This window comes from Podarcis melisellensis, assembly GCF_964234715.1.
Source record: "Podarcis melisellensis genome assembly, chromosome: 14".
Classification (NCBI taxonomy): domain Eukaryota; kingdom Metazoa; phylum Chordata; class Lepidosauria; order Squamata; family Lacertidae; genus Podarcis; species Podarcis melisellensis.
In genome coordinates, this window is record NC_138546.1 from 13,901,065 (window position 1) to 14,189,422 (window position 288,358).

The 288,358-nt window shown below is 44.9% G+C and overlaps 1 protein-coding gene and 1 long non-coding RNA gene across 3 annotated transcripts; one reads left to right on the plus strand and one right to left on the minus strand.

Moving 5' to 3' along the window:
* Nucleotides 1-2,085: 2,085 nt before the first annotated feature.
* On the minus strand, nt 2,086-166,110 carry XYLT1 (xylosyltransferase 1). Its single transcript, XM_081887983.1, has 12 exons — nt 165,674-166,110; nt 112,275-112,313; nt 69,784-70,315; nt 50,178-50,350; nt 47,044-47,246; nt 32,526-32,606; nt 25,653-25,869; nt 20,587-20,763; nt 18,226-18,488; nt 17,135-17,330; nt 11,974-12,307; nt 2,086-7,506 (listed from the first exon to the last, which is right to left on the minus strand). The coding sequence occupies exons 1-12, from the start codon at nt 165,989-165,991 to the stop codon at nt 7,184-7,186; spliced, it is 2,856 nt and encodes a 951-aa protein (XP_081744109.1). The 5' UTR covers nt 165,992-166,110; the 3' UTR covers nt 2,086-7,183.
* A 6,112-nt stretch (nt 166,111-172,222) lies between these two features.
* Nucleotides 172,223-187,711, plus strand: LOC309356576. Of its 2 annotated transcripts, XR_014162857.1 has the most exons (4): nt 172,223-172,328; nt 175,883-177,391; nt 185,365-185,440; nt 187,013-187,711. It is a non-coding gene; the product is annotated as an uncharacterized lncRNA (long non-coding RNA). The 2 variants fall into 2 exon arrangements; XR_014162858.1 differs by lacking the exon at nt 172,223-172,328 and having other exon boundaries at nt 173,748-177,391.
* Nucleotides 187,712-288,358: the final 100,647 nt, after the last annotated feature.

The following is a 288,358-nucleotide window of genomic DNA, read 5'->3' on the forward strand; positions in this document are numbered from 1 at the left end:
TTCTGCACATGTTCACCAACTGGAGACATTAGAGTTCAAGGACACATTCCAGCCTGGAAAAAATACTTGAGGATGAGATGAAATGTGGGTCCTGAGGGCCACATTTGGGCCTTGCACCAGAGGTTCCTCATCGCTCTTTTGGCGGCGTCCTCCTAAAAATTCACATTCCTTTAGGAAATGCCCTCCCTCTGCTTCCAGGCCTCCTGACCAGTGCTGATGCAATCTCCTTAGTAAAAAGCTAAAATCATCCTCTCTGGATTAGACAGGGATGTGGTGAGCACAGCATGGGGCAAAGCCAGGAACAGGCTCCCCTGCTGTGCCTAAAGCAGAGTTGCATTTTCTTCTGCCACTTGGAAGAGGAGGAGGAGGGGGGAGCTCAATGAAACACCTTTTGGGGGGCAGGCATTTGGGATCATAATCCCCCCCCCTTTCTCTGCTGGCCAAGGCTGGGTTATACACTGCTCCTTCCAGAAGAACAGCCCAAAGCAAGGCTGGGAAACCTGTAGCCCTCCTGATGATGTTAGGCAGTACTGCATGTCCACAGAACCACAGAATTGTAGAGTTGGGACATCTAGTCCAGCAATGCAGGAATCACAGCTGAAGAATCCTTAATGGCCTGAGCTCCATATGGTCTTGGGGAGGTTATATGTAATCCTGTTTTCATTCTGTTTACACCTCTAAAAGTTTTGGGGCAGACATGCTGCTTTGTTGGCCAATCAGTGCATGTCCTGAAACTACTTGGTGGAATCCTGTCACTTATACAACCAATGTCTGGGGTTTTTTTGGTTTCATTTTCATTGAACTATAATGCCGGGGTGCTCCTCCAGACAGCAATAATGTGGTAATGGTGGGGAAGAATCACAGAAAAACTAACAGAACAATGTGTGGAAGGTCCAGTATAAACCCATCACTTATGCACTATTATTGCATTAATGATATGAGACAGAATGAACACCAGCAGTCTTGAGGGGTCCCAAGTCACACTATACAAGATGTTCCCTCCAGGCCATTTTGTGAAAAACAGGAACCAGGTTGGGCAACTGGTTGTCTCATGGACATTGAGGCAAAGAAGTTAGAAAGCTTATATATTTTTTGTTTTAAATCAAATAAAGCGGTAGAGTGGCAAAAAATGGTGTCCCCAATCCCTGAAAATTCATTGATTTCCCCCATTTCATTCCCCTGTTCTCCTCCACCTCCTGAAGTTCACTGGAAAAGTTTCCTATGGAAACTTCCAGCCCAGCTAGATTGCAAATGAATTGGTACATTTTAATTGCATTATATTTTTAAAGATATAACCTGCCCTGGGTGAAGGGCAGTTACCGAATACAAAATGATGATGGTGGTCACAACCACAACTCCACTAACCGGGTCTGTTGCGGGCTGAACTCCAGGACTCGTGATCCTGCAAATGTTTTGTTGTCAAACGCCTCCTTGTTTGTATTGATCAGCTGCACTGGACTGAATCTTTGGTCAGTGAACCTCCCTGAATAGACTATTGTCTCTACAGTTCTATGATTCTGTTAATTTCCTTTCTTGTAACTTGAATCCATTGGTTCGGGTCCTACCCTCCAGTGCAGCAGAAAACAAGCTTGCTCCATCTTCATGCGACAGCCCTTCAGATATTTGGCTATCATATCACCTCTCAGCCTCCTCTTATCCAGACTGGGCATACCCAACTCCCTCAACCATTCCTCATAAGGCTTGGTGTCCAGACCCTTTATCTTCTTGGTCACCTTTCTCTGCACTCAGATAGGTGTGCGGAACAGATTTTTATGGGTGTAAAAACCCAGGAGTAATTCTTCCAAGGCACATTCCCCATTAGTGAGAGAGATCATACTGTCTTACCATCAACGTGTTGCAAAAGGAAAACTGCCGATATTTGCAAAGCCTCCTTTCTTTCTGCAAAAATGGATAATGCTGATCTTTTCTGCAAAAAGGATAATGTTGCCCCGTCCCCATCCTCCCCCAGGATCTTGCAGTTATAAACATGTCCTTTTGTGGACTTGTGCAGTGTGCGCAGTGTGTAAAAAGTGACAGTTGTGCAGCAGCAGCAGGAGGGTGGGGGGAAAAAAGGCCACAGTCATCTCAAGGTGCTTTTGTTTTTTAATACGTTGACAATAGTCAAGAGAGAAAGAATATACAACAGCTAAAATTTCCACACACACACAGTTTTAAGGCCACATTGAAAAAAAGATGAAAGAACTTAAGGCTTCTCTAAAAGGGGCAACTCATAGGATGCCATGGCATGAACACTGAGTTGGAAACAGTCCAGATAACCTGATTTACCCATAGGGAAATCTCTCAACCAACAGCCTCCCAAGCTTTTTTTAAAAAGGAGCCAGTGCCCCACACTTTTTTTGCTGTTGCCATCGCTGTTTGTTAATGGCAACCAACATAAAAAAAAAAACCCTACAAAGCACGCTCCATTTCTTCGTCCGGCATATTTCCCCAGCAAATCTGAAGGTGCTGTTCTTTAACAAAGCAACGCCAACCACCTCCTTCCATCAAGGGTGATTCTAATCACAAACGGAACCAAAAGACAACTCATTTTTTTTTTTTTATAATATACAAATACGGCACAATGAACTGTGCCGGGTAGAAGATCGCTCTGCTATCAGAGGCACCTGTACAGTATCTTGCTGTTTATTTGGCAAGTTCTAATACTTATAAGTTTTCTTTCTTTGTCTTTTTTATTTTAAATTACTAAAATAGAGAGGGAGAGAGAGAGAGAGAGAGAGAGAGAGAGAGAGAAAGAAAGAAAGAAAGAAAGGATTTGCATAGATTGTACATTCAGCTATTTCCCCCCACTTTCCCCAAACCCTCTTTTCTTGTTTTCATTAGGTAAACACGTTTCAAAGTATTAGTGAGGTAGTACCTTTGGTAGCAAAAGAAGGTAACCAAGGCAGAAGCAATTGGGCAGGAAAGTGAGAGAATGAAAACAGGTGCTTTTGGGGAGGAAACTGCAAGGATGGAGGGCCCCCCCTGCAGAATGATGGGAATTGTAGTCCAGCAATATCTGGAGGGCCACAGTTCTCCCCACCATGCCTGATTAACAGCATCTGAACTTGTCAAGAAAAACATGACATAAACTGCTACCGTGATACTAAGCTGGAAAATACATACATATATATTTAATGCTTCGGAATGAAGTGCAAAGTTCCACCTCTGAAGCATCAGGAATCAGGGGAGGGGGAGAAGGAGGAGAGTAAAGAATATTTTGCATTACATAAGGACTCTTACAGCTGCCTAATGAAAGGAACATAGGAAGCTGCCTTATATTGAGTTAGATCGCTGGTCCATCGAGCTCAGCATTGTCTACACTGACTGGCAGTGACTGTCCAGGGTTTCAAAGAGGTTTCGCTCCCAGCTTTACCCGAAGATGTTAAGGACTGAACCTGGGACCCTCTGTGTGCAAAGCAGAGGATCTACAGCTGAGCTAAGCCCTCCCTACGCTGCTCAGTGGGATCTTGGGGTTTTGTGCTCCCTGGAAGCTCTTGAACAACCACAAAGATTCCTTGCACGAGTTCAAACGTGTTACATTCCGCATGGAGGTGTTGTAGCACAAGAGCTGATGGGTAGGTGGAGTGAAAGTGGGAGCGCCCAGAATGGTCTAAAGAATGTGGCTCAGATCCTGCACACGGTTACGTGCCCGTTGAGCCACAGATCTCATTCTTCTGCGAATGTGCAAAGAGTTGCATCCACAGGGTGCTGATGTGCTAAGAATGAGCGCATGTTGCAGGCAAGCCGAACCTGGTGGACTCAGCAGTTACTTTCCCATCCGTTCAGCCTACAGATGAAGCTTTTGGGAATCCCGGTGTAGGGCTTCATCTGTGGGCTAGAAGCTCCAGGCGGTGGATCTGTTTCCACAGTCCACATAACCAGGCAGTCCAGCTCAAGATGCGTCACAGTCTACTGGGAGCAACTGTGGGGATTGCTGCAAGCTGAGTGATCTGCACCACAGATTTAAGAAGCTGCCTTGACCTGAGACACTCAAGGAGAGGGATGGACAGAATCCCAGCTTGGGCAGATTTGCATATGCATCGTTCTGCGCTCAGTGAGCACAACCTGAAGCAATGACCCAAGCATGGGAGATGCCTGCCAAACATCAAACGCCATTGGCTCACATCAACTCAGCACAGTCGTTTTCAAGGAAGACCACTTGGGTGCAGCTCAGAGAGTGATGAATACAGATGAATGAATAAACCCCACAAGGCTGGATGGAAATCTGGGTTTTCCTTGTTTCAGCATGAGAATGTTGGGCTCCTGGTCTTCTGCTAGGACTTGGGACGGTTCTCCAGGAGAGAAGGTCTTCTTACAGAAGCACCTAAGCCATGGACAGGGAAATCCATGGCCCTCCAGATGTTATTGGACTCAAACTCCTATCAGCCCTTGCCAGCAGGCACAATGGCAGAGATCATGGAAGCACCATGTGGACCTATAGAACTGTGGTTTTCTAAGATTCTGATAGACATGGATGGGTACACTGATATGAGCAGCTGCTACCTCTGACTGGATGATTTCTGATGGAATGGGTTCCATCCTCTCTCCCCTCTTTTATCAGTGATTGGAACATCTAGGTTTTCTTTTTTTTGTAGTCAGAATTCTTATTCGAGTGGAAATCAAGAACACAGGAAAAGGGAAGGGGGAGAAATGAGATGTCTTTTTGTTTTGTTTTGTTTTTCTTAAAAAAGGCCTTTTCTTAATAAAGGCAGCTTTCGTTAGTAAGATAAGATAATCTCCAAGCTGCATAAGCAGCACCTACTAATTAGTCATTGACTAAAAATACAAATAAATACCTAAAACCGCCCTCCTATGTAGCCTCCTTTGCTGCCAGCTCTAAACATTTAATGCTCTGCCTTCATGCCAGCACAGCTGACACTGCAATTTCAAAGTCCAAAGCGAACGGTAGTAGCTTTAAACCAAACAGGATGGTGAGAGGAAAAACATTAGCAAGCCACTGGAAACTCAGAAGTTTCTTTTTTTTTTTTTTACGGTCACCACTGCAGTTGTTTTAAAAGGGAATTTAACTGATTCTTGCGACGTGCTTCTTCTGTCGTCAGGCTCTTCCAAGAGGTGAGCTTACAGAACAGTGCAAGTCTGTGCAGGTCTACTCAGAAGGAAGCCCCGCTAAACTAGTTGGGATTGAGGCTGCTTCCAGGGTACCAGTTTACTGACCATCCAACCTGATTTGTTTGCAAGGAGGTGGCTGTTTGAATGGTCATTCGTTCTGCTTTGTTTGTGAGATAGGTTAGGTGATGTGGTCTTAAAAACCAACACTTTCCAATGCAATTTGCCATCACTTTCCTTATCTCAAGGAAGTTCAGTCTGGGGTGGGACGGGGGAAGCTGGTTTGTCACACAGGACCCTCCCGATCAATTACAATTGCACAACTTGAACTTGCTAGTATGTGACTGAATCCCACAGCAAAACAGTGGCAGTCTGGAAGTGCCCTTACGCCCAGGTACGCATGCACAGGATTGCACTGGAGTAGGCCTGAAATTTTTACACAGTCGCAAAATGTGGGTGGGGGGGGGGAGGAAGAAGAGAAAGAAACCTTTTTAAGAAAAAATACATTAACTGGCTATTTTTACACAAACACACCCACCTGTATATGTAGATTGCACAACTTATGCCAAAGAGCTTAGCTAGAAATTAACTGGACTAAAATGCCATTTGAATGTTAATAGAATCTGTACTTTTTCCTCAGTGTTAGACTGCCTGGGGACCAGATGATATGCCACCAGCTCCCAAAAGTGGAAAAACAACTGTGCTCAAGACCTGCGAAAATGTTACAGGTAAAACACATAAATGCACTCCAGGGGGCGCTGCTCTCCCTCCTATGGAAGAGCAGCTTTTAACACTAGCCCCAAAGAGTCATTTGTCCCAAACTGACCCACTGGGCTGATTGCCCCACCAGTCTCAGCCTTGATTCCCATAAGCCCCTGTGCCTGTCTTCTTGCTGACAACCATTCTTGGGGGACACAGTGCTGTCATCTTCCTCCTCCTCCTTGCCCTCAGTAGAAATTTATCGGGGAGGAAGATGGGGACAAGACCAGAATGAGTTGCCCTTGCCTTGCACTGGCGCCACCTACTGCTGGTATTCCTGCTTTGCGCCCTACCCAGGATTCCCTCCTGCAACCTTCTAAAATCAGAATATTGGAAACTGCCTGAAACCAAGCCCAGGGCTGACTGCTCTGACCGGCAGCAGCTCTTGAGGGTCTGAGGCAGCTTCCTGTAACTTGAGGATTAAGCACAGGCTGGTGGGAGTAGTTGAACTCTTTCCCTCTTATAACTATATAATAATAATAATCTATTATTTATACCCCACCCATCTGGCTGGGTTTCCACAGCCACTCGGGGAGGCTCTCAACTGAATATTAAAAACACAATACATTAAACATTAAAAACCTCCCTAAACAGCTGCTGTTTCCCTGCCTGAAAACACTTCTTAAAAATGCTGGGGTAGAGGAAGGGGTTTCTTCCCATTGGGGCTGTCTGCAAGTGTTTTGTAGTCTGCTATGACAAATATTGAACTCTTGTGAATATCAGTGAGTTGTGTGTGTGTGTGTCAGACTGAATAAATAAATAAATAAATACATAGTTACATACATAACAAAAGGGGGATGGGGAGCCCCAAGTCCTTGCCAGTGAAAACACGGCTTGGCATAGTGATAATTTCAACACTTTTGCTAGGCTGCTGTGGGAATGCTTTGGGAAGTGATGGCATGGGGAGTGATGGCAATTTCAGCATCTGCAACCGGCTGCCATTTTGCTACTCATTTTCCATCTATTTATCAGCTGTGTGTGTGTGTGTGTGTGTGTGTGTGTGTGTGATAAAATAGCCAACACACCTCAGACTGAGGTTTTAAATAATCTGTAGTCTTGATACTGCACCCGCGCTAAAAACTTAAGGCATGTTTTAAAAACTGGTTTCCTTCTCTCCACACCTTCCCGGAGCTTAAAATGACAGCCATTCGATGAAATTAGCTGTCGACCCTCCGTACCACTTCCAAGAACTACGTGAAAACTAAATCGTACGTTTTCTTGAAGGATGCCTGGCAGTTAATCCACTTCGAAACCAGCCCAAGTTTAGGAGGGCAGGTGGATAATCCTCCCCCCGTGTCACAAGAGCAACCATGTTAAATTCCCTTTTAAAAGCCAGTGGAGGGATGTGTACCCTGTGCTACCTCAAACGACCGTCGGGTTTAACAGGCCCCAGCTCAGATTTTGGGTCTGGGCTGAGTGAACTCCAAGACGTTTGGCTACAGGCCTGCATGACTGGGCAGGAGGTGGGGCCTGTGCTGCAGATATCCACAGCTGACCACATGCCTCCCACCAGTTTGTCCACCCAGTTCTCCAGCTTGCTGCCCGTAAGGGCTGCATTCTTCTTTGCTTGGTCCACCTGCGCAGCATCAATGGGGATATTCAGAACCGGGTTGAGGCCTTGGAAACTCTGCTCCATGTAGGCGTTCTTTGGAGGTCCGCTGTGCAACCTCGTGGCTTCTTCTGTAAAAACAACAACAAACCGAAATCCAAAGTTGAGATGCTTCACGCCAATCTGACCTTCAGATCAAAACTACCATTAGCATGCTCTGCATAGGGCTGCCATTCAAAACCATTTGGTGGTTTAGTGTGGCGGCACCGACCCTTTGGAACTCCCTGCCTCTTGATATCGGGCAGGCACCTTCACTGTGCTCTTTCTAGTGGATGCTAAAAACATTTTTGTTTAGACAAAGCTACCCAGATGTTTAGAAAGTTGACGTGAGTTTTTAATCTATTGCTACCTTAATTTTTTGAACGTCTTAAATTACTGTTGTTAACTTTTCTTGGTGATAATTTTCCTGCTTTACATTTTTTTTGGTAAACTGCTTTGAGTTCCCTTTGACAAATCAAGCAGCGTATAAATTTTATGAAATAAATAAATAAATAATTGCGTGTAAAAGTAACCCTAGACCACGCCTCCTAATGAAATACTCGCACAGTGTGTAGCAATACAAAAATGGGAACGCCCCCTTCATTAAAAGCAGGACAGTGGTTCCTCAGGTTAAGTACTTAATTCGTTCCAGAGGTCCTTTCTTAACCTGAAACTGTTCTTAACCTGAAGCACCACCGGAGCGCGATTTCTGTTCTCATCCTGAAGCAAAGTTCTTAACCCGAGGTACTATTTCTGGGTTAGCAGAGTCTGTAACCTGAAGCGTCTGTAACCTGAAGCGTATGTAACCCGAGGTACCACTGTACAGAGCAATCACTGGAATGGACATAACAAGTGCCTGTGGAATCAGGCCTATGGCTCATTGAGTCCAGCGTCCGGTTCTCATAGTGGCTGAACAATTGCCTGTGGGAAACCAACAAGCAGGATTCAAGCATGAGAGCACTCTTCCCTCCTGTGGTTTCCAGCAATTGGGATTCTGAAGCCATCCAATTTGGTGCCCTCCCGTGGAAGCAAGTTCCATAGTTTAACTTTGCACTCTTTGAAGAAGTGCTTTCGTTTTATCTGTCTTGAACTTTCTAACATTCAGCTTCATTGAGTGTCCACGGTGCTACATGAAAGGTGCTTAAAACTGCCTGTAGGAAACTAGCTGGGATTTTTGCCTCAAAATTCACATATGGAAATTGGGATAGAGGTGGTTGGGGTTAATGGATTTCCCCACAGCCTAGACTTGATGCCAGGAAGGGACTCGTCCGAACTCTGCCAAAACATACATACCACCTCCAGGGCAAAATGCCTTCATTCAAGAAGGCCCTCTCAGACTTGGAGAACTATGCTGTGTGTTCCAGTGGGTCTGTGGGCCAGGAATGACATACTAGTGTCTACAATTCCTGCCACGTCGCCTGTGTAATTTGCAACTCGTGCCAATTATCTAAGCTCTTCCTTTTGTGCAAGGAAGCAATGGTTTGATCTTCTGTTGTAAATTGGCTAAGGCTCCGTCTCCCTGGCTTGGACACTCTTCGTGGTTCTCTGAGACTTAAGTTTTATATTTTGAGGTAAACCCCCTCCCTTGCAAGCCCCCCCCCGGCCAACCCTGATTATTCAGTTATATTAAATATGCTGTTTCTGTCTGGCTTATTATGGCTTTGATCATATAATTCGCTTGCCAAGGCAGTTGAATTCTACCTGATTTATTTAGATGGCATGAGCTCTCACTGTAGGCACCTGCTGGATCACACCAAGGGCTTATCTAGTCCAGCATCCTGTTCTTGGCCAACCAGATGCCTGTGAGAAGCCCACAAGCTGGACGTGAGCACAGCTGAACTGTCCCCACTTGCGAATCCCAGCAACTGTCATTCAAAGGCAGGCTGCCTCTGACATGTGCCATGCCCACCATCACACTGCCCTCACTCTGTATAGGCATTCAGCCCCATTTTGACATGATCCTTGGGCGGGGTGGGGAAATCACTGTGGCTGAAGAAGTTTACAGAAAATGAGCTACCCTCTCCCCATCCTTTAGTTCTGCCCTATTATTTATCCTTCATAAAAGGCAGGTCTCATTACACTGCTCTTTGAATCTAGAGGTGCGTAGTGATTTTCTGTGTGTGTGGCAGCCTTGGCATTGTTCACAAAATATCAGAAAAATGGCTCTTAGAGATGTCCTAATTTTTCTGTCAGTTTCACAGCATTTATCTGGCATTAGAAGTAAGTTTAAGTAACGCAAGTGGTGGCAAAGCCAAAAAATGCTGAAAAAAGGAAGAAAAAAGAAAGAAAAGAAAGCTAAGAGGCTTTATAACAATTTCCCGCATGCAGCATAATGTTTCTGAACTGCAAGGTCTTGGAGAGGCACACTCAAGAGCTCAGACTGCGAATGCTCTTCTAAACTTCTGCTCTAATCTCAGTGTGCCTCTTGAAATCATGTACCCTTTCCCACGATATTCCAACTGTGCAGACGTCAGGCTCCCAAATGTGGCCCTTCAGACCTCTCTGTCTGGCTTTCGGGGTTCTCTCAAGGCCACATATCCTCTTGGGCCACATCCTGAACCACCCCTGCTTTGTCCCACTCCTTTTTTCTTCTTCCCTGGCTGTGAAATGTGTCCTGGAACCCTGATAATGCCTCTTGCTTGCTTGCCTGGTGATGCTTAGAGAGGGTTGGTGGTGTCACGGTGCATAGAAACTATCATAATAAAATTATTTACATGCCACCCATCTGACTGGGTTACCCAAGCCACTCTGGCCAGCTTCCAACAAATGAAAACACAGTAAGATGTAACAAACGCTAAAAACTTCCCTACGCAGGGCTGCAGAACAAAGGCAAAATATACACACATTGCTCTGCCTCCTTGTGCTTCTGGCCTCATCCATCACTAGATGTAGCCTTGGGAAGATGGAAATGAAAATGGGGGTGGGAAAGGAATGGAGGGCACGACTGTCTGCTTGAACAGGAGCACTTGAAACTACAACAGGTCTCCCTTCTATACCTGCATTTTAGGCAACAGCACTGCATTGGTTCCTTCGTATAATCAGTACCCCCCTTGCACCTTGAGTTGCACCAGTACAATAAATAATAGAAGGGCAATGTTTTTTCCAGTAATGAACTCCTTCCTCAAGTCAGTAGATTACTCCTTAATCTCTGTGGTCATTATCAAAGCGCTTGACTCTAACAGGCTCTTCTGCTGAAATTAAGGAAAGTTAACAGTGCTTTCACTTTGTTTGGACTGCATCCTGTGTTGTACTAAGAAGCAGGCATGATGCATCAGATCAAAGGCTCATCAAGTCCAGCATCTTTTTGTCCTACGGTGGCCAACCAGATGCCTCTGGGATGCTGTAAGGAGTTGCAGGGGCTCATTCACCAGCACTTTGCCCTTTAAAGAGGCCCTGATCCCCTACCACCAAGCAGCAAACAAGGAATGGCTTCTGAGGAATCCTTGACTGGATTCCAGCGCTGGATGGAGCTAGGCAGTGCCCTCCCATTCACCTGCCTGAGGGGAGGGGAGGTGTACAGCTGCCTCAGCCAAAACAGAAAGGACAGGAAACCTGTGCCACATTCACACCACACATTTAAAGCAGTACAATACCACTTTAGATGGTCATGCCCCCCCCCACAAAATTATGGGAACTGCAGGTTGTTAAGGGTGCTGAGGGTTCTTCGCAGACCCCTGCTCCCCTCACAGAATGACGATTCTCAGCATGGCTTAACTGTGAGGGGGATTGGGGCCTCCTAACAGCTCTCAGCACCATTAACAAATAAGCACTCCCAGGATTCTTTGCGGAACGTCTTGATTCTTTAAAGTGGTATCATACTGCTTTAAACGTATGGTGTGAATGTGACCCAGGAGGATGCAGAGTCTCAGAGAAGCAGGACAGTGGAATCAGGCCGGAATAGTTAGGCTTGTGAAGCAACAGACCTGAAATAAATCCATCCTTACAGCAGCTCTGACAGGAGTCAGTGCCTTCTTTGACCCCTTAGGTGTGGGCCTATGGAAGATACGGAACGTGCTTTTGTTGACATCTCTTCCCCCTCTAGGATGCAGCACAGAAACCAACAGGCAGAATGTGTTCATCGTCTGCTATAACTCTCCAGCTGCATGCTTACTTAAACATTTATATATGCAAAATGAAGTGTTAATTGCTGCTTATCAATTTTTTAGTATGTTGCAGTGATATTATATGTCTTATTATGCATTGTTACCATATCACTGTATTTAGACTTTGTGAACTGCTTTGAGCAGAGATTTGCTTGAGGAAAATGTGGTATGTAAATAAACTGACATTCACAAAACAACGACAAGTCAGAGGCAATCCCCCCCCCACCTGATCCTGAAGGTAGTATGTATCCCTCATGGCTAGCAGCCGTAGATAAACTTTATGTTCCATTGTATTTCCTTAATTCCCTTTTAATGCAAGCTAAGTTGATGGCCACTATCATGTTATGAGAAAAATAAGAAGAGGCTTTCTGGATCTGACCCAAGCCCCATCTTAGTTAAGTACCTGCGGCCAAGCTGTAATTGCAAATAACAGTTTGGTTCGCAAAAAGGACTTACCTTGCCTGATGCTTTGCCTGTTAGAAAATGTCAGCGGAGAGACCAGGAATTTGGTTTCTGCTACAGGGACCCAGTGATGCAGGATCTTAACAGTCCAGATTCCTGGGCGGAGAGGCAAATTCAACGGTGGCTTGTAGTGAGTAAACTCTGCGCTGGATTCTATTAGGATATCATACGTGGCGGCGATAGTGTTTGTGGGGTCCACCCAGATGACAGTAACAGTGACATTGGGGCCCTTCCCCCACTTCTGCATGCCGATTGGTTCATCCATGGGCCCAATGAGTCCCCCAAAGTTCCGGAATATTCTCTCCTTAGCATCCCAGTCGGTTCCAATCTGAAAGGTAAACAGAAGCATTGCACATCAGGTAACACTGAAAGAAACAACCAACTGCTTTAAAAATCAACATATTCTGTTCTTTTTTTGTAATTGCCGCGTTGGATGGCTGCTATAAGGTCCTGAGTTGCTCTGCTGCTCTCCATCCCACTGTTTTTTTTTTTGGGGGGGGAATTATTTTCTAAGGGAGAGATAAATGGAGCTAAATGATTGACGGAGGCAGCCAGTAGCCACCCTTCCTGTGCATCTGTGAATGCAATCTCTGTCTCAATGCTAGGGACCAGAGATGGGGTTCTGTGGGGTCGAAGGGAGTCAGTTACTCCAATTACTATTCCTGCAGCAGGGTCCTCATCTCCAGCACACCGGGGCCACCCAATCTGCATGAAGGGGGAGCTTTTGCGCAATTGAGAAGAAGTGCTTTCACCTTCTGTGCTCACTGGAGCCAGACTGAAAGGAGGCAAGTCAGTCCCTGAGGGCTGGCTCCTAGGGTCACTCTGGAACAGGCAAGTGGCAATAACATTGAGGAGGTGGAGCTCTTCTGTTCTGTAGCTCTAAAGCTAAGCATTTAGGAATGTCGGAAACACAAGGTGTGTGAGTTTCAAGAGAACAGTGTGCAAGTTCTGTGACATACAAGGGAAACACAACTTGATTTCCCCTGAAATACTCAAAATGATTTTGTTGGCATCTGTCTGTCTCAAGTCTCAAGAGACAATGGAGTGTACCTCTGGGGATGAAGCCAAACTGCTGCATTAACAGCACAGAAATGACCTCTCTGAGGAGAAAGCCAAGGCAGCGTGTATGGAGGCCCTGGGCTACCCAGACAACAAGACCCCCTTCTCATTCTTGCTCATATGGTCCAAAGGAAAGCAGAGCAATACGTCTGGCACCAGCCTGGCTGCAGGAGACCCTATTGCCTTAGGGACTTTTAGGGTTGACTCCTTAGCTTGTTCTTCTCCCAAAGATATCCCACAAGGCAGTGGAAGTTCAGGACCAGAGTTTTGCTTCTCCTAGATGGGATGGGCTACCTTCTCAGGCTGACAAGCCCCATCTGCCCCAGTTATATGTGCATAGAAAATAGTAGATCTAGTAGAGAGCCAGCGCATCATTGCAATGCATCCCTAATTATTATTAATGCAAAATCATAGGATCATTATATAAATATAGAAAGCTTTATAGTCTCAGAAAGGGGTGTGGCTATGAGGGGGTCACAGCTGTGACTTATCATGAAGGGGACCTGCACTTCTACATTTGCCACGGCATTACTTCCAAGGACCCTTCACAATTCTTGTTGGCACTAAAGCACCAATGCTTGTAATATGTTACCTGCAGGTTTCCTGCTCAGCCTGACACCACCTGGAACAGCTTCAACTGATTCTTTTTTTAACGCCCAGTAGGTGGTGGCAGGAATGAAGGGAAGAATCACAGAACAACAAGTTTCTATATAGAACTATACTGATTTACAACCAACCACAAACATTGAACAGACTTTACATTTTCTTGGCTGTTCTCTCCCCATCACCCCAATGTTTCAGCTATGCCTGAGATAGCTGTAATCGTTTGCTACTATCCAAGGGGGAACAGGGACACAAGGAACTGCAATTAAATGTGGCATGAACCGGTTGCTGAAAGTATTTGTAATCAGCGAAGTATGAACTCCCCAGGTCACACACACACAAGGAGGAAGAAGGTGGGAGAAGGTACAGAAGGCACAAATCCAAAGAGATGATGCCTTCACTGGAGACAAAAGCAGATTCTTGGGCCTTCAGATCAGACTCAGGTCTCTCTGCAAGCACCTCTGAGCCACTGGTGGGTGATCCTTGCAAAGAGCAGCATGTGGAGATTTGAAGCCCCGACTATCAGCTGATTTGACACCTCCTGGACGAATGCGCAGATTGAGACCCAGTTACTCACTAGCTTTTTGCCTCCCCCATGCAGTTCACGTAAGTGCAGCCCTGCTGGATCAGGCCAGTGGTCCATCTAGTCCAGCATTTTGTTCTCATAGTGGTCCACAAGATGCCTATGGGAAGTCTACAAGCAAGACTTGAGCGCAACAGCACCCTGTCTTCCAGCAGGTGGCATTCAGAAGAATTACTGCCTCCAACTTGATCTCTCCCCTGCTGAGATGCAAGAGTTAAGCATGGCCCATTGCATTCTCCACCTCAGCTGGTCAGGACTAGGACCTGTCCTATCAAGCATGCATTTCCTGCAATAACGGTAGCTTTCTTACTTTTCTAAACTCAGTCCCAGTGTGATTGCAACAGGGATTCTGCATCAAGTTCACTTCTGCTAAGCGTTTAAACTCCCAAAGTCACCACTTTCTGTACTGCAGACAGGCTGATCACCACTGTGTCTCATCCCCTTGTACTTCTGTGCCATCAGAGAATCCACTCACTTGCAGTTTTCCTCTGAAGAGGTTGGGGGAGGGGAAAGGGTGCTCCTTAACTCCCTACTCAGCTTTTGCATCACTTATTCCGGTCCCTGCTTGGGTTTGCACTTAAAATTTGCCCAAGATAAATTATGCCTTGATTACTAGCTTGTGTCTCATTGCTCACCACAAACGGGGACCATTAGGTCCACACAGAAGACACTAATTGCCTGCCGCCCAGTTCACTTTGTTCTCTGTGATGAATTGCAACTGCTAACGAGGCTAGAAACAAACTTTTTTCGAGTTCCGCCGATAAGGCTTAGTGCAGAAGTCCCTGAATGCCTAAATGAAATCCAAGTCCATCTTTCTCTTTCCCTTTGGATGGATGTCATCTTTCTCAAAAACCAAAAACCAAAAACAAAAAACACAAACACAAATGAAGAGGTGATACCTACGTCACATGGAATTAACCTCCTACTGGGAAACTGCCACCCTTTGGAAGTGGTTGGGCTCCAACTCCCAACAGCCACAGCCAACGCCAACACGGCTGACAATGGAAGACCATTGGCTCCCCATCTCTGTGCCCCAGTGAACAAAAAAGTGTTTATTTGGCTCACTACTGTCACTACCAGGGATGGGAAACCTTTTTGGCTTGGTAGGCAGGAACCTTCTTGACCAATTCTGACTGGTGGGTGGGACAATCACCTGCTTGGCCAGTCACCTGACATCATGATGGCATCTGATGATTGACAGATGCGTTGCCCCAACTACTAGTTAAAGTGGCTGGGTGCTTTCCAACAACCAGCTAGTTGTCAGGCACATGGGAGCTGCTTGCTGAGCACTGAGTATAGGGCTTGCAAAGCTGATTTCTGTAGGGTGATCAAGTTCCCATCAGCTGCAAGGCAGTGACTTCAACCCTGCTTTCTGTGGGAATCGATCATATGATTGACTGTTGCCAAGGACATGTATCGGCCTGGTCCAATTTTTAAGGCTCTGATGCTAACGGAGGAGCATCAATTCTGACCCCTGAAAAATGAGTCCTGAGGCTGCTGATTCTTGGAGAAGGCAGGTGAGCAGGCAGCAATTGTAAGTAGGAGTTGCAGCAGCAGTAGGGCCAAATGGGGGCCCCTGGGAAAGCTGTAGGCCTTGGCGGATACTGAACAATGTTGACCATTGGTGCCAGCCCCCAATTTGAGTTCAACCAATGGGATTTTTAATAGGTTAGGTTGACGCTTGTGACAATACTGCCAGCAAAACCTAGACATACTATTTCAGCTGTTATCTTGCATGTGCGTTTCTCATTAACTTGCGAGATGCCCTCACACCAGCAAAACAACAGAAGAATTGCCAATCCCAAGAAATACAGTTGGTGCGATCATTTGTCAGGACATGAAAACGGCAATTCAGTCCACCGATATCTCAGTAAACAGAACAAGACCGGCATCCATCTCCTTAATAGGACATTAATGTCGCCGATTTGCCACACATGCCATTAAAAACACTGAAGCCTACCTAAGCCTCTCTCAATTGCCAAAGAAAATGCAGAATTTATAGGCCAGGACATAATGACTACGAACAAAAATTTGTTCAATTAGCTGTGTGGGCTTTAATTAAAATTTGTGATTTAGCAAGAAAAAATGATGAAATAAATAGCTTTAGGCAGCTGTGCCATTTGCAAAGAATGTGTGGCTCAGGATGAGAGCGGTTTAGCACTTGACAGAGTCAGACTGAAATCAGGGAGACTAAAATCCAACTCAGCCATCGAAGTCATTGGATGACCTTGGGCCAGTCACTCTCCCAGACTACCTCGCAGGGTTGTAGGAAGGATAAAATGTTGAGGGTGGGAAAGTACTATGTACACAATCCTGAACACCTTGAAGGAAGGGTGGGGATTAAATGGATTCAATAAAAAACAATTTAAGGCAATTATTACAAGGAAACATCCTCTGGAAATTCCTTGGCAGGCTAAGAAAATCTGATCTTACCTGCTGAACTGAAGCTTACAATCATTGAATTATTGAGTTGCAAGGGATCCTAAGGGTTATCAAGTCCAACCGCCTGCAATGCAGGTTTTGTTTTTGCCCAAGGTGGATTTCGAACACACAACCCTGAGGTTTAGAATCTCGTGCTCTACCGACTGAGCTACCCACAGGGCAAATGGGTTAAGCAACATCTCTCTTTGAATTTTCTACATACCTGATAAGAATTTTCTGAGCAAGATTGGATTTTCTCAAGGTACAGCCTCAGAACAGTGAGAAAAGCTCTGGGACCCAGGGGGAATGAATTGGTACACAACACAGTGCAGTCAAAAGGGGGTCAAATGAAAGTGTGGAGAAGTCCATATCTGGCAGATCTGGCCTCAGTTAGGAAGTAGGAGCCATGGTAGTTTCAGAACAAAGAAAAGGAAACCATGTTCAGTTTAAAAGAGGAAGGGAAACAAAAAAGATAACAGTGATGCTTACCTCAGAGAACTGAAGCCTTCCAAAATCACTTGGTGGACTTGCAATTTTAAACACCTTTTTGGGCATCACCCATGTCTCTAAGGTCTCCAGCTTACTGGCAGCCAGATTGGTAGCATGGTGCTTGACAAGGAAACCCTGAAAATGATCAGCAAGGAAGTAGAGTTGGACGGAGAATGGGTGGCCCATTGGGTAGTACCTGGAAAACATAAATGCCAATGGAGAAGTGTCTGATTAGCTGCGGAAAAACAGAGTTAGTGGTCTGGCAGTGGGTGAGGCTCTTACAGCTACAGTGACGTTGAGTTCATTGGAATGAGGATTTCCCACACTACTTCTTAAACCTGTTTTTAAGCCTGGGTGGGGTGGGGGGCATGGCGAAGGGCACCGAGATGGGACCCTGGAGAGCAAGGTCTCTCAATCCACAGCAGTTAATTGAGAGCTATTGAGAGCTGCCATTTACGTTCACTACAACCCCTTGGGGCGATTCAGCATTTCTGGGTCCTGTGGGAAATTTAAATGGCAGCTCCCAGACTCACAAACTTTTAAAAATTGCACTGGCTGCCAGCTGGCCACTGGGCTAAGTTTAAGGTGTTGGTTGTGGTGTATAAACTCCTCTACAGTACAGCTTGGGACCAGGATGCCTAAAATATCCATCTTGCCCCTTATATACCCAATCAATCACTGTGCTCTGCAGGACAGGGCCTCCTGCAGAGTCCACACCTCATGATATACAAATCTGGCTTTTATTGCTATGGCACCTCCTTTCTGGAATTCCCTCCCATTAAATATTAGACAGGTGCTACCCTTGTTGTCTACATAAATAAATAAAGCTGAAAGGTGCGATCGCAATCTGTGAGTGAGTGAGAGTGAAAAGGATATTATTGAAGAGAAAGAGAAATGGAGACTGGCAAGAGAGAAATAGGGAGAAGGGGACTCCCTCCTCATTTTTGACTCTGTCCTGCGCCCATCAGCTTCTTGATCCCCGTTGGCTTGCAGCTGCTGACAGATTAGCCCAGAGGGAATGTAGACCTCAGCTGCGTGGAGGAGAAGAGGTACTTGCCACCTGCTGTAGACTGAAGGAACTCTGAACTTACCGGCAGCTGTTTTCACCATCGGTGTGGAAGGAGGTTTCTGCTCTCCTCAGGCCCAAGCGAGCAAATGAGTGGTACATGGTCAGCATGACGTCACTGATGCTATGGATCCCGTCTGGTTCGTCATAGACATTCTCCCAGTACGATCTCAGGCCTGGAGTGCCCGATGGGTAGTTGCCATACAAGTAGTAATCCAGCTGGCCAATTATTTCTTGATTCACCACCGCTTCAAATTTGCGTGCAAAGAAGGTCGGTCTTGTGGTTTGCTGTGTCAATAAGAACAATTTTTTTTACAACGTGGTTTCTGTGATTTTTTTTTAAATAACACAAAATGTTACACCTTACACGTCATGCTGATGCAAGAACGGATGTCAGAAAATTCAGATGTCAGAAAATTCAGAACGGATGTCAGAAAGTTCAGATGTAGAGAAACCGGGCTGGGGGTGGGGGTGGGAGGAAAAAGCCACTTGCAAAGTGTCAACAAAGTGCTGGCAGATTGGGAGAACGAGTATCAAAGAGATGAGACCCAGTAATTTAATTGTGAACTTTTGTGTATGGGTTATTTGCTGTTCGAGCGCAGGGGTTGCGAACCTTTTTGCGCCAATGAGCACATTCAGAATTTTGAGAAAGTGCTGCTGGCATCATTCACAAAATGGCTGCCTTGAGCCTGGCATAACACAAATGGCTGCCATGGGTGGGTGGGTGCCTGACAGGTGCCATAACTTAAAATGGCTGCCATGGGGGCATGACATAAAAGCTTCAATGTAAGAGAGGCTGAGTCAGTGCAAACAGGAAATGAGCAGGGAAAGCAAATCGTCTCTTGAGCGTTTTTGAGGGGATATTTATTCAGACCTTTTGTGAACACCACAGGACTCACTGGTGGGTACACTGGTGTCTGTGGAAGCCATGATATGTTAACAAGAGTTTGGGAAAGTGGATGCTGGTGATAGGGGGCTCTAACATTTTTCTATAACAGGCTGAACTGGGATGCTGCTCATGATTTATGTGTTTCTCTAACACCGCTCTGTTAGACTGTAAAAGCCTTCTTTGTTTTCTGCAATTTTTTTTAAATATAGAGGGATAGAAAATGTCAAGCTTGAAAGCACCGAGATCAAAAGCCTTCTGAAAAGTCAACACCACCCGTCAAATTTGCTTTCGGAGTGGCTCCAATTATGTTTATTCTCTCCATTTGCAGCCAGAATGCCTGGAATGCATGAAGCATTCTCACCAGGAACACAGGTTTACTTTTGGGCAGGGGGTGGGAAATCAGGGACCCTCCAGAACTTGTTGGGCAACCCAGCTACCTGAGATGCTTAAAACTGAAAATGCCAGCGACTGAACCTGGGACCTCCTTTGTGCAAGTGGGAGCCCTCCAACCAGTGTTTGGAATGAATTAGTTTGGTTTAATGAAGTTTACTGAATGAGTTCAAAAATATCTGGACTATGCCTGAACATATAGCTCCCATAATTGCTGAGAACAGAATGTGAACTAAATTCATTTTGGGGCAGGACTTTGACTGATTTCCAGTTCATCATCAAGTTCATTCTCTTACATGTGTGGGGTTTTTTTATGCTTCAGACACTTTGGGCCTTTAAGCTTCAAGATCATAATTTCTGAGGAAAAATAGAATCATAGAATGAAAAGATGAGCCAAAAAAATAATAGAATTGTAGAGTTGGAAGGGACCATGAGGGTCAGATTTAGTCCAACCCACTGAAATACAGGAATCTTTTGTCCAACGTGGGACTCAAACCCATGACTCATGCTCTGCTGACCGAGCTATAAGTAAACAATTCACATTCCACTGTGTGCATGAGTTTTTGGATATCTTCTTAGCCTTCTTTAATTATATTTTGTACTTCAGCACAGCAGCCAGTAACATTCTGCATGTTGGGGTTGTTGTTTTGGGGGGGCTGAGGGTCATTTGGTTGAATTTGAATTGAACTGTGAACTGAACTAGCTTGTTATGTAAAGGGATGAAGGCAAACTTGCATTGGTTCCTTTCTGGACATGTTGAGCTTGAACTAGATTCTTTAAAAAAACTAACATTCAAATCTCTAGATACACCATAGACTGAAACACCAGATGGAGCTTCTGTGGGAGGGAAGGGCAGCTGGATCTAGATTCAACCCTTGGCATCATCTTTTAAAAAAGAAATGTAATAGGACCAGGCGACAGTGACCAGAACTCATGGAGAGCTGCTGTCAGGTAAAGCAGACAGTATGGGATAGAGCAGAAGGTGTCAGCCTGGTGTCCTCCAGTTAATGATGGACCCCAACTCTCACACATGAGAACGTAAGAAAAACCTGCTGGATCCAGCATTACAATGGCGTGACTAACAAACCTAATAAAATACTAACTTACCTGAAATCGGTGGAAATCGGCCGGCTTGAAATCATTAGGGGAGCAGCCACACCAGTCCACAATATTCTTGTACTGGCATTTGCAACCCAGCTTGCGGTTCCAGTTTGTGATGTGCAGGTTGTTGTCCACCATTGTGTTGCAGTGAGGGCTGTTTTCCAGGACGGTGTGGAAGAAAGACTGTTGGGAGGTGGAGGGAAACACAAAACCCAGTGGTGTTGGTACATTAGAGTGAGAGGACACTATGGTCACATCCATCCCGTGCTTTCATGATATGGTTTCCACCAAAGAATCCTGGGAGCCGTAGTTTGTTAAGGGTGCCGACCTCACAGAGCTACCATTCCTAACACTCTTAACAAATTATAGTTAAAGTGGGGGTAGGAATGCTTAAATGTATGGAGTCAAGCACATTAAGAGATGGTTACAAGCATATGGGCTGAAGAGATCACATAGTGCGCTGCACTTGTTCTCAAACCATTTTTCTCTGTGGACCGTCTGAAAATTGCTGGTGTGTGTGTGTGTTATTACTATTTTATTTATTTGCAGCATTTATACCTCGCTCTTTTGCCAAAAAGACTCTCAAACAGTATACAAAAAGGGTATCAAGCAGTGCCGCATTTATGCATAAGCTAAACAAGCTATAGTTTAGGGCCCCACTCTCTTGGCCCCCCCCAAAAAAAAAACTAAAGAAAAAAAACACTGGATGTACATTTCCAAAAATATAAGATAAGTTCAACAATTACTTTGATAAAATACATATTTTGTTATGTGCAAAGGGCTTTAGATACCTATTAGGTTCATAAATTACCATATAGCATATATTCAACACAAAAAAACAGTGACAATTTGTTGTTGACAAAGGACAGCTGGACATATAAAGGGCCCCATTACCTTCAGCAGCTTAGGGCCTCATCAAACCTAAATCCAGTTCTGGTACCAAGATTATGAAACTCCCTCCCCAAAATAAGTTATGCCGACCCCTTTTCTCTTGAACTTTAGGAAGACAGAGGCGATTTTATTAAGCTGCTGTGTCAATGCATTTTAAAATCGAATACATTGTTTTCTCTCTCTCTCTGGCTGCTGTTTTAATAATTTAATTGACGTGTTTGGTATTTTTGATTATTACAAGATCTCTCATTGTGGTTTTTTTGGTTTTTGTGTGTGTGTGTTTTGCTGTAGTGGGGAGATTAACCTTGAGGAAAATTTTCCTATTAATTATTTAAAAATGACAATTCTAGAAGATAGCTGGGACAGTCATTGCATTTTAGATTTCTGGAACAGGAAAGTGGTTTTATAACACCAACACTGAAAAACGCCACAGGAAGGAGCACCTGAAGGAGGAGGAGATCATATTTAATTCTGCTGTTTTGCATTTAAAGTTGTATCTCCAGTCAGGGTCCTTTCCCCCCTCAGATAAATTTCCCAATGTGGTGGTGGTGATTTCAAGGTCAAAATCTCCCACCAATTAACGAGAGGAAATAGTAAAAGTAATAAAAGAAAAGACAACCACCCCAAGCCGAGCCAATTCCTCTCTGTCTACTACCGCTGATTTATTTGGAAGTTGCAATGTGCCCATAGGTGAAAATGACCTCGCAGTGAAAGACCCAGTTTGCCCCTAAGGCAACAGAAGGGACGCTCTGTCTCTTGCAATTATTTCCGAAGCTGCTAAGTCTATTTGCCAATTCAAGGGAGTGAGAAATTCCAATGGGTTTCTTCTTCTTCTAATTATACCACTGTAATTTCAGTGTTTACTTTAATCCCATAGTAATGGAGACTGACAGGCCCAGCGCCACCACAAGGCACCCTCAGGCAGTTACTGGGGCCCCAGCATCTCTGAGGAGTTTTGCCCACATTCATAACTGGGGTGGGGGGCAGAGGATCTGTTTGGTATCCAGAAGACCCCGCATCTCTGGAGTCTACAGTTAAGGTTGAGAAAAACCCCTGACTGAAGCCTTGGAGAGCCACGTTCATGCTATACATTTAAAACACTATGGCACCACTTTAACAGTTATGGCTTCGCCCAAGGAATTCTGGGACCTGGTTAGTTTTGTCAAGGGTGCTGAGAGTTGTTTGGATCACTCACAGAGTTCCCTGTCAGAATAGACTTATTGCTATCATACTCTGGGAATTGTAGCTCTGCAGGGGAGGGGGAAGGGGTCTCCTAAAAAACTCTCAGCACCTTTAGCAAACTACAGCTCCCACAATTCTTTGGGACAAGCCACGAGTGTTTAAAGCGGTATCATTGTGGTTTAAATGTATGGAGTGAATGTGGCCTCGATATAAGGGCAGCTTCCTATCTTCCCATGTCCAGGGAGGCTTTGTTTTTTGGGACAGTGGCGAGGATTTTTCTTCTCCCGGACCTTATGCACCCCCCCATTTTGAGCTACAACTCCCAATTTCCCTGACAAACTGTATGGCTGGGGCTGATGGGAGTTATAGTTCAACACTTCTGCACATCAGGTTGGACATGAGAGTTGGTTAACATGAGAGTGGGCTCCCTAGTTATTTATTTTTATTATAATTTTGAAGGAGTCGGATACAAAACCTAGCTGAGGAAATCTTGTGGGTAGAAAAACTGAAACAGGATAAACATTGGGCGGTTAAAAAGCAAAAGGCCTTTACAGAACAGTGAGTTCTTTTGTAAAATATCAACTATAGGGTGATCTGCAGACACACGGAATGGCATTAGTATGGTTGACCGCCTATCCCCCTGGACAAGCCCCTTGCCCCCTTTTAAAAAAATGTTAAATGACAGGCCAGTGAATATGGATTTTACGCTTGAATTGTCTAGTTAAACCCATTAAGGCATACATTGTCATTCAGGCAAAAAGCCGGGACTGAGGAGAGGAGGGGAAGAGAAACCTACCCAATTACCCACTGCCCTGTCCTTTTATACTAGCAGAGAAGGCCGTTGCAAAGATAAGCAGAATAAAAGGTTAACAGAGTTGAAAGGGAAGACGATACCTTTCGTTTCCCTTTAGGAGAAGCAGGATTAAAAGGAGAACATTTAATATATGTGTAAGCGAAAAGGAGAAAGGGGATCAGTCGTCTTCTGAATGCATTAAGGACTAGTGGATAGAAGAAAGATGGATGTCACCTACACACTTAATATAACTTTTGGTCACCATTACTAATGAGAATGACAGAGGAACAAAAAAATCCAGTTAATGCAACACATAATTTATGGAAACCGCCGCCACAAGATGGTAGCATTGGACATGGGCTTTGTGACAATTTTGTCCCTCTAGTCCAGCATTCTGTTCTCATGGTAGCCACCCAGATGCCTGTGGGAAGCCTGCAGGCAAGACCCGAGCACAAAGGCACTCTCCCCTCCTGTGGCTTCCAATGACTGGCATTCAGAATAATTTCGGCATCTGACAATGAAAGCAGAGCACAGTCATCATGGCCAATAGCTGTGGATAGCCTTCTCCTCCACAAATTCATATACACTTCTTTTAAAGGTAAAGGTAAAGGGACCCCTGACCATTTACCTTCCCGCTGAAGCAGTACCTATTTATCTACTTGCACTCTGACGTGCTTTCAAACTGCTAGGTTGGCAGGAGCAGGGACCGAGCAACAGGAGCTCACCCCGTCAACCTTCTGATCAGCAAGTCCTAGGCTCTGTGGTTTAACCCACGGCGCCACCTGCATCCCTAAACCTCTTTTTAAGCCGTCCAAATTGGCAGCAGTCCTGCAGGAGGGAGTTCCATAGTTTAACAAGGGGCTGCATGGAGAAGTACTTTCTTTTCTTGGACTCTCCCAAAATTCAGCTTCAATGGACATCCACGAGTTCTAGTGTTATGAAAGAGGGAGAAATACTTTCTTCTAGCCATTTTGCAAACTGTATCATGTTGCTTCTTATTCACCCTTTCTCTTAACTGAAAACCCCATATGCCACATGCTTTCTTAATCTCACAGAGTTTAGGCTACCATTCCCTATCTTGTTGCCCTCTAGATGCTGTTGTACTCAGACAGTGTAGCCAATGATCAATCATGGTGAGAGCTGTAGCCTGCAAATATCTGGAGGGCAACAGGTTTGGCTGACTTGGGCTGTTCATTACGATAGCTAAACTGAGTCTCCCTGTTCAGTTGCTGAATGCCAGCTGCTGTGGGACAAACATTGGCTTTAGGCTTATGAAGGCTTTTTTTCTAGAAAAAGAGGTGCTGGAACTTGTTGAGCTTTTTTTTAGGGGGGCCTGGGGGCCTCTGGTGGAACGCTAAAGGTTGGACTAGGTCATGGGTAGGCAAACTAAGGCCCGGGGCCCGGATCCAGCCCAACTGCCTTCTAAATCCGGTCCAGGAATCAGCATGTTTTTACATGAGTAGAATGTGTCCTTTTATTTAAAATGCATCTCTGGGTTATTCATGGGGCACAGGAATTCGTTCATTCCCCCCCTCAAAATATAGTCCGGCCCCCCACAAGGTCTGAGTGACAGTGGACTGGCTCCCTGCTGAAAAAGTTTGCTGACGCCTGGACTAGGTGTTCCTCATGGAACAAAAAGAGACCTCGGCTTGATCAGAACAAAGGCCTGTCTAGTCCAGCATCCTTCCTCCACCCTCCCCATGGTGGCCAACCAGCTGCCTGTGAGAAGTCCAAAACAGGACAAGAGGGCAACAGCATTCCCCCATCATTTCTCACCAGGGACTTGCATTCAGTGAAATACCACCTCTGACCCTGGAGGGCAGTATACATGATATGAGGAGCCACACTGATAGCCTTGTCCTCCGTGAACTCAGGAGGAACAGCCGGCAAGAATTCTGCTCCCTCCACAACATACCAATCAGGTTCCATCACCTGAGGCAGCTTCCTCACCCTGCCTAATGATAGGGCTGGCCTTGATTTTTAGAAAGGTAATGTATGTTAAAGTGGAGCAGCTTCAAAGCAAGCAAGCAAGCAAGCAAGCAAGCAAGCAAGCAAGCAAGCAAGCAACCAACCAACCAACCAACCAATAACCAAAGGAAAAAGCCTTTCATAACACTGAACAGCTATAATTCAGACATTCAGGAATTACCCCTGTGCTGTTTTTATTTTTCTGTGGTGGGACAGGGCTCTCCGCAAGTTTACTCACCTCAGCTGGGAGTAATGTGTAGGAGTAGAACCTTTTCATCTTCGTCACCAGGTCATCATTAGAAAAGGTGATATATTCCACAAACTTCCTGTTCAACAGGAACCAGTCTGACCCGCCATCCACAGTTATTCCTTCCGGAATCTTCCGGTCACCAAGGCGCCACATGTGGGTATCACATTCCAGGAAAAGCCTGTCCAGCCCTTGTTTTCTAATAAACCTGGAGAGGAGGGAAAGGAAATGTTAAAAATACACGTAACGGGTAGGAAAGATAAGAGACTCTTGGAACATATGTGATTATAGCAGGAGGTAAAAGGCGGTGGGGGAAAGAGAGAAACAACTAAAGCAGGAGTAGAACACCCTCCACTGTGAAAAATGTCATGCAAATTGTCTGAGGGATTAAAGATTCACCAGCAGCAGGTACAAGAAAACAGAGGATAGTAAATAAGGGACAGTTTGCTCCCTTCTCTGGCTATGTACACACCATACAATTAAAGCACGTGCCTTTGCCCAAAGAATCTTGGGAACTGTAGTTTCTTAAGGGTGCTAGGTGCTGTAGCTCGGTGAGGTGTAACTACAGTTCCCAACATTCTTTGGAGTGGGAAATGTGTTTTAAGTATATGGTGTATACACTGTCTCTCTCTTAAACATTGTACTAAACACCTTTGTGTACCTTCCTGGTCCCCACGAAACTCTGGTGCTTAAGCAGTTAGCATTCTTATCCTTGATTAGAATTTATTTCAAAAAGCAACAGAGCCCAGAGAAAGAAAATGGGCTGTTTTCCAAATCTAATTAATGAAAAACAAAGCCCAGACATACGAGCCTCTCTGTGCGTTTACGGCGCTTAGAGGACAAAAGGGAAGATAAGAAGTTGAGAATTTTTTATTTCAGTTTATTTCCATAGATGAGCTCCTAATTCCACATTCTATTATAAAAGGGATAATGGAAATGTCTTGCAATTTTAATGGGGTGTTCTAGAATCTCCAAATACAATATTTATGCAATTCTCTGCGAAATTAAATATGCATGCATGTGAAAGTTCAGTCATTTATTTCTATTATTTGGTGATGGTGGTGGGGACGCCTCTGAAAAAAACCATGTTTACTTTGAATATGCAATTTACATGGATTATTTTCAGGCCCTCAGAACTCTCCTCAGCCCAGGCCACACTCCTCACAGGACCTATTATTACTATTATTATTTATTAAATTGGTATACCGCCCTATACCTGCAGGTCTCAGGGCAGTTTCAACATAAAATCACAATATAAAGACACAAAATACATAATTAAAACAAAGACAGCACAATACATCCCCCCCCTCCCCAACACATTTTAAAAGGACATTGGATGCCAGTCAGCCAAAGGCCTGGTTAAAGAGGGATGTTTTCGCCTAGCGCCTAAAGTGTATAATGAAGTCACACTCTAGAAAATTTTGCCTGCCTGGAATCTGTCCTTGAATTTGGATAATAATGCCTGTTGCTTGCCTGGCTGGCAGACAAAGGGGCTGAGAATGTGTAAAAATTAGCCTGTGAAATTACATTAATTGCACCACCCACTTTTACTTCTGGCCCTGCCCACCACTGGCATGTGGCCCCTGGAAGGTTAGTCAGAAGGGATTGTGGCCCTTGGCTTGGAAAAGGCTTTGCACCCCTGAATTTTTTTAAAAGTGTATGTGTGTGTGTATCCCTGCAGAAGCTTAGAGCCAAGATACTGTTCAGGGATTGTCCGGTTCCCAGTTCAAAGTGAGTAATATCACCCACGAGGCTAATTAATTGCTGATTGCAACTTGGCAACAACTGAAATGAAAACCTGAAATCCCACCTCTGATAAGTCCTTCCAGCGAAAGGTAAGGAACAAAGAAAACTAAATCAGCGCTGTCCATTGGAGATTAAATATTCCTCTTCCAGCATTAATCATTCTAATGCTCTGCAATAAAATCTAAATGACTTCTTGAATTAAAAAGGTTGGCAGAGGGTTCGGTGTCCCCCCCTCCCCCCGCTTTTCTTCCTAGCAATTAACAACCAACAGATTTGTTGGGAGTATTTACTAACAAACCATTTGTCATTGTTACTTTTTAACATATGGTTCGAATAGTCACATATTTCACCCAGCGGAGAGGCTGTATCTATGCCACAAAATGTATTTGTTTCCAATACTTTAATGGAAAAGTTTGTTGCTGTGAAGTACAAGAACATCAATGGGTTTCTTTAAAAGTAGCCAACAACAGGGGCAAGTGAAGATTTTTGTCACACGCTGCTTCCCAAAAAACATCTACTAGATATTTTGGAAAGTAATTTGTCATCTTTGCTGTGCTTTTAAATATCCCTTACGATATTGTACCAAAATTTGCATGATGGTTCCTGAAATCAATGAGCAAGTTTTCATCGATGTTGGGATACAGCTGGAAGCCATTTTGAATCAAGGCGGTGGACTGAACTTTCGCAACTGCACTGAGGGGTCTGTTTTCATATAATTCTGAAGCAATAATGTATATGGGGCTCCTGGGGTGGCCCCTGATGTTTTTTCGCTGTATGCAAAATGCTCCAATGTCCCCCTGCAGATCTGGGCCACATCCTGGTCCCACTACTGCAACTGCATCCTCGTCTGCAGTGGCATTCACACTGCTCCCATGCATTTGCCCCTAACCTTGCAGCCTGAGTTATATCACCCCAGTTTTTCAGCACACCTATTTATTTTAGCACCAATTTCAAAAAAATCTGTTCCTTAAATAGCATAGGATAGAAAGCCAAGTGAGGGCGCTTTGCCAAAAATGAGCAGTAAAGTTTTGTTTTGTTTTGTTTTATGGCAACCCAGGTGATAAAGTGGAGAAACAGAGCAGTCACTGTAAAACATACACATTTCTAAATGCCCCTGCTTTGCACTTAAAAAAAAAATTAGAACAAAAACAACAACATCCTGTGCGCTAATAATATTTTATTTTGTATACAGCTCCTGCAATTGCATTATGTTTCCCAGGTACAATAAGAAGGAATTCTGTAGCCAACATGTTTCAATGAGTCCTTTGGCTAAAATTTCAAACATGTAACTTGCCTCCCCCACCCCCGGCAAAAAACCCAGAGCTGCACCCATAACTAGTGAGACCATTAATGCTACCAGGAGCAAAGAGGTTAAAATACTTGGGCCGCAGGGATAATAAATTCTGCTTTATGTGCAGTACTTAGTAGTGCTGGGTATTAAATGGGTGATTCATTGTTACAGAAATACACAAGCATTTACTGGATGTGCCATTCAGACCAGCATACTGATTAATTGCTCAGAAACACTCTGCTGATAACACTGAGTGCATCCTCCCTGCTGAGGAACTGCTTTGCAGCAATTGCTTGGGAGCAGAATTGAAATGCCCTGCTGCTGGTGCCATACAGCATTTCACACAGTGTGCTATTAACTCAACTTACTAAAGCACCACAACTGTCCACAATGGGTGCACTCTACCTGCGCTGTTGGAGGCAGTGCGCTTCTGAAAACCAGTTGCTGCTGGGAAGGTCTGGTTATACTTGGATTCTGCTTGTGAGACATCTGTCTTGGTCCCTGTGAGGACAGGGTGGTGGACCACCTGTGGTCTTCTCCAACAGAGCTCTTCTTGGGTTCTTAACTACCAATGCTCTTCTCTATGCCATAACTCAGGCTTCCTCAAACTCTTCCCGCCAGATGTTTTTGGCCTACAACTCCCATGATCCCTAGCTAGCAGGGCCAGTGGTCAGGGATGATGGGAAGTGGAGTCTCAAAACATCTGGAGGGCTGAGTTTGAGGAAGTCTGCCATAACTCCTCCTACCCCATCCAATGGAGGCTGCCACTCCACTCCACCACAACAGTGCCCCTGAAACCATGCCACACCATTCTCTTCTGCAAGTGAACAGCAGCTTTGGGGGAGGGGGCTTCAACTTGTGGGAACATTCTCCCTTTGCCCAACCACTTTCTGCCCACAGATGGTTCCAGAACAGCTCTCCTGAACCGATGAGTTCTTGAAATCCGACTGTTCTCGATCGCAACCCCTCAAGTTTGTTACTGCTTTCTTTGTAATTAATTTGAAGCATTCAGTTATTTTTTTTTAAAGAGATAATTGATTCTGAATAATACATAAACTGATATGGCAGCCCTACCTATATATCACAGCACATCCTAAGATGCAATTAACTGTTTATGTATTCCAAAGGCAGCATCCCCATTAAAGACCCAGCCTATTATTCCCCAGAAGAGAGGCCAAGTGGCACATTAGCACAATTTAATATTAAATTAATGAGAAGATGAGCAGATTTAATTCATCCAAATTGCTCTTGTCCCAGCCGAGGTGAGCATCTTATGGCTTTGTGTGGAACAGTCATAATTCATGCTCTTATTTCTTCTTTTGACAGTGTTTGAGGAGCAATGATCACAAGAGTCAGAAGTGAATGGGAGGCATATCTCCATAACCCTTTCTTATTGCCTTTCTAATTTAACTCCATCGTTTGACAGGAATGCCAGCTAATGCAAAACCTGCCAGTCAAAATGAAGCAATGTGTTCCCAGTTCATTTCTGGGCCCAATTCAAGTTGCATTCACATATGTGTTCAAAGCCCTAAACAACTTGGGCTACATCTGCACCAGACATTTAAAGCAACATTTTTCACAGTTACAACTTCCCCCAAAGCATCATGGGAACTGTAGTTTGCTAAGGGTGCTGAGAGGTGTTAGGAGACCCCTATTCCCCTTGCATAACTACAATTCCCAGAGTAGCCTAAGAAACAAATCCTCTTTTCTGGGGAACTGTACGTAGCTCTGTGAAAGGAATAGGGGTCCCTCAACAACACCCTGAACTTATTACACTTCCCAGGGTTCTTTGCAGGAAGCCAAGACTGTTGGCTCCAGTCTATGACTGGTTGCTGGCTTGCTTCCAGGCCCAGTTCAAGGTGTGCTCACATAGCCCTAAGTGAGTTGATAGCCAAATGACCACCTCTGCTCCTACAAATTTTGCTGGGTGTTAAGATAGGCAGGGAGGGTCCCTCTTGGTAGTTCCACAACCATCAGATCAAGCAATAGATCTGCCATAGACATTACACCTGGGACCATGTGGTACGCTATGGGGAAAATCTCAGGAAATCAGGCGGTGTGGGCAGACTTCAAAGCCTGCTCCAACTTCCCACAGCCCAAACATATCTACCACAGACTGCCATGTAGGAAGGGTACTGGGAGAGAGGGGTGCAAAAGTCACTAAACAGCTTCCCTCAGCTGGACTTTCCTCTGTTCGATCTCTGCACAACAGCATCTACCTACCAACTGCTCAGTGTGGAAAGGGTTTAGGTCACACCCACATCATAAACCTAAAGCACATGGCTTCCCTCAAAGAACCACGGGAAGTATAGTTTACCCCTTACAGAGCTACAGTTCCCAATACCCATAGGAAACTACAGTTCCCAGAATAACTTGGGTGAAATAATGTACTTCCAATGTATGGTGTGGATATACCCTTTGATGAATTGTTTTGTTTTCATATAGTTACTGTGATAATATAGTGATTCTACTAAGAAGTCTAAATATTACTTGAAACCCTGGAAGGATTTGTACAGTATCCTGAAACACAGAATAAACAACAACAATATATTTCTGGTGGCCCAGTGTCACTTGCAAAGGGATTGGCATGGGACCATCCAAGTTCAGCACTATTGAGAATGATAAGTAACATTCTCTCCTTTAAAAAATATGACACCGTACTGTCCTAAGATATGGTTAAACTGTATTAGCAAGAGAGATAAAATATGTAAGCTGATCTCAGGAAACTCTTTGTAAAAAAAGAGAAATCAGATTAGAGTAGATAAACATATAATAAGCTTTTCATATTTTTGAGCAGATTGATACTCTGCAAGAAAATAAAATGACAACACTGTCACTTGGGTGACAAAAAGACAGAGATCTCTCTCTCCCTCCCAGCTCACTTGATATATATGCATGAAGTGGTAAGCCTTCTCAAATATGCCACTGTTTAACTGGAAGGTGCGAAATGGGCTTAATTTTGTGCCTGGCTTAGCTCTGGAATCTTATTTCAACTGCTTGTCTAAAATTGTAGAATAGGCGGATAATGAATGGTGCCCCTGAGCTGGGTCAGAGTGCATTTTTAATGTCATCTCTGAGCAACCACAGCCTGTTCTCACATGGAATGGGCAGATAACGTGGGTTTTGGGAAGATGACATAACCTCCCCACTGTCAGGAGCTACTGGGATCTGTGGGTGTCTGCCCTGCATGGTCAGCCACTGAATTGCAAATGCCAGCTTCTCAGTGAAGGACCTTCAGGCCCTGGATGGACTCAGGCTGCCCCCTGGGACAGGAAACTCAGGCTGCCCCCAGGACAGGAAACAATATAAGAGGACTTCCTGTCGCAGCAGAACCTTGTTTAAACAACAATGGCTCCCTGATCTGTTCCTGTATCTTTGTTTGTCCTTTGCTTCTGACTTACTCCTTGGTCCTAAATAATGGGTTGTTCTCTTGGTTTAAGGCCTCATCTCAAACTTCTACCCATGGCCCAGGCTTGACATCTAACTTTGCTCTTTTTAGGAATTAAGGATGGGATAGACTGAGGTTAGTGGGGTAGTGCCCCATTCACTCTCATGAACCAGCCTCCACTGTGTGCACACAAATAATTTGAATGCCATGCTCAAACTCTGATCAAAGTGTTCTGTCATGAGAATGCTTGGCCCTGCACTACCCAATACACAGATCTGTACATCTTTCTTGGGAAAACTGCAGTTGAAAGTGCAGGTTTTATTGATCACACAAAGTGAGCCAACTTTTACCTGGATTGCAAAAAAAGAAAAGAAATGAAAAGTATCACCACAATTTTTTTTTTTTATTATACTGAGAGGCACAGAAAAGGCCACATTACCTTGCATTATCTCTTCCATGGGACTTCAAGAAGTTCATGTCTCTGTATCTGGAAAGGAAGGCAACGAGCTGGTCGTTTGTCCTGTGAAATGATTGGGACAAAAAATTAAAACAGAGACTAATAGTCATACACACCAGGAACTTTACCACTGAAATGTAAGTTCAGATTTGCAAGCAGATGTTGCCTAGGCACTGATACCATGTGAGACATGTTCCAGGAGAGCCTCTTTGCCTCTTTCTCTTCTTGAAACAAAAATTCAGTCCATTTGTATTTCCTGTATCAAATCTGAGGGATCCCTCCTCGTAAAAGAAGATAAAATGTTACATTACTGAAAGACATCGCTGACTAAATTGTAGTTTGAAAATTCAATAGCAATTTATGCAAACAGATTTTCGCTTCATATTGAAGATGCTTCTCCATTCAGATTATCTATTATTTCGTATTTAAAATGTAGTTCAGTTAACCATACATTTTTTTAAAAAAACTGAATTACACCTGCCCACTCATTTCACCTAGCTCTGAACGGTCCTGACTCCAAAACTACAGCTTTGTGAAAAGCACAAGTACAAAACTGGCATCAAGTGTGAAGGGAGCACACCTGTAAAATTATCCACATCCTTTCAAAGTGCTTGGAGGCAGCAGCTGGGGAAAGGAGCAGCTCTAAGAAGGTTTTAAAATGAGCAGTCACTCGGGAAGAGTGTTTTGGTGCATTAAGACTGAAGGATTTATTATGGTATTTACAAAAGCTTATGCCAATAAACTTGCTAGTCTTTAAGGAGCCACCAAACACTTTTTGGGATGGATTGCACTGATGATCTGGAATTTAAAAACAAGAGAGAAAGGAACTTTTTGTGTGAAAAAGAAAAAGAAATAATGATATCTGGATCTGAGGAATGAATATAATGTTTGTTTATAGAAAGAAGCTTTGTTGAGTGTTATGTTGGATTGGACAAAGTGAATATTGTTTTTATATAGCAGGCAGATGAAGAACTGGAAGTTTTTTACTTCCTGAATCTTATTCCTCTATCCTTCTCTTTAAACCTCTTCTATTCTATTCTATTTACAGTGGTTCCTTGGGTTACATACGCTTCGGGTTACATACGCTCCAGGTTACAGATTCCGCTAACCCAGAAATAACGCTTCAGGTTAAGAACTTTGCTTCAGGATGAGAACAGAAATTGTGCTCCGGTGGCGCATCAGCAGCAGGAGGCCCCATTAGCTAAAGTGGTACCTCAGGTTAAAAACAGTTTCAGGTTAAGAACAGACCTCCGGAATGAATTAAGTACTTAACCTGAGGTACCACTGTATTTACTTATTAAATTGTTCTCTCTCCCTTTCTTTCTCCCCCCTTTTTGTGTTTTTATATTATCTAGATAAAAGTATTGTGTTTTTTTAAAAAATAAATATATTAAACTCTATATTTTTTCCTATAAATCTTAATAACATTTATTTAAAAAGATAGATAGAGATAGAGACATGCTCTGGAAAACCCTGAAGTTTGCAGAAATACAAAAAAACCCCTATCCCTCTTAAAAAAGCAACTCACCTCCAAACATTGAGCATGCTCAGTAGTCACAGAATGTTGATGGTTAATTGGAAAAGAAAAATTGGAAAACTTGCAAAGGAAGAAACAGAAAGTTTTTCCTACAGCGTTTCTCAACCTGTGGGTCCCCAGATGTTGTTGAACTACAACTCCCATCACCCCTAGCTAGCAAGGCCAGAGCTCAGGGATGATGGGAGTAGTAGTCCAACAACATCTGGGGACCCGCAGGTTGAGAAGTCTAACAAGACTACAGCATTCTGGAAGGAGGGAATGGTTAGCTAGCTTGAAACTCTTCCAGGAAGCAAGGTTCCACTACCAATTAAGAGCATAAGAAGAGCCTGATGTGTCAGGCCAGTGGCTCATTTGGTTCAGCATCCTGTTCTTGAGGTCCAACCAGATGCCTCTGGGAAACCCACAAGCAGGACCTGAGTGCAGCAGAATTCCCAGCAACTGGTATTCAAGAAGCATTATTGCCCCTGAACTTGTGGGATTTTGGGTTGCAGGTTCCACTTACACCCAGCTGGACATTAAAAAGGGAAAGAGGCACATTTGCAGCGGTTTATCAGTGAAAAAGTGCTTTGAGTCACTCTATGCCTGTAGTCGGGAACACGGAACTTCTTTTTCAAATGCTGCGGCAATTCCTTTTGAATACGTTGCCTGTGGAGCAAAATGACTCGTACTCCAAGTTGCACAGGGAACAAACCCAGCCAGGGAACTCTATCAACACAGTGATCCCCCTAAGTGGCCTGCATTTACAAACTCTCCAACCATCTCAAGGAACAGTTCATTATTGCCCTGATGAATAACGAACAAGTTAACCATTGACTAAGTCCAGACCAATTGGAGTATCTGTCTATCAATCAACCTAAATGGCTAGATTGGAGAAGCCTGAGACCTTCCTTTGATGCTCACTCAAGTGAGCTTTAAAAGTCTCCCGGGGTCAGAATCTGCATTTCAATTTAGCATTTGCAGGGGAAGAAACACACATTCTCTCTCCCTCTCTATCGTAAAGCCCTGCCGATTTTCACATTTGCTGCTTCACTGATTTGCCATCTTATGGGGGATGAATAGACATTTAGGGAATTTACTTAGCGATCTTTCCACATGAAAAGGCCTCAATGGCTGACATCTTAGGGTTCGTTTCTAGGCAAACACCGGCGTGCTCGGATGATCTTTTCAGAGATTATCTTTACTTTCCTACTTTAAGTTTACTCCAAGAATGAATTTAACAAGTTAACAAGTGCAATAATCATTTTTTAAAAAGAAAATGCTGAGCTCTCTTGTTTCTTGCGATCTTTTCATTGAACTGTGTTTCAATGCCACAATCCTAAAACACAGCAGCTATGCAAAATTCTCAACCGTTGCCTCTGCTGCCAGCGTTCCCCTGATGAAGATCTAATTATATTTATTTATTATTCTTATCCGTTCAATGTATTAGTCGCTTGCTACGTAAATGAGTCTTTAACTGTGACTTTTAAAAGTTTGTACCCAAGTTCTGCTCAAAGTAGACAGGCTCATTAATTTCTCTCCCCCCATTTCACCCCATATATATTTTTAAATACATTTAAAAACCCTTTTCCACAACCCAAAGGCATAGTCAGATGTAAACAATAATATTAAAGGTTCATACAGGAACAGAAGTGGAGAGAAACTGAAAGTTTCATCAATATGTAGGAGAATGTATTATGGATTGTGGCAAGTACAGTTTGTTCTGTAGAACCTTTGTTCATGGGCTGGACAAATGACCACCAGTCTGCCATAAAAGTCTCTTCAGTTCCCTCCCTCTACCCACAGAAATTTATTGCATCAGTTTTTCATTAAATGCTATGTCCCAAATTATGTTATACCATTCTTGTACATCTGTTTAGATGTACTTCTTTCCAGTTTCTAGCTATCCACTGAATATACCCAACAGGCTCATTAATGTCAACTGAAGTTTGTTATGTCCATGAATCTCAATGGGTATATTCCTGAGTAGCAGTGAATACAACTCAGTGCTAATCCTACTCAGTCCAGAGCCATTGAAATGAATGAGCATGGTCCTCTGGGCCAGTAATTGTGACAGGTCTAACCTGAGCAGACTGAGTGGAATACAACCCATAAAGCGTAATACCAAAATATAAAAAGAACACTTACAACAAAAAACATCCCAAATCTATAGAATAGCCCCAGTGAAAAAAGCAGGAGAAGCTGGCTGCTCCCGGAATCTGAAAGTCTCTCCCTAGAGAAGCTAGACTAGCTCCCTCCTTGTTGGTCTTCTTCTGACAGGTAACTTCTTGTTCCAACAGGCTTTGGGGAATTGACTCTCAAAGCCTCCAGTGTCCCTATTTTCCAGGGACAATCCCAGATTTACAGAAGCCATCCCAGTTCTGATTTGATCCCAGAATATCCCACTTTTCCTTAGGATGTCCTATGGCAACCCTAGTACATCCTAACTTTCCTCCAAAAAGCTTAAGGCACACTACAAAGTCCCCTGCCCCAAACCATTAGGTAGGTTAGGCTGAGAAACATTGAGGCTCCTTCCACTGTCTTAATGCCAGTTTCTGGGAATCACATGTAGGGAGTGGCTGTTGTGCTCAGTCCCGCTTGCCGACTTCCCACTGGGGAATCTAGTTGTTCGCTATGAGAAGTCTTCTGGCCCAATGCAGCAGAGCTCTTCTTACGTTCTCAGATTATCTTCTACCAGGGCCAGGGCCTTCTCAGTGATGGCTCCAACCTGGTGGAATGCTCTGTCCCATGGGCCCGGTAGGATTTAACTTCCTTCTGAAGTGCCTGTAAGGCAGAGCAATTCTGGCTGGCTTTCAATTTGAACTTAGCCTGATCTTTTATTTCCCTTCCTTCCCTTTTTATGAAGATTACCTGCTCTGGGATCCCACAGCTAATTCTCCCCTGGTCTCCTCGCTGGCCCAAATAGGACTAATTTAGCCAGCTAGCCCTGGTGATCATCTAATGTTTATTGGATGGATTTCCCCCCTAAATTGATTTTTGAATTCTGAATTTATTGTTATTCACGTTTTATACTGTATTTTATGCTTTTTTTTGCATCAATTAAGTTTATTAAATTTGTTGTTAGCCGCCCGGAGCCCAGTTTTCTGAACCGGGAAGGGTGGGGTATAAATAAAAAAAATTATTATTTTATTATTATGCTATAAACAGCAGGTGGTGGTTCCCCCGTATGAGCAACTTGAGCACAGCAGCACTCTCCCTGTCTCCGACCACCAGCAGCTGCTATTCTGAGACATAATACCTCTGGCAGTGGAGCAGAACATAGCCATTGTGGTCAGCAGCCATTGATATCAGGCTGCGCTTGCTCGTAAAAAGGTGTACCAGTCTTTTACTACTCCAAGGAACCCACTTTGAAAACCTTAGGGGCTCTTTTTCTAAACGTATCATTCCTCAGATGGCCAGGTTTAAATTGAGAAAAGTTTTTGAAGACTACATTAAAAACAAAGCAAAAACCAAACATCAGAGCAGGTTACATGACAACCCAGGGAGGACTAGGAGAGAATGTGGCAAGGGTAAGAGAAGAAAATGAGTTTAAAATTAAAACTATCTCCTGGACCAAAAAATGCTGTGATATGTAAATGCTCTATTGGAAAGAAAGGAAAACAGAGGCTCGGTCACCGATGAAAATCCTCTATTGTGGGTTTCTTCATCTAACTAGCGGTATTAGTTTTATTCAAGCTGAGAGTTCATAAAGACCTTCAATGTCTCATTATCCTTAGAAAGCAGAACTTCATTGGCTTGGAATGTTTTATGATTATATCCTAAGGAACCTTGAAATGTCTTTGGTTAATGGGTTGGGGGCATTCCCGCCTCCTAGTGCCAAGTAGGTATTTCTTAATAGGCCCAGAACCTTTTCTAAACTGAATATCGCTAATAATAATGGCTTAAAACGCAAGCTCATGCACATGCTTTTTTTTACTTAGTTGCTGAACTACAGCTCCCATCATCCCTGGTGGACACAGTCTGTCCCATGGAGATTGCTTCCATGGCCGGTTGACAGCAGCATCTAGATAGATGGTGTCACCAATGCACCAGAGTCCTGCTGGATCAAATAAAAAATCTTATATAAAGGCCAAAGTCCAGTTACCCATAGTGGTTGTCGGCTTACAGTGGTACCTCGGGTTACATACGCTTCAGGTTACATACACTTCAGGTTACAGACTCCGCTAACCCAGAATTAGTGCTTCAGGATGAGAACAGAAATCGTGCTCCAGTGGCGCAGCAGCAGCAGGAGGCCTTATTAGCTAAAGTGGTGCTTCAGGTTAAGAACAGTTTCAGCTTAAGAACAGACCTCCGGAACGAATTAAGTACTTAACCTGAGGTACCACTGTATCTTTTTGCTATGTGAAGGATGGCTTCCTTTTACCTGTCCAGAAACTTCCACCTTTCAGCTATTTTGGATGACCCCAGTGAACATCAAGGACATTTATGGTGGCATTTTAATAGCAGCTCCTCCTCAATTCACCTCCACCCTTTGCAGGAGCAACTTGATCACTCTGAGCTCTCCAAGGTGCTGGACCCACCATCAACTTTGCTGCCTGGAAGGTACCATCTATGGATGGAACAGAACAGCCCTGTTCCAATTCCCAACAGCTTAGTTAACTAATACCCCATTTGCGCTACACATTTAAACCACTCTTAGACCGCTTTAAACAGTCATGGCTTCCCCAAAAGAATTCTGGGAGCTGTGGTTTGTTAAGGGTGCCGAGGAGACCCCTATTCCCCTCTTATAACTCCAATTCCCAGAACAGTACAACAGTAAATCTATCCTCCCAGTGAACTCTGTATAAGGAATAGGAGTCTCCGAACAACTCTCAGCACCCTTAACACACTATGGTTCTCAGGATTCCTTGGGGGAAAGCCATGACTGCTTCAAATGCTATGATACTGCTTTAAACGTATGGTGTGGATGTGGCCTAGAGCTGGCTTCAGTTTTAAGTCCCTGTCCTTCGATCACCTGCAAAGTGTCATTTCCCTCTTGACATCATTGGCTTCCAAACTTTACTTATTGGTGGTGATGGGCAGCAGCACTCGTGGTAGGTAGTTGCAAACTGCCTTTCATTTCAGTTGCCCTCCATGCCAACATCTCTTGGGTGACTTACAGGAAATCTGAAATGCTGGGCTGCTTCTGAGACCCTGCCACTGCTGCCAGAGAAGTCAGCTCTGTGAACAGAGGACTGGGCCTCATCTGTGTGCCCTCCTGGGATACTTGGACCCTGGATACTGCTCTAGTGATGCCAAGCCTGGTTTGTTGGGTTTTTTTTCAATGGATGACACAATGCCTCATTCCCCATATCCCAGCTTTTCATGAGTTTGAAGTGCAGTAAGAGGCAGCCCATCCTAATTTTGGGAGTGAATTTTGGTTGCAAGCCAGGATTTGCAACCCCAACATCTGTAGAACAAAGATAAGGATTTGAGAAACCCTCTCTTGGTGTGGTTTTGGTTTTTTTTAACCGGCATGGCAATCATATAGCAAAATATATTTCTCCTTGCCTTCACAGCAGGAAAGAAGCGTCACCTTGGTGCAAAGCTGCAACGAAGGCAGATAAAATGGCCTCAGAATCGTTTCTGTATGTTCCTGCAAGAAGGAGGGGCTGGGATCTTCTGAACGCACTTGGTTGGGAAAGTGATCATGGGGCTGGGCGAAGCGTCGGCTGGGTGGGGAGTGCTGATAGCGACGGCCCAGGATTTTGCTCTGGCTCTTCAGTGATGGAAAGGAAAACATGCGGTGTGTATTCTGGATAAACTCGAAGTCCCAGTGGTTATTCAAAGCTTATCAGGGTTTCACCAGAGTGTTTGGCATCTTTTTAAACAGGGCAGTGAAATCTTATGATGAATGAAAACATGCTGCTTTGTGGCTGGATGTACACATCACTCTGGCATGTGGTGCTTGCTAAGGGACTGTGTGCGGAAGGGTCTTGTGCGTGGAAGTCTCACCCAGCGCTACCGGGAGATGCTGGGGATAGAATCTGGAACCTTTGGTATGGAAGGAAGATGCTCTGCCACTGAGCTACAGCCCTTCCCTGTGTGGCTGGTATGGATGAGGCATCCTGAAGGTCAGAAGTGCTGAATGAATGCTCAGGAATGAACGCCACCTGTTCTGTCTGGATTGCGGTATTAATAAGCCATGGCCTGGCCAGCCTTTCCCAATTCCAAAATGAAATGGGAGAGCTGTGGACACATGTGTGGCACCACCAATGGCCTGGCCTGCCTGCGTATGGATTTTCATTTAATTCCCTCCCTCTCTCATATCAACATGGTGGGATGTGCTTTGCAATTCTTTGGACTAGCTTCCTAATCTCAATACTCCCCCCTTTCCTTCATTGCTTCCTCTTCATTTCACTGACGGGAAGAAAATGTTTGCTTTAGCAACGAAGGCTGGGTTATGCCTGGGTTTCCACAGATTGTTCAGTTGATACTTTTTTTGGGTGGTGGTGGACAGAGGGAAGAGTTTGTTTCAACGAGATTCATTCCTGTTCTTGCAGGCCTGCAGAGAAAGTGGGCCCCCTTTAATGCAGAGTCCCAGGTAGGGATGGAAGGATCTGTTCATTTTGGTTCTCTCATTTTTCATTTTTCAAATTTTTATTATTTATTTAATATGTATACAGTCGTACCTTGGAAGACAAACAGAATCCGTTCTGGGAGTCCATTCGACTTCCAAAAATTTCGGAAACCAAAGCGCGGCTTCTGATTGGCTGCAGGAAGGTCCTGCAGCTAATTGGAAGCTGCGCAAGTCCCCTTGGATGTTTGGGTTCCAAAGAATGCAAAGTGGAACACTCAGGTTTGCGGCGTTCGGGATTCAAAACGTCCAAGTACCAAGGTGTTTGGGATCCAAGGTACGATTGTACTGCCCTAATCCTACAGGTCTCAGGGCAGTTCACAACATAAAGTCACAATATAAAAACACAAAATACATAACAAAAACAAAAAAAACCCAATAATCCCCCCTACCGAATCTTAAATTCAGCTCTCCACATTTTGCAGCCATTTATACTTTCTTTTCTTTTTAAAAGAATCCTCATGGAAGTTCATCAGCATTTTAGTGCAAATAAACACATTTTCAATATGCAGTTTTGACTAATGCACACATTTCTCCAAGCAAGATGCATTCTGCAGTGGGGTGGGGGGGCAGTTCTCAAGAAAAAAACATGTACATGGATGGAGAAGTTGAGATTGGTGTAACACTGCCCCAACAACCACAGTGGAGGCATTGGAAATGAATGGTTCTGTCTGATCTGAGTTGACAAGCATAGATGCCACGGTGAACTCCTGTTTGAGGTTGAGAAAAGCACTTTGAGCTGCAGGGACCCCGTCGAAGATGGACTGACTTCACAACAAATCTGTCAATGAAATGACTATTGTGGCAAATTTGAGGATAAAGCAACCATAATAATCTGTGAAGCCGAGTAAATGCTGGGCGCCTCCACAATTCTTTTCAGGAATCAATTTTAATGACTTGGGGTGGTAACAATCCCCCAAATTCAACTTGGGTCAGGCCAAAAGCACACTTCTCCAGCTTTGCGTAGAGTCTGTTTTCTCTGGGGTGCTGGTGGACAAATGCACAGGCTGAACATGGAATTCTGGGGCATCAAAATAAACTAGGATGTCATTAAGTGAGGGAGGGTTAAATTTGTGTTGACTAACTCATGTATGCCCAGTAAGCTTCATGGATGAGTGGGGATTGAACCCAGATTGCCCTGTCCTAGGCTGATCCACCAACAGCTATCTGATGTTCCTTCTTTAAGGTGGTAGGTGAAAAGCCATATATCAGCTTGCTAGGAGGTTAGTGAGGGGAGCAAACCAGTTAGAATAGAATTGTAGAGTGAGAAGGGACTCCAAGGGTAATCTAATCCAACTTCCTGCAATGGAGCCATCACAGCTAAACACTCCCTAACAGATGGCCATTCAACCTGTTTAAAAACCTCCAATGAAGGAAGAGTCCATCACCTTCCAAAGTACTCTATTCCACTGCTGAACAGCTCTTACCATCAGAAAGATCTTCCTAACGTTTAGTCGGAATCTCATTTCTTGTCATTTGAATTCACTGGTTTGGGTCCTACCCTCTGGAGCAGCAGAAAACAAGCTTGCTCCATCATCCAGATATCATTTCAGGTATCTGATGGCCATCATTTCACCTCTCAGTCTTCTCTTCTAGAGGCTAAATGTACCAAACTCTCTCAGTTGTTCCTCATAAGGCTTGGTTTCCAGACCCTTGACCATCTTGGTCACCCTCCTCTGCACATGTTCCAGCTTGTCCATATCCTTCATAAACTGTGCTGGGACACAGGACTCCAGGTGGGGTCTGACCAAGGCAGAATAGAGCAGATTCTCATTGGCTTTGTGCCTGCAGCCTAACTCAGTAAAGCACATTCAGTCACTGAATACTGCAAACAAGGAAGAACAGCATTTGAAATGTGCATCTCTAGCCAACTGGATTCATTTCCCATTGCCATTACATTTTTTATTTTATTTTATGACAGCTAGGTTAACTAGGGAACTTTCCCCGCAAGGCATCCAATCATTTCTGCATTTTATAAAATAACTTTTCTCCCCTTCAAGGTTTTGCAAAGCTAGTGTGAAAGCTGAACAGCAGCGCTTCAATGTAAATCACAGCTTTGCTTATCACATTTAGCAAACAACTCAAGTCAACAGAGTGGTGTCAGGCAATCTGTCCACTGTGGTTTCACTGAGACAATAAACACTCATGGTTTAGTCTTGCTTTTTTCTTGTTATCAGGAGGATTAGTCAATACAGCTATTAGACACAATGGTCTTAAATTCTGGACAGAAAGTTTTGAAAAGAAAAGTTTGAACCAATGTTTTTTGAGAGGCGGGTTATCAATGCCTCATATGCCCTTTTTTGGGGGGGGTCAACATCATGCTTTTGTGGGGACTCTCCTTTGGCAGACATTTTAATTACTCCTGGTGTTCAGAGAAAAGTGCCTTTGTAGTCAAAAGATGACTTATCCTTGCACAATGGCCAAATAATGTTGACTGATTGGCGGGGTGATGCAGGACATTTAAGCTGTGCAATTTAAAACAATTGCTCCACCCAGTTTTGGATCTGGCCCCACTCACCACTGGCAAGTGGCCCTTGCAGGGTAGCCTAGAAGAAAATGTGGCCCTCAGTCTGAAAAAGGTTCCCCATCTCTTTTTTGAGCAACATGGTCTTCCTGAGCTCAGGTGTGCTCCTGCATCCTTTGTTATTCTGTGCTCCTGCCTCTGTGGACCATCAATCCTGACTCACTTGTCCTTAGGCTCTGGCTGCCAGCTTGCCCTACAGCTTTCGGCTCCCAAGTAGGGTGAGTGAATTTGCCCATTTTGGTTTCCCATTGTTTCTCAGTCTTCACATCAGTTTGCTTTTGTAAAAAAACACACAACCCCCCAACTCTTAAAAATTCATCAGCATTTTAGTGCGAACCTCTCCTAATATACACATTATTGCAAAACAACTTTCTCCCACACAATTCATTTGTGTGTGTGTGTTATTTTCATTAATAGATGCATTTTTATGCATGCTTTACTCCAGCATATGCATTCTGGTAAACATTTATTTGGCACTGCAAAATTCAGAGAAGTGCAGATTGCAAAGGCTGGCTGTGTTTCTTTTCTCCTATTTGTTCCAGAAAGTGCAAATTCAGTTGGCTCACCTTTAAATGCAAACTGAATAGGATTTTCCCTCCAGCCCTATTCCCAGCTCACCCCAGACTGCTGCCCACAGCCCAACCGTGACACTGTGAAAGAAGTGGCTTTTCTGGAAGCTGCCAGATTTAACGTCTCCCGCCTCCAGCCTCCCCACCCTCCTCCCTTTGAGGGTAGGCAGGAACAGAAAGGACAAACCAACCTCCTTGATTCCGACCTTAGGGCACCTCTGGGTACAGTTTAAAAACAAACAAGAACATTCCTTCTTACCGGGAAATTCACTACCCAGAACAGAGAGAAGTCTGTACTCTGGATAAGAGCTAAGAAGCAAATGCATCTTATGACAGCACAAAACAACTCCCCTGACTTGCATATTATTTGGTTTGACCTTTCCTTAAAGACCAGCCATCAGCTTGTTCGCAGTTAAAGAGTCTATCAAGCCCATCTGGAGTACATAAAGGGGTTTTCTAAACAACCTCACCTAGCATTCTATTACAGTGGTGCCCCGCAAGACGAACGCCTCGCAAGACGAAAAACCCGCTAGACGAAAGGGTTTTCCGTTTTGGAGGCGCTTCGCAAAACGAATTCCCCTATGGGGTTGCTTCGCAAGACGAAAAAAATCTTGCATCCCCCCGCGGGTTTTTTTCGGTTTTTTCGCCCTTTTCTTAAGCCGCTAAGCCGCTTATCAGCTGTTCCGCTGATAAGCCGCTTAACAGCTGATCGCTGGAAGCCGCTTGACAGCTGTAGCGCTAATCCGCTAAGCTGTCAATGGGCTTGCTTCGCAAGACGAAAAAACCGCTATACGAAGAGCCTCACGGAACGGATTAATTTCGTCTTGCGAGGCACCACTGTATTATTATTATTATTATTATTATTATTATTATTATTGATCTGCAATGCAGGGAGTTTGCAATTACAGCACCCCGTCAGTATCTGTTTAAATATCTTCATCAAAGAACAGCACCCAACCTGCCAAGGCAGAATTGTTCCACTTTTGATTAGCTCTTATTTTGGGGAACATAGACCAATGCTCCATAAAGCTTGGTATTTTCTACATTGATTGGTAAGGGCTCTCCAGAGTATCAGAGAGGGAATCTCTCCTAGCCCTGCTGGACCTGGGGCCCTTTGCATGCAAAACAGATGCAAAGCTATGGGTCCTTTATAAGACATTTTGGCTTTGTCCCAGGCGGTGACCTCAACTGCAGGACAGAATTCTAGCTTAAGTGGGAACTTGCACTACGCGGAGAGTCATTCGACATCCGGCCACATACTACCAGCCCTGTTCCAGAACCAGGTCAAGGAAAGTTTGGTCAAAGAAAGGTCAAGTGCTAGCAAGGTAATGTCCGACAAAGCAGAGGGTAAAGGCAAGGTCAAGCAAAGCGGAGGTCAAACTCCACCTTCCCCCACTAAACACACCCAGAGTGGTTCAATAGTTAATCCTTCTTCCCAGGGAGTTCTAGGAAACGTGAAGGGGAAACAGGGGGTCTTCAAACAACTCTCACCACCCTTAATGAACTATGGCTCCAAGAATTCTCTGGGGGAAGCCATAATAGTTTAAAGTGGCATCACGCTGCTTTAAATGTATAGTGCAGATTTGGCCTTAGTGAGTGGAACATTGAGAGATCGTCTGCTGCAGGCTCTGAGGAAGGGGCTGGCAATCTTTTTGGGCACCAGGGAAGGCTTCTGGAAGCATCTCTGTGCCCACGGGTGCCAGGTTGGCAGCCCTTGTATAAGCAAGCTGGATGCTATTTCATGCACTTGGTGTTTTTGATGAATTGGCTCCTGGTTATACCATTTATTAATACCTGTCTGCACTGAAACGTTACATCTTTTCTTATTCTAGTTTTCTATATTTCAGCACAAAAACATACAAATTCATTTTCATTTTAATGATCATTGCCCGTTCTATAATGAATTTTAAATGTTACAATGTTATTATCCAAATGATTTTAAAAGAAAATTGGATTGTCAAGTTATGTTTTGAAATGAGTTGCTATTAGACTGCTTATTACTGTAATGATGCATTGAGATGTATTTTTTTTGCTATCGTGTTGTAAGCCACTTTGGACATACAGTGGTGCTTGCAACTCTCCTTGCGGAGAGTTGCAAGCGCGCCCAGGCTTTCCCGCCCCGCCGCCGGGCTTCGGGACATCGTTCCGATGCCGGGCGGCGGGGGGAGGCGTTCCTGCCCCGAAGCCGGGCGGCGGGGGGAGGCTTTCCCGCCCCGCCGCCCGGCATCGGGACGATGCCCCGAAGCCGGGCGGCGGGGGGAGGCTTTCTCGCCCCGCCGCCCGGCATCGGGACGATGCCCCGAAGCCGGGCGGCGGGGGAGGCGTTCCTGCCCCGCCGCCCGGCATCGGGACGATGCCCCGAAGCCGGGCGGCGGGGGGAGGCTTTCCCGCCCCGCCGCCCGGCATCGGGACATGGTTCCGATGCCGGGCGGCGGGGGGAGGCTTTCTCGCCCCGCCGCCCGGCATCGGGACGATGCCCCGAAACCGGGCGGCGGGGGGAGGCGTTCCTGCCCCGCCGCCTGGCATCGGGACGATGCCCCGAAGCCGGGCGGCGGGGGGAGGCGTTCCTGCCCCGATGCCGGGCGGCAGGGGGAGGCTTCAAAAGCCGTCCGGGGGCTTTTAAATCGCCCCGGACAGTCCCGGGGCGATTTAAAAGCCCCCGGTTAGGCAGGCAGGGGGGGCAAAGACTTTTGCCCCCCGCCCGCCTTGGGAAGAGGTCCTGGACCTCTTCCCAAGGCGGGCGGGGGGGCAAAAGTCTTTGCCCCCCCTGCCTGCCTTCAAAAGCCGTCCGGGATAGCGGGAAGCGCTTCCCTGCTATCCCGGACCGCTTTTAAAATGCTGGCGGTGGGGAGCAAAGCCTTTGGCCCCCGCCGGCCTTCCTGGACCTCTTCTGAAGTCCGGAGGGGGGAAAAAGGCTTTGCTCCCCACCGCCAGCATTTAAAAAAAGGTCCCCGAGATTTCCCTATGGGCTTTCGTCTTGCGATGCAAGCCCATAGGGAAAATCGTCTAGCGAAGCGTCGCAAAACCCGAAAAACCCTTTCGTCTTGCGGGTTTTTCGTCTTGCGAGGCATTCGTCTTGCGGGGCACCACTGTACTTGGGTAGAAAAGCATCATACATATTGAAATAACAATGCTGATACTTTAAGCTCGCCATGCCTGAACTACTGCCTTGCTTCTTGGAAGGTTGTTGAAACTATTTGGCTGTCCACCGCTGGAAACACATCACTGGGTTAGAAGAACCCTAAGTCAGATCCAGCCAAGGCAATTCTTATAACAAGGAAACCATAACTAGTTCCAAAAGGAGTGAATCACTGTACCTGATTGGGTAGTCCGCAGCACTTAGGTTAATGAAGAAATCCCACTGCCAGTCCTTCATTTCCATTAAATCCTGCATACTCTGCAAGTAGGTCGACAAAAGGCTCGCTCCTCCCCAGATCGTTGCCATGCGCCAAGAAGTAACTTTCACATTTGGATACTGGTTCACAAACTGGAGCACTTGCCGGTACAGGTAATTGGAGCGCTTTAAGGCAACAGGGTGGGGTGGGGGAGCAAGAAGGAGGAGAAAATTTAATGAAAATGCTTCTGACACATTTGCACATGCATAAACCATACAGCCATGTTCCCCATCATTATCTTCCTCCAATGTTCCTTAAGTGCAGATGGAACGGGAAGAGGCACCGAGAGAGACTCGGTGGAAATATTCTCCATTTCGTGTGGCAAAGCATTTACTGACTCATTGCAAAGAAAAAAACCCCATAGAATGCCAGATGTGCTTGCTTACAAGTTAAGTCCTCTTCCACGGCAAGTGTGTATCGGGTTGTAGCCTGAGACAGACTTCATTTTGGGAAGCTCCATCTATTTACAGTATTCAGTTTTGCTTTTGTGAATGATGGGTGTCCAAGGCAATTGTCAATTCATCCTAGAATGGGCACAGGGAATCCGGGGCCTTCCACATATTTTTGGGAGTCCAGCTCTCCATCACCCCTGACCAATGGTCCCCATTTGTATCTGGACGTTAGAAATATTGCTTCAGAACATGAGGAGAAATAGGGGAATTAAAGGTATTGGAGTGGGATGTAGAGTCTATAAATTAAGGGCATTTGCTGATGATGTGGCGTCAACATTGGAACAACCATTAGAGAATGTCCCCAAAGTGCTAGAAGAAATTAAAAGGTTTGGAGGAGTAGCAGGTTTTAAAATAAATTCAGACACAACCAAAATGTTGGTTAAAAACATGGATGAGCAGTTGAAAAAACGTTTAAGAAAGGTTGTCTGGTTTAAAAATAGGTAAAAAAGTCAAATATTTGGGAATTCGGCTGACAGCAAGGAACCTCAACTTATCTGCAAACAATTATATTAAATTGGGGAAAGAGGTTAAGAAAGACCTTGGAGACCTGGGGAAGGATGAAACTTCCCCTGCTAGGTAGAATTTCAGTTGTTAAAATGAATGTACTTCTTAGGATGCTGATTTTATTCCAATCAATTCTGATGGTAAATAATGCAAGTTGCTTCAAAGAATGGACCCCCCCCCAAAAAAAAATTTATCTGGCAGGGGGGAAAGCCAAGAATTAAATATAAAATTTCAGTAGATACAAAAGGAAGTGGAGGCTTTGCCCTGCCAGACTTGCAATTGTACTATGAGGCAGCTTGTTTGTGTTGTAAGGTGATGTAAGGTGTCTATGACAAAAATGTCTCTCACCAAATGAACCGTGAAAAGGACAATGAACTGAAAGTGGAGAAAACAGATGCAGCACTCCCTGTTTGTAACACAAAAAACCCCCAATAAAAACTGTTGTTAAAAATAAAAATGAAGGCACCAGGTGAGGCTCCCTGGGGAGAGCATTCCAAAGGTGGGGAGCCACCACAGATGAGGCCTGTTCTTGTGTGGTCACCCTCCAGACCTCTCATGGAGGAGGCACACAAGGAAGCATCCTATCTCAGTGGTAGAGGACCTGCTTTGCACACAGTAGTCCTAGGTTCAATCCTCAGCATCTCCCAAATGTGGCAGGAAGAGTACCCTGCCTGAAATTCTGAAGAGCCACAGCCAATCAGTGCAGACAATATAGAGCTGGATGGACCACTGGGCTGACTCAGTAGAAGGCAGCTTCTTATGTTTTTGGTAAACCATGGTTTGCTTCTCCTTGTGGCTCACTGTTATGTGAAAATGGGGACCCAAACTACAGGAGTTTGCTGAGAGGCAACTAATTAATAATAGTAGGAATAATAATAATAATAATAATAATAATAATAATAATAATAATAATAATAATAATTTGAAGTTCACACATTTCTTGGAATAGTTTCAATTAACTGTTTTACAGAGAGAGAGAATTCTGAGTGGGAGTTTGTACAGAAAATAGTATTCTAACGAAAGCGACAATTGCTGTGCAATTCCAGGCATGTCACCTCAGTCAGAAGTAAGCCCCACTGAGTTCAACCAGACTCACTCTCAGGTAAAGGTAAAGGTAAAGAGACCCCTGACCATTAGGTCCAGTCGTGGCCGACTCTGGGGTTGCGGCGCTCATCTCGCTTTACTGGCCGAGGGAGCCGGCGTACAGCTTCCGGGTCATGTGGCCAGCATGACTAAGCTGCTTCTGGTGAACCAAAGCAGCACACGGAAATGCCTTTTACCTTCCCGCAGGAGCGGTACCTATTTATCTACTTGCACTTTGATGTATTTTCGAACTGCTAGGTTGGCAGGAGCAGGGACCGAGCAACGGGAGCTCATCCCGTCGCGGGGATTCGAACCGCCGACTTCTGATCAGCAAGTCCTAGGCTTTGTGGTTTAACCCACAGCGCCACCCTCCCTCTCATTCAACTGGGAGCAAGCCCCAATGAACTCAATGGGGCTTACTTCTGAGTAGATGTGCAAAGGATGCACCATTAATATTTATTTCACCTTCTTCTCCAAGTCTTATCACAGACCAAATCCATTTGTTCATTGTACACTAATGTGGAAGCATCAAGAAGAACACGTCCCCTTTTAATTCTCTTCCATCTGGTCTGGGGAGAACTGAAGCTCTTTTCAATTATCTGAGCCTTTAATGGCAGGGGTGGTGGTGAACCTCCAGATGTTCCTGGACTCCAACTCCCATCTACCCCATCCAGCATGGTTGATGGTGAAGGTTGATGGGAGTTGTAGTCCGAGATGTGTAGGGCCTCAAGTTCCCCATGCCTGCTGGAACGGCTCATCAGTTAGCATTGTACACATACTACAGGTAGAAATGGACCTGGGATACATAAAAAGGGATGGATGGACACAGTGAAGAGGAGGAAAGGCTGAAGATACACATACATAAACCATGATGTATGGGGGAAACACACACAATAAGTGACATTAAAGATGGAGATTAAAGATGACGAAGGAAAAGGAGGGAGATGGGCAAAAGCAATGGAGAGGGGCAGATTGACAGGTGGCGAGACAGGCAATTTATAACCAGTGATATATTACCTTGTCAACATGAATGTAATAAAAATGGTCTTTATGGTAAATAGCCTTAAACATGCGCGTCAGCTGCCGGGAAGCTCTGCCATGAACAACCAAGACAAATGCGATCCTGACTGGGTTTGCTGGCATGTATTCTACGGAGTCCTCGTCCCACTGTACATTGTGGTTGGCTTTGCCTGTTTGGAAACAAAACAGAGTCAGGGCATCTGCAGACTGCTGTACCAGGGCGGGTGGGCTGAGGGGACGAGTTCGGGTCACATTTCAGCAGGCGGAGCTCCCCCCTCCCTTCCGGCTAAGCAATCATCAATGAGAGACATGGCCTTGGGAGGGAAGACGCTGGCCTCACTTTCCCCAGAGTAGCAGCACTGACTATTGGCTATGTTGGCAGGAGGGCTGGTTGCAAAGGGCCTTGTCATTGAATGCAGCTTGGGTCCAGGATACGTTGAGGACCATTTGATGCCTTCTATTCCTGCCTGAGGTCTTTGGGAGTCATTGTTTGTGGCACCCATTCTTTGGCCTTTATCCACCACACACTTATCATTGCACGGTGTGTGGAATTCCCTCAAGGCTGAGATCAGAAACTCCCTCCCTGCTGAACTTCCCCATGCTTTGAACTTATTTCAGCAGGCATTTAAAGTAAGTTTTCCTCAGTCATTGCTACTGCTTTTGTGCTGTGGTGTCCCTCCTGCATCCTCTGTTGTGTTTGGCTTAGAAACTGTGGCATTCAGCATTACAGTCATACCTCGGGTTAAATGTGCTTCAGGTTGAGCACTTTTGGGTTGCGATCCGTGGCAACCCGGAAGTAACGGAGTGTGTTACTTCCGGGTTTCGCCGCTTGCGCATGCGCAGACTCTCAAAATGACATCATTTGCATGCATGGACGCAGCAAAACGCAACGTGCAGACGCGCCGTCTGGAACGGATCCCGTTCACATCCCGAGGTACCACTGTATATACATTTATTAAAATAAAGAAAAACAGGAGCTGGAATCCAACAGCAGAGGCATCTGGCTGGAACGTGTGCAGACCAAGGGTCTGGAAAACAAGCCTTATGAGGAACGGTTGAGGGAGCGGGTATGTTCAGCCTGGATTGGAGGAGACTGTGAGGAGTCACAAGAGGCACATTTAAATATCTAAAGGTGTGTCACATGGAGGACAGAGCAAGCTTGCTTTCTTCTGATCTGGAGGGTGGGACTCGAATCGATGGATTCAAGTTACAAGAAAGGAGATTCCGATTATATATCAGCAAGAATTTTGAACACTGCTAGGAAGGCTCTTACCTCCCCTGCTATTCCCTCTCATGCTGCCTTTAAATGGAAAGAAGAAAATGGGGCAGGGGGAGGACTCCCATGAAGACCTTAGCTGAGGTCATGTAACAGAAATGTCACGGAATGTTCACAAGTATTCCAATCTCTGAGAGGAAGCTGTCAGTTACTGAATGCTTAGCAGGGCGGCCGCTACGGGCGAGCAAGATCCATTAGGCTAGCTGGCAAACTCCATGCAATACCTAACGGAATGTGAAGCTTTATGTTGCTAGCTGGCTAGGGAGCTGACGAGGTGTGTGCACATGGTTGGGCGAGTCTAAAATTAGGCTTAGAAAAGCAAAGATATCACTACTTCCCTCTCACAAATTCACCACTCTCTCAGCTGTTGCAAACGGTTGCTGCTTTTGCACCAAAATCCCTAGAGCTTTCCTGATATGCACAGAGTAAGGATTTGGGTCACTTTTTCCTCCTCCTGTGTACCTCATTCTGCTGTCATCCATCTCAGGGGAGGAGTGATTTAAAGTGATCTGCAAAATAGTTGTGGCTCTGTATTTTTCAAGGACCTGGTAATCTCTTTTCAAATACATATATTCATTTCCCCTCTCTCTCCCCCCCCACCCCCATTTAGCCTTGAATTTTTCAGAGGTGATCCTCAAACCAAATTATTCCAGCATTAGGGCTACCAAAATTGAGAGTGGAATTTTCTATGCACAGATGAAAACAACAGCAAGCCACAGCATTATAATTTTAGTAGAGTGCCAGAAAAAGATGAATCAGACTTAAGCAGTAGCAAACATTTTCTGAGGGCACACTGGAGAGTTTGGAAATCATTAGTTGATCCCCTATTTTTTTTTGAGGGGGGGAAATGATTCATTTTTAGAAAACAGACAAACTAGACAGGCAAGTAATAAATCTCTATTTATATAGCCTCAATTTCTTCAATTTATCATCCTTAGCAATCTGTTCCCAAGGGCAACACCAATAAAAACAAGAATGACAGAACTTAGTATTTCTGAATTGAGAAGGAAAAATAGTCTTACCCCACTCTGCCTTGCAAAAGAACTCAGAAGGATCTCAAAAGAGAGGAGGAAATATCTTCATTTGGATTGGGTTTTGCCGTGAACTTTGAGCTTTCACACAACGTAAAAGCTACTTCTGGAAATACTACGGAATGCAGTGCAAGTTTAATGCTCCATTTTCTGTGCTATTTGCAAATGAATTTTTTTTCTGGAAACAACACAGAAATTTGCAAAACTTGTGTTAGATTCCGTTCTATTTATGGAAGTGGATTTTAGGTCATGGGAAAGTTCATATTGTAATAAGGGAAACATCAAGAAAAGGGAATAAATTTCCATGTGAATGCAGCCTTGAACTGTATCTTTGTACAAAGTAAATGTATTAAGTAGGCACAATAAATATAAAACGTGTAAATAGATACAATATGTATGTGCGTACAAACACACACACACACACACATTATTAATGAAAAAACAAACTATAAATTCAGGTAGGTAGCCGTGTTGGTCTGATGTAGTAGAAATAAATTCATAAAAAATGTTCAGTAGCACCTTAGAGACCAACTAAGTTTGTTCTGGGTATAAGCTTTTGTGTGCATGCTAAAGTTTAGTAACTTATCATTAAACTGAAAACTATGGAGAAACCTGGTCTGAATAGAGATATTGGATTCTTGTACCCATTGAGTCATTGAGTCAATTACCCATCTCCTCCTACCCTTCTGAGAAAAACACCACCCCACCCTCCTGTTGTGTATTGAGTCAAAGGATTTTATATCTGTATTATTATTGTCTGTATTTGCATTAGGGTAAAGTAACTGCCTTTTGGTTCCAGAGGGTACAGCTACTATTGGTTCATTTAAGCTGCTGTATTTGGATCCTCTGTCTTATTGGTTTCCTCCAAAAGGCAGGACTGTGATTGCCTGATATTGTTTCCTCCAAAATGTATCCTTTCTAGCTAGTTCCCTGTCCCTATAAATGTAGCTCTCCCCTCCTCAGGTCTCAGTCTTGTTTGCTTTAATAAAGAAGTGTTACTAGAGAACTGTCTCCAGCATATTATGTCAAGAGAGCTGAAATCACAAACCCCACATCACAACACCTCCCACTATATATAAGGGTCTGGTGACTTCTGTTTCAGTGTATCTGCATGCACACGAAAGCTTATACCCAGAACAAACTTAGTTGGTCTCTAAGGTGCTACTGGACATTTTTTATTTTATTTTATAAAATAAAATATAAAATTGTATTGAACTAGTAATATAATAATTCTGTGTTTTCTGTTATAAACAGGAAAAAACAAAGTTCAGAAGATTAATTAAGCCTATAGGTGGTTCCCACTTCAAAATGTTTGAGGAGCACCATTTTGATTGGAGATATTGGTGACCGAACCTGGGCCTGTCTGCACAGAAAGTGTGTGCTCTGCCACTGAGCTATGGTTGTTCCCCTACATTAGGAAGAGATCAACGTATTTCACTTTAGCGTGCATGATACCAGCCTGCTCGGTTAAGAGTCACTGAACTCTAGATCAAGTGAGATCCCACAGTGGGGCCTGATGTATAAGGGATGGAGATCCTCTGGTCCTCCAGATGTGGTTGGACTCCAACTCACATCACCCCTGACACATGCTGGCTGGGGCTCATGAAGCCCAACATCTGGAGAGGTACAGGTTTCTCTTCCTTGATGGGTTGGGTTTTGTTTTTGGGAGTAACAGTTTTTTCAATGAGAAACCAATATCTTTTAAAGCAGGACATCAGAGACCCCTGTAATTTCTGTTCTTTCATATGAGGCATTTTAGCTTAGGAAACGTTAGAAAATATTCCTTGAATGGAGGAGGACGAACCATTCTCAGAAAGATGGTTTCCGAAAAGGGGTTTTATCATGCTACTAAAATATAATATACACTGGCCAGTGTTAAGACCTTGTCTGGATATGGTGCTAAATGATGGTTTATGAAGCTCTCTTGTTTTAACAAACCATCGTTTATTGCCCAGTCCCACTTGTTTAGTGCTAGATCTGAATGAGTCCTAAAAATGAGTGATTCCATGTGACATTGAGCATGCCATTTGGAATCACGCTAGCATTTTAAAAAAGAAGTTGGAGCCAGTGAGAACTCCCCTTTCTAATAGTAGCATGGGGGGGGGGAGAGTTCAACCTCCCCTCCCTGTGTACAATATTCCCAATGAGAATTATCATGGATTCTGTTTGTGGGCCTGATCCTTATCTTCCCCCATTCCCTGTTGGGGAAGGCTTCCCACCTCTCCATCACCTGATGTTTGCAATGACACCATGTGACCATTGAAATCTACCTGTGTAGGCAAAGCAGCAGTGATCAGCTGAAGTGAGAGTGTGGGGCAAGTGGGAATAGCTTGGCAGAAACAAGTAGAAAACCACCAAGCCAAACAAACCAAAATGAAACTCGACTACATTACAAGAAGTGGCTGTTTGATCATAAACTTTCAGTGACCAAAATGCCACTGGAGTGGTCAAATCTGGCACCCAGATCCTATGATTTGGCTTCTGTGTGTTTACGGGCAACAATATTGCAACAATAACTAGGGATGGAGGAGAATGTTTGTGTGTGAAAGCACATCTACAATACCAGAGTCAAAATACAGCCATCCTTCAGAAGGCACACAAACCTCTGAAGTTTGCAATGCAGTTCACCAGCCAGGAAAGGGTACAAAATGTGCTCAATAAATGCATGTTTTAGTGAAAATAACACACAAAGATTTTTTTTTAGATTAGAGGAGATTGCTTTGTACACATAAAGTCATGTGTACATCAGGAGACAGTCACACTACAAAGTTGATGAATTTTCATGAGGCTTTTTCTTCTTTTAAATCACAAACTGATGTGGAAATGTGGAGAACTTTATGGTTGGGGGGAAAAATAAGAAACGGAGAGAAACCAAAATTGAGGGGTTCTCCCACCCCTAGAGGCAGCATTTGCATGTCATCATGTCTGGGTGAGATTACGCTAGGAGAGTGTTCAATAGAGCTTATTCTTAGCATTTCATCTCCCAGCGCAGTGAGTCTTGGGATCAGCCTGAAAGTTTCCTGTAGTGAACAAAAGCATGTTCCCGAATCTCTCACCCACCAACACCACTATGGGGGCCCCAACCTCTTCAAAAGATGCCTTCTTTTCTCAAGCAGTGAATGTCAGGGTAATTTCAGCTTGATGCTATACAAGGGAAGCAAATCAATTCCTTTTAATGGAACAAGAAAAAAAGATCGATATAAAATTGCATTTTTCTTTCTAAATTGTTTAAAGAACAGGCAGATAATAATAGAGCTAAAACAATTGGTTGTTGAGAATCAGCAGGATTGCAATTACTCTTAATAGTTTTTTATTTATTAATATTTAGAAGCTGAGGTGTACGTTTGGGGATGACATTTAAATGATCAATAACCCCCTATGCAGCATTTACTTGCGCCACATACAATGATAACAGCATGTGCTTGGTTGAGTAAGAAAAGATCTGTAGTCCCTATTAGCTCAGTCAGTAGAGCGTGAGACTCTGAATCTCAGGGCTGTGGGTTCGAGCCTGATGTGGGGCAAAAGATCTACTGGTTGGACATGCCTGGACTAGATGATCCTTGTGGCCCCTTCCAAATCTACAATTCTATGATTCCTGCCTTTGCTAAAGGCCTCAGTGGCCTTCCATAAACTGCTATGTACTATACTTTGGTATGTTTTCAACCAGTATGGAGCAGTGGTTAGAGTGTCAGACTTGGACCTGGGAAACCAGGGTTCAAATCCTCACTCAGCCATGAAGCTCACTGGGTGACCTTGTGCCAGTCACTGCCTCTCAGCCTAACCTACCTCACAGGGTTCTTGAGGGAATTAAATGAGGAAGGAGAGAACCATGAATGCCACCCTGAGCTCCTTTGATATCTGTGCTGAAAGTTAAGACATCAAAATAGAAGTTGGTGAGTTTTGTGTTGCAATCAGGAGGCAAGCGGCTTAGCTATGTGCTGTCCCATAAAGTACAACCTAGCTGGTTCTGTCCATCTTCTTCCCCTTGGATTAGCAGAAATGCTGCAACAGGCATGTGGAGTTTTTTTAAAGGACCCTGCTAGGGAGTGCTATAAACCCCTGTTGACACGCATGCTAAAATACCCCATAGCTGTCAATTTTTCCCTTTACTTGCGAGGAAACCTATTCGGAATAAGGGAATTTCTCTTTTAAAAAAGGGCAAAGTTGACAGCTATGCATTACCCACACCTGCATCAATTAGGCAACAGGGTGTCAGAAGTGGGACCACATTCAGGACAACATCCTATCCTTTACATTCAAAGACTCCAGAAGGGAGTGCAGAAGGTCTCGGGTTCAATGCCTGACATCTGCAGGTAGGGCTGGGAATGTCCCCAGTCTGAAACCCTAAAGAGTTTCTGCCAGCCAGTGTGGACAACACTGAGCTAGATGAACCAAGGGTCTGACTTGGTCTAAAGGCAAGCTTCTTATGCTCTAACATATAATGCATACTAGAATGTTTCTGCCTACTGACACATTACGCAGCTGCATTGTGTACATCACTTATCGAAGATAAATGGGTAGCAGGCATAGCAGAACGCCGTTCCTTTTGCAGATCCACACACTATTTATTTAGATTGTGCCAATAAATGATCATTATAGCTGCATTACTGGAACCACAGGGTAGGGCTACATTCTGCAACCCTTTGTTATTTTTAATAGCACTTATTCACACAATTAGCATAATTGATTTCAACAGTACAACACAGGCGACAAAACAGCTACTCAGCTTGAGCAACAATTGCAGAAGCCATCTTACCATTATCACACCCTCCTACTCACTTGCTTTCAATCACTGTTTTCACCTCTTGGGCTGAATCTTTTTCCAGACTAGCCGATATTCTGCCTCTGGGGGATTTCTAGATGATCTCTTCTGCCACTGCACTACCAGTACTTATCTCTCTTTTTTTATAATGTTGTGGTTTTCTTTTTCTTCCAGGATCCTTGCTCCCACCACCCTCAAAGCATGATTTTAAAGCATCTTCTAGAGTCATGGATAAGAGACAAGATAGCTGCTAATCAAAGCAGAATATCTGGAAAAGACAATATTCCTCATAAATATCACCTCTGTCTTTCCTTTGAAGTTTTCACAATGCTTTATAAAATCTACGTTTGCTACAAATTGCGATTGATGGGATTGTATTCAATGCTAGGCCCACTCAAGGTTGACCCATTATACTGATTGGAAACATCTAAAAGCATTAATTTCAATGGGACTACTTTTGAGGAGGACTAGCATTGGATATGACGCATGAAATGCTTTTCAATTTCCACTGGTTACAGCAATAAAGGGTAACACCAGCACTTTGAAATGCAATTGGTCCAAATGTGGTAGCATCTGTTCAGCCTGTCTGGTTATGCACTTTGTGTGGTTCTCTGCAGCAAAAAAGGGGAAACGGCAGAAATCCAGTCAACTAATGTGGAGGGTGATGTGGCTAGCCCAATTTGTGAAACTCTGGTTTTCTTAATCTACATGATCTGGGGGGCATGGAGAAAGTCTAAATCATGGGTAGGCAAACTAAGGCCCGGGGTCCAGATCCAGCCCAATCGCCTTCTAAATCCGGCCCATGGATGGTCCGGGAATCAGTGTGTTTTTACATGAGTAGAATGTGTGCTTTTATTTAAAATGCATCTCTGGGTTATTTGTGGGGCATAGGAATTCGTTCATATTTTTTCCTTCAAAATATACTCCGGCCCCCCTCAAGGTCTGAGGGACAGTGGAGCAGCCCCCTGCTGAAAGGTTTGTTGACCCCTGGTCTAAATCAAAGGATAGCTAATGTAGTACCTTCCAGTTGTTTTGGACCCCAGTTCCAATCACTCCGACAGGATGGCCAATGGTTAGGGATGATGACCCTTAGGGTCCCAACTCTACAATTCCATGATGCTATGGTCTCTAAGCTAACCTCTTCAACCTGCATTTCACAGGTATAGGGAGTCTGATCAGCATGCCAGTCATTTTTGTTATTTGAATATTCTCCTGGCTACTATCCAGTCGCATGCAAACTGCATTCTATATGGAACCAGAATGCACCGGCAAAGTAGCTTTTTATGCATTTTTTTTTAAAAAAACCAAAACATCAAAACAAAATATAATTCTCTTCATTTAGGATTTCATAGTCATAAGCAATTGCTGAAATCATTTTTGTGTTTTACAAATCAGCGCCTAATAACCAGGACGCTGGTATGCGACATGTACAAGCGAGATACAGCGATATGGAATCTAATTTACAAGGATAGCTATCTTGCCAGACCAATAATCTTAACAGCAAACTTGCTTTTTTGACATTTCTAATTATGAAGATGCTATCATCCCTCGGAGACAAATCACAATTATTTCCTTGCTTTGTTGGAGCATAGGAGCCCGCCGTGTCCCCCCCCCCTCCATCGACTCATATGCATAAACAAATAGCACTTAAAAGTAACAGTACATTCATTACTGTGGAATTAGAATGAATTCCCTATTAAAAATACCTATCACATCACTTAACAGCTAATTAGTTCATCATAATCAACACCATCACAGTGAATACTAAATGGTTATACAAGGATCATCTATTTGGTGGATGCAGAGAGGTGCTTTTTCGATGTACTGCCCGCCCTGCGAGGGCTCCTTGGCTACGAAACGCTCCAGCTCTGCTGAGAATATGTCTATAAATGACGCAATCTCTTGGGAAGGGCTGGTTATGCTGACTCCCCCCCCCTTTTTTAAAGAACTGATGCCCACCACCCCTTCCAGGAAGGGGTGGCTAGCACCCACTGGTACTCTTCCCAATAGGTCTTGCCCCGATGAGGCAGTTGAAGACCCCGCCTTCCCACTGCTCCTTAAGTCTCCTCCTCCCTTGCTTCCTTCCCCAGCAGCCTCACTCTAATTTGTCTTGTCTCTCTTTGTTCCGCCCTCTTCATACTTCTTCTGGGAGGAAAGCTGGTTGCAGTAAGAGGCTTCTTCAGCAGCTTGCCTCATCTCTGCCTCTTGACCCGCCTCAGCTTCTGCCTCTGCTTCTGGACTGCTCTCTGCCACAGCCCCGTCCTGCTCACTAAACCCTGTTGCCTCTTCAGCTTCCAACACCACCTCCACTCAGTCTGCTCCCTCATCTCTCTCTGACCGCTCATCATTGTTCCACCACCAATCCTCTGGCTCAGAGCCGGGTTCCCTGGGAGGTTCCCCAACTGGTGCCTCCCATCTCTCCTTGCATCCAGCCAGTCCATGACACAGAGCCACCACCTGACTGGTTATATAGAGAGGTCAGCAGTGGACCAGCCTCCACTAGGGGAAGAGGGAGGTATTTTTGACCTTCCAGATGCTTTTGGACTCCAATTCCCATCAGCCCCAGTTAGCACGGCCAATGGTCTGGGATGATGGGAACTGTAGTCCAGCAACATCTGGAGGGCCACAGGTTCTGTATCTTTGCCCTACAGCTAATTATCTGGAGGCCTTCTTATAACAACCTATCCTGAGCTAAGGCCTCAATATCCCATAATTCTGATTTATTTAGATTTCTGTATCATCTAGGGTGTTTCACAATAGCTTGTAACACACTGTATACATAACAGCAACGATCGTTAAAACAATTTGCCCACTTTAAATGGGTGGTGGTGGTGGGAAACACCTGAATAAGTCTATATAAGGCATCTCTCTGCCTATATATTATAGATTTATACCAGAAGCAGTTTAAGTTTATGGCCCCAGGGGGAATGGTAGCCTGTATAAGTTGTAATCACCTTCATCATTTTACTGTTTCACATCTCTGCGCTGGTGTTTCAAGCTGCAAAGCAATTTTCACTTTCTGTTGGCCATTTTGCTCAAATAAACGTTTTTATACCACATGCTTCTTGCTAATTCTCTTACACTAGCTAAGATAATATTGGCATTTACTGGTTATTTTCCCTGAAGTAATAAGCAAGGCAAGATTTCTAAGGTAACTGCAATGCTGTTCATCTTTATTCTTTTTTAAAGTGTTGGTGGTGCACAATTGTTTTTCAGTAAAGATCTCTAAATGAGTACTTCTGTTAGCACATGTAACAGATAAGCATTGGCAGGTATGAGTTCAAAGATGTACAAGGAGATCTGGGGACACTCTGGTTCTTGCTTCTGAGGTACTGATGCAAGCACTGAGCAAGGGCCACAGCTCAGTGGGAGAGAATCCGCTTTGTGAGCAGAAGGTCCCCTGTTTGATCCCCAGTTAGGGCTGGGAGGGACTGCTTTCTGTATCCCTACAGAGACACTGCCAGCCAGTGTAGACAAAGCCTCACTCCGTAGAAGGCTTCCCATGCCCCAGTTGGATCGAATTGTCTTTCCTAAACTCTGCACGGATTTCCTCGGCCTTCCAGATAGAAGGAACAAAACTATGCCAACCCTCGCAGGAATGGATGCTCAGGCAGCCTGATTCAAATCTCTTCTCCTCTGCTTTGATCTCACATAATCCATTTTTAGGTTCTAATCCTTCAAAGCGCAGGTAACTGCGGGCAGTTAACCACGGCCTCTAAAGCGTCACAGATGAAATAAATTAACCGAAAAGGCAACAATATTGATGTAATATAACAAACGCCATGGATGTCACCAAAAAAAGAAGTGAGAGAAAGGAGGAGGGGGGAGGATTTATCACGGCAAAAGGCTCAAATTAGACTCAGGGAAATAATCTTTATTGATTCCATCTCTCATTTTGCTCTATTTCGGGCATATTAAAAGCCTGGTTGATCGATAACGTAACTTCCCCTCCTTCTCTTTAGGACAATGAAACATGGACAGAGCAGACTCTTCACTTTCTCACAGGGGGCAGCAGATCCAAAGGGAAATAAGGCCAAGATAGGAAGCTGTTGTTTACCGAGTTCAGAGCATTAGCAGCTTAAGATGAACCCTGCAGGATCAGGCCAAAGGCCCATCCAGCCCTACATCCTGTTCTCACAGTGGCCAACCAAAGGCCCCAGTTGGAATCCCCAAAGCAAGAGCTGGGGGCAAGACCACTCCCACCCACTTGTGATTCCACAAAACTAGCATTCAAAGGTATACTGACCCCAACAGGAGAGGTGGAACACAGCAGTTGTGGCCAGAAACCATTAGTCCACCCAGTTACCAGTATAGTCTAGGGTTGGAGAACTGGATCTGGATGTTGGGCTGGATGCAGAACAGGCCCACCCTCCTTAGGTCACCTTTGCTAGGTGGGTGGGGCTTCTCACCAGTCAATCACCTGGCACCAGGAGATTTGACTTCAAAGGAAGAATCGGGAGCTCACTCGAAGAGGGCTCAGGACTCTTGCTTTCTTAGATGGGAGCCTTAGAAAAGGTGGAAGGCAGGGACCTTCAGTCCTGGCAACTGCTCCACAAGACCTACTGGGAAGGGTTTCTGAGACCACTACGCCGCATTGTATGTTCATTTCCTTGAATAATTTTTTCGCTTCACTGACAACAGAGATCTGCATCCTTCCTCACTGACCTGTTTAGGACTCCAGCCCTGACACTCGTGAATAAACAAGTGTCGTTTCTCTCCCTAGCAAGACTGTCAATCGGCTTTGCTTTGCTTTCCACTGCTGAAAAGAACGGTCTCAGTGCAATTTTAATCCCCCCAAAATCTACTAAATTGCACCATCCTGCTTGGACTGTTTGCACCAACCACACTCTGTTGTTGTTGTTGTTGCTGCTGCTGTTGTTGTGCTTATTAACAGCATTTCAGCTATTTTAACATTGATTAGAGGGGTTTTTTGTGGGTTTCTTTTTGCAGTTCCAAAAAACAACAGCAACGCAACCCACGACACACACCGTGGATATCAATTGAAGGATACCACAAATAAATTTGACATCAGAGCGGAGGGAGAAGAGTGGAAACGGGACCAATTTATTTCGGGTACATTGCTTGTCAGATGGAGAAATGAAACATAATTTATGGTGTGACATTTCCAACAGCAAATAGATTCTAGCATAAGCAATTAACACTGGTTCTGTTTGGCAGGCTTTGGGAGATTACTCATAGGGGGTGTGTGTGTGTGCTGAGTTACAATAGCACACACATAACAAAATAGAGCCTTTCTGTCTTCACCACCTTACATCAAATCTCTGCAGCTAAAAGTTTATGATAAAAATATATTCCACGTATGTTAACCCTGTATTGACTCAGGACAAAAGCCTGTTGCCAAGGTGGGGGTGTAACAATAGTCTGTTGCTAAGAAGGTGGGCAGGAACCAAAGGTTTGCCCCAACTCCATGGAAAAATCCTCTCCCCAAGACATTCCCACTAATAGGGGGAAATTTTGGAGGAGCATTTCCTTCTTAAAGAAGACAGAAACTTGTCTCATACCATATCAGACAATCTGTCCATCTGGCCAGTTCTCCAGGGACTAGGGGCGGGGGAGAAGTTCAATTCAGATTGCATTTAAAGGTAATTCTACCTAATCTGCAGTTCCCAAAACAATACAAGAAGCAAAACACAGCCATCTCTTCAAATTCACACTTCTCTCTGAATTTTGTAATGCCCCTCTTCCACCAAGTAAAGGGTACGAAAACACATATGCCAGGGGACAGTGTCTGTAAAAATGCATCTATTCACAAATTAATTCTATTAAGGAAAATTGCTTTGCAAAAATTGAGTACATCAGGCACAATGCCATTTTTTTTTGTATTTTAGGAGAAATTCCCACTAAAACACTGATCAATTTTCATGAGGACTTAGAAAAAATGTTGCAAACTGATGTGGAAATGTGGGGAGCTGAACTTTAAGACTGGAAACATGAAGAAATGAGAGAGAAACCAAAACTGAGATCTACCCATCCATAGGGACATCTCATACTTTCATATGTTCTGCCTAATTTGGCCCCACTCTAACCACCTTCTTTGACCACTCCTGCCCTAACCTTGGCAAGTGTCTCTAATATCTAAACACATCCCTGAAAGCCTTAAAAAAAGAAAGAAAGAAAAAAGCCTTTCAGGGACAGAGGATTCTTGATATCTCCAGGAGCTTACTGCGTTCCTGGAAATGCTCTGATAGTTAAGAAGTGTTTCCTAAAGTTTAAATGACTGGGAAACCATCAGGGTTGACGTGTGCAATCTGGAGTACTTGGTGTAGCACTAAGCGAAAGTGGGGCTTAGCTATAGTGTGGGCATCTTCTGGAAAAGCCACCACGCTTGTTTCCATTTCTGTGAAATTCCGCTGCGGTAAGGCAAGAGGCACTTGGGAACAGATGGGAGACCGAAACTTGGGTCTCGCTTGCCTGGTTGCAGTTAACTCTAAAGCAGCTCCCAATCAACAGGATTAGATGATTCAAAAAATGAAAAAGAGAAAGGGGCTGAATAATCCTCTAAACATCGCATAGTCGCTATATCTTTAATATGATCCCACTAATCCAATTAAGGCCCAAAGGAAACCACATCTCAAATGCCATGCTTCAATGTGATTTGCTCTGTATCTCCTAACCATTCATTAACAAGACATATTTTTAAACCAGGCTTTCCTGACTTTCAAGCTGGTGCTTGTTGATCTGAAGTGAAGCAGGGCCCCCCTCTCCCATCCTCGCTTTTCCCTTCCTTTCAAACAACCCAGTTCTCTCTGATTCTTCCCTGTCAAATATAGCTTTCTCCCAAGTTCACCTCTTTTCCTCTCCTTTCAAATTTGAACAGAGGTTGGATGGCCACCTGCCAGGGGTTCTTTAATTGAGATTCCTACATTTGGACTAGATGACTCTCAGGTCCCTTTTCACTCAAAAATTCTATGATTCTAAGTGTGGGATTATGAATTATTTGAATTATGGTGCTGGAGGAGACTCTTGAGAGTCCCATGGACTGCAAGAAGATCAAACGTCTCCATTCTTAAGGAAATCAGCCCTGAGTGCTCACTGGAAGGACAGATCCTGAAGCTGAGGCTCCAATACTTTGGCCACCTCATGAGAAGAGAAGACTCCTCCTCTCACTATATAGAAGGGTCTGGAAACTTCTGTTTCAGTGTATCTGAAGAAGTGTGCATGCACACGAAAGCTCATACCAAGAACTAACTTAGTTGGTCTTTAAGGTGCTACTGGAAGGAATTTTTTTTGTTTTGACTATGGCAGACCAACACGGCTACCTATCTGTCCCTGGAAAAGACCCTGATGCTGGGAAAGATGGAGGGGGCAAGGAGAAGGGGACGACAGAGGACGAGATGGTTGGACAGTGTTCTCGAAGCTACCAGCATGAGTCTGACCAAACTGCGGGAGGCAGTGGAAGACAGAAGTGCCTGGCGTGCTCTGGTCCATGGGGTCACGAAGAGTCGGACATGACTAAACGACTAAACAACAACAACAACAAGTGTGGGATGGAGGGAGATGAAAAAAAAGTGTGGAAAGTCAGTTTTTGTGTGAACATTACTCCTACCCAATCCATTTTCTGGTGTGCGCAAAAACTGAACTTCAGCAAAAATCCAGCTTCCCTTTGTGCATCCATTGCTTTTATTCATTAGGAAAGCACAGCAAGAAATCCTGTGCTAAAAAACAACCCACCCTTCTATTTTGGAAATAGCATTGCTCCAGGTAAGGAGAGTGTTCTTTTAAAAAATAATTTTATTTTTTTTTGGTGGGGGAGAATCTACCAGAACCCTCGAAGTATTTAGCAATACCATAATTACATTCCTCCAGTATGCAAACCCAAAGGAACATACGGCCCTTTTACAGCAGGCAGATCTCAGTGCAACTGTGAACCCGATGTGTGCTCCTTTTTAATTACACATGTGCCTGCTGAGGACATATGATTGAGTCTAGCAAAGCTAATTCACAACCAGCATGAGAGCAGGCATTAATATTAAATATTACACCCTGGTTGGTTCTCCGGACTATCAATTATCCCCAGAGATGGGGACAAAATGGAAATTGGCAGGAGTCGATTCCTGTGGCCAATGGGAAGTGATGCTGACACAAGCATAGCGCATCCTGGAAATAAAAAGGAAGTGGCCAGGCTCCTGTCTGCATTTGTTGTACGCTACACCCTGATTCCCACCCACAGGTTGAGAAAGGCTGGTTTAGAAACTTCCAACCAAGGAGAGTCCACCAGCACTACCAAAGAGCTCATTGCAGACTTAGAGCAATTACTTTCAAATATGCAAGCTGGGCATAGGCCAGGGGTAGAGAACTGCATCTCTCCAGATGTTATGGGACTGCAGCTCCTATCATCCCTTAACATTGGCTATGCTGAATAGGATTGATGGGAGCTGAAGTCTAGCAAATTGGAGGGCAATAGATTTTGCACCTTTAGCAACGACAGAGGCTAATCGCTTAAGCACTGTTATCAAATCAGCAGACCCACTGCCCAACACCAGATCCCCAGAGAGAGCGGCCCCAAGATATTTTCAGCCTTCCAGGGACACAGCTCATTTTTCTCTCCCTATGTTTGTCTCCCAAATTTTAAGTGCAGCTTTTCTCATACACAGACTTCACACATCAACCCCAAACCTTTAGCTAGGAGTGGGTGATGGGAAAGGTGTTCCACTTTCCCCAAATGGCTTTCCACATTCCAGGGAAGATGTGGGACTGGGAAATCACCCTCTAACAATTAGTGCCCTTAAAGAGATATCCATCACTCATCTTGGCTCAATTACCTGCAATTTTTCCAAACAAAGGATGTGGCTGGCACAAATTGCTCACTGACCACTAAGGGACATCAGACAGTCATTCTGGCCCATTAACTCCCTTTCATCCAAACCCAAGACTCATTCGCAGCAATCAGGTAAAAAGCAACATTATTCCAATGATAGTGACAATTCTGTCTCCCTCACTCTTCACAACAAGGCTGTTGTTTACTGGGCACCAAGGGTGCTGAGAGTCCTTCGGAGGCCCCTATTCCCCTCACAGAGTTACGATTCTCCGAGTGGCTTGACAATCAAGCCCTCTCCACAGGGAACTCTGGGAACTGTAGTTCTGAGAGCAGAACAGAGGGTTTTCTAACAACTCAGCACTCTTAACAAACTACAGCTCCCAGAAGTCTTGGGTGGGATACTATGACTGTTTAAAGTAGTATCATAGTTTGGGGAAGAACGGTGTTTCCGTGTGCTGCTCTGGTTCGCCAGAAGCAGCTTAGTCCACATGACCCGGAAGCTGTACGCCAACTCCCTCGGCCAGTAAAGCAAGATGAGTGCCGCAACCCTAGAGTCGGCCATGACTGGACCTAATGGTCAGGGATCCCTTTACCTTTTTAGTTTCAGGAAGCTTTTAATGTTTGGTATTATTATTATTATTACTATTACTATTATTATTAGTAGTAGTAGTAGTAGCAGCAGCATCTTTGCTGGAAGATAATACTAATACTAATACTAATACAGTGGTGCTCCGCAAGACGAATGCCTCGCAAGACGGAAAACTCGCTAGATGAAAGGGTTTTCCATTTTTTGAGCTGCTTCGCAAGACGAATTTCCCTATGGGCTTGCTTCGCAAGACGAAAACGTCTTGCAAGTATGTTTCCTTTTTCTTAACACAGTTAAAACAGTTGTGACTTGACTTCGAGGAGCAACTCATAGAATGCAGTGTACATAGTAGCCTTTTTTGAGGTTTTTAAAGACTTTGGTGATTTTTGAAGCTTTTCCAAAACTTCTTTTGCAGCCATTTGGTAAGTTAAGCTTTTAAAACTTTTTTTTTGGGGGGGGTTTGGATTTTGGGTTGGGGTGTTTGGAATTCAAGGACTTGGTGTTGGGGAGGGGTTTGCAAGAATCTGGAAGCTTGTGTGTTTTTTTCTGCATTTTTCTGATTTTTTGTGACCATTGGGGCACTCTGCTGTTTTTTAAACAAATTTCTGGATTTGAATTTCTGTGTGCTGGGTGGCTGGGGGAACAGTTGGGGAGGGGTTTGCAGGAATCTGGAAGTTTGTGTTTTTTTCTCTGCATTTTTATGATTTTCTGTGACCATTGGGCCACTCTGCTGTTTTTTTAAAAAAATTCTGGGTTTGAATTTTGAAATGCTCTTTACAGTATGTGTGACTTTAAAGAGCACTTAATAAACTCTTGTACCAAATTTGGCTTTTTGACCATAGGAATGTATTAATTGATTTTCAATGCATTCCTATGGGATTTCGTGCTTTGCAAGACGAAAAATTCGCTAGACGAAAAAATTCGCAGAACGAATTAATTTCGTCTTGCGAGGCACCACTGTACTAATACTAATACTAATACTAATACTAATACTAATAATAAGGTGGTATCATAGTGCTTTAAATGTATGGTGTGAATGTGGCCTAAATCAAGTAGTCTCACCTGTGATTTTGCATATGTCTTTCCTGGTATCTGTGAGTGCAGCATAAACAACTGCAAGTGTCTCCAGAGTTTGAAACCAAGACTGATGTCCCAGTGAGTGTCAAGGGGAGAGTTTGCAAATGCCAGGGATTGGGCAGCAAAATGCAGCCCTGCCCTGCCTTACCTTGTCTCTTATTTCCATGTTGTTCAAAATGGAAGTGAAGCAAGCTCAAAAAGGGCTCCCCATTTTTTTTCTTTTCTGGGCAGCAGAAACATGTTATTAACCAACAAGCAGGCCTGCTGCACAGGGACCTTTAAATGACAGTCACATCCCTTTAGAGGTTATTAAGAATCGTAATTGTGCATTTTCAAGATCCCAGCAATAACTGCTTTAGGACGGGTGTTCAAAATGCTGAACTAATGGTTGCTTGAAGCCTGAACTTCCAGCTACGTTGAAAGTGTATATTGAGTAACAGAATATGTTCTCCATTTGCATTTCATTCCATTTAATTGAAAAAATACAGAGCAATCTATTTTTCCCTTCTGGGTAATTAAAAGAAAATAGGCTTAAAAAACAACAACCAGCAATTTCAGGTATGCAAAACTTGAGAGAGAGCGTCATTGGTTTTACACCAGAAAGTAATTTATATGTGAACTTCTGAGTTCCAGAAAACGTTGTTCTTTAATCAATCAGCTGCTTCAACAAGGAATTTAATACTGTAGTGTAAACGTTTCATAGCTCAGAATACAGATGTCGTGCCGAAAATTATGGAACTGCTGGTTTTTTAATTTAAAAAATAGACATTGTTTGGGATTTGATTGACAGTCTCTTCAGGGACAACAGAATGCAGGTGGGCATATGCACTGATCAAAACTCGCTCCAAAACTCTATGTCTGAGGAGAAGGAACAGAAGGAGGAAATGCCATTTCACACAGTGTGTAGTTTGACATATGGCGTTTCCTTCCTCAGGATGAGGTAAAGGCCACCAACCAATGGCAAACGAGAGATATTTATGGAGGTATTAGAATGTATTTCCATGTGCTGCTCTGGTTCGCCAGAAGCGGCTTAGTCATGCTGGCCACATGACCCGGAAGCTGTCTGCGGACAAACGCCTGCTCCCTCGGCCTATAGAGAGCGCAACCCCAGAGTCATCCATGACTGGACCTAATGGTCAGGGGTACCTTTACCTTTATTAGAATGTAAGAACAGTTCAAGAAGACGCTGAATCAGGCCAATGGCCCTTCTAGTTCAGCATCTTGTTTTCAAGGTGGCCAACCAGATGCCTGTGGGAAGCCCAGAAGCGGGACTCCCAGTGCAACATTCTCACCTCCTGTGTTTTCAACAACTGATATTCAGAAGCATTACTGCCTCTGAAGATGGCGGCAGAACACAGCCATCAGGGCTAGTAGCCGCCAGTAATCCTCACCTCCATCAATCTGTCCACCCACTTTAAAGCCATCCAACATGGCAGCCTCCGGTGACAACAAGTCCCACAGTTTAACTATGCGCTGTGTGAAGAAGTACCTTCTTTTGTCTGTCCTGAGGATAAGGCTGGCCGTGGCTATTTGCCCTGTGCTTCTGAAGACCAGTTGCTTGTTAGCCAATGTCAGAAAAGGATGCTAGGTCTGATGGGCTGATCTAGCAGAGCTCTCCTCAACCTTTTTCTAGTCTAACCATCTGCCTATGTGTTTGATTTCCGTGAGCAGAGAAGATTGGTTGAAATGTGACTGAATCCAGCAATTCTGCTCCCAGATTACTAGCAAGCAAGATCGACAGTGTCCATCTTGAAACAGGCAAGTAGAGTGATGAAGAAGGCAGCCAAGCAGTAGAGTGAGCAGTGTGTTAGCATGCACTATCATTAGCATTCAAAGCCCTAAATGGGGGGAGCCCCAAATACCACCTCCTTCCCTACAGACCCTCTTGGGTGCTAAGATCCGTGGAGGATGCCCTCTTGAAGCTCAGGTAGTGGTGGTTCGGGAGAGGGCATTCTCTGTGGCGGCCCCTAAGTTGCGAAACTCCCTCCTCACACTTGAAATTCAAGAGCACATTTTTAGGGCTCCCTGTATTATGTTATTTGAAAATCGGGAGTGGCAGCCACATCTCTCCTTTCCTCATGGGCCAACTTACCTTCCAGAGGGCAGAAACGAGTCACTTGCTCCGGCATCAGCTTCCCCTGCTTGTGCTGACAGTACATCTCAGCGATCTCCTGCCGACACTGCTTGGATTTGGCTCGGGAGAGCGCGGAGATGGCCTCCTTGCCCGAGATTTCGCATTTGGGGGGCTGCTCGTAGGCGAGTTCAGGAGAGCTGTTCCCATTCTTCTTCAGATGGTGCTGCCTGGCCTGGGACCTGTGGATGTCTTTCAACTGGCTGCCGTTGATGCTGGTCTTTGGGGCCGGGTGGCCGTACTGCAGCACCTCATTGGAGCTTTTCCCCAGGAGCGAGTTCTCTTTCACCTTCTCCTCCTGCTCCAGCTTCCTCCGCAAACGCTCCTTCTGTTTGCTCAGGGGCTTTTTCACCAGCTCCACCTGGTGCTTCTGCTTCTGTGTCCTGGGAGCAAAGTTGCTATTGTCTATATTTTCCAAGTCCTTGGGGACGGAGTTTTCGTTGTTGCTGTCCGTCCGCATTTTCTCCTTCGGCCGGTGGGAAAAGTAGCCGTCCTGCAGAAGCAAAGGGGGAAAAACGATTATTGCTCTGATAATTCGGGATGGTCACCGGCCTGTGTGGATCTCCAAGGTGCCTGACACTGAATCAGACCGTTGGTCCATCGTTACATCTGCACCAGACCTTGAAAGCATATTCAATGCACATTTAAAGCACAATAGCTCCTTCCAAAGAATCATGCAAACACGAATCATTGTTTGTGAAGGGTGCTGGGAAATGTAGCAATGTGTTGAGGAACATCTGGAGGGCACCATGCTAGCCACCCCTGGAATATGGAACTGAATCATTTCTCTTCTGTCTCTTCCATTCTATTTTTTTTTTAATCTCTTTTAAAAAATGGATTTTCTTGAGCTATATAAACTCTTTAAAGTTCCTGTTGAAATATAAAGCTGCATGGAAGTTAGAACTGTGTAGAACACAGCAGGGAAGAGGATGAGGACCAAATTAGAATTAGTTAGCTCTGACAAGGTTATGGGTTACCCACTCTTGCCTTACTGACACTGGAAGGCTGGTCCCTACCAACTTCTGCCTTCCTTCCTTACAACCAGTCAGGTGGTGGTTCTGTCTCCCATTAGCTCTGGCTCCCCCTACTGTTGGTCTCCCTGCCTCCTGCCCAATGGGCACTAGCTCCCACTGCTGTTTGGTCTTCCATTTGGAGAGATGGCTTCGATTCCATCCATTTTATGGTTCCGTTCCACTCTGCTGTTCGCTACATTATTTTAAAATGTGTTTTTGTTGCGATGCTTTATGACTAGGATGTTTTTTTGTGTGGGTGAGGGGGGATTTTACATTGAGAGCTGCTTTGGCTCCCTTTGGGTCAAAATGCAGCCTAGAACGATTGATATAAATAATAAGTAAAACGAATTCCGCTCTGGGGCACGGAGCCATTCAGCACAGCCGAATTCGGAGGAAGCATTCTGCATGTTTGCCGCCCTACATTCAAACTCTTTGCTCTCAGTAGTTTTGGGTCATTATCGCTTTGAAAAGAAAACATAATTCAAGCAGAGCAAGACAAATGTAAAAAATGTAAAGCTTATTAACATTATACCCAGAACTTCTCTACTGAACTGTCGCTCCCACTGCTGTGACAGACTAAGCATTATTCATTTGCATGATTTGTTGTCCTGTTTTCTTTATCCTCAAGCAATTGCTACAAATTGGGGTTACTTATGCTAATTGAACATGGCGGCTTCTTTCATTTTAATGAGATTATTGGGATGTTCTTGCCTTTTGTGGGGGCTGGGATCCCCCCCCCAGCCCCCCGCGGACGAGAACCACAGAATCTATTTGGTAATGATACAATTAATATTAATATTAGTCGCTGTGCATGCACAGTTGTTCATATGTTTTGGAAAGGAAAGGCAGAAACACAGTAGTGTTTTACGATGCCTTGCCAATGTCCTCAGCCTGATTTCTTTTCGGTTATGACATGGGTTCGGTACAGATAACATATACAGAAATTATACGTATGTTGCTCAAAAAAACACACCTGCATGTATGAAAACAGAAGGGCAAAACCTGAATGATTTAGTGCAGGGGTAGCCAATAAGGCATCCTCTAGTTGTTGCTGGACTTCCACGCCCATCGTCCTTGACCATGGGGGAAGATGGGAGTTGGGAGTCCAGTTGTATCTGGAGAGCAGCCACATTGGCCAGTCTTGGTTTAGTGGGAACATTTCTAGACAAGTGGATAAAAATAGCTTCCAAGAAAGTAGGAAAAGCCCTGCTGGATTAGGCCACAGGCCCATCTAGTCCAGCATCCTAAGTCTCTGACAGCTGGCACTCATAATGCCAAGTGGCACTCATAATGCCAAGTTTGCAGGTTCAATTCCCATATGGGACAGCTGCATATTCTTTCGTTGCAGAGGACTGGACTAGATGATCCTCCGGGTCCCTTCCAACTCTTATGATTCTATGATCCTGTTCTTACAGTGGCCAACCAGATGTCTCTTTGTAAGTCCGCAAGCAGAATCTGAGCGTAAGAGCACTCTCCCCTCCACTGGTTTCCGACAACTGACATTCAGAGGCTTACTTCCTCTGACAGTGGAGGTCAAACAAAGCCATTTCGGCTAGTGGACATTGATAGCCTTATCCTCCAAAAAAGAACATCAGATGTTTCACCAACATCATGGTTGGTGCAAGGTGGCGATTTTTATCGGAACCGCAGGATGCTCCCCAAGTTGTGATCTCAATGAAAATCCTCCCTTCCACTCTTGTGATCAGCCTTTGAAAAAAACACAACGCTCTTATTGGTGCCTTTGTTCCCACTGGGACCATTCATTCCCTGCCTACCATATTTCATTTATTGATTTAGAAAATTTAGAGACGTGCGCATGCTTCCCAAGCAGTACAAACAAAACCATAGATCAAACGTGGCCGAAACCCACAAACCAATTTAAAACCATCACCATTAACAATGAAGATAAAAACTAATAGAACTTAGGAGACTAGTATACACGTGCCTTGGCTGTGCCCTGTTGAGCTCCAACCTGGCTGTTTCCCAGGCCAATAAAAAGTGGACTGAGAGCACTCCATGGTTAAGCCCCATTGAAAGACTCTTATTAATTTCCCTCTCGGCTCCCAGCTCTCAAGAATCAGCATCTGCTCATCGCTTGCTATCAGTTGCTTTCTCTAAACTGTTCCCGGTTACTCCAAAAGCAGATGTTCTTAACACACTTCACTGAGCTGAGTGAAACCGCTCGATTTAAAAAGCACGAGTGAAAAAAATGGGAAACTAGGTGAACTTAAAAAAATATTAAAAACAAAAAACAAAACCTGGAGATGTTTAAAAGCCTCTGCTCCTCCAAACAGATGTTTGCCTTATGCTGAAGGCCTGTTTCCCATGCCATTTGTGGGGCGGAAACGCTGCGAGCAGGTGGCTGATATGTTAACATGGCTAAGCTGAGCCGTGAAGGTCAAGAGCTGGCATTTGGCCCAGTTCCATTTCTCAGCTCAACATTGCCCCCCTCCCCAACCCCCCCAAACCCTTTGCTCTCTATAACTGCCCCAAGCTCCTTCAAGAAGAAGAGGGATAAATTTCGACAACATAAACAGGCTGAGACTTTTTCTTATCGTTATTGTTAGGGTCAACGTGCATTAGGCTTTGCAGGAGGGGTAGGAAGCCTCATGCTTGGGGGGGGGCAAATACAGTGCTCAGGACTCTCCCCCCCCAGGCCACCCCCATCCTCAGACACTTCCTTGTCTTCCAGGCAACACGCGTCACTGGGTCTGTGGTGCAGCCACTTTCGGAATACTGTGTTCTGGTTAAAGGTAAAGATACCCCTGCCCGTACGGGCCAGTCTTGACAGACTCTAGGGTTGTGCGCCCATCTCACTCAAGAGGCCAGGGGCCAGCGCTGTCCGAAGACACTTCCGGGTCACGTGGCCAGCGTGACATTGCTGCTCTGGCGAGCCAGAGCTGCACACGGAAACGCCGTTTACCTTCCCGCTATATGCCTATATACCTTCCCGTCCCAATGGTGTTCTGGTTGCCTCACCTCAAAAAAGCATATGGTAGAGTTGGAAGAGGTTCAGGTAAGCACAACCAGAGTGATCAAGGGGATCAGGGCCAGATTTATGTTTGATGAGGCCCTAAACTACTGAAGGTAATGGGGCCCTTTATATGTCCAGCTGTCCTTTGTCAACAACAAATTGTCACTTTTTTGTGTGTTGAATATATGCTATATGGTAATTTATGGACCTCATAGGTATCTCAAGCCATTTGCACATGTTGCCCTGCAACCAGTCCATGCAGAATGTAGGCACCCTATATAGAGAAATGAGCAAACCAGTGATATTTTAGGGAGCAGGCTAGCAGGCAGGGCCCACTGCTTACATCATAGGAGCCTACACAACACAAAGCAATATTGTTGTATGTAGGTTTTATTTTATTAGTTTTTAATCTTATATTTTGGAAATGTACATCAAGGTTTTTTTTCCTTTATTTTTTTGGGGGGGCCAAGTATGTGGGGTCCTAAGCTATAGCTTGTTTAGCTTATACAGTCATACCTCTTGTTACGTCTGCTTCATGTTACGTTTTTTTCAGGATACGTCCCGCGGTGACCCGGAAGTACTGGAAAGGGTTACTTCTGGGTTTCGCCGCTCGCGCAGATGTGCTAAATGACGTCATGTGCAGAATGGGCAAATCACAGCCCACGCACGCACATACGCGGGTTGCGTTCTGCTCATATTGTGAACGGGGCTCCGGAACGGATCCCGTTCACAACCAGAGGTACCACTGTAAGTAAATCTGGCACTGAAGGGGATGGAGTCTCTGCCTTATAGGGAAAGGTTGCAGTGTTTGGGACTTTTTAGTTTAGAGGAAAGGCGAGTCAAGGTGACAGAAGTTTTTAAAATTATGTGTGGCATGGAGAGAGTGGACAGAGTAATGTTTTCCTCCTCCCTCCCTCCCTCTCCCTCCCTCTCCCTCTCTCTCATAATACTAGAAGAGTTTGGATTTGGATTTGATATCCCGCTTTATCACTACCTGAAGGAGTCTCAAAGCAGCTAACATTCTCCTTTTCCTTCCTCCCCCACAACAAACACTCTGTGAGGTGAGTGGGGCTGAGAGACTTCAGAGAAGTAGGACTGGCCCAAGCTCACCCAGCAGCTGCATGTGGAGGAGCGGGGAATCAAACCCGGTTCACCAGATTATGAGCCCACTGCTCTTAACCACTACACCACACTGGCCCTCAATACTAGAACTTGTGGGCATCCAATGAAGCTGAATGCTGGAAGATTCAGGACAGTACTTCTTCATGTAGTGCAGAGTTGAACTATGGAACTCTCTCCCACAGGAGGCAGTGATGGCCACTAATGTGGATGGCTTTAAAAGAGGACTGGACGAATCATGGGGAGGAGAATGGCTATAGGCCAGGATGGCTCTGCTCTGTTTCCACAAACAGAGGCAAGCAATGCTTGTCAATAACAGTTGCTGTAAATGACAAAGAGGAGAGCCAGTGTGGTGTAGTGGCTATGAGCGGGAGACTCGTAATCTGGGGAACCGGGTTCGCGTCTCCGCTCCTCCACATGCAGCTGCTGGGTGACCTTGGGCTAGTCACACTTCTCTGAAGTCTCTCAGCCTCACTCACCTCACAGAGTGTTTGTTGTGGAGGAGGAAGGGAAAGGAAATTGTTAGCTGCTTTGAGACTCCTTCGGGTAGTGATAAAGCAGGATATCAAATCCAAACTCCTCTTCTTCTTACACTCGGGTCCTGCTCGAGGGTTTCCTATGGCCACTGGTTGGCTACTGTGAGAACGGGATGCTGGACTAGAACAGCCAATGGCCTGATCCAGTGGGGTTCTTCTTGCTTATTTTGCACCCTCTTCCAAGTGTTTTTGACCGGCTGGTATATGTCCTGACTCTCTGATAATGTCTCTGCCTTGCCTGGGTGGTAGATGATAGAGGCCAGGGATGAGGGGAGATGTAATTCAGCAACACCTGGAGTGCACAGACCTCCCTGACCCTGTTATAGTGGAGCCTAACACACACTTTTGGCTACAGTTTCAGTTGGGCTAAGCCGGTTGGCAAAAGACATAAGGAAAGCAAATGTACATCAAACCCTTGCAGCTTAAGCATACATTGGTTTCCTCCTCTGCCCTGCCCACATCTCTCCTAGGCAGTCCCTTTCAGTGTTGAACTGGTCACTTTGGGAGCAGGGCCTTTTGTGCTGTGGCCCTGACATAAAGGAACAGATCACCAGGAGAGGTTCCCCCACAATACTTACAACAATCAGTGAAAAATGCATAGGCTTGTTGCCTAGCATGACCTTCCTGGCTCCCTTTTTAAAAGAAAGAAACTGTGATAGCCAATTGGTTTTAAATATTATTCTTTGTTATGTGGCAGCTACCTTGAATTTCAGAAAGGTGGCGAAAGGCTTGAAACGGGAGACAGACTCTGAGATAAACAAAAGATAACAGATCCAGGTGATCTCACAATTGTTTTGGATAGCATGACATTTTAAAAAACAACAACCCACAACCCAGCCAGATCCATTTTATATTCCACCTGTTCTCTCAACATCCAGCTCTTTTCATTAAGGGGAAAAAACAACAACAAACCTCTCTCAAAAAGCTGTTCCGCATTTGAGAGAGACGTTTTCTCCATTTCAGTCATGATGAAGAAAAAATAATGAACTTTATTGGAAGAAATAGCTCATAAGCAATGAGCCTCCTTGGAAATCTAGCCAGTTGGACAGATCTGGGCAAGAGCAAAGCCAAAGACAGCAGATGGGAGAAAGAACAGATGTTAATGCAGTTTGCTCTTTCCATATGCTTTCCTCTTTTAATTTTTTTAAAAAATTAAATTGCACTTTAACAATTGTTGGTTTCTGGAAATTCAGAGGCTTCAGACATTAACTGAGGATTGCAATCAGACTCTTGTGTTATTTCTTCTGCAGACAAAAACTGTATTAATTATAAGGGGGGGGGGGAAACATAAGACCAAGAACTGCAGGATCAAGCCAGTGGTCCAGATGTAGCCCAGCATCCTGTTCTCAAGGTGGTCAACCCATGGGAAGCCCAGAAGAAGGACCTGTAGACAATAGCACCCTACCTGCTTTTGATTCTCAGAAACTGGGTCCTGCTGGATCAGGCAAAAGGGCTTTCTAGTCCAGCATTCTTCTCTCCCCTTAGCCAACCAGAGGCCCAAGGGAAGCCCACAAGCAGAATCCGACCACAATGACAACTCTCCCCACCTGCAGACATGTCAGCTGACCCTCAAAAGTTGAAAAAACCTGATAGACAGCAGAATGCTCCACATATTAGTGTATTTTTGGATATTAGTGTATTTTTGGTCTTTGTGGAAGCCGCCCAGAGTGGCTGGGGAAACCCAGCCAGATGGGCGGGGTACAAATAATAAATTATTATTATTATTATTATTATTATTATTATTATTATTATTATTATTACTACCACCACATCATCATCTCACCAGTCCTGCTCAGGTGTGGATGAGAATGTGAGGCGAGAGGGGCAGAGAGACACTGGCTAGCCCTGTCCACAGTGCCCTTGCTCCTGCCAGCTGGGAATTCAGACCACTGTGCATTTCTGAACATTTTAAGTAGTCGTTTTCACCTGCTTTTTTTTTACCTGATAATTTTATTGTTTTCTTTCTTTTTGAGGTTCTATTGCAACCAAGCAGTATGTAAATCTTGATAAATAAGTGATACCTTCTAACACATTGGAGTGTTATATACATATTTTTTATTTCCCTCTTGCAGTTTATGATTTCTAAGAAACAGTTAAGATTTATGTTTTAAAGCTTTTATTTTTACGAGATACTCATCTTTCTTTTTCTCTTGTCAGCTTATCCATCAACTATAATAGGCCATTATTTCCCCCAGTGTTCTAAAATAAGCAAAGGCAGCTTATAGCCTCTAAATGTATTACTAGTTATATATGTACAATTACTCCCAAATGAATATATTCAGCCCATTAATCCTATCCTATAGGGTCATTTCCCTAGTTCCAATACATTAATTAACAGTACAATCCGATGCATGTCTACTTAGAAAGTAAATTTGAGTTGCATGGATACTGGGAATAGGATTGTAGCATTTCAGTGCAATCCCATGCATGCTTACTCAGAAGTAAATCTGACTGTGTTCAAAGGGACTTACTCCCAAGGAAAGTGTGCACAGGAATACAACCTTAGTCTGATTCACTGCAGCTAATCAGTTCAATTTCTAGTTCCAATAAACTCACTACATTTTATTTATTGTCCAATTCTGATTCAATATAAATCCATATGGCTCTTTTAATTCATTTCATTCCGAGCTCAATTTTAATTCAGTTTTCTAATAGCAACTGCAAGACTTCCAACACTTTTTAACATCCTGGTGTACAACCAATGTTAATTTCAATAAATTCAGTAAATCTAGTTCATTAAACCCAGCCAGTTCATTACATCTAATTCAACACAGATCGATAGAGCTCCTTTCAGTACATTTCATTCCAAAGTCAAAAATTGATTCAGTGTGCTAGGGGCATCCATTAAACTGCCTCACTCTTTGCAACTCTTAAAAGTTCAGTCTTCCTCTAGTCCAGCCTTCCCCAACTTGGTGCCCTCCAGGTATTTTGGATTGCAGCTTCCGTGAGACCCAGCCACGTTGGCAAAGACAGGTGCAAATTCCCTCCCTTCTTGGCATCACCCATGTCTGAGCACATCAATGGTCCCTTGAGTCCAGCGCAGTTTTACACAGTGGCCAACCATATGAATGCTTGCCTCCCATCAACTGGTATCTTGAGATGCTTTGCCTCTAACCCAACAGCGGGGCTGGGGAACTTGTGGCTCTCCTGATGTGGATGGACTCCAACTCTCATCATCCACCACCAGCAATAGCCAATGGTCAGGGTTAATGAGGGTTGTAGTCTAGCAAGTTCTGGAAGACAACGGGTTCCCCCATTACTGCCATGAACAGTGGTCCATACCCATCACCCCACGCATCCCACAAATGACGCTTCTAACAAATCTGTCCAGTTGGGTTGAGCTACAACGCCTGGTCTGCATGGTGAAGAAACTGCATGGTTTCATCACATGCAAAATTATGGATGGATCTACTTAAGCCCCAGAGATTGATAAAGACAAGGACCTGCTCCTCTCGTACTCCATTAGAACACAAGAAGAACCTGCATCCTGTTCTCACAGTGACCAGCCAAATGTCTGGGGGCGGACATTGAAGAAGGATCTGAGCACAAGAGCACTCTCGCCTCTGGTATTCAGAAGCATCGCTGCCTCCAGCCAGGGAGGCAGACCATAGTCATTGTGGCTGGTAGCCACTGATAGCTTTATCCCCCATGAACTTGTCTCATCCTCTTTCAAAACCATGCAAGTTAGTGTCCATCACTGGAGGGCCACAAGTTCCCAAGGTTCATTTAAAAACAGAACTTGAGATTCTTTCGTTCTTAATATGAGGAAGGCCCTTATGGGAACCCACAATTTCTGACACCCCCCCCACCCCAGAACATGGTCCACCAGTAATTAGCGTGGAACTGGGGAGACCAGGGTTCAAATCGCCACTCAACCATGCAGCTCACCAGGTGACCTTGAGGGCCAGTCACTTCACTCTCAGCCTAACCTACCTCACAGGGTTGTTGTGGGGATTATGTGAGGAGAGGGAGAACCATGGATGCTCACTGGAGAAAAAGGTGAGATACAAAGGCAATCCATAAAATAAAAAGAGTAACTAAGGAGGCCGTTACAGAAGGCGAGAGAAAGACCCCCTCTGATGCCTCTCTAATGCAAACATCCCCCTCAACGTCTTTTGCAAACGAAACCATTTCCGCCCTTAACAAGCTAATGTGAGCAGCTGCATTTGTATCCGGTAGTTTCTCCAGACACATTTCCCGACTCCGCACCTCCTCGTGCAACTGCTTTCCACGGGCCTTTCTCTTCCAATCGCAACTGTCAGGCAGCAATTTAGCCTTTATCTAAACTCAGCCCTGGGCTGTTCCCTGAGTTGGGATTGCCAGAGAGATCTATATTGCTGAATTCTTTTGAGGTTTCTCCTCGTGTCTCTTTTCATTAAGAGGCCTGTCCGGAGCCAAGCGCGTCAGCTCTGGTTTTAGAAGCAGCAGGCCTAAAAATAATTGTGTGACAGGTCTCAAGGAGAGCTTAATGTGAAAGCTAAATTTGCTGCTGAACGGGCATTCTGATTTGGAGGCGCCAGCAAAGAGGTTTATTAAACTGAAGGTCGTCAAGGGATGCATGTTTGCTTTTACTGCCTTCTAACCAAGCGTAGATGAGACCATCAGTGCTACTTGCTACTGCACTGTACTGCTTTGTTTTAAATGTTTCTGCGTCCCAATTTTAAGATATTGGACGGCATCCAAAGTCAGTCCTGTTCACCTATTGAAACGGATGGACACAACTGACTTGGATACATTCATTTCAATGGATCTACTTTGAGAACTTGGTTGGGTGCAGTCCACTGGGTAGCAGAGCAATGTGCTGCTTTGTGCTGGACTGGAGGTGCTAGTTCCCCTCTGCCGACATCGGTGGACTTCGCATGGGCTGGTGGTGGCCAGCAAAAAGCCCCAAAATGGGGCTTTCAAGGGGTGAGGTGAAGCTGGTTCAGGATCTCTTGGATCCCGTGCTGGCAACACAATCACTGCTGTGACAACTCCAGGCTGGCACAGGAACTGCCTGCCCTCTCCTTCTGCCCCAGCCATTGCTTGCAGCAGGGTTGCAGCTTCTGTGGTGATGGTGGCTCCATTGGCCATGGTGGGTGGAGAAGTGTGCACTGCAGCTTAAGTGGAGCATAGAATTGTAGTGTTGGAAGGGAACCCAAGGGTTATGCAACCCCCTGCAATGCAAGAATCATGCTTGGGGCTGCTTGATTTTGGCAGGAATTGCCTCTTACCACCATGGATATCCCAAGGGACTTGTGCTCAGGGGACAGCACTCTTGGGCACTTACTGAGGCCCCACACCACAAGATCACTGTTGTTTCCTCCTGCACCTGTCCTCTCCATCTGAGCAAGCAGATTCCATTTGCCTTGGCACCCATTTCTGAGCAGTGGTGTTGGCTGGGGCCAGAGGGACAAGGGCAAGCGACTGGGCAGTGGCCGCAGTAATGAGTAGGAGATGGCACTATGGAGCCAACACCGTTCACAAGCCAAGCTACACAGCAGCAAGAAAATGGTCATAATTAGGCATCCTGCAATCCAGCGTCTCTCTCCTTGGCCAAGGACACCACCACGAGTAGCTCTGCACTCCCTCTTCTACCCAGGGCAAATGCTGCCACCTCTCCTGTCCCTGTAACTTACAAACTGCTTTGGTTCAAAGGCCCCACCCTGTCAACAGAAGGGCAGGATGCACAAGGACATCTCAGATCAAGGGATAAGGCAGTAACTGCGAAGCTTTTTAGCAGATCCCATATATTCCGACTATCCTCATTTGCCAGCAAGAAGTCCCTATTTTATTTTATTTTTTAAAATTGTCCTTGAACAATCATTGCCCCTATCCTTGCCTTAGAGGACTGCTTTGCTATATATGTTAATGTGAGCTACCAGTGTCAATAAGGAAGATTCAACAGCTCTTCTCCAGGGGACGGGATGCAGCTCTGCAGCAGATCATGTACTTTGCAGGCAGAATTTCCAGCCCTCGCCTTCTCCAGTTGTTTTTTTTTTTAAAAAAAAGTCATTGCGTAGAAAGCGCCAGGAAAAGTCTTTGCCTGAGACCTTGGGCGCGGCCAGCCAGAATGGACGATGCTGGGGTAGATGGACCACTGGCATGGCTACACACAAGACAGTTGGAGATTTAGGCTCTATGAAAAGGATAGGAAATTAGGAAGGTGCCTTATGTACCATCAGACCATTGGTCCACCTTTCTGGCTATTGTCTACACTGACTAGGAGTGGCTCTCCAGGTAGTGATTAAATGTGGGATACAGAGCACGTACTCTACCACTGAGCTATACCTCCTTCCCTAAACAGAGGGTGCTGACTTGCACCAAGGCAGACGGTTGGATCATCTAGCCAGCTATCGCCTGCCCTCTGCCTAGCCAGTGTGATCCCTCCAGATCTTTCAGGAGGTAGTGATGGCCACCAACTTGGATGTCTTCAAAAGATGACTGGACAAGTTCATGGAGGGTAAAGCTATCAACTAGCCACAGTGACTATGCTTTGCTTCCACGGCTGGAGGCAGCACAGCTTCTGAATGCCAGCTGCTAGAAACTGCAGGAAGGGAGAGTGCTGTGGAGTTCAAGATCTTCTTGTGGGCTTCCCATTGGGGTAGCTGGGTGGCCACTGGGAGAACAGGATGCTGGACTGCATGAGCCATTGGCCTGATCCAGCAGGCTCTTCTGTTCTCACGTTCTTTGCATAGCACAACTCCCACCATCCCTGGTTGGGACTGAAGGGGGCTGTAGGCCAGCAATTTCTCAGCTTGCTTTGCAAATGCCGGAGAATAATCCTGGGACGTTCTGCATGCAGAGCATGTGCTTTGCTCCTGAACAGCGACCCTTCCCTGCCTTGAATAAGGTGACTTCAAGACAGCTCTTACTGCAGGGGGATGGAGCAGGAGAGGAGAGAGAATTTGGTGCCTCACTTAATATACTTCTGATTATTACTCATTTCTCCTCCCACCCGCAGTCTCCTCTCCCTCCCCGTGTCCTTGTCTGGGTGCCATAGGCGAAAGAGGCTTTGCAAAGACGGCAACGGCAGAGAAATGTTTGCTCAAGAGCACGTTGGCTGGAATACCAATGTAACTAAGCAGCGATGCTTAACAATGTGTGCAGGGTGGGAGGAAGGGAGGAGGGTGTGCATGTGTGTGTGTGTGTGTGTAATAATGCTGTCATGGAAGAAATAAACAGCCAGGGATCAGCTTCTTTGGCAGCCCAGCACATTGCAATTCTGAGCATGGTAATCTCTGTGATCAGCACTTGTGATAATAAAGCTCTCTCACACACAGAGGGAAAACAAGCCATAGGATGCTATCCATTGATTTTGAAAAGAAAGAAAGAGAGGGAGAGAAAGAGGTCAGCCTTGCTTATTATTGTAGGCAGGTCTGAATTGGCTGGCCTTTATTATTTTGTATTAGCATCAAATTAGAATGTTTCTCAAACAGACTGGAACAAATCTGGCCATACCAGCGGTCCCTGATATAAACAAGGGTCGGAGAGGGAGGAAGATATCACAAGGTGAATATGGAAGCCATACCCTTAACTACAACCACCACAAATCTCAACAATCCCCTTTCCTTGGAATGGTCAGCTTCTTAATGCTGAAAACCAACTGTAATGGTTATATGGGGTTGCTCGTGCGTAAGTTGCCGCCACTCCTGGCTAGGTGGCCTGGTTGAACCTTTCCTGGCTGGACAGCCCCTCACTTCGTGGCTGTTCAGTCGCTGGCAGAATCCGACAGTGGGCGTTTCTTAAACCTTTTCCAACATAAAAGTTGTTTGACGCCCAGTCTCCTCCTACTCTCCCTGAGCGGAAGTCTTCTGCGCAGGGAGGGTGTGTGTAGCGGAGGACCTGTGCTCTCCCCGCTGGTGTCCAGCGAAGAGTCTCTGAGCCTGCTCTCTGCTTCCCCCATTGGCCCCCCTCCATCCCTGGTGTTGCGCTGATTTTCTTCCCCAACAGGAGACCTGCCTCTCTCCCTACTTGGCCCCTCTCCAGCATCGTCCTGGAGCCTCTCCTCCTCCTCTCGTTCCAATGGCAGTTCCCTGACACCAACATTACAGCTGCTCAGTTGCCTAGATCCACCTGCATGCTCTAGAAAAAAAAATACATTTGCTATTCCTTCTTTAATGATTTGCTATCCAATTTTTATTGTTATTTTTAGTGCATACGGGGTGTATCCAAGCCTGGTCCTCTTCAGGTTAGACCCATCAAAGTCATTTAAAAGGCCTAACTTAGATTCATTAATCTCAATGCATCTGTTTTGAGGAGGGCTAGCAACTCTGTGCATTTTTCAGCTACGAGCATTGATGTTGGTTCTTATGTTTGATGGACATCACCCTGGTTGTTCCTGCCACACGAGGAAGGGCCATTTATAAATAAATAAAACAAGGATAGTCAATATGGTGCGCTGTGGGACTCCAGCTCCCATCACCCTGAACATTGGCCCTGCTGGCTGACGGGAGTTGGAATGCAACCAGTTTTGATGGCAGAAAGTGAGGAGGAATTAAAGAACCTTTTATTGAGGGTGAAAGAGGAGAGCGCAAAATATGGTCTGAAGCTCAACATCAAAAAAAACGAAGATCATGACCACTGGTCCCATCACCTCCTGGCAAATAGAAGGAGAAGAAATGGAGGCAGTGAGAGATTTTACTTTCTTGGGCTCCATGATCACTGCAGATGGTGACAGCAGCCATGAAATTAAGAGACGCCTGCTTCTTGGGAGGAAAGCAATGACAAACCTAGACAGCATCTTAAAAAGTAGAGACCTCACCTTGCCAACAAAGGTCCGTATAGTAAAAGCTATGGTTTTCCCAGTAGTGATGTATGGAAGTGAAAGCTGGACCATAAAGAAGGTTGATCTCTGAAGAATTGATGCTTTTGAATTATGGTGCTGGAGGAGACTCTTGAGAGTCCCATGGACTGCAAGAAGAACAAACCTATCCATTCTTAAGGAAATCAGCCCTGAGTGCTCACTGGAAGGACAGATCGTGAAGCTGAGGCTCCAATACTTTGGTCACCTCATGAGAAGAGAAGACTCCCTGGAAAAGACCCTGATGTTGGGAAAGATGGAGTGCACAAGGAGAAGGGGACGACAGAGGACGAGATGGTTGGATAGTGTCTTCGAAGCTACAAACATGAGTCTGACCAAACTGCGGGAGGCAGTGGAAGACAGAAGTGCCTGGCGTGCTCTGGTCCATGGGGTCACGAAGAGTTGGACACGACTAAACAACTAAACAACAACAACAACAACAACAACACTCCTGCTGTAAAACCATCATGTTGATTTTAATGGGTTTCTGGCCCATTTGTAGCAAACGTTGATGGAAAGATCCTTTTCATGAGCCCGCAGAAGCCCAATCAGCTGGCATGGCAAATCCACAAAACAATGTGGCTGGGTGGCTGGCGGGGGGGGGGGGGATTCAGTAGAGTTTGTTAAGGAATCTTTACTCATCTCTGTAAATTTTGGACGTTCTTACATAATGAATGCGCCAATAAGGGTGAGGAAATTAATTCATGTGTGCTTGACTTTCTGCCCTGATGCAAAGGGTCAGGAAGCAAAATGATCTCGCGGTAATTGTCTGCAAGCAATTGAAAGGGGAAAGAGCTTCACAATCAAACCTAGAAGGGAATAGAATATTAAAAATTTTAAAAACACTTTGGAAAAGTGTCTTCTTCTTCCCCCTTCATCCTTAAATTTCTAACCAGAATGGTGACTTCAATATTCATGGTTCTATTGTGACTGGCAGACAATCACATAAAACAAGATGGCACCCACAATGAACCTGGTGGCAACACATAATTGCATATATGAGCAGCCCTTGCTCACTGGTCTTAGGAACATAGACAGCAGACCACTGGTCCATTGAGCTTAGTATTGTCTGGCCAGCAGCAACTCTCCGAGCATTTCTTTATTGCTTTGCCACAATGTTTATACACCATCTGACTGTAAGAAAACCTCTCAAAGTGGTTTAACAAAAAGGGCAGGGAGTCTTTCCCAGCCCTACGTGGAGAAGCCGGGTATTGAACCTGGGACCTTCTGCATGCCACTGAGCTACAGTGCTTCCTATCTTGACCACCTGGTAATTGGATTTGATATCCCTGGCTGGCAAACATCGCACAAACCTCAACAGAGGAGTCATCAGTCACCCATGGACTATTTTAATTGTTACCACCAAGTACCGGGGCTTTTAATTACAGCCTGCAGATTACGGGCAACACAGATGAAGTAAACAAAACAAAGCTCCTGTTTGGAAGCTTCCCATTCCATTGTATTTACATTTAGAGAAGAATTATGTCACACACACACACTGGAAAGCATAATCTTAATTGCCCCCTTCAGATACTGATCCAGGGACCAATTATACAAGATTTTTACCAGTAGGTGAAACAACTGTCACTTTTCATTACAAAGGCAGCCGAAACAAAAGGTCCACTGGGACAGCAGAAGCACACTAGATTAAATACATATTAACTGGTGGCCTCTGCTGTCACAACACTGTCTCTCTTAGACAGAGCTCCCTCCTCCTCCTCCTCAGCAAACTGAAGGATGGGGTGGTCTGTAGCTCTGTAATACAGCATCCACTTTGTCCCTGGTTCAACCTCTGGTATCTCCAGGTTAGGGCTATGGAAAAGCCCGGCCTGAAATCCTGGATAGCTGCTGATAGTTTGTCTGATTTGTTATAAGGCCATGCAGTTTGGAAACTGCAACAGGTGAGGGCTGGAGAAAGGCATCGATCCTACAGACTGATCATTGCATGCTGATTCCCACACTTTATGATTTTTTTTACTGCTTTTGATGTTTGATCTCTCCTTCTAAATAGCAAAGTCAGATGGGGAGTGCCAACAGATACATAATCAAAAGGGGACAGTGAGAAACAAGAGGGAGGTGTCATCATGCTCAGGGGACCCCCCAAGGTTTGCAGAAGCATTAAAAAAAATATTTTAACATCCCAAGGGGTGTTGGTAGAAACCTCCCTATGTCACCTGATTATCCTTTTTGGGGGAGGTCACTTGAAACCTTGGCAACAACCCACTGCTTGAAATCTAGTAGGAATGTATACATGTATTATGGTGTAGAGGGGAAAAAAACTAGGTCATTCCTCTCTCTCTCCATGTCAACAGATATTCAACTTGGGTTTTTTGGGGATTTTTAAAATGCTACCCTCTCTGTATTCTTGAATTTTTAATCCCAAGAACCACAGAAGGCTAATGAAAAAAAAACCCCAACAACTTTAATTTGTTTTACACTGTTGCCGAGATGATCTCAAAAACATGATTTCACAATAACCTTATGGGCCGTACCCAAGAGACTCGGAATAAGAACACACACCAGATGCACTCATGGTGCTTAAGAGATTCAGCCGAGAAGTTGGAACTTGGTGACTTTCACTGGGGCCCTGTCTCCTTTTTCAGTCGCTTTGTTTCCTGCATGCGTTAACTTCCAATATCACTTAAATTTGTTGTTCTTATTACTGAAAGAGAAATAATGACCTGACATATAAGGGAAAGCTATGCTAAATGTGACCTCAAAGTGGACAGACAATCCTTGTACGGTGTGGTCCTAGCAGGGTGCAAGATTCCCACCCCACATTTACTCATTCCATTTAGTTGCACTATTAAAACTTTCAAAGGCTGGTTCATTTGCTTTTCATTCATCTTCACAAGTGATTCCACACTAGTTCATTCATTTTTTTATCCACATTAGATTCCCATTGCTTTCAAAGGGAGACCCAGACAGTCTTCTGGTGCCTTTGACTCCTACATTTTCCATCCAAATGGCATGAAACTGCTAAGCTTTCTACTCTTCCTTCAATGCACCAGACCTTTCCAAAGTTCAGGCACATCCCTGTTTTAGAGGCAATTAAATAAGCCAAAGATCCCATTGGCTTCCCGTTGTTTTCAGTGTGACTAGTAACGCCCGTGCTTTGATACGGTGTAATACTGACAGGCATTTTAATTGATGTTTGATTTTACAGTTTAAAGGGATTTTTATTTTCTCAGATTGTATCTTTATATACCACTTGAGATTTGTAGTTAAGTGATCTATATCTATCTATCATCTATCTATCTATCTATCTATCTATCTATCTATCTATCTATCTATCATCTATCTATCTATCTATCTATCTATCTATCTATCTATCATCTATCATCTCAAACTACATTTCCCAGGATTCTTTGGAGGAAGCTGTGGCTGTTAAAGGGGGTTCATAGTGTATTGTGCAGATGTGCCCTAAGTCCAAACCAGGCTAGGGGAAGAGGGGCGCCTTTACAGTATACTCTCCTAAGCCCTTAGTTCTCTTGAGCCTGCCCACACATCCCTTGTGTGCATGGATGACGCCATGTTGGCTAATTAGGATTCACACCCTGAGAATGAGTTGAGCATTGTATAGGGATTAGCAGAACAACAAAAAAAAAGTGCCTAAGATGTACACGCCAAGAGTAACAGGTGAACCACAGAGGTTCAGCGTAACTGAGAACACCAGGCTGCTCTGTGTGCTTGTCAAAAAACACAGATAAGCTGCAGTCACTGCACCTAAGCCCTGCTTTCCCCATTACAAAAGAGCGCAGCCATCAGCAATGAGTTAAGGCTAAGCTAATAGCTGGCTACAGGATGCAGATCAATGTAATCTGAAGCAGAAGCCTGAGCGGTTTCAGAACGCTGGTTAAGGCACACCTGAGAGAACACAACAAGATTTGGAACAGCAGGGTGTATATTATCTAGGCTTCAAAAGACGTGCGTGGAAAACGTTATCAGGTGTGTAATTAGGGTTGCCAGGTGGCAACCCGGATATTCACTGCATCCCTTTGAAGCTACTGGTAAAGGAGGAAACACTGTCACTGCCACGTTCCCTGCAGGTAGTTTCCTTTTGTTCATGCTCCCCGCCCCCCCCCCCTTTGCTGTAGTAAGCAGGGCTCCAGGTACATGGGTGCAATCAATAAAAATCAATAAAAAATACTTAACTGAGGTTCTGGCCCCCAGCATAAATCCTGGCTAGCCCATGTCCAGGTGCGCTGTAAGTATGTTTTAAGGCAAGAGAGGGGCACTGGAGCCAAATGCAGCCCCACAGGCCTCTTCAGCTGCCCCTCATGACTCTCCTCAGGCCACCCCTCTGCTCATGAGTCACACCCTTTGTCACCAGCCCTGTTTGGCATTCACATGGAGAGCTTTTGCTTGGTTGGCATGCGTCCTTGAACAAATGCCTTTTGCTTATCTGGATGGAGGACAGAGAAGACGCCATGTGAATTTGTGCAGAGCTTAGCCTCCTATGGTACGCGGGTGGCGCTGTGGGTTAAACCATAGAGCCTAGGACTTGCCGATCAGAAGGTTGGTGGTTCGAATCTCCGCGATGGGGTGAGCTCCCGTTGCTCGGTCCCTGCTCCTGCCAACCTAGCAGTTCGAAAGCACGTCAACGTGCAAGTAGATAAATAGGTACCGCTCTGTCGGGAAGGTAAACAGCATTTCCGTGCGCTGCTCTGGTTCACCAGAAGCGGCTTAGTCATGCTGGCCACATGACCCGGAAGCTGTACGCCAGCTCCCTCGGCCAATAAAGCGAAATGAGCATCGCAACCCCAGAGTCAGTCACGACTGGACCTAATGGTCAGGTGTCCCTTTACCTTTAGCCTCCTATACAAAAGGTGAAATTTTAAATTCATTGCCCCTCCCACTTTATGCCCCTGGCCCCACCCACCCAGAAAGGAATGTGGGTCTCAGCTGAAAAAGGTCCCCCAACTCTGTTTTAAAACAAATAAGTGAAAATCTGCGGTGCATGGATGTGTGAAGCTCATTGGTGCCAATGGGGAGCTTCCTGTGAAACTCAAAGCAACTATGCAGAAGCAGTTGTTGTTAGGACCGTGGCAGGGAGAGGGAAAACTGGACTCTCCTTCCCTACAGTCTCAAAGCTGCTCAGGCTCCCTTATTAAAGCTATTTTTTAGGTGTGTGCAGTGGGATCAAGATTCCGTTTGGATCCTACTTCAGGAACAGGCTGCCTCATCCCAGAGTGTCTCGTGCACTGCCCAGTTGCACAGCTTGCAACTCAGGGTTTGTACAAAGACTCCTACAAGACTCAAGTTCCCCACCTTTGCCTGATGATGGTCTTAAGATAAACACCTGGAACCCATTTAGTCTCAGCATGACGTAATGATTATTGGCTAGTGGTGATGGAGAGGCAGGATTTTTCCACTGATGGCACTTGGTATTAGGCAATGTACTCACTGCTGAAAGATGAGGGGCCACATCTGTATTGGTATCCTGCCAGCTTTTGAAGATTCCCTTATTTTATACAGGCCTTCCCTTGGTTCCCTTGACCTAAGTCTATTGCTTTAGTTGCTGCGCTGTTCAAATGGCCCTGTTTTATTGCAAATTTTAACTGTGGCTGCTTGTACGTTTAAGACTTGGTGGGTGCTTTTATACTTGTAAACTGCTTTAGAAGCCTATTTCGGGATTAAACAGTATATAAAAATAATCTGAAACGTGCATGCAAATTGCATTCGTATACCAAGGGTTGCATTGAACGCTTATCCTACTCAAGAGTAGACCTATTGAAATTAATAAGCATGGCCAACTTAGGGCTGTTGATTTCAGCGAGTCTACTCTTGAGTAAAACTCAGCTGGAGACCATGCATACTGTCACATGTAGTTTGGCTCATATATCTATACGAAGACGTTGAGAGCCAAACTGGAAACCTTGCCAACGCAAAGCCTGAGCAAGTCTTCCGCCTGAGCTGCTATGAGTTCGCTCCAGCTCTACGAGACAGAAGCATTTGCATCTCTTGAAAAGCAGCAAGCAGAGCAGAGGAAAGCGAGAGGTGGGGTGTGTGAGAGAATGGACATTTTAATTAAATAATCCTGAAGTGAAGGCAGCGGAATGCTGACGGCTCCCATTTCCCCTGATTATGTAGGTCAACTAATAGCCATCGTAATGCTCTTCATTCAAGCACATGGTCATTAAATCATACTTTAGAGAATCCAAAAGAGCTTACAATGTATCCATATGGTCCACAGCTGGTTTTATCCAGCACTAAAGCAAATGGGTAGATTGGTTGAGGGGAGGGGGAAGGGGGAGAGGAGGCCAGAGGATGTTCTCTCAGCTGACAGGATTTAATTGAGGGAAGGGAACCTGCCAACCACCGCTCTTTTGAGAACTCCTCTGGAGGAAGGTAGAATTTGCTCACGGACGAAAGCTCTGTCAGCAGGTCATCCTCACCACTGAAAATGTTGCGATTGCCATACACCACTGATTGGCTTCATTTGGACAAGGGTTTTTTTTGTTTTAATTGTGAGAACAGGATGCTGGACGAGATGGGCTCCTGGCCAGATTCTTCAGGGCTCTTCTCTTCTAAATTGGTAATACTGTACCACTTTCAGCAACCATGGCTTCTCCCAGAGCATCCTGGGAACTGTTAAGGATGCTGAGATTTCTTAGGAGACTGTGATTCCTTTTGCCAAAAAACCAAAAACCCTACAATTCCCAGAGTGGTTTACCAACCAATCCCTCTTCCCAGGGAACTCTGGGAATTGTAGCTCTGTGAGGGGAACTGTGGGGATCTCCTAACAATTCTCAGCCCCCATAACAAACTATAGGTCCCAGGATTTGTGGAGAAGCCATAACTGTTTAAAGTAGTATAATAGTGCTTTAGCTGTATATAGCAAACAGGGCTTAAGACTACTTCAGGAATGAGGGGCCGCCATCTTGTCCTTTCCCGCACGCTGCCATCTTAATCTGGCCCTGGTTTGACTGTCTCAGTGAAAACTAGGCCAGCGTCCTCCTTTCCTTAAAGAGTGGCAGAGCTGTGCTTCCTCACAATGGAGGAAAACACAACATTTATAGACTGGAGGCTGAAAGAATCCCTTGTTCCGCAGCTGCAGATTCAATGAGGTTGTGTTGTAACAGCCGGCCTCTGAATAAACCCTGTGCAGAAGGGCGACTGGACTGCCCTTGTCGGAGGTCCAAAATACAATGTGGACAAAAAACAGATTTGTGAAATACTACAGTGCAGCTTTCAGTGCCGTGTGTGTGTGTGTGTGGTTTTCCTGGAAGAAGACAGAGCTCTTTTTTATGATCAACAGGAAGTATCTTCTCTTTTTTTTATACATATACTTGCTCAAAATTAACTAACTGCCAACCTCCAGTGCACAAACACGGCACTGTTGAAAGAACAGGGAACAAAAAGAAAAGCACACTTTCCCTCCTGCCTCCAGTAAAATTTTTAAAATAAAATTAAAATGAAGCGGTTATCTCAAAACTCATTGTGGTGAAACTGCAGGAAAATGATTATAGGGTAGGGGGAGTTTCTTGGGCGTAGGAACTGAGGATCATTCACTGTACCCAACACCTAGTCCCGAAACTCATGAGTCATCGCAAAAGGGTTTTCTGTTGCTCTGATGTTTATATCCATGTGCAAATTTAGCAGGAAGAGAGGGGTGAGGGAGAGCAAGGCCCTTTCATCAGTCTGTCTTGGCCCCTTAACACAGCCAACTCCAGGTTTGAGAGGTCCCTTGTAAAAATGCACTTCTTGGGGTAGGAAGAGAAAACCGTGGGCTTATTTAATCATTCATTACTGAAGATTTATACACAGATTCGTGCATAGCCCTCCCTCTGATCTGCCCCATGGCTCCAATACCGGGGGAGACTGGTCAACTTGTCCTCTCAAGAGCAAGCAAACACCTAAAGGAGCATCACTTATCTGATCATTGTGGTAGCTTGCAGTGGCTACTAAAATTTCTTGCGATACCCTACAGCAACACTATGTTTGCTCCAGAGGGTTGGTTCTGAGCCAATGTGTTCAAATGGAGATTCAAAAAGCATCCTGGGAACTGTAGTTTGTTAGGGGTTCTGAGAGTTTGTCAGGAGACCACCATTCCTTTCATAGAGTTACAATTCCCACAGTTCTCTGGGGAAAGGAATTCATCGCTAAACTACTCTGGGAGTTGAAGCTCAGTGAGGGGAATTTTGTGTGTGTGTCATAACAACCTAAGCACCCTTAACAACCTGCATTTCCCAGGATTCTTTGGGGGAAGCAATGATGGCTAAAGTGGTACAATAGTGCTTTAAATAGATGGTGTGGATATAGCTTCAGACCCCAGCAGCCGTAAACACTCATTCTGTAGCTTTACCAAGAACGGGTGAAATAATGAGAGTGTCTCTTCCATTAATTTGCTTTGACATATCTGTATGTCATGGTTTCCATTTTAGCTTCCTGGGGAGGTTTTTAATTTATTTATTTTTTAATAGAGAGAGAAATATTTATAATGGTGACTGCAAGATATCTCACTCCTAACCAATTCCTGGAAAAAAATAAGTCATACTGTAGCTCTAATAAACTAAAACTTTCCTCAAACTATGTGAATTTATTAACTGACGGAGCCACTGTTCTCTGGAATCCCCACGGAATGAATATTGGAGACAATTAATATCCATGACGTTAGTAATGTAACGGTACTGCAGCAAAAGAACTCGAGAAAGAGGAGAAAAAATAACTTTTTTTTGGTTTGGCTGAATCATTCTTTCTAGTTACAAACAGCCAAGACTGCCAATTATTGCTTATTACTTGTCCCCAGACATTTGATTAGGCTGCAAGAATTACTCTTAACATGAGAAATAACCTTTTTTGAGATTACCTCATGAACAGAAGCTTTCGTTGGTTCATCCCAGCAAGTTTCTGCTTGAGGGCAGCTAAGCTAGGGTGAACAACACTAATTAAAATGCCTTGGTGTAAAATTAGGGGTTTAAAATAAATATCAGAAACCCATGATATGAAGAGGACTAGGAGGCTGATTTCTTCTACTACTTTTTAATAATGGAAGGCCGATAGATTTATAGGCAATTAACTAGTGGCACCGAAAGTTTCTCGCTGCTTCACATAGGAGTTACTGCTGCCTCCCTGAGTTCCTTCTTGAAGAAGGGTGGGAGATAAATTATTAATAATAAATTGAAATAACAGCAACAATAATGATGACAGAGATTAGGAACCTGCAGCCCTGTAGATACTGCTGGACTATGACTCCCAGTATCCCTGGCCAAGCTGGGAATTGCCCGCAGGAAAGGAACAGAGAGCAAAAATTACGTACTTTGGAAGACCCTCCAAGTGTCCCTATTTTCCAGGGACAGTCCCAGATTTACAGAAGCTGTCCTGGTTCCTGATATGATCCTGGAATGTCCCTCTTTTTCTTGTTGTTGTTGTTTAGTCGTTTAGTCGTGTCCGACTCTTCGTGACTCCATGGACCAGAGCACGCCAGGCACTCCTGTCTTCCACTGCCTCCCGCAGTTTGGTCAGACTCATGTTTGTAGCTTTGAGAACACTGTCCAACCATCTCGTCCTCTGTCATCCCCTTCTCCTTGTGCCCTCCATCTTTCCGAACATCAGGGTCTTTTCCAGGGAGTCTTCTTTTCTCATGAGGTGGCCAAAGTATTGGAGCCTCAGCTTCAGGATCTGTCCTTCCAGTGAGCACTCAGGGCTGATTTCCTTCAGAATGGATCTTCTTGCAGTCCACGGGACTCTCAAGAGTCTCCTCCAGCACCATAATTCAAAAGCATAAATTCTTTGGCGATCAGCCTTCTTTATGGTCCAGCTCTCACTTCCATACATCACTACTGGGAAAACCATAGTTTTTACTATACGGACCTTTGTTGGCAAGGTGAGGTCTCTACTTTTTAAGATGCTGTCTATGTTTGTCATTGCTTTCCTCCCAAGAAGCAGGCGTCTCTTAATTTTGTGGCTGCTGTCACCATCTGCAGTGATCATTGAGCCCAAGAAAGTAAAATCTCTCACTGCCTCCATTTCTTCCCCTTCTATTTGCCAGGAGGTGATGGGACCAGTGGCCATGATCTTCTTCTTTTTTTTATGTTGAGCTTCAGACCATATTTTGCGCTCTCCTCTTTCACCCTCAATAAAAGGTTCTTTAATTCCTCCTCACTTTCTGCCATCAAGGTTGTGTCATCTGCATATGTGAGGTTGTTGATATTTCTTCCAGCAATCTTAATTCCGGCTAGGGATTCATCCAGCCCAGCCTTTCGCATGATGAATTCTGCATATAAGTTAAATAAAGAGGGAGACAAAATACAGTCTTGTCGTACTCCTTTCCCAATTTTGAACCAATCAGTTGTTCCATATCCAGTTCTAACTGTAGCTTCTTGTCCCACATAGAGATTTCTCAGGAGACAGATGAGGTGATCAGGCACTCCCATTTCTTTAAGAACTTGCCATAGTTTGCTGTGGTCAACACAGTCAAAGGCTTTTGCATAGTCAATGAAGCAGAAGTAGATGTCTTTCTGGAACTCTCTAGCTTTCTCCATAATCCAGCGCATGTTTGCAATTTGGTCTCTGGTTCCTCTGCCTCTTCTAAATCCAGCTTGCACTTCTGGGAGTTCTCGGTCCACATACTGATTGAGCCTTCCTTGTAGAATTTTAAGCATAACCTTGCTAGCATGTGAAATGAGTGCAATTGTGCGGTAGTTGGAGCATTCTTTAGCACTGCCCTTCTTTGGGATTGGGATGTAGACTGATCTTCTCCAATCCTCTGGCCACTGCTGAGTTTTCCAAACTTGCTGGCATATTGAGTGGAGCACCTTAACAGCATCACCTTTTAAAATTTTAAATAGTTCAGCTGGAATACCATCACTTCCACTGGCCTTGTTATTTGCAGTGCTTTCTAAGGCCCATATGACTTCACTCTCCAGGATGTCTGGCTCAAGGTCAGCAACCACACTACCTGGGGTGTACGAGACATCCATATCTTTCTGGTATAATTCATGGCTATACGAACCTTTGTTGGCAAGGTGATGTCTCTTTTCCTTAGGACATCCCTATTTTCTTTGGAGAAATGTTGGAGGGTATGGAATAGGTCGTGCTTATTTTCATTGGAGAAATGTTGGAGGGCATGGAGTTATGTGACCCCTGAACCAAGGAGACTAGTAACTATACAACCTTTAGAAGACATCTGAAGGCAGCCGTGTATAGGGAAGTTTTTAAAATGTTTGTGTTTTATCTATGTTGGAGGCTGCCCAGAGTGCTCAGGCAACCTAGTCAGACAGGTGGGGTATAAATAATAAAAAATATTATTATTATCATTATTGAATAGGACACCCCTATTTTCATCAGAAAAATGTTGGAGGGTCTGCTTCAGCCCATCTACTCCAGCATCCTATTCTTACAGTGGACATCCTGGTGCCTGCAGGACACCTGAAAGACAGACCCAAGCCCTTAAGCACTCTCCCTATCTGCGTTTTCAAGCAACTGGTTTTCAGAACCATGTTTCCTCTGACTGAGGAGGCCAAGCATAGTCACTGTGGCTTGCAGCCATTGATAGCCTTCTCCTCCACGAATTTGTCCAATCCCCTTTTAAAGCCATCCAGATTGGTGGCCTTCTCTGCTTCCTATGTGAGCAAGTTCCAAAGTTTAACGATGAGTGAAGAAATACGGTATTTACTCAAATCTAATGCTCACCTTTTTTGGCCAAATTATGTTGCGGAAATGAAGGTGGGCATTAGATTTGATTACATTCGCCAGCAAATACTTTTTTTGGTTGGTTTCAAGGTTCTGAAATTTGAGGCGCACATTAGATTCGATGGCGCATTAGGATCGAGTAAATACGGAACCTTATCTGCCTGCATCTTCCAACTTTCAGTTTCTCTGGATGTCCAAGAGTTTTGGGGTTAAGAGAGAAGGAGAAAACCTTTTCTCTAGCTGCACACCGTACAATATTTTAGAAACCTCTATCATGTCACTTCTTTCTTGCCTTTTCTCTAAACTAAAAAGTCCCAAATGCTATAACCTTTCCTCACAGGGGAGTCGATCTGTCCCCTTGATCATTTTGCTTCTTGACCAGTACAAAATCACTTCCTATGTTCCTCTATTAGTACTCCTTTATGTTTTATAGGCCAGTTTTAAATATATCTGAGCAGCAAGGATGGCATAAATGGATAGGTGACCAGATAATGGAAAGCAAATGAGTTCCTCGACAGAAGAAACACAAGATATAAATGCACATAAATAAATAAGACAGCTGGGGTTATGCCGCCACCATCCCTCTCCCCTTCAGTATATTAGGATAAGGCAGCAGAATACCCAGATCTAAAGTGCATCTCCTTGCTTCATCAGAGCTCTGGATAATTGGTATGCCCAACAGTTCTCTCACCGGCAGCCAGTTTTGTAACAGGTGGCCTTTTCGATCCAAGCAATCTCAGAGTGCTTAGTTTAATCTGGGGATAGGCTTAATATTTCTGTATTTTGCAAGCAATATTATCTGGAAAGGTTAAGCCTGTCAATAAATGTATATTTTAAATACAGCTTATATTTTATCCCATATGTTATAGCTACTGGAGCGAGAGGGCCATTTCGGTGCTATTTCCAAAAAAGAAACAAGCATGGGATGTTACAAATATATATATACACAGTTTACAGTTTTACAAAGCAACAGCAGGCATTGCTACTTGTGGGAAACACAGTGGTATCTCAGGTTACAGACACTTCAGGTTACAGACGCTTCAGATTACAGACTCTGCTAACCCAGAAATAGTACCTCGGGTTAAGAAATTTGCTTCAGGATGAGAACAGAAATCGTGCGGCGGCAGCGGGAGGCCCCATTAGCTAAAGTGGTACCTCAGGTTAAGAACAGTTTCAGGTTAAAAACAGATCACCAGAACGAATTAGGTTCTTAACCCGAGATACCACTGTAAAAGTTTCTGCCCTATATGAAAACGGCCAGTGGCTCCAGTTATGGATGACTCATGCATATGCAAAAATGCCACATATTATTACAGTACCAGACCTTATTGGTTGTTCCTCCTTTCCGTGGTTAGCTTCGTTTGAGCGTCTGCTTAACCAGCAAGGAAAACCATGCCTCTTTAATTCCTCTGGGCTCCCTGCTGCCAAGCATGAGGCACAACTGAACTGGGTTTGACCAGATTGTTGGATGTGGAAACCCAATTCCATCTCTCCCTCCCTCCTGCCAGCTTTCCCCCTTTACAAATGTAGTCAGCCAAAACTGTTATGATAACCCCCAAGGCTGTACTGAGCACTGTAGAAAGAGGGCTTTTTGTTTGTGTGGCTACACACACACACACACACACACACACACAGCACTGCTTCTCGGGAAATACAAAACATTCAACTGGTGTATCCATGCCAGATTACTAATGCATGCACCTCCTACACACAGTGCAGGAGTCCAGGTCATGGTTGGCACAAGGGAAGCACTGATTTGGCCCCAATGTTTGCAATTATCTCGTTAAAAAAAGGGGGGGAGAGGGTGGAATACAAAATTGTTCCTAAGCCCCACAGCTGGAAATTGCAGGGGCTCTTTTCCCCAGCTGGCACATCCTGAATGCCATTTCACATTAAAGGCACAGGAGAGGCATTCTGGGAAGACAGAAGGTCACAGCCAGAAACTGGATTAGCGGACAGTGCAAAAAATATGCATAAGGTTGAAGAAACTGAGTATGTTTAGCCTGGATAAGAGAAGACTGAGGTGGTGGTGGAGGAGGTGGGAATGACAGCACTCATATACCCAAAGGGCTATCCCACTCAAGAGAGCAAATACGGTTAAGACAAGTCTAAAAGCATACAAAATAGACACTCATGGCAGAGTCCCATTTAGTCAGCTGGGAAAGCCTGTCAAAACAAAAATGTATTCAGCTGCTTCCGGAAAGCTCAGATAGTGGGTGCCTTGTTGTATTTCAGCAGGAATGCTATTCCGCACAACAGGGGCAGCCCCACTTCTCTGGGTTACTGAGGAGTGGCCTTCTGAGATCTTTGGGACTTGCAGAAGAAAAACCCCTATACTTCCTTAATGGGCATAAGAGACGGAAAGGTGGGTTTCAGTTGGAAATTAGGAGAAACATCTCAATGATCAGCTCAGCAAAGGAAGCAATTACCTAGTGGTGTGTTGGGCTCTCCCTTGCAGGAGGTTTCAAACAGAGGCTGGACAGCCATCTGGCAGGGGTGTGCTAGCTCTGGATTTCCGGCACAGAGTAGGACATTGGACTAGCAGCCAGGGAACCTTTGGCAGTACTCTTGGATGCTCAGGTAGCTGCTGTGCCCAGAAATGCCCTTTACACAACCTCAGCTGCAGAAACCAGGTCTAGCCACTGTTGATGTATGCCAGGGATGGAGGACCCCTGGAAAGCTTAGGCTTACTGTTGGCACCAATGACAACAAACCCATTGGGATCAGCTGTGCTACAGACTTCCCCACTGAGAACTACACTGATTTGCTGTAAGCACAAATAACCCTTTGCACTGCCAGTTTCAATTCAAGCCTGCAATGCAATAGGCACTCCTCTGCTGGTGTTTGCAAAGGAAAACCTTTACGATGGGTCACCTGGTATTGCTGTGATGTCAAAGTGATTCACAGGTGGGAGTCGCTGCCCACCTGTCAAAATGGCCCACAGGGGTTGGAGATCTGGCCCCGATAAGATTAATGCAATGCACCCTATATGGGGCTGACCCCCACATAAAATAAGGTAGCACGGGCAATTTTTGGCAGGACTCTTAAATGGGGATTCTCTGTTTAAACCATGGCAAAGGCTGGGTTGTACTTCAAGGGAGCATCAACTGAGCTGGAGTACAGCAAATGCACTATTTCACAGCAGAGTTGTATTTGTGGTCTGTGTCCCTTTTGTGTGGTAACTGCCCCACCACAAATCTCTACAGAACAGGATTCACTGAGAGTGACCCAAAACATAATGTCAAACCACAGTTTCCCAGAATTTCTCAACCAACAGCTTCTGACAAGCCATGCTTTGTGAGCATCTGCTCAACAAGGATCTGAAGCCATGGTTTGAAGTTTGTTTGTAATCCATATTTAGGGAAATCAGTGCCAGCACCCTCAACTGACAAACCCTGGTTTGAGACATTGCTCTACCAGGGGATTATTAATCTTGGGGGATTATGAAAGAAGACAGGACGAAAGGTAAAGAGCAGAAACTATGAATTGTATATCTATGTGGAACACTCAGCATGGTATGGAATCTACTGCTACTGCAAACCATGGTTTGACAATGCATTTGAACCAGCCCATTAGTGAAATTATGCCCTGCTAATGAGGTGTGTAGGTGTCCCCTTCAGGCTGTTTAAATTGAAATAGAATTATAGAATTCACAGAATCATAGAGCTGGAAGGGACTCTGAGGATCATCTAGTCCAACCCGCTGCAATGCAGGAATATGCAGTTGTCCCACGGGGGGATCGAACCTGCAACCTTGGCATTATCAACACCATGCTTCAACCAACTGAGTTATTTGCAAGACCTGGCTGACATGGCCAGCAGTTCCCGCCTTTGTTACCAGAATGTTGTGCAAAGCCAGATTCTGTTGCTGCATTGGATTGGTGCTGAAAGCTTCTGTTCTTCCTACATGAATTTGGATGGTGGTAAGGATGATTGGACTTTGGGCACCCAGTTGACATTTTCTGAGCATTTCTGTTGAAAGGGGGGGGGGCAGAATGTGGGGAATTAATGCAACATGCCAATAACTTTTCACAGTTGTGTGCTATCCCTTTTGCCGGGAGAACTGACCCACTGCTTTTGCATTAGCTTTTGAGCTTTATGTATTGTTTGATAAACGGCTTAACGTTCTCCCCTTTCTGCCCTGCACAAATATGAGTAATCGTGTGCATTGGACGAGACATGAAGGCATATATTTGGGAAAGCAATTTACGGCCTTTTTACATCAATATCTTTTATATTGCACCGTTGTTTATGCATGTTAAGCGTTGCTGCCGTCCCTGGGAATTCCAAGGTGAGCTAGGTCTGTAAATCTAGCCATCCCGTTTTATGAGAAGATGTGTGCTCAAATGCTTTCAAGCAATGTTAAGAGCGGCACCTTGTGCTACACACACACACAAGCATGTAAATATTGGACATGCAACATTAGTAATATCTATTTTATACTCTGATCTCCCAAAATGCAGTACTGTATTGCACTTAAGAGAATCATAGGATTGGAGGAAGTCTTTTTTTTATTAATAATTTTTATTAATTTTCAATACAATACACTCATACAATATTATCCAAATTTTACCTAATTTTAACAAAATTCAAATTTTGGTCTTCCTTTGGCTTCTCTGGTAATCATCCATTTTTACCATTCAATACACATTTCTTTCATTATACTGCCATTTATCTTCCCTCCTTTTTTCTATTTCCTTTAGACAATACCTCTTAGAGTTTTACAGTGCTTCTTGGAACCCCACTAGGATTGGAGGAAGTCTTACAGACCACCACACATTCAGATGTGGGGAATATTATATTAGTTTTCCTGATTATAAGGCTAGTGCTTCTGACCCATTTTCTTATGTTCCATCCTCACTGCAGTAGCTGTCTATGGAACTGTGGCTTTTGGACCGATATACTGGAACGTCATACGTGTCCTATAAACCAATGGACAGGGTGTGACACAATAATCGGTGTCATTGGACAATGTCACTACTCCCCCATTTTTTCTGCACATGTGTGCTTCTGTCCCCCCCTGATTCTCCCAAGAAAAGAGCAGGGAAGAATCATATGCCAGTATAACACCCCAAATTTTATCCCTCTGTTCCAGCAATTTTCTGGGTTAAGCAGCTGCAATTTTTTTTCCTTTGTGGAATCAAATAACATGGAAATAAACTCCAACCATGCGCTATATTCCATTAGTTCTCCAGAAGTGGCTTTGATGTCATGTGGAAGTTCACATGCCACGCACAAATGGAGAAACTGAATAAACTGCCTTGTGAAGCAGTCCAAATCCAGCCTTCTGCTTACTTCATGAAATCCAGAACTAAAAATGCCCTTGTCCCAAGCAGACACTTGAAGAACTCCTGCAAGTGCTTCGTTCCATCACCTAACTGAAGGGGTGCCAACCTTTATGGACCAGTGGGAAGATTTCAAATTTTGAGAGAGTCCTGTGGATGCCAATCAGAAAACAGCTGCGATGGGCGTGTGGCCTAACACAACATGGCTGCCATGGAGGGCATGTTTTCACTCAAAATTAGAGAGCAGCTTTCCCCATAATTGCATTTCCATACTGGAAAATGCTTAACCTATGGAATTTGCCTGCCATGCAGCTGTTAAAGGCACAAGAACCAGGGCTTTTTTTTCAGCCGGAACTCGCCGGAACTCAGTCCCAACACCTCTCAGGTGGGTGCCATTGCCATAATAAGAGAACAAGGGAGGTGTTCATGGTGAATTCTGGCATCTCTTTCTCTAGAAAAATAGCACTGACAAGAACACTTTTTTTCCTCCAACACCAACCCATTGCCATCCTGTATCCACTAACCTGGGAGGAATCCCCATTAAACACAGAGATTCATTTATGAGCAGACATGTACACCATTGTACTATAAATTAACTGTACAGTACGGTGAATTCTTAATGAGTGTCTGGCTTTCAACTGCTATCTAAGCCTCTTGGCAAAGTTTTCAAATTTGCCTTTTGGGGGGAATGGTATTCTCCACCCACTCTCACTTATCGCAAAGCAGCATTTACAGGAAACAACTTCTAGGGACTACCTGATCTCAGTCGAAGCCACTGCAGGAAAGCTGCATCCTAAGTGCGAGGGGAAAAGGAAGGGCAACCAGAAAGAGGAAAAGTGCACCAAAGAAGAGGGGGAAAGAGCAGATCTTTGGGAAACCAGGGATTCCTATTATCTGGCATCCAAACAACTCATTGGAAATAACTTTCCTTAGCTGAATGATCTTTGCACTTTTGGGGGGCGGAGAGGGGGGAGGAGAGGAACTACACATGCAGCTCATAACAGGACTGAATAAACTTAATACCAGCCACATGTAAAATTGGCACAGCCTGAATTGAGCCTGATCCATCCATCCCTAGCGGCACGTGCAGCCAAAAGGCTCATTCCCCTCTTGGCTTATTAAGCTGATTGTCCAGACACGGTCAGTAGCAGCGCCAACGATTTTGAGTGCTCCACGAGGCTCTATTGCTCGCAGTACTCAGCGTTTGGCATTTAAAAGGGCGAGGGAGAGTCACAATCCATCTTCATAGCTTAGTCACCTAATTGGCTGCTGAGAGTTGGCTGTCTCCCGGCCTTTTCTTCTCCCTTTCTACTTTCCTGCTTATGAATTGTCCAAAAGGCCCTTTAAGTGAAATTGGATAGGCTGCAAAGTGTTGGTTTCATCTGTTTTTGCGTGTGCGTTTGTTTTGTTTGCAGTTTAATCAGTATGATCCAGATGCCCGTGCGAGGAAACCGGAGCTCGATTTTTAATTATCTCTACTTTGCCTGAGTTAGGAATTCCCGGTAGTGCTGTCTGCAAAAAAGATGCCAAAACCCGCATTGTTCTTTAATTAGCTGTTGTAATTGTTTCAGCCTAATCTCCGTGATTAGCAGCAGCATTAAATACAGCAGTAAGAATAGACCTGCTCTCTTTGTGCTGCCCTGGTAAGCACACGCCTTCTCCCTTCTGGTAAGGGACATAATATAAAATCAATTAGGATGCCAACCGGCCTTTGATTGGAAAAATGATTAAGACCAGCTACCATGAAGTGCAGATGGCTTTGTGGAGTTGCTTTATGGGCACCCCTCCACCACCGGGGTGGCTTTATAGCCTTGGGATTTGTGGGCTGGAACAAGAAGGAAGCATGCAGAGGTCTCTTATGATATTTCCTTCCTCCATACAGGCTGGAGCAAAAGGCACAGGAAGCCCACCATTGTCGAAGGCAGTCCACCTGTGAATGTGAGTAGCTGGAAACCACAGGAGGGGAGAGAGCTGTTGCATTCAGGTCCTGCTTGTGGACTTCCCAAAGGCATCTGGTTGGCCACTGAGAGAATAGGATGCTGGACTAGATGGGACACTGACCTGATGCAAGAGACTCTTCTTAGGTTCTTAAGGTTGATGGGGAAGGGAGAGCTGGGTCACATCACTGGCCCAGGCCTTTGACTTCAGCACCACTGGAACAGGCAACCCCATGTGATCTGGAGCCCTGATTGCACAGAGGAGGCTGCACAAATACAATTCAGACCTTCACCAAAGGATGGAGCTCCAGCCAGGCATGGAGCTGGTGGATCGGATGGAGTGATGGATACAGTCATTTGTAAAAGATGACACTAACCGATGGCTAAATATTGCACTGTGCGTATGTAAAAATCTATCACCCCCCATCTCCTTCTTAGTCCAATATCTGCAAGCGATGAAGCAGAAGCTTGCTTACAAGAGCTTCCATTATAATAAACCAATTAGCTAAAGCCCTCGTTGACCTGAAGCGTGTGTGTTGACCCCAGAACGCCCACACTGGTGCCATCTCCTTGGAAGCTGCCAATATCCCCTTCTGAAGCTTAGGGCAGAGGTGGGTAGGCATTAGGATTGCAGGATTCACCTTGCTACTTGCTAGAAACTGCAGATTAGGGATGGGTGGATCTGTCTATTTTCGTTTCTCATTTTCCCAAACTTAATTTCAGTTCTACACACTTCCACATCAGCTTGTGATTTTTTTAAAAAAAAGTTCTCATGAAAATTCATCAATATTGTCCTAAGAATTTCTTCCAGAATATACAGTTGTATGCAATTTTGTCTAAAATGCACATTTTAATATTTTTTTTTACACAGCAATTTCCCCAAATGTAATGAATTTTTAAGCTCAGGCGCCCTATATCTGCACTTTCTGGAAACAAGTGAAGACAGTTCACATTGTCTCCATATGCAGTCAAAAATATATGGACAGTGGCATTAATGGAAAAGTTCACTAAACACCTGAAAACCCTGAGGGGTAAACAAAATGCAGATGACTTTATAAAAACTTGGTATCCCTTCACTATTTTTCAATGGACAATTCTGCAGTGCGGCATCTTCAACACACACACCTGCAGCTCTGGAACAACATCTTCCATTAAAAACACTGCTCCGTTCCTGCGTCAGGGAGAGAGATGGAGGCATTACAGGGAAATGCTATTGTAACTTGTTACGTGTATCTTCTTAGGTGTGTAATTTCAAAAAACGAAATAAAAATATTTATATTAAAAAAGGACATTTTGTTCAAACAGGCTTTTATCAAGCTAGATAAATGGGACTTAGTCGAAAGGGTCTTCTTTGTATGGATTTAATATTATGTTAGATGTTGTTGTTGTTTAATCTCAAGACTTCATGATGAAGTTTAAACAGCCCTCCAGTAATAAAATGAAAAAGAAAAGAAGAAGTATAAAACAACAACAAAAACAGAGTTCACAGCCCCAACTGCATCTTCTGCCAATTTCTGATGAGTGAAATACAGACTTCATATGCAAACCTCTTGTCATTTTTCTATCAGTAGCTGCCCCTTTGACCATATCACAGGGAGTCCTAGGGTTTGTCTTTAAATATCTGGTTCCACAAAGTAATGTTTATTCTAATTCCTGGGGAAAAAATCCCTGACTTATAAATTAAGAGTATCTCCGGATGCAACTATGGAGTTTGCCTCCATTTGTCGGCCATTTGTTACCTTTATGATAGGTCTATTATGGAGATGGAAAGTCCCAATGAAATACGGCTTTATTTTTGTATTCATAGCATTTATTTTGTTCTTTTTCTATATCGGGTCAGTTTTTGTTGTTAACATTCAATTCAGCATGTAGTCTCTTGAGAATGTACTTTATTTTATGAGGTAATGGCTGTTTTTGTGTTTTTTTAACCGCTTCTAATAATCTAATGTGTAAATTGCCTCATGACTGTTGCTTGGAAGGCAATTAAGGAAACGACAATAATCGTCGTAACAAGAGCTTAACCCCACAGCTCCTTGGGTGGAAACGGCGACTTCCACCCTCTCCAGAGAAGATGCCAGTTCTGAGGCTTTGCCTCCAACACAACAACTCCAAGGCACATGTCCTTGTGAGGCTGCGACACAAGCAACTTGCCAAAGGTCACATTAAAAAGTCGCCATTCAAAGCAGGATTTAGACGGCACCCTGGCTCGCAAGTCGAAATAAGATGATAATGCTCCCAGTTTAATATCATTCTGACAGTTTTAAAAGGTCAAACTGTGAAGAATGCTGTATGTGCTCAAACTCTTTGATTGGGATAAATGAATTTTTTATTTTTTTTTAAATGTGATGGGCGGCTGGGGGGTGGAGAGACTTCTGCCAGTCATCAGTTTGATGCCAAAAATAAAAGGTGGCGACCTCCATTTCTTCCAGCTCTCAAATGACACGTTTCTGGGTTTTCAAAGTCAAAAGAAAAAGGCAGCTTTGAAAGGTTACCATGAAGCCGATCTGGAGCTTACTGATAAAACTTAATTGATTTGTTGCCGCTTTATTATCAAGATTTGAGGTATCAGCTTTCTATAAAGTTATTTTCAGGTTGTACAGAAGTAGGGGCTATGTAACTTTGAAAGTTTACACGACCCACAGCTGTCCTATTAGGCTGCGTACAAACTATTCATTTGAAAAGCATGACTTCTGCCAAAGAATCCTGGGAACTGTGGCTAATCCCCCACAGAGCTATAACTCACAGTACCCTGAACAAACTACAATTCCCATGGTACTTTGGGGCAAGTCCTGCATGCAGCCTTCTTGAGCTTTGGCCATGGTTCAAATGTTTCCTTGGCTATAAAGATTTTGCGCGGACAGGAGGAGTCTCCCCAACCCCAGGCAACCCCCGAGTGGAATAATGACTCAAGACAACGTGCTATGGGATTAAAATTGGCCACAACTTTATTACGTTTCAGATGTAGGGAGAACTTGGCTCAGGCATTGGCCGTTTATCTTTCCCAGTCCCCAGCCGGGGCTCTGGGAGACATCAAGGTTATCCAGATTGTGTGGGGATTGGACTGGCTCTGGAGAACATATGTTCAAGCAGAGAGCCCGCCCCCCGTTTTGCCACAGTCGCAGGGGAGACAATGACAACCTCTTGGCATATGGCCAATGCCTCCCCTCAAGACCCCTTTAACAGGGAACCCTCGGATCACCGCCACAAGGGGGGTGTGGGTCACCGCTTTATGCCCCCCCTTAGAAAGATAGTCTAAAGGATTCCGTCCAAGGCCTGAAACTGCCAAAGTTGTGACGTTTTGCTATGGGAAAGGCAAAACCTGCCAATGCAGGAAAATTCCTTTCCAACCCTTCATCGGCGACTATGACGTAGCAGCCCGCGTACCTGTGGAGAAGAGGCTAACCTAAACCATGGATGGGGAACTGTGGCCCTCCAGATGTTGCAGGACTATAACTTCTGTCATCCCTGACCCACACAGCCCACCTGTGGGTCAACTGTTGTTGGGGGTCTGCCTATGGCGCAAACTGATTCTGGTAGACTCCACCACCTGACTACTGGCAGAGGGTGCTGTGGCCCATTAGTCCCTGAACTGGATTTCTGATCCAAGATCCCTTAAGAGATCAGGAAGGGCACTCCTGCTCACTAATATTGCAGCCTAATGCCTCTTCTGCCAATGAAACGTTGTGAAGATTGCTATAACATACCCAGCGTGCACACTGATTGGCTCCTAAGTTCCTCCACAAATTCTCAGTCTCACATGCAAATGCAAAGCATTTCTTGCCATATGGGAGGCTGAGATGCTGGCTACTCTCTCCCTCCACTGCTGGGTGGCAAAGGCCAATCCCTGGGAGCATGGAATTATAAACTGATTGATGTGGTTGACTTTACTGATTATTATACTGAGTAATATTTTTTTAAAAAATTCTTTTACCAGATATCAATGTCTTGATATTTATGTCTACTGTCTTATTATTATGAACAGTTTCAGTTTATTCCATTGTTCTGTGTATATTGTGGTGTAATTGTTTCACAGGCTGATGTGTTCATTGCTGTTACACGTTTGTCAGTTTTGATGAAAATTGCCTTGAGCATAATAATAAAAATGGAAAGGGAGAATATTTATGAAACTGACGTTAATAAGACTTCTGGAAGCATCAACGAGTTGGGAGTTAATACTATATCACTGTAAGATTTTCCAGTAAATCCAATTTATTAGTCTAATAGTACAAACTGCATGGTTAACTGCTGCCTTTCACTCATCCACCCACACCCCTTGCTGGCAACATATTCTAGATCAGCAATGGCCTGATAATCACTAACTCATCTGGAGAGTAGATAATGGAAGACCTAAAGGAAAACCATCAACTGATTTGATTTTTTATTGCATTTACTCTGAAGAACATGGGAAGCTGCCATATACATACAAAGCCAGACCATTGGTCTATCTACCTCTGTACAGTCTATACCTGTGTTTCCCAAACTTGGGTCTCCAGATTTTTTTGGATTACAACTCCCATCATCCCTAGCTAGCAGGACCAGTGGTCAGGGATGATGGGAACTATAGTCCAAAACTGGCTGGGAAATCCTGGTCTACACTGATTGACAGCGGTTCTGCAGGGTTACTACCTGGAGATGCTGGGACTGAACCAGGGACCTTCTGCATGCAAGGCAGATGCACCACCACTGTGCAACAACCCTTTGCCCCAAACATGGCCAACAGCAAACTAAAGCTGGTGGACAACTAGCAATGTCCCATGATGCTCTTATCTTGAAATTGCTGCTCACAAGTACTGGACATACAGATTATAAAAGGAGTTATGAAATCAGATTTCTTTTTATCCACCCTTCCTTTCCAGTCCTTTAGCACAGGGGCCGCCAGTGCCCTTCATGGCATCACAGAATTGTAGAGTTGGAAGGGACCCAAACTGTCATCTTGGTGCAATGCCCTGCAATGCAGCCACCACAGCTAAACAATCCCTGTCAGGTGGCCATCCAACCTCTGCTTAAAAACCTCCAAGGAAGGAGAGCCTACCACCTTCCAAGATAGTCCGTTCCACTGTCAACAGTTCTTACCGTCAGAAAGCTCTTCCTGATGTTTAGTCAGAATCACCTTTCTTGTGATTTGAATCCAGTGGTTTGGGTTCTACCCTTTGGAACAGCAGAAAACAAGCTTGCTCCATCTCCATGTGACAGCCCTTTAGGTATTTGAAGATGGCTACCATATCACCTCTCAGTCTCCTCTTATCTAGGCTAAACATATCCAGCTCCCTCAATTGTTCCTGATAAGGTCTGGTTTCCAGACCCTTGATCATCTTGGTTGCCCTCATCTATACACATTCCAGCTTGTCAACATCCTTCTTAAACTGTGGCGCCCAGAACTGGACTCAGGACTCCAAGTGATACTATTACTTCCCTTGACACAACACTTCTGTTGCTGCAGCCTAGAATACCATTAGCTTTTTTCCACTGTTGCATCACACTGTTGACTCATGTCAAGCACTAAGACCCCTAGGTCCTTTTCACCTGAACTCCTGCCACACCAGGTGTCCCCCATCCTATATTTATGCATCGCAGCCGACCACTGCTGATGCTGCCTGGGGATGATGGGAGTTGGAGTCCAACAATATCTAGAAGGCATCATGTTTACTATTCTTGGCTTAGTACCACCATTATTCCTCAAACTTCTGCAGCCAGAGGCAATAGGGCTTTACATCCTTTCAAGAATCAGTTGCATTCAGAGCATGAACAATAGCCCTGGCTGAAAAGCTGACGTGCCAGATTCGTGAGACCAAAGGGAATTCTAACCCCCATCTTTTCTATAATGCGTGGCAAACATTTTTGGATTATATGCATCAAGAACATTGTGTTTATAACCTCCTGAGATCTCATAGCAATATGCGGGGGGGGGGGGGGACTGGAGTGAACTGTAAGAATTTGATACAATATTTTAAAGCAAAGTGGTTGATGTGTTGTGCAATATGGTGTTTTGTGTGTGATGTGGAAAATTGATAGATTTACATCAGATATTGCTACACAACCACAAACACACACAAAATCAGCTGCATTGAACATTTCAAACCTGCTATGTGCTCTTCTTTTCAAAACATACACACATGGGAGTAAATGCAATAGTTTAAGTCAGAACCCAATACAGAGTTTGCTTGACAGCCATGGGAGATTTCCTCCTCCGTACTTTCTGCTGCCAGCTTTGAACATGAGAAACATGGCTTCAGAAAAGAAGAAGAAAATGCAGCAAAAACCAAATCTTTTTGCCTCCGATGATCCTCTCTCTTGATGCTCAAACTCTGGCCCTTTCACAACATGCAAAACACGATCATTTGAGTTTTGTCTCCCCGGTAAGCCCTCCTTGATCTCAGTTCCTGCTTTTGAACTGCTTTGACTCGGTCTCAGCACCGCAAGGTACAAAGACGGCACACATGAAAAGCTGTTTCCCGGCCCCCGTAATAGATCTCAAATAAAAGAGACTAGCAAAACAGTTGGCTGAGAAGTCCCGGCTCTGAAACACACCCAGCAATTCCCCCATTTGCTCTTATCCATATGTAGAACCACACACTTAATCTCTATCTTAATTATTTAAGAGCAGGTGTGCATGTGTGAGTGTATAAGCACAGTTTCTTCTGCCTGCTGGAAATATTTATGTCCTCCTGGAAAAAAGGGGGGAACCACAGAGACTTTGAAAGCCAGCTGGCATTCGCCTTGGCACTCACTTAGCGAGGAATTAATACGCATGAAGGCTGAACTACATTCGGGTCGGGGAAGGCAAATTAGAAGGGCAGATGCCAAAGACATTTTATACACGCTCTGTGGCTAAATGGAAAACCACAGGCCTCAGGCTTGGCAATTCCTGACTTTCAAAATGCTCGATGTCTACTGTAGTCGACCGTATGCATGCACACATATATGCGCACACTACCTAGCTGTGTTCAGGGAGGAACTGAGGCAGGAAAGACCCATTTACCAATCTCGGTGAGATTGGGTGCCATTTTGGCTCCCTTTCCCCAAACCACCACCATTAGCAATCATGTGACCAATTGGATAACTGGCATTTTTTACAGTTGCCACATGACTTTTGTTCCATGCTTCCAAGGAATCCAAACTACAGTGTGGCAGCAGGACCTACTCTCTGGAATTCCCTGCCCATTGATCTCACTACACACATTTTTGCACACATTTATTGGGCTGGAGAACAGCATTGGAAAATGCAAATAATTTCCTGTTTTGAAGGATGCTTGCATTGTACTGTTCCAGAAAGTGTGAATTATTAGGCAGGTTCACTGTTATAGTCAAATTAAATTGAATTTGTCCCCCATTCCTAAGAGGCATGCTGCTCTTAACCCCCCTTTTTTGTTTGTTTCTAAAGTAGGTTTACACTGCCTTGAATCATGTTCTCAGGGTGGTTTAAAAAAATGAATAAAATGATTAACAACAACGCACACACTACACCCACTGATGACAAAATAAACTGAGGTCACAAAATCACAAAAGCAGCATCGGCAGAATCACTCAGCAGAACTGAAATCACATCTAAAAAGCTTTGGATAGGTCTTTGCCCAGTAGTAGTGCTGGTTGTTTTTACTCAATGATGAGGTAAAGTTGTGGTAGACACCAGTCCCACCAGTACACTTTTTAAAAGCCATTCTATGCACAAGCTGGACGCGGGTGGCGCTGTGGGTTAAAGCCTCAGCGCCTAAGGCTTGCCGATCGAAAGGTCGGCGGTTCGAATCCCCGCGGCGGGGTGCGCTCCCGTTGCTTGGTCCCAGCGCCTGCCAACCTAGCAGTTCGAAAGCACCCTCGGGTGCAAGTAGATAAATAGGGACCGCTTTCTAGCAGGAAGGTAAACGGCGTTTCCGTGTGCAGCTCTGGCTCGCCAGAGCAGCGATGTCACGCTGGCCACGTGACCCGGAAGTGTCTTCGGACAGCGCTGGCCCCTGGCCTCTTGAGTGAGATGGGCGCACAACCCCAGAGTCTGGCAAGACTTGCCCGTACGGGCAGGGGTACCTTTACCTTTACCTTTATGCACAAGCTGCAACCATCCTCTTCCCTCTTCAACAGCTGGCTATGAAATAGCCACAGAAAACCACACAAGCCAAGTTCCTTTTAATAACCTCTAAAACCTACTGCCCATGGGCAAAAGGTGAAGCAGTTTAACAGCAGCTTCATTGTGGGCTGTAGCTAGCACTCAGCTTCCATGAGCTGCTGCTGTGACATCACAGCAGCTAAGCCAATGGCATAAAAAGAAGATCTGTCAATAAGAGTTAAAGGTTGTAGGCAACTCAGAGGAGATCTGCTGAAATTAAGTTTGTGAAGGCCACTAATTTCAATGGGTCTACTCTCAGTAGGACTAGCTTTGGATATCACCCTAAGAGATCGGGAGGCAAGGGCAGAAATACTTATTCTAGCTGCCAACGATATCAGACACACTTGAGGCAAACGGATTAAATCTGTGCCATCTCGCTGCATCCCTGTCACCAAGATAATTGTCACCCCCCCCCAATCAAAGAAATGAAGAAGGGAATTTAATGACACCATCACACAAAGGGCTGCAAATATATGACTCAGTCATTTATGGAAGCCTGATGAAATTGTTTTGTTGTTTATAGAGTTTGTATGGATGGTTTTATTGTTTGCTGAACTGATTTTATTATGCCTAGAGCTTGTGTGTCTGTCTTGTACTCTGTTCTCCCCACTCTTACCCACTTCAATGGCTTTATGGTGCAAAGTGGTCCAAAATTTTGTTTAATAAATAATAAATAATAAATTGAACTTGTCTCTCACTGAATATGTGAAACACTTCCCATCGTGGTGACCTTAAAAGCAACGTCTGACACACGATGCATTTTTTTACACTGAAGGTGAAAATCTGAAAAGAGATGCCATTGTCTTCCTTCCCAACGTGCCATCTGTCTGGGAGGATGAGCAAAGAAATAAAGAGACGATACAGAAAGTGCGGTACAAATAGGTTGCTTCACCTCCAAGGTGGGAATGACATCCTTAGAACTGACAAAATGTACACTTTTCAACAAGGCACAGTCGAGATGTAATGACAGGCGACATCCTGGCTTTGCTGGCTTTCAAAGGAAGGGCATGCCAGAACATCCCAGAATTTGAATAAAGACTTTAAGAAGAGGACATGATAATAAAGAACTAACCTGGGTTTCCAAGCCTTTGTAAGGATTGAGAGGCTGATCCTGCAAGAAGAACACAGAAGAATAAATGGATTATTTCAAAGAGTAGGTTGCAATTGCAATTGCAAGTAGACATACCTATTATTATTATTATTATTATTATTATTATTTATTAATATTCATAGTATTGGGGGTTTATTTAGTCCACAAACATTACATAAGCCAATACATTATTTTTCTGCTTTGTTTTTGACATTTCCCTTTCATTGAAATTCACTAAAATTAATTATCTAATTAACTGTGTAAGTTTCGGTTGCGGCAAATAGCAAGACAAAAAGAAAAAGAAAAAAGGTTTCATTGGAAGCTGAACTGTAGCAGAATAGAAACAATGCTGATTGCCATGAATCCAGAACAGGCTGGAAATCGCTGCCTCCTTACATTCCTGAGGATAAGCTGGAGCTCCTTCGGTCCCAGAACTGGGATCAAGAGCAGCTCTAAATCCCTGTCCTCTGGCTCAAGAGGAGGCTGAAAATGTTCTGGCGGTCTCCTCACTGCATAGCGTAAGGCAGTTTCCATTCAATGGTGTGATGCGGAAGGGGAGCAAGTGCCTGCCCCACCCCTTAATGTCCTCAGACATAATTTCCAGCAGGACTGAAATGTTCAGCTCCAAGTTTTTATCTCAGTCAATGTATGTCAGAAATAATCCAAGAACAAAGGGTTGTATCCAATGCTAGTACAGTGGTACCTTGGGTTAAGTACTTAATTTGTTCTGGAGGTCTGTTCTTAACCTGAAACTGTTTTCTTAAACTGAAGCACCACTTTAGCTAATGGGGCCTCCTGCTGCCACGGCGCCACCCCACCGGAGCACAATTTCTGTTCTCATCCTGAAGCAAAGTTCTTAACCCGAGGTACTATTTCTGGGTTAGCGGAGTCTGTAACCTGAAGCGTATGCAACCTGAAGTGTATGTAACCCGAGGTACCACTGTACTACTCTGCGTACTAGCCACTATGACCATGTTTTCCAGAATTCAAATTCTGGGAAGAAGATGGGAATTTAAGAACCCTGCCCCCTCCCCAAGCTCAATGAGATTTTTCTTTTTTTAAGGAAAATAGTTGTGTGGTTTGTTGGTTTGTTAAGTACAAAAGAAACATGCACACTTCTGCAAAACATCTGTGCTTGATGGCTGCAGATATTCCTGCAGACTCGTTTTCTATCGCACCCCTGCTTAATTGGAAAGCTTAACGAAGTGAAACCAGGTCAATGATGCTCTCTCTTTCATCCATCACGCCTGTCGGAATTAGAAGGCTTCTGTTTACAGTTGGTTCCTGCTTGTCACTTCATGGGGGGTGGGGGCTCACCCCCACTCCCTCCGAGATGAAGAATTCTAACCATCTTGGTTATTGCAGCTACCTGCAAATCTACTCCTGAAGAGCCGCCGGCAAAATAGCAACAGGTAACTGTCATGCTCCTCTTCCTCTTTATGAACCTGATGAGGCATGGCTTTATAGCTGCACGATTCCATGCTAAAAGAAACATTAATAATTCTGAGAAGCAACTTTCGTATTCATCTAGTGAGGACAGGAAGCTGATCTATCTGGGTCCTCGGTATTGTCTATGCCTATTGGCAGCAATTTTCAGATAGGAGTCTCCCCCAGCTATACAGTGGTACCTCGGGTTAAGTACTTAATCCGTTCCGGAGGTCCGTTCTTAACCTGATACTGTTCTTAACCTGAAGCACCACTTTAGCTAATGGGGCCTCCTGCTGCCACCGCGCCGCCGGAGCACGATTTCTGTTCTCATCCTGAAACAAAGTTCTTAACCTGAAGCACTATTTCTCGGTTAGCGGAGTCTGCAACCTGAAGCGTATGTAACCTGAAGCGTATGTAACCTGAGGTACCACTGTACTTCTTGGAGGTTGAACATGGGACATTCTGCATACAAAATCTGCGTTCTACCACTGAGCTGTGTCCTGTCCTCCAATGACCAGTGGCTGCATTCGGTACTCGGGAAGTTGCATCATACCAAGTGAGACCACTGGGCCATCTAGCTGGGAGCTGCCTAAAGTGACTGTCAGCTCTGCCATGACAAGGGTTGGAGTACACGCCCCCAGCAGCCCATTCCAGCTCTTTATGATTCTTTGATGGAAGCGTCTTGCTTAGCAAAGCTACAGGGATGCAGTGACAAAGCTGAACAGGGACATCTGCACTGCCAGGTAAGACCCAGAAGGTTAGCAGCTCAATGGCAGAACATCTGCTTTGCATGTAGAAGGTCCCAGGTTCAGGCTCTGGCATCTCCAGGTAGGGCTGGAAGACAACCTTGTCTGAATTCCTATTAAGTCCTTGCCAGTCAAGCTACATGGAACTGAGATAAACAGGTCTGACTCAGTCTGAGGCAGCTTCTGATGCCCTCTTCTAAGGTCACTTTCCTGGAAGAGGGCATTGAAAGAGTTTTAGGAAGAAGCCATATCAGTAGAGAGAAGGGTGGTCCTCGAGATAAGCTGGGTGGAAGGAGAAGGGGAGCACTGAGCATCTTCCAAGCACTTCCATGCAGTGCTCTGGGAAGGCAAGAGGGTCCCCATCTCCAAGACTGCTGGTTGAACGCCAGTTGAAGTCCCAACATAAATACGGCACTGGCCCTTACATGTTACAAGCTACTTCAAAGAAATCACTCACATTTTGGTTACTGCCATTACCAGGACTAGTGTTGAAGCTGGCACTATTGGGTACCTGCAGAGGGCCCATTATTGTCCCTGGATGTCTTGCCACTCAACTCCTCCATCATCTCTTAGCATGTTCCTCTCTCCAGACAAATGTGAAGAGCAGGAGTGGGGAACCTCAGGCTCTCAAAACTTCCCTCAGGCCACACCTCCTCTCCCCAAACCACTTCCCTCCTTCTCACCCTCCTTGAGTGTTTTTGCCTGGCTGAAATATGAATGTTGCTCTCTCTGGTGGGTGGTATGGACTGGGACCAGAGGGAAGGGGAGCAATAAAATGGGTAGTGAGGAGGAAATGGGCCGACTCAGGTAGGGGCTTCCAGTTTGGGCATCTTGCCCAAGGGTCCCCAAAACCTGGGTCCTGGCAATGGGCATTGTGACTACTGGTCAACCATTCCATTGTCTGGTAGATGGTTGGTTAAGCTGTCCAAAATGACTTTGTTCAGGCCCTGTTAACAGCTAAGGAAGGCAACATGAAAGGAAGAGGGGGGCAAGCTCCAGGTGCACCCAAACTGTATTCCAAAGAGACAGAAAACAATTATATACTTGGTTCCTGGCACCAAACTCGCCTGTCAAAAGGAGGAATAATTAAACTATTCACTGCACTGGGTATCACCGTTACATTATTATGATAAAGTTGTCAGAAACTATTCATCGCTAATTTGATTTTGAACTCCGAGCCAAGGAAGACTTACACTATAAGCTACACGGAACTCTGCATGGCTTCCAAAAGCAATCAAAAGCTCAACTCATGAAACAGAATTGCTGCTACTTTCTCAACACAGCCTGTCAATTAGAAAATTCTGGGCCCCTCTGAATGCCTTACGTTTCTTACCCAGTTTGGGGGCCTATTTATGGACCTGTCAATGGAATTTGACTAGGTAACCTGAAGAGCTGCCTGCATACATGGACAGCAGCTTGGGCCCCAATGCCCTTGAAGGGCCTGTGGGCGACGCCTGCTCTGGACCCTTAAAAAAGGATAATGGGAGTTGTACTTCAACAACAGCTGGAGGGACAAAGGTTCCTCACACCTGCTGCAGAGGTTTTTCCAGTAACATTTCCGGTTAGAAACAGATAACCTTCGCATCAAACACCAGCCCTGGACCACAGAGCTTAAGAGAATAGACCACAACGGCTTCTATTCTACAATTAAGGGTGCTATCCAATTAACAAAAGTGAAGATTTATACACACACACACACACACACACACAACAAACAAACAGAATTTAAGCTGCTAAGAAGGAGGGAGAAAGAAAAGTCAAACATCATGGTGCCTGTAGACCATATTGTGTGGTCTCGCTCCCCAGGGTTCCACCATTACGACCTTGGCATGCAATAATGTTTCTTAAGTGTTAGCTTAACATGCTGTGAGATAATGGAATTCTAGGAGAGAGCAATGAAAATAGGTGGAAGCAAAGCTTGGGTTTGCTGCCAGAAAGTTTTGATGTCCCGGGGAGCCTTGGAGCCTGTCCAAAGCAGAACAGAGATGCAGAACTGCTGACTGAACAGAAGATATATGAGTGTGTGTGTATGTGTGTGTGTGTGTGTGTGTGTGTACAAATACCCTCGTGCATGTGCAAATACACAGAATAACTGAAAAGATTAAACTGAAACAAAAGCAAAAAACACACACCTCATATTTGAGACTCAGGTTCAAATCTCCATTCAGCCATGAAGTTCTTGGGCTGACCTTGGACCAGTTACTATACCACACTTGGCAAAAACAGTCAGTGGTAGGGCGGGATGAGTTCTTGAAGACTGAAAAAAGAGCCCATGTGAAGGTGTCACCTGATATCATGGTGATGTCAGGTGGGCAACCCTGCCCACCTAAGAAAAATGGCTGGTGGAGGGTGGGACAGATCTTCAACAGGTTGAATAATGTTCCCCACCCCTGTTATACATGCCTGGGGTCTCAGGCAGAGGTCTTTCCTTCCCAGAACCTGCCACTTAATTCTTTCAACTGGAGATACCATGGATTGAACCTGGAATCTTCTGCATCTGCTCTACTACTGAGCTTTGGGGGACTTTTTGATCACATAAAAGGTGAGTAAGAGAAGATATGATAAGAGTGTATGAAGATGGTAAGCGTGTGGATAAATGATAAAGAGTGTGGATAAAGTGGGCTGAGAAATATTATTCTCTCACACACACAGAACTAGAACTTGAGGCCATCCAACAAAGATGAAGAACAAACAACCAGAATAACCACACAGCCCACAGTTAAACTGAATGGAACCCAACTCCAACAAGATGGAGTGACAGCCACCAATTTGGATGGCTTTAAAGGGGGACCAGGCAAATTCATGGGGGGACAAGGCTATCTTCTCCTTCCACTGTTGCTGAGAATCACAAGTAGGTAGAGTGATGCTATGCTCAGGTGCTGTTTGTGGACTTTTCCTAGGCAAGAGTTCACCATGGTGAGAACAAGATGGTGGACTAGATGGGCCTTTGGCCTGATCCAGCAGAAGGGGTCTTCTTGTGTTATAAGCACAAGACTTGCAACAAGTCCCTGGGAAGACCGTCTTACCATAACCGCAAGATGTGTAGAGTATAGACTGCAGTTATTCAGTGGTTGATAAACCAAACACTGCACCTTTCTTTAGATCAGGCTTTCCCAAACTTGGGTCTCCAGCGGTTGGACTACAACTCCCATCATCTCAAGCTAGTAGGACCAGCGGTCAGGGATGATGGGAATTGTAGTCCAAAAACAGCTGGAGACCCAAGTTTGCCTCCTTCTTCCCAAATGAGACACCGGGTAAGGAAAATACCCCCCTTTTCTCGGTAACCAAGGAATCTGAATAGAACCCTGCTCCTTCTCCTATTTGCTTCCAGGATGGGGGTTGGGAATGAAGCAGGATTTGCCAAATCCTCTGCAAAGAGGGTCTTACATGGAGACCCTCTTTTCTCCTACCTCCCGGCACCCTCCCTCATGAATGGCAGCTGGGATATTGTTAGCAGGAGTTGCAAGAGAGGGAGAAGAAGAATGAAAGAGTTCGTTTACGTAAGCAGCCCCTTCCGCTCTCTGCTTTGGGGGTTAAACCCTGGGCAATGCCTGACTCACGTAAAGCATTCCTATTTGCCAAGCTGGCAACAGATGCCATGCCTGAATATCATATATATATGTGCACAAACTCTCTTTTTAAGCACACACACCCACCCCTCTCTCCAATACACAACACCCCGACAAGAATAGCTTCTTTCTCTTCTCAGCTGGACCCGCTCCTACTCAACTGAGAGCTATTTTGTGGCTGGGGAACCTGCAAATAGCCTTGGCACCCAGCGCCACACTTCCTGTCTAATGGGCAAAGAAACACCGTGTGCCGTAAGCTGACGCGTCGCTGTTTGTGTGGCTGTCAAAGCGGAAGTTATTGCATCTCGTGGGCCAAATGAGAGAGGCTGGGGTTCGGCGTGACACCCTCTTGCTTCAACTGCCGCTAAGAAACGTCCTGTTTAATCAAAGCATGGGGTTTGGAGGGGGGAAGTGGGGGCTTATTCTCACAGGCAGGAAGGCCAAACTCAAAACGTTTCAAAGTACTGGGGCATCTTCCAGCACTATTGCAAAAGGAACAGCTGGTGGAAACGAACATTTGACAGGCACAATGGATGCCTTTCAAGAATGGGAAGCAATGGGCTCCCCCTCCATCCCTTCTTCTTTTCCTTCCCTCAAAAACTTCCACTTCAACAGCTTTGTTTCCAGCAGCTTTGTTTCCAAGAGGTACTCTGTGTCAAAGACAGCCAAACTCAGAAAAAAAACAAACCTGTAGCCCGGGGCCTGTGAGACAGTCTGGGAGCAGCTGTCATAACTGCAATAGCAGGACATGTGAGAAAGCAAAGCCAAAGCTCCGGGGTGTGTCATGACACAAGGGGGCAATTCCTGGTTGAAGCCTAAGGGCCCCTTCAGACAACCTGTTGATTGAACTTTCATCCAGATCTGCTTGCAAGAAGCTTTATGCAGAGGTTAGGCCACAGCCACACCACAGGCCCTTGTGTCCCTATTTTTCAGCGACAGTCCTGGATTTACGGAAGCTGTCCCGGTTTCCCGTTTGATCCCAGAATGTCCCACTTTTCCTTAGGAAGTCCCTGTTTTCATCGGACAAATGTTGCAGGGTATGGAGTTATGTTGCAGGGTATGGAGTTATGAGATCCCCAAACCAAGGAGGTAAGTAACTATACAACCTTTAGAAGACATCTGAAGGCAGCCCTGTAGAGGATTTTTTAAAAAATGTTTAATGTTTTTATATATGTTGGAAGCTGCCCCGACTGGCTGGGACAACCCAGTTAGTTAGTTAGATGGTAGTAGTAGTAGTAGTAGTAGTAGTAGTAGTAGTAATTTATTTATACCCCGCCCATCTGGCTGAGTTTCCCCAGCCACTTTGGCACCTCCCAATCAAGTGTTAAAAACAATACAGCATTAAATATGAAAAACCTTGCTAAACAAGGCTGCCTTCAGATGTCTTTTAAAAATAGGATAGCTGCCTATTTCCTTGACATCTGATGGGTGGGCGCCACTACCAAGAAGGCCCTCTGTCTGGTTCCCTGTAACCTCACTTCTCGCAATGAGGGAACCGCCAGAAGGCCCTCAGCACTGGATCTCAGTGTCCGGGCTGAACAATGGGGGTGGAGACACTCCTTCAGGTATACAGGACCGAGGCCGTTTAGGGCTTTAAAGGTCAGCACCAACACTTTGAATTGTGCTCGGAAACGTACTGGGAGCCAATGCAGATCTCTCAGGACCAGTGTTATATGGTCTTGGCGGCCACTCCCGTTAGATGAACGGGATGTATGTGATTGAATCCCTCCTGCAAAATGCTGGTAGTTTGGAGGCAACTCAGGACAATGTTTTACAGGGAGACATCAGGTGACAACCTCCTACATAGAAATATTAAAGAAAGGGAACTCTCAAAAGTAAGCCCCCTCAGCCCCGATTTGAAATCTTATGAGTAGCTCTGAGGCACATAGGGCCCTGCTCACAGCTAGATGCTGACTGAAACCTGTGTTTCCACTTTAAGAGGCTGCCTACACTGAGTAGGACTAATCTACGCCAGATCTTAAACTTTGCAATTGGGTTTCCACATCTGTATTTTTGAGAAGCCACATTAAGAGTGCCCTGTATATGCATTCTCTCCCTCCCCACCTCCGATCTCCTCATGATTTAAAAACTGCATTACAATTCATCCCATTTAAATATCTGGAGGGCAGAGAAATTACCAATCAGATCCTGAAATAATCATCTCATCAAATAAAATAAAGGTCAAACGTCCCATTGCCCAGATGATGTAAATCATTAATCTCTAGCAGCAGTTGGGGACTGCTTTATTTCCTTCAAAGAAAGGAAGATAATGAGCACTGAAGTCAATTGGAATTTCAGTGATAAAACATTAGCCCAACAATGTGGGTTTCACTGAATGTGGTTTGTTGCATACATACAAACAAAAGACGTGCTCATGTTTCCGTTGCTTGATTCCTGCTGGAGAGTCCTACGTTATATGGCTTACCCACCAAACGGCCACTCAGTGCAACAGAAAGAAGGCAAGTCTAGTCCTAGAAAAGGTTCGCTGATATTTGGCAACAGCCAGGTTATCCAAATGATCAGCAGGACCCTCCGAAAACTCAAAAGACACACCAAGATGAGTCACAGAGCAGATTTTATGAGCAGCTAACATGGAATGTTGTTGTGCATGGATGTCCTTAAACCGGAGGTTATGTGGGAAAGGGCTATGGCTCAGTGACGCAGCATCTATTTTGTATGAAGAAGGTCCCAGGTTCAATCCCCAGCATCTCCAGTCAGGGCTGGTAACGTCCTCTGCCTGAAACTCTGGTGAGAGGCTGCCAGTCAGTGTAGACAATAGGGAGCTAAGTGGACTGATAGTTTAACTCGGTACAAGGCAGCCTTGTATGTCCTCTAAATTTTGCCTGGCAACACCCTTGCACATCAATAACATTTATGGAAAGACCTAACTGATGTGGCTTATTACTAAAAGATTTGGACCATCAGCTAACGTAAACATCCTTTTGAAGAAGGTACAAATATCATGAGAATGTGTTAGCACAGGGCGGCCCTCGCAGCCTTTTTGGGTGGCCCTCAGCAACATTACACACACACAGCCCCCATGCCTCCTTCCCATTGTCTGGCTTTGGGAAGGCAGCATGAGGGTGTGTGTGTGTGTGTGTGTGTGTGTGTGAAATTTTGGCCTCACTCCCCACTTCTGCATCACAAGGCAGTGGGCAGCCTGCAGGCTCCATGTTGAAGTACTATTGCAGTCCACGTCACATGAGAAGTTGGGCAACCCCATCCATAAAGTCTTCAACTAAAATCTGAAGGCTCCAGATCATGCCCAACATTCAGACAAGCCAGCTTCCAGCCAAAAAACTGCTCCTGATAAACACCTTGGCATTTTAAAAGGGAATGCAAGAAATCTGAGGCGGCACATTCCATGTAATAATTAAAACATTATCCCTGGCCCCCACCACACTAGAGCTGATGGGAGTTGTAGTTTAGCAACCTCCAGAGGGCCAAATGTTCTCCACTGCTGCCACATAGCATCTGGAACAAGCCAACTGGAGTCTATAGACACACACAGAAATGGGAAAACCTAGATCTTGTAGGAAAGAAAGAGCAAAAATACCATTTTTATATTTTACAAGATGCATCCCTAGGGGCTCCAAGAGTACTCAAATCCATCAACTTCCACGGAAAGCTATACTAACACTGTTCTATGAGACAATTCTCCCAGGCCCCCTTTGCTCCCTGCTTGCCTGAGATGGCGGCATCACACAGCTGTCCACTGGAGATATTTGAACCTGTCAGTTACACATGCCAGCTATGTTGTATAACATGTTACAGGGAGAGCGATCACCAGTGTTTTAATTTATTAACGAGCAGGTTTATCTTTCCTTTCAGGAGCTGACACACAATAGGGCTGCGGCGATACTCAGCTTGGCATTTGCAAAGCCATCTTTCCCCCGACAATGACACAAATGATAGCGTTTAATAAAGAGAACTTGGAGAAGCCTGCAGAGAGGGAGCTAGGGTGATTTTCAGCTTGGGCAAATGGGGACGTGCCATCACTCACACAAAAGACACCAGAACCAGACCCCCCCCTGCCCCATATAACAATCAATAAGGTCACTCTCTAAGGTCTCCTTCAGGCATCCTTTCTAATGGGCATTTGTGGCTTAGGATGGTACTGTGGCAGTTATATGTGATCGTGCTTTTGTTACCGTTTGTGCTGGCAAAACTTTCAGGGCAGGCATGCTCTTTCGTTTCCCATCAATCCATGTCCCCTAACTTCCTGCTGAAATGTTCCAGTTTGGGGTTTTCTTTTATACCTCTTGTTTTTGTTGCACCACAGCGCTAGAGTGGCCCCTCCAGACGACAATAATGCTGTAATATTGAGGAATCACCCTAGAACTAACAAAGTGGAATGATGGATAGATGGTCCATTATGAATCCACTAATGCAATATTATCGCATCAAAGACCACCAAGACAAGAACGCTAGACAGCAACCCATATCAGCATCTTGAGAGGGAATTTCTGGATGTATATTGGAAGTCATCTTTTTGTCTCCAACAAATACAGCTCACAGAAAATTAGTGGAGAATTCCATAGCTCTGACTGAACATCAGCTTGTCCACTCAGAAACAAAAGCTTGTTGCAAAATTATAGCCAGGGCTGGGAGAATCTGCCAATTTCGATTTCTCTGTTTCTCATTTCCCTGACCTTTAGTTCAGTTCTCCACATTTCCAAGTGTGCTTATTCTTCCTTTTAAAAAAGGTCAAAATAAAAACACACCAGCATTTTAGTGAAAATCTCTGCCACTGTACACATTTTCATACACAATATCCCAACTATAATGCATTTTATATGTTATTTCCCTTATATATGCCTTTCAATGCACATTTGACCCTAGCAAATTCTCTTTTTCTACACGTTGCTTGGCTGGAGAACTGCGTTGTGAAATACAGAGAATTTCAAAGGATGGCTGTATAGTGGTACCTTGGTTTATGAATTTAATCCATTCCGGAAGACTGTTCTTAAACCAAAGCGTTCTTAAACAGAGGCGTTCTTTCCCATAGCAGCAGGGGACTCAGATTACAAATGCAACCACTCAACAGGAAGCGAAACATATTCTGCTTCCAAGGCAAAGTTCACAAACCAAAACACCTACTTCTGCAGCGTTCTTAATCCAAGTTGTTCATAAATTAAGTTGTTCTTAAACCAAGGTACCACTGTATTTTGGTCTGCATATTGCTCTGGAAAGGGCAAAAAAGGTGATTTCACCTTTAAATGTGAACTGAATCAAATTTCTGCCCCATCGTTTTCGGTGGCTGAGTCACAGTTCATGTCAGAGGCTAAAGGGAACAAGAAAACAAAATGCCGTAGTGGTATAAAGGCTTCTCTTCCTGCAATACTTCCTCCAGAAAGAGAACTAACTCTGAGCCTGGTTGTTTCATTATCCTTTCCCCCAAGGGACTATTACAGAAGTACTACTTCTTGTTTTAAGCCTCCCACAGAGAAAGAGAGAGAGGGAGCTAACTCACAGCTGGGCTCCGCTCTCGGTTCACACTGGCCTAAATCCAAACCCTAACATGAGGCATGCTGCTTTGTAATACAGTGCAATCAGTTCAAACATTCAAGAGTGGGATTGTGTGTGTGCGTGTGAGAGAGAATTATTATATTTACAGGACAAGAAAAACAAAACACAGACTCACAAGTGTTGGTGCTGACTTTTAAAACCCTAAACGGCCCTGTATACTTCTAAGGAGCGTCTCCACCCCCGTTGTTTAGCCTGGACTTGGAGGTCCAGGTCCGAGAACCTTCTGGCAGTTCCTTCAATATGAGAAGTGGAATGCCCTCCCATCAGATGTCAAGGACATAAGTAACTATGCAACCTTTAGAATACATCTGAAGGCAGCCTTGTATAGGGAATTTTTTTTAATGTTTCATGTTGTATTGATGGCAACCACTCAGAATGGCTGGGCAACCCAGTCAGATGGGCAGCATGCAGATTGTTGTTGTTGCAAAAATATGCAGCTGCCATTACAGGGATCAAACTTGCAACCTTGGCATTATCAGCACCACACTCTAACCAACTGACCTAATATTCCTCCTGCCTCTTTCGGTGGAGACAGAGAATCTTATTTACAGTATGCCACCTCCACCAAGCCATGCTGCAGGCTTGCTAAAATGTGCAATTGTTCTTCACCTACTTTGTTTTTTCGGGGGGAGGGGAAAGTGGGGTGTCAACTAACAGCTGTGGTGTGTCTGTGTGCACTTGGTATTGGGACTGGCTTCTCTCCCACTTCCCAAGCTGATGTTCTCAGCAGAAGAGAAGCTGCTCTTGAGGCCTCAGGGCCAGAAAAGCTATTCTGGGGAAGGCTGTTTGTGTTGGGACCATGAAGCAAGAGGAAAGGGTTAAACACCAACACCACCGCAAGCAAATGTGTTTCGTTTTGGGTCTACTCTGAGATGCTGGATACAACCCAAGAGCTTTTCCCTTCATTAGTATAAACTTAGGTTGTTTGTGGAAAGACCAAACAAGGGCAACCCGAGTTGTTTACATCATTTGTAAGAGCACAATTCAGGAACATAGTGGATTCAACAACACTAAGCACTAAAGACCTGGATACATGGCAATTCAAACACATCCTTTCCACAATATACAAAAAAAAGTCTGTTAATCTGCGGCAGCTTGGCTGGATGGTACATTATCTTCTCATTCTGCTTTAAAATTCCTGCCTGCAGGATGAGAACGCTGCCTCATGGAGATATGAATCTGCAATGTTATAGAAGGTCATCTTCAGATTCAGCTTCCCATAAAAAAGCGACACTGGGGGGTTGTATCCAGCTCAGGGTAGACCCACTGAAACGAATGGCTCTAAGTTAGTCATTTCCATTGAAAACGTGTTCAATATATGCACATTACCTGTGATGTGTTACGGAGCAGAGAACTGGACCATGACCCAGAGAAACATCAACAGCTTATGAACAATACAACATGCAATGGAACATGCAATGTTAGGAACAGCATTAAAAGACAGAAAAAGTAATAACTGGATACAACCATGATCAAGTTACAGATGCAGTGGAAATGCTGCAAAGTTAAAATCAACATATGCAGGACATGTGGCAAGAGATGATTTTTATTGATTATAGATTAGAAATTGTTAAGAGTGAATTTCTGTTTAATTATTATTTGCTGATATTTGATTTTATCGTGTGCTGTTATATTCAAATGTATTATTGAATATTACTTTATTTAATATAAGTTCTCTAGTTTAAAGTTATGTTTTTATTAGGAAATTTTTGTACTGGATCAGTTTGTTACAAGGTGTGCGTTCTTTGTTGCTGCTTGTTTCTTCAGCTTGTAAACTGCCTTGCGTATAGCAATATAGAGAGGCAGTATACAAATTAAAAGTGAAATGAAATGACTCAGGCCGGTGGAATAAGACAAGTGTTAGTATGAAGACCATACAATTTTAAAAGACCAAGGGGATGACCACCTATGTGATGGGTGGACAATCTAAAACTAACAACAGGGTTTATGCGGATGCAGGAAGTAAACAATAAGAGAACTTGAAACGGCACATATCCAGATATGAATGTGAGATTCTGTAGGCGTAGTTTGTCAATTTCATTAACTTGAATGGGTCCACTGACTAGGTGTGGCACTGGATACAACCTTAGATCCCACATTTTGAACTTGGACTTTATATTCTGCCCTGACGTAACCTAAAACTGAGATGGCGAACATGGTCGGGGACTCCAACTCCCACCTGCCCCAGTAAGTACAGCCAATGGTCAGGGATGATGGGTGTTGGAGTCCAAGGGCATCCAGAGGGCCCCCCATCCCTGATCTAAAAGCTTTGACAGAAACCTCATATCTTAGCCTCTTTGTCTCATATCTTATCTTTGTCTCATATCTTAGCCACAGCAACTTCTAGCTGTGCTGTGTGCCATAAGGTAATGAAGAGGAGCAGGTATGTCAGCAGAAAACATGCCAATTAATCATTAACTGGACACATTACAAGCTTCCTAATTACATAAAATAGACACGTGGACATTTATAATGTATTTTTCCTTTCCTTTTTTTTGGCAAGCCTCAACCTATTAATTGCACCAATTTTGGCCGAATCCATCACTGAGTACACTCCTTATCTCTTGCAGTCCTTAGGAAGGTCTAAAGGCCAAATAACGAGTTGATGTTAGATACGGCATCATGCCTTATAAGTGCAGGGCTGTTTTTGGTTTTTTAAAACACACACAACAGAAGTTGCCCATGTAGGGGGCTCTAATCCAGATCAGGACTGTATGTATATCCAGAAAGATCTCATCAGTCTGCCCCCTCTGTGCTCTACTGTTTAACAATTCACAGGCAAGACCGGCTGCTCAGCAAGAAGCATTTTGTTACATCGGGACAAAGACAGGTGGGCTGCTGCTGATTCAATGGCAGTCCTGATGGAGAACCTGCTTTGTTTGCAGAACATAGGCGCCGACTCCATGGGGCCTGAGGGGGCCCGAGCCCCCTCAAAAATTCGTTTGGGGGGGCTCCCCCCCCAATAATTTAAGAAAATTATTAGTTATATTATGCTTTGTAAAATCACAAAATTATGTTGGTATTTTTTATTTTCCTTGTTTGACGATAGTTACCTTTTAAAATACATTCAGTAATGAGTTAAAACAAAGCCACTCCCGATCTAGAGAGGGGGTGGGGTTGCGGGCTCTCGACCCATCAACAATATCGCGGGGCTGGCGTCAGAAGAGAAGCGGGGATTCCCCCTAGCTCATTAATATTCACCACCCACGGCGGCAGCCAATCGGCTGCCGCAAAGGGCGGGCCCTCACAGGTTCACTTAAGGTCGGGGCAGCCCGGGGCTCGCCCCTTTCGTTCCCCCAGCAGCAGCGGTTTGGAGGTCTTGGGCCCCCCCAATATTTTTTATAAGTCGGTATGGGCCCCCGCCCCCCCAATATTTTTTATAAGTCGGTGCCCCTGTTGCAGAATATCCCTTGCATCTCCAAGTAGGTCTGGGCAAGATCCTTGCCTGAAACCTTGGAGAGACACTGCCTATCAGTGCAGGCCAGCCCTTGCCAACCCAAAGCCTTGCATAGGTTTTGGACTCTCAACTCCCATCAGCCCCAGCTAGGATGGCCAATAGGAATGATGGCTGTTGAGGTCCAAAACATACACCGGGTACTCAAGGACTCCAATGCCCATCAGCCTCAGTTGGTATGGATGATGGGAGTTGTAGTCCAAAACATATGCAGGGCCACCTGCTCCTCATCCCTGATCTAGTTCATTAGACTGTCAGCATTGGGGGAGGAGGACCGTGAAGCTAATCTATTAATTGTAGCATTTCCATGTAACATAGGTAGGCATGGGACTTTGGCCAGAAATGTGTTAACAGTGCAAAAGCATCTTTGTAAGTGACATTACATTGTACATTGGATGTACAAAACCTTCTTAAGTAAAAACTCCTCTTGCAAAAACTCCAAACATCAAGAGAATATATATAGGCTTTTCTCACCAAATACTCTGCAACTGAAGGAATGACTTGTTTATAGATACGTCAAATCAGCTTTTCTTTCTGGTGAACTACTTGAGAATATAAAATATCATTCTCAGAGCAAATCAACACTGCTCAATCCTTCCTCAAGGGGGAAAAATTATTTTTAAGCCTATTAGCATAGCAAGTTCTCTTGCTAGGGGTTTCTCAAGCTTTTTTTTTTTAAACTGCTTTGTATTAGACGGTGGGAGTCTAGTTGGGAGCAAATCCACATTAATTTTTTCATACCAGATATATCTAAACCCTTTTGGGCCAGTGGGCATGTTTGGAATTTTGAGGAAGCGCTGCAGGTGCCAGTCACAAAATGGCTGCTTTGGTTTTAGCGTAAAACAAAATGGCTGCTACATCTAAAAGAGGAGGGAATAGTAACAGGATACATTCTGGCCAGGCAAAAATGCTCGGGATGCGAGACAGGGTCTCAGAGGGGTGTGGCCTAGAGAGAGTCTAAAGGGCCAGGCAAAGAAGCTTGGAGGGCCACATTGGCCCTTGGATCTGAGACTCTGCCCGCTGCCCTATGGACTCTTTACTTAAAAGGCAACTTTCTTATAAATTGCAAAAGCAACAGAGATATGCCGCAATATATTGCTTCCTGCACATCTGTTCAGTTTTGTTTCTTGCACACTTCTGTTTGCTTGTACCAAGTTGTAAAAAAAGCACACACTCTTATGTAATTGGGGAATGGGAAAAGGGAAATTAAAAGAACTCCCAAGAGTTGAAAGAAAAGATCTCATCCTATTATGGGGGGTTCTGAAACAGAAGAACAGGCCTTCCCTCAAAAGACTGCATTCCAAAATTTTCGTAACACAAACCAGCGGTGCTGCTGTAGAAATGAAGGAGAGTCGCACGATCAGATTGAGTATCCAATCAAAAGCCCACTTACCAGGCTTTTCAAGCACTATCATCCAATGTCCTCCAGAGCATTACTTTTAAACATTCAATTTTCTTATTTACCACTTGAAAAAGCATAAACTGCAGGGAGGTGTAGGCAAAGAGAACAACTCATGCAGGCCTCTGGGATGGTGGGATGGTGATGACTGCTTCCGGATATGCATAATTTTAGTTGTGGGCCTTCCCTGGGAAGAGGCAGTGGCGGATTTATGTATAAGCTAAACAAGCTACAGCTTAGGGCCCCACTCTCTTGCCCCCCCAAAGGAAAAAAAACTGGATGTACATTTCCAAAACATAAGATAAAAAACAAATAAAATAAAACCTACATACAACAGCAGTTGCAAATGGCTTTAGATACCTATTAGGTCCATAAATTACCATATAGCATATATTCAACACAAAAAACAGACAATTTGTTGTTGACAAAGGACGGCTGGACATATAAAGGGCGCCATTACCTTCAGTAGCTTAGGGCCTCATCAAACCTAAATCTGGCCCCGGGAAGAGGGGTTGACTGTCAAACCACTGTAACTCAGTGAGAGAACTAGAGGTCTCCTAACAACACGCAGCACCATTAACAAACTACAGCTCTCAGAATTCTTTGGGTGAAACCATGAGTGTTTCACGTGGCATCACAGTGCTTTCAACATATGAAGTGACTGTAGCTGCTGACTGCTTTTTGGTTCTTGCATGGATACAATAGGGGTAGAGACTTATGGAACCTCCTTTCTTCCTCCTTTCCCCGCTTCCTGTGGGCACATGACGTAGCTGAGGTTGCCACCGATTTTTTCCCATGAAAACCCCCAGCAGTATAGTCAAAACCCTTCCCGAGAAAGGAAATGACTTTATAAGCAGTCTACTACAAATTGCTTCCTTCCATGCTGAGGGAACGAAGCATATTAAGGCAGTTGCTTCTGAGGAAGTGCGGAGCAACTGTGATTCAGTCGCAGATGACCTTGGCTGACGTAGGAGGCTCCCTGCCACACAATCGGCTCCTTGTCAGGGGCAGACCACTCTGAAATGGCTGCTTTTCTCAAAAGACGGAAAGCCCATTGCATCTGGCTCCGTGGTTCTCTGAAGAACCACCGTTCTGTGCGCAATGGCAGGGCAGAGTGCCTGTCCAAACTTGACATGAAGCCAGTCTTTACACTTCTTATGAAAGAAGCCATTAATACACCAGCCAGACTTAGCAAACCCTTCTCATGTGGCCTTCAAGGGAGGCCCAACGCAGACAGATTCTTCTAAGCCCTAAAGTTAACTCGTGGTGTCCAGGATGACATGGGAGTGCCGAGACCAAGGAAAAACAAATTAGGTGGCCAACCAAATGAAAGAGACCTAAAATACCCCCCCTCTCTCTCTGTGTGCGCACACACACACTGAACTAAGGTCCTTTCCACATTGCCTGTTCCTTTGGAGGTGGTGATGCTCCCCAATTTGTATGGGTTTGAAAGAGGATTAGACAAATTCACAGAGGATAAGGCTTCTTTCACAGTCAAAGGCAGTAATGCTTCTGAATACAGTTGACAGAAATCACTGAAGGGGAGAGTTTACTTAGAGTTATTAAAGGTAAAGGTACCCCTGACCATTAGGTTCAGTCGCAGACGACTCTGGAGTTGCGGCGCTCATCTCACTTTATTGGCCGAGGGAGCCAGCATATAGCTTCCGGGTCATGTGGCCAGCATGACTAAGCCGCTTCTGGCGAACCAGAGCAGTGCACGGAAACGCCGTTTACCTTTGCGCCAGAGCAGTACCTAATTTATCTACTTGCACTTGACATGCTTTCGAACTGGTAAACGGCGTTTCCGTGCACTGCTCTGGTTCGCCAGAAGCGGCTTAGTCATGCTGGCCACATGACCCGGAAGCTGTACGCCGGCTCCCTCGGCCAATAAAACAAGATGAGCGCCGCAACCCCAGAGTCAGTCACGACTGGACCTAATGGTCAGGGGTCCCTTTACCTTTTAACCTTAGCAAACTATAGTCCCCAAGATTCTTGGGCGAAAGCCATGATTATTTAAAGGCTTTAATGATATACTGTAGCTTTAAAGGTAGCCCCCCTCCAGGAGCCAACTCCCAGGGTCAAGGTCCCTTCAGCCTCCCCCCAATAATATATTCAAGGGGGCTGCCCCTCCCCAAAGTTAACGGTGTGTTCAAATGGTGTGTGTGTATTGTCTTGTGATTGATTATGTAGGGCGGGGCTTACCTGCCTCCCCCCAATATTTCAATATTTGGCACCCCTGACCCCCCTACTTACTGCTGAAAGGCAGTGAGTCAACACCCCCTTGCCATCACCCAAGATTATGGGGAAAGGGTGTGAATTCTAGACAACCTTTCCATCTAGGCAGCCTTTTTGAGGTTTTTTTAATACAAAAATTATTCACAACAGACCATCAAGGCAACAGAGACAGAAAGAAACGCCGCCCAATTTTGCTGAACGAATGTGCTGTTTACACCCAAGTGTAACTACAAAATGAAGAATGGTTTCTTTAACTCCCTTCCACCGCTGCCATTTCTTTCAGAGTCCTTGAATATGCACTCAGCACAGCGAAGACTAATGGAATCAGGCAGACTAGAGCTATGTTTATATTGGTTTTTAAACTGTATTCCTTGAGGGCAGAGCCGTGTGTCGTGTGTTTAGAAAAGGATGATAAATGCCCGCTTCCAAGATCATTACTGCATAAATAACTTGCATCAGCTCGGTTGTCTTTAAGTACAACTGTACAGCTCGTGCTGGGCTGGTGGGGGAGAAGATGGAACTGACCAGAGATGTACAAAGGGCTCCACTTAAGGCTGGCTGCAGCAGCACTCCTAACCTGTGAATTAGCCAACGGAGAATCTGGCAAGCAAAGATTACATTAGTAAATCTTGCAGCGTAGAAGCCGTCTTAGCCTGTTGCTGCAGATACACCAAAAGAGAGAGACAGGGTTACAAGAAGCTTCGAGGATTAACAGATTCACTTCAGCATAAGCTTTCTTGGACCAGAATCCACTTCAACAGATCCTATCACCTCCCTTTGGAACATTTCAACAAAATAGATAGGCTTGCATCCAATGTAACACTAGGTAATCATCCTGTCTGCACAGGGATATGTGCTTGCAAAATGGGAATTTCCCCCTGTTCCTCCCTCTACCCGAAATCTGTTTTGTAGAGTAACCCCCAGATTTAGGGGGCATGTAGGGGGAAGAGAGGGGGAGAAAGACCCACTGCACAAGTGTATACCTTGATGGGGCTCATTTCTAATTGTGGTTTGTAATTCAATCATTCATAATCATCATCATCATCATTCAGAAAATCATTATAATCTTGTAATTCCGCCAAATGTGTCTAAATACCTCTTGATCTTGGCTGCAACTCTAAGCTAAAAATGATAGGTAATTCTTGTGTGTGTGTTGCATGTGATTTGTGCGAATTCAAGTACCACACATCTTCTAGAAGTTTTCCTTTACCACAACATCAGTAAAGTCTTGTGACCATCACGATATGTAACGAACCAGTCTCTGTCAGTACTGAAACATGGGAACAGTATTTGAAACCTTTTTATCCCAACTACTGAAGTTTTAACTCCAGGGCTGCCATTTTGTATACCTGATATCATGTTCCATGCTTCTGATAATAGTTCCTTTGGAGACACTAAACTAGATAATAGCATTTGAAATTTTGTAAGTTGTCTAAGAGCACCCACTAATATTTGTAAAGGACCACCTTCTTAATTTCTCTTTTGTGTTGCCTTACATGTTACTCTGGGAGCTTTATGCATTCTTGTATGAAATACTTATTCACATTCTGTAATCCTTTTAATCATAATGGTTGGGACTGGTAGAGCAGCGCGATATGTATGCATTGACCACCATCAGAAGGATTTCTGGGAGCCTAATTAGTACAGCAATTGCCAAAGGTTTGCAAAAAATCATAAGCCTTAACTAAAATAAAATAAATAAAATAAAATAATGCATGCTAACCATCCCTTCCTCCTCAGACTGAATAGCTGTCAGGTAGTGGTACCTATTAAGAATTATGAATTCAACTTGCCAGTCCTCTTGTAAAAGTACAATGTCAAAATGATTCAGAAAATCCAGAATTTGTTTAGAGGACCAACCTGCTATATTTCAGGAGCTGCACTGTCACACTGAAATTTCTGGTTAATATCCGGTGTGCAGTTTGATATATCATGTCCTGGGGGGGGGGGGAATCCAACAGAAGGAATATGGATTGATGTGACTCTGTCCTGCATCTTTATTTTTAGGAACTAGAATCTGCCTTCTGAATCCATTTTTTATTAACAATTATCTATGCCTGCAGTCTTGAGCTCTAACATAACTCACCCCCTTTTTATTATGCAGCAGCATGGTAAATAATTCCCGCAAAAATTATTTCAGGAATTGTTTATCTTTCTTTGAAATGTGTCTCTTGAACAAACAGAATATCTGGATTGTCATGAAATATAATTTTCTTTAAGCCTCATCTTTGAATTGGCCTATTCAGGCCATTCCATTCCCATTTATAGTCATAAATTAACTTTATATCTGTAATTCCTCCCTCAATTTTTAAAGTAACAGATCAGTGCAATACAATCGCAGAACAGTGCTTTATCATAAAAACTGCTTAAAAGTTCATTTTTTCCTTTTCTTGAATGTTATTGGGCAGAGATCAGTCAATGTAAACACCTCCCCGTTTTCTTCAACTTTAGGTTGCTCCTGGTTGTTTAGGTTGTTCTAACCCTTTTTCTTCTTCTGATAAACAGAATTAGGGCACTTGCCTTTCTGGGTACATATGTTGTTATTCACTAATGATGATGGTGGTAATAATAATAATAATAATAATAATAATAATAATAATAATAATAATAATAATAATTTATTATTTGTACCCTGCCCACCTGACAGGGTTGCCCCAGCCACTTTGAGCAGCTAGGCTTTCTACCTAGCATCTCCTATCTTACATTCAGCAAAGAGAAAGAGAATCTTTTATATAATGCCCCCGGAGGTTCTTGTTAAAGCCCCTGTGTCTAATATTCTGCTATCTGACTTTATTTTCTACTGCTTCAGTTGTGGCATATGCAAAGTCTACTTCTCGCTGGCTAAAGTCTTGCTCCAATAGTTTGAATGCCTTAGTTATGTTTGTTTCTTATTATTTTCATGCTCCATCAACCTTTGTTTTTAACAAGGTCAATCTATTTGCTAATCCACTTTCTGCATCATTCATAGTATTTATTATATTGGTTCTGAATGTTTTAATTTCAGTTTCAAAACTTTGGAACTAGCCAGAAGCAAATCTCTCAAAACTATTATCAAATTTGGTTTATCTGAATCTGCATTTTCCCGTTGTTGTTGTTGTCTGCCTTGTGGTCATTTTTTTGGGAGGGAAACATTTACTAAGTTCATGTTTTCCTTTCCACTCCTTCCTTCCATCCCATTGAAGCCCACCATTTCTCTCTTCTTAGACATCTCCTTTTAAAAGGAGTTCTCAAATTGGTTAATTCTCAAATTGTCAAAACATGAGTAACCTCCTCCACAGAAAAAAGAGAAAATAGAAAAGAATCAATCAATCAATAGGCAACTGATTAGTTTCCTAAAAGTCGGTTAACCAATTGTCTGCAGATATTCAAATCAAATCAATTGGACAACCCATTTCTATACAATCCACTTCTGTGGCCGCTGTGGTACATACTGGTGGCGTGGCCTAAGGCCGCTGCTTTTTCTTCATAGGAGAGGCCCAGTAGGGTCCATGCTGGAGCAGTCTAGGCAGCAACGAAGGGTGATGGGCAAGTGGGGGACGACAGGTCTGTTTTGAGGCCAACTAATAAGGACATGAAATGCAGAAGAACAGCGCCATGGGACCTTCTGCCTGCAAGCAAGTTGCTCTACCTCTCACCTATGGCCCTTCTGCAAGGGCCCTCTAGATGTTACTGGACTCCAGCACCCATCAGCTGTAGCAAAGCACAGCCAAATGGTAAGGAATTATGGCAGTTGTAGTCCAGCAACATCTAAGAGAGTCAAACAATGTCGCCATCCCTGGCCTATCTATTTGTCGACCCACCTTACTGTGTTGTATTCTATATGAAGTTTCAGATTCAGTCTAGTAATTTAGAACAGGCATTTTATTAAGAAGCAAACGCGTATATAAGCACAACCACAATCAACTGAACTCGACCTTTGATAACTGGCAACAGTAACTGTACTGATTTGCTCTTAAGATTGCATTTATCTTAGAGATTTTATTTTGCGTTTCTCTTAGAGCATTTATCTTACGATAAGAGATAAAAGTGGCATATATCATCACACTACCCAGCCCCTCAACAAAAACCCCCCTGACCTATAGATTTCAAAATATTGTAGGAAGTCTGGCCAAGGCTAATGCAAACAAACAAGGAGATCATATGTGTGCACAAAATGTGAAAACAATCATTCAAACGAAAACAGATCAGGAAAATCTAGAAGACAAGTGCGGTAATATTGGCTTCCTGCCTTTCCCTACCACCTAGTTAATGTTAATGATCTCGTAAGCCCACTTTTGATCTTCAGAGCTTCATTTCTGTACATCTTGTGCTTGAAATCCCAGGTCACTCAGAGTCCCTGAATAGTCCTCCATTGATATATGGGACCTTGCCTCCCTCCAGGGTTATTTATGTCAAATCTCAAGCAACCCATTGCCCAGTTTTGGGGGAAGATTGCAACTCAGGAAAAGGAATGTCACAGCTGATAAATTTTTTGTGCAATGGGCCAAAGCTCACTGCTTCCTTAATACAAATAGCAAAATGTAGCTTCTAAAGCAAAGAAGGACCACCCCCAGTGACATGGGGCAGGTGCCTGGGGTAACAATCCATAGAATCATAGAATAGAATCATAGAATCATAGAGTTGGAACAGCTCTTACTGTCAGGAAGTTCTTCCTAATGTTTAGGTGGAATCTTCTTTCTTGTAGTTTGGATCCATTGCTCCGTGTCCGCTCCTCTGGAGCAGCAGAAAACAACCTTTCTCCCTCCTCTATGTGACATCCTTTTATATATTTGAACATGGCTATCATATCACCCCTTAACCTCCTCTTCTCCAGGCTAAACATGCCCAGCTCCCTTAGCCATTCCTCACAAGGCATCGTTTCCAGGCCTTTGACCATTTTGGTTGCCCTCCTCTGGACACGTTCCAGTTTGTCAGTGTCCTTCTTGAACTGTGGTGCCCAGAACTGGACACAGTATCCAGGTGAGGTCTGACCAGAGCAGCATACAGTGGCACTATTACTTCCCTTGATCTAGATGCTATACTCCTATTGATGCAGCCCAGAATTGCATTGGCTTTTTTAGCTGCCGTGTCACACTGTTGGCTCATGTCAAGTTTGTGGTCAACCAAGACTCCTAGATCCTTTTCACATGTATTGCTCTCAAGCCAGGTGTCACCCATCTTGTATTTGTGCCTCTCATTTTTTCTGCCCAAGTGCAATACTTTACATTTTTCCCTGTTAAAATTCATCTTGTTTGTTTTGGCCCAGTTTTCTAATCTTTCAAGGTCGTTTTGAAGTGTGACCCTGTCCTCTGGGGTGTTAGCCACCCCTCCCAGTTTGGTGTCATAATAATCCAAATAATGAGCAGGATGTTTCTCAAATGCAACAGTGCTGGATCATCGCCTTTTGAAACAATACATATTAACATCCAAAGAGCCTCCGTCCTGGTGAGAACATTAAGTCCAAAAATGAATTGCACCACGCAAGCCTGCAAAGGAGTGCAGAGAGGACCAATATGATTTTTAGCTATGACTGCATTCAGATGACCCTCCCAGCCATGGTTTGGAGAACCTGATATGAACCCAACGCTTGTGTGCTCCCTCCTCCACCTCCCTTTGCTTTGCAAGTGATGCTTCTTGGTTTAATCAAACCATGGGGATTGCTCAGAAAACAGGCTTTTGACCCTAGTTCACAAGGAAACTGCAAGTCGACGGAAACAGAGAGCAGATCTGCACCACGCACTTAACATTAAATCCAGTGCACATTTAAAGCACGAAGAATCCTGGAGGCATCACACAGGTTCTGGGAAATGGTTCCAAGCATATGGGATAGGCAGTGCGGAAGAGCAGAGGCATTAGAGGGAGATAGAGAGCTTCTGGGGGGGAGGGCTAGCAGATAGAGAGCTTCTGGGGGGAGGGCTAGCAGTGCCCAAGGAATGAAGATCTCTGCTAATGCTCAAAACCAGCTATTTAACGTTTCAGCATGTAGAGTCAGAACTGACACACACACACACACACACACACACACACACACACACACACACACTTTTGGTCCCTTTTTTTGTCCCTAGCTGCAGCTCCAAGCCCAGCACTGCAGACAGACACCATTTAATCGCCCTCTTCCCCCCATTGCGCGTTTCCTGGGAATGCCGCCCCAGCCTCAGCAGGCCCCCTCTGTGTTGCGGCTCTTGATTGATGTCATGCTAAGCTGCCTCCTGACCCTGATCTAGCACAGCATTCGGCAGGCACTGCCATAACTCAGGGATTGCAGCCTTTCGGCATCCAACAATGGCTGGCGGTTGGGGCTCATTCAGAGCCCATTAAGATGGTTTTCTTTGCAGCCGGCCCCCGGCCCATTCCCAAAGTGAATCGATGTGGCAGTGCTAAGCAGGGTGCCAACACAATGACGATCTCTGTCTGTCGCCTTCCTAGCCACTGGGGCAATGACCATGCTGGAGAAAGGGTGTGTGTGTATGCGCGCGCCAATGGGAAAGAGCAAAGATTTATCCCATATAATCATGCTGCTCTCATTTTCCCCAAGCGCAGATCCTTCCTCCAGTCCAGCCACAATACCATTGTTGCTGTAGTAGCAGCAGCAGCATAACAACAAGCCCTCCTGCATTGCAGGGGCTGGACTAGATGACCCGTGAGTTCCCTTTCACTGTCTCTCAAGAGACAACGAGGTGTGTCTCTGGGGGCTGAAGTCAATCTGCTGCGTTAGCAGCACCTAAGTAACCTTCCACAGTGTGCAAGATGGAGTTCCTGGGTGTATGGAGTTCCCAGATGACAAGACTCCCCTCTCTGATGTCTCTAATGTGGTCCAAAGGAAAGCAGAAAAATATATTCAGCACCAGCTTGGCTGCAGAAGCTGCCGAAAGGAGGCGTACATGGCGCCCTCCAACCATCTTAGGGACTCCAGATTTGTGTAGGGTTTACACCTGAGCCTTATCTTCTCCCGAAGATATCTCGCAAGACAGTGGAGGATTAGGATCAGAGTTTTCCTTCTCCTAGATGGGTTACCTTCCTTGGTTGTCCAGCCCCTTCTTCTACAGCATGTGCAGAATCTGCCTTCTTGATGGCTGGATCCACTATTGGTCTCATCCACTCAATTCACCGGAGCCTGTTTTCATTTGCTGGGGAAGTCCCAAATTCACTGAGGATTTGAGACCCACCAGTTACCCTCACCTGGTTTATCCAGCCAGTTTAAGCCGTTTCCCGGGGTGTGGCTGCTGTCACATGCTGACAGCTTCTAGGAGCCACAGGAGCTCAGTGCAGGATGGGGACTAAAGGTGGGCAAAATGCCCCAGAAGGAGAAGGACACGTCCCCCACCAGAGGTATTACCTCTTCCCTAACACGCCATACATATACCTAGCGATAATATTTATCACACGCCCTTCACTAGCAAGTCCCAGGGCAGGTTGCAACAATTTAAAATTCAGAATTCAGAATTGCACTTAAAACAAATTACACTCACAGGGTCAGGGTGGGTCCTGAATGTAAGTTCCACTCATACTTGGGAAGGGAGCTTAGCTTGATGGTAGGATGTATGCTTTGTCATACAGACAGTCCCAGGTTCACATGCCTGGCATCATCATCATCATCATCATCATCATTATTATTATTATTATTTCAATTTATATAATGCCCTTTATCAGTGTGCAACATTAAAAACATATTTTACAGAGCATAAAAATAAAGACATAAAGCAAAGCATAGTAATAAAAATAATTATAATAACAGTCCCTCCCCCACACCTTTAACAGGCCAGAGATTACTTAATTGCCAAAGGCCTGGGTACAGAGGAATGTTTTTGCCTGGCGCTTAAAGACATGTAATGATGGTGCCAAGCGAGCCTCTCTGGGAAGAGCATTCCCCATAGGGAGCCACCACTGAAAAGGCCTCCCTGCGAACTTCTCGGGGAGTGGGGACAAAAGAAAAGAGCCTTGGATGACAAGCACAGGGTCCGGGTCAGTTCATATGGGGAGAGGCAGTCCTTCAGGTAGAAGAAGAGGAGTTTGGATTTGATATCCTGCCTTTCACTCCCTTTTAAGGAGTCTTAAAGCGGCTAACATTCTCCTTTCCCTTCCTCCCCCACAACAAACACTCTGAGAGGTGAGTGGGGCTGAGAGACTTCAGAGAAGTGTGACTGGCCCAAGGTCACCCAGCAGCTGCATGTGGAGGAGCGGAGACACGAACCTAGTTCACCAGATTACGAGACTACCGCTCTTAACCACTACACCACACTGGCTCTTCATGACTTCTGGTATTGAAGTCCTGAGCCACATAAGTTCATAGGTAAACACCAGCCTATGAAGATATTTGGGCCCGGAAGCTATTTGGCAGCCAGTTTTCCCAGTAGTGATGTATGGAAGTGAAAGCTGGACCATAAAGAAGGCTGACCGCCGAAGAATGGATGCTTTTGAATTATGGTGCTGGAGGAGACTCTTGAGAGTCCCATGGACTGCAAGAAGATCAAACGTCTCCATTCTGAAGGAAATCAGCCCTGAGTGCTCACTGGAAGGACAGATCATGAAGCTGAGGCTCCAATACTTTGGCCACCTCATGAGAAGAGAAGACTCCCTGGACAAGACCCTGATGTTGGGAAAGATGGGGGGCACAAGGAGAAAGGGACGACAGAGGATGAGATGGTTGGACAGTGTTCCCAAAGCTACCAGGATGAGTTTGACCAAACTGCGGGAGGCAGTGGAAGACAGGAGTGCCTGGCGTGCTCTGATCCATGGGGTCACGAAGAGTCGGACACGACTAAACGACTAAACAACAACAACAACAAGCAGTAGGGCCAGAATCGGTCTAAGCCAGGGGTGGAGAAACTTTTTCAGCCCAAGCGTTGCATTCCCTTCTGAACAACCCTATGAGTGTAATCTAGAGGACAGCCCACTGCCTGAAAGCAAAATTTACTTTTGCTGCTCTACCCACCAATGGCATGCAGTCCTCAGAAGGGGGACCCCAAGGAAATGTGGCCCTTGGTCAAAAAGTGTTTCCCCGCCCCCCTACTAATTTGCCATCAATCCTAACTGCTTTTTGTTGCCTGGGTGGATTTGTTTTAAGCAACAAAACACTTGCTGCGTGAGCTTTTTCAGCTTCCTCAGTTTCTGGGGGGAAAATGGAGTCATAAATATCTCAAAACTGCCGAAAGGTTAAGGAGTGGTAATAATCCGGCTTTGGCATCTGCCCATAAAGGAGATATTTAAGACAATGATTAAATGTTGGGCAATCCAAAATTCCAGGATGACCTCTTTGGCACCCGGACGGCAAGGCATTTAGAGAGAAGAGGCGGCTATCTAAATCTTCCAGTTTTACCCCAAAGGCTGCTCAGCCTGTCATGTGGGATTCCTTTTACTTTATCTCCATTCTTCCTTTCAAGGGGGTACTTTGAGCCAACAGGATTGGCAATATTTGCTCAAGTTATCCAAAAATAGTTTTAAGAAAAGCTTTTGAGGACAACACTGATTAACCTAAGAAGGGTTGAAAACTCAATTTTGGTGGTGACTGGGGGGTGGAGGAGTCAACAGCGATAAGGAATCTATATTCCAATGTCTCAGAGGAATCTGGCTGGAGAGAGGATGCTGGAGCAAATTGTCCCCCTTGCCCTAATCCAGCAGGTCTGCTCCTACACCGAGCGTTAGATTTTGTTGTTTGTTCAATTCCATTTTGGCATTATGCTGGTTGTGACTAGGTGGAAGAGTGCATGCTTTGCATAGAATCACAGAATTGGAAGGGACCATGAGGGTCATCTACTCCAATCCTGGAGAGATGCTACCCAGAGAGCCTGTGTGGTGTAGTGGGTAGAGCTTTGCCCCTTCCCTATACCCACCCCCTGACCTAACTCTGAACTTTCAAAAGCTGCAGGGCACATAGAAGTTCAGCAACATCAAACCACAGTTTCGAATTCTGGTTTGCCAGCTGATTGTCAACCACAGTGAAGTTTCCCTTAGCAATGGCTCGAATCAGACTTCTGAGCTGAGATAGAGCATAGCAAACAGCAAAAAGGTTGATTCAATGCTGTGAAGAAAAGAAGGCACCACTTTTTCCTTTTCTTAAGATAATAGAAGAAACAGCAGTTTGGCCACAATTTAAAGCAGCACCAGAGAATCTGGAACAGACAGTCAAAGATGATAGAAGCTGTAAAAACGTGCAGTAAAAGAAAGGATAAAAGAACAGAGTTTTCTCAGCCTTTAATACTGAGGAGTTTTTGGTGACCTTCCACCTTTTGAAAAACAGCCTCAAACAAGGAGAAGGACATCTGTAATCTCAACAGCAAAGGTAATCTAACACCACAAAGGATGACAAAGGGTGATAAGTTCAAACTGCAACCTCTGATTAGCAGACCAGTTGCAGAACGGAACAAATTGCTTGTAGAATCAGCTTGAGAGATTCTAAAGAAAAGGATGGATATGGGCATACCTTCCATTAAAAATAATGTAAGGTATGGGAAATTAGTAAATTCTGACCTGGTTCTGCATAAGGAAGAAGCAGATAAAAATAACTCAAAAGTAGTGAAATAGCATTGGCACTGTTTAGATGTCACATCAAACCATATAAGAATGAGCTACTGCGAGCGGCTTGTCATGCCACACAAAACCATTAATCTTAACTATGGTTTGTATGATTCATCTCAACTATGGTTTGTTTGGAGGGAAGGGAAGGCAACTTCAGACCATGGGCCAAGAAGCTGCTTGGTATCAACAAGCCACAGTGAAGGTTGGCAAGCATGGTCTGCAATCCAATATTTCGAGGGCTGACGGTTCCCCACCCATTGTCTGAAGCAGTGACCCTGTGTTATATTGCATAATGTTGTTTTCGCTTTTAAAAATGACAGCAGCAACACACACCCTTATGGAATGGCCAAGCAGTGAGTTGCTATCAAAATAGAAACTCAGCTGCTTGTAGCAATTCCAAAAGAGAGAGAAAAAAATCACACAGCTAAGCATAAATATATGTATAGAGAGCTCAACGCACCTACAAGCCGCAATTAAGCTTCACCACAATCCATCACACTGCAAAATTCAATGCTAATTACCTTCCGCATGAGCATCTTTAGCAAGGCAATGTGTTGAGCCCCATAAAAACAATGTATTTTAGAAGGAGCTTAACGAAGTCGGCGGGGGGGGGGGGGATACATAAAGGATGCTCAGGTGCATACAGATAAATAGAACAGTCCATCTTACAAAGTAAGCAATTTTCAGAAAAACAGCAATATCCGTTTTAGAAAGGTACTGCGCTCCAGAAATCTTACCACCCCGCTAGAGTGATATAAGTAGGCTTAAGGGGGAGACTAAATATTAACAGAGGATGAGATGGTTGGACAATGTTCTCGAAGCTACCAACATGAGTTTGACCAAACTGCGGGAGGCAGTGGAAGACAGGAGTGCCTGGCGTGCTCCGGTCCATGGGGTCACGAAGAGTCGGACATGATTAAACGACAAAACAACAAAATATTAACATGGAGAAAGGCATCAGGGTTGTGCATACATCCAACATGTAGAGGGGACACTGCACAAACTCGCTTGTCCTGCTCTTAAAGTCTGTGCATTCAGAAGTGTTTGAGGGTGAGGGTCTTGTTGTTATTGGCAACAAGTGGGAGGGGGAGTTGTTTACATGCATATAATTGGTCACAGAGCAAGGTCATAGGGCTTCTATTACACCCTTCATGTGTTGGATGGGTATGAACTCCTAGCCGAAACACTATAGCTCTCATTACCAAGCCAGGGTTTGTTTCGCTACAGTGTGGTTTGTTCAGAACCAGCCCCAGCCCAGCGGACTAACCATGGTTTGATTTCTGGCAGCAAACCACAACAGCCTCATTCACACATAGCACTGAGTCAAACCATGGTTTAGCAGCATTACACAAACACAATGGCTTCCAAGGAAGAGACTGCAACCACTTTGCTCCAAGGTTCGGGCTTAGCACACTGATCTTCAGCTGGTGGTTTGGGAAGCATTACTGTGTCATGGCTGGATCCAAGGTGGGTCGCAACCTACCATACAAATATATGGTAAAATATCAATAAATTGGTCTCCAAATGCATGTTTGGGTAAGGTGGATCCTGGGTGTGAAAAAGATGAACACTACTGGTTTAAGCACATTGTCCAAACCCTGGATCATGATGTCTCCTCTTCTTGAACTATGCTCTGCAACAAAAAAAATTCCTAAATAATCCAGCAGCAAAACATTCCTACATTCTTGGGAGCCAGCATGTTTACACTAAGTCATGGCCAGAGTGAAGCCACGTTTGTTACAAACATGGCTCATTTTTTACCACCTATGGGCTTAAGATATAAAATTTGGAACCAGTTTCAGCTTCAGCTTTGACCGGACTTTACAAAGCAGCCATACCAGACTCTACGAAGTGAACATGACTGTGTATAGGATTGCAGCCTAAATGTGACCCACCAATATGGAAGGAGATTCCACTGAACTCAATGAGCTTCAATTCCAAGCAGACTCGTCTACGATCACCCTATTCACTGGGAGAGAAAGACCCAGCTGCGTGTTGGAAATGGAATACACAGAAACATCTCGAGGTCTGAATGAAACAAATTGTTTCGTTTTTCAGAGAGGGCAGCCCACAGAACAAAGCTTGTGTGGTATCAGCACGAGAAAGGGAGAAAATGCATCCCTTGAGCGGGGAACTGTCTCTACAACAATTTGGTGGAGTCTTTGCTTTTGCCACAAAATTATTAAGCGTCTCCCTCATTTTTCTTCCCAATTCTGCACGCTCCAGAAATAGATCAAACGGAACATATCTATGGGATGTTATCTGGCTGATGATACTCATTATGGAATTGTACTGACACTTCAAAAGCAGCCATGGCATTCCATCAGTGGTGAATCTCACAGCTCCTCTTTGCTTATGGGTGTGCATATGGCTTGCCCTTCAACAGGCGTTTTTGCTGTTAAGATTCCTGAGCTCCCCTCACCAGAGGACATCCTTAGCAGTCTTCAGCCCAGAGGTGAGGACCCTGTGGGCCTCCTGGCGCTGCTGGGCACCCAACTTCCTCAGCCTTAACCAACATGGCCAATGGTCAGGGATGGTCTTCTGCAATATACCCAACCCCAGCAGAATAACACTGTGGATTAGATGGTGGACATTCCTGTATCTGACCAAGCAGTGGAGATCTCAGTCCTATTGCTGGACTCTATCAGTCACAGCCAACAGGGCCATCCATCAGATAGGATGGGGCTTGTTGCCCTGGCTGGGCTACATAATTATGGTTCACATGTTCTCAGCGTTAGAAACTCAGATATGTAAGTTAATTGCCAAATGGCGCCTTAAACCTAGGTTACAGTCACCACAACAGAATATCTAGGTCCTTTTTTTTTTTTTGCAATGAGCCTTATTTTTTAAATTTCATTTCTATATCACTTTAGACCAGGCATAGGCAAACTCAGCCCTTCAGATGTTTTGAGACTACAATTCCCATCATCCCTGACCACTGGTCCTGTTAGCTAGGGATGATGGGAGTTGTAGTCCCAAAACATCTGGAGGGCCGAGTTTGCCTATGCCTGCTTTAGACTTTAAAGAAAAAAAATCTCAAAGCGGTTGACAATACATTAAAACTGCAAATAAAACAAGCCTGAATAAAACAAATGCAAGCTTCAAGGAAAATATCGCAAATCCTTCTATAAGTGACATTTTGTTTCCCCCATATTTATTTACCTGCTTAATTTATGTAGCTGCCCCATAGCAGAAGTGCTCTAGTAAGCCAAGGTCAAGGTTAGTGTGTTGGACCAGCACCAGGGAGATCAGGGTTCAAATCCCTACCCATTAAGCTCACTGGGTGACCTTGGGCCAATCGCAGCCTCTTAATTTACCTAACACGGTCATTGTAAGCATTAAGTGTGAAGGGGAGGGTGAACTATGTACTCCTTGGAGGAAAAGGTGGAATATACATGCAATATGCAAGCTCTTCTGCTTACCTGCTTAAGAAAGCTGGAGGGGCCTGGGCCAAAGATTTTGGTTATATTATACAATTAGAGGAGTGGATAAAATTATGGAAAGAGGGAATGAAATTCACCGCATGTACTACGATAAAAGAAAATGTCATGAAAATGATATATAGATGGTATATAACTCCAGTGAAACTTGGAAAGTTAGTAATAAATGTTGGAAATGTCAGGAGAAAGAAGGAACATTTTATCACATGTGGTGGGAATGTAAGAAAGTGAAATGCTTTTGGGAAATGATTTATAATGAGATAAAAAAATGTTGAGATATACTTTTGTTAAGAAACCAGAAGCATTGTTACTGGGTATATTAGGGAACGATGTTGAAAAGAAAGATGTGAAGTTATTTAGATATGCAGTAACAGCAGCCGGAATTTTGTTGGCCCAAAAATGGAAACAGGAAGAAATGCCAACGAGGGAAGAATGGAGAATGAAACTGATGGAATATACAGAAATGGACAAATTAACGGGAAAAATTCGAAACCAACGCGATCAGAGATTCACCGAGGACTGGAATAAATTTACAGAGTATATGAAAACTGTGTGTGATCAGGAAATAACGCTTGTTGGATTTCAAGAAGCTCTGTGAAAAAAATAGATTGGAATGTCGCTTAAAAGAGAAGATAAAATAAGGATTGTTAAAGTGCAACATAAATTTAGGAAATGTGAGAAGTTGTGATAAATATGAAAATTGTCAGATAGGCTGATGGAAGTCTAAAAGAACGTATAAGTTAAATTGGATGTTTAATTATAAACGGAATGGTTATTGGAAATTTGAATAAAAATTAATTAAAAAAAAGAAAGCTGGAGGGGCCAGCCAGGTGGAGATGTCAGTCGCCAACCTGGTATCCAGAGATCTCACATGGTCTCAATTGGACCCGTGCCAGTCACAAAATACACAGGGCGCCTGGCTAATTTTGAACAGTGCATGTTCTGAATAATTTTTTTACATATATGTGTGTATGTATTTACTCTTTTAATCAAAAACGTTAAAAGTGGCTGGCTAACTCTTGCTCTTCAATAAATAAGAGCACAGCAGGCTTGTGGCCAACACCAGACTTCTCAGAGGGGGCAGCCCCACAGATGAAGCCTTTGCCCCCTTTTCCTGAAACCATCTCTTCAGGTGTGTGTGCACACACAACAGGCAGGCATACAAGAGAAACGAAAAGCTCAGACAAAAGCAAATAGTGTACAAAACATTAAAAAAAGAAAACCAAAATACACACTGCAACAGTAACAGCTGAGAACATTTTCAAGCAAAAGGAAAGTTTCACAACAAAACAGAAAGATAATTTGATCATAAGACTGAAGTCCGCTTCATGGCATGCATGAAGGCTTTACTTCGCCCTGGGTGTGTGACTCCAAACCACAAAAACTGATGCAATAAACCGATCTGTTAGCCTTTCAATACCATACAACCACTATTTCTTTCTGCTGAAAGAGGTCTAAAGCATGATCCTATGCCTGCTTCCTCAGAAGTATATCCCACTGCGCAGGTCTTCAACCAGTGGTTTGGGACCAGTGTTTGAAATTTGCCAGGCGCCAGGCACATTTTGCACCTGGCTGTCGGCCACTTGTGACCAAGTGAAGATGCCCGGGCGCCAGGATGGCAACTGACTTCTCTGCCATCTGGAGCTGCATGCCTGGGGATCCTTGGATCTTGACTGTTTCCACACACTAGCGACACATCCTATAGAATTCTATGCATTATTTTTTATCTGAACAAACAGAACGAATTTCAGGAACCAAAATGTTGTATTGAAAAATACGACTTTTGAGCTGTCTGGCCCCAAAATGGAAACTAGGCATTTTTGGTGACCATAACCCTGGTTTAAGGGGCCATTTGGCGCCTAGCTTATATGTCTAAGTTTCTAACACTGGTCAGGACCCACAGGTAGATCACAAGGCCATACCAGGTGGGCTGCAGCAAAACTGGAGCCACCATGCTGGATTCCGGCTTAGGCTGACCAGATCAGAGCAGAACTATACATGTGTCTGGACTAGGGCATGCTATTGTGATTAGAAGCTCATTTTATCAATTTTCACGAGTGCTGAATGGGATGAACCATTCTTTTAAGTAAGTTACATATTTCTGGTTAACCACAAGCTCACAGCTTTCTCTTGCCACTTTGCAGGACTAGTTTTCATTTAGTAGTAACCCCGAGGTAACACACTGCCTATTGTCTGCCCTTTTAGGATCAAATAACGAGTATTATTAACCCTATTAAGCAGAATTCAAATGCAGAAATGTGAAAGTGGGTCCCATGTTGCAGCTTGGGAGTCAGAGGTGAGTCTTGGATTTGGACCGGTTGAAAGCCACTGAAACCTGTGGGGCTTACTCCCAAGAAAAGGGTGTGTAGAAGTAAGCTGTTAACACAGCCTGCCCGCCCCCGCAAAAAACTGACAAAACAAAAGTGCTTTTGAGTCTTCCTGCTTAAGGTAAAGAGGATTTCCCTCCCCTACCACATCCGTAGAATTATTATTACTACAGTATTATTCTGGTTACAGAAAAGAGAAGTAAAATCGGCCTTTCTTCTTGCCTGACAGCAACAGATTGCATCAGAAACCACATCCACCAACACCTATGTGATCACTTGCACCATACTGGTGGGGATGGGCGTTTCAACTTTTGTTTCAACAGAAACATGTCAGCTGGGTTAAGAGGATCTATAGCATTCCTCTGTAGCACAGGAATGGGGAAGCTGTTACCCTCCAGATGATGATGATGATATTTTTACCCCACCCATCCAACTGGGTTGCCACAGCCACTCTGGGTGGCTCCAGATGTTGGTGGAACCTCCCAACTCCTATCAGGCTCAGCCAACGTGCCCCATGGGATGATGGGAGATGCTGTCCAGCAGTACCTAGAGGACCACATTCCTCCTCCTCCATACTAGCAGTTGCCAGAATCTGTAGCAGTACAAGGGGAAAGGATCTAAGGGCTTAGTGGGCCACAAGCTTAACATGAGTCAACAGTGTGATGCAGCAGCAGCAACAGCAGCAAAAAAAGCTAATGCTATTCTAGGCTGCATCAACGGAAGTATAGGCTGGGGAAAGGCACCATCGCTCCCTGGCCCTCAAATCGAGGGAGGAATGAGACGTGATGTGCCAGAACCAATGCAGCTTGTTCCTCCTTCAGGGCGCTGGGCCCTGGCGGTGGCCTGACCCCGCGAGATGTCAGGGTGAAACCTCCCTCACTACCTCATGTCCTTGGAGACAGCTGAGTGGAGAGGCTGAGAGGCCTCATGGGTGCCAGGGGAAGGCCTCAAGAGGACCATTGTGCTCATGGCCACCATTTTGCCTTGATGGATAGGCCTTCGCACCAGAGTTATATATGGGTTGTGTTCACTCTTGAAGGTTCTATTTGACCTGTGACCATCTCTGCCTGCCCAATCCATTTGCTAAGCCACATCCCAGAAATAATGGAGTCTCAGCTTTTGGCTTGGTTGCTCCAATGTCAAAGTCGACCCGTGGGAGAGGCCGAGTGGTGGAGTATGTGCTGTGCACGCCAAAGGTCCCATCAAGTGATGAGAACAACATCTCCAAGACATCGGCTGGAGACCACAGGTTAGCTACTGCCAGTCAGAGTAGCGAGTCGGGTCAGCCAATAAATCTAACATGATCAAAGGCAGCTCATAAGCTTCTATGACCTGGGCAACCCTTAGCCATGCAGCCACATGCTAAAGGGAGCCTGAGGAGATATGAGAACCAGGATACCAAAACATCTGTTAAAAATCACACTTTAGCTGAAGAACTGACTGGCTTCTTTGATCCTTCACACAAACAGCTTGAGGTCAAGCGGCTCCAGACAGACATATTCTGGTATGACACAACAGAGCCTTGCCTTGTCAGCACCTTGAAGACTTAGCAGATCTATTGTGGCCGTGTTCAGCACAATATGCAGCAGTATAGTTTGATTTTGGGCTATTGTTGTAGAATAGCTTCAACACTTCAAAGGCCACACCCACATGGCACAATAGGCCATAAACCACGGTTTATCATGCATGAGCTCATTGCCCCTGCTCCCCTCAACCCTGCTAGCCTGGGGAGGAAAAAAACCACCATCTCTAAACTCAAACGAACCATGGTTGATGAGCCAAGGACAAGTCCTAGCTTATCACCATGGTTTGTTCTATTACAAAAACCTGATTCCTTGTTCAGCCACAATGCTACGGTGGGGGTGGTGGTTAGGTTCTTCCCAGCGCTAGCAGGAATGAGTGAAGTGAAAGCAATTAAGAAGAACTCAGCAAAGCTCTGTTGGATCAATCCCAAAGGCCCATCAAGTCCAGCACAGTACATTTCCCAGAATTCCTGAGATGTAGGTAAAGGTAAAGGGACCCCTGACCATTAGGTCCAGTTGTGACCAACTCTGGGGTTGCGGCGCTCATCTCGCTTTATTGGCCAAGGGAGCCAGCATATACCTTCTGGGTCATGTGGCCAGCATGACTAAGCCGCTTCTGGTGAACCAGAGCAGTGCACGGAAACACCGTTTTAGTGGTACCTATTTATCTACTTGCACTTTGACGTGCTTTCGAACTGCTAGGTTGGCAGGAGCAGGGACCGAACAGCGGGAGCTCACCCCATCGTGGGGATTCGAACCGCCAACCTTCTGATCGGCAAGTCCTTGGCTCTGTGGTTTAACCCACAGCGCCATCCGCGTCCCTAGGCCTGATTTGCAGAATGGGCTTTAAATCAGTGGTGCGATATTTCCCAACACCCTATAGTTCCTGGGATTCCTTCAGAGGGAAACCTTGGGCCAGACACACACAGAGTCAACCTAACCTACCTCTACTGAGTTGCTGAGAAGTTAAAGAGGGTGAGTGGAGAACCAGATCCTCTGCTTTGAACTATTCCAAGGAAAGGCAGTGTACAAAGTAAAATTAATTTTTAAAATTGAGCACTGGAATTATATTTATTTATTAAAAATATTGCAAAAATGTATCAAAGTTGTTTATAACAGTAAAAAGAAGACAAACCACACAACAAGAACATGAAAAATTAAAAACAACATAGTTCTTAGAAGTGGAGTGGAGGCTGATAACATCATTGTTGGTTGCGTAGTAGAGGGAGAGAACAGCTCTAGAATGGGGTTTGGGGGGGGGGCAGGAGTGATGGCATCGTCTGCCATTCTTAGCCTGGCAAGCAAAGGTAGTGATGAGACTTTCTGATTTTGCTATTGCTTGTGGCAGACTACCACAGAGGAAGTCAGAGAATGGGGGCAGGGAAATAGAGGTTGGGTACTTCTTTCTTTCCCCCCGATGGTGTTCCTACACTTCCCTGCAAGGTTGCTTGCACCTCTTATTAAATACAAAAAGTTGTGTTTCAGCTGAGGTTGTTAAACCTCAGTGTTACAAGCTGAACCTATGCAGTCAGAATTAAGCACCACTGAGCTCAAGGGAGTTTACTCCAGGGCAACTTTGCATAGGACTGGAGTCATAGCATTGGAGTAAACTATACATAGGGTTGGGACGCGGGTGGCGCTGTGGGTTAAACCACAGAGCCTAGGACTTGCCGATCAGAAGGTCGGCGGTTCGAATCCCCGTGACGGGGTGAGCTCCCATTGCTCGGTCCCTGCTCCTGCCCACCTAGCAGTTTGAAAGCACGTCAAAGCGCAAGTAGATAAATAGATACCGCTCCAGCGGGAAGGTAAACGGCGTTTCCGTGCGCTGCTCTGGTTCGCCAGAAGCGGCTTAGTCATGCTGGCCACATGACCTGGAAGCTGTACGCCGGCTCCCTCAGCCAGTAAAGTGAGATGAGCGCCACAACCCCAGAGTTGGCCACGACTGGACCTAATGGTCAGGGGTCCCTTTACCTTTACCTTTATACATAGGGTTTGGGCATTGCGCTACGGACTGTTGATGCTACATACTGCTGTGTGTGATACATATATGTGAATGAGTTCAGGAGAACTGCCTGCATTTTTTGACTCTCTTTGGAAGTGTGGCTCTAAGGGCTGTCACAATGAGCTCCTGCACTTCAACATTGCCCACCACACGCCTGGAGCACCTTGTTGATCCTCTCAAAATTTACAGCCTGCCTCCCCTTTTTCCCCTGTTGCTCCTTCCAAGTTGTTGGTTGCCAACTGTCTGGACGTGGTAGACACCTTGCTAATGGGACTCTCGTGCTGAAGTGGGTCTCAGCTACTGTTGTAATAACAGGCCCTCAACCATGTTGCTTTTCTGCTTCAAGGAGCTGCCTCCTGATAACAGCTGGATGCTTGTTCGGGAAGTTCTTGCGTAAATGAAGCCAGCAAAGCTGTTAGTGTGGGCACCAGGAGAATAATACCTTGTAGCCATGCAGTACTTCAGATTTCAAACATCTTGGCATTTTGCCTCAATTGAGCTTAGCGCCAGGGCTGCAGGACATGGAAGTTTTGTGATGTGCCAATGTGTGGACAGCAAAAGCTATTGTACCGCGGTGAGCAGCCAAGGCCCTGGAGATCGAATGTGGCCCTCCATGTCTCTCTGAATGGCTCTCTGAACTCTCCCCAGGCCACACCCCTCACTGGCCCTCCTTCGCACCCTGTGTTTGCCTGGTTAGAATGTGCCCCTGAATTCTGATGGAGGACACAAGTGGGTTTGAGCTTGTAGAAAATGCACAGATGAGAATGTGCACCCTCTGTTCCATCCACTTTTTCATCTGGCCCCACCCACCACTGCCATGCAGCCCCCGAAGGGAAGGTAGCCCTGGGGCTGTAAAAGCTTTCCCATCCTTGCTGTGGTACCTTTATGCCCTCTGTATGTCGTTGAACTGCAACTCCCATCAGCCCCAGACAGCACAACCATGGTAAGGGATTATGCGAATTATAGTCTTGCAATATCTGGAGGGCAACATGTTGGCTGCCTCTGCATTACACTGAAGTATCTTTTGCCTAGAAGTCTTGGCAAGGTGGAAATTCTACTTTCTTTTTTTTTTAAGGCTCATTAAGATTGAAAAATATAGTGACTAATAATTGTAATGGCATTCTTGAGATTATACTAAGTGCCCGGAGCACAGGTGAGATATCCTTCTGTGTGTTTGCTGAAAGAACTTATAGTGTCATAGAACTGCTGGAAGGGATCCCAAGAGTCATCTAGTCCAGCTACAATTCCCAGCACCCTTAACAAACTACAGTTCCCATGATTCTTGGGCGAAGGGGAGGCATGCTTCAAAGGTGTGCTGTGTATGCAGCCTAAATGGGATATGAACCCATCTTTTCCCAGTCTAACCACTACGCCACAATGGCTCTTACTATGCCATTGAGGGCCATGGCATTGTTGCATTAGAGTGGTTTGAAAGTCAGCTCCGAATACCACACAAAAAAGAGAGAGAAGAGCCATGGAAATCCAAGTGGTCAAGGATATTTTAAATAAATGTTAGCGAGGAACCTCTTGATGGTAAGAACAATTCAACAACGGAGTCAATTACCTACAGAAGTGGTTGGGCTTGCCCTTGCCAAGGGATGAACATGAGAAGTGGTGGGGTGGGGTGCTTAGGGAGTCAGACCAGGACCTGGAGACCCAGGGTTCCAAGCCTCACTTGACCGCAAAGCTCCACTGGTTGACTTGGGGCCAGTGGCAGTCTCTCAGCCTAACCTACCTCACAGGGTTGTTGTGATGATAAAATGAAAGGGAGAGAACTGTGCATGCCACCTTGAGCTCTTTGGAGAAAAGGTGGGATATAAATGGAAGAATGAATAAACGAATGAAGACCCCTCTCCCATTGTCTCCCCCCATGACAGGTATTCAGAGGTAAGGATGGAGGAGAAATTATCTATTCCCATGGTAGCTGAACCTGCCTAGTGCAAACTGAAATGCAACCACCCTCTGAAATTCAGCTGAATTTTGCAGCTCAGTTCTCCAGCCAGGTAAAGGGCACATTAATGCATATATTAGGGTAAAGCGTGCATTAAAACACATACATCAGTATAAAAAATAATGATACAAAAAAACCCACATACATCAGTGAAAATAACACTCCAACATGTGTTCCACTGGGGGAAATCCCTTTGCAAAAATGTGTATATTAGGAGAAAATGGCAGTAAAATGCAGGTGAGTTTTCATTTTTAAAAATATTCACAAATTGATGCAGAAATGAACTGGAGAATTTAAGTTAAAGAGTGAGGAAATGAGAAAGAGAAAGAAACGAAAATTGGCAGATTTCACTCACTGAGAGGCAGGGGGCGGGCCCAGATAATGGAAGCAGCATAAGGGCATCATGACCCACAACTACACTGTCTTCAAAACAGAGGCTTGTTGGAGATCTTCTAACCCTGGATTTCCTGCACTGATCAGCTGATTGGATTATATCAAGGAGAGGGCACCTTTAGCCCTCCAGATGTTACTGAACCACAGCTCCCATCTACCCCAGCCATTGGCCATGCTTGCTGGGGCTGATGGGAGTTGCCCTCCCAAACCTGGCAAACAACAGCCGCCTCTTTGATGAGTGTGGTAGGGAAAATGTTGGGAGATGCTTGAACTTGGTGTCTGGTTCCCAAAGAGAAAAGGCAGCCCACTCCTCCAGAGACCGGGAGTAGCTAAACCTTTGCCTCTGCTCCAAGCTAGGTTTTTGAGAACCATTCTGCATGAAAAATACCAGTGAGTCCCTTGGTGGACAGTTCTTAGCTCAGTCATAGAGCATCTGTATTGAATGCAGAAGGTCCCAGGTTCAATCCCCAGGATCTCCAGGTAGAACTGGGAGAGACTACCTGTCTGAAACCCTAGAGAACCAGTGCCCATCACATCAGTTAGTGAGCTAGATAAACCAATAGCCTGATCCTTGATATAAGGCAGTTTCCTCTCCGAAGGATGATCTCAAAATGCTCTGGAGACCTCAACCCTTTGGGACAAGGTCAAGGATGCTCACTGATCCCTACCCAAAATTAAATTCTGACATCAGGGGTAATGTGCACCCTGCCACATACATACACACTTAAATGATTCTTCTGAAGATCAGACTATTTATACCAAGTGTATAATTAGCCTTTATCAAAAGAATAATAGTAGTAGGAAGACGCAGCTGAAATGAACTGTATCTTATGAGAAAAGAGAAGATGCAATTTGACATTTAACAACTATTCACAACCCAGGGATCACAGGACTCTGCAGTGTCATCCCTCCACTCCTTTCAGCCAATTTATTTAATAAAGGCCCCATTCACCAGAACACAACCCGAACATAATAGACCACAGATACAACAATAATGTGAACACAGCTAAACCTGCCCCACCCCAAAACCTGAAGGAGAAAACCTTAGCCAAATATTCAATGAAGCCTTCTGCTTTTTGCCAAGTCATTTTATTAAAGTCTCCCCAAATAACTGACTATAGCATTTCAACCCATTATTACTCCCACCCAAAAAATAAAAAATAAATAAAATAGGGAAAGAAAGAAAAAGAGGCCAATTGTATGTATGGTATAATCACTTCAGACCTCTGAAGAATTCTCAAAATAAGAGGGCAGATGACAAGTGTCCCACAGTAACCTTCCGTTTTTGCTCAGCACGAGAAACAACAGCTATGTGGTGCAGAAATCGGGAGCACGACTGCTCAAGCCTCGCCATTTATGGTGGTAAGCGAAGAGAGTACTCTCCTAGTTATGGATTGAATATAAACATGCAGCACTCATGAGTTATGGCTACAGTCCGTGAGGAAACTTTAAGCCGAATCTCTTTTCGGTAAACGGTGCATGACCAGAAAGCTATGCAGGTATAAACACTTGTTAAGTTTAGAGCAGGGGTGGAGAATCTATTTCATCCCAAGGGTGGGATTAGAACTTGGGTCAACCTTCCAAGGGCTGCGTGTCTCTAGGCATCAGTGGGATTCTGGACCTTCCAGACCGTTTGAGTTGGAGGCCCTTTTGGTTTAGGAGGCAACGGACATGATTAAATCCAGATGCACGTGGTGTACCTAGAATGGTAGGGTTGAAACTAGCAGTGAGAATATTCTTCTAGTTCCATCTTGTTATTACTCCGCCATTTTGTCACCCCAAGTGTTGCCAATGAGTTTCCTCCAGTGTGTCCTATGGCACCCACAAAAGTCTCATGTAATATCCATTCTGTGTTTTTGCCGTGCCCCACCATGTTCCACCAATCCAATTTGTGAAGCACCATGCACCATGGCAGCCATTTTGTGAATGGCACCCACAAAACTCTCTCAGAATTCTGAATGTTCCCACCGGCCTAAAAAAGTTGGTAAACCTCCATGGTACACTCTGGATTCTGCGTGCTACGCCTTGAGTTTTGCTTGCCTCCCAGCGAGAAAAGAGAATTTTGGAACATATAAAGTGATATTATATGGGGAAATCCAAGGCCTAGGCCAAGAGTTGGGGACATTGGCTACACCTGTCCTATCTACGATCATGTATCAGTGGAGGGCGGAACCATCATTCGTCTTCTCTGTCTGTCATTCCCCAGCCAGTTGGCTGCTGCAGGAAAAGCGAATCACTCTTCCCAGAGTTCCATATTTATCACAGGAAGCTGCCTTGTACCAAGATAGACCATTGGTCCATTTGGTGCAGTTTTTGAATGGCAGGGAAACAAATAGAAGGTGGCATCAGAGCTCATGACCAGTGTTCGAAAAACTAGGCGTGTTTTGCGACAGGGAATTTCATTAGTGCGAGCAGTTTCTGAGCTCTGGGCACAGTCCTGCACCTAAGATTTCAGATTAAAACTGCAGAGTGGAAGGAAAGCAGGACCTTTTTCTGCCTTCCCACTTCCAGCTACTCTCTGGAGTAGACTGGAGAAGAGACCCTCTTAAGAATATCAGGGAGGTGGGTAGGGGAAGGACTAAAAAAGGTAAAGGTCCCCTGACAGTTAAGTCCAGTCGCAAACAACTCTGGGGTTGCAGTGCTCATCTCGCTATACAGGTGAAGGGAGCCAGCGTTTGTCTGCTGACAGTTTTTCTGGGTCATGTGGCCAGCATGACTAAGCTGCTTCTGGTGAAACCAGAGCAGTGCATGGAAATACTGTTTACCTTCCCACCGGAGCGGTACCTATTTATCTACTTGCACTTTTTGGGGTGCATTCGAACTGCTAGGTTGGCAGGAGCTGGGACCGAGCAACGGGAGCTCATCCCATCCTGGGGATTCGAACCGCCGACCTCCTGATCAGCAAGCCCGAGAGGCTCAGTGGTTTAGACCACAGTGCGCCCACGTCCCAGGGGAAGGACTAGACCATGTGAAAAATGAACATAATATTTTAGCTGCATTCATTCATTTTCAGCTTTGAATTCTTGTTTAAGAAAAGCACGCCTAGAAACCTCAATTTCTAACACTATTCATGGCAGTCTGAGCCAGCCGGCCCCAGTTTTCTCCCCATCCTTCTCCATGCTGGGGAAAAGGGGATATCCTTCCATTTCTACATGCAGGTCTTTGAGTATCATTGACACTGGATAGGCTTTTTCCAATTCGGCGTGGCAACTCCTTGTGGGTAGCAACCCGTTATTCTAACACCAAGAAATGGCACAGCCAGATGATAAATGTGAATAAATTTTCTGTGTTGTTATTGGCCTATTGTGGAGCACAATGTATAAAACTGTTTGCACTGATCCAAGGAGGAAATTGTGCTCTGCAATGCAAAATTTAAAACACACACAAAAAAATAATTGCTTGTTTGATGCCATTATTACAGCAACAGTAATTATGCTTTTTAAAGCCAGAATCCTCAGCTGGTGTTAACAACAACAACAACCCACCAAACAGAACAGCCCCACAGTCTATAACAGAGACATGCACACTTACAGCCACTAAAAGATCTGGTTTACAGCCTTTGACATCATCATGGGCAGTCTTCCCCAAACCTGGTGCCCTCCAGATGGTCTGGACTACAATTCCCATCATCCCTGACCATTGTCTATGGGGGGCAGAGAGCTACTTTTCTTTTTCTCTGCCTTCTGCCCTGTCTCAATGGACACCAAGCACTACTGTGTTTAATGCAAGCAGCACCAGTTGTTTCGGGAGGGGAGTTAATTACTGGGATTGCAGCAAGCCTGGAGGAGGAACTTCTCTGATGCTTTCCTCCCTTGCTACAGTCCAGCGGAAAGTCCCTCTTCAGAAAAAAAAATATTTGCTTTGGGGGAAATCCCGTGTAAGTACCAACAGGGGATTTCTCCCTGATGCCAATGGACGCATCAGAAAAGCACCAAAAGGGGAAAGGGATAAGTTCCTCCTCCCTGTCTGCAACGATTCTAATAATTGTCACCCACCACATACACAGCTGGTGCTACCTGCGTTTTTTGTTTGCTTGTTTTGTAAAGGACAAGTTAAATGAGAAGGTGCAGTTAATGTCACCTCAAACCTGGCTGCAAGCTAACGAAACATGGGACAATTGAATTAAAGAGCAGAAGGTAAACCCCAAGGAAAACCTGAGCTGTGCAGTTGCAGCTGGGTCAAAAGTGGGAGGCCTTTAGCTCAGAGGTAGGGTATCTGATATGCATGCAGCAGGTCCGGGTTCAACCCCTGGCATCTCCAGGTACTGCCAGAAATGTCCCTGGTGTAGACAAGATAGAACTAGGTGGACCAATGGTTTGACTCACTGCAAGGCAGCTTCCTATGTTCTGGATAGCAACAGGCCCTACTGTCTCTGCCAGGAGCAAAATTTACTCCAGCTTTGCAGAGAAGAATCAGGAGAATTGCAAGCCGCACGCTCTGAACAACATTTGTGAATTATACCCCAGTTCATGCTCCTCTCCCCTCGAGTCATCCAACATCAACGTGAGGTTTTGGAAATATCTACACGGAACGTTGCATTTTCGGAACGCACACACAGAATTAAGGACGAGAAAAGTATTTTCAGGAAAAAGATGCAAACCAGGTAACCATATGGGTTATTTCATACTGTTAATTTCAACACTTGGTGGGATGTGCACACCAGGCGTAGATTTCTTGTGTACAACAGCTGGTCCTCTCTTGTCACAGCAGAAAAATGAATAGGCTTTAATTTCGAATAAGAACAACTGCAGAGAGATATGGGATTTTTTTTTGGGGGGGGGGGGGACCAATGAAACCTTAATATTAAAAAGGGGGGAGTGAGAACACGGCACCTACCATGATCCAAAGCCTCTGGTTGTTCCACAGTGCAGTTTCAGGGTGCTGAGTGAACAAGTGTGGTGTGTAGTGGTTAGTGTGTTGGACTAGGACCTGGGAGTAAAGGGACCCCTGACCATTAGGTCCAGTTGTGGCCGACTCTGGGGTCGCGGCGCTCATCTCGCTTTATTGGCCAAGGGAGCCGGCATACAGCTTCCGGGTCATGTGGCCAGCATGACTAAGCTACTTCTGGCGAACCAGAGCAGCGCACGGAAACGCCGTTTATCTTCCCAGCGGAGCGTTACCTATTTATCTACTTGCACTTTGATGTGCTTTCGAACTGCTAGGTTGGCAGGAGCAGGGACTGAGCAACAGGAGCTCACCCCGTCGCGGGGATTTGAACCGCCGACCTTCTGATTGGCAAGTCCTAGGCTCTGTTGTTTAACCCACAGGGCCACCCGCGTCCCCAGGACTTGGGAGACTAGGGTTCAAATCCCCACTTGGTCATGAAGGCCCGTCATTGCCTCTCAGTCTAGCCTACCTCACAGGGTTGTTGGGATTAAACAAGGAGGAGAACTATGTGTACCATCTTGAGCTCCTTGGAGAAAATAAATAGAAAGATCCCGGGTTCAGTCCTCATCATCTCCTGGTGGGGCTGGGAATGTCCCCTGCCAGAAACCCCAGAGAGCTGCTGCCAGCCAGTGTAGACAATACTGAGGTAGATGGCCCAATGGTTTGACTCAGGACCAGGCAGTTTCCTATGTTCCTTTGCATTCCGTTAACTTGCCAAAGCTCACAGCAGTGTGCTTCTGAAAGATCCGGCATTCGGGAATAGCGCACGACTTGCCCACCAATCAGAGATGCTGTGAATATGAACCAAGTGGTTTATAATCTGTCTCAAATCTTAGGTGGGCCGTAAAAAGCCAAATTAAAAAAGAGAAAGCCTAAGAGAGAGAGACTTAATGAGACAACTGACACAGTAGCCCATCCATTTAGGCTGCCGCCTTTTAACAGTGTTCTTAAATAATGCATACATTAGCTCAGAGGCTGAAGAGATTTGTTTGTTTTATTAAGCAGAGCCTGGTTAATGGAAAGCTTTGTAATAAGATTTCTCTCAGTGCTAACGGGGGGGGGGGGCAAGGGAGAAAACTTTCCTTTTCTTTGGCCCCCAGGTCCAAAATATCCCATCGGCAAATGATTTCGTTGCCTCCACTGCCTTTCGTCATTCTTATTACAACCACTTGTGTGCTAACAGTGATGTCATGAATGGCAAAGTCCAGTTTCCTGTTTTGTGACAGTCCTTCAGTCTCAAAAAGGCAGGAAGGTGCAATAGCAAAGTCATATCAGGCCAGACGTCCTGGCTTCAAATTACTTCTCAGCCATAAATAACTCGCTGGGTTTTCAAGGGTCTCTCTCTCTCTCTCTCTCTCTCTCTCTCTCTCTCTCTCTCTCTCTCTCTCTCTCTCTGTGTGTGTGTGTGTGTTTGTGTACAATCTACCTTATAGGGCTGAAAGTCAGGAAAATTGGGAAAGGGGAAGATCAACATGTAGTGTCTTGAACATGGTTTGCCAGTTTGGCACCCTCCAGACGCTGCTGGACTACAACTCCAGTCAATCCTAGCCATTGGTTGTGCTAGTTGAGGCTGATGGGAGTTGCAAGTCCACCTGCATCTGGAGGGCACCTTGTTGGCTACCCTTGCCTTGGAGGGAAAAGGCTGAACATAAAGCAGCAGGTCTAATTCAGCCTGCCAGGGCTCCCCGTTTGGCCTGCAAGGTTGCTGTGGCCAAGTCATACCCACCAGGCCTACGCCTGTTGACAGAGGGCATTAGGTGCAGGGAAAGAAGTGGCTGGGCCAATGGGACTTTGCAGGCACCCAACGGTCAGCTGGTTGGCCGTCCTATGCCCATCACTTCGCAAGTCCTGGCAATCAGCTGATCATAGCAGAAGGCCCAGTGATCAGCTGACTGTGCCTTCCATTTACAGCCCTATGCAAAAAATGGGTTGATGACATCACAGTGGCATCAGGTGACTGACAGGGCTGTGGCCCCAACCAACTGTCAAACTAGGCCTGTGAGGGGTGGGGGAAGATAAGGACCTGGCCCACCATCCCCCAAATAAAGAACCACCTGTGTGTGGCACCACAGCCTGTTCTGACCCACCTGGCACCAACCAGGAGTAGGGTGTTTCTCTGTAGGGGTCAGTGGCGTAGCGTGGGTTGTCAGCACCCGGGGCAAGGCAAGTAATTTGCACCCCCTAACCCGTGGATTTGCGCCCCCTAACCCAAACCCCCAGATGTTGCGCCCGGTGCGGCCGGCCCCCCTGCACCCCCCACGCTACGCCACTGGTAGGGGTGCCTGTTTTGTGGCACAGTCTCTCCCCAGAAATCCAGCGGGCACCTTCACTGGTGGTTTCTTGTTGGCAACTGGACTGCAAACGCTTGAGTGAATTAAAGACCATTGATCACCAGCTCACTCCTTCGTGCCTACCGTATGGGGACTGTATGCTTATTTTTATTTATTTATTTTATGAATCACTTCCCATAAAAGCATCTCAGAGCAATTAAGGATAAAAACCATCAACAATAAAAGCAATTTCAAATCCGATACAAGAGACTGACAAGGATAAAAACCTCCTCTTGAAAAGGCTTCCTGAAAAAGGAGTGTCGTCAAGAGACATGCCCCTTGTTTGATATATCATTTGATGTAGTTTTAATTATATTTCATTGTTTAAATCATGCTGTACACAACTTTGATACCCTGAATGAAAAGTGGCATATGAATCCTTTTAGTAAACAGGTAATATCAACCCAGGGGTGTAGGGGGGCGTTACGGGAGGGGGAGTACCGCTGGTGAGGGGACACATCCTGCTCCTTTGAGGGTGGTATGCCCACCTTTGGTCCCCACCCTGCACTCAGCTCTCACCTGTGGCTCCCAGAAGCTGTCAGCATGTGACAGCAGCCACTTTGATTGGCCGGCTAAATCAGGTGAGGGTAGCCGATGGGTCTCAAACCCTTGATGAGTTAGGGACTCCCCCTGCATGTGAAGACAGGCTATGGCAGATTGAGAGAATGAGACCAATAGTGAGTCCAAGAAGGTGTTTTCTGCGTGAGCTGTAGAGGGACATGAAGGGCAGGTGGGGCTTGTCAACAACCTGGGAAGGTAGCCCATTTAGAAAAAGGAAACCTCTGATCTAATCCCTGGCTGCCTTGCAGGATATCTTCAGGAGAAGATAAAGCTGAGGTTTACTTACCTTAAGAGGTAAGTAAAACAAACATATCCCGGCCTGTTCTAGCAAGCAAGATATAACGTTGTTTTCCATGCTAGTCCTACTCAGAGTACACCCACTAGAATTAATGGGCAGGACTAACTTGCGTCCCCGCATTTCAGTGGGTGTGCTCTGGAAAGAACTCGCCTGAAATCAACCCGTAATGTTCATTTTTAAAAATATGTGTGAGGGGGCAATATTTTCAACACCACATGCATTCCTTGCAACATTGCTGTCCATTTCATCAGCGTCGCAAGTCCTTCCTGATCTACCCGTTCAGGGACCGCTCAGCACCATGCTTTGCATGCAATCTTATACAGATAGATATATATATATAATCCCCAATGCAAATATCCCAGCAGCGAAGGAAAATGCCCCTCGACTTTGGGGGGAGATTTTGATGACTCAGCAAGTGATGCATTTCAAAATAATTGAGTCCCCTAAGAGGGCTTCTAATAATAGAGAACCCAGTTAAAGCACTTTCCCCTCTGCTGTTTCATAACTAGATCCCCTGCGGATAGTTTGGTTGCTTCAGGGAACGAAATTCCTCAGGTGGGTATAGCACAGCAAACCCTCCAAAAGGAAAACAAAGGTCACTTAGGGCTTCTGTTCTCCTCTTTCCCCTGGGCTCAAAAGAGTGGGGAAAAGTTGAGCTCCAAGGCTAAAGGGCTCCAGGGAGAAGAGGCAAGGCGGGGTCGCAAACGCAAGAAGGGAGATGGAAGAGAAATGCAGTGGATATCCAGGAGGCGCCTGTGCCTTTAAGGTAGTTGGGGAAACTGCTGATGTGCCGAAGGCCTCTGGGACATTTCTCCTCTTGCTCCCCTTCCCCTTATCAGTTGATAGCCAAAGGGAAGAATTGTGGGTGATAGCCAGGGGCTCCCACACCCGAAACAGCTGAGCAAACCGCCAAAGGGCACAAGGAAAAGAGTGTGTTTTTAAAAGCCAGATTAATGCTCAGTAGGGAAGTTAACTCGCACTGGTGTGACAGGGCTCACAGCAGCTTTGAAAGTTAAAAAACAACCTTCTGAGAGATCCAGAACTAGGATGCTTTTGCTACAGCTCAGCTGTGAAACCCCAAAGCCAGGACAGAGGGCAACTTCAAATGATTTAAGACAGCTGCCCTTAAAATAAAAGATGCACAGAAATTTCTATCCGGCTACAAAAATATTTGCGTTCCAAAATATGGCCGTTCTCTCCTTCCTTGGGGAACTATTGGGGAAATTTTAAGGAGAGGAGCAATGGGCAGTTGTTGATCTAAACCAGGCACGCCAGGTGGAGTTAATTCATTGGCTCTACAGGATTTCCTTCAGGGAAATATTGTGATCCCAAGACACAGTGAGGGATTTTTAATGGGGTTTTTTGGGGTGCTGTAGATCTTTCTGGACCTCTTTCACAACATCCCATGGAACACGTGAAAAAGGATACCTCTGAGGATGTCCTGAATGCCTTTCTTAACCCAATAAACACCTCAGCACTGCCCCCCTCCAAGAAAAGGTTGACTTGGAGGGAGTTTCCCCAGTTAGAGAATCCAAACAGACTGGGCTAGAATTAAGGTGGGTTGCTTAGAATTTAAGTCATAAAAGTGCCACCACAGTGAGGCAGATGGGATCTTCTAGAAGCTAGAATGGGGAGGGTCTTTAGTGGTCACCTCCTAGCTCAACTCACCGACTAATGCAGGATGAAACTGCAGCATCCTCGTGAGGCAGACATGCAGTCTCCGCCAACAAAGGAGTTATGCTGGCTACCTTTCTTGAATATGAAGGCAGACACTTTTTAAAATTACAGCTGTGTTAAGCATTGGTGGAGGAGCTTCAAACCTCCGGACTGAGGAGTTCTTTACAAAGCAGCGCTGTGGAAAGGTCGACTCAGGTAGGCTTGTCGAAAGCAAGGCCAGCCTGGCGAAGGAAAATGCCGCTGAAGCACTGGGTCACTTTTGAGAGGGGCAAAGACCAACCCTATGGTTTCGAAAGATTCTGTCTCAAATTTTATTGGTTTGCTCTACAAGCTCTTGCCCTAGCTGCACAAGAGGTGGCAGTGTTACTCGCGGAGGTAAGACAATGGCTCTCAGCACAGGGTCAGAGGCATCCAATTTAGGATTTCAGCATGCTCCAAGACTCAGACCAAGCCTTCAAAGGGAGGTTCTGGACCCAAGCCTTGGCTCAACACGTCCGAGACTGAAAATCCAGAAAACACATATTTAAAACATATGGGGAACTGAACAACTTCTTTGATTAAAAGGTTGCTTGCACTTGCCACCCAAGGCCTGGGGTGTTGAATAAAATATTGGGGAAGGAGCCAGGTAAGCCTCGCCTCACATAATCGATCATATGACACAGCACATGCACACCACTTGAATGGCAATGTCCTTCAACTTCGGGGGGGGGGGGTCCAGGACCTCCAATATTGGGGGGGGGCAAAGGGACCTTGGCCTCTAGCAGTTGACTCCTACGCCAGGGATGGTAAGCCTGGGCAAGGCAGATAGAAGTGGCAAGAGCACTCAAAGAGGAGTCGTGCCCCTCAAACATTGTTGCATATGCACACACGCACAGAGCTACCTCCTTTGGTCAGCCCTCCCTGCTCATCAAATGATTGATCCAATGTCTGGGGTGGCAGGCAGTGATCCATATCTGGGCTGTGCAGAGAGGTTTAAATCTCTCCACCGACCCCAGCACTGAGTCTGACTTTTGTCTTTTTGCCAACTCTGGCAAAATCAGTGGGGTCTCAGAAAAGTTTGCTCTATGGCCAGGGTGAGCCATCCCGGCTCGAGAAAATGCCACAGGGTGTAGGAGTACATGCACCACACCAGCACATCGCAAGCTGGAAGAGACTTCCAAATTGTGTGCTTCGAGTCCTTTCTTCTTTTTCTTCCCTTTAGCACCCAGATCCAACTTTCAGAAACTCCTCCGTGTCTAGAAGAAAACCCTGGCTAAGGACTGGAGAGCAATTCAATTCAGTTCACACTCAAAGGTGAACTTACTGATCCTTCACTTTCTGAAACAATAAGCAAAATCAAGACACTGCCGAACTTCGAAATTTGCACTTCTCTGAATTTGGCAGTGCAGTTCTCCAGCCAACCTATATGTACAAAGATCCATATACTAGTCTGCATATAAACACACATAGCAGGTGAAAGTAATGTAAGGGAATGCATTATAGTTAGGGGAAACCGCTTTGCAAAAATATATATATTAGGTAAAATTGCATACAACCATGTGTATATTGGAGAAATTCAAACCAAAATCTGATTACCTCTGTCACAAGTTGTGGGAATGTGGAGAATCAAGCTTAAGACAGGGGGAAATGATAAACTGAAATTGACTGGTTCACGCATCCTCACCTATGATGCAGATTTAAAACCAGGATACACTCAAGTTAATAAAAGAGAGACACATATTTCTACAGGTCCTCGGGGCACTTTCCCTAAGTCCAAATGACATGGTTCTCATAAATAGACCCTTCCAGCCCATATTTAATCCAGAGTTATAATTTCAACAGAAAATCCAGAAAGCTTTTTTATTAAAAAAAAACAACCCAAAAAATCTGGATATAATAGGGGGAAGATTATATGTGATGGCATTTTCCTGAGAACAACGCAATCCTGTGGATGATGTGGTACACCTGCATGTGTGAGCTGCACCAAGTGCAAAGCAAGCTGGCATGTGGAAGCCTCCTGGGTTGCCATCCATCCCTTGCCTGATGCTCAACCCTAAGACACCTCTACATCCACAGCACACACTGCAAGAAGGATGTGTGGATCCAGAATTGGCCTCCGCAGTCACTTCTGGACACATTGTTAAGACTGTGTTCATGGAAGGCAGTCTTGCTTGGCAAAAATGAAGAAGAAGACACTGCGAGACAACCCGCTCGATCTAAGAACTGTAGAGTGCAAAGAGGACTCCCAGGACTTCTCCTGACTATTCTTTGAGCAAGACACCAAACATCAAGATTGAGCATGGAAAAGGGGGAAATACCACACATACCTTGTCATGAATCATCTTACTACTTTTTCTCTGTACTGTGCACCTTAAAATCTTTTTTCTTAAAGGACTTCTTCTCCCCTCACCATCAGCACCCCATCTTTCTTCCACCTAAAGGTAAACCCCAAAAGGCACCCGAGGTCTCAGAATGACAGCCCCAAATCTTAAGAGTGTTTCCTCCCAAGTCCCACCAAGCGCATAGAGGCAAGCCCTGCCACGGTGGAAATCCCTATTTACTCTTGAGCAAGCCCGTATATTGCATGGTGCGGCTCTGCCCTCCGCGGGACTCACTTCGGAGCCAAAACGCATTAGATCAGGCTTGGGCTGTACGTCGCGCGTGCTTGTTTGTTTTTAAAGTCCACTCTGTGCAAAATTCCCAAGGAGCCCAATTCAACAACACTGTTTCCCCCCAAGGGACATCCATCATAGAAACCCAACACAGTCCGATAGATGAGATCGCCACGCGGGGAGTACGAGAGAGGAGGCGGGGAGAGGGAGAGAAGAGAAGGAAAGACGCCGCTGGAAGGCGGGAAGGGGTTAACCCACCACCCTGCGCCCCCTAACCCCGCAATAAGTCCCTTCGAAGCCGAGGCTGCCTTCCGAAGAAGTGCGCCGCCAGACGGGTAAGACGCGCGCCAAGGCGTCTCGGGCGCACAGGCGCGCCAAGGCGGCCACGGCGTCTTCTCCAGGGCCACCGGCGGCGCCCTCCAGGGCTTGCCCTTCAGAGCATCTTTGGAGGGAAGGGGGGGTGGGGGAAGCCGCTGCCTTTCCTAGCCTCACTCTCACCGCTCCTCACCTCCTCTCCCGCGAGCGGAGGGAAGGCGCCCCTTACCATCGCCGCCTTGGCGCGGAAGGCGCCGGGTCCCTTGCGGTGCTGGTGCGCGCGGTGCCCGTCGTGGCCAGGGTTGCTGCTCTCCAGGTCGCGCTTCTCCCGGCGGCGGCTGGCGCTGCGGCTGCTGCTGCCCTGCGGCGGGCGCTGCTGCTCCTCCTCGCCGGAGTCCAGGCTGCTGAAATTCCACACGACCAGCGTCTGCACGAGCAGCACGGTGAGCGCCAAGACCAGCGCCGAGCGCGAGCGGCGGGCCAGGCGGCGGGCGCACGAAGCGGCCGCGGACGAAGACGGCGAAGGCGACGCGGCCACCACCACCATCTTCGCGGCGGAGGCAGCGGCGGCGGCGGCGGCTGCTGCTGCTGCTGCTGCTCGGGATTGCTGCTGCTGCTGCTGCTCGCTGAGCCACTCAGAAGCGCCGCATCCGCCGCCGCCGCCTGGAGTTTTTCAGACGGACGAGACGTCAGCAGCAGGAGGAGGAGGCGGAGGCGGCCGAGGAGGCGGAGAGCAGGCAGGCAGGCAGGCGAGAGGAGCCGAGGAGGCCCGGCCCTCCGGCAGCCAGGCAGGCGAGGCAGCCCCGCGCTCGCTCGCTCCAGACGAGCCGAGGGGAGGAGAGGGGCTTGGCGGCAAGGGGCGTGCGCGCAAAGGAGACGGTGGGGAGGAGCCGGCGGCGGCGCAGCCGAGCGAGCGAGCGGCGCCTTTTTTCAGGAGGAGGAGGAGAAGCTGGTCTGGGGGCTTTGGACAGGCAGGGGGTGGGGGCGTCTCTCTCCGGATGCGCCTTGGCACGGCTCGCAACCGAGAGCGGCGCCCGGCTTAGCTGCCGAGCGCCCGCGTCCCCGGCCACCCCTTCCCAGCTGTGCCTTTAAGGGCGGCTCGATCCGCGACTATTAGAGCAGGTGCGATTCCCGGTTTGGGGAGCCTCTGGGCCGAGCGAGAGCTGCTTCGCGTGCCGAGCTATTGCCTGAGAGCACGCCGCGCTCTTAAAGGCACGCGAGTCGGCGTGTGAAGGGGGGAGCGCGCCCGCGCGTTGTTCTGGCCTCGCAGCAATTGCTGCGTGCACAGACGTCGCTCAGCCCAAGCGCATCCCCGCCCTTCCGCGGAATCCCGGCGGTTGCAGTTCGTTCAGGGTGCTGGGAATTGTTGCTCCTTGGCGGGGGAACTACAGTTCCCAGGATTTTTGCAGGGATAGATGGTGTGTGTACGCAGCCACAGTTTGGAGGAACACTGCGCCTAAGATTGCGGGCTTCAGCGGGTCTGTAAGGCTGCATTCCTATGCATGCACCTGCACTGGCGGAGGAAGAGGGGGCGGGGGGAGCACACCGCCCCCGGCAGCGCGATCCCGGTGGGGTTCCATCGCGGCTGCCCCCCGCCCGCGCTGGGCGCCCCGCCCCCGCCTGCTCTTCTCCCCCGGTGCCGGAGCATGGAGCTCCGCCACTGTGTACCTGCTGTCGAGTAAGTCCTGCTGAAAACAAGTCGATTGCATTTAAGCGGAGCTTAAAGCCCTTTTGATAAGGATGTTGCAACTCACACACACATACAAGGCGGTGTGCAACATGACAACATAATACTACAATAACATCGATAAAAACAAATCACATTCCAAAGGCCTATTTGAACAGTAGCCATTTAAAAAGACCTAACAGAAAGCACAGCATCTTGAGAAGTAGAGATATCACCTTGCCAACAAAGGTTCATATAGTTAAAGCTATGGTTTTCCCAGTAGTGATGTATGGAAGTGAGAGCTGGACCATAAAGAAGGCTGATCGCCGAAGAATTGATGCTTTTGAATTATGGTGCTGGAGGAGACTCTTGAGAGTCCCATGGACTGCAAGAAGATCAAACCTCTCCATACTGAAGGAAATCAGCCCTGAGTGCTCACTGGAAGGACAGATTGTGAAGCTGAGGCTCCAGTACTTTGGCCACCTCATGAGAAGAGAAGACTCCCTGGAGAAGACCCTGATGTTGGGAAAGATGGAGGGCACAAGGAGAAGGGGGCGACAGAGGACGAGATGGTTGGATAGTGTTTTCGAGGTTACCAGCGTGAGTTTGACCAAACTGCGGGAGGCAGTGGAAGACAGGAGTGCCTGGCGTTCTCTGGTCCATGGGGTCACGAAGAGTCGGACATGACTAAACGACTAAACAACAACAACAACAACAACAGAAAGCATAAAGCGCACCATCTGAACTTCTGTTGAGGGAGTTCCACAGTGCAAGGGCTGCCACAATAAAAGCTGGCCAAGGCAGGCATAGGCAAACTCGGCCCGCCAGATGTTTTGGGACTACAACTCCCATCATCCCTGACCACTGGTCCTGTTAGCTAGGGATGGTGGGAGTTGTAGTCCCAAAACAACTGGCGGGGTAAGTTTGCCTATGCCTGCTCAAGGGCGATCAAAGGTGTTCCATCCGAAGATCTCAGTGACTGATGTGGAGCATCAGGAAGCAGACAGTCCTGAAGGTGCTGTGGGCCTAAGTTGTTTAGGGCTAATCCTCACTGAAGTTAGCTGAATCTGTAAGTGAGCGCTAGCACTTATTTTACTATAAATAGCAGGCTGAGGTTGCGCAATTAGAGTTGATTCAGAGCTCTTGTGCAATGAAAAATCAAGACTTTTGTGATAAAGAAAGTGGGAGGGAAATGCACTGGAAAGTGTGGGATAATGCCTGGTGCATCACCATCATCTAACCTCCCTGCAAACAAATCAGAATGAATGCTCAATATATAGCTGCCACCAACCAAGCTCCGTGCAGCTTTGTTCAAAAACGTCATGGGGAGTGCTCAACAGAGGGGACACCCAGAAGCCACCACACAACTCATTGGCTGACTAAGTATTTCAAATGTCAGTGTACCTGCCACCCCCTACCTGTTATTAGGTGTGATTCCTGCAATGCAGGGGATTGGACTAGATGACACCACTGGGGATCCCTTCCAACTCTACAGCTCTGTGATCGTAAGATTCTATAACTGGAGCAAAATATTATTACTGCTACTGATCATACTTAAATTATTCAGCAAAACCTGAACAACTTTTTCTTGTTAGCTTCCTGCAAATGTGCAGCCTTTTGTCTGTTAGAGCTTGTGCTGATAAAAGCTGTCAGGTGGGTTATTACTAACAAATGGATATAAAGATTTCAGTTTTTAAAATAATAATAATAACATGCCGCTTGGAATGCCACGCAGAGAGGTTTGTGATAGGTAAAAATAATTCCCTGCTTAAAAGCAGCCTTACAATTGCAGCCGCAGCTCTAGAAACCTGCAAAAATCTACTCGAGACAATTAGCTTTTTTGTCCTTTATTATTTCCTCAAGCGCTGAGGTTTTGTGACACTTCTTTTCAGCTGAACCAAATAAATATTATCTTCCATGTTTTTCATTGCACAGTCAAAGTGCCCCCCTTATCTGCTCTCCTTTCTTGTGATGTGGCACCCGCATAGCAACAGCCTCACAATTAATTGGTACTTTGCTTCTTAATTAAGAAGTTAGTGGGCCAGATTCTCAACTGCATTTTTGGAGTAAAGGTCTGGGAGAGATAAACTGTGCTGAGCTGATACCATCCTGTTCTCTGGTAGTACAGAGTGTGCCTTCTCAGCCACTTGCTGCATTTAAGAACCTAGAACACTCCCCAATACTGAGGGAGGTCATTGGTCCATCTAGTATTGTCTATGCTGGTTGGCATCAACTCTCCAGGTTTCCTCTGTCTATTGGCCCTGAGGTTATCCACCCCCTTTTTTAGAGCAAATTCTGGCTCATCATTATTGTGATGAAATAGAATGGATGACTTGTGCAAACAGAGGAAGCTTCCTTAAACAGAGTTTGGCCATTGAACCATTTAGCTTAGTACTGGCCACATTCACACCACACCCAGAAAGCCCTATGATACCACTTCCAAGTGCTCATGGCTTCCCCCAAATAATTCTGGGAACTGTAGTTTGTAAAGGGTGCTAAGGGTCTCCTAAGAAGACCCCTATTCCCCTCAGGGAGCTAAGATTCTCAGAGTTCCCTATGAAAAGAGATTGACTATGAAACTATTCTAAGAATTGTAACTCTGTGAGGGGCATGAAAACACTCTGCACCCTTGACAAACTACAGTTCCCTGGATTCTTTCGGGGGAAGCCCAGACTGCTTAAAGTAGTATCATAGAGTTACAGCCCTTCACTTTACTGAATCAGACTATGGTCCATCTAGCTTTGTACTGTCTGCCGTGATGATTCTCTGGGAGTGGCTATCTCCCGGCCCTACCTAGAGATACCTGGGACCATCTCTACACAAAAAAGATGTTCTCCCACTGAGCCATGGGCCTTCCCTATTGTGGCGTTTTTCTCCAGCAGCTCGAGCGAAGGTTGAAGCCCCTGAGCAGGGAAGCTGTGAAGCAACAGTGCAGGCACGCCTATGGAAGGAGGTTATTTTTAGGAGACGCCACTCATATCACAGGCTGTCTTGAGGCTGCTTCTGAGAAATGTGCCAATGGGTCCTCAAATATTGAGCTTTCTGTCGAAGTTTGCTCTCCCTGAAGGAAACGCTGAGGCCTACGTGGGCCGAGGGGGGACGAGTTGCTGCCTGCATTAGAAATCAAGGTCATTTGTCAGAAAAGTAGATGAGGGAAGGAGAAAGGAGCGGGGGGGGGGAGACCACAGCCAACAATGGGGGGGGAGGGAGGAAGCATTTGAAAAGGCAGCACTGTGTGCAGTGAATGATAATATATTTATACTGCACACTTTTATCGACCTAACAAAAAAGTCACAACCCAAAGGGTAGATTGCACAGGCCCGCTGGTGAAGGCCGAGAATGCTCCCAGACAACAAAAACAAGCAAGTGCTTGCTAGCATTCAACTATCTTATTTTTAAAAGTAATTTATAGCCAGATCTCCTTTGTGGCCTTTGGGGGAAAGGGCTATAGAGCACTGGCAGAGCATCTGGTTTGCACACAGAAGGTCCCAGGTTCAGTCCTCGGCGTCTCCAGGTACGGCTACGAGAGGTCCCTGCCTGAAACGCTGCTGTCATGGACTGGCTGAGTGCTGAGGAGTGGTGAGAAGCACCAGCTAGATCTAATAGCCCTGAGCATGTCTCAATACCAGGAAAAATACAAGGTAGCTACACCACTTTCATTTCACAGAAATTGCTCACAAGGTAAAGGTAAAGGGACCCCTGACCATTAGGTCCAGTCGTGGCCGACTCTGGGCTTGCGGCGCTCATCTCGCTTTATTGGCCGAGGGAGCCAGCGTACAGCTTCTGGGTCATGTGGCCAGCATGACTAAGCCGCTTCTGGCGAACCAGAGCAGCGCACGGAAATGCCGGTTACCTTCCCACTGGAGCGGTACCTATTTATCTACTTGCACTTTGACGTGCTTTTGAACTGTTAGGTGGGCAGGAGCAGGGACCGAGCAACGGGAGCTCAGCCCGTTGCGGGAATTCGAACCGCCAACCTTCTGATCAGCAAGTCCTAGGCTCTATGGTTTAACCCACAGCGCCACCCAATACCAGGAAAAATACAAGGTAGCTACACCACTCTCATTTCACAGAAATTGCTCACAAGGTACTGTAGTACATTTTGCCCCGTGAGGTTCTATCTAGGAGGGCTAGAAACAAAAGAAAGCTCAGAGTCATAGGTGCCACTAGAAGTCTTCAGGGGTGCTATAGCGCCTGTGGATGTTAGCTTGGTTGCCACTGGTTTAGTCAGTGCTGAGCTAGATGTAGCAATGGTCTAATCCAATACAAGGCAACTTGCTCTGTTCCCACAAGCCAGGCCATCCTTATGCTTCAATCTTGATTTTGTCCGCACAGAACTGAGCAAAATAACTCGTTTTGGGAGGCGGGTAATAGCTGTGGTTCTGTAACTTTTGTTTTATACATAAAACAAGCCGCCTTATGTGTAAAACACCGATTTCAGGTTGAAAAGTGTTGTTAATTGCTTGGGGCACAAAGCTTAACATGTTAAATTGTAGTACCTCTTGGTTTCAGCTGGCTACTTCTTAGAAGAACAGAACAAGCATATTACACATCTGTTGTGCTTGGAAGATTTGCTTGTCGCAGAAACTCTCTTTCAAAAACTAAGGGTCTATGAAACAAGTGCTAGATGTTGTTTCTCCAGACTTGCTTTAATTTATTTGCTGTAATTTTTTTTTTACCCTGCCTTTCCTCCTATGAGCAAAAGGCAGCACGCCTCTCTCCCAATCCCAATTTTATCCTGACAACAACTCTGCAAGGTAGCTTGAACCAAGATAGAATCCTAGAATCATGGAGTTGGAAGGGACCCCAAGGGTCATCTAGTCCCACCCCCTGTAATGCACAGCTAAAGAATGCCTGATAAATGGCCATGCAACTTCTGTTTTGAAACCTTCAATAAAGGAGATTCCACCACCTTCCAAGGCAGCCGACCCTGCTGTCAAAAAGCTCTTACTACCAGAAAGTTCTTCCTAATGTTTTGTTGGAATCTGTTGTCTTACTCATGGTTTCAGGTTCTACCTTGTGTTTTCATTTTGTATTTTTATGTTGTGATCAGTGGATGAAGGGCGGTATACAAATTTTAACAACAACAACAATAATAATAATACCACCACCCTCTGGAGCGACAGAAAACAAGCTTGCTCCACCTGCCATGTGACAGCCCTTCAGATATTCAAAGATGGACTCTGATCATGCTTATCTGGACGGAGGATAGAGAGAGGTGCATGTAAAAATTAGACTATGTAGAAAGACAAAATTCGTATTCCTTGCTCTGCCAACTTTTGCCTGTGGCCCCAGCCATCCATGGCATGTGGACCCCAGAAGATTAACCAGAAGGGAATGTGGCCCCCAGACGGAACAAGTTCTCTAGCCCAAGTGCCAGATAAGGAGGTCAGGATAGCCCAAGGCTCCCTTCCCCCTGCTGCGAGCCATTGTAAGAAAACTGTCTCTGGATTCTTTAATCCTGCCTCTCTCTCAACAGTTTTTGAAACCTTCAATGCCAAGTAGGAACATTTGAGAGCTCTATGGGGCTTCTTACTCCTCCTCGAGATATTTTGGATCGCACCATCTTGGAGTAGTTATGTGGCGTCATAAATCACAAGTAGGGTATGGGTTTTCTATATGAATTCAGCCTTGTGAAGCCGGCTCACTTTGGAGGTTAGAAATAAAGAACCCAAAGCCAGATGTGCATATAAATCCACATATGTGCTCCTTTCATTTTTCACATTTGTTGTTTAAAGGCAAGGGTGTTTAGCTTAGGGATCTACAGCAGAGCTTAACAGTTCTGTTGTTGTTTTTTAAAACACACACACACACACACAATTTTTTCTTTGACCTTAAAGGGAGCATTATGATGTTCAGTAAATAGCTTGTTTGCTTTGTACAGGAATGATTTGTAACATCCATGGTTTTCTCCAAACAATTTGTTTTTACACCATGAGATTTAGTGTCAGGGACTTAGAAAATGGAATTGTTTTATGAGCACAGAGCAATCACTCTAGGGCATGCTTATTTCACAAAATAATACCCCCTCCCTGCTCTTTTCTTCCAAATCTTACCTTCCTGGAGGAATGATATATTCACCACACATGCAGTGCTTGCTGGTCTTATTATGGCCAGTGAGGCACTGCCCACCAACCTCAGTCTGCTTCCACCACCTCCCACCCACCCACAGGCCTACCTCCTTACCTAACCAGTCCAGAGGTCAGCACTGCCTGTGAGTTTCCCTTCTCCTTGGTCTTAATGTTCTCCTTCTAGAACTCAACAGGGAGGAGAATGGGGATGCCTGAGAGGAGTGTTACAGGGAGACTGGCCTAACATCTTGTGGTCAGCTGTGGGTCAATTGAACTTCTGTTCTCAGACAGGTCAGTATCATATCTGAGAAACAAAAAAGGGCTTATTACACAGGGAGGTGTGGGGAATCCAGAAAAAGGCAAGAGTGTGCCTCAGAACACATGTAAGCTCTTAGTGTGTACTGTAGTGCAGTGGTTAGAGCAGCATCCCCACCAACGTGGTTTTCTCCAGATGTTTTGAGTGACAACTTCTACCATCCCTGTCATGATCCAGGGGCCAGAGGTTCAGTCCAAAGAGGGTAAAGTCTTTTACGAAAACACTTACCCAAAAAAGTAGGGTACAAACACAAGCATAGAGAATCTGTCCAAGACCAAAACATAATCCAAAAACAAGGTTATGGAACAGTCCAAGATCAATCTCACAAGGAGTTCATGAAGCAAGACAGGAAAACTATTTTTATTCTGTTTATTCGTTTACTTTATTGCATTCATATCCTACTTTTTTCTTCAGGAAGATCATGGTGACATACACGGTTTCCACCCTCTTCCTCATTTAATCCACACAACAATCATTAAGGTAGATTAGGCTAGCCCAAGGTCACTCAATGAGCTTCATGCCCAAGTGAGCATTTGAACCCACGTCTCCCAGAGCCAACACTCGAACCCAGCCTGTTGTTGGATTCCAATTCCCATCATATCCAACTACTGGCCATGCTGCCTAGAAATGATAGGAGTTGTAGTCCAACAACATTTAGGGACCCAAAGTTGAGAAAGGGTGCTCTAACCACTGCACCACATTCGAACAAGGTGCCACAGACCTGCATTGCCTCCAGGTACTAGGAGACTCAAGAAAGTGACCTTATATACTCTGGCCTATTGGAACACTCTCTAAATTCAGTGATGGGCTCTTCACACACACTTTTTTGCCACAGGAGTGGTCTCTCCCAGCCCTACTTGCTGGAGAGTGAACCTGGAAACTTCTTCATGCAAGGCGCATGTTCCACCACTGCCTTTTCCAATCTCAGGGCTGTGGGGTCGAGCCCCATGTTGGGTGAAAGATGGTTTGAACATATTTCACCAATCCTGGCCAGAGCACACTGACTGCCTATTAGTTTCCGGGCCCAATTCAAAGTGCTAGTTTTGACCTCTAAAGCCTTAAATGTCTCAGGACAGTACTTCAACGACTGCCTCTCTCCATACAAACCTACCCAGACCCTGAGATCATCCTCTGAGGCCCTTCTTCATGTGCCTCCACGAGAGGTCCAGAGGGTGGCAACATGAGAACAGGCCTTTACTGTGGTGGGTCCCCACTTGTGGAATGCTTTCCCCAAGGAAGTTCTGCTGGTACATTCATTATACACCTTTTAGGCAAAAACATTCCTTTTTAACCAGGCCTTTGACTGATTGACATCTGGTGCCCTTTTAAAATGTATTGTGGAAAGGGGGATTATTGGGTCGCCTTTGTTTTTATTTGATTATGTATTTTGTGATTTTTATATTGTAGTTTTATGTTGTGAACCACCCTGAGATACAAACAAACAAACAAATATTGCAAGGGGTTGGACTAGATGATCCTCACAGTCCTTTCCAACTCTACAAATCTGCGTTTCTCAAATCTTTGCTGTGAGATTGAGAAATACGGTGCCTGATTGGTGTAAGAACCATGCCCTACCTTAGCTCCAGGCAATAGAACTGCTGGGCTATGGAACATGCAAGCAACATTCTGCTCTGTATTTCTACGTTGTTACCCAGGATCACAACCACTTCCCAGCAATAAAAACTGGGTGGCCTGATTTTTATACCATCCTGCAGCACAGCAATTGGATTTAAATTAATCTATATTAAGAAGCAGAATGTGATCTGGCTTCCCCACCCCACCCCCTTCAGATGAGAAATGCATTGAGAAGGTGAAATCCTCTTTGGGTTTTTTTTTTTAAAAAAAAAATCTGTTCTTTACTGCTAGGGTCCATTCTCAAGGGATTTCTTGCAGAGGGAAGGCAGAGTGAGTTATCTGCAATGAGGTTTGAAAATCAGATATAATGATAGTTCTGCTAATGGGAGAACACACATTAGATGCCATGAGTCCCCTAATGCTCTCAGGATCGGGTTTGGGTTGGCAGGATCCAATGGAAGAGGAGGCAGAAATGTGGGGATGGGGAATCTGGGTTGGAGGAGGAGGGAATACCCCTTCTTGCCCTGTGGAAGAAAGAGGGAGCAAGGATGTTCGCTTCTCCACCTCTGCTGCAGAGAGAGAGAAGCCTGGGGAGTGCTTTGATCAGCCAAGATGTGGGGCTGAACAGGAAGTGGCCTGAGCAGGAGAGTGCAGCCTTGTCACCTAGAACCAGACAATGCCTATGCAGATGGGAGCAGACCCACCAATGGAGTGCCCACCTGCAGCCAACAGCTATGAATACCAGCTGCTGGGAATTGCAGGTGGGCAGACATCTGTGGTACTCTGGTCGTGCTTGCTTGTTTCCCATAGGTGTCTGCTTGGCCACTGTGAGAACAGGATGCTGAACTTTGGAAAACGAGCGAGGTCCCAGCTAAAGAATGGCAACTGAAGCTGATGGAATATGTGCAGCTTGCGGACTTGACATACAGAATAAGAGAACAAGAAGAACATATGTTTAGAGAAGATTGGAAAATGTTTATTGAATATATGGGGGGGGGAATTGTGTACACTTGAAAATGTTGGCAGCATTAAGATAAATTCAACAGTTTTGATGGATGTAATAATGGAATACTGAATGGTTTAGTTTATGTAAAATGTGCAGGGATTTACGACTGGCAAAATGAACCATGGAAAGAGAAGAAGGGAAGTCACTGATATTTTAAGGATGTTTACATGAGTATTCTAAATTGTAAAATACAAAAGTTAATTAAAATTATATGCCGTATTTTTTGTTCTATAAGAGTCACTTTTCCCCTCCTAAAATGTAAGGGGAAATGTGTGTGCATCTTATGGAGCGAATGCAGGCTGCGCAGCCATCCCAGAAGCCAGAACAGCAAGAGGGATCACTGCTTTCACTGCGCAGCAATCCCTCTTGTTCTGGCTTCTGAGATTCAGAATATTTTTTTTCTTGTTTTCCTCCTCCAAAAACTAGGTGCATCTTATGGTCTGGTGCGTCTTATAGAGCGAAAAATACGGTATATAAAAGTGAACAGGATGCTGAACTAGATGAGCCATTGGCCTGATTCAGCGGGCTCTTCTTAGGTTCTGGTATTCCCACAGCACAAGAAACGTGCCACAAGTGAGCATGCCATGCCTCATCTTCAAAAGCATGCCAGGAGGGGAAACCTGTGAGAGCCTCTCTGCTCCTTCTGTCCAGTTCTGAGCTCCTCGCTTTGCTCCTGAGTCGTGACTCCTGAGCATGGCACCTGCTGTCGATGCTCTACGGTTACTTGTGCAAATAAAGATCCCTTTTCTGCTTCCAAGTATCAGAGTCTAGCTCTGCATGTGCTAGGTAGGAGCCCGGACATGAGAGCTCAGAGGCAAGATGTGAAGAAGCATTTAAAATCTTGTTATTGTGCTGCAAGCTTAAGGATCTTACTCGGTTTGCCTTGGTGGCTGTCGAAAGGTGCGGTCCTGAGAACAAATCCCAGGCAGCTGTTTAAGAACCTCCAGGCGTGTGAGGACCGTGTTCCGATTTAGAGAGATGTCAAAGGACAGCCTTCCAAGGAGTTAGGCCAGATTAAACATGAGTAGCAAACAGCATCAGAATCCATCCTGTGTGCTGCGGCAATGCCAGTAATCGTGTCTGACTCAGCGAGCGCCCATCCTTTCAGAAACTGACATACTGCTTCTGCCACAGATCCCCAAGTACACACTGTCTCTTCTTCCTACTTATTAGCACATGTTTCTCAAGAGCTGCTCCAACAAAATTCCAGGTGCTCTGTCTCATTCATGTCTGTTTTTCCTTCTAGACCAAACCCAGTGTTCCAGCCACACATTCTGCAGGAGGTGCTGAGTGATGGATGAATTTATTTCCAGGTTGTTGTTGTTGTTTTTAGTTTTGCCCTCTTCCAGTGCTAAGTTCAGCTTTCCACACTTCCACATCAGTTTGCAATTTTAAAAAATCATCGTGGAAACTCACCAACATTTCCGCATGACAGAACTGACGCAGGGACACAGACCTGATGGGCTTGTGGCTGTCTTCATTTAGATTTGGTTCTGTGATGTCATCACAGAGCCAAATCTGATTGATGATGCTATGGCAATGCTATGACATCACTTCCACAATGGCGATCATGTAATTAGCAAGAAGAGAATATGAGACTTGTCTGAACTGAGGACTGCCATGCCATCACTCCAATTTGATTTTGTAGGGTCTCCAGAAACCACTTTTTTCATACACATGTAAGTGGTTCTGCTTACAACTCATTTGCACAGGAGAGTTCCTTGTTTCTCTTTTTCCTACAGTGATGTCTAACTGGTTGCAGTCTGGTAAAAGAGCATGTAGCACATCTCACTTTAAAGGGGGGATTTTAAACAGCCAACTTTTAAAGCTGCTAACTTAAAAATTATGACACCTGAGAACATGTTTACTGTATAGACAGAGTAGTATTTTATCTCAGTCAAAAAATAAAATAAAAAACAACAACAAGTGGACTACAAATCTGGCACTGAAATAAATTCAATTTAGCCTCATGTAATTGCTTATTCAATTCTCAGATATGACATGCTGTTAGACCACAAATTGACATTCTGTTGCTTCTGTTTCAATAAGCTTAACTTGAACAAGTTGCCCTCTAGGTACATCCTGAATGGAAAGCTACTTGATCTTCATCCCAAGAAAATTAGTGTGTTAAATTTTGTTTGAAAAATTGTTATCCAAAGCATGACACTTTCTCAGCCAGTGGTGAGACTGCACCATTAATATATGTGTATTTTAAATACAATATTTCTTTTAAAGCCAGCACAAAGACCGTAGAGGAGATTTATACATTATATCAGCTTCTTCATTGGATAATGATGATGATGAATCTCGGTGCTTTTTTTCTGGGGATATTCAAGGGTAAGCAGTACCAGTACCTCCCCCCTCCATTAAAAGTGTGGTACTTACTCTAACAACTTCAGGGTGAGTACTAGCACCATTTTCTGTATAAAAAAAGCACTGATGATGATGACGACGACGACGATGATGATTGTACCCCGCCCATCTACTTTTGCCTCTGGCTCCACCTAATACTGGCCAGTGGCCCCCAGAAGGTTGTCCAGAAGGGAATGTGGCCCTCTGTCTGCAAAAAGGTCTCCCACCCCAGTTTTAGAGGACCCTCTAGATACATTCTCAAAAGTCGCAATGCCTTCTCTAATCCTCAAGCTCTTCCACTGAAATGGATTTGAAGGTTGCTATGAAAGGACCCTGTGATTATCCAAAACAATTTCAAGCCTATGGTCTCATCCAACTCAGAATAGGCTTAGTCATAACATGGGCTATTAAATGCACGGTCCATTTCCTCATGAAAGCATCACTGTAATACATAGCTAGCTTTCATTCCCACTCTCTCATTTTGGCCGTTCCGTTAAGTCACCAAATTGCCCTCACCTTCTATCGCCAGAACTCTTTAACAAGAATGCATTGCTTCATCATAAGTGACTAGAGCTTCCACAGTGCCCAGAATCATTGATTGAGAAGCACCATCTCTAAACACAGAGCCCTGAAGGCACTTTTGCTCTATGTGGTCAACTTTGAAATGTCCTTGGCCCAGTCACAGCCAAAGGGCATTATTTAGATAAGTTGAAGTTTTGGGTTTTAAGCTGATTAGTGATCCAATCCTACAACCTGGTACCTCTCCATAGTAGTCTCTTGGAAAGCGGCATTATACCAGCACTATAACAACTTCCAGACCCAGTTCAATGTTCTCGTTTTGATCTTTGGAAGGAGACTTTTGTAGACACAGGACCACATTCCCAAAGGGGTCCTCCATGACTGGCATGCCTCTCTTTTAGTCATAAGGAGAGATTTACAATGGCTTTACAATTACAGTGGGGTGGGGAAATCTAATGCTATTCAAGGCTGTATCGACAGAAGTATATACAGTGTCCAGATCAAGGGAAGTAATCGTACTACTCTATTCTGCCTTGGTCAGACCCCACTTGGAGTCCTGAGTCCAGTTCTGGGCACCGCAGTTTAAGAAGGATGTTGACAAGCTGGAATGTGTACAGAGGAGGGCAAGCAAGGTGATCAAGGGTCTGTCAAACAAGCCTTATGAGGAATGGTTGAAGGACCTGACTTTGTTTACCCTGGAAAAGAGGAGAGTAAGAGGAGATATGATAGCCATCTTCAAATATCTCAAGGGCTGTCACATGGAAGATGGAGCAAGCCTGTTTTCTCTTGCTCCGGAGGGCAGGACTTGAACCAATGGATTCAAGTTACAAGAAAGGAGATTCTGACTAAATATCAGGAAGTTCTTTCTGACAGTAAAAGCTGTTTGACAGTGGAATGGTCTCCCTCAGGAGGTTCTGGGCTCTCTGTCACTGGAGGTTTTTAAGCAGAGGTTGGATGGTCATCTGTCATGGATCCCTTAGTTGAGATTACTGCATTGCAGGGGGTTGGACTAGATGACCCTTGGGTTCCCTTCCAACTCTAAGATTCTATGATCTAGGGATAAATAAATATAAGCACAACCTTAGAGAGGAAAATGAATGCTTTTTAATTCCCCGCCACCTTTGATAGTGCTAGAAAAATGCAACCTGTGCTGCTGATAGAAGTAGAACGACTCATGCAACACGTTGGCGACTAATATACACACAATAATTACCAAAATAATAAATAAGATAAAGAAAACAAAAGACTGAGTTAAGCATTTGAAAAATCCATTGAAACCTAAGTTCATCTTAGGTTTGGTAGTTCGTAGGTCTCTGTGGCTTTGCACAAGGTTTTGTATTTTTCTCAGAAGATCTATCACCTTTGATAGTGGCACAAAAGCCCCTGGGCTCCTTTGACTGCAATTTGACAGGGTTTCTTACACAGGGATGCTTCTCTCACACCTGGGATTTCCAGGCACACCACCTACAAGAGGCCCTGCTTACCCCTCAAGGTCTCCTTGACCTGTGGAATGTTTGGTTCATCCCCTGAGGTCTCAGGGTTTGGCATTAGGTCAGGGTTAGGTATGACTCTGCCTGATGGTTGGGCAGGCTTTGGGTATGCTCGTTTGGGCTGATGAGAGTTGGAGATCAAGAACATCTGGATGTCTACCATTCCCCTTTCCTTTCCTAGGAAGTCAATCAGCCTGTGGGCTCATAGGCCAGAATGTTCCTCCATACAAAAAGTCCCCTGTTCACAGGGAGAAGGTTTTAGCTATGCAATGCAAAATTGGCTTGAGAAATGTTATTTGTAATCCCTAAAGCAAGTGATGTACTGACTTGAAAAGTGTTATCAAGGAGTCCCTAAAGCAAGCAATGAACTTTTATCTTAACACTTTCAGATTCCCCGTAACAACTGAGAAATGACTGCAATTTATTTTGTGTGGGTGTGTTGAAAATAATCATGTAGATTATTTTGTCTTTGCAAATCCTATAATGACCTGGCCTAATCCACACCTCACAACTCTAAATGTACAAATCAGAACTTAGCTGCCCACTGAATGTGTCACTTTCTCTGAATTTAGCAAAGTAGTGCTCAGATGCTTAACTTGTCAGAGTAGTTTCAAACTGCTCTGGCATTTGGAAAGGTGCATTTTGTAGGGGAAATATGCTTTAAAATACACATTTCAGTCCAGACTTTATTATTTCTTAAATGGAAGTTAATGTGAAAATCAGATGGTACAGACTTATAGGCAAACATGTGCGAAAATGACATCGATGAGAAATAGACAGATTTTGTCATCCCAAATGTGAATAGAGAGCTGCAGGCAGAACAAGAGGTAAGTGACTGATGCAGCTGGCTTCTGTAGGCTGACAAAGGAGAGAAAGAGTCTGAGCAGCCATCAATGTGTCATCCTTGCAGGCCACCCAACTGTAATGATGGGTGGCCCAGAATGAGATCACTGGCATCAGTGGGTCTTGGAGGATGCTCAGGAGCACAAGGATAATTTTGGGCAGATTGATGCTGCAGGAGAAGGGGCTAGTTTGGAGTGTGAATGCAAATTGGATGGAACTAAAGGAATAGCATGAGACTGGAAAAGACTGAGATGGAAGGAAAGGACAAGTGAGTGAGAAAATGCAAGAAGGGGAGAAGAAGATAGAGCAACATAACTGCAAACAAAAGTTATTGTAAATTGGGAACCGAGGGACCAGACACAGCAGCCCAGACAGAACATGCATGCATTGCAGGAGAGTCAGTGAGCTTGCCCTGCCTCACATCTAAAAGCTTGGTGGGAGCAGTACGACAGATTGCTGGGACATCTTCATTGCATCCTTTCAGTTCTGCATCTTTCACCTTACTCGTGTACCTAGGCATCGTGACTTTTAGATCCTGTGCTTGCTGCTGAGCCCATACTTTTATTAGCCTGAATAAAGATCTCTTCCTTAAGTTAGAACTACTGTTCTTATGTTTTGGGATAGGAGAGTGACAGGCAATCTGCTGGGTCACTGCTCACTGGCTTCTCTGCTTTCTCATTCGTCCTGATTAGACCTTCCATCCCGGGAGAGCCTTGGCACGAAAGATTCCTGGTAGCTAAAAGAATGTTCCTACACAAACTCTGAGCTTCTCGCTAGGTTCTCTACTGCTTTTGCTCTTGAAGTCCATGGGGTAATGGGGGAGAATTAGGGGCCAACACAGAGCATTGCAAGTGAAATTCATGAAGACTAGCTACTTTGAACAGCCTTAAAACTACAGCAAGTTACTCCAGGTGTTCAGCTGAACTGGGGTTCTCTCGTGGCTCCCTCACCACTTCAGAAAAAGTCTTCTCATGAGATCTTGCCATACATTGGAGCTGATGTCAGTCACCCCTGGATTAAGGAGTAGGAAGTTGAGGTAGTGCTCGTTCTTGGACCCTAGTTGGAAGTAAGAAGGCACGCAGGTTGGGGGTGGCTGAGGTTGATGGGGCAGTGCCCCATTTCCCCATATGGATTGGCCTCTGGTAGAAGAGAAGGTGCATTGTCAAGCAGCAAAGTCTTGGAATGTGTCTGTATAAATGGCCTTCTGTCAAGCTTCCCATCTTGAGGTTGGGGAGGGGGGAGAGTTAATGACAATAAAGCAGTTTATTGTGTCTAGCCAATTTTTGCAACCAATGGTCTCCTCTCTGACTGCAAAGCGGCATCAGTTAGACATATCAGAAACTGAAAGAAGAGGGTATAAACAAAGTCTTCTCGCCGTTGGCTTGGAAACCTGTGTTACTAAAGTTCAATTTTCAGTCCTGATGCACATTCACCCTGCTGGGTCTGAAGTCAAATACACATCAGTCCATCATCAGCTGGTTTGCTGGGTGTGGGCACTGCTGAATTTCCAGCGCACAGTATCAAGGCCAGAGCTAGCAAGCTTGAGCATCAGGGCATGTCAGAAAATGATATGTGACATTAAATGCATGGAAGCATTTAGTGCTCAAGTATTATATTCTTCAAATAGCCACTGTAGGGGGAGGGAGTGGCGAATAGGGTTGTGATGGGGCACCCTTCACTCCCTCCATGAAGTTGCTATTGGTCTGATGGGAGGCTTCCACTGGTGCCAATGGGAACTTAAAGGGCACTCCTGGTGATTCCTTGGCAAGGGAGACTTGCTATCACTGCTCATCAGCTGATCAGCGGTGGCAGCAAGTCTACTGGGATCAGCCATGCTTTGGCGTTCCCAATGGGAAACTCTGTAGTGCAGCTGACCGCTGTCCAGGGCTAGCAGTCGGTGCTGATGGGCAGTGACCTCAAGCCTGCTGGGATCAGTTACACTAAAGAGGGACTGCTGAGTGCAAGCAGGGCTTGCAGTCCTGAAAGCAGGGCTTGCCAATCAGCTGATGGGCAGTGACTACAAGCCCTACGCAGATTACCTTGGATCTTCCTTTGAGCTCACCTGCTGCCATGGTTGTGTAAGGCAATGGACAAGTGGGCACCCCAACCCACTGGCCAGAGTGGCCTGGTGGAGGTGGGGAAAACCAACATCTGGCACGCCGGCTGGGAAAAGCTCCCCATCCTGTGTTATGCGATGCAACACATTCCCAGGCCTTCTTCCAGCCCAGCCCCCAGAAAACATTGGGAAGGGTGTTGCGCACCAGGTTCAGCTGCATGTTGCAAGTCACAGATCTGATGGATGAGCCTTTGCCACTGCCGCCTTTGGGAAATTCCTCCCCACCACTACCTCCAAATGCCAGAATGGAGCTGTGCTTGGAAGTTTATAACGGTTGACATTTTATTATGTTTTTATATGTGCTGGAAGCCACCCAGAGTGGCTGGGGAAGCCCAGCAGATGGGTGGGGTATAAATAAAATAACAACAACAGCAGGTTTAGCAAAACCTAGAAGGCAGCCCTTGGAGGATATAGGAGCTCAGGATCCAACCTGCCAGATCTCTTCCCCACCCCTGTTGTAGGTTGGGGGGGTTCCTCCCAATTGGTTGCTGCTATGAATAGAAAAGTGGGTTGTAAACAGATAAAAAAAAGGGATGTGGGTGGCGCTGTGGGTTAAACCACAGAGCCTAGGGCTTGCCGATCAGAAGGTCGGCGGTTCAAATCCCCGCGACGGGGTGAGCTCCCGTTGCTCAGTCCCTGCTCCTGCCAACCTAGCAGTTTGAAAGCACATCAAAGTGCAAGTAGATAAATAGGTACCACTCTGGCGGGAAGGTAAACGGCGTTTCCATGCGCTGCTCTGCTTTGCTAGAAGCGGCTTAGTCATGCTGGCCACATGACCTGGAAGCTGTACGCCGGCTCCCTCGGCCAATAAAGCGAGATGAGTGCTGCAACCCCAGAGTCGGTCACGACTGGACCTAATGGTCAGGGGTCGTTTTACCTTTACCTTTTAAACAGATCAAAACAAGGATGCTAACTTCATAGATAGCAACAGCGAAGGCTTGCCTTTGGGGGCAAAAGTGCACTGCCCCACCAACACCTCAGCCATCCCCAGCTGCCTGCCTTCTTACTTTCAACTAGCCCAGAAGATGTCTGTGGCCCTCAGCTTCCTCCTCCTCAGTCTCAGTGTTGAACTTTGTAGAATGCAGCAGGGAGGAGAATGAAGATAAATCTATAGTCAGCTCTGATGGTCAATAGCTCTGGCTCCACCTACTGTTTAGGCTCCCTGCCTTCTCCCTCTCCAGGTCAAATGGGCACCAGCCACTACTGAGTATTAAATGCTTTAAGTTTATTACAGAGCCTAGTGATTCACATGGAGGTTGATTTGCACAGCATAATGCACATACGGTCCTTAAACCTGGAAATCTGGAGAACAGGATGGCTCCCAAGAATATAGTAACTGCTCATAGCTGCATTGAAAGCTGCCATTTACTTTCCCATGATGGCCTAGTAGAAGAACCCTCTGATTGACAGTGTAGTCTTATAGATGTGCACACAGAGGTAAGCCCATTGAATGCAATGGAATATTCCCAGGTAAGTGCATACAGCAGCTGTTACCACCTGGTGGATCGCGGACCCCAAAGGGCCCATGGCACATACCCATCAACTGTCCAGAACATCCCATTTTTCGGGTCATGTGAATCAAGTGAGACTGTGGCCCAGAAAATGCACGTCCTGATTTTGTGCTGGGACATGTTGGAGGATATATGGTGGCACCATTCACATAACATAAACTACTACAGAGATATCATCATTTTCAAAAGAAGGGGGTCCATGGCTTGGCTTTTGAAAAACAGGGGATCCACAGAACTTAGCTAATTGGGAACCACTGGTGTACAGGATTGCAGCCTCAGGGGATGAGTCTTTGGCAGCTATGATTAAAAGCTTTTAAAAAGAAGGGGCTTGAGTTTTGGAAAATCACATCTGAGAGTTTACTGAATTCAAAGTCTGGCAAGGAGGAAATTGCATGTGGAGATACAGAGGAAAGGAGGGTGCAGCATTTTGAAACAATTTCTTTTTTTATCTCTAGGACATGTTTACGAAGATCAGGAATCTTCGCCTTATTGCCCAGGGTTGCCTTGCAGAACAAACAGGCAAGAAATGAGGTAACTTAATGGAAGTTCTTGAAAACTCAGATGCCTCAAAGTAATTTGGGTTAGCCATCCATCACGAGTACTGAGGAGACATCTCTATCTGGCGCAGCGCATATTTTGAAGGGGGGGGGGCAACTGCACAGATGATGGGAAATAAACACACAACAAGTATTCTGCTCTCGAAGTATTATCTGGCTAGCAACTAAACCTTAATGGAAGCGAGGGCTCAACCCTGGGAGTTCAGTTCAGAAGGCCAGGGTTCAGTTGGGAGGTACACAAAGTTTTTTAAAAAGCGAACAATGCTCTTTATTAACTGCTTTGAGGTTTTATTGCAACCAAACAGTATACAAATTTGGTTAAATACATATATGAAATGTTTTGAGTACCGTTCCCTCACCACAGGGACCCACACATATGTGGACTTTTATTTTTGGGAGTTGGGGATTTGTTCTTCATGAATTCCATTTGAACTGACCTGGTCCGCACCTCTCAGACTAATGTGTGGGTTTCATAACATCCGACCTTCAGATTTTGCACTTGTCTGAATCTTGTGGTGCAGCTCTCAGTTAAACAAAAAAAAGATACAAAAATTACATTTAAAAATGTAAGACTGGGAGCTGTTCTCCTGGAAACAGTTTCCCCCAGGGAACCTGCTCTCTTGAACGTCAGTTCCATTAATCATATTATAGATATCAGGGGAGAATATATAGATTTCTGTTGGGAACAATTTTTGAAGTACCCTTGAGACAAAAGCAAGAACCTCTGGCATATATTCCTGCTACCACAAGTCACTATCAGGGATTGATTTGAGCCACAGTTTGCTAATGAGCTACATTTTTAGGATCAAGGTTCAGCCTTGGAATGCTGTATTGATATAACACAAGTGCCTCTGAGGATATGCAGAGTGATTTCCCATCAATACCAAGGCATTCAATATCTCCAATAAAGCAGGGGCTGGGGGTATATACAGATCTCTAGGTCAGAAGGCATGGCTTTGGGGGCAGGGGGAATGAATCCTAGCACTTTGCATTTTGTAAATGAAATCCAGGTTCCTATAAAAAAAGAAGAAGCCCCAGCTTCCATTGCAGGTCTCTGCCTTCTCCAAACTAGAGATGGGGGAGAAGTTTAGCTCACTTCACATTTAAAGGTAAACCTACCTAATTCACACCAGCTGGAACTTTATGAGGACCAAAACACATTCATTCTTTGAAATTTGCACTTCTTTGAATTTTGCCAACAATGCGTTTGCTACAATAAAATGTAAATTAAATGTAAATGTGCATTAAAATGCATATACTGGTGAAAAGAGAACACACACACAATGCATTATATTAGGAGAAATTGCTTACAAAAATGTGTATGTTGGGCAAATTGTATTAAAAATGTGGATATTAGGAAAAATTCACACTTAAATTACTGATGAACTTCCACGAGGACTTAAAAAAAAATAGTTTTTGTGAACTCAAGTGGAAACGGGGAGAACCAAGCTTAAAAATGGAAAAACAAGAATATGAAAGAATCAGAAATTGACAGATTCACCCATCCCTCTCTTAAATGTTGTTATTTTTTCCCTTCTGTTGTCAGCTTTTGAAAACTGCGGGAGCCAGTTCTGCAAAACACATTTCAACTTATCACTGCTGGAGCTGGCTGCTCTTTTCCATGCTACACTTTTAAGTTGAGTTTTATGCCATCATCACATGCCATTCAAAACTGTTATGAACAGCTGAAATCAGTTAGGCAAGAAGAGTGCAGTAAAAGCCTGGTATTCTGTCAAGGATTTCCAAACTGCATGTCATAATCAAGGATACAGATTTATATTGCAAGGCTTATGTCCAAAGGCAACCTCTTTTCTGAGCCCTGATTTTGCGTGGTGGAAGATGGTCATGGTGACCTAATCAGCCAAAGTCCAGACAAATGCGCTTGAAATTCCCCAAACTCTTTCCCACACTAATCAAAGGCCTCCCCCCCAAAAAAATATAATTGTTGGCTATATCTACAATACTGATCCCATAGCACCAGTGTGATATCATACATGCCCTTCATATAATACAGCAGGAGTGAGGAACCTGTGGCTGCTGAGATCATAGAATTATAGAGTTCAAAGAGACCCCCAAGGTTCATCTAGACCAACCCCCTGCAATGCAGGTTATCACAGCTAAAGGCTCCCTGACAGATGGCCATCCAACCCCCCATGACGTATCCAGTTCCCCTGTCAAACAGCTCTTATCATCAGAAAGTTATTTCTAATATTTAGTCGGCATCTCCTTTCTTGTAATTTGAATCCATTGGTTCAAGTCCTAACCTCTGGGGCAGGAGAAAACAAGCTTGTTCCATGTGACAGCCCTACAGATATTTGAAGATGGCTATCATATCACCTCTCAGTCATCTCTTCTGCAGGTTAAACATACTAAATGTTTCTGCTACAACTCCCATAATCCCTGATCATTGACCCTGCTGGCTGGGGCTGGTGAGAGTTGGAGTCCAACATCATCACGTTCACCACCACTGGAATACAGAGTCATAGAATTGTAGAGTTGGAAGAGACCCAGAAGCTCATCTAATCCAATCCCTGCAATGCAGGAATATCAACTAGAACATACAAGACAGGTGCCCATCCAACCTCTGCTTAAAAACCTCCAAGGAAGGAGAATCCATGACCACTCATGAAAGTTGAACAGCTTTTACTGTCAGAAAGTTCTTTCTGATGCTTAGATGGAACCTCCTTTCTTTTAACTTGAGGGTCCTACCCTCCGGAGCAGGAAGAAACAAGTCTGCCCCATCTTTCAAGTGGCAGCCCTTTGGATATTTAAAAGTGGCTACCCTAGCTCCTCCCAGTAAAATAGCAGATACAATGGTAAATTCAGAAGAAATGTGCCCTAAAATGCTGATGAATTTTCATCAGAACCCCTTTCTTAAAGCAGGCATAGGCAAACACCAGCCCTCCAGATGTTTGGGACTATAATTCCCATCACCCCTAGCTAACAGGACCAGTGGTCAGGGATGATATACCTGGCTGTGTCTGCATGGTTCAATTGCAGAATTAAGAATTTTAAACTTTTATTTATTGCTGTCATTTATTTCATTTATGAATCTTCTTGAAGTCATTTCATAGTACAGAAAAAACTAAATACAAAACAACTGAATATATTAAAAACCACTGGATAAATAAAACGATAACTGTTTTATTTGTTATGCTTTTTAACTGGCTTGTTTTGTTGTATATTTTAATTAAGGCTGTTTTAATGCTTTGATGGAACAGTTTTATTGTGTATTTTAATTATGCATGGATTTTGCAATTTATTTTATAGTTGTAGACCGCTTAAGGGCCATTTTGGTATGTAAACAGTGTATACATCAATAAAATAATAATAATAAATTTGAAATATGAGTTTATGCATAAATTGTGACATTTCCCTCTGTAGCTTTTGTGCAATGAGATGCCTACATTTTAATTGAGCATGCCATGTATTTGCAGCAATATCCATGGCTTGTTGCAACCAGTGGCCCTCCAGTTGTTGTTCAACTCCCATCAGCCCCAGCAAGCATGGCCAATAGCCAGGGATGATGGGTGTTGTCGTTCAGGAACACCTGGAGAATAGGATTAAAGCTTCCCTACACCTGGCTTATTGTCTGGTCATGGTCAGCATTTGGTGCTGACCTTTCTGAGGCACCAAAAAATAAATAAAAAGGACTAGGGACTAGGGAAAGTTGGGTATTTGGCTGGCATCAGATTGGCTGCGGGATCAGGCCAATGGACCATCTAGTCCAGCAAGCTGTTTTCAGATTGACCAACCAGATAGGAAGCCTCAAAACTGGACATGAGTGCTAAATTCCAAGATGGTGGTGTCTCATATGGACCAGAAAGCAACTCACGTTGAAGCTTCTGTTCCATGCAAGGCAGTGCAGGCGAATGAATAATCAATCATTTTCAAATGTGACATGTCCCTGAGGATCAGCTGCCAAAGGACCAGCTACAAGGGGAGCATTCTGTAAGGATTCTTTCTGTGCATTGTTCCACCAAAAGATCATCTTGGCCACATCCATCAAAGTACCGGAGTTCTTAAATCAAGGCTGTGTGCCAAAAGAATAGAATACTTTCATAAGGAAGAACAGAGAGGCTGAGAGAAGTTCACCTGGCTATTGGAAAGCGAAGACAAATTAGTGAGGTGATAATTGGGGCTGCCTTCAGACAAGGGCTTAGTGGTTGCCAACGCTGGTGCCCCTTGTCCCAATTTCATACATTCCTTTTACACTGCATTACCAGTTATGTTACGGAACTGTGCCCTTTTGATCCACAAACCACCATGTTGTGATGAATTTTAAATAGTGGGAAAGGATGCATGCTGGGATACCACCCAAAATCTTGTCACGTGACATTGCAATGCAGTTTTTTCAAGTTGACAGCGTTACTCATCCCACTAGATTCTACCCGTTTTCTAAATGTGACTTTTACACTTTTAAACACTTAAAACATCACACAAAACACAAAAGATAGCAGGTAAGGAAATGCCGGGGAAATAGAATCAAGTGCTGTCTAAATGCACCCTGGACCTCAAGATCAACAATGTGTTGCAAAACAGAGTGCTCCTTATTCACGAGTTTTCTGACACTGCATTCTGTTCTTTCCGTTCTCACATAGTAAACATTTTGCAGACACTGAGCATGCTCAGTCCTCACTGAACTGTCACTGAGGTTCCCCAACCTAGTAGCATTTTTTACCCCCTCAAATTTCTGTACCTTTGCTAACCTTGGATTCCTCGAAGCCTACTGCCTGTCGCTTAGGTATTATTATTATTAATACTACTAATAAAATTTCTATACTGCCTTTCATCTGAGACCACAGGGCCGTTTACAATATAAAAACACAAAAATGCATAACATAGTAACAAACAAAATCAATAGCCCTCCTGCCACACAGTTTAGAAAGCCATAGTAAACATAAAGGGACCCCTGACAGTCATAGATAGCTTAATTAGCCAAAGGCCTAGGAGAAGAGGAATGTTTTTTGCCTGGTGCCTAAAGATATGTAATGAAGGTGCCTGCTGAGATTCCCTGGGGAGAGCCTCCCACAAATGGGGGGCCACCACAGAAAAGGCCCTTTCTCATGCTGCTGTCTTCCAGGGCTCTCATGGAGGGAACACACAAGGAAGGGCCTCAGATGATGATCACAGGGTCCGGGGTCTGGAAAGAGGTGGCATTACACAGCTGTCATGGCTAGTAGCCATTGGTTGCCTTATCCTCCATGAATTAGTCTCATTCCCCTTTAAAGCCATCCACGTTGGTCTCCCTCGCTACATCTTGGAACAACACATCCTATGGTTTAACTGCATGCTGTGTGAAAGAGTACTTCCATTTTGTCTGCCCACCTACCTTGCAAGGTTGCTGTGAAGACCAGAAAGGGTGGGAAAGCGTGTATGCCACTTTGAGCCTCTCAGAGGAAAGATGGTTTATAAATGTGTCAGTAAATATAATAACCATTCAATTTATATGCTGCTTTGCAAGCCAAAATGGCTTCCAAGTCATTTTACAAGGGTAAAATCATCTATGAAATCCTTCCATCATTAAAATGCGGGAACAATTCCATAAAAAGCATTAAAATATCTGCAAGGAAATAACAGCAAAATACCTACAGAAATGCAGCAAAAGCTTAACAATTAATAATTAAAAAACCGATTTAAACAATTAGATTACAAGTTCAAGGGAATGCTTACCAATACAGGTGTGTCTTCAAGAGTCATGGGATGCCAGTTACTGTCCTTGGCTTATCCCGGGTCCTAGCAGTAAGAAAAGGAAACAAATAAATCCTCTTATTATCCACTTTCTTCATTCCACACATTATCTTTTGCACCTCTATCATGTCCCTCCCTCCACTCCACCCCCCTTTTTAAAAGAAAAAGCATGTCTAGATTAAGCGTTTTTCATAACTGGTTGTTTCCATCAGGTAAATTTAGTGGAGGTGAACTGCAGTAATAATAAAAAGCCGCCTCGTCTTTTTGTACTTGACTCATTCTTAAACCTCGTCATGATAGTTTCTCACAGAGCAGAATACAGCAGTGAGATTTCTTCATCATGCATGAAATTATTTTATTTTGACATTGTAACCAAGAAGGAAGTGACATGTAATGTTTTGTAGTGGAAATATTGAAGTTTGGATTCTGACAGGGAAGAAATATGATCCTGTTTTGAACAAAAGCGATTTATGCTAAGTCCAGACACATTATTCTTTTACCCACTGACTGTGGAGAAACTCATGCTCTTGTTTGGAGAATTACTTAGTCAAAAGACATCACATTTCTGTCCATATGATTTAGGTTGGATTTCTTCTGTTCCCTCACCCCAAACATTCTCCATCAATTAAGGAGGCATCCAGGAAATGCCCTTTCAAAACCGGTAGGCACATCTGAATTTTTTCACAAAGCGCCAATGGTGCCAGTCACAAAATGGCTGCTGCAGGGTGTGGGGCACAACACAAAATGGTGACTGGTGATGGGTAAGTGTGTGGAAGCAGGTTCATGCAGATGGAGGGGGCAGCTGAGTACATTTGCCCTGGGCCTTGGTGGGCTTAGCTCTGGATGGGCCTGTTTGGAAGTACACAAAATGGCTGACACTGGTGAGTGGCTGAACACAAAATGGCAGCCACATCATACAAAGAACAGAAAAAGAGGGACAGAAAATGAAAAAGACACCTATATCAGTTGCCACCATGCTCAGTCACTGAGAGACACTCTTGGCACTTTCCCTCTTTTTGTGCCCAACCCTGTCATGCAATGAAATGTAGACATGATTAAAGGGCACATTCAATGGACAAAAGGCTTAGCCAGAACAAACAGGAACTGAGCAGGGAATGCAAACTGTCTCTTGTGCACTGTGAATTTTTGAGGCGATTTTTTTAAAAAACCAAGATCTTTACGGGGCACCATAGGAAATACTGCCAGACACACTGGTGCCTTCTGAGAGCAGTGTGTTGGTGACCTCTAAGCCAGCCTCCTTGGCTTCCTGTGCTTCAGTGAAAATGTGAGGGAAGGTTTTCCTTGGGAGCTACCTCGCAATGATAAGACAGGCTCAACCTTGTACTCACTTAAGCAGTAAAATGAACGAGACAGAAAAACTGAGACCTCTTTCATGGGGGAAGATCTCTTTTTGAGAAATTGGCAGGCAGGTTCAACACAGAACTAAAGCCATTAGTCTGATCACAGGACATTACACACTCAGATTTGTTCCATGCCTCAAATTAGGGCTGGGCTTCTTGGACTGAACAGCACCCCTGGAGTCAAGTACTTAGGAACTCTCCAGTGAAGCCAAGGAGAATTTGGAACAAGCTTCTGTATCGGTGTATGGCATTAGTTTGCTAACAATCTGGACAGAGTAGCTGACCCAAATGAGAAGCAGATGCTATGGACGAAATGCAGTTGGTGATAAGAAGAGAGATCTCAGTCCAGAGTGCTCTTCCTATGACGACAAGTAGATTTATTTATTTATACCTAACAACTTTCTTCACTAATAGTTAAGGTGATGGAGGTAACTTAAGCAACCATCCTATCCCTTAATTATCAGTTCTGCTGGGTGGCTTCTCCTTCAACTTCCAAAGATCCCAGAAGCCGTCTCTGCAGAAACTCAGGGCAGGGCTTTAACTCTCCTCCTTGGGGGTTTTTAAGCAGAGGTTGGATGGCCATCTGTCATGGATGCTTTAGCTGAGATTCCTGCATTTCAGGGGGTTGGACTAGATGACCTTTGGGTCCTTTCCAGCTCTACGATTCTAGGATTTGATGAATACCCCTCTAAACATATACAGTGGTACCTCTGGTTACATACGCTTCAGGTTACCAACTCCGCTAACACAGAAATAGTGCTTCAGGTTAAGAACTTTGCTTCAGGATGAGAACAGAAATCGTGCTCCGGCGGCGCAGCAGCAGCAGCAGCAGCAGCAGCAGGCCCCATTAGCTAAAGTGGTGCTTCAGGTTAAGAACAGTTTCAGGTTAAGAACGGACCTCTGGAACGAATTAAGTACTTAACCCAAGGTACCACTGTACAGTTTAAAGGTAAAGGTAAAGAGGCCCCTGACCATTAGGTCCACTTGTGGCCGACTCTGGGGTTGCGGCGCTCATCTCACTTTATTGGCCGAGGGAGCGCCGCATATAGCTTCTGGGTCATGTGACCAGCAGGACTAAGCTGCTTCTGGCGAACCAGAGCAGCGCACAGAGACGCTGTTTACCTTCCCGCCGGAGTGGTACCTATTTATCTACTTGCACTTTGACGTGCTTTCGAACTGCTAGGTTGGCAGGAATATACAGTTTAGAAGACCAAATATTCTTTAATTAGCCAAAGGCCTGGGAGGAGAGGAATGATTTGTAATGAAGGTGTGCCAGGCGAGCCTCCCTGGGGAGAGGACTCCAAAAGCGGGTTGCTAGTGCAGAGAAAGGCCTGTTCTTGTGTTGCCATCCTCCAAACCTCTTGAGGAAGAGGCACATGAAGAAGGGTATCAGAGGATGATTGCAGGGTCTGAATTGGTTCATATTGGGAGAGGTGGTATTTGAGATATTGCAGACTTCAGAGATCTCAGTGTGTACCTTCTCTCTTCCTCTTGCATGTCCCAGACCCTCCAAGTGACCCTATTTTACAGGGACAGTCCTGGATTTACAGAAGCTGTCCTGGTTTCTGATTTGATCCCAGAATGTCCCGGTTTCCCTTAGGACAGCCCTATTTTCATAGAGAAATGTTGGAGGGTATGGAGTTATCTGACCCTCAAGCCATCTGAAGGTAGCCCTGTATAGGGAAGTTTTTTTAAAAATGTTGTGTGTGTGTGTGTGTGTTAGGACTGCCATACGTCTGGTGCTTTGTCCTGGATCTTCGGCAAGTCAATAAAAAAATTGAGGTCTTCTTCTTTCAAAAAAAAAAAAAACCTTTTGGGTTTTCCTGAAAAAAGAGGAGTGTGCTCACACGTACGTGTCTGTGTGAGGTCCAAAATACTGCCCACCTCTGCACTGCATAAATAATTATTAAACTACCCTGTTAAACATCACACACAACAAAGTACGTAGTATTTATTTATCCACTGTGGGTAATGCACCACAGGCTTTCCAAGGAATTTGGGGTTATTTCCTTTGCTTGTGCAAGCAGCAAGATTGCAGCCTATCAAGCATACTGGCAAAACAAGCCCAATTATCAGCTAATTTTCCATCTCAGTTTAAGAGTCAAGTAGCAGAGATGCAGGGGTTTAAAAGCCTTTATTTTATCAGTGAATTTTCCTTTTAAAAAAGAAAAATCAATGTCCTTAAAAGAAAAAAAAATCTGGATTGTTCTTTTTAATTCCCTGTCCACCTTTAAAACCCAAGTACTTCAGGTAAATCTAAAAAGCAAATGCTGTTTAAGATCCTAGGTGACCTCTGAGGAGCAGATAAGCCTAGCACGGATGATTTCAAGTATTTAGCTGAGAGCCCTTAAGGGAGATGGGTCTATCTTGAAACTTCTCTTCTCCCTTTAAGTACTTCTAGAGTTTTACAAGGGCATCTGTTTTCAGTCTTCGTAAAGGACATGCAAAGCATCTGAACAGTGGAGGTTGGTGAAATTGCCTCAGCAGTAAAAATCTGGGAGATTTCTCCACATTGCTAAACGAGGGGAAAACTGGATTTGATGTGAAATGGATGATTGCTGGGCTGGCCACTTAGATATTGGGAAGGAGGGAGGGAAGGAAGGAAGGAAGGAAGGAAGGAAGGAAGGAAGGAAGGAGTGTTATAAGAATTCTAAGGTCTCAAATATAGAATAAATATTCATAAATGCACACATATCTAAATATATACATAAACCATGTGTCTGAAATAGTACAGGACTCTCCCAAATATTCCTCTGCAGTAAGGGATACAAATGGGGAAAGCCTTCCCACTGTCTTAGGTTACAAATCTTGTATTAAGGATGTATTTCTGTATGAATATGGTGAGCCTGTGACCTGGATTCAGGAACCATCACCAAAGAATGGCCAAGCTGCCCAGGTAATGCAATTGGTGACCATTATCAGGTATCCTGGCAAACAGGATTTCTGCTGTAGACCATCTCCTATGATGTATGTATGATGATTGTGGGGTATTCTTTGGTTAAGGGGGTTGGGCAATATCAAAAGCCTTTAAAGGTTCCTGCATACTTTTGTTCAGGCACTCTCCCTTCTTGGAAGGAGGGTAGCAAACTCTGTTGCAACAGAAAAATAAATATCTGCCTTGCTTTTCACTGGATCCAGCCTCCATCCATTTTTCTCTGACTGATCAAGGACTTAGGGGACTCAGTGTCCCATGGGGAGTTGGGCAGCAAAAGCAAACCCCCAATTTTTACATCAGAAGGAAGGAATTGCACCACTAAAAAAAAAGGACAAAGATTTACAAAAAAAAAATGCACATCCTAAATTCATAGGTATAGATTCTCATATAGCTGCATAATTTTAATATAAACACAGTAAGTCACACCACCTTGGAGAAGACTATGACTATGTCACCCATGCATTTGCAGTCTGCTGCTAAGGTGCAAAGGGCTGGTATGAGCACAGGAAGCCCTCCAGCTCAGTATTGTATACACAGACTGGCACATGCTCTCCGGGGTTTCAGGTACGGCATGTTCCCAACTCTACCTGGAGAATCCGGGGAACACACCTGGAACCTTCAACATGCAAGGGAGCTTCTTTGCCACTGAGCTACGTCTCTTCAAGATCCCAGTTGCTTTCCTTTCTTATGGCTCTTTATCTGATAGGCAGACTTGCCCTTCCAACAGAGGATTCCTACAGACAGAGGGCACTTGGCCACTCCAGTGATTGCATGGGATGTTTCTAGTTATTTTATTCCAAATAACAGCCCTGAGACAGAGAGTAGGGTTGGAGCCAGGGCACATGGAAAAGGAGGAAGGGTTAAACCTGCACCCCACCGGCCCAATGAAAATCATCTCCCCCATATGAACTTTAGGATAGAAAATCCAATGGAGGCTGGGACACCAGGGTGGCACTGCCCCACCAACCTTAGCCAGCCCCCACCAGCCTGCCTTCTTACCTTATGAGTCCAGGAGATGACACTGTTTGTCACCTTCTCCTATAGTCTCAGTGTTTCCCTGGCAGAACTCAGAGAGGAGAAGGATGGGAACAAAACAAGAATGAGTAGGCTCTGCCTATCATTGGCTCTGGCGCCACCTACTGTTCGTCTCCCTGCCTTCCACCCAACTAGTCCCAATAGACACCAGCCAATAGACAACCTTCCATTTGTACCAGGGGAAACTTTGGCCTCACAGCTTTGGTGGGGTTCACTTAGTATGTTACTTCCTGCGGGGAGCATTAAACCATGAGAGCTCCTCCTTGGCACTGTCAGGAAACACACACCACATGATTCGGCTGCACGTTTTGGAATCTCCAGGTAGTTTGATTGCTGCACCAAGGGATCTTTAGGCTCAACTGGCATTATCAGCAGCAAGAAGAACAAGAGGAAAAAGAGTTTGGATTTGATATCCTGCTTTATCACTACCCGAAGGAGTCTCAAAGCGGCTAACATTCTCCTTTCACTTCCTCCCCCACAACAAACACTCTGTGAGGTGGGTCAGGCTGAGAGACTTCAAAGAAGTGTGACTAGCCCAAGGTCACCCAGCAGCTGCATGTGGAGGAGCGGGGAATCGAACCTGGTTCACCAGATTACGAGTCTACTGCTCTTAACCACTATACCACACTGGCTCTGGCACATCATGTCTGGAATAAGGAGAGAGAAAACAGAATAATAGTGGACTCCTGTTTACCCTTTTATTTACATTATAAAACAAAACAAAAAAATGCACATAAAAATATCAAAAACCCTCACATGTATTTATTCCTATGCAAAGGACCACACCGATAAAAACTCTCCCACAACGACAAAGGGAGAGAGTGCATTAATAAAGATTAACATTAGGCAGGCACCCTACTAAATACTTTTTCAGATGCCTGCTAAAAACTTTTTTTATTTCTGCAAGCCTATCCAGCCATATAATTTGCAATATATAATTGATTTCAGCCTTCTTCCTCTGTAATTTGCATTGCATTTCCTTTGCATTGAAATAAAAGCGGTGGAATAATGTAACAACAACGTAGCTTGTGCAATTTATGCAGTTAAGTATGTAAATTGCATAAGTTATGTAATCTTGCCACAGTGGATGGTGAGATGAATAATGCAGTGGGAGACGAAATGCAGCAGAATGGAAACGAGGCTGCATGCGACAAATGGAAAACGGTGCCTTTGAACATCTCTATCCGGCACAGTAAGGGACACAGGTGGCGCTGTGGGTTAAAGCCTCAGCGTCTAGGACTTGCCGATCGAAAGGTCGGCGGTTCGAATCCTTGCGGCGGGGTGCGCTCCCGCTGCTCGGTCCCAGCGCCTGCCAACCTAGCAGTTCGAAAGCACCTCCGGGTGCAAGTAGATAAATAGGGACCGCTTACCAGCGGGAAGGTAAACGGCGTTTCCGTGTGCAGCTCTGGCTCGCCAGAGCAGCGATGTCACACTGGCCACGTGACCCGGAAGTGTCTCCGGACAGCGCTGGCCCCTGGCCTCTTAAGTGAGATGGGCGCACAACCCCAGAGTCTGTCAAGACTGGCCCGTACGGGCAGGGGTACCTTTACCTTTACTTATCCGGCACAGTGGTGAGTTTTTGCCTGCCAAACAGCTGAGTTGCCATGTCCTGATTGCCCCTTGGAAGAGCAGAGGGGACAAATACTGTTGCAGTTAGTGCTGCAAGTGAGCAAGGCAGCACGGTCTACCCTCTCGGCGCTCCTAGGGTGGAAGGGAAAAATAAACCAGGCCCTGGAAATTTTGCATTTCAGAAAATGTTTTGCTATCCACCTATAATGTTTGGCAGCCAGCTGTGTTCTCGTTGGAACAATATTTTAATGTGATGCAGATGCTTGCATGCAAGGGGAAACATCTCTTCCTTGAGGACAGCTGAACGCCATCTAATCCAAGACTGACCAGGGCCATAATAGGCAAACTTGTCTTTACATATTGTAGGAGAAGAGCCCTGCTGAATCCAGCAACCTATGCATGAAGCAACAGCCCACCTCCTAGAATTGTTTCCCATCAAGGGATGTCGAAGGTACACTGCCCCTAAGCCTGGAGGCTCTACTTAGCCATAAAAACACAGCAAGTGGCCTCATGAACCAGATCAAAGGTCCATTTAAACTTGTTGCCCAGTCCCCTGCCCAGTAGGCACAGGTGAGGCATTCCCTCTCACTCTTCCCATACATCTCCAATACATAGGATCATGGCTGGATTTGAAAACCTGAAATAAAAATCCTGCGCGGTACTAAATTTTCTCATTGACCTAACAAAACAAACCCAGAAGATGTAGTACAAGTGGAGACATCCCTTGAAGCCCAACGTAGCAAAACCTTTGGGGAGAAAATGTGCAGTACCTATCCAAATACCAGAATCACTGATCAAATGTTTAACTTGTTCAAAGTTAGCAATTCTTTATCCTTTCTTTCCCAAATTCGGCATTGACCACCCTTCACCTTTCCTCTCCTTTGTCGCAAAGTTTCAAATTATGTTGTTGAGCCATTTTCTAAGTATAAGCTACAGCACCCGTGGCCCCATCATTTCTCACTATAATGGCAGAATGAGGTTTTATAAACACCCTTTATAGAGGCAGAGGCTGTGGCTCCATAATACTAAGTAAAGTAAATCAGCAAGTGAAATACTCATTTGGGAGTTAATCCCAGTAAAGGGAAGCTTAAAGCTGCCATCCTATACCCATTTACCTGGAAATAAGCCCAAATGAACTCAGTGGACTTTACTTCTGAGTAGACAGGCACAGAATTGCACCGGAAGCCGTGCTTCTTTGTATGGGTCGAGCACATAATTACATCTCTCCTATTGAAACCAGCAGCATTTAATGGTGTTTAAACTGAGCTGGATCGTATCCACAGAATGTAAGATTTACGCTCTTTTGAACATGTGTGTTCCACCGCCATGGAGAACCCAAACTAGAATCAGTTCACGAAAGCTGCGATTAAGGATCGAGGTTTTTCAGGGAAGGAGAAAGTAGCTTCCAAGCTAAATTGAGAATTTGGCATTTCCCCCTCTCATTTGAAAAGCAAAGCCGTGGATGATGCAATTCAGCGAAATGTAATTATACAGGGCGTGCCTCAGGAAACAAATTGGTCTGCAAGTAATTTTTAGTGAATTGTAGGAGTATTAATCATGAGGGATTTGTATTGTGAGCGGTTAGTGGCTTCACCATCATAGGGGCTGCGCTTTATATGTACCCAGACTGGCTCTAAGGGTGGAATTATACCTTATGATAGAAAAGTGAAGTTCCCAATTGCACCTTGTAAAACAAATGGGCACTCTGGGAAGGAGAATTGCTCGGAAGATAATATGAGGTTGTGTGTGTGTGTGTATGTGTGTGTGTGTGTTTGTGTGTGAGCTTAGCCTTTTGCTGCCTGCTGAGATCCACCTGCAGTTATACACCCACCTCAAGGCCAATTAGGGTTGCCACCCGTCCTATACAATACGGGCAGCTTCAAAGCTCTTGCTGCTTTCCCATCTTGTGATTCTTTCACTTGAAACCAGACCTGGACAGGACAGCCCTTTGGGTAAGGGACTGTCCTCTGTAAAGTAGGAAAGATGGGTGTTCTCCCACAACGTACAAAGCAGCCTTTAACTGTTCTTATACAACTGAATTCTTCCACATCCCTTCTTCCCCTTGCTCAGCCTGCACCCACAGCCTGGTTGCACAGGTTCCAATGCACAAAAACGGGGTTTCCCCAGGGTTATTTGCATAGCCCTGCCTACTCCACTAAAGCCTTTGCAAGCTCCCTATGGCTGCATTTTCTCTTGTTCCATATGCAACCCTTGGGTCAGCCTTCAATCCAGCTCTGCTTACTGCTGATGGGCAACTTCAAGGACCCTCCTGCTCCCATTTCTTATTGTTCACATAGCCATTTACACCCGGGCTGTACAGTTGGCTATTTTCTACATGCACTCAGACACCCCTCTAGTCAGTGTGGACCAGGGGTGAAGAAACAGCAGAATTTGCAGCCAATGAAGGGTATTGCCTGGGGAAAGTTTTGAGGGTCAGATAGAGAGGACTGGAGGGCTGCTTTTGGCCCCTGGGGGATCCAGAGTCCCCCCCACTTTAAACAGAGGTAGGACACATGGCACCCTATTATAGCATGTGAAATACCTGTGAGTCTGCATGGCCTAGTGGTGAGAGTGTTGGACTATGTCCTGGGTGACCAGAGTTCAAATCCTCACTCAGCCATAGAATTAATTCCATGCCCTTGGGCCACTCACTGTCTCTCTGTCTAACCAACCTCTCAGGGTTGTTGCGATGCAAAAATGGGGAGGAAAAGAACCATGTATGCCACCTTGATATCCTTGGAAGGTATAAGTGTAATAAATAAATAAAAGTATTTCCCAACTATTCTCTCAGTAACTGTTTTTGTGGTTTTTCGTTTACACTGCAAGAGAGAAACAGCCATGAAAAAAACCTCTCTGAGACTTCCAAAATTTGTTTCAGTGCAAGCTGTCAAATCGGGCAGAGACTCATGCTATTTCCCATCTCACATGAAGGATCTCCGCCCTGCCATTGCTCCTTTAATATCCAAAGATACTCTCCGGACATCCCCAAAATGACACAGGAGGACGTGTCTAATTATGGTCCCCTACCTGTTCTCTGAGCCACAAGTGATGTTCTCGAAACATTTCAAAGCTTGACAGAATGGATTGTCTCAGCACATTCTGTTTTTGCCAGAGAACTAAGAAATGGAATGAGTCACTTGGCTTGTCCGTTTCTAGCTTTTCTTCCAGGACTAGCAGTACTTTATGATTTCTTTTCTGGCATCGTACGCTGAGAGCTACTCAGAGGCAAAATTGGAGAGGCAGGAGAGGGGCATCTGTGATGTCTTTGCTGGCGCTGAGATGTTCTGCCAAAGAGTTGTGCTTTCTCCCCTGGACCCCAGTAAAAGACATCACTAAAAGTTGGACAATCCCTGGCATGTCAAGGTGGAGATGAGAAGGTCTGAAATCCTGAAGTCATTGATAGTCAGTGTGACTGTGGAAGCCAATTCTGGATCCACACGCCCTTCCACAGTGGGGACATAGGTTTCCAGGCAGGAGTTGATCACAGTGAGAGTTTACCAAGAGTGCCTTCCTCTTAGCACAGGGGTATCCAAACTTTTTTCAAAGAGGGCCAGATTTGATGAAGTGAACACGTGTGAGGGATGGCCAAAGTTGTTGGGCTTTTTTTGAGGATTTGACCCCAGTAAATGAACTGCCACAGGAGCCAGATAAAACTGGCTGGGGTTATTAGGCACCTAAAATGGACTATGGTCATGCCTGTCTTAGCACGTTTCTCCCTTTCGTCCGGAGTTCAAGCCTCTTCAAGGCCCATGACACCTTTGGTAAAGGCTGTTCTCCAATTGGAACACTCGCAGGCCAGTGTTTCCCAGTTTTCAGTGTTTTGTTGACCACCAGCATTACGCTTTCCATTTTTAAGTTAGCAATAGAGTAGTTGCTTTGGAAGACGTTAATCAGGCATTCGCACAACATGACCAGTACAACGAAGTTGATGTTGAAGAATCATTGCTTTAACACTGGAGATCTTTGCTTCTTCCAGAACACTGGTATTAGTTCGCCTGTCTTCCCAGGTGATGTGTAATTTTTTTCAGAGACATAATTGATGGAATCTTTCGAGGAATTGGAGATAGCGTTTATAAGTGGTCCACGTTTCACAAGCATACAGTAAGATTGGTAGTACAATAGCTTTGTAAACAAATGGCTTCGCTCACAAGGGTTATAGGAGCATGCAAGCCCACTCAACATGACAAGGTGATGAACCATTGAGTGAGATAGACAATACAGAGCTAGATGAACTAACGGTCTGATTTGGCTTAAGACAATTTCTGGTGTCCTTATGGAGCCTTCGTCTTAGGAAATCTTCCCCTTGTTCTATTCCTGTAGAGTTTCGTTCCTGGATCCAGTTTTCCCCACCCACCCTTCCCTTCTGAATTAACAATTCAAATAGGAAGATTCCTAAATTAATTCCAGAATCAGCATATGTGCAGTTTGTCACAGCTTGCAGTAATCATTCTTCATTTTCATCTCCTGCTTCCTTTAAAGTTTTCATACAGGTATCAGGAATTGAAGAGAGTTTCCTTTGGTCTTCATTTGTTAAGCAAACTGACCGTAATTGGCACCTCCTGAACTGGAACAAAATTATCCATTGGGATTTCGCACTCCTTTGAATCTTGCAATGGCTCAAAAAATGTACCAAAATGCATTTTTTTAAATAATGGCAGATTTTAGGGTAAAATACATTGGGAAGTGCATGCACTAAAATAAAAGGCAAATTTAAATATGTGTTTTATGATAAAACAGGAGTTTAATTTTTTTAATGCAGATTTTTTAAAAACAACAACAACAACAACAACAACAGATTGGTCTGGGAATAGGGTGGAATTACGACTACTATTATTATGAGTATTAGCATTGTTTTGATTTCTATACAACCATTCACTAAAACCCCAAGGTAGATAACAGCAATAAAAAAATACAATATCATTTATTTATTTCAAAAAACCCCATATATATATATATATTGCTTGAGGGTAGGAAAAACCCTCAAACATCAAAACCTAAAATCAGTTTTAAACAAATTTACCGTCAAAAGAATTGGGTAGGCCCTAAAAGTATGTGTTGAATGCCAGGGTAAAGACTATGAATGAAGGAATGAATACACATAGCTACACAGACTTATGAAATTGACTTGCTGTTACTGTCTTAGTGGGTCTCAGGATCCCAGTTATGTCTGCAGAGCTGGCAGACTCTTCCCTTTTTCGAGCACCTTCCTTCTGGAGTGATTCCTCAGCCTCCTCTCCTCTCCCCTCTCCTTGGGAGTCCTCTGGGTAGCTGCTGCCACCGCCCTGGTCTCTGAGCTGCCCCCCTCGCCGCCTCAAAGACAGGTGCCTCCCACAGGCACCATTCAACTGCGGAGCTTGTAGCCAGGACTGCTGCAACAAACAGGTGTGCAAGCCTTTGGGAGGCAGAGATGTGAGAGGGCATCAGAGGAGGGAAGGAAGGAAGGAAAGAGGGACAGAGGCCAGTGTTGCCCAAGGCACCCCTAACTATCATTCAAGACACCCCAGGGTTTTATGACACACTGGTTGAAAACCACTGGAAGGCTTTCCCCCATGTTATCAACTCCCACTCTGAGATGATTTGTGTCATGCTCCACCTCCTATTAATCTCACTTTGCTGCAGCTGACAGTATCCCTTCTTGTTGATTCTTTCTGCACACACGCCTGCCACTTTCTACCCCAGCAGCTTCTTCTGGCGACATTGATGATGGAAGTGCCCACCCTCCCTTCTGTACCAAACTTATTTGTAGGATGCGGAGTTTGCTGTTATTAGCACATTTTTGCTTAGCCAGTAATTATGCATGGGAATAATGAAGCTTTCTACTTTTTGATATTCTTGAAGATTATTATTTTTTAAATGCCAAACCTATGAATTAATAATCTGGTTTGTGTAATATACCATTCTGTCTCAAGACAATATTCCAGTCATAGCACAATCTTCTCATTTATATTTCCGCTGACTTTAATTATGCTTTTTCCATTAGAATGCTTGCACATTTCATGGACATACCTGAAAATTAAATTGGATTATTTTTTTAACAACGGGAAAAAAAACCGGAACAGAACGTCCCCCTCCCCCGCAGCCCCACAGGTGTCAAAACTGCATGCATACAAACTGAGCGATTTAGGTTCATTTGAAATTGTTGTTCTGTTGAGCTCCTGGGCTCATTTATCATTTTCCTTGTTCAAAAATACTGATGAATGGAAAGCAATTAAAAATTAGGCATGGAGAAAAACAGAAGATGATCAAACAAAACTTCTCTGCAGCCCCCCCCACCCCCGCTGATTCCCCACAGCTCCCCACAAGCCTATTGTGGGACTGAAGCATATAATGGGTTGTACGCTGAGAGCAGATCCATTGAAATTATTGTCATGCCCATTAACTTCAATGGGTATACATACCTTGAATAAGACTAGCTTTGGTGATAACCCAATGTTCTGTGGTGCCCAACTAATCCCACATCACCACTTTAGTGACAGGGAACAGTGACACATAGGTCATGTGAGAAGATAGCTCACAGTCGAATATGCAATGACTCTGGTTGGTTTCCATTCATTTCATTCATTCATTATTACATTTATATCTTGCCTCTCCTTCAGGAAGCCCAAGATGATTTACATTGTTCTCCTCCAATTTATCCTTGCAACAACTCTGTGAAGTAGGTTAGGTTATGTGTCACCCAGTGAGCATTTCATGGTCAATTGGGGACGAGAACCCTGATCTCCAACGTCTTAGTCCAACACTCTAACCACTACACCACACTGGTTCTCAAAGAAGACCCAATGAAGTTAATGAACCTAAATTAGTCTTACCTGTTAATTTCACTGGGTTTACTCTGAGTAGGAATAATATGATAATGTAATAATAATAATAATTTATTATTTATACCCCACCCATCTAGCTGGGTTTCCCCAGCCACTCTGGGCGGCTCCCAACAGAATATTAAAAACACAATAAAACATCAAACATTAAAAACCTCCTTAAACAGGGCTGCCTTCAGATGTCTTCTAAAAGTCAGATAGTTGTTTATTTCCTTGACATCTGATGGGAGGGCATTCCACAGGGCAGGTGCCACTACCAAGAAGGCCCTCTGCCTGGTTCCCTGTAACCTCACTTCTTGCAGTGAGGAAACTGCCAGAAGGCCCTCGGAGCTGGACCTCAGTGTCTGGACTGAACGATGGGTGTGGAGATGCTCCTTCAGGTATGTTGGATGCAAGCCTATGTGTGTAGTCTAGAGAGAACTGTGAGTGGTCAAAGCTCTTTACATACATTTATCTCTGTACGAGGGCTAGGTTGTGGGGTCAGCCTTAGGTGAGCCAGGAACTGTGGGGCAAGCCACTGGCCAGGACCAAAGACAGGGTGGTCACTTATGCACTGGTAACGAAGAAAACTCTCAAAGTTGAAGGCCACTCAGTGTCTCAGTTTCAGGGCTAAGCTGGGAATTGAACCTAGCTATGACTAGCTGTAGCCCACTACTCTAACCGTTACGCCACAACAGATGTCTGGAATTCAAGAACTCATATATCACTGCTAGGGATGGGTGGATGACAACTTCTTTCAGGTTCTCATTTTTGCCGTCATAGGTCCAGTTCTCCATATATCTACATTAATTTGCTTTTTTAAAAAAAAGTCCCTGTGAAAATTCACCAGCATCTCAACATTTCTCCTGATTCACACATTTTTGTATGCAACTTTGCCCAACATACATAATTTTCCAAACAATGTCCTACTTGCAACAGACCTATGCAAATGGACAAGGAGCCTAGTTTAAAAGGACCTACCCAGAGTAAGAGTACAGTTGGCCCACCACTAATGTGAGGGTTCGATTCGGGGCATCCGTGCACAAAGGCAAAATCATTCAAATCACCTCCCCAGGGCCCAGTAAATAAGGACAACCCTCTGGATGCCTGGGTGGTGGTGGAATAAATAGCTGTAGAGCAGGGAACAGCAGGTTTTCCCTACTTTCTGTTTGTTTATTTCCCCTCCACATCTGCATATGGTTGCGATCATGTGTTTAAAGTGAGCATAAGTTGCGGGCCCACTTTATAACAAAATCCATGATCAATCATGAATGGCTTAAAATATTGGCGATTTTTACTCTGAACTCACCTCCCCTTTAATAATTGTGGCCTAGTTTTCATGGCTACAGCGAGGTACTCGGCTATATTTTCTGGAATCTTAGGGCCATTAAAATTGAAATGCAGAATTCACCCAAGTCTCCCAAGAGAAAGCACCAGGGAGATAAATTGGAATCTTACATCCCTATAAAAGTTACAGCTTAGGAGAGCATGGGCTAACATTTTGGATGAGACGCTTTTGCAAGCGCAGCCTCTCAAGTGCCAAGGCAGCCTTGTAAATCCCGCTTCTGTAACTGCTGATGGTGATACATCAAACCCAGCCGCTGAAAACGCTCTCCTATATCTGGGAATATTTAACGCAACTAAATACCTAAATGAGTGGTCTCCAGAGTTCTCCCAACTCCCCATGGACCACTTGAAAGTTGCCAGTGGTGCTGGTGGACCACTTAATGATTTTCCCTGCCTGTTGTAGCAATTGCAATACACTGTGCTGCAGGCTGTCTAATTTTAACAGGCAACTTTGCACTTATGCTCATTTGACTCACGCGCAACCACATATACATGGAAATAAACAAATAACTTGATTTAAGCTGCCAAGATGGCCCCAAAAGAGCACTGCAAAAATGGCACGAAAAGAGTGAGGAAAATGGCTAGCAGTCCCACAAACCTTTGCAACCTCAGTCTGACCCACAGCCCATCACTTTGGGATACTGGCGTACACCCCCCTGTCATTGCTTACACGTTGTCCTTCGCTGCTGAGGAAGACCGAGATCCATGATTGCCACCATTCATGCCAGTCAGGTAAGTGCTGCTGTTTTTTCCAAGGGTTTCTAGAGGTTGAGAGGGTGCTTAGAAGCTTTAGAGGTGTGCTCCCCACTATACGTGAATTCACATATACGTGCAGTACCTGGGAGCCTAACCCCCACATAAGTGGGGAGTCACATGTAATTGTATTTTGACACACAGTGTAGGAACCCTGACCTATACAATATCTTTGTTGTTGTTGTTTAGTCGTTTAGTCGTGCCCGACCCTTGACCACATGGACCAGAGCACGCCAGGCACTTCTGTCTTTCACTGCCTCCCGCAGTTTGGTCAAACTCATGCTGGTAGCTTTGAGAACACTGTCCAGCCATCTCGTCCTCTGTCGTCCCCTTCTCCTTGTGCCCTCCATCTTTCCCAACATCAGGCTCTTTTCCAGGGAGTCTTCTCTTCTCATGAGGTGGCCAAAGTATTGGAGCCTCAGCTTCAGGATCTGTCCTTCCAGTGAGCACTCCGGGCTGATTTCCTTCAGAATGGATAGGTTTGATCTTCTTGCAGTCCATGGGACTCTCAAGAGTCTCCTCCAGCACCATAATTCAAAAGCATCAATTCTGCCTTGCCGTGGTGAAGGGGCTTGAATAACTCAGAGAAGCTATGACCTATCCCGAGCAGGACACCCAAGATGAACAGGCCATAGTGGAGAGTTTTAACCAAACGTGATCCTCCTGGAGGAGGAACCGGCAAGCCACTCCAGTACCCTGCCAAGAAAACTCCATGGACAAAGACAACAGGCATACGATATCTGAGCGATAGGCAAAGATCACAGCCAACACATTTGGAGATTTGGGAAGCAGCCACCACAGGACCTGCAAAATGCGGGTTCCTAGCTTCAATCCCTGGCATGAGACTCTCAGCTTGAAACCCTGGCCAGCCCCTGCCAGTCAGCAGAGACAATGCTGAATCAGATAGGCAAAGGGTCTGACTCAGTGTGAGGCAGCTTCTGTGTCTTGGGAGAAGAGCCAGAGCTCAGCGGTGGAGAATCCACTTTGGACGTACAAGGTCTCAGGTTCAATCGCTGGCATCTCCAGGTAGGGCTGAGAGAGATGCCCAACCAAAACCCCAGAGAGCCCCTGCCAATCGGCAAAGACGATGCTGAGCAAGATGGACCAAGGGTCTGATCCAGCATAAAGCAGCATCCTATGTTTGCAGGAAGGACTGTAGCTCAGCAATATAGCATCTGCTTTCCATCTCGAGCACCGGTTCTCAACCTGTGGGTCCTCAGATGTTGTTGGACTACAACTCCCATCATCGCTGAGCTCCGTCCTTGCTAGCTAGGGATGATGGGAGTTGTAGTCCACAACATATGGGTACCACAGGTTGAGAACCGCTGATCTAGATGGTCCCAGGCCACGGGCACAGACAGGATTTATGTTGGTGGGTGAGGTGGGCGGCAGAAGGACCAAGCTACCTGCGACGCGATTGGTCAGTTGGTGGAAGCCACAGCTATCTCTCAGTCGGGTTGCCAGTTGGGTTGCTAGAGCACCACAACCTCATCCAAGTGACCTCAGCGAGCATTTCGCTTTTTCCCTCCTAAAAAGTAAGGGGAAATATGTGTGCATCTTATGGAGCAAATGCAGGCTGCACAGCTATCACAGAAGCCAGAACAGCAAGAGGGATTGCTGCTTTCGCTGCGCAGTGATCCCTCTTGTTGTTCTGGCTTCTGAGATTCAGGATATTTTTTTGTTTGTTTTCCTCCTCCAAAAACTAGGTGCGTCTTATGGTCTGGTGCGTCTTATGGTGCGTCTTATAGTGTGAAAAATACGGCACTTATACTTTTAGTAAAGTATTTTTATTTATTAACTTGATTTTCGGGGAGGCAGCTGCTCCTGCCCCTCTCCCCAGCTACACCTATGCCCCGGCTCAATAGACAGCACCTCTGAGGTGGGGGTGGGGGTGGGGTGGGTGACCCCATCTATACCCCTGGGGAGCCCCTGCCACTCATCAGATACAATGCTGAGCTCAATGGACCAGCCGTCTGAGTCAGTGTAAGGCAGTTTCCCATGTTCCTGTGGTTAGTTAAAAGTACTGATGAATCACCAAATGCTTTTCAGCCTTCCTATGAAATCTGCAGCAGGGGAAAGGGGGGGGGAGCCGTTGTGGTGGTGGGGGAGGGGAAACTCAACTAAACTGAAAAGGTTTTAAGTAGAAGTGACAGTTCAAAAGCGAGAGTGGCGGGGAGGGGCCGGCGAGTGGGAGGAAGGAAGAAAAAAAACACACCGGTTTAATAAAACTTCACAGCTAGAAAATGTACAGCTCTCCAGACTTTTTTTTTTAATATGGTGGAATTGTTTGTCATATTATGTGCTGACCGTGACAGCGATTGCTTTGTCAGCTTTCAAAGAAATTATGCGTGGGCTGCTCTTTTTGGTCAGGTTTGATTTCTCTTAATAACACTTAGCACTTTTCTATTTTCAAAGGGCTCTTCACATGTTCATTCATCTTCACACCGTCTTGGGAAGCTGAGCTGAGCCACTGCTCCCCCCCCAATCCGGCTACCCCTCCTCACCCTGCCTGGCTGTATCGGTTACAGACACCAGCTGTGCTGGGCTCCTCTGGATTTATTGTGGGTTGCCTCTGAGCAGATGGGCAACACAAGATCTGGTTAGCCAGCCTAATTTGTGCTAATCTGGGCTCAAGGGTATGCTGGGGGGGCCCCCACATTTGTAAGGTAGAAAGGTAGGGTGGGCCTATGGCTGGTTTGGCTTCCAACAGAAGGAAGGAGAGATAGCAACCTGCTTTATACAGTGACAGACCACAGGTCACCCTAACTCAATATTGTCTACAGCACAGCTGGGGTGTGAGATCATCTTAGGTGGGCCAGTCACTGGAGGAGCTTCACGCTCCAGCACCGGGGGGCAGAGAGCAGGAGGGGTGGGGCTGGCACGCGTCCCGGGGGCATGGCGCGCTGCCCACAGGGGTGTGGCATGCCCCCTGGGGGCATGGCGTGCCACCTGAGGGAGCGTGGCACCCAGTGCAGGTGGGGGGCCAGCAGCAATAGCACCCCACTGGGATTGCGCTGTGGGGGGCAGTGCGCTCCCCTCACACTCCTCTTCCTCCACCAGCTAGGCTAGTGCAAAGCTGTTTTGGCTGCTATGCTGTACTCCAGCTAAGGCTGACCAAGCTAAAGGAGCACAGTCTTCTGACAAGAGAGTGCTGCAAAATGGCAGGAGAAAGGCAAGAGCCTTTTACAAGAATGGAATCTACACACATTAAAAAAAGGCTGTGAAAATGCTTTTTTTCAAGAAAGGTTTAGAAAAATACATTGAATTTGGCCTAGCTCACTGTTGCCATCTAGTGTCACACATATTCATTGCACTTTACAACACATTTAAAACATTTTATTTGCAGCTGTATAGCTGAGTCCAAGGAGAAATATATTTCTGACCCACCTTTCTAAGGCAATGCCTGTAGTGAGGGGGTTCTCTAGGGAGCAGGGACACTTTCTATCTAGTCTGTGTCTCTGGTTCTCCATAACTCTCCCAGAATGGAAGTATGATGGGGACCCAGTGATGTAGCGTGGGTTGCCAGTACCTGGGTCCACACAGAGTAGGGTGGGTAGGTGGGAGGGAAATGGACGGAGTACACATGTGCATTCAACTGCTTAAGAGTGTCTGCGTCACCCAGGAGATCACAGCTACAGAGATAAGAACAGAAGACTCATTCCGAAGTCTGGAGAGATCACTTCCTGGTTCGCACGGAGAAGCCGTTTTCAATGGAGCCCAGTGAAGGAAGTGCACAGCTGTATTGAGGCAGCACTGAGTATTGAAATTTTGTACCCCAAACAATTCTGTGGGATGCGGGTGGCTCTGTGGGTTAAACCACAGAGCCTAGGACTTGCCGATCAGAAGGTCGGCGGTTTGAATCCCCGTGACGGGGTGAGCGCCCATTGCTCGGTCCCTGCTCCTGCCAACCTAGCAGTTCAAAAGCACATCAAAATGCAAATAGATAAATAGGTACCACTCTGGCTGGAAGATAAACGGTGTTTCCGTGCACTGCTCTGGTTCACCAGAAGCGGCTTTGTCATGCTGGTCACATGACCCGGAAGCTGTCTGCGGACAAACGCTGGCTCCCTCAGCCTATAGAGTGAGATGAGTGCCACAACCCCAGAGTCGTCCACGATTGGACCTAATGGTCAGGGGTCCCTTTACCTTTACCTTTAACTAATCTCAGCACTCTTAACAAACTACAGTTGCAGGATTGTTTGGACGAAGCCATGTCTGTTTAAAGTGGAATTATCCCGCCTTAATGATATGGTGCAGATGGAGCCTGAGCAAAAATTTAGTTGGAGACAACCCACTGTTGCTGATGCAACTCAGGTCAGGATACGGCCCACCTGTGGGTCCAGACGCACCAGCCGAAGACCAATGCCACAGACTACAACCATTAGCTAACCATACAGCACGAGACCAATCCACACGCCGTTAAGTTCAATGTGGCTTCCCTCATCAATCTTCCCCTCGTCTCTCCTGTTGTTCTTCTCCTTCACAGCTGGTGCACTCCGTAATGTTGTTTTGTGTTTCATTTGCTCCCCCCCCCAACACAATACTGTTATTTGGGCTTTCTCTTGCCCCCTCCCCCGGCCTGCTGCAGAACTGCCAGATTGATCAGAATGAGAGAAGTGTGAATGTGACTGAGCATAAAGGCGGGTGACAGCTCCTGCCTCCTCCCCTTCTTCCTTACCTCTCTTCACATGGAAACAAAAACAAGTTCTTTGGAACAAGATGCCAGTGGAGAGAGAGAGAGAGAGAGAGAGAGAATTAAACTTCTCCAAGTTGGTTGCTTAAGGTTGTGCCTGAAATCTGAACAGTTGAGAATGTATGGAAATTATTATTTCTATTTATTTATTTATTTATTGGTATGGCCCCATAATGTCCGAGTGGCCTTGCTGTTGTCGTAGTTAAACAATAAAAAAGTACAAAAAAGAAAAAGATAGACACTGAGAACCAGAAAATAAGCCTTGTTCCAGGCACACGACACAGGAGTTGACTTTGCTCAGGGGCCCCTATTTTTCAGGGACAGTCCTGGATTTACTGAACCTGTTCTGGTTTCTGATTTGATCCCAGAATGTCCCACTTTTCCTTAGGACGTCCCTATTTTCAACAGAGAAATGTTGGAGGATAAGGAGTTATGAGGCGAAGAAGAAGAAGAAGAAGGAGGAGGAGGAGGTGAAGAAGAAGAAGAAGAGGAGGAGGAGGAGGAGTTTGGATTTGATACCCCACTTTATCACTACCAGAAGGAGTCTCAAAGCGGCTAACATTCTCCTTTCCCTTCCTCCCCCACAATAAACACTCTGTAAGGTGAGTGAGGCTGAGAGACTTCAGAGAAGTGTGACTGGCCCAAGGTCACCCAGCAGCTGCATGTGGAGGAGCGGAGACGCGAACCCGGTTCCCCAGATTACGTGTCTACCACTCTTAACCACTACACCACACTGCCCCCTTCCCCGAGCCAAGGAGATAACTAACTATGCAACCTTTACAAGACATTTGAAGACAGCATTGGATAGGGAAGTTTATAATGCTTTGATATATGTTGGAAGCCACCCAGAGTGGTTGGGACAACCCAGTCAGATGGCCAGGGTATAGTAATAATACAGTGGTACCTCAGGTTAAGAACTTAATTCGTTCTGGAGGTCCGTTCTTAACCTGAAACTGTTCTTAACCTGAGATGTGCTTTCGCTAATGGGGCCTTCCGCTGCCACCACGCCGCCAGAGAATGATTTCTGTTCTTATCCTGGGGCAAAGTTTGCAACCCAGAACAACTACTTCCGGGTTAGCGGAGTTTGTAACCTGAAGTGTTTGTAACCCGAGGTACCACTGTAGTAATAATAATAATAATAATAATAATAATAATAATAATAATAATAATGGAATAGGACATCCATATTTTCGTAAGAGATACTGGAGGGTGTGGGCATGTGGCGCAAAGAACAGAGAGGAGTTCTGCTTCCCTGTTAGGCTAATCATGAGATCTCACGAGATAGAATCATTTTGCAGGATCTGGCAAGAGGGATGAAGGGTTGAGGCCTCACCCAAAATGCTCTGGGGACACTTTGCTTTGCAAGATACATGTGACTGTAGAAACCTGTGGCTTTTGTGTGGCACAGAGGTAAGCAAGCTATCCATTGCTTCACCAACCTTTGCCTCTGGCCCTGCCGAACCCTGGAGCCCTTTGGCTAATAAAGGTTCCCCACTCCATGCTTTCTTTTCGTCCATCTTTCTCTTCATCCATTTGATGTTTCTTCACCTCTTTCTTACGGATAGTCCCCTACCCTCCAATATTCCCCTGATGTAAACCGGGACGCGAGAACACGGCACCAAAATATGACTTCCTGGGACATTCCAGGATCAAATCAGAAGCCGGGATGAGTTCTGAAATTCCGGGAATGTCCCATTGAAATAGGGACAGCTGGAGGGTGTTCCTCACCTTTAACTCCTTAGTTATTTCTTATTCATTCAGCCACACACACCATTATTACAGGCAATGTTTTCTTTTTTCTCGATAAAGCCCATTATACTCCCCCCACTTTGTTCCTTTACCCAATTATTTCCCATATTCTGGAGCTCTTGCTGTTTCCCCCCTACACTTCCTACATTTTTCAACCTTTCTCCTTCTTTCTGGTACTCCCACTTCTAATTTTAAGCAAACTGTGATCTCACCCATTCTTAAGAAGCCAACTCTTGGCCCTTCTGTTCTTGCTAATTGATTGTCCTTTAGCATTTCTGTTTTTCATCTAAACTTCTTGAACTTTGCAGAGTCTTTCATTTCTGTAATGAAACTCTTTGTTTAGCTCCTTATACCCCTCTGAAATGGCCTTAGAAATAAGATTTCTAAGGTTCTTCTTGTAAAATCATTATCTTTCCTGTTTTTGACCTAGTTGATTTCTCTCTTATCCCCTATTTATCTTCACACTTTGGGTTGGTTTTTTTTTTTTTAAATAGTACTGTCCTGTTCTTGTTTCATTCTTAACTTGTGTCAACTCTTTAAAAATTTACGTTAATGGATGTTGACATTCCTAGTTTTCCTTATCTGCTGCCATTGCACTGTGTTTCAGCCCTCTTTAAAGACTTATAATCGTGTTAAGATTTTGTTCCTTCACTTTATCTTCAACATCACTGCAATGTACATGACATCCAGATTTATCTTACTGCCTCCTCGCTTTCATCCTTTGTTCTTTTTATTCTAATTGTACTTCTGCTGTTTCAACATGGATGCCTGTTCTTTTCTTGAGTTGAATGCACAAAAGATGGAGTTTTGCCCTAAATAATCCTGGGGACTGTAGCTTGCTAAGGGTTCTGTAGCTTGCAGCTCTGTGAGAGGGAATCTACAATTCCCAGGATTCTTTTGAGAAGTCATGTGCTTTAAAGGTGTGTTGAATGTGCTCTAAAAGTATGGTGTTCCATCTTCTTTTAGTCCTTGTCCTGGAAATTAAGCACAACTCCATGAAAAATGCCAAGAACTCTCATGGCTGAATCTAAGGTGCTAAGACAGGGACAGGGAATCTGTGGCCTTCCAGATGTGGCTGGACTCCAACTCCCATCAGCCTCAGCCAGCATGGTCAATGGTCAGTGAGGAAGTCCAATGACATCAGGAAGGGCCACAGGTTCGCCACCCCTGTTTTAAGAATTGTGAGCTAGCCTTTCTGTAAGAACATTAAGTGGTGCGACAGTGAAGGACACCCATCTGTAGGAACAGACACGACCACTGGGACAACTGCAGAACAGTTGTGCCTGTTTTACTCTAGCTGGGCCCTGCTCCTGCATTTCCTACTGCTGAGGAGAACACCAGCAGAAATACCCACCTGACTGCCATAATACACTTCAAGAAGTCCGCTCACCTTCCTCAGTGGGTGGTGTTGCGGTCAGGCCTCGGACCGTGCAAGTGACCAACAAATGGCAGGCCAAACTGACCAATACTGGGAGACTTTGGCCGGGCATTGCCCTGATAGCAGGCCCAACAAACCAATAGGGATGCTTGGGCCCACTTCCACGGATGTTTAAACTGCATCCTGCCTGGCACCCTTCCTCTGCCTTTTTCGTCAGATCTCCCACCCCCTCCCTTAATTTTGACTGCTTTTACTTGTGCTATGACCTTGCTATGGATGAAGTCGGCCGCCATATTTGGGGCCGGGCAGGATTTTTTTCCGTTTGGCAAACTGGTCTGGCCATCTGGTTTTTGCCTATCTTGTAGCAATCACCACAACTTTGTAAGGCGGTTATTTATTGGGTAAGCCTAGATCTTGACTGGAAGGGAGGTTGTAGCCAAGAAAGCCAGAGCTCCTGAGAGGGTGTTCAACCTCCAAGAGAGCTGAGCCAACTGCATTTGTTTCCAAAGGAGATGACACTAAAGGGAAGCTGTTCATTTGACGAAAGCCACTTGTCGGGGAATGGCAGCACAATGACAAGGGCCACTCCCTCAAATGTCTTTTCCAGGAAGCAGTATTATTGGCATACTTGGGTTATTAATTTTTGTTTTGAGCTGCTTGGGCCCAAAATTGAAGAGGCATTTTTTTTGACGGTGTGGTTCTTGTTTTCTGGGTGTTTTGACAAGAGGGACCACTTGAGGGGAACAGAGGGGCTTCCAATCAACACGGTCTTGGATATGGCTTCCTGTCTCAGTTACTTCACTGCTCTCGTGGGCCGCAAAATGCCCCTGTCTGGGCAATATACCTCAGTCAAGTCCTCTTTTACTCCCCCCTTTTTTTCTAAACAAAAAAAACCCCCAAATGTTTCTTTCCTCATGGTAAAGGTTCCCCTCATTTCTTCACTCTTTGTATTCTCTTTTAATCGTGTTGCTCTCCAAGCTTCTCCTCAAGCACATAGCTTTGCTCTTTTCCTTTGATTCATCCCTTTTCATGTTTCCGTTGTATTAATTCTTCAGTGAAGTCTTGTCATGTTCATCTCTCCAACACGGCGCAGATCCATCCGTTTCTTCCTATCAAGTCTGCAAAAACTTTGGCTTGGGTTTTCATTTTATCCCTTATTGATTTCTGCGATATTTTCTTGCTGTTTCTCATCTCGCTCCACTTGTTTCTGTCTTGAACACATTGACCCTTTGATTTATCTCGCATGAGATTCTGACCATATTGGTTCTCTTTGTCTTCCTTGCCTTTGCCTGCCTTTATCCTTCTGAAGTCAAGGGAAGACTCTGCTTCTTCACAAAACCTCATAATTCTCACCACGGTCCTTTGTCTTCCTTATTATCCTCTATAGTTTGGGATAGATATATAATTTCACTGTTTATTTTTTTATAAATGAATGGATTGAGTAAACATCAAGTTGGGCATATAGCAGATTTTTTAATCTGTAGATTCCAGCAGCAAAGTTAACTCAACATAAAATCTCATTTCGAATAACTTGCACCTAAATCAAGAAGAAGAAAAAGTAACAAAAAGAAAGGAAAAAGAGGGAAAGAATAGCACACCTGTTTAAGCTCATACTATTTTGTTTAACAGAAGCAGAGAACTCACATAAAAATTAACATTTACAGCCAGGCAAATAAAAAAAATATTAAATAGACTTGGTCTTCTTCATTTCACTGCCTCATCTAAAGTTGTTTGAACCCAGTCAGATCAAAGATTTATTGAAAATATACGTATTTGAAATGCTTTGAAATTGTGATTATAAAGTTATAATATCAAGAATACAGTGGTACCTCTGGTTAAGAACTTAATTCGTTCCGGAGGTCTGTTCTTAACCTGAAACTGTTCTTAACCTGAAGTACCACTTTAGCTAATGGGGCCTCCCGCTGCCGCTGTGCGATTTCTGTTCTCATCCTGAAGCAAAGTTCTTAACCTGAGGTACTATTTCTGGGTTAGCGGAGTCTGTAACCTGAAGCATCTGTAACCTGAAGCGTCTGTAACCTGAAGCGTCTGTAATCATTCCAGATAGGCGTAAATATGTCTGTTTTCTTTTGTGTGTTTACTAATCTAAGGTTCACTGTCAACTTTTCTACGAGAGCCACCTTCCAAATCTGAGCACGCCACATATCCTTGCCTTCCTTATTTTCCTCTGTGTTTTGGAATAGATTTCTAATTTTACTGTTTAATTGTTATTTTGAACTGCCCCGTGGTCTCTGAAGGAAGCGTGGAATGTAAACATCTTCCAAAAAAGTGGGTAAGCTCCCCCAAGCCTGCTCCCCACTTTCCTCAGAGGGTTCACAACTCCTCTTACACTAGAGGATAAGGCAGAAGTCCCTGCTCTTGGTTCCAAGAGCCCCTTCATCGGGTTAAACATGGGGTGGGATAGAGAACTTCTTCCCCCTCTCACTCTCTCCTACAAACCATTATCCATGCTCAAAAACTTCTCCTGGGGCACTGTGTGGCATTGTCCTCCATCATCTCTCCATCGTTCTCTGTGGCTTATAAAACACAAACAGCTCCTCCCCATCTTCTGTTTTTCTCCCACCTTCCCTCAACCTGGGCTTGATTCCCAACAGCTGGTGTGGGTGGGAAGGCAAACAACCTCAGCATCGCCTCCTGCCTTGTCACAAAAATAAAGTATTCTCCTCACACTCCTCATTCTGCTAATACTGCAGCCCCCGTCTGAGGCACTGAGCATTCGTTTTAAATAAACTTGCAAGGGGATGTGTTAGTTCTGCTCCTGGCGCCATTCTGATTGCTCTCCAAGCATTGGAAGGTGATCTTCTGAAGTGGGAGCTGCTTGTTTCTGTGGATAAAGGTAAAGGGACCCCTGACCATTAGGTCCAGTCGTGGCCAGCTCTGGGGTTGCAGCACTCATCTCGCTTTATTGGCCTAAGAAGCTGGCGTACAGCTTCTGGGTCATGTGGCCAGCATGACTAAGCTGCTTCTGGCGAATCAGAGCAGCGCACGGAAACACCGTTTACCCTCCTGCCAGAGTGGTACCTATTTATCTACTTGCACTTGACGTGCTTTCGAACTGCTAGGTTGGCAGGAGCAGGGACCAAGCAATGGGAGCTCAACCCGTCGCAGGGATTCAAAATGCCGACCTTCTGATCGGCAAGTCCTAGGCTCTGTGCCACCTGCGTCCCTGTGGATACTTCCTGCTTTAAAAGAAAAGAAAAGAATTGAGTTCAAAAATGGGTGGGGAGTTTCTGGAAGCCCAGGGGAAGGCCATAGCTCAGTGGTCAGAGTATTCTGGACATCCTGGACATCTCCAGGTAGGGTGGGGAGTGTTCCCAGTCTGAAATGCAGGAGAACCACTCCCAGTCAGTGTAGTTAATGCTAAGCAAAGTGGGCAAGTGTTGTGATGGAGGATAAGGTCCCTATGTTTTCAGGATGGGCAACAATTCTTCATGCAGAAGGTCCCTTGAGTTGAGGCAGGCTGAACTTTCTTGTTACCATTCCTATTATCAGAGCAAGTTGTCTAAAACATGGAATTGCCTGCGTGAGAATTTTGCTCTCAAGGTTACACTCTTGCCCGCGGTTGCTCTTTGCACAAGTTCTAGTCCATACTGTACGTTGACCAACTTTTATTTACTGTTCTGATGGACTGATCATTCTTACACCAGAGGAACACCAATGGCTATGCCAGCATGTAGCTGAACACGACATTGCACCAGCACAGCAAGGACATTACAGCTAAATTGCAAATATTGATTTTAAATTGTATTTTAATTGCTTCCTTGGTGCCTTATTACGTTTTATTGTGTTAAACTTGAATCTCATATACTTTTTAAAGAAGATACTTTAGCATCTAGCACAGCGCATCACAACTGCTAAGCAACAGGCAGCAATTTTCAAGTAGTCTGTAGGGTGGGAGAGTTTGGAAACCATTGAACTATAACCCTGTAAGTGGTCGGGGTCCCAGCCTCTGATACTCCACAGGGCACCTGGGGTCTTGTATAGGTTTATTTATTTCAACAAAGGACAAAGCATTAGGAATGACAAGCTGAACGAAATAAGGAGAAGAAGAGGTAAAAAGGCACAAAAGCTAACAAAACAACCACAACAAGAGTGGTCAAGAAGACAGAACAGGGTACAGTGGTACTTGGGTTAAAAACTTAATTCGTTCTGAAGCATAGCTGTCAACTTACAGATTTGAAAATAAGGGACCAGCAGCCTTGAAAATAAGGGACCAGCAGCCAAAATAAGGGACCTGCAGCCTCACCGGTTCCAGACACTCCAGTCTTCCTGTCCTCCTGAAGTCTGGTCAAACACATGCTGGTAGCTTTGAGAACACTGTCCAACCAACTTTGTAACCAGAGGTTCAACTGAATAGAATCTGATTCACATGTACCACAAGGCCTCCTATGCAGCCTCAACTTAAGATGGCTCCCCAGCCTGGCTTTGCACTGCAAAGTTTGCAGCAGCACGTGCAACAAAATGGCATCCAGCATTCAAAAAACCCCTCAGCTTGCATTAACTAGCCACACACAAGGCATGCAAGCTCCACCCCCAGTCGTTCTTAGACTTCTTATTGGGTTAGCAACACAGCCAAGCAACACAGTTGGAGCCTCCCTCCTTCCTGGCCGGCAGGGAGGGAGGGAGAGGAGCTGCTTCCTTTGAAATTTAAGGGACATCATTTAAGGGACATCCATCAATAAGGGACAGCAGTGGGACATGGCGCTGGAATAAGGGACTTTCCCTTCAAATAAGGAACACTTGACAGCTATGTTCTGGAGGTCCATTCTTAACCTGAAACTGTTCTTAACCTGAGGTACCACTTTAGCTAATGGGGCCTCCTGCTGCTGTTGCGCTATTTCTGTTCTCATCCTGAAGCAAATTTCTTAACCCGAGGTACTATTTCTGGGTTAGTGGAGTCTGTAACCTGAAGCGTATGTAACCCGAGGTACCACTGTATCTTTTTCCTGTACAGCAGAAGATCCATGCCAAGCTGACCAGAGGCAGGGCAGAGGGCAGGATGGCTCTTCCTTGCTTGCATGCCACAAAAGCACCCCCTTGCCCCTACAGATCTCGCTTTCCAAAAGGTGGCAAGCAGAGCTCAAATTGAGACAGAGCTGTAAGACAGAGATAGATGCAGGCAGAAAAAAAAGGTTGGAATGGATCCGCAGCTTCTGTGTGAAGCAAATGAGCCTCTGCTCCCCGCTTACTGCTGCTGCTGGATCCAGTCACCCCACCATTGCTTTCAGAGACAGACTCAGGCAGAATTCCTTCCAGATCCCTTCCAGCTTTTTAATTCTGCCTGCATCTCTCTCTGTCTTTCTATTTCCCTTGATCCCCCTTTTAAGAAAGAAACATTAAGGCATGTCTGGGCACATCCAGTGCCCACCCCTGTGCCCAGCTATGCTGCCCTGTCACCATCAGACCTAGCTAAGAACAGGACACATTGCAGCATTCAGTTTCCACCAGAAAACTCCTTTCATTCTCCCACCTTTCTCCCTCTGGAATAATAGGCATCCTTAGAAAAGAATGGACCGCTTGCCTACCTATATTGACCAGGCATCTATAATTGAAGAGTGCAGAAATGCAAATTGAAATGAATCAATGCTGGCAGGAATGCCTAGAAGTCATAAGTGAGAAGTACTGCAATTAGGAATGTTGTCTCAAAGGAAATTAGAACAGTCCATTAATTATAATGTCTCAACGGAAAAATGAATCTCAATCAATAATACAAAACTTTGCAGTCTGGAGTGCTCCTGTTTGGGACATTCCACTACATCTCCCCCTTTCCTTCTAGCCTGCCATCCCTTGTGCTTTCATTACTGTGGGGTTTTTTTTGTGTGTTTTTTTAAGTGCAGTTTATAAATATTTATATAAATAACTATAACTCCTTCCTGCAGAAATGCTAAAGAAATCTCAACATGCCCTGAAAATGAGGAGGAATTTTTTTTTGAAAAACCAAAACAACAACAACAACAATGCAGATAAGCCAGCAACACAAAACCACAACTGGAGCACAGATTTTGGCTCAGCGCTGGTGTCGATTTGCTAAACCAGCCCCACCTGTGCAAATTGAGAATTGGATTCTGTTGTTTGATTCCTTTGTGCAAACTTTGCTTTCTTCATCCATTTGTGGAAGCATGCAAGGAACACGCCGCACCTGCAACCAGAATGAATCATCTCCATCTGAGCCACAAAATGGGATCTTATAGACTCCCTAGCGCTCCGGTTTAAATGGATGTCGTGTAAGCTTCCAGTTCCAATCTTGTTGCCAGCACTAATCAGCATCTCTTTAAAATGATTACTGTGTTCGGAAAGGCCATAAACCTACCAGGTGGGCTATATTTCCTACCATTTCCCCCCTTTTTGGGATTGTTGTTGTTATAGTCTTCCCTATGGGAATAGATTTATTGGTACCATTAATCCCACTTACAATCTTTAGCACGGGGAAGAGATGTCACAGGGCTTTAATGGCTCATATATTTTGTGAATTACATGATCGTTATATCCATCATGGAAAAAAGCATCCCATTTTCATCAATTCAGTATTTAAGGCAGCAAAACACAGTGCTTTATATATCCTACGTAAACAGACCCAAGTCTATTTTTTACAAACACACTTCAAATATTTAGCATATACTCCCTCCTTATTGTTCTTTTCTGTTGCTTACCTCTGGTTACACATCATAGGACAGGCTTCCTCAACCTCTGCCCTCCAGGTGTTTTGAGACTACAATTCCCATCACCCCTGACCACTGACTAGCTAGGGATCATGGGAGTTGTAGGCCAAAAACATCTGGAGGGCCAAGGTTGAGGAAGCCTGTTGTAGGAATACAGGAAACTGCCATATACAGAATCAGGCCACTGCTCCATCTAATTCAGTATTGTCCACATGGACTGGCAGCAGCTCTCCAGGGTTTCAGATGGAGGGTTCTCCCATCCCTATCTGGAGATTTAAGGGATTGAATCTGTGACTTTCTGCATGCAAAGTAGATCTTAGAATCTTAGAATCATAGAATTGTAGAGTTGTAAGGGACCACAAGGGTCATCAAGTCCAACCCCTTGCAATGGAGGAATCTTTTGCCCAACCTGGGGCTCGAACCCTTGACTCTGAGATTAAGAGTCTCATGCTCTACCAACTGAGCTATCTCAGCCATCATGCTCTACCACTAAGCAGATTGGGCTTGTCAACATGGCAAGGTAGCCTATCTAGGAGAAGGAAAAAATCTCTTTTGTCATTCGCATGTTGGCTGCTCGGATTCCTTTGGGAGGAATGGCAGGATAGAAATCTAGTTAATTAATTCATGGTAATAATAAATTCATAGTAACAATAGAACTGGGTTGGTGGCATCCTACTTCTGCACTTATGAGAATACTCAAACCTTATCTTTGGAACACAATGTTAAGGAAACCATCTTTGAATATATGGTCTGCATCCATTATCTTGGAGTCATGTCTTCTTTTTCCCACTGTGCTAGTTTTCTGTATGAGAAACCCATGGCTCAAAAGAATGATGGGTAAAAATAACCCATTTCATGACTTGGATTCACAAATTGGCATGCATTTGTCATCATTATAAATCTGGAAGTGTCTTTTGTATTATGGTGTCCCGGTCTTATGTACATCAGGGGCAGAAGGCCAGCTTCCCTAATGAGAAGATTTCTGTGCTATTAGTGTTGCTGATAAGGAGGTGGAAGATCATTTGGTGGCTGAAGAGAAAGGAAGCTTTTGTGAAAGCTCTAGATTAAGAAGTGAGGGTCCAACTGAAGTCAACACGGAAAGGCTTTTAAGCTTCTAAGACACGAAAATGGAACCATCCTTTGAACTAATTTGCTTGCTGATGAAATGAAGAGACCACCTAGAGTTTTGCCTCTTATATTTCTCATGAGCGTCCAATGGCAGTGCAATGGGACAAAAATAACCTCCCAAGGTGTTGCCTTGCCTGGAGAGCCTTAAACTTCTGTCTCTAATAAAGGTTGTTGTTCAGCAAATAATTTCGACATGTTGTTGTTTTATGAGGGCCACTATTAATTAGTAAAGGATCATGTTAAAGGTGGTGGGTGTCAGTCTTCCTTGAGATTTGGGTGCTGGGTGCCATTTCAAATCAAGATGGCGGAGCAAAATGTGACTTTGCAATGACTTCACCCCATTTTTGGTGTGACAAAAACTAGCAAAAATGGCACTATCCATTTAAGAATTACAATAGTTTTTTGTTTCTGCGCTAGTTGTTCAGGACACATAAAGCCCTGAACAATTTGGAACCAGGTGATCTGAAAGACCACCTGCACCTTTATGTAGATCATTTACATTGTATGGGGAAAGTTTACTCTTGGCATCACATCCTGCAAAACATTGTAGGACAGTGACTTGAAAATGGATATTTTTTGGGGGGGGCCACTAGGGGGCGCATTGGAAGATGGCCGACAATACCATCTCTCCGACCCACACAGGGTAATTAAGAGACTGTTATGGGAGTAGGCAGCCTCCCTTGTTGCCCCAAGGAAATGGGGAACACTGCCCTTGCCTGCTGTGCCCATAAATCACCCCCTAATTCGAAAGAAGGGGGTGAGGGCCCTAGGCAGAATGCCCCCGTGTGGACCTCGGCTCTCCTGGACGCTGTCTCTGATCGCGCACTAGTTGCAGCAATTTGGAATAATTAATTGCAAAAGAAGCAAATGCACATATTTCAAGTGAAGAAGGGGAGTGAAGTCTGCTAATTTAAGTGACCTCTGCGAAAGAAGACGACAGACTGGAGAAACACGAATATTTTACGATGAAGATACACCAAAGGCGGGGTATGTTGACAACGGGGCTGAATGGGGGGGACGACCTTTTTTACTTTCCTTCTATGTGATTTACAAGAACCCCTCCTCATTAGAACCGTCGGTTGAATTGACCCAAGCAGGATGATTAAGGTCTGTGTGGAGATAAACTTTAACCAAAAGTATGCTTTATGGAGACCGAGAAGCAATAAGAGCTTTTGGGAATGGCGCAGCAATTAATTCGGAGTCGCCATCTTGCCAAAGGATTTATAGCCGGGAGGAAGAACGGACTTGTTTTCAGACTGCATTCCTAGTGAATCTCCTCAGAGGTTTTGAGAAAGGAGGCAGATTGGTGAAGATTAATGACGTTAAGACTGTTTTGATGTATGGAAGTGATGTTATATGGAAAATGTCTGGATATGGCTACTGGATAAAAAAAATAATATCCACGCAGGATTACGAACTGTTCTAACCAGCTTGCGGAGACTATCAGAGGTCACAAAGAGAAAGGAAAAATATATGAAAATAACCACAAGAGATGTGAAAAAATAATAAGAAAGGACTGGATAGTACTGTGAACATCATAAGGTTAGATTTGTGGACATTAAAACAGCAGTAAGAAGCAAGAAGTTGATTGGATCCCTTCAGAACTTGAAATATGGGTACCCCCAACAAAAATATAAAATTCGGCTGTGTAATTTGGAATTTATGTAATTTGGTTTGATTTGATGTGATTGGTCGGTTAATAAAAATTATTCTTAAAAAAAGAAAAAAAGAAAATGGATATTTTTTGGTACTGCCCCAACTCCCTTGAATGCCTTCCCCTCTGCTACCAATTATTTGCTTCAGACATACGTATCTCACAAGTTCCCCCTGATCCATAAGACTGTGCCCTGGATCACTAGTATATTGATATGTATCTTTAACTTACTTTTTATTATTTCAGTGTTACAGTTTGGACTGTCATTACTTCACTTAGAAAATGTTAAAATAATGGTTTGCAATTTTAAAAAAACCCAAACAAATAAATGTGAAAGACAGAAGACAGAGGAAAAAATCAGCAAAAGTTTTAGTAGGAGCACATCTTCACAGATGTGCCTGAGAGAGACTGACAAATACATCTGATGTGTAGCAGACAGGAGGCAGAGACAAGCGTGTAAACACACAAGAGACATTTGCTGACTATTCTGAGATTTCTAGGGCTTCCTACATACGTTCTGGGCAGTTTGTAGGCTACAACCCCCATCCTTCTACCCAGACACTGAGGTTCAGCGTCAAGGGCCTTCTGGCGGTTCCCTCACTGCGAGAAGCCAAGTTACAAGGAACCAGGCAGAAGGCCTTCTCGGTAGTGGCGCCTGCCCTGTGGAACACCCTCCCACCAGATGTCAAAGAGAACAACAACTACCAAACTTTTAGAAGACATCTGAAGTCAGCCCTGTTTAGGGAAGCTTTTAATGTTTAATGTATTACTGTAATTTAATATTTGGTTGGAAGCCACCCAGAGTGGCTGGAGAAGCCCAGCCAGATGGGCGGGGTATAAATAAATTATTATTATTATTATTATTATTATTATTATTATTACTACAGAGTTAGTCTACAGCATCAATGTTGCAGCAAATATTGGCAAAGAAATGTGCAGCTGTGGCCAGCCTGCAAATATGTGTCAGGCAGCTCTGAAGTCAAGTTGGGGCTCTAGGCCAGAGACAGTGGTAGATGGGTTGGGGGAAAACCTATCCACTACCACTCATGGTTTGATTTATTTATTTTTATCCACTACCTCTGCCTGATCTGTTGTTGAGATATGGCCAGCCCACCCATTAGGTAAAGTGAATACCTTGCCTAATGGGTGGTCTGGCAACATCACAACAACACAACGGGATTCTAAATGCAGTCATGCCATATATTTATTTCAGTTTCCAGCTGTTGTATTTCCAATGCATTATCCTAGGGAAACCAGGTGTAAAGCAAACTATTAGTACTGCAGGAAAGAGTTAAAAGTGTGGTGTGGGATGTAAGCCCTCAGTGCACTCCAGCATAACAACAGAACAACGCACACTTTGTCCACTTAGAGGTCTGTCGGTAGAACAATGCCAAAGACATGTTAGAAATTAAATCTTTTCATACATTTGTGCTAAGTGTTTTTGTTATCAGTAGAGGGCAGTGGTAGATACATACTCAAAGATCTATGGTCTCCGTGCTATTATTTCAACTGCAGATCTTCAGCCTGGGTTAGAACAGCTACCTAGGAATTCAAGGACAGAGTGTACTCTTGATTTGTCTGTTGTTACTGACATTCATTAGCAATGCAAGATTTTGTATGCCATTCTAAGAGCTATGAGTGTTCTGCACACACCAAGTTCTCGATTCTTTTTTAAAAACCAAGAATCCAAATCTCGGAAGCAAATGATGCAGATTGAATCCATAAATGTATAGTTTGCCCAATTCATTCTGTTTCCTTATTTTATTTTCAAAGGAAGGGTGTTGGTTTTTTTGCAAACCCTGGGGAAAGAGAAGCAGACAATGATGATTGAGGACAAATAAGAGGTGGAACACTTTCGTCATGCATTAATCCCACCCAGGTTACCTCCTGAACCCCAGATGGAACTGAGACATACAATTTTAAGAAGGGGCTAAGTTCCAGAAGGTAGTGGTGGGAGACTGTTGGCCCAAGCCACCATTCTGGTATACAGGGGGTGAAGGACCATAGCTCACTGCCTTGTGTGCAGAAGGTTCAGTCCCTGGAATCTCCAGTTTATATGATCAGATAGTCCTTTAAGAAGGATGTAAACCAAGGATGGGGAGCCTCAAGCCTAATCCGACCCTTCAGAACACGTTTCTGGCCCTCTGGGCTCTTGCTAGGTCACATATCTTCCCCAGATACACTGTTTAGCAGCTCTCACTTACATGTTTTTTCTTGGCTGAGAAGTGTCCTTGAACTCTAATAATGTCTCTTGTGTGCCTTGATGGAGGATAAAGAGGGGCATGTGAGTGTGAAGAAACTAACCTATTAAAGAAGACCAAAATCCACCTTCATTTCATTTGCTCTCTTTTGTATGAGGCCCCCAGAATTTACTCTGGAAGGCGACATGGCCATCCAGGAAGAAAGTTTGCTCATCCTTGATATAGAGAAGCAGCAGCAGCAACAACAACAATCTTTACATATTAGTTTTCCTCTTGTTAAGAACTTCCAGACCTCAAGGACAACCCAAGAAAAATGCTGAGAACATTCCTTTAAAAAAATAAATTACCAAAAGTGTATATTATCCTGGTTGCCTTTAGCTAGGATTAGCCAAATCAGTTTGACCGGCACAAGGTTACTCTTTTTCTTCTCCATCATGATTAACTCCATTTATGTAATTTATTTTGACTCTCTGCTTCTCATTAGGGAGATCGATCCCAATTTAAATTAAAACAGGGTCTGTTCTTTCATTTCATCCCTGCTGATCAACTCACTGCTTATTTCTCCACCTTTATGTTATGTCTGATGTAGTAGCTTTAAGAGCAAGTACTTTTGTTAAAATAAATTAACAAGTGTATCATCCCAGCTTCACCACCAGGCAGGAACAGGGATCTGTTATCCTGCAGCTGAAACTTTTAGAGGACTGTGTATTTAAGACTCAAGGTGGTGAAGGTGAGGAAAAGAGGATGATACTTTTTAGAATTGCAATTTTCCATCACATCTTGTAAGAAGACCCACAAAATGAACTATTATGAAAAAAATGGTTGTATTTATTGAAATATAACAATAAAGAGGACCTGCAAAACAACAATTAAAATAACTAGCCAAATCATCATCTTCCTGGGGGATTTGGGTGTCGCTAATTCATCCCCATGCAATAGTGGGTGCAGCACTGTGAACGATGGATTTGTGTCAAATAATTTTATTATCTTCTACCCTCTCTCATTCTCAATAACCTTGCTAGTCTAGCTGTTCATTCAAATTGTTATTTGTTTCTTGCATTTGTGAATTACCTTTCCTTCCAAAGGAACCCAGGGCAGTGTGCAATAGAGACTAAAAATATATATAATCCCATAAATAGCAAAGAGTTTTCTTTATTCATTTTGAGATTGATGTGACTGTACTCATTCACCCCAATGGACAAGCCTCAACTATAGATTTTTTACTGGAACAATGTCTGATCTCTCTAGTTGCTGTCCATGGTCCTGAAAAACGTGTTCTATTACTTGCTATATTTGCTTGCAGACTGGGTTTATTTATGTTTGGCTCTGTTGGGCACCTCTCTGTGCTTGCAGTCCTGACACAGAATTGCACAACATCCATTCACCACTTCCCCCACCCCAGTGAGCCTATCTGACCCTTGGCAATCACCATGTTTTAATTGCTGGCTATGTTCATTTCCCCTTAAGTAGCAATGTAAGTGCTTTGAATTCATACAGTTCCAGCAGTCATAGGCAGGGATGGCAAATTGGAACTCAAAGACATAGGTCAGAAGTGTACATATTGTTATGGGCCACATGCTGTCCTGCTTAACAACTTGGCCAAAAAGAATGAGTGCTATTTGGTGCAATCCAAGCCCAGCTAATAAACTAAGGTCAAACTTGCCTGCCAGAGGGGGGGATGAGTCCAGTGTTGTTCATGAAACAGCATGTACCAGGAGAGAAGGAAGAGACAATTTTCTATTTGGCAAAACAAAGAAGCTTGTTTTGTTTCATCTCTTCAGTAATAAGCAATCTTGCTGGTCTACTATTGCTTCTGCAGAACTAATGTTCTTTTAGATCTGGCCGTGTGAGATCTCCTTTGTGACTCAGACTGTACATAACCCATTTAGGGCTTTGTATGCTAATGTCAACACATTGAATTGGGCTCAGTAGTGAATTGGTGGCCAGTGCAGCTCATAGATTATTATTGTTACAAAACCTCTCTTTGCTGTTGCAATTAAAACTCTTGTGGTTGTGTTTTGCGCTACCTGCAGGGTCCAAACCACATAGACCACATTACAATAGTCTAACTGGGAGGTCATTAAAGCATGAGTCACTGGTCGAGGATGACTCATAGCACTGGAAGCCACTGAAGTGAGAAAGCTGTATCAGGTGTGCCCGCAAGCTTCTTCTTCCAAACAGGTGATCTCCTCACTTCCTGGGCATGTGACTTGCCCACCAACACACACACCAACACCTTCATACAACCAAGAACACACTACTACAACCTGTTTTGCTGTGGATTACTCTGCCATCTCAACACAGGAAGTAAGCAGTGGAATAAAAAGGCTCTTCTCCCCAGTTACAGTTAGGCTTCCTGTCTTCTGCAACATACAAGGACTCCATGTATGTGCAAATACTCTGCTCCTCTCCCCATTGATGCCCACCCTGGTTACGCCACCCTGGGTCACCAAACACAGATTACTTATCTGTATTACAAGTATGTTATGCACATCTTGGTTGTAACTGGATGGTCTTCTTGGAGCCTGTTGGAGCCTGGGGCTAGGAGATGGACCTGCAATCTGACCCAGCAGGCAACTCTTAACTCTGCCATGTGAGCCGTGCCTTCATATGTACCCTAAAGCACTTTTCATCGTGTGTCTGAGGAAAGAACAGAGGAGGTGCTGAGGGAATTCGGACTTGAAGAACAATCAAGTAAAGGTCAAGACTACAAAACAACCCCAGGTGAGGTGTTTTGAATACGAGGAGGGACATTGCGTGGTAACCAAAGAGAACAGTCATGCATGAAAAATTGATAGAGATTGATTTGTGAGATTTAAAAGCATCATGGAGGGAGAAATCACCGGGGAGGACTCGCGTTTGGCAAAAGAGCAAGGAGAAGGGGATGTTAACAAAGTATGTTCCAGAGCGATGATTCTCAGGGCAAAGACAGGGCTGACATTCAAAAAGTGGTAGAAGTGATTTGGGAACACACTTCACTGCTTTGAAAATAAGGGCCCTGAAAGAAAGACTGGAGATGTGCATTCAGAGTATTTCAACCTCAGACTCCTGTTTTAATTGTGTTGCTGTTTTAATGGGACTGTCTTGTGCAATATTTTAATATTGGCATCAATTATACTGCTGTTTGTATTCCAAGCTGAGGGCAAAGTTGATTCTGAATTTGTTAAGTAGGATACCTGATGGTGATAGTCATGTGGAAATGACATTTTTTGCTCTCTGGCTCTGACAAAATTGTGACAGAGCTTCAAGATTTGCAGTGGCTGCCCAAAAGCTGAGGAGAAATTTTATTGAAATTTTGTTTTATTTTATGGTGAACTGCAAAGATTTGATTTAAAAGATGGAAGGAACACTACTGTAATTTGTTTTATACCTCCAACTTCAGTGGTGGACCATTGCCTTAGAGCACATATGACTAGACCAGAGGTCACATCTGGATTTCAGAGGTTTTCAGTGAAGTCCACCATGGATATAGGGATAGCTGGATCTGTCAGTTTTGGTTCTCTCAGCTTCTCAATTTTCTGTTTAGTTCTCTACACCTCTGCAGAAATTCTTGTTTTGCTGAAACAAAATCTCATGAAAACTCATAAGTAAATTACTGCCCCTCTCTTCTAATAAACACATGTTTCTATGCAATTTTGCTGAACATACAGCACATATTTTTGCAAAGCAATTTCTCCCCACACAATGCATTTTTGTATGTTGTTTTTGTAAATACATGCATATTATGAACATTTTGTTCTACCTGATGCTTTTTTAAAACATTATTTGTCTGAAGAAATGCACTGCAAAATTTAGAGGCATGTAAATCTTGGTTCGCATACTGTTTTATAAAGTGTGAATTATGTACATTCTCATTTAACCGAATTGAATTTTGCCTCCCCCCCCCCCATTCCTGCATGGATGCCCATGCTGCTCCTTGCCATGTAATTCTGATATGGATGACAGCACATAGGAAGGGTTGATCCTCACCCACCTTTCTCTCCATGTAAGCCACAATCTCCAAAAAGAACTCCTAACTCAAGACTTTGGTGGCTGCTCCACCTACAGAGCATGACAGCCGTTTGTGGACATTCATTCCAGTTCTAGAAAACCCTCGCTGGGTGCGGGGGGAACCCTGTTTTCCTTCTCTGCCATTCTGTTGTCATAGAGGTGACTGGTTGGCAACATTATAAATGGTGTGATGAGATGGGGAAAGGATACAGACCATAAATCAGGTAAAGGGAAATTTATTATGCTCCGAGTCACTATAATCTATCTTCCCATAATTGCTTCCATAGCAACAGCATCAACGGGTTCGCTGACCTGATCCAGGGACATTTGGGGGAGACTGAAAACAGGATGATTGGCATTTGAGGGAAGTGACCCTTGTCAGTACAAACAGAAAACAAGCTGTTCTGTTTCGGTGATGCAAATGCTCACTGATTTCAATCCACTCTCTGCATCTATTGCTGCACCCCACCCCGCTTTTTAAACTCCTCAGATGTCAGCTGTGATGGCCTGAGATTCGGACTCGGAGGCTGAACCTGAGGAATCCCAGCCTGCACAGGAGTCCCTGCCTCCAGAACCAGCTGAGCTGGGGCTGGGGCTTGAGCCTGAAGGGCCCTCACCTGTGCTGGATCCTCAGGTGCAGGCACCAGCTAAGTCTGCTGTGGCTCCTGAGGTGATGGAGGACCCATTGCCTGCAGGTGCTCCACTCTCAGCCCTGTCAGGGGAAGGTGAGGTTGCCTTTGGGTCCAGTAACCCTCCAGCCTCTCCTGAGCTGCAGAGGCTCAGGGCAGAGAGGCGGAGGGAACTAAGTTCTTGCAGGAGGAGTGCTCGCCTTAAGGCCAGGAGAGGTGAGTCACCTGTGGACCGGGGCTGCCCAATGCCTCGGGGCAGGTAAAAGCCAGCCAGCCCAGGCCCAGGTTGTGGGAGCAACATTGTTGGTAGCCAGTTCCTGCCTGCACCCTGTCCTGCTCCTCTGCCAGAGTTCCTGACCTTACCCGACTCCCTGCCTTGGACCCCACTTCAGCTTTGATGGAACAACCTCCATAGCGCACCCTCGACCTTGGACTGGACTCGGACCTCGCCGCATGTTTAACCCTCGGGAACCAGCACATCAGCATTGCAAAATATGAGTTTGCCAGGCAGTCTACCCTCTGGTGTCCTAGTATCCCACTTGGGTACCCTTGACGCTCTCCAGCACTTTGCTGCCCAAAGAATCATACACTCCATCTCTGAGGATATGGTGGAGTCTCCTGCTTGGGGGAAGAGCATCTGCTTTGCATGCGGAAGGTCCCAGTTTCAACATCACCTCCAGGTAAATCTGGGAGAGAACTCTGCCTGAAACCCTGAAGAATCAGAGCCAGTCTGTAGGCAATTGCTAGGGTTGCCATGTGTCCTCTTTTTCCAGGACACTTCTGTTTCAAGGGTAAATTTTCTGTCCAGGTGGAGTTTTTAAATTTGCCAAAATGGATGAGACATAGACATAACTGGTGGTTGAAAACTTGCTTTTCTCTTCTCTTCTCTTCTCTTCTCTTCTCTTCTCTTCTCTTCTCTTCTCTTCTCTTCTCTTCTCTTCTCCTGCCCACCCCCCAGCAGTACAGTGGTACCTCCTTCTGGAGGTCCGTTCTTAACCTGAAACTGTTCTTAACCTGAGGTACCACTTTAGCTAATGGGGCTTCCCACTGCCGTGTGATTTCTATTCTCCTCTGTAACCTGAAGCGTCTGTAACCCGAGGTACCACTGTATATCACAGCTTCTATGGCCTGCATATAGTAGTGGTATTTAAAATGAGAGTCGTCATAGCGTCCTCTTTTTTGCTCTTCAAAATATGGACCAATGGTGTGGCTCAATATAAGAAAGCTTCCTTGGAGGAAGGGCCAAAGCTCTGTGGAAGAGCATCTGCAATGCATGCAGAAGTTAGAAGATTCAGTGCAGATAAAAAGCAAACACGTCTTCATGTAGTTACGGTAACTGTGGAAGGAGGTTAAAGACAGGAGGCAGTGATGGCCTCGAACTTGGATGGCTTTAAAAGGGAATTACACATATTCATGGAGGATAAAGCTATCAATAGTTAGTAGCTATGAGGGCTATGTTCTGCTTCCACGGTCGGAGGCAGAAATGCTTCTGGAAACCACAGGAAGGGAGAGTGCTCTTGGGATCAGGTCCTGCTTGCAGGTATCTCACGGGAGAAGAGATTGCTCTCATTTTGGGACGCTATTTCCCAAAGGCATCCTGGTGGCCACTGCAAGAACCGGATTCTGGACTAGATGGGCTCTGGCTTGATCTAGCAGGGTTTTCCTTGAGTTGTTATGCTCCTTCTTGTTTTGTCTCCTTCAGCCAAGCCTTCCGTCCAACCATCATTGGAGTCTGCCTTGGTCCCACACATCACTCCTTGATGTTTAGCTTCTGTGCCCCCTCCTTGCTAAGCTTGGCTAGCTTCCTTGCTTCATTTCCTTCTCTCTCTCTCTCTCCACCCCGCTTTCCTTTCTGTGAACCAACCTCCTTCATGCTTCAGTGCCTGGACATTTCCACCAAGAACAGGCTCTCTAGAATACCTTATTTCTAGCCTCTGACAACCCACCCCGGCAGGAGGTAAGGGGCCGGGGAGAAAAATGTTGCTCAAATGCACATGAACAGAGCAGAAAAGAGCTTGCATATGCACCATGCATTTAATGCACATCCCCAGTCTAAAAAAGCGTGGGAACTATAGTTTCAGAGAGCTACAATTCCCAGGACCCTTAACAAGCCAGAGTTCCTAGGATAAAACCAGGGCTTTCTTTTCTCCTTGAAAAAGAGGTGCCAGAACTTGTTGACCTTGTTTTAGGGGGGAGCCAAAGTAGTTGAGCTTTTAGGGACATTGCCCCTAAAAAAGCTTCTCTTCCTATGCCACTGCTCTCCGCCATGACACCCGCAGCCTCTGCCACACAAGACAAAGTGCTGTGCCACCCACAGCCTCCGGTGCTCAGCCCCGAACGACATGTCGACGTGCCAACATGCCACAACACTACAGAGATGCTGAAACGCACCAAAGAGGTATCCGAACTCAGTTCCATTGAGTTCCGTCTGAAAAAAAGCCCTGGATAAAACCATACATTTAAACCACATTTCCTGCCCAAAGAAGCCTGGAAACGGTGAGAGCTACAGTTCCCAGCACCCTTTACAAACTATAGTTCCTAATATTCTTTGGGAGGGTGACAGTGGCTTAAACGTACTTTAGTTTATAGTGCATATGCAGAGATCACACACACAAATATTTCATAAAATGTACTGTATATACTGCCTGATTGTAGGAAAAACCTCAAAGCAGTTTACAAAAACAATAAAATGATCACTTCACAACTATTATTTAAGACATGCAGAAAATTAAAACCACAATAGAATAGACAAAGAAATTAAAACTCTGCAAGACATATCTAAACATCCAGGTGGGCTTGTCTAAGTAAGAATGTTATATATTAATCCTGTTTACCCTGATCTCCTCTTCCTCCATTGCTTCCCAAGGAAAGGGACTATTTATGCATTACCCCCCAAAAGGAGGTCACAGCTTTCTTTAAAATTAGCACATCCTAATTTATAGATGCAAATTTAGAAATCACAAATGTCCTTTAAATAGAAATACGTAACATCTCACTCTCGCAAGGGAGACCCGGACTCTGTACACACACACACATTTGAAACACCAAGTAGCTGTTCTTAATACAGGAAAATGTCAACTTGCTGCTTTCAGACTGGTTTGATTCTAGATCCTGCTGCCCACAAGGGTGGGTGAGGTTACTTGATACATACAGTGGTACCTCGGGTTACATACTGTCAGGGGCTCAGGAGCAGAGGCACAGGAAAGGGAGGAAATGGAGAGCGAGGGGGAGGAATCCGAAGGAAACGTAAGCGATGACAGTGGTCCGAGGTCTCTGAGTCTTTCCAGCGAATCGGAAGATTCACAGAAAGGGGCTCCCAGGGTCAGAGCAAGGGGGGTGCCTAGGGGGACACCCCAGGAAGAAGGGGCCAGAGGGGACTCAGAGAGCAGCAGTTGGAAATCAGGACCAGCTTCCCCACCAGAGCGCAGTAGGGGGGAGGAGTCCCAGGTATCGGGATCAGGCTGCTCACCACCAGCGGGAGGAGATGAGTCACGATTGGCCACGCCTCCATCGGAGAGCGGGGAAACGGTCAAGAGGAAGGTTGGAGGCTGGGCGCGTGCGCCAAGTTCAAATGTACAGGCGAGCGGCACAGTCGGTAGCCCGGATAGGGAGCCAGGTCCTAAAGCCCGCCGAAAGGAGGGACAGGAGTCAGGGGGGTCAGCGTCAGAAGAGTCCAGAAAGGAGGAGACCCAGGGGGGCAGAAGGACCCAGAGGAGAAAGGAGAGACGGAAGAGGTGGAGTAAGGCTAGAGTCTTAAATTGGTGTACAGGGGGTGGAGACTCAGACGGGGCTTCGCCGATCTAGCTTCTAGACGTAGAGCTGCACGCTGCAGCTTGTAAATGGAAACTGAACCTCAATAAAGACTTTTGTACATTACTACCGGCTAGCGTTGGTCCTCTGTGAGCTGGGACCTGGAGGCAGCTCTGACACAAACGCTTCAGGTTACACACTCCGGTAACCCAGAAATAGTGCTTCAGGTTAAGAACTTTGCTTCAGGATAAGAACAGAAATTTTGTTCCAGCGGTGCGGCGGCAGCAGGAGGCCCCATTAGCTAAAGTGGTGCTTCAGGTTAAGTACAGTTTCAGGTTAAGTACAGACGTCTGGAACGAATTAAGTACTTAACCCGAGGTACCACTGTATTTGAAAACTCTCCCCTTGGTTAGGTTATCCATGCACTTGCCCCAGGTGAATGAAGGAAGTGGTAATTGCAATCTTGGTATATGCCTATCCACAACCTCATTGGGCAAGTATGGATAAAGTCCCATCCATCCCTTGCTGGGACTGTCTCCCTCTGGCTGCACTGGGGAGGTAATGGAGAATCAGTCTGTGCTGAGCTTTTATTTTGGAATGAAACTAGTCTGTGAAAGAGAATTTTGTTAGCTGTGATGGTGATCAGAGCTGAGCAGATGGCCAATGTATCCAATTTGGGGCCAGTGAAGAAGACTTCCTGGCTCTAATTTCCAGATCGTCTCTTTACCCTACAGTACTGAGGATGCTAATTTAAAATGCAACAATGCAACACTTCTTCTTCCTTGCAAATCTGACAGTAATTCTGTTTCTAATGGAAACGGTGAGATTAATAGAGGCTCAGGTAAACCCAGCAGGGAAATGACATTTTCATTAGTGATTTACTGGGTGTGAAATTTCTACCATGGCGAACTATTCAGGAACAGCAGGCTTTTTGCCTTCCTCCATAAATATCCTCCTTCCTAATTAATCGCGAGTCACAGGTTGGATCAAAATTGCTTTGGTGTTCAAGGAAGGAATTCTTCAGCACTTGTTTTGAAATAGCTACAAAAGGCCAATGAAGAAGAGGAACTAAACCTGGCTTAATCTCAGAACTATGCATCTGCTCCATCATTTAACAGGCAGGGAAGCTTGGGGAACGACCCGTGGTGGCCGTTGCAATGGGACTTGTCAGACACTGTCTCACCAACTTCAGTATACTATCAGTCAGTCCCCACTGCCTGCCTTCTAACTTACAAGCAGTCCAGGAAGTGGCACTGGATGTCAACCTTGTTCTCCTTAGTCTTCGTGTTGCCCTTGTAGAACTCAGCAGGGAGGCAGATGTGGCACAGCTAGACTTAGTTGGCTCTGCCTGTCATTGGTTCTGGCTCCAACAAGCATTGGGCTCTCTGCCTTCTGCCCTACCAGTCCCACTGGACACCAGTCACTAGCGGAATGGTGCATGAAATCCAGAGCTAGTAAACCCCCCAACAGCTGGCTGTCCAGCTTCTGCTCAGATCTCAATAAGTACCGTACATAAGAAGGTAAGTGTTCTCACAGCCAGATGCCTCTAGGAAGTCCACAAGCAGGGCCCAACCACAAGAGCATTCTTCCTCCTGTGGTTTCCAGCAACTGGTATTCAGGAACATTACTGCTTCCTACCATGATGGCAAAGCATAGCCATGACTAGTAGCCACTGATAGTACCATAGTCCAAGAATTTGTACAATCCTCTTTTGAAGCCATCACTGCTTCTTGTAGAAGTGGGATCCCTGGTTCCCTTGAACATCAGTCGGAGACAACCTGAATCATCTGAGTTGGGACTAAGTTCAGAAGCTCCAGGAGATCTTCCCTCTCAACTGCTGCACACACTTGAATAAGAGGATGCAGCCCTTTTAATGTACAACCAGTCTCTCCTATGGGGGTGGGGCTTCACACACACTTATCTCTGACAGATGCAAGCCATCTGTCAATGGCAGACCACTGCTGGAGCAATATACTTAGTTCATTTCTTAACAAGGTTGGCACAATTCCTTTCATTCCCCATCTTCACCTGAGGAATCATCATGCTTATGGATTCAAAATGACATCTACACACAAGGCAAAAGTATATACACACTCAGGGTGACTCCAGGGTTTGTAAAAACAGTCCCCACCCCCCCCAAAAATAGCACAGTGAGACTTGAGCATCCTCAACAGCTGTTAGACAACTGACAGTCAAAGGGGGAACAGAAAACCAGGTGGGGGAATTAATGGAATGGAGTATTCTGGATGAAGGAAGAGACACAGAGGTATTCTCATTGTCTGGGCATGTCATTTCCTGGATCAGACTGAGAAGCTATTTTTAAATGGGAGCTGAAAGTGGAAGCTGCTGACAGACACCAGTGGAGAAATCAAATTTTGTATAGTATCAACGATCAGTGTCTGCCCAGACCCCAAAGCCCCACCAATAACAACTCAATGAGGACCAAACATGCTGAGTAGGTGTGGCAGTATGGCTGAGTAGTATGGCTGTTCCAGATGAGGGAGTGGGAAACCAAGGGGAAGAACATGGAATGGCCGGAACCCTGAACAAAAGCACTCTACACTGCAGGCATGTTGTTGCAGGTTCCCAATTGTTACTCCTAATTATGAAGTTTCATCCATAAGGAGCTCTCCATGGTACTGACACCCACCAGGTTTTTCCAACACTGGTTTTCATGGCCTAGGACAGTGTTCTTCAACCTTGGGTCCCTTAATGTTGCTGCACCACAGCTTCCATCATCCATGACAAACTGGGTGGGATAATTGGAGTTGTATTCCTACAACATCTGGAGACCCAAGTCTGAAGAATACTGGTCTAGGACGTGTGTAGTCAACAAGACACCCTCCAAGTGTTGTGGACTCCAACTCCCATCACTCCTGACCATTGGCTATGCTAGCTGAGGCTGATGGGAGCTGGAGCCCAACAACATCTGGAGGGCACCACATTGGCTATCTGTTGTCTAGGATCTTGACGTCCTACCTGCACTTTGCCACACCTGTTCAGAATGCCCAGGAGGTGATTACTGGTGAATGAATTAACAGGGAGAGATGCTTCCTGTTTATTGTTTAGAGAACCATACCCAGTATTGCCAATTACCTAGCTGCTATCTAAGAATGCTTAGCAGTTCCACAAACATCACTCTGAATTAAATTATCAGATGTACAGACAACATACTCTCGAATTTAACAGTGTGTTAAACGATTACAGGGGAATGAGTGCAGGAGAGCCAACAAAGCAGCAGGAAGAGCTGATTCAGATAGCAAATGAGGAAAAACGAGGAAAATGTTCTTATAAAATTGATGGCACAAAATATATGGTAGGGCAAACTGTTGACTTCCATGGGCCAGAGGAGGAGGAGGAAGAGGAGGGGAAAGTTCTCTCGCTCCTGGTGGCAAACCTCAAAACCTGAAAGCTCATGTCAACAACCTCAAATGGGTACAACAAATAATGGTGACTACAGATGAATATGCCTGTTGTCTTTGTCCATGGAGTTTTCTTGGCAGGGATACTGGAGTGGCTTGCCGGTTCCTGCTCCAGGTGGATCACGTTTGGTCAAAAAGTTAAAGCTATGGTTTCCCCAGTAGTGATGTATGGAAGTGAGAGCTGGACCATAAAGAAGGCTGATCACTGAAGAATTGATGCTTTTGAATTATGGTGCTGGAGGAGACTCTTGAGAGTCCCATGGACTGCAAGAAGATCAAACCTATCCATTCTGAAGGAAATCAGCCCGGAGTGCTCACTGGAAGGACAGATCCTGAAGCTGAGGCTCCAATACTTTGGCCACCTCATGAGAAGAGAAGACTCCCTGGAAAAGAGCCTGATGTTGGGAAAGATTGAGGGCACAAGGAGAAGGGGACGACAGAGGATGAGATGGTTGGACAGTGTTCTTGAAGCTACCAGCATGACCAAACTGCGGGAGGCAGTGGAAGACAGGAGTGCCTGGCGTGCACTGGTCCATGGGGTCACGAAGAGTTGGACACGACTAAACAACAACAACAGATGAATAAGCTGCTTATGGTGGTGATGCACCTTGCCGAGGCTTCAACCAGGCAGCCAATGTTTTGTTTGTGTTGTGCCTTGTCAGACTGATGGAGCTGAGCTATAGGCAGCAGCCTGAGTTGAGGCAGGAGCCTGGAACCAGAAGACTAGTGGAGGCTGGTGTGGTTGGCAGTGATGCACCAATCTCAATCTGCTCTCAGCCAGCTCCATCTATCTGCCATCTTACTTGAAACCAGGCCATGGGGTGCCACTTCCTGTGGCAGCTTCTTCTTTTTTTTAGTCTCAGGGTTGTCCTTGCAGAACTCAGTAGGCAGGGGTGGGGTAGGGTGGGGAGTGAGATATGGGGCAGAGGTAGACCCCAGTGGTGATTGGAGGGACATCATGGCTGAAGCAGACAAAACAAGAAGGAACATACAGTGAGTACTGCTGGAACAGGCCAATGGCCCATTTGGTACAGCATCGTTTTCACAATGGCTGCCAGGATGCCTATGGGAACAAGAACACTCTCCTCTTCTGGGGTTTCCATCAACTGGTGTTCAGAAGCATTACTGCCTCTGACCGTGGAGGCAGAGCATAGCCATTGTGGCTAGTAGCCATGGAAAACTTCCTCCTCTGTGACCCTCTTTTAAAGCCATCACTGCCTCCAGTGCAAGTGAGCTTGCTTAACTCGGGGCCGCATGAAATAGTACTTCCTTTTATCTGTCCTGAAGGTTCCAACATTCAGTTTCATTGGATGTCCATGAGTTCTGATGTCATGGAGAGGGAGAAAAACTTTTCTGGATCCACTTTCTCCATGCCAGGCATAATTCTTTAAATTTCTATCATGTCACCACTTGCTTTTCTCTAAAACAATGGTTTTCAACCAGTGTGGCGTGGCACCCTGGGGTGTCTTGAATGATGGCCTTGGGCAACACTGGCCTCTGTCCCTCTTCCCTTCCCTTCCTTCCCTTCCTCCTCTGATGCCCTCTTGCATCTCTGCCTCCCAAAGGCTTGCACAGTTGTTGTTTGTTGCAACAGCCCTGGCTACAAGCTCCACAGGCAAATGGTGCTCCTGGGGTTGGCTGGGGGGGGCAGTATGAAGAGGCACATCTCTTTGGGGAGCTCAGAAACCAGGGATGGCAGCAGCACCTGCCTGGAGGACTCCCAAGGAGAGGGAAGAGGAGAGGAGGCTGAGGGAATGCTCCACAAGGGAGGGTGTTCAAAAAGGGGTGAGAGGCTGCTGGCTCCCCAGGCAAGGGGGGGGGGACATAATTGAGATCCTGAGCCCCACAGGGGTGCTGCAGAAATAATGTAATGGTAAAGGGAGCCGTGGACTCAAAAAGGTTGAAAATTTCTGCTCTAAAAGATCCCAAACACTGCAACCTTCCCTCACCGCTGGTCAGCACCAACAGTGGTCCTTTCTGTGGTGGCTGAAAGGGGGTTTCTCAGGGTGAACCTTCCCATCTTCTCACAGAGGGGAAGATCTGCAAAACCATATGGCCTTTGGGATACCCTCTCCAAGGACCATAGGATTGCATCCTTATTCTGCCCACAATATCTCAATATGCACAGTGAAGCAGTTCATAATAAAGCAACACATAAATATGAAAATATTGGATACTAAGAACCCATTAAGCAATTCATCAGAGCACTACTGAGTGTAAGTTCAATAGGGCCAATCATCATAAATCAACCCACAATTACTAGATCATCACTGCATTTCAAAAACAACTAAAGGAGAAAACAATACTATCTGATAGTATTATGATAGGCCAAGAAGTACGCAGTTAATAGAAATTGCAATAAAATCAATTGCCTTTAACAAATCTATAATCCTAAAGGGTGTGCAACGAAGAGCCAAGACATAGTCATTAATTCTATTCATACTTCTGGTCATTTAAAGGGGGAGCTTCCTTCCTGATCTAGAATCATAGAATCGTAAAGGACCCCAAGGGTCATCTAGTCCCTGCAGTGCAGGAATCACAACTAAATAATCACAACTAAAGAAGCATCCACATTTTTCTTATTTCAAGATCATTCCAGCTATCAGGGACAGTTTCATCCTTGAGGAAAGGAGAAGCAATCAGCTTCTGAGCATCTGCTACCCGTGACTACCAGCTTTGAATGAGCACCCAGGCACAATACTGGCACACAGGCTTCTATAAAGCCTGAGTTTTAATTACAAGTGGAATAAGGAGTTCAGAGGAAGGGTGTTTGACTCACAATGCAACTGAGTACTACAAGCTGGGAAAATGTGTATTTTGAGGCTAGTGTTTTCAAACTTCAGTGCCATCACCAGTGTGTGCCAAATTAGTTCCAGGTGGGTTGAAATGAAAGCCGATGGAGTTGGACTGAGGAGTAATTGCTGGCTGGGGAGGGAACATAGCCTAATGGCAGAGCATCTGCTTTGCACGCAGAAGGTCCTAGGTTCTACCTCTGGGGTTTCCAGCTTTAGAAAAAGAAAAATAAGATAGGGTAGCAGATGACAAGGAAGACCTCTACTTGAGGCCCCAGAAAGCGGCTGCCAGTCCTAAGAGGTAGGAGTGTGGAGATGGTGTAGCAAAAGATTGAATTTCTGCATGTGAAAGTCCCTGATTGAAGGCCCCAAGAGGTCTGAAGCACACTGGACATTCAACCTTTCCTCCCAACCCTACTGTTTTTCTCCAGATCAGGGCTAGCTAATGAGGTGCCTTCCAGGTAGTTCAGACTACAGTTCCCATCATCCTCTACCATTGCTCATGCTGGCTGGGGATGACTGGGGTTGGAGTCCAAAACATCTGAAGGACACCACATCTGGTTGGTGACCCCTGCATTGGACAATCCTGGATAAATGGTCAAGCAAAGTAGAAAGCAGCTTCCTGTAACAGGCACATCCCAAACAGAGTTATCATGTGTCCTACTTGGGGAAGTCTTCTCTTTGAAGGGCCATCTGATGAAGAGGGGAGAGCAATCGAGACCTTGAAGCACCTGGGCAGCAGACTGAAAGCAGGCCCACAAGTCACATGGTCCCTAGGGCAAGAAATCTTGCATTTCTAATAAAATTGCAGCCACAGTTTCTAAATTTGCATCTATGCATGCAAATTAGCACATGCACATTTTAGGGAAATCTGTGCGCTTTTTTTTGGTCCTCAATATTTAATGATGCTTTTCCTTCCTGGGGAGCACGTTGCACAAGTGGTCATGCTAACCCAACTCCAGATGTTCCTGCCTGGCTGGCTCCTCCTCAACTTCTCCAACAAGCCTTTCTAGCTGAGCCTGGAGCATTCATTCAGCAACATGCCCCCTCCCCTCCTTTCCGTGCACATTAATTCATCGCAGATCCTGCTGCATATTGACATGGGCGCTCAAAAATGTCTATTTTAGGAAATTAAGTTGGCAGTGCAGGGTTGCTGTAGCTTAGCTCTGTGCCTTATTATAAACATTAATATGCAAACTCCATTCTGTAAGTTTGACAGATCTGGAGGAGCCCTGAATGTCACTCCTCGAACTGACACATTTTACTACTCATCCTCCTACTCGATCCATTGTTGCGTCTCCCATGACTGACACCAGGCGCCTGTTCCGTGACCCAGTAATTACCCCACACTGCCTCCCCCCCCAACCTCACTTCCCCCCTGAATCACTAATAGTACAGTCTTTCCACATCAGTAACTCTCACAACATATCCATTACCTACCTAATTTGGAGAATGTCAAACTGTGAGATTTACATATGAAATGCTTAAAACAAATATAGCTAGCAGACTCATGGCTGCAAACAGAGGGAGAGGTGGTGAGGAAGCCAGGAGGTCAACCCGCGAAGCAAAATGGAGCCAGAGGGCATTTTTCAGATAGATGATTATATACCCACAACCATTTCTAATTTGTATTTTTTTTAAAAAAAAATCGGGTTTGCATTCCATCCTTCTCCAAGGGCAGAATGGTTACTGCGTTGTTAATATTCAAAAGCAATGGATTTAAGCACTACCAAACTACTGCATAAACCTTATAAAAATCTATGCTAGCTGAAGTTACCTAGTGCAGAGAAGTAGTTGGAGTGTTGGATTTAGGGCTCACCCACACTTCCTTTTGCACTGCATTTCTAGGCGTAGATCCATGCTTCAAAGCTCTGTGTCTGAGCTGTGTTATTTTTTTTTTACCTGTGTCTTTCTTGCATTTTACTGCTGAATTGGAGCAAACAGCAACCAGGCTTTCTGCAAATTGCCGTTTGCTCTGATTCAGTGGTAAAACAGATGTTTTCCCAGGGAAAGTGCTGGGACAAAAAAAAAGTAACAGCTTGGACACAGAACTGTAATGCATGGGCCTGGGCCTGGAAAGTGTGGGATAGCCAGCATCTTATAACCAACATGTAAAAGTCTAATTAATACATGAAGGGGTTAATACCATAGAGTACACTAAGCTACCCTGCCACTTTCCCCCACCTTGGGAGGAACTAGCTAATCAAGCCTATTCCTCTCTCCCAGTCTATCTGAGAAGCTCATTGTTTGAAGAGGTTTGAGCTGGTTTCTCCAGCTCAGACCTCATGGCTCTCACAAGCAATTCTTGAGTCCCTATAGAGTGGTACCTCGGGTTAATATGCTTCAGGTTACATATGCTTCAGGTTACAGACTCTGCTAACCCAGAAATAGTACCTCGGGTTAAGAACTTGGCTTCAGGGTGAGAACAGAAATCTTGCTCTGGCAGCGCGGTGGCAGCAGGAGGCCCCATTAGCTAAAGTGGATTTATAGTTCCATATCCTGGAGTTGCATGAAATCAGAGCAACAGAGGGGAGCAAAAATAAAGGCAGGTTACACAACAGCAGTGGCCATGACATGGGGGAGAGAAGGCAAGGACACCAATAAGGGGGGAGTGGTGGTTTTAAACAACAATGGAAGGTGGGGAAATTAAAAGGGCACTTAGTAGTTGCAATGTGAGGGAGGAGGAAAATGCGGGAGGCTACCATGGGAGTGGGATGTGGGTGGCGCTGTGGGTTAAACCACAGAGCCTAGGACTTGCCAATCAGAAGGTCAGCGGTTCGAATCCCCGTGGCAGGGTGAGCGCCTGTTGCTCGGTCCCTGCTCCTGTCAACCTAGCAGTTTGAAAGCACTGTGGGAAGGTAAACGGCATTTCCGTGCGCTGCTCTGGTTCGCCAGAAGTGGCTTAGTCATGCTGGCCACATGACCCAGAAGCTGTACGCTGGCTCCCTCCAATAAAGCGAGATGAGCGCTGCAACCCCAGAGTCGGTCACGACTGGACCTAATGGTCAGGGGCCCCTTTACCTTTACCATGGGAGTGGGTGGTTGTTGTTGTTGTTTGGGAGGGGTTGCACCAAAGAAGGGGAGGCAAGCACATGGAGTGAAGGTGCAAATGGGTCCCAAGCAGGGCTGCAGAATAGAAGAGCAATGGGGTAATGGGGATAGGAAGGTGAAAACTGAGCTTTGTGGTTGCATGGGGTAGGAAGGGGAATACTGGAGGAATAGCAGGGTAGTTGGTGAGTGGAGTGAGCGGTGGCACAGCCTCTAGTATTCTTCATACACTTGCTTAACCTTCACAGAGCATCCAAGGCTCAACGCCAAGTCCCTTCTTCCTAGGCTCCACCCTTCACCAACCCTACTCTGCCCCCTCCTTGAGTGCTTTTGCCTGACTGGAATGTGCCCTTGAACCGTGGAGATGCCTCTTGCTTGGCTGGATGGGGAAAGGTGAACCTCTCACTTATGCACACCTGAAATTTAGCCTATCAGACAAAGAGAAGAGTCTGTTGCTCCACCCACTTTTGTGTCTGGCTCCACCCATCGGTTGGTTGCCAATGAAGCAATGTGGCTCTTGAATTGTGAAAAGTTCCCTGCCCCAGGACTCAGCAATGTGTTGAGTATTCCATCTGTGTGTGAGGGCGGGATTTGCAAAGCCCTCTGATTGGACACTTGCTTGCCATCACCCTACACCTCCAAGAACAGTGAGAAAATGTGTCCTTTGACCATGTGTTGGTCTTTATTTGCCAGGAGACTCTCATCTCGTTTCTTTGAAGAATGTGTCTCACTACTTGACACATAGAAGGAACCTGCACTATAATTTGCCAGAACAATCTTAGAATCTATTTCTATTATTAGGATTGGTTGGGATGGGCCACTTAGATTTTTATGTAGTTCCTGATTCTCTTACTCATTTTCTTGAATCATTTAATAAATATCTTATACTAAAAACCTGGAGTTCATTAAATAGCTCTTACTTGGACAGTATCACCTACAGCTGGCTGCTCTGTCTAAAGCCAGAGTGATATAATGGTTCAAGTATTCGACTAGGACCTGGGAGACCAGGGTTCAAATCTGCTTTCAGCTATGAAGCTTCTTGGGTGACCATGTGCCAGTCACTATATATCTCAGCCTAACCTACCTAATGGTCAGGGGTCCCTTTATCTTTACCTTTAATGTAAATCCACTAATGAGAGCTGCGTGATGACATTCTCCCTTTTTTATTATATAGAGGGAAATCCATGGAGGATATTAGCCCCAGTAGGTAAGGGGAACATCCAGGTTCAGTGGCCGTATACTACTAAATACCAAAGTGGGAGACTGTGCTTCCTGGAAGCACCTATCTGATCTCTGTGTGAAACAGGTTACTGGATTAGATGGAACCTCTGGTCTGAGTTCTTCCTATGCCTGTTATCACAGGGGGGAAATAAATGCAGGAGCTTAATTACAGATTCCGAGCACTGGGGCAATGTGCAGTTGACTAGCTATTTATTTACTTTTAATTAGATGTTTCTTTAAAAATGATTAATGGTTGGTATAAAACTAGCAATTACGAGTAATTATATAACGGGATCTTTAAAAAACATAAATAACTGTTCACTTAGTGGCAAAGTTTTAGGACATAATAAGCAGCTGTAACTCTGGGCTCAGGCAGGCACATAGCTGCACATAGTTGCAGCGGTCTACTCACGGCCACATCATACTTTTAAAGCACACATAATGCACATTTACAGCACATGGCTTCCATCAAAGAATACTGAGAACTGTAGTCCATTAAAGGTGCTGGGGCTTGTAGTTCTGTGAGGGGTTCATCACAGTTCCCAGGATTCTTTGGGGGGAAGATATGTACTGTAAATGCACATTAAAGGTAAAGATAAAGGGACCCCTGACCATTAGGTCCAGTCGTGACCGACTCTGAGGTGGCGGCACTCATCTCGCTTTATTGGCCGAGGGAGCCGGCGTACAGCTTCCGTGTCATGTGGCCAGCATGACTAAGCCGTTTCTGGAGAACCACAGCAGTGCATGGAAATGCCATTTACCTTCCCCCCAGAGTGGTACCTATTTATCTACTTGCACTTGATGTGCTTTTGAACTGATAGGTTGGCAGGAGCAGGGACTGAGCAACAGGAGCTCACCCCGTCTTGGGGATTCGAACAGCTGACCTTCTGATCGGCAAGTCCTAGGCCCTGTGGTTTAACCCACAGTGCCACCCGTGTCCCCCAAATGCACATTAAATCAGCTTTAAATGTATGGTGTGGAGGCAAGTCTAGGATCTCAAGGCAAAGATGCCCTAAAGTTGGTTCCAAATCCAGTGTGCTGGTGTTTCTAGGCCAGGGGTGGGGAAGTTTTTTTCCAGCCTGAGGGATGCATTCCTTTCTGAGGCCACACAAAGACTGGGTATAGCTCAGTCAGTGGAGGGTGAGACTCTTAATCTCAGGGTCTGGGTTCGAGCCCCATGTTGGACAAAAGATTCCTGCATTGCAGGGGGTTGGACTAGATGACCCTCGTGGTCCCTTCCAACTCTACAATTCTTTGATTTGTAGAGCAGCTAGACTGGTGACTGGGAGCAGCCGCCGAGACCATATAACACCAGTCTTGAAAGACCTACATTGGCTCCCAGTACGTTTCCGAGCACAATTCAAAGTGTTGGTGCTGACCTTTAAAGCCCTAAACGGCCTCGGTCCAGTATATCTGAAGGAGCGTCTACTCCCCCATCGTTCTGCCCGGACACTGAGGTCCAGCTCCGAGGGCCTTCTGGCGGTTCCCTCACTGCGAGAGGCCAAGTTACAGGGAACCAGGCAGAGGGCCTTCTCGGTAGTGGCGCCCGCCCTGTGGAACGCCCTCCCATCAGATGTCAAAGCGATAAACATCTACCTGACATTCAGAAGACATGTGAAGTTTTTAATATGTGACATTTTAGTGTATCTTTCATCTTTGTTGGAAGCCGCCCAGAGTGGCTGGGGAAACCCAACCAGATGGGCGGGGTACAAATAATATATTAATTATTATTATTATTATTATTGATTCCATGACAGTGGTCGGCAGGGCCAGAGGCAAAAGCAGGTGGAGCAACGAATGTGAATTCTACCTTCTGCACACATTCACACATGCGTCTCTAGCCTTCATCCAGACAAGGAATTAATTATTATTATTATTATTATTATTATTATTATTATTATTATTATTATTTATACCCCGCCCATCTGGCTGGGGTATAAAGCTACTCTGGGCGGCTCCCAATCAAGTGTTAAAAACAATACAGCATTAAATATTAAAAACTTCCCTAAACAGGGCTGCCTTCAGATGTCTTTTAAAGAGAAGATAGCTACTTATTTCCTTCACATCTGAAGAGAGGGCGTTCCACAGGGCGGGCGCCACTACTGAGAAGGCCCTCTGCCTGGTTCCCTGTAGCTTTGCTTCTCACAATGCGGGAACCGCCAGAAGGCCCTCGGCGCTGGATCTCAGTGTCCAGGCTGAACGAAGAGGCATTATCATCATCACTACTATTTATTTATTACATTTCTAGACTACCCTTCATCCAATGACCACAGGGCAATTTACAATGTAGAAACACACACAAAAATATTATACAATAATAACGAACAAAAGCAATACAGCCAGGCAAGAACATCTGCCCCAAAGGCCTGCTGTGGCAGCACCACGGAGAGGGAGCTATTACAAATCGGACCAGGGACAGCCAGCCTTTTGCTAGTTTTTCAGAGTCTGTAATCTTTAAACATGGGAATAAGTGGCTCTCTTTGCCCTCTGCTGTTTCCTGCGTAATGTGCACGAGCTCTTATCAGCATCTCTTGTGGCTTCCCCATGGCAATGACAATAGTTAAGCTCTGCTGCAGCTTAATCACTTGAAGCTACTAATTGATTGGGAAAGACATTTCTGATGCCAGTGAAGGGAGGGATCCAGCGGCAGCAGGAGCAGGAGATGGAGAGATCAAACAAGGTTTTGTGGACTGTGCATCTGTGCTATGTGACTCTAGCCAGACTACCAAAGCTCATAATCTGGGGAAGGGGCACAGCTCAGTGGTGGAGCACATATGTGGCATTTAGAAAACCACCGCCATCATCTCACCCCCCTCATTTCATAATAACATAATTATTGTAAACCGCCCTGTTATCCTCAGATGAAGGGTGGTATATAAATTTAATCATCGTCATCATCAACAACAAATATAACATACAAAAAACCAGCAGCAGTACTATGCATATAACAAGATTACATTAGTAATATTACATCTCTTGATAACAGCAAAAGTAACAAAGGGGCTGGACAGTTTCACCTTGGTTGTAGAATCCTCCCCCAATGATTTTGTTTAGCATCTCCTGATGGGGCTGAGAAGGACCCCCTGTTTGAGACCCTGGAGAGCGACTGCCAGTCAGTGTAGATTGTGGGGAACTGTTGTTAAACTCACAGCCACAATGGGAAGCGGTCAGGTATGCTGAGAATTGTATTTCATCAATATTTGGGATAGCTTCAGGTTCCCCATTCCTGGGTGTATAAAGTGTTGTTATGAAAGCAAAGAGCAATGTTACCATAACTTCCACCATAGAGCTTCAATATGTTGATGACAACATAGCATATGCACACTCAGAGGATGACCTCCAAACCATCCGAAATGTCTTCACAGAAGCTTACGAAAAGCTTGGCCTATCGCTCAACATCCAAAAGACCAAAGTGCTGCACCAACAAGTACAAAATAACCCATCCACAGCACCACAAATCCAACTCAATGGTGTAACATTGGAAAATGTTGATCACTTCTCCTACCTTTCCACAAGGGTTGTCACTGATGCCGAAATCTAGCATCACCTGAGGTCTGCAAATGCGGCTTTCTCCTGATTGAAGTGCAGAGTGTTTGAGGACTGAGACATTTGCAGGGAAACCAAAACGTTTGTTTACAAAGCTATTGTATTACCAACCTTACTGTACACTTGTGAAATATGGACCACTTATAAACGCAATCTCCAACTTCTCAAAAGATTCCATCAACAGTCACTACAGAAAATTTTACAAATCACTTGGGAAGATAGGCGAACTAATGTCAGTGTACTGGAAGTAGCAAGGATCACCAGTGTCAAAGCAATGATTCTTCAACATCAACATCAATTTTGTTGGACTGGTCATGTTGTGCAGATGCCTGATTATCATTTTTCAAAGCAACTACTCTATTCCAAACTTAAAAATGGAAAGCATAATTGCTGGTGGTCAACAAAAAAGGTTTAAAGACTGTCTCAAGGCAATTTTTTTAAAAAATGTAGTACAGTGGTACCTCAGGTTAAGAACTTAATTCATGCTGGAGGTCCGTTCTTAACCTGAAACTGTTCTTAACCTGAGGTACCACTTTGGCTAATGGGGCCTCCTGCTGCCACCGTGCCGCGCTGCTGCCGCAGCACGATTTCTGTTCTCATCCTGAAGCAAAGTTCTTAACCCAAGGTACTATTTCTGGGTTAGCGGTGTCTGTAACCTGAAGCATCTGTAACCCGAGGTACCACTGTATAAACACTGACAATTGGCAAACACTGGCCTGCGAATGCTCCAATTGGCGAACAGCCTTTACCAAAGGTGTCATGGGCTTTGAAGACACTCAAACTCAGGATGAAAGGGAGAAATGAGCTAAGAGGAAGGCACGCTTGGCAAACCCTTACCATGATCAACTCCTGCCCAGAAAACTATGTCCCCACTGTGGAAGGATGTGCGCATCCAGAATTGGCCTCCACAGTCACCTATGGACACACCGCTAAGACTGTGTTCATGGAAGACAATCTTACTCAGCTACATGTGATCACCAAAGAAGAAGACAGTGTTGGTCTAGAGTAGTGGTTCTCAAAGGGTGTGGCAGGAAAGGATGACGGGAATATTCAAGGTCAATCAAAGAAACATTCAAACATTCCAGTGTAGTATCTATCTATCTATCTATCTATCTATCTATCTATCTATCTATCTATCTATCATCTATCTATCTATCATCTATCTATCTATCATCTATCTATCTATCTCTATCTATATCTATATCTATATCTATATCATCTATCTATCTATCTATCTATCTATCTATCTATCTATCTATCTATCTATATCTATCTATCTATCTATCTATCTATCATCTATCTATCATCTACAAATACATAATTCACCCCTCCCTGCCCCAGTAAGCAGAAGCGACTCATCTGCCAGGAAGTTAGGGGAGTGGCTCTGTCCTACCCAGTCAGCTGTTTCTGCCTCCTAGCAACTGGCATTCTCCTGTCATGCAAACATTAGGTTGATGTCTACAAAGTGCTGGACTGGATGGACACTGTCAAGACAACATCTTAAGCCCCCCTTTTTTACAGGAGTGATTAAAAGGGGAAGGCTTTGCATCAAAAGAGCAAAAGGGAGACTGCCCCTCTCCAGTGGAACATCACACCTGATCTGAGGAAAACAGCCGAGAAACAATCAGACATTTGTTCACCTCTATCTCTTGCATGTAATGGAAACAACTAATGAAGATGATTAACCATTAACCTTGGGTTCAGTTTTGCAAGGCAGTGAGTAGCATTTTAAAAAGCAGTTAATTACTCTGCTTCACCGGAAGGAGCTTGGAGGCTGGAGCAATTTGGAGTCTCAGAGGCAACATTTCTCAATCTGTTTTCACCAGAGGAAATCGCTTTGATCTCCAGAGGAACGCCCAGAGAACGAGGGTTTGAGAAATGCAGCCCATAGGCAAAGTTCATATACACATCAGCTTGGTTTCTTATCTAAGTAATAAGACAAAGTAAGCGTTGAAGCTGAATAGAATTCTGTGTGATTAACCCTTAGTCTAAGAAATCAAGGGTGCTTTCTAGCCTTGTAATAAATAGACTTTGCAGTTTTAAAAAGGTTGTGCATTTCAGCTAATTACAAAGATATTAAGACAGCCTCCCTCAACCTGGTGCCCACCAGATGTTGTTGGATTCCATCTTCCCTCAGCCCCTACCAGCATGGCCCAATGGTCTTGATGGGAGTTGGAGTTCTTCCCCCATCCCTAGAGGGCAGTGGTTTGTTGGGTATATAAGGGGCGAGATGATCTTTTAAGGTATTGGGGTAATAGCAGGTTTGGCAATCACAAACTTTGGCGAACATAAGCCATTAGACTTTAGTTTGCAATTAATTCCTCCTGGGTCAGATGAAGGCATGGCTGTACCGCTCCCAATCCCCAGATTGCTGTCCCTAGGGGCAGGATTAACAAAAGGTTCAGACACATAGAAAAATAATGGAGTTGTCAGGAAGAAGAATAGATTTTGCTCTCCCCGTAGATTGCGCTGGTGCCAGCCAACCATTGTCACAGTGGAATGCCAAGCTAATGTTTTCCTCAGATGGTTGGAAATATGAAAGCTATTAGTTTGGTAATGCAGAGCAAGTGAGAAAATATGTTTGGAGGGAATCCTGCTCAGTGTGTCGGAGGTGTGAGCTTTCAAGTATTGGGCACTTGAGAAACACAATAATATCGAGGCAAATCCAAGAACCTGGGGAAAAGGAAAGTGTCTGGGATAGAAGAACATGCCAACAGAAAACAGCTGCAGCCTCTAGAAGAGCCTTTCTCAACATTGGGTCTACAAATATTCTGGAACTACAACTCCCATAATCTCTGACCACTGGTAGTCCAACAAGATCTAGGAACCCAAGGTTAGAAAGGGGTGGTGGATGGGAAAATGAATTATTTGTGGGATTGAGTGTAGGTATGTTTGAACACTTTTAAGGATTGTATGAAATGTATGTTTGTATATTTGTAATATATGTGTATTAAAAATTCTTTTTAATAAAAAAATTAATTTTTTAAAAAAGACTTCATTAAGGACAGCCCCAGCACTGGAGAAGTGTCAGTGGTTGTGCTGCACGGAGGCGCTACTGACAGGGGAAAATGTAGTTGTGAGGTCTTGGAAGCCAAATTCAGGTTGCTAGGCAGGATGCCAAAAGCCAGGACCTCCAAGGCAGCTTTCTCCAAAATTTTATCAATTCCACACACAGGGCCAACTAGACAGGCACAGCTTTGTATTCTCAATGTGTGGATGAGATTATGGTGTTGGTAAAAAGGGGTTTGGTTTTCTTAGATACTGGGGAACATTTTGGGGCCAGCTGAGCCTGTCCAAGATGCATGGAACCTAAACCCAGATGGAACCAGACTGCTGGTGCTTAAAATAAAAAAAGCAGTTTTTAAACTGACCCAGGGGGCAAAGCCGTCAGGAGCTGAGCAGGTTGTGGCTCAGAACAAATCTCTCCCCTCCCCGCTCCCAGGAATGAAGATGATAAAGTTGACAGGATTTCAAATGGGGGAGGCATAGAATTGTGAGCGACTTGGCACAGGATAGCAATTCAGAGCATTCAAGGCACCTTAGGTCAAAACACAAGTGCCAAAGACACTTGAAGAGAGAAACTGTGAAGAGTTTCTGTTAAGTATTCTATAAAGTATTGCACTTGGGCAAAAAAATGAGAGGCACAAATACAAGATGGGTGACACCTGGCTTGAGAGCAGTACATGTGAAAAGGATCTAGGAGTCTTGGTTGACCACAAACTGGACATGAGGCAACAGTGTGACGCGGCAGCTAAAAAAGCCAATGCAATTCTGGGCTGCATCAATAGGAGTATAGCATCTAGATCAAGGGAAGTAATAGTGCCACTGTATTCTGCTCTGGTCAGAACTCACCTGGAGTACTGTGTCCAGTTCTGGGCACCACAGTTCAAGAAGGACACTGACAAACTGGAACGTGTCCAGAGGAGGGCAACCAAAATGGTCAAAGGCCTGGAAACGATGCCTTATGAGGAACGGCTATGGGAGCTGGGCATGTTTAGCCTGGAGAAGAGGAGGTTAAGGGGTGATATGATAGCCATGTTCAAATATATAAAAGGATGTCACATAGAGGAGGGAGAAAGGTTGTTTTCTGCTGCTCCAGAGAAGTGGACACGGAGCAATGGATCCAAACTACAAGAAAGAAGATTCCACCTAAACATTAGGAAGAACTTCCTGACAGTAAGAGCTGTTCGACAGTGGAATTTGCTGCCAAGGAGTGTGGTGGAGTCTCCTTCTTCAGAGGTCTTTAAGCAGAGGCTTGACAACCATATGTCAGGAGTGCTCTGATGGTGTTTCCTGCTTGGCAGGGGGTTGGACTCGATGGCCCTTGAGGCCTCTTCCAACTCTATGATTCTATGATTCTATGATTCTAAGATGATCCTACTAGCCAAGCGAGGGAACTGGAGTGCTTGGTCTTAGAGGGCAGCATTGATACAGTGGGTATAATCGAAATCTGGTGAAACAGAGAGAACCAGCATGACACAGTTAATTCCTGATATAAACTCTGTAGGAAGAACCATAGAGTATAGAGGTGGTGTCATTCTATACATCAAAGTCCAGCAATCTAGAAATCCCCAAAGGGATAAAATCATTGTGGGTGGTGATACTGGGCCCTAAGAGTAATTTATAACCAGGGCCATGTTAGCATCCTCCTGATCCAAATACTGAGGGAGATCTTGAGACGAAAAATGAAACTGAGGAAGCATCGGAAAGAAAAAAAAAATCCCCAAATCTATGTAAATGCCACAGCCAGACAGATTCACCTTACAGTCTCATTAAAAAATCATAGACCAGAAAAAGCCATCAAAATTGTATCATTTACCGCAGACCTAAAAATTATGTTTGATGGAAGGTCTCTGATCTCCCTGCTTCCCTCTCTCCCCCCCCCCGCCACCACTGCCAATGCATGAATCACCCTTCTGCACCTCTGCTCAGCAAATTACCATTCTCATTTTCCCTTGGGTTCCTCATGCAAAGCCCTTTGCTTAGGAACAGAGAAAAATGACACTTCCTTCCTCCCCCCTTGACAGTAGCTGATAATGAGCATGAAGGTGTCTTCAGAAGGGTGCTGAGTGCTTTTCTCCAGAGGATCCTTGGCGCAGCATTCAACACGTTGCAGACTTGAGAGCATGTGCACGGCTGCCATTTCGGATGCATTCGCCTGCAAAATACCTGTTCGTTTGTCACTGATACCTGGATGAGCCACCAGGAAAAAGGGCAGGGGAAAGTAGGACAATTTGTAAGAAGGTATTGATGCACTGAGATGACAACATACAGCTCTCGTGTGTTGGGGGAACATAACAAGGACCACTAGGAACTGCTAGTTATTTGCAGAGCAAACCCTGAGGCTGGCAGCCAAGACTTTGAGATAAAGGAAAGCGCTTCTTCACACAGTGCATAGTTAAACATTGGAATGCCTTCCCACAGGAGGCAGTGATCAATTGTTTCAACAACCAATCAACATTGGTGTGGCAATAAAACTGCTAGCTGTTTGCAAAGTTAAGCAGGGTCCGGTATGGTTTCAAATTGGATGGGTGACTGCAAATTGAGATTCTTGCATTGCAGGGGCTTGGACTAGACCAGAGCTCAGCAAACTTTTTCAGCAGGGGGCCGGTCCACTATCCCTCAGACCTTATGGGGCGCTGGACTATATATATATTTTTGGGGGGGGGGAAGGAATGAATGAATTCCCATGCCCCACAAATAACCCAAAGATGCATTTTAAATAAAAGCACACACTCTACCCATGAAAAAACACGCTGATTCCCAGACCGCGGGCTGGATTTAGAAGGCGATTCAACCGGATCCGGCCCCTGGGCCTTAGTTTGCTTACCCATGACCTTATTGCTCCATGGGTGTAAGGTCAAAGGGGGCAGGGGGGCTGCTGCCACCCCCCAAATCCTTAGTTTGCCTACCCATGGACTAGATGGTCCTTGGGGTGCCTTCCAACGCTACAATTCTATGAATATATGAAAAGAGAATTAGAGAAATTTATGGAGGAGAGGGATATCAATGTCTCCATAGTTGGAGGGTGTGATGCTTCTGGATGCCAGCTGGAGCACAGGCATGAAATTCACGGCATGTAATGCCCTAAGAGAGAATTTAAGAAAAATGATTTATAGGTGGTACATGACCCCAGTCAAGCTTGCAAAAATTTATAATTTACCCGACAATAAATGTTGGAATGTAATGAGACTGAAGGTACATTCTTTCACCTTTGGTGGACATGCCCAAGGATTAAGACATTCTGGGAGATGATTTATAATGAAATGAAAAAGGTATTCAAATATACCTTCCTGAAGAAACCAGAGGCCTTTCTCCTGGGCATGGTTGGCCAATTTTTTTTTTGTATGCAACAACAGCAGCAAGAATACTCATCGTGAAGTATTGGAAGACACAAGATTTACCCACCCGGGAAAAATGGCAGATGAAGTTGATGGACTATATGGAACTGGCGGAAATGACTGGCAGAATCCGAGACCAGGGAGAAGAGTCGGTGGAAGAAGACTGGAAAAAGTTTAAAGACTATTTACAGAAATACTGTAAAATTAATGAATGTTAGAAAAATGTTGGAATGAAGTTATATGGCTTTAGTAGAAATGTTATAAGGAACGAAGTACAAATAGATTATTAGTGTATTAAAGGGGAAAATAAGGTTAGAATATGTCAAGATAATTACAGGACAGAAAACAGAGGAAGATGGAAAAGAATTGCTGAAACAATTAATTGAAGTGGAATACAAAAAGGGAGGTGTGAGGAGGTCATTGAAACAAGTGAATGAAAGATAAGATATTGAAATTGTTTGATGTGTCTTAAATTGTTTTTGTTTTGTTTTGTTAGTTTAATGTCTTAGTGTTAGTGTTATGTAGTGTTTTTGTTTTTGTATTGTACTGTATTGTTTTGTTTAATTTTTTTTCCTTTTGTAGTGTTTAAATTGTTGGGAAAGTAATAAATATTACTTTTTTAAAAAAATGAATGCCAGCTGCTGGAAACTACAGGAGGGGAGAATTGTCTTGTGATTGAATCCTGCTTGTGAATTTCCCACAGGCCTCCATTTGGCCACTGTGAGAACAGGACTCTGGACTAGATGGGCCATTGGCTTGATCAGGCGGTATGGAATAGGTGAAGAAATACAGTCTCAAGGCCAATTGGGGCTTCACCCAAAATTCCTACTCAACCTCCAGGTAGTAAAGAACATACAACACGGGAGTGAGGGTGCTGCAAAGAAGAGTGGAGTGTTTGGGGCAGAGTCATGTTATAAAGCCTGGTCTTCCTTACTCTGTCTCAGCTCCTCCCCAGCGCAAAAATGTTTTGAGTCTTCTTCCCTAGGGAGTTGGAGTTTGACAAATCCACCCCTATTCCAGAGTAGGTCTGTCATAACTTCAATGGGTCTACTCTGAATAGGACTAGCACTGGAAGCAACCCCTACTGTGCAAATTTCACATCCATTGTTCTGGCCACTTATGCCTCTAGCCCCATCCACCAGCTGGAAGGTGGTCTCAGTGGGAAAGTGCCTCCACCCCCAGAATGAAAAAAAGTTCCCCCTGTCTCTGGGATGCATAAGATAATTCAAAATTAAAGGATCTAAAGCCAGAAAGACGCAACAGAAATTGCCACTGAAGGCTAAAATAAATAAATCCAAAAGTGTTAACAGAAGTCCAATGGAGACGTCATATTACCTTGAAATGACACAAGAAATAATGCATTTCACAACCAATTGTCTCCAGAGAGCAAGGGATGCTAATTAAGTCTCATTTCGCACGTCCAATCCCAGCCACACTCGGATAGTACTGGAATCCCACCTAATTCAATTCCCTTTCTGCAATGAGGGCAATTTGACTAAATTCAATATCATTTTAGACAAACCAGATCCTGGAAAACAGACAGCGGCAGCAGAAGAAAGGAAGCATGAATGAGGACGGTGTGGAGACGAGTACTGGGAGAGAGAAACTGCAATTCAGAATCCGAGACCTGGGAGAGGAGAGGGTTGAAGAAGACTGGAAGAAATTTAAGACTTACTTACAAAAGTACTGTAATTTGGCTGAATCTTAACAAGGATGTCAGAGTAGAAACAATTGTCTACCATCAAATTAGATTTGAGTGTAATGATAAGGGAAATAAGGAAAGTATATATTTCTTTTTGGAGAAAGGAAAGGACTGTATTTAAATGAATGGATTTAAGATTCTAAACAAAATGATAATTTGCTTGGAAACAATTTTATAATGATGCAAGTGGGAGCGGGAGACGTGAGGGAGTCCAAAGTAGTAATGAAAAGATGTTAAATAACTAATGTTGTTTATTAAATATGCATTTGTATTAAAAACCTTAATAAAAATTTATATATATATAAAAAAAGAGAAACTGCAATTCAAATGGCATCAGTGCAACACACTTAAACAAGTATCTAACCTGTTTAATGGTTGCATTTCCCAGCTGAAGAATCCCAGTGACCGTGAAGGTGGAGTGAGTATCTAGGATGATTCAAAAGAGGCCAAGATATTCAAGCCATTCTTTATCTTGCAGCAGACCTTTGGAAAACTGCACTTGCCGTGGGACCCGATGCCCATTATTGCCCAGTGCAACATGTGATGGAGAAGGTGGAAATGCCCCTCTTCGCATGCCCCCACTGATTCTATTTTGTGGGGGCTGAGAGCTGGCAGAGAACAGATTTTGAGGGCGGTTGAGGATAGAAGGCAGGGGAAGATAATTTCCCTGAGCCTTTTGATTAGCTTTGGTGGTGGTAAAGGTAAAAGTAAAGGTAAAGGGACCCCTGACCATTAGGTCCAGTCGTGGCCGACTCTGGGGTTGCAGCGCTCATCTCGCTTTATTGGCCGAGGGAGCCGGCGTACAGCTTCCGGGTCATGTGGCCAGCATGACTAAGCCGCTTCTGGAGAACCAGAGCAGCGCATGGAAACGCCGTTCACCCTCCCGCCGGAGCAGTACCTATTTATCTACTTGCACTTTGACATGCTTTCGAACTGCTAGGTTGGCAGGAGCAGGGACTGATCAACGGGAGCTCACCCCGTCGTGGGGATTCGAACCGCTGACCTTCTGATCGGCAAGTCCTAGGCTCTGTGGTGGCGGGGAAATAATCATAGATCTTCTGCAAAAGAGGTGGTGAGGAAGCAACATCTCGGATAATTTCTAATTCAATCCAAGGTGAGCTTTTGATAACACACCCATCTCTAAAAAAAAGGTTGGTGTGAGGGGGGATCCTAAGTCCTGATTCAAAAGAGGCCAAGATAGTTAAGATTTATTTTTTAGCAACCCCTGGGAAAACTGCATTTCCCATAGGCCCAGATATCCCCAACACACTATTACCCAGTGTGACATGGTGATGGAGGAAGGGGAGGTGGGAGGGTATGGGTGTGTGTGTAGGCAGGTAATTTCTCCACACACTTTAATTAGCTGGGGGAATAGGGGGGAAGATCTCAGATAACTGCTAATTTAATCTGATGCAAGCTTTAACTCTAATTGCATAGGGGGACCGAGTCCCCAATGTATTGGTTTCCCTAGATGGAAACTGTATTTAATAAGTCGGTTGGCTATGGGTGGATGGATGGGAACAATAGCCATTCTCACTCAAGCAAGGTTGGTGGGGCTTCTTCTTTTTCCACATCTTCTTTTTCACAAGGTTGCCTCTCTGGGCAGAGAATAAACTGACCTTCACCGCAGCCTATGACAAAAGGGAAATTGAAAAGGCAGAAGAAAATGAGTGTGTTTAAAATAAATGAAAATATCCTCTGCTGTCATAAGGAAGGGAAAAGAGATGCAATATCGTATCTAAATCCTCCTGGGGAATAGGATTGTCTTTTCTTTTCTTTTTAAAAAAAAGAAAAATCCACATTTTATTTCACTCTTCACCCTCCCTTTTATTTCCAATATATTGCTTTCCCTCTGGCTTTATTACCAGCTTCCCAAAAGAAGCTTTGCAATGGTAAAGTAAGCAGTGCAAACTTCTGCAAGCAGAAAATAACTAAAAGGAAAGACAGACCCAGCCAAGGCAGGGAAAGGCAGTAGGTCTGTGGAAGAGCATCTGCTTTGCACGCAGCAAGTCACAGGTTCAATCTCTGGCATCTCCAGGTAGAACAGAGAGAGACTCCCCACCTGAACCCCTAAAGAGCTGCTGCCAGGAAGCATAGACAATAGTGGGTTAGATGGACCATTGGTGTGAGTTGGTAGAAGGTAGCTTCCTAAGTTCAGAAGGGGACCACTCATAAACTGAGACTTACTGCAGTCTAGAGAACCAGAGCCTGTTTCAGTTTGATCCATCTTCTCAAGGTAAAGAAAGGCAGCTAAACAGTGTATGGAAATAGGGTTCTTGTGTCAAGGAAGTTGGGTGGTTTGTGGGACTGGGATTTTTTGGGGTGGGGCAGAGACAGGACCAGGTTGTTATGAAAAGGAGAATACTGAAGACTTTAATCCTGGAAGAAACTTATCTCATTGTTGGAGCTTTGCATGTAGAAGATCCGATGTTCAGTCCTCAGCTTCTTCAGGGAGGGCTTGGAGAGACCTCTGTCTGAAACCCTGGAGAGCCATTGCCAGATGGTGTACACAGTGGTGGTGTGAGGAACCTTTGGCTCTAGATCAGCGGTTCTCAACCTGTGGGTCTCCAGATGTTGTTGGACTACAACTCCCTTGCTCCCTAGCTAGCAAGGCCAGAGCTCAGGGATGATGGGAGTTGTAGTCCAACAACATCTAGGGACCTACAGGTTGAGAACCGCTGCTCTAGATGTTGCTGATATTCATCTCCCACCAGCCCCAGAAACCATGGCCAGTGGCCAGGGATGATGGGAGTTGTAGTTCAGTAACATCTGGAGGGCCAAAGGTTCCCCTTGCCTGCAATACTGAGTTAAATGAACCAAGGCAGATTTCTATGTTCCTAATAAGTGGGGCAATCTTCTTCCCTGGAGGTCTACAAGCAAAGGCTGGTTGTCACTTGCCCTAATCAATTCTGAATCATGAAGGTGTTTTACTATAGATATCGTATGCTGGGTAACTCTTTAGGAAAACATGAGCAAATTGGTTTCCAACTCTTCTGTTTGCACTGGATGCTCTTCAAAGGAGAGAGAGAAACGCCACTCACACCCAGTGTTTGCACAGCATCAGAGCAGCAACGGGGTCTCTGAAGCAAGGTTCATATTTGGCCATTTTAGCAAAGTTTTATTGAACGGATCTGAATGCCCATCACGCATGCAGGAGATGGTGTGTGCAGCGTTCACAAAGAGGCTGTCAAAGTCAATGAATGACTTTGAAGTTCATTATTTTGGTGGATAAGCAGCGAGGCTTTCACTTATTCATTGCATGCTGCTGCATCCTAGAGGTAGGGAAGTTTCCAAATTCCCATTGTCCCAAATTGTGACACTCCAAATCACCCGGTCACAATTCCAAAATGGAGCTGATGCATTAGGAATTCTCCATAGTTCAAAGTCTAATTTTTATTTTTTGCGAAAAGCTGCATTTCTCACACACCTTCTACCCAGTGGGAGCTGGTACCTTTTGTGACTGGTAAAACATAAGGCAGGAGGCCCAAAAGTAGGTGGAGCCGTAGCTAATGAAAGGCAGAGCAACCTAACTACATCCCATCTTCTTCCCTGCTGAGTTCTACAAGGGCAACACTGAGAGGAAAGAGTTAGACAAATTAATGGAAGGGAAGGCTGTTGATGGATGCTAGCTATGACGGAGGCAATGCCCCACCACACCCCAGCCAGCATGGCCAATGGCCAGGAATGATGGGAGTTGCAGTATAGCAACATCTGGATAATGCCAGGTTCACCATCCAATTTTGCCTGGAAATTCTGGGGATTAAACTTGGGACCTTGAAAATGTAAAGCATGTCCTCTATCAAGGAGCTACAGCCCTTTTCCTGTTCTCAAATGTATTGTCAAGATACCGACATAGTGCTCAGGAAAGAGTGCAGGAAGGAAAGGAAGGAATGCAGTTATTGACTACTGGTGATACATGCTATTCACCTCCGGCACTCCTGTATTGTTCATCCAGTGTCTTTCCTCCACATCTCTTTTCCCACAAAGAATTGTGCCTCCAGCATCAATCACTCTTCTTCACATTTATCTTTAAAGGCCCACTAAAGATGAGTTTACTTTTCTGAAATGATGGATTGATTCAGAGAGCAGGGTCTCCTCAAAGACTCTTTTGAAGGCAGGGCTTCGAAGCTCTTGGGGCAGCAGCAGAGCTGTTTCCAAACAGAGCCTTTATAGCTTGGGAATAGAGTCATTCTTTATGAAAGGTGAGCATTTTCCTACAGCATTTAATATTTTTCAGCCTCCTGTTTTTTCCCCCAGTTCTCAAGAAATGTGACACCCCCCCCCCAAGCCCTGCTGAATTTCACACACAGTGCCCAATTAGAGATAGAGGCTGCAATCCATTTCTTATCCAAGTGCTTAAGGAATGTTGAAATGGATGGGATTTAGGAGTTCAAGACTAGGCACATGTATTTAGCACGCACAATGAGACAAACCATTCTATAGTTAGGTTCAGGGTCAACTCGAAACCATTTTGACACAGGAATGAAATGGTTGTGCTGTCAACCTGTGTGGAAAGCACAACTCAGGTGGCCTATGACTCTGGGATAAAGGTTGTATCTCAGTGGTAGAGCATCTGTTTTGCATGCAGAAGATCACCAGTTAAATCCCTGGCATCTCCAGGTAGGGCTGCGAAAGACTCCTGCCTATGACTTTGGACAGTCATCACCAATCCATGTAGACAATACTGAGTTTGATGAACCCACCGTCTGACTTGGTGTAGGGACTTATCCACACTTACCTTTTCCCTGTGCTCTCCAAGCACAGATCCACACTTTAAAGCTCCATGTCCTAGCACTCTATTTTTCACCCTGGAGCTTTCCCCAAGAAAACTTGCTTTTAAAAAAAGAAGTGCAGCAAATGGCAATTCAGGTTATCCACAGATTGACTGCCGTTTGCTCCGATTCAGCAGCCAAGAGTGGGTTTTCATAGGGAAAGCTCTGGAGAGGAAGGAAGGAAGGAAGGAAGGAAGGAAGGAAGGAAGGAAGGAAGGAAGGAAGGAAGGAAGGAAGGACGAAAGGAAGGGGCACTTGGACACAGAGCTTTAAAGTATGGACCATGCCTGGAAAGCGCAGAGGAAAAGTAAGGTAAAGGTAAAGGGACCCCTGACCATTAGGTCCAGTCATGGCCGACTCTGAGGTTGCGGCGCTCATCTCGCTTTATTGGCCGAGGGAGCCAGCGTCCAGCTTCCGGGTCATGTGGCCAGCATGACTAAGCTGCTTCTGGCGAACAAGAGCAGCGCACAGAAATGCCGTTTACCTTCCCACCGGAGCGGTACCTATTTATCTACTTGCACTTTGACGTGCTTTCGATCTGCTAGGTTGGCAGGAGCAGGGACTGAGCAGCGGGAGCTCACCCCATCGCGGGGATTCGAACCGCTGACCTTCTGATCGGCAAGTCCTAGGCTCTGTGGTTTAACCCACAGTGCCACCCATGTCCTGCAGAGGAAAAGTAAGTGTGGCTAATTCCTAAGCCAAATACCCATGTCCCTAGTATTGTGGCTCTGAAATTCCAGATCCTTTCCCCAAGGGTTTAAGAATCATGGCTCTGTGGTGGGGATGCACAATGTGGTCCTTATAATGGTGGCATTGAGGTTCTGGAACTTGATTTCCCCCTGGGAACTCAACTTGTTCATATTAGGCTTGCTACTAAATTTCTCCTCTATCAGATTTCTCTACAGCACTGCTCGTTTCTTGCCCCATATGCAGAACAGTATGAAATGTGGCTGGAAATTTGTGCCCCTTTTCTTGAGTTCTTAACTGCATTGGTCACTGATTCATTCTCTTCTCTCTTTCCAGAATGTATTGTTCTGCTTCCTGCTGGTCAACCACCAACCATTCCTTTGTTTGGCAGATGGCTGGCCAATAGCCCAGAATGATCAGCTGCTGGGAACTGATGATTAGGGAGTTTCTGCTTTATGAAAATAGCACTTCCTATCCTGTTCCAGAGAGACCTGAGGCTCAAAGTGGGAAAGTGACTTAGTTTAGTAAAATCTTATTAGGTAGCATGTTGATGAATGATGTAATGTTAGGCAGAGTGGCAAACCCATTTCATGTAAAGTCAGAGCAGCAAAGACATGTTTGTCTTTTAAACACATTTTTTATTAAAGATTTCTTGGTTTACAAAAGTATGTGCAATGTCTCTTTTCTCAAGTTACATTTTCTACAGATCAGTTTCGTTTGTTGAGACATTAGTGTTACCTCAGGTTAAGATAAGGTTCAGGAAACTGTAGCGTGATACATTCAGTTCCAAGCATAAAATTTCAGGACCCTGGAAAGCTCCCTGTGAGCTTGGATCTACTGGAGATTTCCTCCCAATGTTAATCAATGAAAGTATGTTCTCCAAGCAACGAGGTAAAGCAGACTGCAGCCTTTGTAAGGTAGACAATACCTGTTTTGTCCTTTATCTGGTCCTGTATTTGTTGGCTTTTCTACCCTTGCCCTCCTCAGGATCACAAGCCTTATCCTGAACAGGAGAAGGGGAGATGACAGTGATGGAGGTGGATGGTATAGATTAGATGTGGAGAACTGGTTCTAGCCTGTGAACCAGATCTTTATCTCCCCAACCCACCGCCACCCACCTACCAATCATATGATGCTATCCATTTCTCCTTGTGCCAGTGACCAGCTGGTTGTTAGCATTTGCAAAGTGCCGTCCACAGGTGATCAGCAGTGCCTGCAGGCTCCCTTTGGCCCAGTCATAAGAGGAGCCCTTATCAGGCTTCCTCACCCTTGGCCCTCCAAATGTTTTGAGATTACAATTCCCATCATCCCTGACCACTGGGTCCTCCTAGCTAGGGATCATGGGAGTTGTAGGCCAAAAACATCTGGAGGGTTGAGGAAGCCTGCCTTATGGATCTGGCCAGTGATCTATCCAGTCCAGCCTCCTGTTCTCACAATGGCCAACCAGATGCCTATTGAAAGCCTTCAAGAAGGAACTGAGAGCTTTCCCTGGTTGTGATTCATAGCAACTGGTATCTAGAGGCATGTTGCCTGTGACAGTGGAGGGACAACATTTCAGTTTACCCCCAATTCCTACTAATAAAGCATGTGCCTCTGATCTTCCCTCTTTCTATAGTACATTCAATATGATGCCAGCCCTGCAGAAAGCCTTCTGAGGACCGTATTGAGTTTTCCTTCTATCAGTCTATGTTTTCTTACACCTTCCCACTCAAAGGGGCAGATTCTAGGCAGAGAGCTTCATCTACAGCCAGCTGTGCTCTGCCTGTCCTTACAAATATATAAAAGGAGTTATCTTACTCTAGACAAGAACCTTAAAAGTGAATAATTACAAAACTGGCTGCCTGGAGATTAAAATTATTTGGGAACATCCCATGTAATGGCAGCTACCCTTTTGATTTATGATCCTCATCAACCTGCTTTTACCTCTGGGCAAGAAAGAGAAAGGGAGGGAGGGAGGGAGGGAGGGTGGAGGCTTTTGGCCTTGCCAAAAGTTATGGCAAAAGGAAAGCCCGGTGTTTTAGCTTAAAATGAGAAATGTAATATTTATGCGGACATTAATTACATAATTTTGGATTCATACTCCAGCCTTGAAAGATGGTGGAGTTTGGGAAGATCTATAGCAGTCATAACGCAGGGCAATCTCAGCTCTTTATTGTACATGGAACCTATTTCCTCCTTGCATTAATTTTTTATTCTGAATATGGATTTCAGCTTATTATTTAGCATTTTCCCCCACAGACTTAATCTTATTCTGCCTCTCACTAAATAGTGCATAGATGAAAAGTCGCTGCATGAAAAACTGGGGCATTTTAGTGGTGAATAATTGGGTAATCACAGCCACAGAAGAAAGGTTTAGGCCAGCAGTGGGGAATGTTTTTCTGTCCAAGGGCCATGTTTCCTCCGGGGCAACGTTTCTAGGGACACATGCCATTGGCAAAAGTCGGTGGAACAACGCTTGTCAATTTTACAGGCACCTCTCCACTTATGCAGAGGTTATGTTCTGGGTCCCAGCACACATAAAAATTGCTTAAGTGGGGAGCATCCTCTAAAATGCTTCTAAATACCCATTCCCCTGCCCCCGGTCTCCAGCTGTCTCTTCAGCCCTCTCCTCACACAATTCTCTCTTCAATTAGAGTTGAAGCTCTGGGGGTGGTTGGAGGATGTGTGGAAATTGGCTGCTGCTGAGCTACCGCGTGTGTCAGCTGCTAGGCAGGGAGGCGGAGCAGCCTAAACAAAGCCCTGCTGCACCTCTAGTCTCTATGGGGCTTCCACTGCCCTCACTGAAGTCCCCTTCAGGCTCCAAGTAGGGTCTCATCACAAGCCATGAGAACTCTCAAGCTTTCTCCCACCATTTCTTGGTTTGAAACTATTTATTTGTTTATTTCTCAGTGCAGCAATTACTGTATATGCAGTTGCAAGTGAGTTGACTGTGTGGAAGTGGTGGGCACACCTGTAATTTTGTACAGAAGGCCAGCTATGGCACACACTTTCACACACCCCTTTATCCAGGCAAACAAGAGGCACAGGACACATTAAAGCATTCAGAAATAATCAAGAAGGGTCCGCAGCAGGGCCACTGAAGGGTGTGACCTGAGGTCTGAAGGGCCACAATTGTCTCCCAGGTCTGAAGCTCCCAACATCTGCTTTTAATGTACAGTATGCTTTTATGCTATGAACTAACTTGGGATTTTCTTAATAGTAAGCCGTATTTAAACATTTTACAGTACAGTGGCACCTCGGGTTAAGTACTTAATTCATTCTGGAGGTCCGTACTTAACCTGAAACTGTTCTTAACCTGAAGCACCACTTTAGCTAATGGGGCCTCCTGCTGCCGCTGCACCGCCGGAGCATGATTTCTGTTCTCATCCTGAAGCAAAGTTCTTAACCTGAAGCACTATTTTTGGGTTAGCAGAGTCTGTAACCTGAAGCGTATGTAACCTGAAGCATATGTAACCCGAGGTACCACTGTATATTTAAATGCTAGCAGCCTGTATCCACCATTGCTCAGGGAAGCTAAGGAGCACATATTAGCAGTTTCAAAACCAGTCGTTCAAATGAGTGCAGCTTCTAAAAGTTCAGCTTGCCAACTTGAGTCAAAATGACATCCAATTGTATCCAAACAGACAAAAACATGCTCATTTGGTCTCAAAAGCCATCATACAAAGTTTGCCTGTGATATTTAACAAAATGTATACATGCTGGATTGTTGTTGTTGTTGTTGTTGTTGTTGTTGTTGTTGTTGTTGTTGTTGTTTTTAAATGTATTCTCTAGGCAATTTCTTAAGAACAAACAACTTGGGGATGCTGATTCCAGGAAAGGAAGCAAAAAAAGGAAGCTATTCTCAAAATTCTTCCTGCAGCTAGATGGATTTGGTGGAAGACACACACACACTCTCTGCCCCATCAACACACATTGAATGAGTAAGTCCACTCCTATCAGTTAACAAGATCCTGGAGCTTTTAAAGCTTCGCTGGCTTGCAGCAGGCTGATAACACCTGGGTAAGTTGCCCTTTTTGAGATCTGCTCCCATCTGCTTCAGTTTGCTTTACAACACAACTCGGCCAGCTTTTTATGCTGTTGACTTAGATGGGAGAAAAAGACAGATTCCACAGCACCTTCTTCTAAGAGATTAACAACTTCAGCCTCTTGCTGAATCTGGAGCCAAGCTTCTTTGTGAGCAGTTATTTCCCCTCCACACCTAGCCAAATCTGCTCTTCCTAGATCGAAATCAGCTAGCCAGTGTTAGGTCCAATAAAATATAATAATAATAATTTCAGAGTCTGTGAACTCATATATTTTATTAGGAACAGGCACTGTTCAAAATGCAGCAGACACTCTTCCAACCATCCCTCATTGACAGAGACAGCTCCTGCGTTCTGGTACCTGTCTCACATAAATAATGGCCCTAATTTTGCCTTTTGGGAAGTGTTGGGCATTAGTTTTCTTTTTGTTGTTGCTGTTCAACTGGTCACACACGGACAAGGGTTCTTCTTGTTAAGTATAGTGGTTTAATTGACTCAGAAATGAAAAATTGCTGAAAGTCTATTGCAGAAGGTTTAAAATGGGGTTTTTCCATGGGGCTGTTATTGAAAGCAAGGAGAACGTTTTTGAGCTCTTGCTAAGTTAATGATTAACTGATTGTTGTTTTTCTGGTAGCTAACACGTGAGTGTTGCAACCTTAGATCATGTGAGGTATTGGGTTGCCAAATCTCCATTTTGAAGGGAGTTGCTTCTGAGTCTTGTCTCCCTAGCTCAATGGAGTGAAGGCTGGAATGCAAGCTGAGGAAAGAGGGAAAAAAAAGAAAGAACTTTGCTTTTATCTTTGCGTGGATTATTTCATATTTTATAAGAGGCAGAGCCTGTGCTGGTCAGCGCAAGACATTGTATGGATGTTTTGGATGAATCATTTAGTGTATTCTGTTTTGTTTTCAAACTTTTACTGGCAGAACTCTTTAAAAGTATTTTTAATGGGTCTGGACAATGCCCCCCCCCCACAAAGGAGCCAGATCTTATGTTTGCAGTCACTTCAAACTGAGCAATATTAATATCTGCAACACCTCTGAGGTCAGACTCCTCCCCTCAGACTGTACAAGTTATGAATGGGAAGCCTGACTTTCCAGATGCTGTTGGACTACAAACCTCATCATTCCTGGCTGTTGGCCATGTTGGCCGGGGTTTCTGGGAATTGGAATCCAGCAGTATCTGGAAGGCCACAGGTTCCTCACCTCTTCAATAGAAGTTAGAGGTGTGTGTAGGTCAGGGGAGAGGCAGATGCATCTTAACTTGGCAACGCACTGTGATAGGAATTTTATGGTCTTAGATATATGGTAATGTTCATAAGTACCAACCAAGCACGTACATAGATCAGCACAGGAAGACCAACCTGAAACCATTTTGATTTCCAAACTGACCAAATGTTTTCCCTGCAAGGATGGAGGGGGGGGGGTCAGGGAGCCTTCCCATTGTCTCAGGAATTGAGTAATCAGCATTTTAAATGGGTGACAGACTATCAGGAAAGGCAATCAGAGAACCTGGCAAACAAGGAAAAACAACATCCTAATTTCTGTTATAGACCGCCTTTTCTGTGATGTAGGTATGATGTATCTGGGGGTGGTCTTGATCTGCAGGGTGGCAATTTCAAAAGTCCATATAAGACCTTGCGCGCCATTGTTCTGGGTTCCTCCTACATCCTTCGTGTTTTGAGTGAGGACCCTGTTGCAACAGATCAATAAAGATCAGGCTTACTAGCTGCTTTGCTGCTCAATATTCTCTGGTTGGCCTCTGTTATTTTCTCCTGCCAATAGGGAACCTACGTAAGGACTCTATATGGGCTCTTGGATACCCCATAAGGGAAAAGGGCAATTTTTGTTTACAACACACTAAATAATTCTTAAGCAAAATGCTATTAGTGGACCTGCTTGTGACTCCTTTCAGTTCCATGGGAGTGGGTGGACTGGGTAAAAGACAGCTTCCTATGTCACCTAGACAGTAAACAGCCATGTGGGACAAATGCCTTGCAATTCTCTTCAAGGCAGCCTTGTCTCTTTCAATCAACCCATACATAACAATCAAAAAAACCAAACATTTCTGAAGGCTTGAGTGTGTGGTCTTTGTGATCCCAAATGATACAGGAGCTCTGCAATATATAATTTACATGGGTCAATACAAAGGCATTCTATTGTCATTCTGCTGGGGGATGTGGCACATGATCTCCCCAGGGATACAAAAAAGACCTGTCAAAAGTGTGCTTCTTTTTTGAGTTGTGACAAGCTTCAGACAAGACAGAGTGATGGGTTCTTTGGCTCCCAGAAAAAGGTGTCAAGCAGATTGTCAAGCCTGGCATAGCTGCATCATATTTTAATAAGCTTCTTTTTCATCTGAATACGTCCCTTTCATATAGCTGTTGTGACAGAAGCATGCAATGGGGGGTGGGGGGAATTAACATTCCTGATGAGTACCTTTTTCCCTCCTTCCCTTACCTTTAATTAACACCTTTCTTACTGGAAGGTACCTTCCTCCAAATAAAAAAATAAAGGAACAAACTCAGGCGGCATTTCTCTGTGCACAGTTATTTCAGAGTAAGCCCCATTAAAATCAGTAGCATACTCCCCCCCCCCAATCCAAACATGAAAAGGACTGTTTGGTAGGCCTACAGGTGGTAATTTTGTAGTGAACAGGAACCTAATGGAATGGGGAATCAGTGCAGAGCAGTCAGAATAGGTAGGTAGCTTTCAGATACAGATGTTGGCAAATTCCAACAGAATTAGGGATGGAACCTCCCTATTTTTCACTTACGGTCTCAGATCCAGAACAGAAATGAACGTGACTACAATCAATATTCACTGCTGTTGTTTTCAGTCTGCAAGGGATACATAATTGGTTGTGTTCCCCCCCACATTTACATTGCATTTCCTTTACATTGAGATGAATAACCTTGAATGTATTGATTATGTAAAATTCTTCCCCAGCAGACAGCGAGACAAATTGCATCATTTTCCTTGGAAGCAAAACTGCAGTGGAACAGAAACAGTGCTGCATGCAATGAACTCATTTCAGAGCTTAGTTGGTTTGAGCATGGTGCTGATAATGCCAAGGTTGCAGGTTCGATCCCTATAAGGGATAGCTGCATATTCCTGCATTGCTGGGGGTCGGACTAGATAATCCTCAGCGTTCCTTCCAACGCTATGATTCTATTACCTTTTTAGTAAGCATTCCTGCCTATTTGTTTGCAGGAAGACTTGACAAAGCTGATTATTGAATGAGCATTCATCCCAATGTGTTTAGGTACTGTGATCTGGAAACAAACTGCCACCCAATCAGGCCAGAACTTGCATTACAGTTTCATACTATCTTGTCCCAGGTAACAATCTAGCTGCTTTGTTCTACTCTGGCTATGGTTTCCAAATAGTCTTCAGATGCAGCCCCACATACAGTGCATTGTGGTAGTTAACCTGGAGGCTACCAGACCTCATAACTAGGCTACCAGCCACTTGTGACTCCAATCACATTGTTGGATCCAATAGCACCTGCAAATTATGCCTCTGCTCCTTCAACGGGAGCATAATCACATCCCAAACAGGATGCAGTCTGGACAGGGGAACTCCCCACTAAATGTCCTGAACCTATTTAGACCGAGCTTTAGTGGCAAATGAGTAACAATGCAAACTTTGTGGTCTCTGCCTTTTTTTGCCTGCCTTTTCGCCTTCCAGCACACAGCCCTTGCTTCATGCCTTCAGCACAGAGCTCTTCCTACCAATGGCCTACAAAAGAACAAAACAAAACCCTTCCACCTTTCAGGGTTGACATCGATCCTATGAAGAATTGGGTATGAATTGCTGATAACAGTGATAAATACCCTAATTTATGGCCAGATTTACGGCTGGGGGAAAAGAAACACTCCCAGAATCACTTGAAATTCAGGAAAATCACTGAGCGTCATGAGAGAAGTCTTGAGAGGCAGGGTTAGGGGGAGTCATATGTGTGTGTGTGTGTGTGTGTGTGTGTGTGCGCGCGTGTGGAGAGAGAGAGAGAGAGAGAGAGAGAGAGAGAGAGAGAGAGAGAGAGAGAGAGAGAGAGAGAGCGCACTAATCCTGCTAAGGAGTTGGTATGGGAACAAAATGGCTGATAGCAAATTTCCTGTTAGGGTGGTTTGATGAAGTCAGCATCTCACGCCATTGTCTTCAACCTTGCTGTATCAGAGGGAGGGACAACAAATTATGTATCACACTGTTGAATCCACAGCCATACCATACATTTAAAGCACTGTGATGCCAACTGTGATGTCATGACTTCCTCCAAAGAATCCTGGGGGTTAGGATTACGGGCACTCCAAGTGTTGTTAGGAGACCCTTATTCCTCTCACAGAGCTACAGTTCCTGGAGTTGTTTAACAACTAATCCTGTTTCTCAGGGAACTCTGGAAACTGCCGCTCTTTGAGGGGAATACAGGGTCTCCTAACAACTCTCAGCACTTTAACAAATGACAGTTCCCAAGATTCTTTGGAACTCTTTGGGGTGGGGGGAAAGCCACGACTCTACTCAAAGTAGGACTTAGCTGGCTACAGCTCTACATAAATAGGAAATAAATAAACGAATATGAAACCTTAACTCGAAATTTGCCATCTCAGTCACTGGTGGAGTATCGGGGTGGAGTATCTTTGCACTTTTGGGAGGGGAGAGAAATGGGTGGAATACACAAAGGGTACTTCTATGGTGGTTGTGGTACATTTCAGAGATGGAAGATGGTGGTGGAATAACAGAATACTGTTAATCCAGCCGTGCTGAACCCAAAGAACCACTGGATTCAGCACACCCCAGAGCAGCCATGATACATCAAAATGAATGACTGCAATACAAATCTTTGGCACCGCTTAACCTTTCCTTGCATAGAAGCAGCATGTAGATCACAGTGACTTTTGAAGAGAGATAAGAGTTCTCTCTTGGGAGCAACCTTGGAACTTGGTTGCTAATGAAGAAGAAAGGGCTTAGCTGGGTGACACATTCTTGCTAACTGACAAGGAAGGTCTCGCATGGTGACTTTTGCAGCTGGCAAAAAACATACAATGAGCTGGCACCTGGCAATGCCGTCCAGCCATGACACTTGCTTATGAGACCCTGTTCATTTCTTCTCCTCCCCTCTGCAATCACCATCACAGGGGAGCTACCCCTTCTGTGGGGATGAGTCTCTTGGCTCTACCCCCTCCTGCACATTCTTGCTGCTGCTCCTGCAGCCCCTATACATTATTAGAGCAGGGTGGAAGAATTGTGAGTCATATGCACATGTGCTGCTGACAGCAAACTGCATGGTGATGCCTGTGGGGGCACAAAGGCAAAGGTGGCATTAAAACTGGACAATTTCCTCTCCCCACCAAGCTGAAATGCATCCTCATTGCTGCGGGCAAGAGCAGAAATGATATGTGGTGGCCACTGTATCCCTCCCTGCTCTGCAGGTGAGAATGTAAAGTTACAATATATTAAGATAAATGATTAAGATAAAAACAAAGATGGAAAGGATTTGCTGAATTAACTAACTGAACTAGAATACAAAAAAGGGAGGTGTGAGGAGGTCAAGGAAACAAGTAAATGAAAGATAAGTTATGGAAAAATTGATTTGTTTTTAACTGTTTTTATTTTTCAGTTTTTTGTAATTTTTTGTTTTATTATCTTTTTCTTACTTTTGTAATTTTTTGAAATTTTAATAAATATTACCATACACACACACACACACACACACACACACACACACACACATATATATATATATATCCCTGCTCTGAGGGTGGTGGCAGTTGCAGCAGTAGGGGGAGCAAGCATTGGGTTAGCTGTATACCCTCCAACATTTTTCGGATGAAAATAGGGACGTCCTATTCCATAATAATTATAATTTTACTATTTATACCCTGCCCACCCGATCGGGTTGCCCCAGGCACTCTGGGTGGCTTCCAAGATACATAAAAACATAATAAAGCCTTAAACATTAAAAAGCTTCCTTTTACATGGCTGCCTTCAGATGGCTTGGGCATCGCATAACTCCACACCCTCCAACATTTCTCCAATGAAAATAGAGACCTCCTAGAGAAAAGTGGGACATTCTAGGATCAAATCAGAAACCTGATCTGGCTTCTCTAAATCAGGGATTGTCCCTGGAAAATAGGGACACTTGGAGGATCTGTAGCTGTGGATCCCACCTACTTGCATTGCAAGATGCAGCTGAGTGGGATTGGGGCTGTTCTGGGGCTACCAGTCTCATCATGCAGCTTTGCAAACAGAACTAGTCCCTTCTCACTTTGGGAAGAATTAGGGAAGTCAGGCAGGAAGGATAAGAGGTATGTTGTGTGCAACAAGCCCCCCCCCCTTTCCCAAGCTTCTCTCCATCACTACCAAGAAACAGATTAGGCAGGCTTCCGGGGTGGGGGCAGTATGGGTCCATGGAGGAGAAGTTACTAATGCCTATGCCATCAAATCAAAACACTTTGCTGTCTGCTGTGTGTGCACTGCAGTTGCCACAGTTGAACTGATTGCTTGCAGAAGCCTTTTGTGATTAGGCCAAGGGGCCACATGTTGCCCACTCCATTATATATCAAGTTGCCTTCCCTTAATACGCACCATCCATCAGCTCCAGAACAGTGCTGCAATCTAAGTGACGCTGCAGAGTTCCTGAAGCTTGTTCCACACAGAGCTCTCCATGGTCCTGACTCTAAATCAGTTGGACCTGCACTTTGCCACACCTGACTGGAGAGACCACCCACGGGCTCCAGCCTCTTAACAGGAAACCCAGTAAGAGACCAGAGCCTCCTAGTGAATGCAAACCAGCTTAACATTAGACGCAATCTGTGAAAGCCCACCTTCTAGCATATGGGTGGAAAACAGATTCAAGGAAAAAACGTGGCCTTCAAACCCTCTCCATCTGGTCCTCTGGACTCACTTCATGCCATGCCTCTGCTTCTCACTCTCGAGTTTTTTTTTTTGCCTGCCTGGAACATGCCCTTGAATTATTGCAATGCCCCTTGCTTCCCAGTATGAAAGATAGAGGGGTGTGCAAGTAGGTAAAAACTAGTTGACTGTACAGAGGTAAAATGTATATCTATGGTGCCACCCACTTTTGCCTCTGGCTCCACCCACCTGTGCATATGGCCCCTGGAAGTCTGCCCAGGAAGGAATGAGGACCTTGGGCTGAAAAAAAAATTTAAACCATTCACAATCCATTTCTACCTGGAAACATCAGGCCATACCTGATGTGCTCACCATACTCTGTTTGGTCTTTACACCCTGGTGGTATTGCTAGGACCCAACCCTCCAGGGTTGTAGCCTGCCAAACCTCTCCTCTGCCCCCCCTGCCAATATTCTGAGTTCCCCTTGCCCCTTTATGAATCGATGCCTCTTATTTTATTCTTTGCTTCAGCACTTCAGCAGCTACCACTCGCAAGATGAATATTAAGCCTCGAGATAGCTCATATGCTTTCCTGCCAGCTCCAGTTACTGATAAGATGTGATTCCGACTGTTCTCAAGAGCTGAGTGACAGCCTTTGTTGGGGCATACATGACCTTTCGGAAGCAGCAGCCCGGTGGGAACTGCGTCAATTGCGCTAAGCTGTCAATGAGCAAGGCACCAAGAAGTCTGCAGGAGAACCGGTCTTCCTTCCAGAGCTTCAATCACAGCACCTTAGGAGAGTGCGTTTATGAAGCATCAGGAAGGCTCGAAAGGTCACTGGCTACTGTTCCTCAGAAGTGACGGCGGTTGTGTTGTTTTCCTTCTGTCCTGTTTCAGGCTACTCACAAAAGGATGGGTAGGAGGGGGCTAGAAGTACGATGCTGTCGAAGGCAAAGGTTGCTTACGGAACAACAAAGCCTTTCGAAAGAAGGAGCGGATAACCCTTTTCAACTTGCCTTGTCCCATTGCAATCAGTCTAGGGGCTGCATACCAGTGCTGGTGGAGTCGTGGAAAAGATAGGATGTGGTCCCTCCATATCATCATATTGATAAATTTATAGATATCACTTAGTGACAAAACAGGCTTTTTTATATTTGCAAACCACTTAAAAGCCTGACTATACAAGTGCCCTGAGGGTCATCTGGCACCCCCCCTGCAATGCAGGAATCCCTGACAGATGGCCACCTAGAATCTGGAATTCAAACTCTTTAGAATTTGATCTCACTGAATTTCTCAAGCATGCCTAGTGTGCATCATGGCTAATTGGGTACTGAACCAAGATATTTCCAGACCTAGACTGATAGTGCCGCAAGCTGGGTAATACAGTTATACCTCCAATTACCAGCTGATGGAGAACATAACTGCTATAGTGCCCATGAACTACTTGCAGACTTCTCAGAGGCACCTGGTTGGCCACACCATTGGTCTACCCCAGCAGGACTCTTGTTACAGTCTTCGACTGTTATGACTGGCTGATTGTTTAATAAAGCTCAGAGTTCCCCCCCCCCCACACACCACCTCCTCCTCCACATCCTCAGGAAATGTTGGTCATGATAATAATAATAATAATTTATTATTTATATCCCCACCTATCTGGCTAGGTTTCCCCAGCCACTCTGGGTGGCTTCCAACAGAATACAGTATTAAAATACAATAGTCTATTAAACATTAAAAGCTTCCCTAAACAGGGCTGCCTTCAGATGTCTTCTACAGGTCTGGTAGTTGTTTTTTCTGACACCTGATGGGAGGGTGTTTCACAGGGCAGGTGCCACTACCGAGAAGGCCCTCTGCCAGGTTCCCTGTAACTTGGCTTCTCACAGTGAGGGAACCGCCAGAAGGCCCTCAGTGCTGGACATCAGTATCTGGGGAGAACAATGGGGTGGAGACGCTCCTTCAGGTATACTGGACTGAGGCTGTTTAGGGCTTTAAAAGTCAGCACCAAATGATGGGGGATACATGCAAGTTCTTCCTTTAGAGATCTGTATTTCTAAACGAGAAGACTGAGCAAGCTTGCCCCACTTTGCTCAGGGCTGGGAGGTTGGATTAGGTGTCCCTCCACCCAGCTTTCCCAGCTGAGCCATCCACCTTCCAACTGCCAAACATGTGGGGAAACCTGCCATCGGGGGCTGCCCACCTTTGGGAGCCAGTGGAAGTCCCCAAACTGTGGTGTTCTGGGAGTCCACTGCATCCTGAGTTGGTTTCACTGCCATTCAGCAATGGCGTTGGGCTTGAGCTGCCTCCATCACTGTACCAGTTTGGATCTGGCACAGAGATCAGGTCCAGAACAGACTTGAACATCCTCTCATTGTGATCTTTCTGCCTCATGTGTGGTAGGGCTGGAGTTGCTGAGGTGCCCATGACATTCCACAAAGCCCTGCTGACAGATGGGAGAAATTCTGGTTTGCTCCCTAGCTCTGTAAGAAAAGCCTCAGCACAAGAGCTGGTTGGTAAAGCATGACGAACAGCTAAGTTGTGTTTAATTGACATGGCAGATAATTCTGGGTGAGCCAACAAGGCTGCAGTGGTTTGCTTCAATGGGGTTTATTTTCTTCCTCAGGCTGCAGCTATAAAAACTCCAGGCTGCTTCTCTAACTCAGGCTTACTGTATCCTTCTGTCTGATACTCCAACACTCTAATATCTGCTTGTATGTCACTGTCATCTTGCCTAGTGGCTTCTAATGTAGAAATTCATCTCTGTTGTGTTGTTCTTATTTCCTATACTTTCCCCTCTTTTATTGCCGTTTGCCATCAGCAAAATGGTGGGGAGGGGAGAGCCATAGCAATGCACCCAAAGAATAATTTGCAAATACAGACCCGCCCCCCCCCATTTGACCAGGGATTAAATACTGCCCTAAAATATATATCCTTTCCATGGGCCATTTCAGTGCAATGTGACGTAGCAGAAAAAGCCAAGATGGGAGCCTTGTGTATGTTGGCCCATTGTGATCAAGATGGCTTGATGGCGCTGGCCCAGCCATTAGACACAGGGTCCCAACAAACTCGCAGCTCATCCACAAAAGTGCCACACTGAGAAGAGTCCCTGGAAACAGTGGACACCATCCTAATCTCTTGCTCCAGACTTGCTTTTTATGGGCAGGCCCAAGGTGGATGGTACTGCTTCAGGCTGCCCACAGCTGTGCCCCATTCAGCTGCCCTGCCCCAGTTCCAGGTGCAGCAGGTTTCTTGAATTTCCCAGGGGGTCCAAAGGATGTGATGAGGGTTCCCTCCTGCAGTCACAGCTCTTAACCCCCTGTCCTCACCTCCTCCAGCTGCTTTCCCTTTTGTATATAATTTATATATAATTATTCTGTATTTGTTTTTTGTGAATGCAATGGGTCCTGAAAAGTGATTTCTATATAACAAACAAGGTAAAGGTAAAGGGACCCCTGACCATTAGGTCCAGTCGCGGACGACTCTGGGGTTGCGGCGCTCATCTTGCTTTATTGGCCGAGGGAGCCGGCGTACAGCTTCCAGGTCATGTGGCCAGCATGACTAAGCCGCTTCTGGCGAACCAGAGCAGCACATGGAAACGCCGTTTACCTTCCCGCCGGAGCGGTACCTATTTATCTACTTGCACTTTGACGTGCTTTCGAACTGCTAGGTTGGCAGGAGCAGGGACTGAGCAACAGGAGCTCACCCCGTTGCGGGGATTCGAACCGCCAACCTTCTGATCAGCAAGCCCTAGGCTCTGTGGTTTAGATCACAGCGCCACCCGCATCCCTATAACAAACTGCAGTACAATTCAATAGTTGTAGCCCTCTAATTCCAATAAACCCTGTGACGCCTATGTTACATTTGATTAACAAAATCAAAAGGCCGACTTGTGTTACCTTGTAAATATCCCCTTCAACAAGTCCACTTAACTATTGCGGGTGGGGGAATCTTAATTAACAAATATTACCCAAAACCATAATAGCTGAAGATGAAATCACAGAAAACTGGTTTCAGATTAGCAACTTTAAGCTTTAAAAAATAAATAAATATGACCATCTTCTGCTGACATTTTATTAAAAGTACAACAGTCCATTAACTTCCATACCTCCACCTCCCCTTATCCTCCCCCCATCTGCTCTGGCGTTTCCCCACACATAAGGGTGGGGGGTGTGAGCAGAGAGGGGAGGGGACATTGTGTTGCTCAAATGGAAGTCTTTGCAGGAACAGCATACCTTTATTGGCTACAACCCAGTCTTTTCCATGTGGTTCTACTACTACAGCTTCCAGCCTCCACTGAGCCTCCATCTTTCAAGACCCTTTTAATCTCAGGGGCAGTTTCATTGAGCCAACTGCTCGCTCAGTCTCAAATGATACACAGACCCGCAGTCCAACTTATCTTTTGTCATTCATTCACCGCTTCATGATGTTGCTAAAATAAGACATTCGTCTCAACAGGAGAAACTTAATCGCTGACCTTTTATTTATGAGCCTCCCAATTCCCCAAACAATCAGGCTGCGATTGGAAAGAAGCAGTATTGACAGAGGTTGATTTCTGTCTTCAGCCAACAGAGTGCCTGTCACTTCTCCGCTCTCACTGGTATATTGACGCCAGGGTGGAATTACTAGGTCATGTTGATTGGTGAGGCCTCTTGGGATACCAGAAGCCACAGTCATCTCTCATACCTCTTGGCATCCCCTCTAGACATTCACTCGATCCTTTCCCACATAATGTGCCAGGATGCTTGTTATGTACTGAGCTGAATAGGATCCAAACTGCAGCAGTCTGATTGGTCCTAGAACAATAGGATCCAAAAGGCAGCAGTCTGATTGGTCCTAGAACAATAGGATTCAGAATGCAGCAGTCTGATTGGTCCTAGAACAATGCAGCAGTATGATTGGTTGGCAGGAACCAACCAATCATGCTCCAGATAGAAGTGAATCCACAACCTGATTGGCTTACAGTAGAATTCCGGAATTAGCCGATCATGTAAATAATGTATATAAAGCAGATACTTTGAGGGGACTTCATTCATTCCTCCTCACCACTATGAGCCGAATAAAGAGCATGAAATCACTTTGCGACTCTGAGTATATTTCAATGCTGATCAGCCATTTAATAATCTCATTGCTTCCAGAAGGGACAGAGACGCATCATGGGCAGAGTGAAAGGAGATGATCTCTTGGTCCCAGCTGAAGCTTACTGTGTTGAGAAGCAAGCTTTTGAGTCAGACAGAATTCTTCACCGGTCACTTGGATATGTGCAGCGTGATTCTAAGCCTTGCTCAATGAGAAATGCATTCCACTGAACTCCGTGGGAATTATTCACTACGAGCCAGGAAATCATAGGGTCCCGGCAAGTTGGTGGCCAGCTTGCTCCAGCCGCCCTATTTGTTCCAAGGTCTGGCTGGTTATAGAAAAGGCTTCCTATTGTGCAAAGTGCTCGATAACTTATTTACATTTATATCCTGCCTTTGCTTCAAGGAACTCAGGTTAGTTCCCCTCCCATCAAAGTTTCCCTTTGCAAACTCTAATGGATAAATTGCCCATGCCATTTAGCATGTAGTTTGGGGTGGCTTTCACCCTTCCCTTTAGTCTCAGTGTTGCCATTACAGTACTCAGCAAGGAAGAGGACAAATAATTTGGTTCCCCCTACTGTTGGGCTGGAATGTGGGTGGCACTGTGGGTTAAACCACAGAGCCTAGGACTTGCCGATCAGAAGGTTGGTGGCTCGAATCCCCGCAACGGGGTGAGCTCCTGTTTCTCGGTCCCTGCTCCTGCCAACCTAGCAGTTCGAAAGCACGTCAAAGTGCAAGTAGATAAATAGGTAGCGCTCTGGCAGGAAGGTAAACGGCGTTTCTGTGCGCTGCTCTGGTTCACCAGAAGCAGCTTAGTCATGCTGGCCACATTTCCCAGAAGCTGTACGCCGGCTCCCTCGGCCAATAAAGCGAGATGAGCGCCGCAACCCCAGAGTCGGCCACGACTGGACCTAATGGTCAGGGTCCCTTTACCTTTAGCTTTACTGTTGGGCTCCCAGCTTTCTGCCCTACCAATCCCAACAGGCACAAGCCACCACTGCTCTTCATGTGTTCAAAAGAACATCTGTCCGCAGAAAGCAAAACTGAGTCAAGTACACCATTTCTCTGTTGAGGGCCACATTCCATTAGGGGCTCCATGCTGGCAGTGGGTGGGGGCAGAGCCATAGACTTCTGGAATAACCACTCTGGAATAAAGACCACCCTGCTTCCATTTTCATCGTGGCAATCTCAGGAAAGAGCTTCCTACGCAGCCCTACCGAGTTTGATGCAGTTACTCTCAAACAATTATATAAAGGATTCTGTTTTCCTTTTAGTACAGCAGACCAAGAAAACCACTGTTCTGTAAAGCAAGTGGAAGTAATTTTGTTCCGATTTCAGTGTTTTCCCCACCTCTCTCTTTCTCTCTCTGACTCACATGGCAAAAGTCGACCAATTTGTTCTCAGACAAATGTGGGGATAAACCTCTTTCCCCAAACCCATACTACCAAGAAAATCTATGTACATAAGCGATACAAACACCCTATCACTTAAAAAACCAAAACAAACAAAAGAGGGGGAAAGCACTTTCAAAAGTCAGGAAATGAAGAGGAAGGAAGGAGCTCTGATGAGACGGTTCCTGGTGCCTGACATTGCCGTGAGTTCAGTGTGAGGACGCATGCCTCTTTACCTGGTTTAGGCCCATGCATGTTCTTCTGCACACATGAAAAGGGCTTGGATAAATTATACAAGCAAGAAAGGAGAAGTGGCAGAGAGGAGGCTAGTGAAGAAAGATTAGGCTTAGAAAAGGAAGTGACATCTTTGTAAAGGCATAACAGTGTTTAACAACTTGGATTCACACACAGTGACAGCACACGAGTTAGATATGATAAATCACGCCTAGCAGATACGGAATGTCCAAGGTCAAGAGATCATAGAATTGCAATGGTTATATTCCACCTCCCAGGATGTTATTTTCAAAGAAAGTATTAGACTTTTAAAACAGCAGAGTCAAAGGTCCATTCGTTGCACTCAATTCCTATGTGTGGAACATGTAATGTGCTTTTTTTAAATAAAAAATTGCAGTCATATAGAATTAGCATAAATGTGATATAGTTGTCTCTTTTTCTGCATAATCCTGTTAATCTGCTGGGCTAACAGACATATCAAAAGACAATCCTTTTCAACACTGGGATGTAGACGCTAGTCAAGGACTCTAGTTTGTATGAGCCAATACAAGACCTTTGATTTTAATTTTTTACGCATTTGTATTATATGCAGTTAACATTGCTTAGCACTTTGATTGTTTTTATGGTATGGGTGTATACAAATATTTCTATAAATCAGTAAGACACAGAGCAGTGCTCTAACCTAAAATGGGAGAAATAGAAATCTTGAATGCTGGTATACACAGCAGCACACAGCCAACATTTCTGTAAAAAGATCAGCCTCTGGACTGGGGTGGTACAGTGGTACCTCGGGTTAAGTACTTAATTTGTTCCGGAGGTCTGTTCTTAACCTGAAACTGTTCTTAACCTGAAGCACCACTTTAGCTAATGGGGCCTCCCGCTGGAGCGCAATTTCTGTTCTCATCCTGAAGCAAACTTCTTAACCTGAGGGAATATTTCTGGGTTAGCGGAGTCTGTAACCTGAAGCGTATGTAACCTGAAGTGTATGTAACCCGAGGTACCACTGTATATGATTCAGACTGGGACCATGCTCTTTTTTCAGTAATCTCCCCATTTCCAACAGAGATTTTCCCCTATCTGGACATTTAGTGAGAGGTCTATTGGAAAAGCCACACAGCAGGTGGGGGAAAAACACACTTAACCCTCCTACTCTGACCTAGGGTTCATCACCACTTACCTTTGCTCTGCATTTCTAGGTCCAGGTCTGTGCTTTAAAGCTCCTTGTCTGTCCTGAACTGCTGGCCTACCTGGTAGCAAATCAGCATGTCAAGTCCAAAGTTCAAATACCAGGGGTCAGCCCACACAAGCAAAGTTCAAAGTCCACAATCCAAAGCCCAAGGTCAGGAAATGCAGTCCAGGGTCAATCCAGGTAAGCCAAATCTGATGTCCAGCAGTCAGGATACAATCCAGCACCAATCCCAAAACGCAGTTGCATAGAGGTTCAGGAACATCCAAGTCAAGGTCCATCAACATGGGCAGTTGAGCAGACCCAGCACCTCAGCTCTGCTGCCCTTTTTATACTTTGCATACTGATTGCAGCATCTGGGCTTGAGGAAGCATGTGACCCTCACCTGTTCCAAGCCTACTCCAGGTGAGGAATCACACACCTCCTCCCAGAGCTAGCGAGCCCCACCTGGCCAGCTAGGGATTTGGGCTGTGGGGCCTTGCTTGCCTCAGCCACCTAGAGCACCACTCCTGCTGCTCCCTATGCCTCAGAGCATGTTGTGTTCATGAAGACAGGAGCTTTGTGTTGGCAAAAAGCAGTTTTATGTGTACATTATTCCAGAAGAGCAGCTGACTAAAGATGACATCATATAATAATAATAATAATAATAATAATAATTTATTATTTATACCCCGCCCATCTGGCTGAGTTTCCCCAGCCACTATGGGAGCATGTAAAAAAAAACTCTGACGTACCACTATAAAATGTAAGTATGGAAATGCTCTTGGATCTGCTAGGGTTAATGCTGTGAGCCCCCATGTTATGTTCAGCCTGTGTATGTTTGTATACAAGCGTTATTATCACAGAAACAGCATCAGTCCCCAGTAATTTCTTTCAAAGGAAACCAGCCCAGGGTATACAGCAGAACCTCTGAAACGTCTCATCACTTGCAAATTGGGTTGCACATGCAACAATGTTCTGATTGATTTTGTCCACACAGTGCAGTACCAGATGCCAGATGCATCCAGCCCAAATATCACAGAGGTGGAGAAAAGGACCACAATGGTAAAATAGGTGACCATTAGTTGTACAAAGGCCTTTGAAGGTCACTGTATAATCCAAGGAGAAGGCCCTTCAGTCAGGGTGCAATAGACTGTGTTTCTCTTTGAAATCTGTTTCTCAGCCCACTTTCTTCTTCTGCAACTCAGAACACATTGCCTTTTTGCTCTGAGGATCTTGGGATTCTTTGTTTCCACATTAGGTCATTGATCATAATGAAATATGGCAAAACATCAATAGTTCACGGGTGGAGACATTTCCAAGGATTCACAGCTGAATGCCTCCCTGAACCGTAAAATAAAATTCTGCTTCAGCTTCCATTTAGTGCAATTGTCACAAAGATAGCTTAACAAAGAGGAACTGAGCTCCTTTCAGCTATTCATTTTCTGAATTCCTGGAAGAGGGGTGGGGGATGGTGAAAATAGAATACAAACATTGTACTTCTGGAGTGATGGTGACGGGGAATGGGAAGCCCATGCCAAACTTCATGTAGGCTCACATAAGAGTGCCACATAATGCTTCTACTTTTTCCTTTCCTCCACCTCAACCTCTGACACTACTGAGATCGAAAGGGCAGCATTGATGTCAGGTGCTCATCAGTAGCAGAGCAGGGTGGTTGCTAGGACACCTGTCCTGTCCTGTCCTGGCTATAACTCTGGGTCTTGCCTGGTCTGCTTGTTTGCCTGTCTGTCTGTACCAACCACCTGCTGATCTGTCCTCATGACCTATTGTTAGCCACACAAACTGCAGCGTGATGACAGCCTTACAATTTTATTATACAATATATTTGTTTTTAAAACTGACCCATATTTGATCAATTTCATACCTGAAGGAGCGTCTCCACCCCCATTGTTCTGCCCTGGCACTGAGGTCCAGCACCGAGGGCCTTCTGGCAGTTCCCTCATTGCGAGAAGCAAAGCTACAGGGAACCAGGCAGAGGGCCTTCTCGGTAGTGGCACCCGCCCTGTGGAACGCCCTCCCATCAGATGTCAAAGCGAGAAACAACTACCTGACATTCAGAAGACATCTTAAAGCAGCCCTGTTCAGGGAAGTTTTTAATGTGTGACATTTTAGTGTATTTTTGGTCTCTGTGGAAGCTGCCCAGAGTGGCTGGGGAAACCCAGCCAGATGGGTGGGGTACAAATAATAAATTGTTGTTGTTGTTGTTGTTAACGTTTGATTTTATTGGTATTTTCTTGTTTTGTTTTGTTTTACACTTGGGTTGTGCACAGTTGCCCTGCCCCCACCAACTCGGGGTCCCAGATCGGGGTGACCCTGGACCACCAGGAGACCACTTGCCCCAGATCCAGACTCAAGTCAATTCGGGGAGGGGGGCTAATGTTTAATTAGTTTATTAAAATGAATGAAAGATATGGCCAGGAAGGGGGGAGGACAAGTAGGGAGTACAAGGGGTTCAGTGCTGTGGGATGCTCATTCACAAGCAACTTCCCTGCAGTAGAGGGTGCACAACCCTATTTTATACAGACTACTTAGAGGCGGTTGTTTTTCTTCCAAAGCAGTGTGTGAATCTTGTTAAATAAAAAAATAAAAACTGTGAGCAGTTCTAGGTGAAGAGTCGTAGCTCAGCTCAATGTTAGAGCACATGCATGACTGGCAATAACTCTCCAGGGGTCTTTCCTAGCCCTGCCTGAGGATGCCTGGGATTGAACCCAGGACCTTCCACATTGTGCAAAGCTCTGCTATTGAACTACTGCCCCTTGTTTCACCGAGTTTGTACACTGCTCATCAGTAATGACTTTTTAACAAAGCCAGCACAGAACAATCTTTCAGGAGCTAAGAAGTGATTTAAGATTACATCCTCATTTAGATCCAGGCCTCTCCTGTGAACAGCTTGTGCCAAATTGACTACGATGCTTTTATGATATGGGATTACAGTGCAAAAGGACTAAGGTAGGCCCACCTAATTAATTTCAGTTAATTTTATTAAGAGACTTATGGCAGCGTGTGAACCAGCCTCCCAGGAGTACAAGAGTACTTTTGTGTTTCATTTGCCAAAGCCAACCCAGGGCTTCATAATGCATGATAATTAATATAAATGTTATCAAGCCAGCAGATATTTGATTTGCATATCTCACAAAGACATGGTAGAAATGCTAATGTCCCATCCTCTCTTTCAGCGCAAATGTTAAGTCCAGGTCTGGGGAAAATCCCAGCAACAGGTCACCATGGTAACTGAAAATTCGCTGTTGGTGCTTGACAAATTTTCCCTTCGTCCAAGTTCATGGGTATTTTTGCAAGAATTGTGCCACCTCCTGATGCAATGTTGTCCTATCAGCTGCCCAAAAAAGTCCAAGCAAGCAGGGATTTGGATGACTGCCCTGCCCTGATCTATGGGACACAAGGAGTGGTGGCTGGTGGCTACTGAAATTGGTAGGGTGGACAGCAGGGAGCTCAACACTAGGTGGTGCCAGAGCCAACAACAGGCAAAGGCAACTAATTCTACCATTGTCCCTATCTTCCTCCATACTGGAGGAAAAAGCTGACAGGTTTTGACACTGGTTGTAAGGAAGAAGGAAGACATGTGGGGCCAGGCTGAAGGCAGACTGAAATTAAAGAGGCAATGCCCCACTTGCTGTAATGATCCAGGCACTGCCCACCAACCTCAGCCTACCATCCACCTGCTTGCCTTCTTACTTACAGTACAATCAGCTGAGCTGAGCATACTGCCTGTCACCTTCCTTTTCCATAGTCTCACCGTTGCCCCCTGCAGAGGCACAAGATTGGAATTAGTTGACTCCACCTGCCATTGGTTCTGGTACAACCTACTTTTGGGTTTCCTGCCCCTACTGCCCCTGCCCCTAGTGGGCACTAGTTCCCACTGGCAGAGATCAAATCCCTAGGAAAGAGCATTATGGGGTGGGTTGGGGGGAGAACAGGGGAAACGAAAGAAAGAAGAGGGAACGCAGCCAAAGGCTATCGTGTTGGACACGAAGTCGCCTGGAGCATTTTCTAGTATTCCTGTCCTATTCGTTATAGGAGTTTTAAATACATTTGAATTGCAGACATCATAGTCATCAGCATGTGTCTGGCAGAATCTCTGTGAGTGGAGGATGTTCTGATGAATAGTTATGCAGACCTGCCATGACCGCTCCTGTCTGCATTCTCCCTGCTTAAGCTCCCTCCTTCCTTTGATGCAAACAAACCCCATTACCCCTCAGCTAAAGCATGGATTCAGAGCTTCCATGGCTTTTTGGAATCCTTTTGCTTTATGCCAAGGTTTTGGATGGGATTTAAAACACACACACACACACACACACACACACACACACACACACAGTGCTCCTGTTAACAAGATGTACTAATAAAGCTCATTCTTCCCGACAGGTGGGAATCTTAGCAGCATCAGATGCTAGAAATGAATAGGTTGACTCTGCAGCACCATATAATGTGCGGCATTCCTCCACGGAGGAATATGAATTGACAGCTACCCAAATCAATATGGATGGCTGCAGCAAGAATAAAACAAAAATCTGGGAGGAGAGAAATCACCCAGAGGCTTAGCTCCAGCTGTTTGAGAAGACACTTAATGGTCCCTAAAGGGCCAAACTTATCATTAGGCAGAGTGAGACAGCCAACTCTGGCAGCCAATTGAGGGTTCATGGAAAGAGGAGCAAACTGCTAGCTATGGAATTTGGTAGTATTGTACATATTCACTCCCATGGAGAGGCACTTGTGGAATGTTCTGCCTTGGGAGCCAAAATAATGCATCACTGAGGTCCAGCGCCGAGGGCCTTCTGGTGGTTCCCTCACTGCGAGAAGCCAAGTTATAGGGAACCAGGCACAGGGCCTTCTCGGTAGTGGCACCTGCCCTGTGGAACGCCCTCCCACCAGATGTCAAAGAGAACAACAACTACCAGACTTTCAGAAGACATCTGAAGGCAGTCCTGTTTAGGGAAGCTTTTAATGTTTGATGCATTACTGTATTTTAATATTTTGTTGAAAGCCACCCAGAGTGGCTGGAGAAGCCCTGCCATATGGGTGGGATATAAATAAAGTATTATTATTATTATTATTATTATTATTATTATTATTATTATTATTATTATTATTATTTTATTAGGTACTATACACATTGACTTGAGGAGGGGGGATCTACTAGATTTATGCATCAGCTTCAAGATGTATCTATATAGCACTGTGAAGCATCCCAAGCTCTTTCAGATCCACTCTGTATCTTTCTAATTTGCCTTCCTATTCAGGTCAGAGTCTGATCTGTTAAATTTGAAGCTCTATTTTCCCCCACATTGACTATTACTGGTGATCTAAAATGTGCTATAGCTTTTTCTCCCCATTTCACAGAAGTGGATGGAATTTGCAGGCATAGCTACCCCTCCGGTATGGAATAAGCCTGCCAGACTGCAGACAGAAAATCCTGGTGTTTTCCTGCAGGAAACCTTTGACGTGCTTTCAAAATGTGAGGGAAATGAATCTCTAGATTTTCTGCCAGAATCAGATGGAGTTTGTTGGGAAGTAAGCCTTCCAGAATGATAGGTACAGCGGTTCTCCTGCAAGGGCACTTCACCTCCCTTAGTGCCTGAAAACGGGTGATATGAGAGAGGTGCCTCTGGGGAAATGGGCAATAAGGGGCTGGCAATGAACAATATAACTGGGAGCTTGCTTGAGGGATAAGTTGGCTTAGCTGAGTGGGGGGAAAGTACCAGTCCTAGAGGGGAAAGGGGAGACATCTTCAATAAAGTTGTTAATAATGCTGGACATAAAGAAGTAAGTCACCATAAAATTGAAGAGGAGGGTGAAACTGGGAACAATAACTAAAAGTAGGGGAGGGGGAACGGGAAATGGATAAAAAAGTAACATATGCACTCCAGCAACAGGGGAGGAACAAACTTAAGGAAAAATAATAGAATTGTAGAGGTGGAAGGGATTCCAAGGGTCATCTAGTCCCGCCCCTTGCAATGCAAGAGACAAAAATCTGCACCATACATTCAAAGCATTCATTCATCATTCATTGAATTTATATCCTGCCCTTCCACCTGAAGGAGCTCAAGGTGGCAAACCAAATGCAAGAATGCAGTAAACCAGGGATGTCCAACTCCCAAGAGACTGTGATCTACTCACAGAATAAAAAACTGACAGTGATCTACCCATGGGGGGGGGAGTCAAAATTGTAGACCGTTTTTTAGGGGGGGGAGGTCGAGGTTGTTGAGCGTTGAGCTTTTTTTAGGGAGGCAAGTCAAAGTTATTGACCTTTTTTAAGAGGAGACAGGCAAAAGTCACTCACCAGACAATCGATTGGACATCCCTGCAATAAACCATATTTCAAATGCATTACAGTCATCATACCACTTTCGGCAGCTGTGGCTTTCCTCAAAGAAACCTGAGAACTGTAGTTTGTTAAGGGCACGGAGAGTTTTTAGGAGACCCCCATCACCCCCATAGAGCTACCGTTCCCTGAGTGGTTTAACAATCAACACTCTCCTCCAGGGATCTTCAGACTTAACTTGGCAGACACATGGAATTGGCTCAGTTCTTCCTGGAGCCATCACTGCGGACATATCTGAATGGCAAAGTCTTTGCATTTGTAATGCTTTTTTATTATTTCTGCGTGTGAAATGTATAAACAGATTTTAAGCAAAAGCAACAACAACAACAAAAGTCTCGTGGAAACCATAATGTTTAATCCCCCTTATTCTGTGACGAGTTGGATTCGATTTTTAATGAAATGAAAACAATTACTGTTGTAAATAAGAGTAAATAAAAAGGAGGCAGTGACAGCATTACAGCTCTGTTCAGTGAATTAGAGAAATGCAAACAAGGATACGAGCCTGAGACTAAAGAAGGAATGCTTTTTTATTTCCCCAGGGTTACATTGACACAGAGTGTTAGCATAACTTCCTCAATTAATTATTCAAATCTTTACAGTTCAGCTGAGGAAAAGTATAAGCCAAAAATTCCACACAGATCAGTTGCGGCTCCGAAATAAATACTTCTTTTGTCTTAGACTCTTGTTTTCAAATTGAGTTCTTGGCAGGGAATGGTCTTAATGTTTGGACCTACCCATTTGTTGGATTCCCAGGTCGCAGTCCTGAAGAGCCCCTGCAGCTTCTCCTGGGAACAAGCAAATGCTAAGAAGACAGTCTGCACATCTGGAATAGAGATAGCGTGAGGCGTGCGAGGGGAAGGGAGCAGGAAATGGTAATTATAAGGGGAGATAAGAGCTTGATGAATCAGGCCACTAGCTCACGGAGTCCACAATCC

Bases quoted from the DNA above. Each gene is read 5' to 3' on its own strand.
- XYLT1 (XM_081887983.1), bottom strand. From the start codon at position 165,991: ATGGTGGTGGTGGCCGCGTCGCCTTCGCCGTCTTCGTCCGCGGCCGCT. The intron at 47,247-50,177 runs GTAATATATCAC...GTTGCCTTAAAG, and splicing joins ATTACATTCATGTTGACAAG to CGCTCCAATTACCTGTACCG. The intron at 20,764-25,652 runs GTGAGTAAACTT...ACCTCCCAACAG, and splicing joins ACACATTACTCCCAGCTGAG to TCTTTCTTCCACACCGTCCT.